This window comes from Aythya marila (genome assembly GCF_965140915.1).
Source record: "Aythya marila genome assembly, chromosome: 7".
Classification (NCBI taxonomy): Eukaryota; Metazoa; Chordata; class Aves; order Anseriformes; family Anatidae; genus Aythya; species Aythya marila.
Window position 1 is genome coordinate 21,090,086 of NC_139048.1, and position 262,382 is coordinate 21,352,467.

A 262,382-nucleotide genomic window follows, 5' to 3' on the forward strand; every position below is an offset into this window, starting at 1 on the left:
TTCAATTCATGTTCTTCCTGGTATTTATACATCTTGTGTTATAGATAGTCATCATGCAGCAGCCTTCCTTTTGCTACACTAAACATATTAAGCTGCATCTCCTCTCTTCTCCTGCCCTGTTTATGCTTTGTTCACTTAGCTGCCCATTTTAAACTTATTTTCAGTGTTTCTTGTTGGTACAGACCATACCTGTATCAGTGTATAGATCAATGGATATAAGAATATATTAATACTTCCCTGTTAGAAATTCCTTGTTTGCCTCTTGGTGTCTGTCATTTTCAATGGCTGAGCACCACCCTAATCCTTTCACTGCTGTCACTTGCAGTTGAACTCCAAATTACCATAGAAATTACTAATTTAAATGCATGACCTGGCATTACAGCACTTCTTAATTAGCAAATCTAGATGTTATAACGATCCCCATACTTATTCTGGTTTGAATTATTCTCAGTATTGGTGATACTTCAGTTTCATCCGTAGGTACCATTGGCTTGTTCCTAACTTTTAAGAACTTCATCAAGAGAAAACTTGGAATTGATCCCAGACCAACTTAGCAGAATTCAACAAATTCCTTTTTCAACATGGCCTTTGTGCTTACTTTCAAATTCTTCCTCCTTGGTCATGCTAATTTCCATCTTCTCTAGTTTAATTATGGGTTCTTCTTGTCAAGTCCAAGCGGCTTATACTGAGTTCCTCATTCAGAATAAACGTGTCAGCCTGATCCAGCATGTCCAGTGATTCATCTTTAACATGAACATCTTTGTGTTTGGTTGTAAGCCTTGGAAAGTGGAGATAAGAGTAAGTGTTCTACGTTGTTGAAAGTAACAAATAAAACTTGTAATCTGCAATTTGATGTTTAAAAAGTATCCTTGCTGCCAGAATCACAATTTCATTTGCTGATTATTTCAGTATACTGGGATGAAGGTCACTAACTTTGCCATGTCAGCTGAGTCATTTAAGTTTCTTGGCAAAATCCTGCAGTCTGCTGCAAAATGTTGCGAGCCTGTGGATGGATGCCATCTACTTATTAGTAACGAATCTGAAATATGTGGTTTTAATCATGAGGAGTAAAACATCAGTGGTGAAAATTGTTGGACACGCTATTTCAAGTAATCTAGCAGAACAACCTGCTGTTCTCCTTGCATGCTCTGAGTAAGGATGAAGTGTCTATTTTTACTGTGGTTCCACCCAGCAGAACTGCGGACCTTGACGGCAGTTGTAAGGTTTGCATGAAACCCTTATGTTTGGACTAAGTGGGTGGAGTCCTAACATGACTCATTGGGTAGTAACTCTCATTTCAGCAAACCAAACATTTTCTGGAGTGAACTGTACTTGCTCTGCTCCCTGTTCACACAGGAGGTTAACTCAACAGCTAACTTTGACTATCTGCATTTTAATTACTGCAGTCACAAGGTACTGTAAGAGGGAAAATACCTTTAGTACTTAACTTTGACTTGGATCACTGCAGTATCTTGTTGGTTTGTTATACTTTGACCCATGGTTCAAAGCTGACCAGATCTTGTTGCTTACTGTGAACTATAGGAAACTTTCCCCTTTAACTGTACTGACTAAAATATAAGATCAAAAGCAATGCTTTATCTTAAGCGTGAAGGACTCCAACCAGGATACACATCACTGAGAAGCAGCAATGCATTTAGTGTCCTATGTTACAGGCAATAAATTACTTGGAGGGGGGGAGCAGGGGGGAGTTTTGTTTTATATGTACTGATAGCATATGGTACAAGTATATAGTTGAGATAAGTTCCTCTGGGCCAGAATTCTGTCCAGTATCATGTCTTTGCAGAAGATGCAAGGATATTACAAAAGAAATGAGCAAGAGTTTGTCTCCCTATTTTACTGACCTTGATTTTTCTAGAACTGGGAGGTTGTATTGACTCTAGGGGGTTTAAGAAGCATTCCTAAATGTACAGCTCCAACTGTGGTAACAAGGCAATGGATTTCCTTGAATATAGAGTGAAGTTAGATGACCACAATGGTCCCATTCCAATGCTTTAAAAGTCATTCCAGATATTCCTGTTAACAAACACACATGCAACACATTGAACATAGATTGGGATTCTTTAGATGTATGCTACTTTTTCTCTCGCTCTTTTCCCACTTGTTTGTAAAAACAGATGGTTCCTTTCTTGAGTAGTTCAAATCCAAACAGTCCACTAAATACAAGAGATAAAGAATCATGTTTTATAAGTGTGTTTGGTTCCTATAGAAACAGGAATTTTAATATACACCTATTCTGAAAGAAATGAGCTTAACAGAGGTAAAGTATACTACACATCTGCTGGAAGCATAAATTGAAAAATGCGGTAAGGATTAAATTCTTAAAGCTGTTCATGATGTGTTCTGGACAAAGAAGATAAAAGCCCAATATTGCTGAAGATAGATCATTTATATTAGATTCTTTATATGTTTTTACGTGCTTTTCACTTGAAGTGGGCAGGCATGGTAAATTATTAGCCACCTATTTTCTGCTGCCTGCACCTAATGCTATTTTACAGACAAAGAGAACAGTGGCTTTACTTGGCATCTAGCATTCGAGTACCACACAAGGTTACAGGATAAGATTGCTTGCATTTTAATGGTCTCTAAACTGCTAACATATGCTAATCATAAAGAGTAGGAAGAAGTTATTTTGAATAATCACAAGTAACCACTGCATAACAGCATGGGTGGATCCTTCATAAACTGTACCTTGCTGCTCAGAATCTCTTACAATTAGCCACAGGGTAAAGACAGGAATATGTGTGTGTAGGGTTTGTGCTAAATATAATATGAATAAGCATTACAATAGACTCAAAAATAAACAGAAAACACTGACTGCACTTCCCACAGCAGTTAGTTGCATACAGGTGACAACAATAGAGATTTCGCCTAGGGAAAGGGGTGTATTAGTCAGGCCAGTCCTACCTTTATGCTTTCTTGGGACCTAGATCTTGAGTAACTCTAAGGAAAGGAGTAACTCCTGCAGGCCTGATGGAGTCCTTGCTGTGCTTTGCCACTGCGTTGTTCTGGGGGTCTAGGTGACTTGGCTGACTGACTGCCAGCTACCGGACGAGCGATTTGAGCTGCACCCTGACGTGTTGCTAGCAAACAGACCTGTTTCAAAGCCACACGCGCTAGGTAGGGTGCGATTTCACAGCACCGGTGCCAAGGGGAAGCCGCTCCGAGGCCGCCCCCCCGGCCTGCCGGGCGGCTGACCGAGGGCTCAGGTGTGGCGGCAGCGCCTCCCTCACGCAGCCCCCCCGCGGCACCGCCGCCCGCCGCTTACCTCCCCGCCGCTCCGAGGGAGGAGGGCGCATACCGCCGCCTCCGGGGACACGGGGCGAGCCTGTACGGACGGGAAAAGGGGTCCTGGGTTGGCAGGGGCGGCACCGCCGCGATCCGCTGGCCCGGGCCGGGGCGCGGCGGCCCTGCCCGCGGGCAGCGGGGCGGGCCCGGTGGCGGGGGCGGGGCGGGCCCCGCCTGGCCCCACAGCCTCCATTTTGCGGGGCGGCTGCGGGACAGAGGCCGGCGGCTCCGCGGCTTCCCTCAGGTGAGGCGGCGGGGGTGGGATGGGGGCTGCTGACGAGACTCGCGCGTCCCCCGCCTTCAGCAGCCCGGCCTGGCCCCGCCGCCTCCGGGCGGGCTCGGGATCAGCCCCATGGACCCTGGGGAGACCCCACAGGCTCGGGGGCTCGGCAGGGCGAGGAGCCGGCCCGCCCCGCAGCCCCGCTCTCCTCAGGAGGAGCAACCAGGGCGGTCGCTACCTGTGGCCGTGCCTCGCCTCACCGCACCCAGGGAGCTCCACGACCACCCCGCCCTGCCCCGGGTGGGCGGTGGCCCCATGGCCCCAAAAGGTGGGGCAGCCCCCAGGGGGTCCTTTAAAGACGCCGGGGGTGGGTTCGGGGCTGATTCGAGCCCCCTGCCCTGCCCTGCCCTGCCCTGCCCTGTCCCCACCCTGTCCCCACCCCTCCTGTCCCCACCCCGGGCCCTCCTCTGCCCGCCCGGTGTTGCGCAGCCAGCGCCCCCGCCCCGCCCAAACGACCAAAAAAAACACCAAAAATTGGGACGCCGGGGGTCGGCTGGGCCGGCAGCGTGCCGGGAGCCCCCACAGGCTGAGGCGGTGCGGCTGGGCGGGCGGTAACGGGCCCGGCCTCAGGTGCTGTGAGGGAGGCGGTGAGCCAGGGGAGCAGCTGCGGTTTGTTATCAAGCTCTTGGTGTTGTGTAAGGGAATTCGTGCCTCTCCTCGGGGATGTGTGTATGAAGGCTGTTCCAGTCAGTACTGCTGGCTGGGCACTGTAAGGTCTTCAGAGACTCGGGTACCTGAGGCGAGTCTCAAAGCCCCGCTTGGCACTGAAGGTACCGCCCGGAACGATCAAGGAAACTGACAAAAATTTTGTCGTCCTCCTGAGTTAAAAACACAAAATAAAAAGTATTGATGGGGTCTGGGTAGAGGGGGATGATTAAACAAAACGCTGCCATTCCCAAAAGAATTTGTGTCACAAATTATCCAAATCCTAGAAAAGGAACCGAAACAGTGACAGTAAGGAAGGTGTTAAGCAGTTTTAGCATGCTCTTTGTCATAGGTGTACACAGGTGGTTAATTTGGGTCCCATTTACATACAAATTAAACTTTTTACAGCTGTCAAAACAGCTGACCTGCAGTCACCAGCTGTTGATTTTGCACTATGAAAAGCAAAGAAAGTAATAACAGGGGAAATGATACTGTGCACACCTTCAAGTTTTACGTGTTATTGTCTTGCTAACAGTGTAACTTTAATTGAATTATATAAAGCTGAAAAACAGAAGTTTTGGGGTTTTATTTTTTAATATTCAGTTTTGCGGGCAGTATTTTCCTCTAAACAAGAGGAGTGGCACTGAAATCCAGAGGAAGTGTTGCTAATCGTCTTGTTCCTGAATAGAGTTACAGTTGGTGTTTAAGTAACAGAAATACCAGAAGAAATGTGTTGTTGAGGGCCAGAATTAAAAGTCAACTCAAATAGCTGTCAGCAGTAAATACTGTATGGGTATTGGTTTAAGGAGCTTCCTCTTAGGAAAACAAATAGCAATTAGTAGTGGTTATGATCAAAGCATAGATCCACAAGTACACCTCATACTGTTCTTCCCCCCCTTTATTTATTTTAAAAGACCCTCTAAGAGATGATCCTAGTTTATCAGTAGGAGACTGTATAGTTGTACTGTTCTACAAGTTTGTTTTGGCTCTTATTTGAACTAACTTGCTCTACGTTTTAATGTTTTCCACATTAAATCTGAGATATTTCAGGCAATAAGTTCTTCTGCAATTAATGGTACAATGCAGTAGGAATACTGCTTTCATAACCATTTGTTTTGGCCAACAAATAACTAGAAACATAAATAGTCATTAACTGTATTACATGTATAGTTATATATCCAATTTCCTTTGATTTATGCAGCTAAGATACTATCTTATAAACATGCAGGGAGTAACTCCCAGTCCATGATCAGGGAATCTGGCTTGTTAACATTAACAGGATTTTTTCCCCTGCCATTAGTAGTTTGTAGATGTTTAGTAGTGTGGCTAATGACGTCAAAACTCCCTGCCCAACTGGTTGGGGACGTGGTTGATGATCTCTGGCCTGTTCTGCTGCTACTCCACAGGTCCCTCTATTAAAAACGGGACTAAAACAAATAGCTACTACCAGGAAACAGAAATTTCCTACACAAATTAAATAATGCTGAGGGATTACAAATGATGTGTGGTGGAAATCGGGAAGCTGAACTCATACCTGGATGCTTCCTCATCTTGGTGTTTTGAGCACGAGTGCGATAGTATTAAAGTAAGAAACAAAAATAATTCCATCAGCATAAAGTATTTGTAGAGAGGCTAAATTCACTCTTTCTCTTCATAAATTCTAAAATAGCAGCTTAATTAATTTTTAAACAATTTAAAAACAAAACAGATTCCCCCCTTCCCAGCCCAAGCAGTTCTTACACACGTGACGATGTGCACAGGTTACTACGGAGCTGCTCTGAAGGTGGGTTTCATGCTGGGATCTCCCCCTCCAGCAGGTTCCCCGCCTCTTTCCCTCTTCAGCGACCTTTATGCAAGACAGGAATGTCTCACGGAGGCATTTCTTGGCAGAATAGTCAATGAAACACTAAAAGGCATGCATGCTCAAAACCAGGCACCTTTGCTACTTCTCTTGTCTGACCTTTTCCTCCCATTTTTTGGCATGGCTTATCTGTAAATTTGTATTATGCTAATAGCTTTTTTTTACATCTCTTTTCCAACCTTAATGATTCTAAAACATTTAGATTATAAACCTCCATTCGTAGAGTTTTCTTTCTTAAGTACTCATTTTAGCTTAAAATTTAGATCTTTGCAAGCCTTTTTCATGGTGCACTGACCAGCATCTGGTGCAGTTTAATTTTAAAGGATGTCCCATGTCATCAACACCAGAAAGTCTGAGTCACTGTGCTTTGCAGGAGTCAGACAAACGTGGAATTTTGAAAGAGACTTAAAGGTCAAAGTAACTGAGTTGTGATTGCTCAACCACCATGGTCCTCCCATGCTTCAGCTTGCCATTAACATGTGCATAGTGAACCTGTCCTGCTGTCATACCTGTAACAGCTAGCATAAATTTTGTGTGTGTTATTTTTAATCACTTTATTTGATCTTTTAAATCATTGGCCTGCATTTAGCAGTGCACACACATCAGAATAGCCAAAAGCAGGTAACAGTTGACCACAAATGATCGAATGATCCTTTTCTCTGGGATAGATAAGGAACTACTCTCCTCACAAGAACTATTCCTGTGAATGGAGGAGTGCAGGCTGACAGGAGAAATGCTTGATGCGTTACAGAATTGAGACCTACTTTAGCCTGACTCTTCTGTCTCTATTCTGGCAGAGGCTCAGCCCCCTTCTGCTGGCACTTAAAGGTCTGAAATCTCTATTTCAGAATTATTTGGGAGTCAGGTCTCTTACCATGTGTCAGTATCTCTCTGACACTAATTAAGGGCAGCAGTTAATTGCAAAGTTGATGATGGTTCTCTTCGAAATCCTGCTTGCTGCTGTCATGTGTATGGAAAAGGGAAAGGTTTTGTGGTTTAGTAGCTGACAAATACTCTTAGCAATACCGAATGCACTGAACACGTTGTTCAAGTGATGTCACGGGTAATTAGCCAGCAAATAGCTACTGCAAACTCATCTACAGTGCCTGACAATTTTTTTTTTTCTTTCCAGAATGTCATACCCAGGCTATCCCCCTTCTGGCTACCCTGGTTTCCCTGGCTATCCTGTAAGTATGGCTGTTAAATGTGCTGCACTCCTAACGCATTTACGTGCTGTCAGTAGCCCTTCTTACCGTGCTATATGTGTGTGTAAATAGCAGCTGTTAGTCCATATAAAGTATTTGCTATAGATGATGGTCTTTGTTGTCATCCACATATCCATCCCTAAGTGAGACTCTACAGTTGTCTCACATGAATTCCAAGAAGAAAGTTTATGACCTATTTTTTTTAATATTGCCTGTTGTTCCAGAAGGGTTTTTGGTCAGTTGGTTGGTTCTGCTTTGGTCTGATGCCCTGGTCTTGTGGGTTGTTTTTTCTCTCTCTCTATAGCTATCTCAGCAAATAATTTTTTGAAGTATCAGTAGTTCTTACATAAATGGAAGGGTCTTTAGGTAGAGGATCAGAGGTATTGTCTGAACCAGTCTCTACCAAATAACATGTGTACCCATATCCCAGTATTTACAGAGATGCTGAACAAACTTAAGTGACTATTACATTCAGGAAGAGTAAAGCTGCTGAGCAATCCAAGCTCAAGTATGCAGCTTTCATACAACACCAAGTAAGTATTTTTCTGAGGATACAGGACACCGTAGCTTGACTTTGACCCCCCAATCCTTCAGCCACAGTACTTTGTTCCACCTTCAGCTCATGACTGAACGGACTATATATTCCAACAAAACACAGGAGGCTGGAATGTATCAGGTGTGGCTGATACTGCAGTGTTTTTGATATGCCTGCATCATTTTTCAAAGCTAGATGCACCTCTATGCTTTTGTTAGTACAGTGCTGATAATGTGATTGTGGGAATTTTATATGGTTTTATGCTGTACTGAACTAGACTTAAGGATGGAACTCACTGTATCCTGCTAAAATACTGAAAAGCTCTAAAGCTGTAATTTATCCTGCTTGCCACTTTAACTATATTGTATGATTTATTTATTTTTTATTTTTTTTAAGCTAGCATCTAAAATGTAGCCAACTTTAGTGGATGAATTTAAAAAAAAAAAACTTTAAATGCTAGATGAATCATTCTAGGTTTTCTAGTCTTACTCATGATGCCCAAAGCAATAACCTGTGCAAATAAATCAATATGAAAGATTTCCATCTATAATGGCCATCCCAGCAGGGCTTTTGGGGATCCTTACTTTGGATTTGTGAATTTAAATTCCATTAAAATTTTTTTGTTGAGTCAGGCTGAGAAAGGTTAGACTACTGCTATGGAAGTGGATCTCACTGTACTATGGGCACAGTAATCTGGGGCTAAGAAATGTTGGAGCAACCAAACCTGAGGAAAACATCTGAGGTAGACTTTACTATTTTGCTTTTTATGTGTTTTCTGTATGCAAGAATGGGTGTGTACTGTACATAATGTGTGGCTCACCCTTCTATTGTTTGTGAGTAAGGATCGTTTCTATTAAGTCCATATGGTACGTTATAAAGCTGATTTTAAATACCTGTTTTTTAAGAGCAAGAGAACCCATCCAGAAGGCCCACACCCAGGCTTAGGGAATGCTGCTGCTCCTAAGAGCTAAATCTAATCACAGCATTATATACGTGGACACTTTGAGAGTTTTTACTCTAGCATCCTGATAACGGGCACACAGAGATCTTTGGGCTTTGTGTTTCAGCCAACAGGGCAGGAGTCTGTCTATCCGCCAGCTGGTCAGTACACCTACCCCGCAGGATACCCCCCCGCAGGAGGAGGGACCTACCCTGCGGCACCACCGAATGCTGGGTATCCAGGGGCAGCGGCAGCGGGGTATCCTGCCCCAGGGGGCTACCCTGGAGCTCCCCAGGCTGGAGGAATGCCATCTTACCCTGGAGGTAAGGTCCTTTGTCACAGCACCACTTGGGAGTTATTTCTGTTGTAACTGTTCTTTGTGCTTGGTAGATGTAGTAATGAAAAGCAGCTTTGTTCAGTGATCAATTTAGGCAGCAGCATTTAGACAGCTAGACAGATTGCTATCTAGCATAAATGCTTGCATGCTGATAGCAGGGCCTTGATACCTTTGGGTTTTAGGCCACTGCACACACACAGAAAAAGAAAATTAATCTCTTGCATAGCTCTGCTCAATAACCTGGCTCGTGTTGTGCCAGAAATCACTTATAAAATTTCTTTTGCTAAAATCTGTGATCTTCTCCCAGCCCCTGCAGGCCCTGGGTTTGGTGTGCCTCCCGCTGGCCCTGCCTTTGGGGGCTATCCCCAGCCTCCTGTCCAAAGCTATGGTGGAGGTGGACCAGCACAAATTCCAGGTACGTGGCTGTTTCCCTGCAATATGTTAAGATACTTCAGGCATCCAAAGTTAAACTAGGACAGTTAGCAACAAAACAGGCCCTTATCTTTGCTACTTTTAGCTACTGAGGTTTGTATGCTGTACGCATCCTACCACCTTTCTTGATGAGACCAGTAAAGAGCCGATGAGAACCATCTGTATACATTACATCCAAAAGGGACGTCTGTCACTGATTAATGATCATGATGTGGTCATTTAGGTGCTTGTTGTTCTTCAGACTGCAAGTATTTGACCAGAACTGTGAAATCCAGAGGCAACATTCACAAAGTACCTAGCTGCTCTGTTAACCTCAAAGAAAGGGATGTGTTTTTCAGAATCTGAGCAGTTCTGTGTTCATGGTGATCATGTGCATTGAGGGGCAAGTGGAAAGGAGAATACACACCATTGCTTAAAAACAGTGCAGTTTTTTTCATACTTTGAGTAGTCAGTTACTATTAAGAACATTTTTATCCTAGAACATGTCAGTTGTGGCTGCAAGAAATTCAGAGCAGCAAAACCTTTCTTTTAAACATTGTTTCACTGTGTCTAATAACTAAGTTGCTGTTAAAAAAAAAAAAATAACTGTACATACGTACTATGGATAAAAATAAACTTCTAGCATAACAAATGTAGTTGCAACATTGGTATTCACAGTGCTTTTGATCACGAAATGAGATTCCTTCAGTTCTTTTTGCACCAATGAATTCTCGGTATTTATTGTTAATATGTTAGACATTTTAACAGAGTAATACAACTTTGAAAGACAGCACAGGACATGCATTCTTCATTGGCATGGCCTACATTGGCTTTTGTCAAGAATAGCACTATTTAATAAGGAGAGATCCTTCCAGCTCCCACACCACCAGTAAATTTAGTATTTTTAGAATTCCCTTGCTAGTGTATATACCAGAATGCTTCTGTGATTACTTCTTCCCATTGTTCTCAAGGGCAAGAACTTCAGTTACTGATCATTAAAACTACTGTTCCTTAGCAAACAGGTTTTGTGCAGTGGTAGACCTGTAACTTACCAGGTCTGTAAATGGTTTTATTTTCAGATTAGATAGCATTTACATAATAAGAAATATAACTAATTTGTTTTATCTTGTTCTTTAATTCATTTTCAACAGACTATAGTGGTGGACAAGCACCGTCACCAATGCCTGGTCTGGTATGTGTTGTATCTTCTTCTATAATCAACCTTAAAGTGGCTTCTGTATTTTTTTTTCACCTCTCTCTTCCTGGGGTAGAGCAGTGTCTTTACAATTGGTTGTGTGGCAGGGGGTAGGGAGGAGGACTGAATATGAGCTGGGGATATGTCATAGAGGAAAGGACATGTGATGGCTGAAAATGTATTTTGATGTTAGCATTACACATTGTTCAGTAACAATTGTTCAATAATTGTCCTTGTCCATAATGCAAGGAAGAACTGCTATGAGAGGCAATTTTGAGCAAGGGGAAACTCAAGTAATTAAGTTCTGAAAGCACTGCGTCACTCACTGCAGCATTTGGGTCCTCCATGATGTTATTTTAGAGGGACACTGTGCTAAAGGCAAAAAATAATAATAAAAAAAAATACCAATCTTGGCCACACAGAAAAGTAATTTGTTGCCATTGCTTTCAATAGGATTCAGATTTACGCCTCTGTAATTTGAAAAAAAGAAATGTAAGCATATTTGCATGCAGGCATTTTAATACAGCTTTTCTTAATGAGTTTGATATGAAAGGGTATAAATTAGTTCTATATTCTCAAATGGTTTAAAAGCAGCAAACTGTCCTTTACTGTAAAAGATGTCTTTGCAGATGAAGTTAATGTACAGAGTATTCTGCATCAAGAGCTCCCAGCTACGCTCAGAATATAACCCAAACAAAACCATAACACTGTACCTGTGTATACTCATCAAGTCGATCCTCATCCATGCCACTGTGTAAAGGCATTGGTGGGCCCAAGCTGTTGAACACAATTAAATGCTATCCTGCTTCTGGGTTAGAAAAAATGGTGAACTCATGGAACGAACCATTCTGTGATTTCTCCTGAAGCGCTGACTCCAAAGTTGTGATTTTAACTTTAATGTATATTGTGCAAGACAGCTAGTTAAACACAGCTCTTATTTTCAGCCTGCAGCAACAGTTCAGTATACCCAGGGCACAATTCAAGCTGCTCCAAACTTTGATGCTAACAGGGATGCAGAAATCCTGCGCAAAGCTATGAAGGGGTTTGGTAAGTAAGCAACAGCTACTTAAATTTCTGTTTGGCTAACTTACTAAGACTATTTGGTCCTTTTCTTCAGTTTTTACTGTATTTTTTTTTCTATTTTATTTTCTCTTATTTATTTTCTATTTCATCTTCTCAAAAATCACTCTTCCAAAATGACTTGGTCAATTTAATAGACTAAGATAAATAGGAAATTTGGTAAATTGACCTAATTGATATTCATGCATGTATTAGGTAACTATGCCCAAACTGGCAATAATAAAATGCACAGTGTTGGAAGGATTACCACATGGATTCTATGATTAAGCTCTTACATTGCCTTTCTGTGTTCAAGGAACTGATGAGCAGGCTATCATTGATGTTGTAGCTAACCGCTCCAATGATCAAAGGCAAAGAATCAAGGCAGCCTTCAAGACTATGTATGGCAAGGTATGTTCGCTAGCTCTTTGAATCAGTAAACAAAAAAAAAACCACAAACTTTCAGCTGCTGCTATAACTGCCTGATTGCATTTTAGTCCTGGGAAGTGGTTTGGGGCACTTTTTAAATGCACCTCTTTCGGTTAACTTTTTGTTGCATACCAGGTGAACAGCTGCTATTTACCAGAGTGGTGTTCTGATATCTGGTAGAAGCGAGGGCACAGGGGAGTCTGGCTAGGACCCTGACTGAACAAGCAGATTCTCTGAGTTTGTTATGATTATTGGATAAGAAAATAATCAAGCATAAACTGTTTATGTATTAGTCTGAAAATAATGAGCTTTTTATGTGCACAAACAAGCTCAAAAATATTTTTTTTTCCACTCATAAGAACCAAACTGAGAAATTGGTTGAGAATTGGTGGTGATTCCACACCAAGGGCTTAGCTCGCTAGAGTAATTCAGTGCCATGCCATTATTACACTCATTGTGCTCATTTTAAAGGTGCAGGCCGGTACCTAACTCCTGTTTCCTTTTTTATGATCCATAGAGAAAGGAGTGATGTCTGTGCTTTATAGGGAATGGTAGGGATAACAATGTGCTGTAGCAAACAGGAGCACAAAAAGATCATCAGCTGCTCAAAGTGGATGGTTTGGGATAAGTTTGTGCCACTTGAACAGTGTCACAAAATATTTTCTAGCCCTCATACTATATAATTACTTAATTTTTATATTTATAATTGGACAGGATTTAATTAAAGATCTGAAGTCTGAGTTAAGTGGAAATGTGGAAGAATTGATTCTAGCACTCTTCATGCCTAGCACCTACTATGACGCCTGGAGTTTACGTCATGCGATGAAGGTACGGTTCTCATCTGAACAAATAGTTAAAACCATCTTAAAGCACTCATCTAAGAGAACAGAATACCTGATCCCTGCATTGTTGAAAAATGCTGTGGTGGAAAGTAAATGGAGGGACTGGGGATTAAAATTATTTTCTGCTTTATGCCCCAGTGCTGACCAATTTTTGCAGGATTGGCCAATTTGCAGCAGATGTACCACAGGGGATGAAGTGCTGCAGGATGGAATTTTGTTCTCTGACACTCTCTTAGTCATACTTTTTGCTAGAATCTAGTAAGAGCCATGGTGCTTTTAAGCTGTAACCACTGTTTAAATTGAAGTTTACATACCTCTCCTTGCTGGGAACAAGCCACTGGTACAGAAAGATATTTTTGGATTATCTCAGGTTTTTCTACAGGACAAAAATGAAAGAATATTTTCTTAAGGTCAGGTGATGAATGCATTTGTTCAGGTGTTAAGACTGCACTGGAATTTAGATCAGCTACTCGGATTAAACATTTCATTGAGGTAAACTGGTATGTCCAGCTTGCTTGCTTGAGTTACAGCGGCGAGCAAGTGCCTGATTACTGGAAACAAGTCACTTAACCCATGTATGAATGCGGAGCTCTAAAGAATATGGAGCACAAATGAAGATCTAGCTTTACTGGAGGCAAAAAACAATAAACCTTTTTTTTTTAATTTATATTACAATACTGCTTAGAAGTCTCACATAGATCTACTCCTTGCTTGAAGAGAAATGGGCCATGCCAGTAAGATCTGACTGTACACAGAACCCACAGTTAATTTCTATCCTGAGGAGAGGGAAGCATCTATGAAAAGTTCCTGATAACACTCCATGTTGAGGAAGCAGCCACATTTGGAATGGGGAACACACTTGTACACTGATCAAGATAGGATTTACATGCATACGATAGCCTTTAAAGCAAGAGATAAGGCTCTGCCTTCCTCCGATATGTTCCCACAATAAGGTTGCCAAATAATTTCTTCATTTTCTTCCTAAACCTTTTTCCTGTTATCATTGGCTGATGTCACCATTGTGGGTGTGCAGTTTTGGGGTATTTCTTAAGCTAGTGCAGAATTTAATGTTTTGGAAATTTTCATTCCTTTTTAAATAAGCATACAGTAAACTTGGTGCTTTCACACTACAAGAATACCACTCTTACAATGTAGATTGTATTGAGTTTTAAAGTAACAGGTGACTGCTTTTCTTCCTCCACAGTAGAACAAAAAGTAGGTGGCGTTTTGCAGTTACACCTTCTTTTCCTCTGCTTACAGGGAGTAGGCACCCAGGAGAGAGTGCTGATTGAGATCCTTTGCACAAGGACAAACCAGGAAATACGAGACATAGTGAACTGCTATAAGTCAGAATTTGGAAGGGATATCGAACAAGACATCAGAGCAGACACTTCTGGACACTTTGAACGATTACTTGTATCTATGTGCCAAGTAAGCTTGAATTTTTCTTGCTTATTTTGTTAAGATATGGGTATACACTCTTTGCGTATGTTTATAATTGCTCCATAAATGAATTGCCTATGCATGCTTACCTAGAGCTAGGTTTTGTTAGAATTTAGCCCTAGACTACTAATACATTCTCTAATGATAAGGCAAAGCACCTCAGCCCCTCCTCAAGGAAGAGTTGCTTCCTATCTATATGATGATCTGAGTGACTTAATTGAGAACCCTATTTACCTCAGAGAACTTGTGTGTGTTCGTTTTGTTTTTTTTTTTTGTATTTTGTTTACTGAGCAGATGCAATCAAACTGTAAATAGCACAAGCATTGTTCCACACTGCTGTTAAAGCCAGACACTATTCCTTTTTCTTTTTTTTTTTTTTTGCATAAACAAAATCATTTGGGTAATACTGATACGATAAACTTTATGGTAGGTAAAATATGTGAGAATCCCCCCAAACAAGCCTAGAGGCACTGTAAATCAAAACTTACCTCCCAAGTCACATTGCAGCCCTCCCTTCAGAAAACTAGAATTAGTTATGTGCTGCTGCTGAACTCAGTTGAACATTGAAGGCTGCTTATTTTGTATCATTAATAGGACTCTTTTTTGCGTTGAAGATTAGTAAGTTGCAGTTTAGGAAGAAATACATAGTAAGTGTAACTTCCCAAATTTTTGTGATAAATCTGCCTATTTGCTGTTAGAATTTCTATGACTATCTTGTTTACTTCTACCTTTATAAAAGTTCAGCTATTCACTAGGTATTAGGATTACAAAGTCAAAATCCACAAGAAAGCAAAGCTTGAGAAGCTCATGCTAATTTTTATTTCGATAAATCCAGTACTTTACAGTAACTGACAACCACATAATTTAAATATTAATAGCTACAGACACAACAGTATTTAAGAGCATGTATTTAGCCTACTCAGCCAGTATATTTAGCAGTATCCATCCATGCATTGTGCAGCAAAAAAACAAATCCCAAAGCACATAAAATGTCACGCAAGCCCTACTTGACATATAACAACTATACTAAGTGCTTTTTAGAGACATTCATACTTGAAATTAGCAAATTCTAAATATAATAGAAAGCCTGAGATATTTCAGGTGTGCATATTCAGAAAAATAATTCATTAGTTCATTTGGGAAGATTCTTTGCAACTTGAAGCCTAGAAACAAATCAAGAGAAAACTTACATTATTAAGTAAAACAGAGAATTAATTATAGCTCCTGAAAAAGACTAGACCTATGAGATGGTACATATAGGCAAAATTATGTGCCAGTACATATACAGTATATCTACAGCTTAAACCAAACACTACAGAGAAGAGTTTTGGGCCACTTTTCTATTTTCTGCTTACAAGAATTATTAAACCAAAAAAGTAACCTTAAAGCAATGTATTTCAAACTGGTATTACTCTCCCTACTTCTAGCTTTGGACATATGCGTGCGGGGTCTACACTTCAAGCAATTAAAACATAGCCTTGTCCATGTAACAATGTTCGATATCTGTTATCTTTGCTTTTAGGGGAATCGGGATGAGAATCAAAATGTGGATTATCAAAAAGCTCAAGAAGATGCTCAGCGTCTTTACCAAGCAGGAGAAGGAAGACTTGGGACTGATGAATCATGCTTTAATATGGTTCTGGCAAGCAGAAGTTTTCCCCAATTAAAAGCAACAGTTGAGGCATACTCGAGGGTAGGAGTTCTTCACTGATTTCAAATGAGATTGTACAGCATTTTTTGAATTAAGGTTCCACTTGTTGTTGCATTTCACTATCCACATGTTAATCTCATTTATTTGTAGATTGCTAATCGTGATTTGTTAAGCAGCATCGATCGAGAATTTTCTGGAAATGTGGAACGTGGCTTGAAGGCTATTTGTAAGTAATACGTTCTTCCCTATCCTTATCCCTTGGCAATAAAACCTTCTAAATGTAATTGAAGAAGAACCCAATTCAGCCCTGTCCATATGGCAAATGGATACACAGTCTGAGACTCCACTAATACAAAAGTAACTTCAGTTATTCAAATTACTCACTATGCACTTAGATTGAAGAAAGTAAGCAGCTAGCTTGAAAAAGTCTGTAATGAGGAAAGGTTACATAGAAACTACTTGTCACTTTTCTGGAAAGACATGTAACTACACAGAAATGGGCTTAGAGCTGGTGGTTCTGTGTGTCAGCACTCTGCAAAATTATATGAGTACCAATGTAACAGCAGTGGTGCTGGTTGTATGGCACCTCAGCGCAGACAGCTGAACCACCCCCACACAAGTGCAGAACCAACAAGAACCTCCTTTAGGCACAATTCCCTTTCTAGTTCTCTTCTCCACCATCACCTACTCCAAAAAGTTCAGCATTTTCTAAAGCAAATGTCACCAAAATAGAAGAGCTGTTTTGAATTCACTATTCCCTGCTGACTTCTTGTACTAAAGCGCTACAAATTTATCATGATTCGCTGTTAGTGAGAACCAGTATGATTTACTACTAATGAAACAAGTACTCCACACACAAGTCCCACCAATGCTTACCAAAGTGACTGCATTTCTGCAGCCATAACCATTAAAACCTACTGTATTAAACAAAATCTTCTCAGATAATATTCTACTAAAGAGTTCTACAGGAAAAATTAGCCTCTGAAATCATGTAAAATAAAGGCTTTGAGAAGGAACAAACTAATAAACAAAATCAATTCCACAGCTACTTGAGAATGAGAACTTTTTACCTTTGTACTTTTGTTAGTGAGACTCTAGCAATGGACCACAAGTTGAATACCTCATATCCTAGTACCAGCTATCCAAAGAAAAGATCTGTTCATACATGTAGATTTGGTAATTAAGGTTTCAGCCAGCTTTCAAAAGCACTTCTAGGCAAGTTAACTGGTAATAACCATAACTTTTCTTGTGAACGATTAACTGATTTGTTCAGATACAAGATAAACTCAGCTTTATAAAGCAGTTCCTGTAATCTACAGTATTGAATCTTTATTGATATCTACCTCTAGCTGTCTACAGCATAAATTTTGACTTCATCATGCTAGGTATCACCATACAGCATACTATACTAGAACTAATCCTAAAAATATACTTTATTGCAGTGCAATGTGCTTTGAATCGCCCAGCCTTTTTTGCAGAAAGACTTTATTATTCTATGAAAGGAGCTGGCACGGATGATTCCACTCTCATCAGGATTATAGTCACTCGCAGCGAGGTAAGAAACTTTCTCCTCTGTAGACCTCATATGTAGCCAGCCTTCTATGTAGCCCCTCATTCACAACTGTAAAAATCACGTACTGTAATGAAGCTTTTATCTGGTTCAGATGTGGATGAACAAAGCAATTGGTTTTGACGCCAGGTTTCATACAGTAGTTTAATTATCTCTAGCTAAATAGTGATACTACGTCTACCTTCCTAAACGTGGTTGCCCATCTCTGTAGCAGAAAAGCATCTCAACTCCAAAGGTTCAATTGCATGAACTAAGGATACTACAGTCCTAGCAAAGTTAGGTAAGGTTCTCAGGTTGCCCAGGGAGTTGCAGAAGTGTTCAAGGCCAGGCTGGATGGGCCTTTGAGCAACCTGGTCTAGGGGGAGGTGTCCCTGCCCATGGCAGCGGGGTTGGAACCAGATGGACTTTAAGGTCCCTTTCAACCCAAACCTTTCTGTGATTCTCTGAAAGCAAGGAGCAACTGGTAAGACTGCTTTGGGAGCTGCTTATCTGTCTGTAGAGGGAACTGAGGGCTTGTACAATGTGCACAGTTAATCAGTTGCACATTACACCCTTGGCTAGTATTCTATAGTCTGTGAGGGAGATGGGGGTAAGTGTCTAAGAGTTCAGATCATGCACTATATTTAAGCTTTGTGCTTTTTTTTTTTTTCTTTGCAGATTGATCTTGTGCAAATTAAACAGGTGTTCTCACAAATGTATCAGAAGACTTTGGCTTCAATGATATCAAGTGATACAAGTGGTGATTACAGGCGTTTGCTACTGGCAATTGTTGGTCAATAGAAGAGGATTATCTGTTCGTTGGTTTTCATTTTTAAAACAAACTGGAGGACATGTAACATGCTTTATGCAGACACTGACCCATTGTGCGTAAAAGAATAATTTTAAACATTATATAATCAAAGATGCCTTCTTGGTGATTTAATAAGCTTTTTGCACTTACCCTTGCCTTAAATTTACAGCACATAATATTCTTTATTGTATAATAAAAGATATATCTTGTCTATTAGCCTTAAGTCTTAGTTCTTTTGGCCCAGACAAAACCATCTCCCCTCTGCCAACCTCCTGCATAATTAGACTTCCTTGAAAAATCTAAATTTAACTGCTGAACTAACCATGGATTACAAAAAAGCCTGAGGCGATGACGTAAAACATTTTACAAAAACCCAGCCAGGTTCTCTAACAAAAGCCCTCTTTGAAGTCCTTCCATGCTAATACTAAAAAATGAGTGCTCAGTTTAAGTCACATTAGACTAACAGTTTAAGTACCTAAGAAGAATTTGACTGTACCCCCTTATTTAAGTTCTTAAGTTAATTATGTTTAGCAGTTAATTATGATTGTTATTAAGGCAGAAAAAAAAAAATAAAATTAATCTAATTTTGAAGAATCACCTTGTAAAGGAGTGGGTTATACTGTTTTTTCATTGTCCAGCAATTTGCTGTAAGTAGATGCTAACACTACAGAACATGTGTAAATTCAAACTGGAAGTGACAGCAACATAGATGATACAATTGACTATGTGGATGGTTTCATAGCATTAAAAAAACAAACAGCTTTGACAGTACATTTGTTTTTTTGAAAGCCACAGCATATCTGTCCCCAGGCAGCCGTGAAGTCCAACAGCTAGCACTGTATTTCCTAACATTTCTAAGCAATGCTTTATCAAGTAAAAATATACACACACACACACACACATATATATATATATATATAAACTTCACACAAACAGCAAAGCTCTATTTTTGTTGGTTCTCAAACAATTAGCTAGCACAAGTAGGGTTGATTCTAATAGGGGAAACCTTTCACTCATGTACACCAAGTACATAAAGGTTTTTGCAAAACAATGGCAGATACCAAGTCTACTATAAAAAAAAAATTCAAGTATTTCACTTATATAAAATACTCTACAGCTGTGTTCTCTGATATTATACTTAGAAACACAGTCCAATTTAAAATTTCTGAGTCAGATCAAAGCTAAATAATCCAAATGTGAACAACATAGAGAAGCTGATTTGGGAGACTAAAGGACATTTCACTGTGTATTACTTTTGTCATCACTGGTGCAAGTATCCACAGTGAGATACAAGTGTGTATATATATATATATACACACACAGACATGTTTTATATATATATATATAATTATATATATATATATAAAAATTATATATATATATAAAAATAATTTTATATATAAATAATTATATATATTAAAAATTATATATATAATTATATATATATTATATATATAATATATATATTATATATATATATCTGTTATTATATATATTGACATATATATAATTATATATATATATAAACATATATATGAATTATATATATGTCAATAGGCTTCCAAGCATAGCCAAAACTCTCATGAGCTTTGGTCCTTGTTTCTTTAATTATTAAATGCAAAGTTTCTTCACAAGTAAGGAAGTTTGCTCAAGATTAAAGCGTATTAATGCACCTGCATCTTTTCATGCAACTCAAATATCCCCACGCGTTTGTCATGCAAAGCAGAATGTTGATTCAATCTAGGTCATACATGCTGTTACTACAAGAAAATGAATAGATGAAGAGACTTTTATGTCCTAATGTCATTCACATGTTTTATGGCAAAAAGTTATTTTCCTTGCATGCTACTAATAAAGAATTATTAAATGGGTAATAAAAATTGAATGAAGCAATGCAAGAGAAGAATGAACAACACTACGAAGAATACTATCTATCCTGCCTCTGAAACAGCCTAATTTTTACATATAACTAACATAATGGTGTTTCAAGATTAAACATTAGAAAAAAAGAAAGCCATTTATGAGACTATGCCTCTTAAAAACTGTTCAGACTCAAACCAGGATTCTACCTCAAAGAAAAAAGCATCCCCAATCGCAAACACTTGTATTTTTGCTAAAAAGACCAATCTTCTTCACAATTAAGTTTTTCAATTTCACAATTTGGAATTTAATTAGCTTTGAAAGGAAAACTATTATTTAACACTAGGTAATTTCAGATGGTGAGGTTATGTTCACCCTTTAACTAAATGCAAGCAGAGCATGTAAATTAGGCTGATCTTCCCTGTTTGGCTCACCAGGTGGCAGCAAGCTTCTCGACCGTACCAAGTCCTGTTTTAGCATGACCCCAGAACACCACACTCGAACACATTCTGTACTTTCAGGCCTGCTTTTCAGTTTCACTAAAATGCATTCAGATTTCTCAGAGCAGCCGGAACACCTCCCCCAGTCCCCAGCCATCTGTGAATCCTCGTTGCAGGTCGCAGCACTACAGGTGCTGTTGAGATCCAGCAGCTCAGGGCAGGACGTGGCCAGGTCCCTCGGCCCTCCGGGGGTGCCCACTAAGCCCCATGCAGTGGAGCAGGAAAGCAGTGACTGCTCCAGCTCAAGCCAGGAACCAGCCATGCTTTGCTGCTTGCAATCTTCCGCTCACAAAGCTATCTTCCAAGCGTTCTGCTCTTCCTACCCAAGAACAGACTACTGACACAGCCTTCCCTCCACTTAAAACACTGAAAGCAGAAAACATACAAAGCAAAACTACTTACGGTTTTCTGGGAGGGAGGATACATTTTTTTTTTTCTCATCAACAATACAAGAATTAGAGACAGCTGCAGGCTCCACCTTTCAGAAACAGAGTAGCAAAAAATGAGTACTTGCTTCCTAAACAGAGGAAGTCCACAGACACAATCCTGTCACCTGAGGGCTTGCTTAAAGGGCAACATGAAAAGTACACAGCAGAAGAGGCTGAAAAAAATTGCCCAGAAATTTTCCTCTACTGCACCTCTGCCTTCATACCTGCCAACAACTACTCATACAACTGATTGTTGTTGGAGAATCAGAGCACTGACTGCTGGACAAGAAGCTGTTCTCTCCATCCACTGCGAGCTCCACACACAGACTGAATTTGTATTTTCTCTGAGTACACAATTCCAGCTAGTCAGAATAGTAACAGGAACTAAGATCTGAGTATCAGATCATGGATATACTGTCTTGTGAGGCTGAGACGTTCTCATTAGTGGAGGAAGGTACCATCATAATGTTTGCCATCAGTAGCTCGTGTTTGGTCTGCTCTATCACAACATCACACATAGACTGTACAGCTCAGTAGTATGGAGGTTGTTTCATAAAAAAAAAAAAAAAAAACTTACCATTTTTTGACTTGATCTTCTGCACGCAAACTTTGAGAATAGTTTCCAATCAGAACACATCTGCAATAAAGTAAAATCAGACATTAAAATCCCACTAGTGTCACATTTTTTTCACCTTCATTCTCATCCTGTTCAGCAGCTTGCCCTACATACTTCAAAGACAATATACCAAGAAGACTAGATCAGATAACTGTGCTGTCAAAACAAACAGCCCTCCCCAAAGCAGTCCCAACACACTTCACTAGTGTCTTGAACACTAGGTCAAAGCAACATACAAGATGTGGCTGTGCTTCACAGCCTCTCTATAAACAACTAACACTGTTCTTACATCTCTGTACAAACTAACAATGGATGTCTGATCTAGCACACAGAAAATGTTCAGGTGCTTAATATATAAGAAAGAACTCAAAAAGAAAAAAAAATCAGGAGTAACACTTTAATTAAATAGCATTTATGGTAAACTAGTTCTTTGCAAGCTAAATCTCACCTCCTAGGCTGTATTTTCAATAGCTTAAGTTTTGAACAGTATTTAATTTCAACACAATTTTCAGAGTCAGAGTCAGATTAGACCTAAGTATGCCAAATAAAACCAATACACAATGATAAGAGCCGCAGCCCATGCACAAAATTTATTGTGTGCTACTGTTTATAAAATACTTGAATAGTTCAGAACATGCATAAAATTTCCAACTTAGACAGGGGTATGTACAGATCGTACTTCATGGCAAACAAAAAAAAAAAAAGGGAGATGAACTCTAGTGACATAAGTTTCAAGTTGTGTTCCAGGGGATGAGAAGGACACGTAGCAAATGTCAAAATATGTAACAAAGTACAGTGGCAATCAGTACAGTCCATTATTTGTGAACAAATTAGCACAGGGCTTCAATTTTTATTTTAACCAAGCAGTCCTGTAGATATCAAAATACATGCAGTCTCAAGTTTACACTTTCACTAATGCCTTAGCAGTTGAACAGAGCAATTGCTTACGCGCTGCTTTGCCTAGAACAAAAAGTATGTCCAATACAGTTTCAGTTTCCTTTGCAGCTTAAAAAATAATAAAAAGCTTGCAGCTATTCAGCCCAGTGATTACTAGCTATTTATGCAACTGTAATACTCACAATAAAGTAAAAGTACCCATAACATCTACGTAACCTATAGATGTACATCATAGGTCTATATATTAAATATTTGCAAAATGAAAACATGCATACACAAAATACAATGCCAAGCTTTACAGACTTGATATGAATCAAAATTTACTTAAACAATGTACAAAGTTCAATTAAAAGTACCTTAAAATTAACACTTCCATATTTTTCTTACTTTTAAAATTAGTATATATAATATTTTTTTTAAAATTCAAGATGGGGAAGAGTCTTGAAAAAGCTGGGCAAAAATGTTTCTAAATTAAATATTTTTTAAAATCTGTGTTCAAGTAATAAACATTCCTACATAGAAATCTTCTGATAAGCTGTAACTAAAAAATACAGTGAATACAATATAGAATTAGCAACATCTAAGGAGTAAACCTGAGGTCAGCATTTTACAGAATGACCAACTGAGATTTTTTTGGCATTTTTTTTCTATTTAAAATACAGTTTTTGCAGCCTCAGATATTTTAAGACCTTTCTAATCTATTGTTTTAAAGACATTTCATGAAACCGATGTCCATTAATAAATAGTTAGCTCTTAGGGTTGTATTTGAAAGTCTGATTTAAAAAAACAAACAAACAAACGAGCTACCTCTACTGAAAGAAAATCCCATTTGTAAACTTAAAGTGTTGACAACAATAAGCGTAAGATGCTAGTCTAGATGTGCTTTAGTGATAACAGCCCGATTCTCTCCTCAGATCTCTTCTGAAGATGCAGCAGCCAGCGATGGACTGTGTGTAAATCCACGAAGCATGCTCCCAGGAGGTCGTGTCACCATGCAAAGAGAGGGGCTGTTGTCTCAAAAGCACGATGGTTTTTCTTCAGCGGGATCAAGTTAGATGGTTTTCCACCTCTTACTAAGTGGTCACTTCAGCTGATCCCCCTGGCTATTTCATCTGTTGTCACATCAAAAAGCAGTAATCTAGGAATTCTCAGGCAAGACATAAGTGAGTAAACCAGAAGTTGACGTGGTCACTGTGCATTGTTGTTGCCAGTTCCATTGTTTCCATTGGCATTTGTTGTGTTTATAGTATTAATACCATCTTGTTGAAGAGCATCTTTTCTTGGTGGCATTCTCTCATTGATCCTATCCAAACCTTTTGCTTCTTCAAAACTGCAGATTTTATGTTGCGGAGAGAATCCTCGTATTGCTTAACAAAATGCAAATTTGATATGTCAGTAATGGAAAAATAAGTTGAAAGCATATACTTTTTCTAATAAATGATGTTTAAAAACAGGTAAGAAATCAGCCAAAGAAATGTGTGGCTCTGTATCTGTACTAGGTAAAAGCTAATCTGCTCTCTTAATATGTTCAATGGCTATCATTAGGTTTATAACAAAAAGAACAAAGTATGGCAAATATTCTGCAAGTAGGAATCAAGGCGCTTAAGCCCACTTGATTGCTTCTGCATGTCCCTGGTGTGGCCAGCTCTAAGCACCAATTGCTTCTGCTGCCACGTTCATCAGGCTCATCTTTTAACATCCCCGTTGTCTTCAATGGAATGTCAGTAAGATCTAAGCAGCACAGCAAGTGCGGTGGAGGCAAAGCAGCAAAGGGTTACAAAAGTACCAGGAGATTTATGTCCTGCATACACGTTGATGGCCTGATCCTGCAGTTTTCATGCAGGCAAAACTGCGGGATATGGATCACATTCTGTACTAATCGTGTGGATGATGGAAATGGACACAACCACAGTCACTGGGTTAGCACTCCGTTCAAACAATGGAATCGTTTAAATACGTATTTAAAATACGTATAGAAAATAGGCATTATTTTTCTACTGATTATTTTAATGAATGAGGTCTGTAGTCGAATTTAGACCTGAAAATGGTTGACCACATAGTAAGACTGAAGCCTTTGGGATGAAATAATTCTTTGGAGATTTAAGTACAGCTTTCCACTCACAACAACGGAACCTCTTGCACGTGTGTGAGAGGACAGAATATGGCCCTTGTTTATATTTTTGGACATCTGACTTCCTTAATTAAAAAACAAACAATGCAGTTATTAAATGGTGCTTTGTGACCAAATCAAGAATACACACAAAGGTAGCTCTCCCAATTGCTATGCTGTTTGTCATTCACTTCATTGAATATAGAGCAAGAGGGAATGAAAGGGTCTATGAAGAATCTTCAACAATCTGAATTTGAGTACTTGAATACCAGATAATTTGATGGCATTTTACACAACACTGCTAAAAAAGGATGTATATACGACGGTTTATTTAGCACAGAAGCACTGATAATCCATGGAATTTAATATGCCTTATACTGGCAGGTTAGCCTATATACTGGAAATAAATTTGGTCATCAAATTATGTGCAAAACCCATAGGAAAAAATTTACAGTTGTATGTCTTGCACTACCAGAACAGTTAGAGGAAGTATTTAAAAATTACGTTCAAAGCCATTAAAAATAGATTTTATGAAAAAAAGCATGCATAAACAACCCTCCTTCCACAGGTAACCCACCCCTCCAACAAACCCTTGCAGTTGAATGCAGAAAAAAAAAACACACTAAACACTATCATTTTAACGATTTCAAGACAACACCACATATCACAACATGCTATTATACAAAAACCTACTGCATATTTCGTAAAAACAAACAAAAGACCCCAAACCCCAAGAATATCCCTAAAATATTAAAAGATAATCATTATCCTGAAGCCAGAAATGAATGTTACATGTCAAAGGGATGAATCAATACAGTTGATTCATCTCTGCTTGTGCAAGTTGAAAGTAAAACACACCCACACAGAGTACTTTTGAATTCCCTCCCAGACACCACAGATCTCTGCCAATGGCAAAGACTCTGATCATACCTTTTTCAGCCTCAATTGCCTCTACAGTGGCTGTACAGAAGTGAGCAGATGCATGCAAAATGAATGAGAAAGATGAAGAGTGTAATATCGCATAGCAGAAAAGGCAATGATCAATTTAATATAGTATGCTACGCCAGATTAGATTACAATTGTTTAAAATTATAATTAAAGTTTTGGGGGTTGTTTTTAAGCTTAAAGTGAAATTTCTCCTACATTTTAACTATTACAATTTATCAACTAAAAGTATATCAAGAGAAACACTAATTACTGGAACTTCATTTATGGTTTTAAATGCACATTTCTAAAATATATATATATATATTTTAAAGGCAGCAACATAAAATTTCAACTAATGTTAAAGTTGTGGTATGGTTAAAAAGAAAATCTATGAGATTACTCTTTCTGACGATTAAAATGTATTACTGAGCTTCAGTAAATTACAAGGAAATATGCAATAAATACAATACTGTCAGTGTTCTAATAACATGTTTTTCTTGTTATGGCTAGCTCCCTGAGGTTAAACTAGTCATTCAATTTCTCGCCGTATTTTATGCTTAAATGTGTGTCTCTGAGAACTGAACTGTGAAATTCAAACCATAAAAGACAAATTTAGCAAGTGATATTTACAAAGCCTCATAAATTGTTTAGTTGAATCCACAACAAAGTCTAGAGCAGGAAGAGCTCTGGATTTAACAGTCTTGGTGGATGACTTTATGTGGATAGGAATAAAAACCTAGTTTACTATGTTTTTTGAACTAAGTAACCACGACAAATGCTGTAATGTAGCAGGTGTAAGATTTTTCCATTGTTTATTGTTTTAGACCTAAAGTCAAAGCTATAACGTAAGGCTATTAGGATAGCAAAATCATCTTCTATTAGACCAGACAAATAAACCACTTATAACTAAGATCTAAATAGTAGCTAAATTTAAATAATGGTAACAACTTTTTACCTCCCCTACTATTTACCATGCCTCTTAATCTCATAAAGTAATATTCTTTAACAAAAAATTGTATACATAGTTGTAAACCTACTTGCGTGGTGCTTGATACAGATTAATAACAACGGATATCATTAAGGAGTATTCAAGCAAGTGTTAGGCAAACTATCTAAATTAAGAAAATTTTAATAAGAAGAAAATTTTAAATTTAGGTTTGTGCTTAGTATGTGCTGAAGAATAGAATTCTTTAAGGTGAATTAAAAGCTTAGTACTTCTCATTTCCTACTGAGCATAAACCAGACACAGCAGATGTATCATCAACTGCCTACACTCTGCCTTAACCTATTATATCAAATTATCATTTCCACTGAGATGCTCTAAAAAATAAAATAAAAAACTTGAATTCCTAATAAAATAATGTGGAATACGTTAAGGGTAATGCAGTGTTTTAATTTTTACATACTGCATATTCCCAGCTGCCAAAAAAAAATAAAAATAAAAAAATCTTGTGCAAATCTAAACAGGCAAGGGGAATCCCAGAATTATATCAAAAAGCCACTTGAACAGATCACTATTTATGTTTACATTAGTGAAAAAGCTTTCTCAATTTGTAAAAAATAAAGAACTATTTTAGAAAGTTACCAAATACATATTTTTATACTATAACCAATTTGCCATGTAAATATAAAACTACATCAGAAAAAACACCTCTTTCCACCATTTCCTGTTACCCGTGAAGTCTTTGTTTTCAATCTTTTCCTGAAAAGATCACGAATACTAATTTATCTCTGTAAATTATGTAGCTTCATAATACAGATTTTAAAATTTACTCCTAATTCATTCTACTTTTATCACTACCTTATCTCCAAAATATATCTTGGAATATACAATGCACTGAAGAAAAGATAACTTCCACCTTGACATAAAAGAACAAACTGACTGGAAAATACAATCACTTAAAAAACACACTGTAAAGACTCAATTTGGAATATAATTTTGTTGGATTCTCTTTTGCAGGTACCTCTAAATTAAAACGATATCCTTGATAGATCCTCATAAATCTAGAAAAAATACTGCATCATATTAATATATTTTATAAACCTGAACTCTTCATTCTGAAAATTCTCACTTTCCCAGCAAATTTTAAGCATTTCCATTCTCAACTCCAACTCTCGCCCTGTTTTACTTAGGAGACAGATCTGATACAAAAATCAAAAAAAAAAATTCTCATTGTCACTCTGACTAATAGTAACATTAGCAATGATTCTGATCAGAAGTATTTGTGTAATAAAACTGATTTCTGTGGAAGTATTAAAATTTTAAATTTAGGCTTGTGGCTTTTTACGTGCTGAATAAGGCTTTTTAGGGTGGTTTTGTTGTTTTAAACAGAGGTTGACTATTTCAGTTAATAGTTCACTAAGCACTGATACTTAAGTGTGGTCATTAACATTTGAGATTCTATAATGTAAGTAATGTAATTAATCAAAACCATAAATCCAGAGTTTATAGAGACATATCAAAGGCTATAATTTCTCAAAGTGTATTTTTATCCTAGTAAAATAAAGCTCTCTAGAAATAATTTTTGATTGTTTTTCAAAAAATATATCCATGTGTTTCTAAAAAAAAAAAACAGATATTGACTCCTTCTATAGGATGTAGTTTTACACTAATTTTCAAAATTGTCTTTGTTTAATGCTTTCACTGCAGCTAGAATTTCTATTTTACCCTCAAAATTCTCTCTTTTGCAGTAAGAATCTGTTCAACCATCTCCCATAAAGCAGTTGTATTAGATTGATTAACATTTTTGGTGCCCTTCTCTGCATCCCATCAATGCCAACAAGCTTCACTCCTTCTATGAGAATGGCCTCTATCTTACCAAAGACAGCAGGCATGGTTGAACAAATTCTTGAAACGGTATTGGCATATGCAAAGATTTAGCACAAAACGCGTTATTGACATTAAGAATTTATTGTGCTTACTGATGCTTCAAAATAAAATACTATTCCAATTCAGATTTTACTACCCCAATAGATGAAGCTGGATCTGAACATAATCCAATTCAGAGCAACTAAGACACCATTAATGCAATACATATGCAATGTTTGCATATATTTTGGCCTGATAAAAAAAAATTCCGCCCAGATCTCTAGAGGAATGTAGACATACACTCCAATTTCTTATGACTTTCTCAGCTTCTTAGAGATTTACTGGGAAACAGCCCACATAGATCTTCATGAATTTTTTCATGAATAAAACAGGATAAGCAAAAAGAGTACGACAATGAATATTATTTATTTTCCCAAATCTAGGGATTTGAGATAAGTTATTGATAGTATATTGATCAACACAGTACAATATACTTCAAGAAGTAATTAAAAATTTGTAATACAAAAATTCTACTATGCTATCAGTGACCATATTTCGCCAAGAATATGAATTCACTGGTATTGTGAAGGCTTACTAAAGTATCAATTAGTGAAGTTCTATTTTATTTTTGGTTTACTTTTAGTTTTGCAGTTGAGCATAGTAAATTTGAAAACTTCTTTTTGAAAAATGAGACAGTAAAATTCATATCGGTAAAAAGAAGTTACTGCAATTTAAGGAGAACTAACAGCATGAGTTATTTTGAACAATCAACATGATTAAACAAATGAGGTATATTAATGTAATGCTTCAAGGAATATTGCCATCAAAAATTCTAGTAAAAAATAAAAAATAATAAAAAAAAAAACACCCACAAAAATCCAAAATGCATTTTGCATACTTTCCAAATGACCCACATTTTCAATAATGGTACAAAGTTTTCTTTTAAAAAAATTTTCTAGTCAGTTTGATCCTCTCTAATATTTGCAATGCAACATGGTTTTAAATCTCTTAAATGAATGAGAGGAGTACAAACTCTTTTAAGCATATAAAGTAACTTATTAAACAATGAAAATTAAAACTAGGACATATGCTTTTGGAAAAGTTGGATGGATTAGGAAACATACATCACTTCTTGTTATAGACATTCACAAAACAATCACATACACACACTGGACATATAAACTTACTTGCAGACATTATATGTCCACTGAGAAATGACTTAAAATGTGACATTCATGTTTCAAAGCTATAAGAGAACAGCTTTGATAGTTTAATAGAAAATGTAGTGAAAGGGTTTAAAAAACAAAAAAATGCTACATAGAAAATTTAAAAGTCTACACGTAAATATCCTAAATCCCAAAATGAGAAAAGCAGCAACTCTTGGAAAAGAGATTGTATAAAAAATGGTATTCAGTTCATCAACATATCACAGTCTTTCAATTGCTATAAAATTAATTGGTCAAATATGACATTTTTATACATTCTATTAAAACCTAAGATTGGCAAATAAAAATATCTTTTGATATATCTTTTGTCATTGAATAATTTATGTTGAGTGCTGCTGATAGGAAGTCCAGTTTCAGATGGATATATTTTAGTTATCCACTGCTGTGAACAGAAACCTGGACTTCATTTTGTAATATATTTGGTACAATCTCACAGTGTTCTTCCTAAGCCTAGCTAATTGTTTATGGGCCTTGTGAAAAATATGATCCAATGATTCAACAAACTAAAAAAAAAGAAAAGCCTTTTACAAAATATTCAATGAGCCAGATTACAGATATATTTTGTATAGAGTTCTTTTTATTTTCATGCAAAAAATATATGCACACTTAATAACACCCTTTTATTTTGATTTATTTACAAGTTTTAAATTCAATCCCTTTATTCTCAACTGATTTTATAACAATTACTGAATACTTTTCAAGTACATTATTGTTCAAAATGCACAGACAATGTGCAGCAGCAAATGCAGCAAACCTCAAAAACAAGGTGCTACAACATTGCTTCTACATCAAGAGACAGACAAGTGTCTGGGATAGTGGTTTAATTTTAACACTTATACAGACATACATCTATACCTAGAGAGAGACAGACAGATCTAAGAAAGCAGCTACATCTGCAGAGGAAGGAAACAGCATGTTACAAGGACAATTCAGGGAGGTCAATTATACATAGAACATTTGACAAACAACATAGAGAACAAACTTTGGCATTAATTACCAGGGTACAAAACGTAGCACATTTCAATCTATCAATGGAGTGTAATATGGAACTCTGCAGCCTGTAGTTGTTTGTTAAGATTAGTATCAGTGAGAATTTGATATTGTCAATGAAAATACTAATACATAATAATAAAATCATTTTAATGGAAAGCAGACAAGTAAGGATGCAAAATTACATTGTAATTCTTGTATCTTTAACAACCAAATACCTTAATACCAGATTTATAAGGTCACTCCACCTGAGACATCTGCATCACCTGAAAAATTGTAAACTACGGAAGCTTGAAGTCTGAAAAATGTGGCCTGACACGGCTGAACTCAATTGCTTTTAGTTTTATACCCTGGTTAAGTATCCATTTCACATTGCCTGATTAACACATAACACTATGCTTATTTCAGCCGCTAAGACAAGAACTGAAAAGCATAAGAAACTCCCTGCATGCATTATGTGTAGTGTTAGCAAAAGAGTGAGATGTGCCCCAGTCCATCTGAGGCACAGCAAGTTGCATAACATCATTACCACTTTGCAGGGTCTGTCGTCCTCCGGCCAACACTCCACTAGGTAACATTCCAGTGGGAGTCAAACCCTTGAGTGTCAGCACACTTTCACTCTCCTCCCTGGTGTAAGAAAAAACAGTACAAAAAACTTAAGTATCTGCTCATGAAACCTGTATTAAAGCAAAATAAGGAACTGGGAAAGGGAGAACCTGTTTTTGCTGTCCTTTATCCATGCCAAGGTTTATGAGAATTCAAATTTAATCAACAACAAATTCAATTTAATCATCAAAAAATATTCCTATGCCATACTATTCTTTCCTGTCTAGGAGTTATAAACACTGATTACTTCTGAAATAACTTAGAAGCAATTATTCACATGCAGGTCCATTAATTTTGAATGCCTCATGAGGTACTGTGCATAACTCAGTGCCATTAAACAACCCACAATTTCACTGAACGGGTCTGTACTTCAGGAGATACCAACTTCAAAAAAAATAATCCCTATCTGAACAATTATAGTCTGTGGAAAGCTATACACACACACACACAATACACGTACTGTAACATACTACTACTATTTTGTGTAAACGTGATCATGAAATCTCTAAGTCTAGATCAGTAGGAGAAAACGGTACTTTTAAAAGCTGGAAACAAACAAACAAGAGAGCCCCAAACCAGCAACTAACCTCCTCCTTTCCCCACCCCAAACAACAACAACAAACAACACAAACAAACTAAGTCCTGAACTTTCAGTTATGACAGAAATTTTCCCAGCAAGCCCAGATTTTCTCCTTCACACCTTTGATTTCAGTATGTTGCCTTTCCAACACTTACAGTTAATGCCTGGGCATGTCTCAAAAATAACTTAAAAATATTTTTTTAAACCAAAAACACCAACATCAATGGGGTGCATCGATATGCAAAATAAGATTCTTATACACAGTGACCTCTTTGAAAAACATTTGGTATCTATTACCGTGGAACAGAGATATATTTTCCTAATATACAGATTAAGAGGGGTTTTAGGAAAGCAGAAACCACCCAAGTACCTGAGAACAGAGAAGACTCTTGCCATCTTGCCAATTGCACGAATTTTGTTTCTGATTATTTCTTTCCGTGCTGCAGCTGTACCTACTTTCAATGGAATAAGAGAGAGTCTCAAGCTCATCGATATTTACAAAGCCACCATTTTACAGCATATCAAATTCAATACAACTGTTTAAATTCAGTATTATTCACAGGAGGCCAGTACCCAAACACTTACAAAACACCACATTATAAAATTCTGGCTTCAGAATACCACCAAAACCATCATCACCCTCCGTGTCCACAAAACACACACAAAAAAAGTTTAGGATGTTCACAGTGATTTGCTAAAGCTAGCAAGCATCTAAATTACTGTCATTACAACAGAGTAACTATCATAATTCATCTGCCTAATTTTATGCATGAAATTATTCACTGACATCTGTGTTTATTAAGACGTAGCTATGTAGCTCAATACAGAAGCCAGATATTAAAGCCACAAAAAAAAAAAATAGTTGCTAATTCTTACACAGCTGTCCATGAGAAAACAGTTTTTGATTTGCTGGTTTCTAAGTCAACTTCCCAAAACATACACCTGCACGAACTAAAAATCAAAATAAAATGCCAAAGAATTGCAGTGTTACCTCCCTTACCAACTAATTCTATGTTCTATATATCATCTTAGGTTTGCATCACTTGCAGAAATTACAAATACCAAAGATATGGAGTAAATACTGCATATTCCACAGAGCAGAGAAATACCATTTGTGATAGATAAAAGTTAAGACAAAATTCTGAAAGGAGGCTTTGGGTTCGGAACGAAAGCTACCTTTGCCTGCACTGATATTATAAAAACAGAAGTGCCTTTCTTCAACACTGGTTTTTGTTTTGTTCAATGTATAATAGTCAAAGTCATCCTCCTTTCCTTTTGCGGACAGCCCAGGTCCCCTAAAAAAGTATAGGCAGATGAGGAGATATCAAAACAGCACAACAGTCAACCTTGTCAGACCACCACTTCAAGAACGCAAAAGGCCTTCTGTTGAAGAGTGAGTGGACTTCAAATCCTGAACACCAAACCAAATGAAATACAGAAGATTGGGGTAAGCACATTGGGGTAAACAACAACAGCTACAAAAACCCACACGAAAAGGAAAACTTGTAGTAGAGACAAAGAAAAAAAAGGCAGGAAGACAGGAAGAGACAACCTTTGTATGAACATGATGAAAGAATTCTGGGGTAGAACAAATCTCTTAATCCATTTAAATGAAATATAACCAGAAACTGCTGAGTTACATTTTTTTAGACAAAGAACAACTTTAATGAACTGCAGACATCAAACAAAAAAAAAAAAAAAAAAAAAAAAGAAAAAAAAGGAGGCCAATGAAAAAAATGAGGATAGACTGAATAAAAAAAAAAAAAAAGCAATGTTTACTAAAAAAAATAACTCAGCTTAAGAGTTACTTTTTAATATTCTATATGTTTTCACTTTCTCTCTCTGAACACTATTAAATAACAGCTTGATGATCTGGAATGAGAAAGCTTTTTCAGAGTTTTTGTCAAAGTTAGTGTCAGATAAGGGACCATACACCTTCCACACAAGTCACTCAGTTTTCTTCCCACCTACACCTACTTTTTGAAGGCTACACTGCTGCAGAGCCGTAACATCCAGGGTGAGAAGATTACAGGCACTGCTAGGGCCCGTATTTCTACTCTGGTAGGTCACTATGCCATAAAAAGAGAAATGCTGGTTTATGGTATTACAGAGAATGCAATTACTCCAGGAGGCAGCATTGCACAACATCTAGCCACTGAATCCTGGTTAGTTCAGAGAACAGTCAAGTAGCATCTGCCTGGAGAATAAAGTCTTGATCTCACCCTAAATTAGAGGGGATCTGACAAAGAACTCTCCCATTGCCCATTCCTAATGCCTGCACAAGAAACAAGTTCTGAAATGCTCATACTATTATGCTCCAAAGAATTAATATAAACTTTCCAAGTACCCCTATAACCAAATGTACTCCCAAATACTAGAAATACTCTCTTGAAGTGGCAAATATATGCAGAGAGCAAACTGACTATTAGGTAAGTAATGGTCTGAAGAATTTGCCTGCACAGAAATATCTACCCTGGGATTTCAGAAAAGCAGGTGATATGCTATGAATTTAAATTAGTAGACAACTTCTGAAATTTTGCATCAAATCATTTTCAAAATTGCACATACAAAGTATCTTTTCAACATCTCAGTTGAAGGAAACTAAAGTTCTAGACAAGCCAGGTTTTGGAACACTATAAACACATTCCATGCACAATCTTAAAAAATGCTTACAATTAAATTATTAAAAATCAAGACAGACAACTGAATGCTCCCTACACATGCAGGGCCAAAGATAAAGATTTAGAAATAGGTAAGAGAATGAAATTCTACAAAGAAAAAAAAAAAAAAAAAGGAAGGAATGGAAGAAAGGACGAAAAAATTCATGCACAGAAAGACAGATGTCTTGGAATATGACTTCTGATAACAAAATTCACAAACCTTTACAAACATCCCATTAAAACGGGTAATAAAATAAAGTGCTGTATGTCTTTCAACACAAAGATATTCTCTGCATTAATACTTGTACTAGCAGGTTCTATGAAGTCATATTTCAAAACATTCCTACTCTGTCTGGTCTGTACCTTTTTTATTGCCATATATGAGTCGCTCTTCAGATGGAGAGTCCAGAAAAAAAGGAAGTGAACGATGGAGAAAAAGGTGAGTGAGACAAATAAAATAAAGATATTTAACTTGGCAGTGGAAGGAATGGAGAAGAAATGTGAAAAAAAAAAAAAAAAGAAAATGGAAAATTGCAACACTTAAAAATGTTTTCTTTGAACAAGAAGTGGAATTGTAGAGTGAGTTTTAAAATTTGATGATAAACAAGTGAAAGCTTGAAAAGTCAACAGTTAAAAAAAAAAAATCATTCACATAAAAAGATAAAGCATAGACAGTACCTAGGTGGCATTAAGACATACGCACCAAGCAAAGAAATTGTTAGAGACAGAAAAATAAAATAATTCAAATTACTGAAAAAAATCATTCACATAAAAAGATAAAGCATAGACAGTACCTAGGTGGCATTAAGACATACGCACCAAGCAAAGAAATTGTTAGAGACAGAAAAATAAAATAATTCAAATTACTGCATCTACTGTACTGTATTGTACCGCATTGCCTGTAAGACAGGGCATATGCAATCAACTGATGAGCGTACTTATACTGGACAACCTAAATCCTAGCATCCCAGAACACCACCACACCCTATATACTGCAAATGTTTGGTATAATTGTTTTATGTTCAATTCAGTACGATTACTTGCATCAAAAACAAATTCACTGTTTGCAGGATCACATTTGAAACAATTTCTAATTTTTTATGTAAATGACAGCAAAGTTCAAGTGGCTCATAACCAATGCATTCCTACATAAAACACACAGCTACTTTAGAACACCACAATTCTGCTACTAGATTTTAACATAGTAACTGCTAAACATTAAGAATTGGACCACATCTCTAATATCTTTTACAAATGATCTTTAGTGGTTCTCATAGGCTGCTGAAACTTTCCTTCTTCCTACACTGTCATCAAACCATCCAACAAATTAATTCTCTTATTGGACAGAATGAAGCAAGTCTGAAAAACTTTCAGGTGTGATGTTAAGCACTACTGTAGGAAAAAAAAAGTATGATGCGCTGTCTCAATGCTACATGCCTCTTGATCACCATCTTAATCTCATTGCAAATATCTCCTTAACAATCCACTGTATCATAGTTTACAAGATGTTACCATTTATTACATGAATACTTGTTATACAATGCACACAAAGATCTAACTATCATGCTTGAAGCTCAAACACTAAGATTTAAATGCATTTCATACTTCAAGTCTATAGTCTATATATACTTTGCCACAAGAAACACTGTATCTGTTTTTTGCCTCTATCAACTCTTCACTGAAGAGCAATCATTAAGAAAATTAAGAGCTTATAATAAATTTATTCTAGATAATTAATGTCCAATTTAGATGTTTATTAATTGTATACATCAGACGATGTAGTTCTGCAAAGTAAGTTTAATATGTTTCAAATACTAATGTTTAGTTGTGTTTTCAAATAAAGTGCCAACAAATTCTGGGAATTCTTCACAAAGCTTCAGCTTTCAGTACAGAGTACGTATGATTTTTTGCAAAGGATACAATTACTGCTTCTTGATGACAAACATGAAAAAACAATTCCCTTCCCTTCCCTCCCCCAGAATTCTCATCACCTAAGGAAAAATTTGACAGCAATTTTCTTCAAATTTCAGGTAATCAATTGTACCACTATGCCAATCACTGTTTCACACATGATTTCCATTAAAAAAAAAAAAAAAAAAAAAAACACACTAAAGTTAATCCCTACCGTCAAATTGATCTTCTCCCTCTGTCATCAGTTCATCATCAGAACAAATGCTCAAAACATTCACCAACATTTCTGTAACTGTATATGAAAAAAAATAATTAACTGCTTGAAGAATTTTAAATATTTCCAAGCATGTAAGATGTAACTCGTCACCAGCAACTGTAGTGAATGAACTTCTCACCTCCTAAACTCTGCTCACTAATTTAGTCTCTAAAATATGTGGTTTTCTTGATGTGCGCTGTCACAGAATTTTAAAAATTCACAAAAAAAAAGCCAGAAATTACACCACCTACCAAAGAACACTGCACAGCCTTCTCTCCTATCTCACAAGGAGTTCACTTAGATAAGAATTCTCTTCTAGTGCATTAGTATTTTTACATCAGGGTAAGTCTTTATTTGAAGTAAATTTTATGCAAAAGTTACTTAAATAGGAAAATATTTGGACAGCTCAAAATTAGGTATAAAAGGTGAAAACTATTCAATTTCTGGCACCTGCAGGCATTTAGTAGAAGCAGTGAAGCAGAAAAATATTATGGCATAAATATGGTGCAAACTCCATGTCTTTTCAAACTCCCCTTAAACATTGACATAAAGGATACACAAACTTGTTTCAAAAATCTTACATTTTCTACCTCCAGGAATCTCCTTATTCTATCACTCAATCTTTCACACATGCATCAGCCTTTTCCTTAAAACAGTCAAGTTTCCCCTTCCTCCTAAAGGGCTTGGTAACTTACTCCAGAAGTTCAATCAGGTGTTTAAAAACCTTGTAATTTCTTGTCTGCATTTATTCGTGACTAATTCATACAGTCCAGGCATTATCTGCTATGCTATTCGTCACCATTCTTGTGAGCTACTCTCTACTTTACTGAAGAAGTACAACAAATAATTCTGATTTTGATCTGTTCAATGTAGACCAAACAATATTGGCACCATATCTTTCATTGAAAGTTGAAGTATGCACATGTCCAAAGGTCACGACAAATTACAAGATCTATTATTCCAGCAGTCTTAGCCATACAGTGGGGCAATGAGGAACTTACTTAATAGTTCTTGGTGTCTCATTACCAGTATTATACAAAAGTAAAATAAACAACATTAACACTTTCAATGGCAAAGGGTTATTTACTGCATCATCGGGTAAGAGAAACAATCTCCTTTCAAACATCAGATCCCTTAGTTTAAAAATCACCAAAAAAAATGTTGAAAGGACTAACCATTATAAAAAATGTCTAAGCTACTTACTTGTATCTGCTCACTAAAGACAACATGAAGACAACATGAACAAGTCTAGAATCCTGGGTCTGTATGACTCTTAAACAGATTATCTCTAGAGTATTTTGCAAAGAAATACAGAGAGCTTTCCAGATCTTTATGAAAAGAGCAGTTCCTGTCATGGAGACATTTTAAATAGAACCAAATAGCCTCTAACCTCATTGCTTTTTAACTGAGGACTACTTGGAACTCTAGTGTCCTAGATTTAGAGTTATTAACTCTAGAGGGGAAAAAAGTGGACCTGTGCTAAATTATCTTTTATAAGAAAAGATTATAACTGAAAAGAGTTATTTTAATGAAGGTCAATCTGTTATAGCTACCTAATAAAATTAAAATTTTACAGGAACATCTCAACATAGTTTACACCTATAACTATACAAGATTAATTATTATATATAACCTAGCCTTTTGTAGAATATGAACACCTTTCATATTGACTTCAAATGAAGTTCAAAGGTACTTCCTAACAATGCAGGTATATATACACTCAATGGAAATTATAATTTGTATTAACACTTTTCCTTTATTAGATCCAGGTTATCTTGACCGAAACAGCTGAAGAAAACAGCCAAAACTGAAGGACATGTTTTACTTCAGTCTACCTTTTCCCAGACATATTACCTTTATGTCCCAAAAAAACCCCTCATCAGGGTCAGCTTAACAACTTTACCAAATTTTCTTCCTAATCAAGCATCCAGGAAATCTACCTGATAAAGACAAATGCAGATAACCATCTTCACAAAAATAATGAAATTAATCTTTACTTGGTAAATATTAAAACAATCAAAAAACCCAAGCCAAACAAAAACAAAAGGAAACAAATAAACCCTTCACAACAACAAACTGGGAGATACAGAAAAGAAATTAATTTGGTGTGTAACTCTTGCATACCTTTTTCTCCAACAAATGGCAAGGACCATGTAAAAACATCCATAAAATTTGGTAGCCAGTAAGGATGAGGAGAACAATTGAACTGACGAATATTCATCACATTGTTTTCATATTTTAATACAGCAGCTAAAATAAAATTCAGACATTTTGGAAAGACTGTTTAAAACTTGCAAGTATCACAAATGTAAAAACACTTTTATACTACAGACAAAATAAAAGCAGAGATACTCCATTCTCTTTCTTTCACAGTATTTAAATGATAGGTTTCTAGTGGAGAATTTTGGATTTTATTTTACTGTGATTACTGCAGTTTAAAGTACTGTTACTTATCAGTTTAGTCCTGTACTATCCCATTAAAAGTCTACAATGAACAATGATTTCAAGAAGTCCTGAAAAGGATTTTAAATAAAATCCTAACTCAGAACAGCAGCATGTCCAGTTTCAGGTTTTACTCTTGGCATGTGTCTTCCCGCACTGGAACATGAAGTCTCAGAATGCAAGCTTACAGAGTGGAATAAAGCCAGGGAAATCTAAAAAAAAAATCAGGGAGAAAGTGCAGAGAAACAAAACAGAAAAAAAAAAAAAAAAAGCATTCCAAGGCTAAATAAGCCTTGATTGCACTTTTCCATACTTAAGCTTGCACTACACTGGGAATAGCTGAGGGGGAAAAGATTCTTAAAAAGTGATATCCACGAAGATGGCGGAAAAACATTAAAAAACAAAAAAACAAACAAACAAAAAAAAACAGTTGAAGCTCCTTTACTTCCAAGTGCAAGTAACAGCAGCTCATCTTTCCCTCTATGCAGTTAATCACCCTACATAAATGGTATGGGTTGGGTGAGTGAGGGTTCTTTGGAGGTGGGTGGGAAAAAATTCAATGTATTGTATAGTACATCATATTCAATAATATTCATTCACAGTTAAGCTCTCTGTAATTCTGACTTTTATGTCTTTCTCTTCACTATTAAGCATGTCTCCTGTGCAACTTTATACTGCATCTCTAACAGAGTATGGACAAAAATTGTTTGACACCTTCCTAATAACATTTCCAAAGGTGATCAGTATTTAGATCAATATTTGCTGTTCCCTGATCTCCCAAACACAGCCACTGTTGTCCTGTAAGATCACAGAACATGTATCTCCCATGTCTCATTTTCTTCCCTGTGACTACCTACTTATAAGCACAGGGGTTTTGTCCATTTCTGTCTCTTACCTCAACAAGGTACCTAGCACAATTGACTGTCCTGGATTTCATCCACATGTAATTTCTTCTGTCCATAATTAAAGACTCTCAGATGCCATGATACACAACATGAACTACCTCATGCACGTGCTACTTACCAATGCCTTCTCCCTTCCTTACTTTAGTTCACAAACTAAAGACAACCAGAGGAGTGAAAACTCACAGCACTGCAAAGCCTTGCCTGACTGGAAAACACCAGGTGATGCGTTTTTAAGTATTAAATAGCAACAATTTTTACAACAGAAACTTCTGCCCACATGTCAGCTCCAAGGTACTCTTACATGAGACTGTATTTTATGTCATGTGTGTTACTTCACAACACAATTTTAATTCAGGATTTTTTGGTCCTTTAATTTCTTAACTGGCAGAAAAATGTTGACATTAGATGACTTATGTAGTAAGACATTTATTTTAACAACACACTTTAATTTGAGCATTGCATACAGATATTAATTACAAGTTCTTACCTTTATTATTGTAGACATCAAGGTAATTAGGTGCTGAAAAAATTGTTATTAATGATGGGAACCCTGTAGTTTGACTTTTCCTGTACATTCTATAACTGTAAAACCAAACAGATTATTTTACACCTTACAGCAATAAGCAATTATTTTTATATTTTGCACTGTGAATAATTTCTTGAAGGAATGTACTTACCCTGCATCTTGTGCTTCGTGTGCTCTAATGATTGACAACAAATTATTATTTTGCAAAAATTCACAAACTGCTGGATAGCTGTGAAATGAAAACAATCGTGAGTAAAATAAACCCTCTATCAAATACGCAGGAAGACTTAGCATGAACATATTAAATAGATCCTTGCATACTCTCACCTATAAAAGTATGAGCATCCTCTTACTGTATTGTGACTGAAGTGCTCTGGTGAACTTTCATTTCCAAAATCTTCTGAAGGATCTGACCACAGTAAGTCACACATTGGTCCAAATGCTGGAGGCTCTTTGAATCTATCTAACTGTTTGAGAAAAAGCAAGAGCATAAAGATTCTTTAAATATTAAATCTGTAAGTTTTACACATTTGTTAGACTACATATCCATCAATACCAAGCATTTACAGAATAAAACCCAACCATATCAAAGAGAAATAGGTTCTGTATATTTTTTCCTCTCCTCGTCATGAAATAAGGCAGAGGCATGCCAAAAGAACCAAACCTGTTAAGAGCAATAGGATTTATTAGTTGTAAGGAGAAAAGAGAGAAATTCCAGACTGATGGATATGTGTAATATAAAGTCAAGTTACAGACAAGGAACTAGATGGTCCTTTTTCATGCACATGCCGTATCTACCAATCTGGAGACACTACCAGGAATTAGCAAAGAGAAACAGTACAGAAAACAAGAATGGCAAAAGAAAAGCATGAATAATTAGCACTGACTAGAATGAAGTAAATATATACAAAAAACTCAAACCCAAACCAAACCCCTGAAACAGCCATCTTCATAAGGGATTGTTCAACAATGTAATGAAGAGATGACTAACATAGCCATCTTAGACTTCTTTCATACAGGCTTTATTTCTCAAATATAGCCCTGCTATAATGGGCTATAAGCATTTTGGGAGAGACTTAGTTTGTTTGCTTTTCTTTCCTTTAGCTGCTTTTTTTTTTTTTTTTTTCTTAAAGATTTCCACTTGGAAATGCTTGCTCTAGCAGCCTGTAACATCACTAGTAACCACAGTGAAAAGAGCCAGAGGTAAGGAGGACAGCACATTTGTTAACATAAAAGGAAAATACCCTGTTTAAGTACCATTCAATCAATCTTTGACATCCGAGAAATGAGATTTCCCAGTTTCAATGTAAAGCTTATTTGATCTTTATGTAGCTGGAGTTTGTTCACAAGATGATTTTATCCAAGAAATGTAGGAACGGTTCTTTGATGGACAGTGCATTTATCTCACTTTACCTCCCATACCAAAGAAGATGACTTTGATGGTACTAGAGAACACTTAACTCTTCATGACAGGTTCGAAGGGAGGTTTGGTGAGCACCTGGTGAATTTGAGTCTAACGGTCCATAGGAATCCATTCAAATATGGAACCAGCAGTAGTGCCAAGCTCTCTCATGCCCTGGAAAATCAGAGCTCCCGAGGCTGCCACCTGTAACATAAGTGGAAAGGTCCAGATCTTTACAAATTCCTGCCAGATAATGGCAAGGCAGGTATTAACTGAAGTTGTTGTTGGAATTTATTCAATATTAAAAGTCCAGTGGTTTAACATTTCGCACACTGGATGATAAACCCGGCATGGAATACTCCTTCCAGATTGAAGAAATCAGTCCATCAACTTCTGCAAGTACCTGAATTTCTGTAGATTAAACCATCAAGTTTCTAAACCTCCAGCAATAAATTTGTGTCTAGAAGCTAACAGAAGCATTTAAATAAGGAAGATTCAATTCTGTGCTTAGTGATGTTTCCTGCAACGTAGAAGGCTGAAAGTCTAGAAAACATTTCTAACAAATTTCCTCGAGTTTTTCTTCAAGGATTTTCCTTACGACTTTGGCCAAATGGATAGAGGAAGACATTATAAATAAAAAGTTTTCACTGCTGCAAGCAACACACCTCTCCCAAGCTACTTTTTCTTAGCATTTGAAACAATAATGTAGACATTTCTTGAAGTAAGGAGGTCAGCTTGTAAAAAATAAATATACTTGCATACATATCAAATCAGCATCTCCTTCACTAGACCATCTAAAAACTGGCATATTTCCCAAGACATTTCAAAATTTAAGGAAATGTCACTTCTATTCAACCCAGATTGCATACATCAAATCAGAATAATCAGGTTAAGGTTTCTCTAAGTGTGGACAGCAGTAAAGTTAATGAAGAACAAGTCAATTCAAAACACTTGTTAATGATTACCTATTTCTGAGTATGTTGTGACTACAGCAAAGCAGAATCTCAATATAAATTAGCTTAACATATTTCTAAGCAAGATTAAGGTAACTGAGAATGACACAATTTTATTCAAGAATAACAATCGCTGTATCTGGTGTTAAAACAGAAATGGGTAGCATTTTTTAATGCACACTGTAAAATAATTAAGTCTAAATTAATTTACTAGGACTATGAAGTCAAGGCTACTATACTGAAGTGCACCATACCTCCACATGAATGCTCAAATTAAGGAATAGCAAAACCTTGGAGATATATTAAGGAATAGAAAATTAAAAATACTTTAATTTTGAAGCAGAAGACCTTCAGAGAAGTTTCATATACTTGAAGATACAGACAGGTTTTAATTAACCTAATTTTCCTGATAACTATCACATATTAAAAGCCCTAAAAATCATGTGAAGGCCAGTAAAGAGTGGCAGACAGACATTACTAAAGAAAAGAAAATTTCAGAATACCACAGAAAAGAAGTAAGGGATTATAAGGAGATTCCTAGGAGTGCACCCATAAATTTCAAGGCACTTTACTGATCAAGCCTTACTGCCACTACAAGAACTAAACAAAACAATTACCATCATCTTGTCATTCAAAGGGAAAAAATAAAATAAAATCTCTTTGCCTCTCTTCTTTAAGAGACCCGATAACCTTATCTAGACATTTTCGTATCAATCATTAGTCTTAGAGTCAAGATCCATGGAACTCTGTTTCAGCAGTAGTCTTGGCAGTGTAAATGAAATCAACTAAACAGAATCTCTACATTGACGGTCACGCATCTGAAAGAGACACTACCAACACAAACATAACATTTGTGTAAATGAACTTCAGAGGATAAAAATCAGATTACTTCACGTTTCACAAACCTGTACTTTCTTGGAAATAAGAAGCACTTGCAGCAATCTTGCTGGTTAGGCTTTACTGTCATATCTACTATGACAGCTGTCCTCTACTATAAATAAGAGTACGCCAGCAAAAACAATAATTTCATTCATGTAGTTTTATCACCTTGTTGAATGTCAATACTGACATAAGACTTCATTCAGAAAAAAAAAGCATCTATACAGATTTTTATTTTTTTTGAGTTGACTCCTATGCTGCTTAAAGCTGATTTCCATTCTTATGCCAGATGATGAAGTCTATATGTGTTTGCAGAGGAGATCTGTCCTTTTTAAGAACTTCTGCTAATAAACCAGAAGGCTTACAATAGTATACAATTGTCTTGGTTGTTTACAGAAGTCATTTCACACATCACACTTGTATCACAAGTGTATGGTATTTTCCTAGATATAAAACGAGCATTTCACATCACCTATTTAATTTAAATAAATTTACAATATCATTGTATGCCAAGTTCTAATGCAGCTCCTGAAACTGCTGCCAACCGATGACTACTGCTTTTTCCAAGAGTTACCAGATGATTCTTTAAAAAACAACAAAAAAAGGACCTAGGAACAGTTCTAATAACATTGTCTTACATTTATAAACGTGGTTTTCATCAGAAGCAATACACAACGCAGATTTTCATATATACGTATACACACACACACATAAACACACAAGCTTATAACTCATCCTAATGTAACCTAGAGCCTGTAAAAGTACAGGCCAATGCTACAGAATTGCCTTTTAAGTTTACCTGACACTTTGAAACTTGATTAGTTGCAAGACTTGAGACTAAAACAAAAATAAATCACAATCCTATTGGATGTGGCTCTATAAAGTGTTTTTCCAGACTTTGTTTCATTTGTGCTACTTTCCAGAAAGCTCTGACCATGTTTCTTTTCATCTGTAATGTGAGAAGAGCTAAGCCCTCCTCAGAATGGCGCAATGTACTCGCTTCGCCTTCTCACTTCTCTCTGCACAATGCATACAGATTTCTGTACATGTTAATATTGCCTCGAAAATGCAAATTGCTTCAGTACATCTTGCCGTTTACACCACTGAGCTTGTAAATATTCTTCCTCTCTTTTTCTACCATTTTCTTCTCACATCATTCTGCTTGGCTGTGTAAGATTTCTAAGTGAAATCCGTTGACATTCCAGCCTCTGAAATGGTCCAAGTCAGTACAAAAACCTGGTGAATTTAAAAATGAGATACAACCAGACAGCCTGTAATTCCAAGGAAAGGGAGAAGTAAAAAAAGAAAATGGAGCACAAGTAGTAGAGAAACTTCTAAGAAAACACAAAATACAGTAAATGAAGACAGAAAAAAATAAAAGGAGCCATCAGTATTTATATACTACAAAACTAAATTAGGTATGTACTTTTCCCTTTTCTTTGACATTTTGAAATAGGCCTCCACATACCTTGTTCCATATGCATATAAACTTTTTTCTTCCATCCTCACCTATAATTCCAAAATTTTCTTAGAACCAACTGTTCATATTTTAAACTGCTATCAACTACACTTTAGCTGTCACTAATCCTAACAGGAATGGTCTTGATCTGGATATGCATGGAGCAAAATACAAAGGATACATTCACACCTCTCACAAAAGGAACAAAAAATAGGAAAAACAGAAAAACGCTTATCCAAAATTACAAGTTTCTCTAACACTCAGACTCTGTTTTGTCTTTCAGCTTTTGAAAATTCTGACTTGGTAAGAAACCCCTCTACTGCTATAGCAGCATTGTTATTTGTACACTCTTAAGTAAAAGAGGAGTAACAGCAGGCAAGACTCCCAGCTACCTTGCCAAAACAATTAAGATCAGACACAGATAATTTATTTTCTTTGGAATTATTTAAGCATAAAGTTATGCTTGCTGTTTCAGTTTCAAAAATCGTATTTCATGTCCTATTCAAGTCTACAAAAAAAGTTTATCAGCTGCTGGACAGTTTGCTTGTTACACTCATTCAGCAAACTGAAACTTGATTCCAAACTTATGTAGTTCCCTTTAGAAGAACTCTGTAAATACTTCCCCCTGTTCTGAAAATAATGCAGCTATTTTAACTTCCACAACTCGCCAAAAGGAACTTTGTAACTCATTTTGTACGTAAAACCTTCTGTAAGTGGCGCATGAAAAGACTTATGATTATTTTTAATAGTAGTTTCATTTAAATTCATCATAAACATAAAACTAATAATCTTACGGAGGCCATAAAACTTAATCAGTTCTATGCCAAATGCAGCTATTAGATTTCCCATTATGGAATACTTTCAGAATTTCAACCCTTTATTTTATTTATAGCCTCCGTTTCTTGTACCAAAATTCACTTCATGAAGTAAAAGAACTGTGAATTCACATCTACAACAGAACAAACCACTGAAAGTGATAGAATGTCGTGTACTGTAGACTGGACACACACTTCAAAAGGTTCTGCTTTTGTATGCTGCTAAAACCAACTTCTGTGAACACAATGCAACACAATAGCCCCTTTTTTCTCTGTATTTTTCAGATATTGCATATATACTAAAACCATAATTTCCTTCATTAAATTATAGAAAATATTCCAATATGCAGGGAAAAAGTCATCTTATGGGAAAGCATTAGTTATACCAAGACTCCTTAACTAGAGGTCTTGCTCTATATATCTAAAACCAGAATACCCACAAATGTTCTAAAGCAATCTTTACTATTACACATAAAACAAACGATTGTCTTCTTCCTTTTGAATCTTTAATGAAGAAGGTATAATTTTCTTATTTCTCTTTGTTTAGTGAAGCAATACAGGAACGACTACAGAGCCATTTCAGATATTATCACATTTCCTGACCAAGTAGCAATGGCATATTTGGGGAAAGGTTCTCAGTACAACCGATAAAGATTTTAGAGCAGCTGGATCTTTACAGAAGAGGTGCACATCTTAAGTTTTTTAAGACCTGCCTGTCTGAAAAGCCTAACAAAAGAGTTTTGTTGTTGTTTTCTTGGTCTCTTCAAAAGTTCTGTTTTTCAGTAGAACCTATCCGGCATCCAACAATTCCTCCTACAATTTAGGGAACTAGAAAATATGTCATGACATATTTTCCCACCAGGAACTGTGGAAGAAAACAAAACTCACTCATGCACTCATCCAACATAAGATGAAGCACTCTTTTCTCCCATCCCTCATCTCTAGTATCTGACCTCCAAAGACATTAGCAGAAATAACTTAGGGAAGGTGGGGATTCTGCTTAAGCAGTTTTATTTCCAGCCCTCAAACAAACAGTTATCTTTTTTTATCCCCTGTTGAATAATCCAAATTTTGAAAGTAAGATCCAATATAATAAAACATCACTCCTGTCAGGCTGGATGCCAGCTTTCCAAAAATTTAAAAATATCTGTACTCTTTCCTGGAAGAAGATCTGTGTCCTTTATTCAAGATGCCAGCTGTGTTAACTAAAGTAAGTCGAAAAGGTGTATACAAAAAAGAAAGCAATTGAACTTGAAAATTCTCATCCAATACAATCTTCACTTGACTTTAGCACTCCATGCAAGCTGAAACCAATTTATTAGAAATGGGTACGTATATTAGATGATTTCATCACTAACTTTCTTCCCTTTAAATTACTATTAAACTATTCTGTGTTTCCATTGTTCATTTTTTAAAACTTGTTTTTATTCTTATTATTTGTGAAATATTACTATTTATGTGATATACTCAGCACATTTACTACAATGTAAAATATTCGACTTGTTAATTAATTGCCTGCCAAATTTACCATTTTAAATAGCAATTTGACTTTCTAGTAAATATTGCAATTTCATACACTTTCAAAAAAAGAGAAAAATCCTTTTGTTCAAAAGAGTAAAAGCAAAACAAAACTGTTTTCAAAGAAACATAAATGAAATATGATATTTGATATACCAAACAATTTCAGGACTACGACTTCTACGAGTTTAGTTCTAAAAGTCATCAGAACTCTAGTTTTCATCTAGAAAGAAATAAAAACACTATTTAGATTGAATATGAAGCTCTTTACATGCACTACAAATCTAAAGAGACTGTGGAGTTTTTAAGGGTTTTTGTGTGTGTTTTGTAACAGTTTAAGCTGCCCCAATTGAGATCAAGTAATGAAATATGTGCCAGATAGGCTTAGCAGGATCATAGTTAAAAACTTTTGGTCTCAATTTCAGATCCCGATTTACACTGTCAAAACAGACAAGAACAGAAAACAATACACTGACAACTTCACATACATGAATTGTATATCATGATAAATATCTGTATTTCCACTTATTTTCAAAATACTCACTCTCCTAATGTCATCTAGTGTATTAATTTCTGGTGAGAGTCCACCATGAACACAAAGAAACTGTTGATTTAGAAGAGCAGCAAGGGGAAGACAATCAAAAGCTTCCATACAAGCATCATAGACTCTTTCTGAGTACTTTATTTTACCTGCATGAAAGAAAATATAGAATGTTAAGAATTCCATGTTCATTTCTATGTTCCATGGAAAAAGTAATCTAGTAGATGATAAATAAAAGAGCCAACCTCACAAAATGAACACTTAAAACATATTAAAACAAACAAATATTTTAAAGTTGCATTTTAAGGTGCAACTTGCATCACCAGAAGAGTTATTTTAGAAGAACGGTTAAAATCAATTCCCAAATGGAAAAAATATTCAGCAGCAGGGTTATTTTTCTTGCTAGCTCCACAATACTGGACAGCAACTTACTTCGTGCTCCTGGTTATAGCCAAGATAAAAAAAATAACCTACTTCTCTCCAGGATTTTAAAAACAGGTTGCATCAAAATGTACTCCATAATGTATTTTTACAAATACAAGTCTTCTCATACTTGCACTCCAATACCTTACTTAACTGCAAGCAATTCTATATAAGTCAGTGGTTTGCAAAAATTCACGTAATTCCACTTGTTTGCAAAAATTTGATTAAACTAACAAACACCTCTCAAGCAAAATGAGAGACCAGAGATCAGTAGCTTTGAAGTAAGCTAAACTTACATTCTTAGACAGTACTTACATTCCTGTTTAAAGGTAAAATACTCCGTTAGGTGTCTGCATTCATGGTTGCCTCTCAAAAGAAATAATGTGCTTGGATAGAGAATTTTCAGGACCCATAAGTACAGCACACACTGTTGAAAAACAAAGATACACAGTAAATTACACTTTAAAAATTATTATTACTCAGAAACTTTGAGTAAGAATGTTAACAGCTTCAAACGCAAGTACAGCTTAATGTGCCATTCTGAAATACAACACTACATCCCTGAGTCAACACACCGGTTCTGGACCCAAGTTGCACAAATTATTACTTTTCCTAAGAACCGATGCACAGAATGCTGAATAAATATTTGTATTTACTGGACAATCAGTAATAAGTCAAATTCAACAGAATTATACTACCAAACACTCCTTCATCTAGATAATGTATGCATTTGTGCATAAAATCTGATTTCAAAATATGATTCTAAAGACTGGCGTAAGAAGGAATGCAAACATTTATTACTAAAGATAGAAAACAAACAAACAAACAACATTTCCGTTAAAGACAGCAATACATCATGCTAGGGTGTTTTTAACTAGGAATCTAGTTAACTAGGAAACTAGAGTTGATCTCCCCAACCTCCCAGAACTTGGAGAGCTGCTTGTTCATTCACTGATCAAGCAGCAAATTCAAAGGTGTATAGTAAGTTTCCATATATTGTTATCATTGCAACTTTAGTAGCAAACAGTGTTGTGAAACATGCACAATTTTTGAAGTTTAGAGTTTGTTTTCACTGTCATTCCTAAACACCCAAAATGTATTTCTTATCTTCAAATTTGATTCTTGTATTTTTAACTGAGCACAGAAAAATTAAAATCCCAGTAGTTCTGGATCACGATGAAGTCACCTACAAGTTATTGCTACCATATTGTTAACCAATACAAGAACCCTGAAGGTATCATTCTTCAAACTCTTTTTGCGTAGTACAATGAGTACATGAAGGAAGAAAGAAAACAAAGGAACACTTTAAAAACAATACATACATATAGAGAAATACACCAACAACTTCTATTGAGAAGTTTAGATTAACTATTACTGATTTTTCATCTTAGTAAAAATATACAAATTAATTATTTTGCTAATCATACCCATTTTTCCCCCAATGTGTTTGTAACTGCAAAATCCTGATGTCTTGTAAATTCCCAGACTCTTTAAAACCATTTCCCAGCAGCAAGCATAATCGGTTTGTGATAAAATGACTGCTTATCATCAGATGAATATGTGAACTGATTTGGCAAATTCCACAATTGTGAACTGTTTTGAGTCAGTTTGTATGAAAAAAATTATAAATATTGGCAATCTTAAAGACTTGTAATACGAGGGTGTACAAACAGTTCCTTCCACTCAATAAACAAATACTACATTTAATTAAATGGCTGAAATTTACCATATTCTCAAGCATGATACCTACTAAATAAACAAAGAACATTTTTGAACTGTTCCTGTACCAACATATTTATTTTTTATCATTACATAGACTAATGTCAGAGTTCTTTATCGTCCATTACTTTCTGTGCAGAAAAAAAAAAAAAGCTTGCATACACTTGTGAAGACCTTCATCTTGGTCCCAGCAATTCGTCTTATAGAACCATGGAAACATGAAGTGATCCTTCCCATTAGAAATTAAGGCATTTGTTTAACTGGGAATTATTTACTACTAAAATATCAATGCAATTAAAGTCGTTTCAGAACAGACTGATTTAAGAATTTATTAGTGAAAAAATGAAATTTCAGTTTTTGTACATTTTAAGATTTCACCCTCTCTGTTCTGTGAAAGGTAAAATATTTTACCAAAAGTATATTACATTTCCAAGGACTAAAAGAGAATCGGAAGTGACCATATGTGAACAGTCTCAGACTTAACCTGGAGGTTAAATCACATTTCATAAATGTTAAAGATGAACAAGCAAAAAGTTACTAGGATTTGTTTTTTCTTATTTTATTTAAGCAAAAAGTTGGAGGCAAAAGGCTGACCTTAAGATTTTAGCATACTATTTTTTAATTTCTCAACAGGTTCGCAAAGCACATGCCAACCTCCATGTACTTACAGCATTTCAACTTCATGCAGATAATCTGCCATGTACTTTACTGATGTTCCAATAGTCACTTTGGGAAAGAGACACAGATTATCCCAACGAAGAGAGACAAGCATTTTAAGAACCTTGGAGGGGTTCTTAAAATGCTTGTCTTTTATATCTTTCATATCTTGTCTTGTATTCTTAAAATACATCTTTATGTATTCCGTAACTGTATTTAGCATCCCAAATATTATATTAAAAATCAAATTATGAACATGTGAAGGAAAAAAAAAAGTGAGACTGTTCTTATTGAAATATTCAAACACGTCCATTGCTCAAAAGTTTTTCCTAACTATAATGACTGAAAAGTTGTTGCATTGTTGCTATAGTTCATTGCTGCTATGCAAATGTCTTTTCAAGGACAATTACATTATTTGTCATCATCAAGAACAAGCCATGAGGATCAAATGAATAAATAGGGAATGTCTGCTGTAATTTTTCCTTACAAATGACATTCTGAGGCTATCGTTCTTGTTCTATCTTCTGTCTACTATTCCTAAGAATCCCAAAACATACTGTGCATGTCCTTCATAGTATACACACACACACTCATTATTAGAACAGCACCATTTTAATATAAAGTCTCATACACCATGCTTTGCAAAATACTGTTTCAAATGCTAAGCCACTCTAATAGATCTGGTATCTTTGACAAGATCCCAAGCTGAGGAAATTTCCATGCTAGCTCCAGAAAAGTCTAAAAATCATAGCTATGAAACTAATTGGTATGAATACATGAATATCTCCATAACATAACATATTTAATAAACATGCTGAAGATTAAGAAATTATTTGAATTCAAAATACCTGAAAAATTAATGGCAGATACATGTCATCCTTAGGGAGTATCTGTAATGGCCCTCAGAATTTTAGTAAAGAAAAACATTAATAATTATTAAATAACATTGGATTATGTAAGTGAAAGCAGTCTTCGTTGTACAGGTAAACATTTTTAATAAAAGAGAAAGACCTCCCAGTCATAACTCACCTGTTCTCCAAACTTACAAACGTACCTTACTGCATATTACTAAAGAAACAAAATTATGTATAATAATGCTATAGAATTCAACTTAAAAAAAAAAAACAACACAACAGCAACAACAATAAAACACAAAACAAACAAAAAAAATAGCTAAAGAAATAGGACGAAAAATGAGTAAGTCTGATGACAGTCCAAACCGCTGGTCAATATCCTCCTGTAAGCAGGCCTTGGTATTAGGAGAAAGCACAGCAAAGAAGAATACATTCGCATGTTAAAGCAGACCTAAAATTTCATTTGAAAATCTCCATGAAGGTGTGCTTATAGAAAAATTTAGGACAAAACAGATTAATATATTCAGTTACCTCTATACTAAAATAACCTCTGTCTACATAGTCACCGAGGAAGAGGTATCTTGTGTTAGCAGGTGATCCTCCCACTTCAAACAGCTTCATTAGATCAAAGAACTGGCCATGAATATCACCACACACTGCAAGCAAAAATTTTGTTCAAATTAATTAAAAAAAAAAAATCTAACAGAAAAGCTACTAAGTTATAGTTAACAGCTACAAAGTACTTCTAATAAAGAGAAAAAAGATATATAAAGCAGGAATAACCAAAGATTTGAAGCTTCACCGTCTGCTTTTCATTCAGTTACTGTTCTCACTACCTGTGACCACATAGATAATAACCAGATTTGCATCTGGCTGACTGCGGAATATTCCTCAAAAGCAGTTAATGCACTGGGCATCAAAGTCTTGAAAGCTGTCAGTCAGCAGCTCTTTACTGTCCTCCCCAGCCCCTTATCTATCTTCATGAATTTGCCTTGGTATGAATTTGAAAAAGGTATTATGACTCTGCTTTGCAACAATTTGCTGTGTCCATGTGGGACTGAAAAAAGCAGGGAGAATATGCCTTTGTTTCTGAGTCAGACTAACATACCTTTTAATATCATCATATCTTCTCTTTGCTCAGTTACTTTTCTCCTTCAAATAACCATGTTCACTATTTCAACAGTGGATTTTTCTTGTGTTTTTAGAATATGAGACAGGACAAGATCAGTGGTCAGCAACCTAAGGCAGAAGTGCCAAAGATAGCAGATGGGAAGACTTTGAAGAGCATGCAGCAAAGCCAGGTCATCTCACAATCAGAAAAATAATCACATGGAAGAGAAGTGCTCCTAACTCCTCATTCCCACAGGAGTTTCCAGTGCAATGGAAGTCAGGAGCTGCTTTCTTGTTTCTGCATGAAGGTACTGCTGATAACAATTAACAGACATTCAAGTGCCTATGCCTTCTGTTGATGCAAAATGTCACTGATCAGCTTACCAACAGCCTCTTTTGACTTCTCAGTGTTTATTAGTAAATTTTTGGGGAAAAAAGTACTTCTAATTTTGAAAAGAAATATCAGATATGGCACACCTGAAAGGTTGTTATTCCCTTGGAGCAAACCAATTGTCACAGTGACCTATAAAACACTAGACCAAATACAATACATCCTCTTGTGTGTGACTTTTCTTAAGATTTCTACTCTAACACTGCAAGAACTTTCCCCCTTTTTCAGCTTCCAGTACATCAGTAACTCAGGATAACTACCTGAATGAACTGAAATATAAGAATTCTACACATACGGAAAATACTGTACTTTTGAGCATGATCTGGAGCATCAAGAGACTCAGTTCATTCATTTAGTTATTTCTACCATTTCAACAGTTTAATTTTCTTTAAGATGTCAATAACAATGACTTATTATTTAAACGTTTTCATTTACCTGATGCTAACAAATTAACACAAGCTGATACCCTAAAATAAGCTTTTGATACACTTATTTTACAAAGGTCCATTTCAGAGATATAACATTCAAACTAAAGACCGGCCAACTTGAACACAAAAATCAAATTACATGCATTATTTTAATTGACATTTATGTCATATAAAATATTTTATTTATAAATAATCCAGACTTGTAGAAAAGTAGTAATACCATCTTTCTGTGATTCTATAATTATCCAGGTCAAACAGAAACAGAACTAGTCCAACTAGGAAAATACCCCCTGGAAACCTCGAAAGACAGTTTTCTATCACAATGGGTCTAGTCCTGTTGTGTTAAAGAATGCCAAAACAATCTTACAACACTTTCCAGAACTACTACCCTCAGAAGAACTCTTTTACAGACAGTCGTCAGTCTCACCTAGAGAGGAACTACAAGGTGTGTTTTTTAGTCAGAAATCCAGGTCACAGTATTTGCTTCAAACAACAGCAATTAGCTTCTCTTCAAGTATTTAGATTTCATAATAATTCCGATCTCACTTTTCTATTCCAGAGAGATGTCCTTATTCCCATTTACACCATTACAGGAATTAGAAATCCATAATTTACCAGCATGTAACTACTTTCTCTTTTGTCATTATAATACTGATTACACTATTTTTTCCTAACAGGTTTAATGCCTTCATTTTGCACAATAATGTGCAGTATATTTTTTCAGACCATTTGAGTACTGCTAAGCAAATGCAATTGTGGAAGATTATTCAAAAAGATTATAGAGAAATCTTATTCTAACAATTTTTAAGAGAAGCTTTACTGGTGAAAAAATCTGACCATTTTTTGAATTTAATTATGAGTGAAATCGTCTAGAAATATTACCTGTGATTGGAGCTTCAACTTCTATCATAGTTTTTTCCCTCCGTAATATTGCAGCACCCTCATTGATGATTCTAAGTGCAATTTCTTCATCAACTCGACCTTCCTTTATCAAGTGGTTCTTCAAAATGTCAACCCTGGGTTTTCCATCTGTGTCAAAAACTTCTTCAGATGTCAGGCGATGCGTTGGTGGAAAAGGGACAGCTAAAATTTAAAAAGAAGAAACACTAGTCATATCAATGCAATTCTAAATATATACTCCAACTAGAGGGAACAGAACTGGATCTATCATGGAACAGCTGCTATGCAAAGTAGCAAATTTGTCTTTCAATCAATCAACTCAATGACATCATTAAAAGCTGGACGAATAGCATTATCTGTGTATGTATTAACAGAATTAACCTCTATAACACGCAAGTTCATAGAAGCTATAAAATATACTGTGCTGGAAGGCACAGCAGTATATACAACATTTGGAAGAGTCAAAACTGCCTTTCAAAGAGACATGATCTCTCCCAAATACACCGACATTCTCTGAAGGCCTCAGCAAGTATTGGGAATGCACGAGATCCATTCAATATCCACTCAGACTTAAAAAGTCATTTTAAAATACGTCCATCATCAAAGACTCTTCAATAATCAAATTAACAAACAAGAAAAACTGCAAAGCTAGCAACAAAAGGACACAATACTATTTAAAGGACTGTAATCAAAGGGAGGTAATAGCCAGCACATGGAAAGGAAGCTCACTACGTAGCCCACTAGGATTTGTGCTATTTAACATATTTGTAAATTACACTGAGGAAAAAAAAAAAAAAGACTGCAGGTTTCAGATGGCAACAAATAGTCTGGACAATGAAGCACAGGGCAGGTTAGGATGACCTACAGAAGAAATCATGCTACTGAATGGCTTGAAGAAAAAAAGACATTAAATATTAATGATTGAGAATTAATGAAGGAAGTCAAGTATACCCTTACACATAAAAATCACAGATTATAAGCTTACTATTCAGAAGCAAGGTCCTTCCTATTGTTCTATGAAAATACTCCATACTGACAAGTCAAAAAACAAACAAAAAAAAGAACAAACAGTTATTAGCAAAGGAATCAAAAACAAAAGATACAACTATGCCACTGATAAGACCAGTAGGTATTTCTGGCTCACCCGTCTTATAAAAGGGAAAGAATCATTTAAAAGGTATTCAAAGAACAAAGAAAAACAAGAAGTTAGAATGGTTTCTGCTATAGGAATAACTAAGGTAAGCTACAATTCTTCAGCCTAAAATCATGAAAACTAAGGGGGGGCTATAACAGAGGTCTATGACAGCATTAATGGAGAAGGTGAAGGCAAAACAACTCCCTCAGCCCCCAAATGGTAAAAAGGCTGCAGGATGGACTCTGACAGCTTGAAGGTCTGTCAAACCACTGAGTAAGCAGCAGAACAAGTTCATACTATCAGAAAAATCTGTAATTTGGGGCACCTACAGCATAACCATTATGGATAGAAAATCCTTCTTTGAGCTTGTTTTCTTTATTTTCCTGTTGCACTGTCTCTAAGAATTTAAACTGAGTTGAGGCTGTCCATATACTAGACACAATGTCGGAGACAACTGGGGGTAAAACTTTAGTAAAAGTTAAGTTTTTAAGTAAAACTTTACACCCCAGATTCAATTCTTAAATACTAAGGCATTCACTGACTTCATTTAAATTGACTTCTAGTTCACTAGCAACATATTGCTACCCTTCTGTTGTAATAAAAATCCTTCAATAAAACAACTGATGCATAAATCACATACATATACTCACTGAAACTAAATTATATTAGAAAATAAACTGCAGAATTGTCTATTTTTCCTCTTATAAAGAGGTTCATAAGCTGAAGAAGCTGAAAAACGTGCCTTGACATTACACAGTGTAGAACAAGTTTGGCACTTTGTTTTTGGACATAAAACATTTTACTAAGAAAAGTAAACGGCATGCCTTTCCTTCCAGCCTTCTCTAGTAATCAGTCAGGTTTCATTTGGAAGTGTTAAAATTCCATGTAGCCCAAATGCTAACAAGCTTAATGTATTTAAGAAATCAAAAGACAACCACTTCTGTTCCATGTACAACAAGTATTTACAAACAGAAATCCGTCTCTGAAAAGAGAAATCTCTCGTTCCAGCAGGACAGGAATGTAATTCACTTTTAGAAGCATCATTTAATTATGACCATACAACCTCTATGCTAGCAACCACTGTTTTGTGAGCTTGACTTTGCAATCTTTATATTCTCTTAATGTTATTTTTTACTGTTTAGAAATTTATATTAAACTGAACACAATTTATTTTTAGACACACCCCCCCCCCTTTTTCTAAACATGCTGTAACACACTATTTGTGCCACAATCATGTGCTATAACACACTATTTGTGCCACAAAATCTGCTCCACATAAACTGCGGATCAAGTATTATCTAATGAAGTGGGTCTGCTTCTTTTCTTGTTTTGCCAGATATGGTTTCCATGACTGGATTCCGGCACCAGTGCTGGGGTACTGGCACGAGCCCATTACTGTACAGCACTGTCCAGAACTAGGAAGTGATGCTTTCCGAAGTTCAGATGGAGAAAGGGAGGAGCAGAGCCTGGAGAGCTGAGCTTGACAAAGGTCACACGAGGCACCGGTGACCAGTCATGTAAGACTGACGGAGAACCTGTGCTTCTCAATCTAGGTCCATCCTGAACGTAGCTGGTGCGAGTACCCGACCGTACGCGCTGTGAACGTGTGCCAACGAGCACGCACAACACGAGCCGCTAGGTGAGAAAGCCAGTTACTAAAACAGGGCTGTGGCGTCTGTTGGCAGGTGTCAAGTTCATGGAAGCTTATAAAAGCAGGCGGGTCCTTTGAGGAGATGGGACCACAAGTGCCTTCAGCAATGCAAAGTTGAGCTGACCCTTTTATGAGATATCTGACAACTCACGAGGTAGGTTTCTCCTGCCCTAATTGTCACAAAAGCATTAGAGATTATATCTTCCCAGGACCAAAGCTGATCAACACAAAGACTAGGTTTTGCAGAAATTGTGCTTCATTAGTCCCAGCATCTCTCCTAGATAATGACCTACTTCAGTGAAAGGCAATCCTTTTTGCTTTTGGGTGACTTTTCTGATAGAAGCAGGGTGTGGTGGAGAACCACCTGTGGCCAGCTGATCTTCTCTGCCCCTGTGCAAAATGCTCGGATTTGTGGCCTACCAGTGGCCACAGCACTCAGGAAGATGGTGCTGAAATGTCATCCCTGTGACAGGTATGAAATACTTCAAGGGCTCTAAGCACAAGGCAGGAGAAATTTTCTTCTCTTAACAAAGTTCTACTGTCCACGTAATATTTTTCAGATCAGACCCTCACAAAAAATAATTCTGTTTTAACAACTACTGGTAGTTGAGTTCAACTAGCAAGCTGCATTTTCTGTGACACTGAAAGCAGAAGTTTCTGTCTAGCGTCTGGGAAGAACTGTATCAAATTATTTCAATTAATATATTTACAGAAATTATATTTCAAATGAAAACTGCATATATCCAAGGGTTATCCTTAATGCCCCCAAATCGTGTTACTGTCGGAAGTAGTTAGGCATCTATAAAGCTCTATTTGCCTCATGAAAAAAAAAGTCTTAAAATCAGTTCCTCAGAGTTTAACAGAATCATTTTCTGCAATATACATATATATAAATATATTTCCTATTGCTCAAGAAGGATATTTTTTAGAATAAAGATTTAATCTGCACCACCCAACTGGAATAAAACAGCAAGACTTACTATAAAAAACATTTCTTTCAGATCCATACTTAATTTTTGTCTCAATAATAGTTAACGCAGTTGATATATTAGAGCTCACACCTTTGAAAAAATATTACAAATAACATTTTAATAGGTTAAGTATGATAATTTTTGAAGCATTTAGACAATTTCTGCAAACTAATGGGTTTAATTAAACCTTTGATGAAGTAGTAATAGAATGTTATAGCCTAAGGTAAAAGAATTGCAGCATGATGTATTCCAAGACAGAAATATAATCCATATTACAAAATCTTTGTTCATAACCTGTGCTCTTGGGACTGTAACGGAATGGTAATTAAGAGGAATTACCCGAAGGAAATAACATGGTGCTGGTCATTAAAGGATTCCCTTCTACCACTCCCTGCAAAGCTAAGCAATAGATAACGCATTTTGAGATGAAACCCTAAAGCAGTACACACTGTGGTACAAAATAACAGACTATGTCCTATTAGTAAAAGTAGAGATCTTTGTCAAAACAGTCATGTCGTGGTTCACAACAACACTCTGGACTTTCTAAAACAAACTGTTGTTTACTAGCCAAAATTAGTCAATTTTGCTTTTAAAATATGTATTGATGATGTAATTTTAAGTATATTGATTCAAAATCTTAAACACTAAACCTGGAGAAAAAAAAGTGGGTAATTTTTCTATTTTTGTTCGCAAAAAGGTTGTGATTATTTTATTACTATTCACGTGTATTTGCAAAGAGGAAAACAACCGATCTTGCTTTATACTGCAGTTCTACTTAGAACAGAGATATCAAAAGCAAAAAACAATTCTCTAAACCTGTTTCTACAGGCAGACTTTCTACAAACATCTGGTACGTTTTTACCTTACAAAAAAGCATGCTACATTCAAGATTCAAGAGTTAGCATCAAGCTGAATGGATTTATTTGCAGTACTTTGTAAAGAGGTTCAAAAGCAGCAAAGCTGCATTAGCATAGTACTTCACCCAACATACTCCATCCCTGTGGAGAGGTGCAGTATGGCACCTAACACAAACACGCTACTTCGAGACCCAAAGCAGATCTCACATTGCCTAGTAACTGCTACAGTACAACAGTAGCTGCTAATAAAATCTAACGTGTAGATACTGTAAATTTAAACCACACTGATACATATGCCCATTTTAATAACGGTGGTTAAATCTGGCTTGTATCAGAGGCACTCTGTTGGAACAGGCTCATGAAACAAGATGAGATCAAAGCCACTAGACAAATGGTAGGAAAAAGCATCAGGGATCAACCGTACGAGGTATTCCACTTCCACAACCAAAGTATTTTCTGCTCCTTGGGCCTTAAAACTGAACTATTTTCTCTGTCATTGAAAGAAAAACAGCCATTTTTCCTCTATAATCAGGACCCCATGACATGTTCCATAAACCCAGCTTTGGCTGTAAAAGCAAGCCCAACATCCCAGTTTTCATTTTTCTAAGAGTGTTTTTAGTTTCACAGATCAAGCCGCAGTTCCCATTACCAGGGTTACTAACACAGACACGGTGTTTGTGTAAGCCTTTCCAACGTAATGCAAGGACACAACTCGATGCCTTGGTGGCAGGTATACGTGAAATATCAGATTGTGGAGAGGGACGCTATGCGTCATAGCGGCACAACTATGGTGTGCTGTAAAGATGGGCCAGGAACATTCACTTTGCCAACTGTTTTATTACCACCACAGCCTGTTTTTCCTTCTGTTGTTTGGTTGTGTTTTGTGGGCTTTTGTGAGGGGCTGGGAAGGGAAGGGTGGCAGAGGTGCGCGTGTTGGTTTTTATAAAGGCATGGCTATTTACATACTGACATTCAGAAGAAGCACAAAGCCTAATTCCCAGATGATCTTCCAGCCTGTCCCTGGAGCTTTCACCCCTCTATGCCAACATCTACAATGAACAAAGAAGTGCAGCACCCATGACTCCTATGAGGACAGAATAGATCCAATTGTCCTCTTGCACTTGGCAGGACAGATCTGAAAAGAAATAGCATGAAGACATCCCAGATGGTCTATGGACCTGCAACCTTGAAAACATTAGTTAAACACAAACACAGGGCAGCCATCTACTACTTGAATCAGAAAGCTCAAATCAATAGTCGTCAAAAGATACGTTTCCCTATTCAACCCAAACAACAAAGCACAGATTCAGGAACGTCAGTTCCTCACGGATTATGGTATTATTCCTAAATGCCACAAAAATTATCCCTTTACTCAGGTTTCTTTAAAGGCATGTCTCTTGCTACAATGTCAAGAATTCTTAAAGCAAAGAAAAATGACCCTGTAAACCTTGAAACCTTACAAAAGCACCGCAGGCACTATTTATTTTATTTCTACATAGCATGTACTTGCAGCCTTAGAAGTTCCATAAAATTTTAAGTCTCAGATGAAACAATTTATATGCCCTAATAATAATACCTTCTATGCTGTGTAATTTTCCTATTAATTTGGTTAATACTCTTGAAAATTTATCTCAGTAAAAATATTATTTGTCTGAGTATCATTAATGGGAGGAGCATCCATAAAAATGACCATAGTGTGCTATGCCTAAAGACTGTTTAGTGCTTAAATGTGATTCTGGCACTGATGGATTCATAGCGCTTTTCCTCACCATACTCCATTCTCCAAGCAGGGTGGTTTAAGGATTTCCTCTAGAGGTAAGCATCATCACATTTATGACCACTAAATAGGACTGTTTTTCAGTATTTCGCTCAGACCCTCAATAGATACTTTCATACTTTTCACATTCAATGAATATAATTGCTATGAATTCCAGAATTTTAGCTGTACATTTCATGAAAAAGTATTTCACCTTTCTTTTATACTCACTTCAGAAAAAAATGTACCACTTTTCTCCTTTTCACAGGGAGACAAAAATAGCAGTTGTTACCTATTAATCTTTTTCATTAAATACCACTCACAATGTAAGCAATATCCAACACCACCCCCTACTCATCTACCCCTTTTCCAAGTCACAGATTTGTAATTTTTAGTTCCACCCTGCATAAAAGACACTCTGTTCTGCTGAACATATCCTCTAGAAAAAGCAGAAAAGGGGGATCAAAAATTACACGCTACTGTTGAAGATGCACATATAATCCAAGATGTATATAATTGATGATGGTACTTTCCTCTAAACTGATCTAATTCCAACCCTCCTGCCATAGGCAGGGACACCAGCCTGGTCTGGAGGGAGGTGTCCCTGCCCATGGCAGGGTGTCGGAATTAGGTGGGCTCTCAGGCCCCTTCCAACCCAAACCATTCTGCGATTCTATGATCTTCCAGTAAACTCTGAATTCCCATCAGCCTGTTCAACTGCCACCAAGTTAGTATTTTCTGAATACTATCCATATGGACCCTACCATTTATTTCCTGAGTTCCCCACTCACCAAAACGAGGGCTGTTCTTTCCCTCGTAGTCTCTGCTCCTTGGCCTTTATCACAACAGTGCCTCTTACAACTTTGCTGCCTAGTCACTCGGTCTAACAAAAACCTTCTGAAACACCTCTGGAAGTTAACTAGCCCAAGTAAGTGTTATTTTGCTATTTGCTCTGTTTTCTGAAGACAAATGTTAATCTCCCTCAAGCGTGGAAGTTTATTACCTATTATCTTTCCCAATTATTCTGATCCAAAAGAGGACATTACCTCTTTTGCTTACTTTAAAGACTCTGATGAGGGAACCCAATGAACAGTGTTGCCTGGATCAATCAGACTACTGGCTACTGCAAAAAAAAAATCTAACAATTTCTCTTGATTTCCTTCTATGAAAACCATCCCTTCTCTTCTTTAATACTATATTCCGCCAGGGACTGAATTAGTCTACTCTTTCACAAGTGCTATGAGTCTGCTTAAATTAAACTTACTGATCTACAGCTCTTCAGCGCAATCTGGAGCTTTTTAAAAATGCTGCTGTGCTCCATTTCTCAGACTCGGAAGATGAGTTATGCCACAGGCTATGGAAAATAGATGAGCAATTTTGCACTCAAAAACCCCAAAGAACTCCATTAGTGCCACTAGAAAAATATCTTCTGGTCTTGGGCTTTTTTTTTTTTTTTTTTTAAACATTCATATTGTTGATATGTTCTGAAACCACTTACGTTTCAGTGAGAATTCTTCAGTCCCATTCAGCAAAAAAAAAGAATAAAAAATTGACTTGTCTGAAAGAGTTGTTAGGTCTTTACGTAACAAACACAGACAAAAGTAGCTGCCAGATTTCTGCTCCGGCCTTCCTGTCCCAAACCTCAAGCACCAGCTGGCCCTACTGACACTAAGGCATACATGTTGTTCTTGTTTGTTTGCTTGTTTGGGTTTGTTGCTGTTGTTTAAGATTCATTCACTCTAATTACCCTCTCAGGAAATGTAAAAGGAAGTATAAGGCCAATCAAACACTAACTTGCCAGAATTCAGTTCCATTCCCTCTCCCAAACCAAAAACTGTGATGGTTTTTCAAAGCATGACTTCTTAATGTTCTCTTTACTCTCCTGCTTTACCGGATTATTTCAGAATCACTGCTGACCAGCAGCATAAAGGCACTCTAAGTGCCTTTACTATATTTTTAAAACAGTCTTCATGTTGCCTGTAAACCTTTATCCTTTTACCGGTTCTTTTTGTTTAACTCAGACTCCATATTGTGAAGTTCAATACCACAGTGATTTATTTTAACAATGACATCCATGCAGCAGAAAAAAAAAGTAGCTACTGGTATCTTAATTTAGGATCCTGCTCAGGGCTAAATCATGGGTTACTTTTCTTAGGGGTTCATTGAATAGTCGCTTCAATAAGTTATCATTTTGTTACTACAACGACTGTTTGCCTACCACACTGCATCATGACTTTTATCCAAAACAAAGGAACCACTGAAGCCTCCCATCTCCAGAAGAACAGACACCATCTTCAAATTTAGCAAAAAGCCTCCACAAGCTCAGCAACAAGGCACTCCAGATTGTGTCCCAAATCCTGGTGAGACATTCCTAGCAGACAAAGAGCAGTGTTCCAAGCACCACGTTGCCGTGTAGCTACTCACAGGTGTGTCACACAAGCCCAGGTGCTTTTCATGCAAAGGAACCCTAGAGAAGGCTCTCCCCTGCCATTTCCAGGATCACCACAAAACATAAAAAAAGAAAAGAACCAGATACGGCAGTTAAATATCAGTGGCAGTTTAAAAAGGTGGTTTTTCTGTGATTTTGACAGAACATAATAGAGGAAAGTGCTAACTTCCACAAGGCAACGAAATGCTAAGCATCATTCTTCAAGGATGAAGAGGGCACGTTAGAAAACAGTGAATCAAGAAGACATGTACCTTTCCTCATCTCTGTTAAAGGCAGCAACAAAAGCCTTGTCACTAGACATTTTTTGGGAGCCAAATGCCACCAACTGACTTTACACATTTTAATTCTATAGCTACCCATCAGTTGGTAAGAAAAATTTCAAGTACGAATTACATTTTAACTGAGAAATGAACAGAGACAGCTTGAGCTTTTTATATACATTTAATAAAAGCAGCCAATGATCTGTGATGATAAAACTCGTATGTGGAAGGCATGCCAGCCCAACACAGCTAGACTGCATACACTGCATATTTAAAACCATTATTATATTTTTTATCATATAATTATTATGTTTATTATCATATTATTATCTATATGCCCAATGTTGAGCATTAGACCTGATAACATTTCAGGTGCTCTTCCAGACACACGCACCTCTGATGAATACCTAAATATACAGGTCAAAATATAATGGGGAAGGGCATATCCTAATTATTACCCTACCTTATTAGAAAAGATTAGTTACTGATGATACGGTAATTTAACCATTTTTTTTCTTGGATGAGCATCTCTAGCTCATTTCTGCCAACACGTATTATTAATGATTAAGGATTTAATTTCTCACAGCCTCTTGTCTTCGATGGTTTCTTACTTCTTCCCCTTTCCCAGTAATACAGAGGAAGAAAAATAAAGCTAAAATAAAAGCAAGAGATAAAACAATGCAAATACCAGTGAGCATTAAATCCTGAATTCATGTTTCCTCCCCAGAAGACCTAATGAAGACCCAGTGAAGACCCAGAAGACCTGGAGAGCATGAAAGTTGAAACATTGACCAATACTCTATGGCGCAGACACACCAGGTAACGTTACCGCATTTGTCTTCCAAGTTCTGCCTCTGTTCTCAAGGACCTAAGATATTATACATGAAAGGCCTCAGCAACTAGAGTCAGAAAACAGAACTGGCAGCATGAAAAAAAATCAGAACACCTCTATATATTTTTTGTCCTATAGTGATTTCTCTTTTCTTGATGAAAAATTATTCCCTTAAAAGAATCTCAAAAATTTATTCCAGTAAATAAATTCTTTGGTACCTATCAATAAATAGCTTGATACTTATGAAAAAAATCACCAATTTCAACAATGATTCATAAGCATTCAGGAAGTAAAACGGCATTATTTAACCATTTAAATTCATCTTTAACAGTTTCAGCAACCCACCCGGTCCACATGTTTCCATTAAAAGAAATTAATACTTTTAGGTCCCTGCTATAGAACGTTGTCTTGACAAAAGCAGAGGGCCCACCTGTTTTAAAAGCATACCAGCCCATCTGTGATCTGTTCACCATACCATAGGTAGGAGCATGGCGAACATATCTTGGTATGTGAGAGGTAACACATCTATTTGTGAACAGAGATGTCACATTTTAACATGCTTTCAACAAATGTATTTCTGTTGCATAGATACTCCCGCTTAGCGCTGACATAACCTGCAATCTTGCACCCCTGGGGTTGCTGTCTAAAAAAATATTTCAAACTGCATTGCATCTCATGGGGGGTGGTGGAAAAACCTGTCCTTCCTACAAAGAACACAGACAGCTTCACACAGCTGGCCAGGCTTTCTCCAGAAACCAGTGATTCAGCATGATAGCTATAGACAGGACAGGTCACCAGAAAGAACAGAAAAATGGTGCTATGTGAACATTTAACTGGCTGTAATTATGTCAGATGACGATATCGAGCCTGATTACAAGAGTTCTGTATCCCACACACCCAGGTCCAAAGAAATACTGTAACCCCAGGCTGTAATCCTGTCAGAATGAAGCAGGTCTTAACTACCATTTTTAACAACCAGATGCATAGGTAGCATTTAATAAGCTGAACTATTAAGGTTTGGGAAATCAGCAGGTATTCCAGTGCACTCTGAAGTAGCTAATCACTTACCAATAGTTCTCCTGTATTGTTTGAGGAACTTAGATTTGTTACAAGGGATTGCTGTAAAGGTACAAACATTCAGCAAGTCCAAACACCTGAAACTAACAGTCTCACACCAACAGCACAAATTAATACAAGCTCCTAGCAGGCTAGTTCTACCATTTTCTACTTTTACTCTCGCAATTTGTTCAAACAAATCAACAAGTTAAGCAATCCAAAATGAGTAACAACTTATTGCAAGTGAAGGTTTCCAGCCTACTGGAAAACACGCTGATTTCCAAAACATACTATGGGATTCCAAGGCCCTGATTAAGCCTTGCTGAAGACAAAAACATCCTCTTCGTTTCTCAAGAATCCCTATTAAGTTAAACGAACAGATCTCCTCTCCTGTGAAATCGGTTAGATCGTGTGTTCTTTGGAATTCTGATCTTAAAAACAGGCCGCTTTGTATACAGCCATGAATTTCTGATTGCCCAGGTCTGCTACCTCACGCCGATGCCCACACTGCCACGGGTAAATACAGGGTGACATCAGAGCTCTGGAAGCATATCTGCAATTTGAGTGAACAAAAACTAGGAATTCTTTAAAGTGCAACCAATGGTAGCCTCTTCGCTGGGGACATAGACCTAGCAAGAAATGCTCAAAGCACTTCAGTTGCAAAGGAATACTCCCCTCAAAACGCTACGATGACACATGTATGCTCTGAAGCACGGATCATGTTCTACGGCCCCACGACCATCTCGGTGTGACGGCTGTATCTGCTCTCAGACGTTTCACTTCTGCGAGGCACCACGTTCGGCTTTAACGCCTCCCCGTGAGACCCTGACACCGGGGAGGCCGGGAAGAAACAGACCACGGCGAGTTTCCTCCTCAGGACCGGCGGCGCCAGGCCGACACCCAGCAGCAGCAGCAGCAGCAGCGGAGGCAGCGGCTCCCCCCCGCGCTGTCACCGCCTGCGGGCACAACCGGGCCAGGCCCCGGGGCTGCGGGGGGACGGCTGCGGGCCCACGGAGCCCACGGAGCCCACCCGCGGCAGGCTGTGCGGCCCCCACAGGCCCCGGCGCGGCTCCGAGCCCCGCACAGCGGCCGCCTCCCCCGCCACCCCCGGCCGAGGCCCCGCACCGTGTCCCCCCCCCCCCCATCCCCCCGGTGCCGTGCCGGGAGTGCCTCACCCTTGACGGCTCGCTCGCTGGTGGCGTGCGGCGGCAGCAGCAGCACCTTGCTCCCCTCCTTGGCGGACATCGCTGGGCGCTGCCGGGCTCCGCTGGCGGCTGCTGCTGGGCGCGGCGGCGCCTTCGTCCGCCTCCTCCGCCCCCGGGCCGGCGGGGAGAGGGGCGCGGGGCGGCGCGGCGGGGCTGGGGGCGCCTACAGGCCCCGGCGGAACATGGCGGCAGGCGCGGCTCGCAGCTCCTCGCGCAGCCAGGGGACAGTCGGTCCGCCTCGGGCCCGGCATGCACCGCGCCGCCGCCCCGCCAGGGGACTACGGGAGCGTGGCGAAACTCCCCGCGCCGCCAGCGCGGCCGGCAGGGAGCGTGGCCAAAGTCCCCCGCGCCGCCGCACGATCCCCGCCGGGGCGGCGCCTCCGCCGCGGGGAGGGGCGGCGCGGCTGCGGCCCCGCCGGCACGGAGCGCCCCCGCCGCCGCCAGCGGGCCAGGCCGAGGCCGGGGGGCCGGGGAGGGGAGGGGAGGCGCGGCCCGGCCCCGCGGCCACCATGGAGAGCTCCGCGGGGCCGCCCCTCAGCGCCGGGCAGCGCGCGGGGAGCCATTTTGTGAGGCGGCCGCGGCCACGCTGGGCGCGGGGGGCAGCGGCGACGGGGAAGGGAGATTTAAACCATTCTCTACCTATGGAGTTGCTGCTTTCAGCTATTAATAAAGAAAATGTGTAAGATGTATTGAGTTGTGCGACCCACTTGACATAATAAATCAGTAACAGGCTCCTGGTTACTGGTTTCCACCTGAACACGGCAAGAGCAAGAATGGCAGGAGGTGTCTGTCATCTGCAGCATGGAAAGCTCATGGTTGACAACCAAAAATACCTCAAAATTGAGAGTTTATACAGGAAGATGGTTTGATTGTGCCCTCCCCCTTTTTAAATTACATGAGCCAACTTTTGATAAACATACCACTCTACAACACTCATGAGAAGCGGTTGATAAATTTAAGGGAATCAGAATTATAGTCCTTATTTATCTATTAATGGAACATGTAAGCCTTCAAAACACAGCTTTTGAAAACACAACTCTTAATTCCATGTCCATAAGTAAAATGTGTACATGCACACAGAGCTAGGACACAGTATCACAAAAAAAATCCTGGACCACTATTCTGCGTTTAACATTTACGTTTTGCAGTAGTAGGAATTACCACTTCATACCCCATGTTTGGCAAATGTCTGTCATTGTACAACCAATTTAAAGGGCATGGCTTTTAAATAGGAAAAAATTCAGCTTCAGCACCATCCATACCCATAAGATCAGAATATGCAGCAAGAGCATAGGATAGGAAGGGCAGTAAGTAAACACTGCTCCAATTGACTTAAAATTAGCTTAAAGTAGATCTGCTGGAAAAGGGAGAGGGGGGGAATTAATTCAGTGTTGTTCAGTGAATTTAGTAGCAAGAGAAGCTCAGTAATAAATGCAGTTTCAATGTTTGACAATGTGAAACAGAGACTGAAAGAAATTCAGTTGTCCATACAATGCTGAACACAGGGAACCTGAGACCTTGCTGGGTGTTGCCAGGAATTACCTCTGTAGCTGAAGTGCTGCTGCAAAGAGAGATGCCTCTCAGTTACTCTCTTCTCTCATGAGCCTACAGCCAACATGCTTCTTTATCCCTTGGGGTATGAAGTAAAAGGAGCTGATAGAATTCTGGTTGAGGAAAAAGCTTAGCACAGTTTTATTTTATTCTGATGGTGTGGCAGGAGGAGCTTCCAGAGTGCCTTGCAAACTGAAATGCTTCTAATGCTATTCTGGCATCTGAGGAAAAGGCTCATCCAGAGAAAGCTTGCTGTACCCCACTGCCCAAATACATCAGGTTGGCTTGATGAATGGCATTGTCTCCCTATAAACCATATATCTTTAAAACATTAAAAATAATAATTTGAATGACTATTTTTGAATAACAACAGATAGAGAAGTTAGCTAGCATGTTTACTTTGGGCTTTTATTGTTGTCCATTTTTTGGTTTTAATATATTCCATCTTGCCTTATTAAAATACAAAGGAAGTGCCTTTTTCATTAGGACAATGCCAAAACCTGTATTAGTGAGAAACACAGAAGTAAAGAATTATGCCCAAGCCCTTTAGCTTACCATTGAAGCTTTCATGTTGTGTCATCTCTAAATCTGCTAGAAATTCTCGAAGGGGCATCCATATTGCCCTAGCTCAACTAACATAACTTCATGGTGAAAGCAAAGCTGTTTGATTCTGTATGGCTTGTCTTCAATGAACTACAAATAGCATTATCGCTATAGGAAGTTAGCAACACAATTACAAATAGAAACACAGATTTGCAAGTAAAAGTCAACGTGCCTTTATAAACTCAACAGTTTACCACATATCTCTCATAAATGCCAGACAAAAGCATTTCTGAAAAAACAGAATTACATTTTATTTCCCATTCCACTTTGCCACCAAGTGGCCATTTCATTCCACACATTTTAATATCTTAAAAAAAAAAAAAAAAAAAAAAAAAAAAAAAAAAAAAAGGCCAATTGCTATTCTAACCGGTATACTAAATCTTCCTCTAGCCTGCACTGGACTACTACTTGAGCAACTGCTTTTGTTACAGAGAAAAAAAAAAATCAGCAAGAAGTACAGGGAAAGATCAAGCCAATCCATCTTGTTCTACACCATGGGAAAGAGTCATTTGTTAAACAAAAAGGTGTTATATTAAAACCTAGAATTTTCTGATACCTAAACAGTAAAAGATACAGTAAAAAATAAGTAAATAGTCACCTCAGACAACAAATGATGTTTAAGTTCAGACAGAAGCTAGGCATAAAAATGACTGTGAAATTCTGTATCCATCTCATGCAAGAGGTCAGATGATCAGAACAGTCCCCTCTGACTGTAACAGCCATATATCTTTAAAACTGGCACAATGCAATGTCCCAGAATCATCTAATTACCCAACGAGGACTTTTTGAAAACTCTAAGAAAGAAATTGAATCACAGGAGAGAGAGAGATATATTCCAGATCCCAGGAGAAAGATGCATAGAGCAAATCTTGCAGAGATAAACCAGGTCTGAGAAGGAAAGATGTGCTACAAGCAGGAGAATAGTATGAAGAGAAACTTCAAAACTTTTAAGAGGTTGTTCCATTTTGTTGACTCTCACTAGTGACTGTTAGAAACCGTCCTTTCTGAATTGCCAGAAATGGTATTGTGGTTCATATAAACTGTGAGACTGACTCAGAACAAGCCAAATTTTAAATACATTTTGACACATTGCTATACTGTAAAGTATTCAATGTGAAGTTTTCTCTGAAGACATCAGATTTCCCTGCTGTCCAAAGACAGTTTTTATGGCAAACCTTATTGCCCATAACACAACAGCATCATTCTAAAAGGCTGAAAGCACTGTCTTAGGCCATTTTCTCCAGCATCATAAAATCATTATCACTGCAATACACTAGTTGCCGATGTCAGACAAATTAATGACTTGGAATGGGAACTGAATTTTTTTTTTAGGCCTCTCCATGCTGCTATGGTATGTCATCATGGACAAGGAAAACTTTTTGGCCAGCAATGTAGCTGACCGGCACCCCCGCAAAAAAAATAAAAAAAAAAGCCACAAGGTTTTACAGTTCATCCAATACTGAGAAACTGCACTGACTTAAAAAGCAAAAAATGTCCTCAGATAGTTTATAGTATAAATTACAAGCAACTTTACTACCGTTCTGGCCTATTGCACTCCCTACACATTCCCTTCATTCTCTGGTTAGCTCTATGAACTGGCTGCAGAAATAGGCTACATTTTAAAAGCTAGTCAAGGCCCCTCTCATTTTTCACAGCATATCACAAATGCAAAATAAAAAAAAAAGCTGAGGCAATCCACCCTGCACCACCTACATAGCTCGACTCTAGAATTTTAGGTGATGTTTTTCTTGCCAAAATGTATCAGCCACAACTCTAAATCTCACACCTCTGGGGTGATGGTACCTCAAACTCTTCCTTCGATTTCCCAAAACATTGCTCAACTGCTCTGCTTAAAGCATTCCTTCCCCCTCCCTTATTATCTAGTTCAAACTTTTCCTTCCTTAGCCTTAAGCTATTGCTCTTTCTCCTACCACCTGAGACTAAGCAATTCCCTCTCTTCATTTATCTTACTACCTTGATGATATTAATAGACTATGAGCCAGTCACCTCTACTCACTCTGAAAATTGAGTTCACTCTGCTTTTTGCTGCCCTCCTTTGTGTTCTCTCTGGTGTTTTTTTTTTTTAAAGCCTCCACAAGCATGAGACTTAACTGGCAAAGTATTAAAAGGTAAGCAGGCCTACATATAGGAGAATATCATTAAAATCACTTTGCTTTACTATATGTAAGCTATAATGTAAAATATTTTACTATATGTAACTATTATATAAAAGTGAGAATTCCTACTTCGATGAGTCGTGTTGATCCATGTACAAGATATCCTATAGATAAGAGAAATCCCAAATCCCATGCAGCTATGCCTTCATCTTACCCCTCTGCAACTTTTTAAACAAGCTACTGAAACCAAATACCATTAAACATTAATATGCATTAATCAGAATTAATTGATCCATTGGGACTGGATAGCTTAAATAAAATTGTGCCTTAAATAAAATTGTGCAAAAAATAACCCTCACAAATGGGAAAACCTGAGGGTATGACTAATAGTTAAATGAATGAAGAAAAGGATATCCCAGAATAATACCACATGATGATTAAAGCTTTTCTACTATGTATTTTGTCCCAATAAGTTTATATACAAATAGAAATTTATAAAGCCACTAAAGAGATAGGGGCTTTTTTCCCTTCAAACTGTAGGAAGATTTTGTTTACATTTATTTTCTGATCTGTACTGTCTTGGCTTTTCACATCAATTATATCATTGTGTTCAAATCAGCAGTTTATTATGAAAAATCACTTGAGATGACCCTCCTCCATGTTCGGATGATTAAGGTATCATAAACACCTAACTGCTATATCAGCTACAGCATCGCTTCTTTCAAGCCTCTAATGGAAGTCCATCAAAACCAGCCTATAGAGCTGAAATGGTTCTTTAACATCAACAGAGCCTTTTTCATCTATCTGGAGAAACTGTGAACTACCAAAACAAATGGAAAATTTAGTTACAGATTGTTTCACCCAATTCAAAACTATTAATACATGGGGTCATGAACAATTGGTTATTTCTTCTTAAATATACTTAAGAATACATACCGGATTTCTAATACTTGTAACTTATTCAATGGTATAACACTAATTTGTATTTAACTAACATATACTGTATTAAAAAAAAATAAAAATCAGTTAACCTGTATAAGAAACTGAGAAGTTTAGTATGCTGTGTTGGTATTACTGCATTTTGAAAGCAAATTATTTTCAAGTAATAAAACAAGTAGCCTCACCGCAAGCAGAACCCAGAGATTTTTCAAATAACATATAAGCTATGCTCTACAAATATTTATCAACGTGTCAGACAAGAGAGGAAGAAACAAGCATTCATTAAACTAGCTTTATGTGCAGCATTTCAGCAAGTAATTCAAGGTTACTAAGTCAAGATTAATAAATCAAAGCAAGTTAATTGCATTCAGATACTGTTTACACTTCACACATATTGCACGTTAACATGCACATGCTCTAATGTGCTTTAATCTACTTAACGCAACCTTGTATAGTTAATCAGCAGTTGTTCTATGTTTGGAATTCCCACAAAAGACAATCACATAGCAATTAGTACAAATTCTGAGTAAAAAAATTGCATGATATGAAACTGTAGACCATCATCAAAATCACTTTGCCAGACTAGTAAAAAAAAAAAAAGTTAAACTAAAATTTAAAAGTATGAAATGATTCTCAGATTTGATTATTAAAATGCAGCTTAATTTATGCTCACTTTTCTCAGGTATGTTTAATTATTTTGATTAATAACATATACACCCATAAAGCCTATGATTCTGTATCTGGGACTAGGCCATCCTAAATTTAAGGTAAAAATCCTGCAATAAAGCTAGTTCAAGTTAATTTACAAATATACTTATGAGCAAGAAGATTAACAGTCTATTCAATGTTCACTCACCCAAGCGTGAATACTAAAAAAATTTGTTGATGTCATTAAGGAAGTTTAGATTTCTTCAGCTGAACTCATCCATTTGTATATGCTTCCACAAACATACTACAAAACATATTCTGCAGTGTTCTGAAGCAACTGTGTAACTGATCTTAGCTGATATTTTTCCATCATATATATTTATATATATACATATATATTTTTAAACTTTTAAAGGGGGCTTTATTTTAAAGTGTTAAAATTCCTTGATAGAAGAATGATGCAGGTAGAAAATTTCAGTGGTAGTGCAGTAGGATTTAATGAAAAAAAAATTTAAAAAAGCCAATCTAATGTGCTTCTAAAACATTTCCTAAGCTTTAAAAAGCTAATTCCATTGCTGAAAGTAATCGTAGAACTGGTATGGAAGGAGCATTGCAGACATGTCTGATTAGGCTTGAAAAGGTTCTGAACTATGCAGTGATAGAAATCTAACTTCTGCTTTTTGCCACCCATAGTGATAAGCAGCAAACAGCACAGTGCTAGGCAATTCCAAAACACATCTAGTGCAAGTGAGGGATCTCTAAAAACATAAGCACATTTTGTCTTTGCCTCAGCTGATATAAACACTAACCTGATTATTACACCGTTTGCCCAGTGACTATTTATACATATAGCAGAGGTATGTAATATGTTTCGCATAGTTTAACTTACAGCTGCATGAACATTATTAAAGTCCTATAAAGAACATTGCCTACTCTCTACAGTCTTCCTTTCTCAAAAGCTTCAGCAGCAGACCAGTGCTAAGGACCCACTCTGCCCAGGAATCCATCCCTTGAAAGAAAGTAATGGGTCTGTCTGAATTGCCCAAGTGTTCTCCAAAAAGATGGAGACTTCTGAGTGAAGAGATGTAACGCATAAATGTTCTTGTAACATTTTTTTTAACCTATCCGTCTATTTCTCCTCCATCTCCAATCCACCCAACCCCTGCTTTTTTCCTTCCTTCTCTTCTCCCCACACCTCCACCCTGATCCCCTCCGCCAAAAGATGCACAGATATTACCCTTTCATTCTTCACTTCAGTGCCTAGTTCAGGTCAGTCAATCATGAAAAAAGGTGGAGTTCATTCCCACTGCGAAAAATATGTAAATGCGTTAAGTGACATGAAATGTAGAATATGCATAGGAAACGCTCTCTACTGATCGTACTTCTTTCCCTAACCGTCACTGTCAGCAGTGTTAAGAAACAGAAAACAGAAAGTTAAACAGTTCCTTCCCTCTTCCCAAAGACCATGTGTTTTAACGTGGGTGCTGCAGCCTTTGTTTAGGAAGGCCCAGGCACATACCTCACGCTTCTGTAGCTCACTTCTCTAAAGCACGGTTCACTTGAATTGAATGACTGGTAAGTCCCTCCAGCACATGCTCCACTTGAGCAAATCAGATGTTCAGCAGATCCGAACATGATTTCAATAAACAGCGCGCACATACTCTGCTGCTTTGAAGAGAAAGAACTGTGCTAGGTAGCTCCTTCTGCACATACAGAAAAAACTGTATTTACACACATTTGCTACTGCTATAACACCAAATCACTGTTTATTTAGTTTTGCTCTTCCTCCCCACCCCACAATCCAGGTCTACATATGAATTACAACACACTGTGAAATCAAATACCAGGTGGTTTTTTTTTTTTTTGAGAATGGGAATTAACTTCAAAATAAATATTTAAGATTTTATTTTCATTTAACTTAAATTCTATCCACTAACCTACTCTGCAGCCAGTGACGGTTACTTTAGAAAGAAAACCACAGCTACGTTGCATCAAAGTTTATAAGCTTTAAGGGACTGTTCCAAAATAGCTGCTGAATTCCTAGTTGAAGCTTCCCCCTCACCCTTCTTATGGGCAACAGTGATTTTTAATGAGCTATTTAACTAATACATAATTGATTTCCTAGGGTTCAAATAGCCAATAAATATCACTGAAGAAAGTGAAAAGCTACCAGTTAGTCAAATTGCAATTAACTTACTAATGTCTCTAGGACTTGCAGGCATGAGCTACAAATGAAGTGATGTTATTTCTTCAGGTTCACGTTCTCTCCCAGGTTAAATGTATTGCTGAATCTACTTCAGTTTGTTTCTATTCTGATATATTACCATACTGCTCAATATGGAAATATTTCAGAGGTTAACGTTCCAGTTTGTCCATTTCAGGCCTCTAGTTCAGTTAATTTCATAGTAAGCAATTAATATACAAAGGTGATTTACAAATCAATTTTGAAACCTGGTAGCTAGAACTACGATGACAGAGTAAAGAAAATACACAATTCCCTTTTAAAGAAAAAAGGATAACACCAGTGGTAGTATGATTAAAATGAGTTGCCTCACCTCAGGATTATTCTGCACAGCTTTCTGGAAGTGTACTTCCTCCTTCACAGTAGCTAGGATTATAATATTTTAATAAAAATCCAAGCATATACATTTTCTTTACTTGCAAATGTTTCATTCTACATTTTGCTTCTTTAAGGTGTGATTTTGTGATTTGTTTCAGTGGACTTCTGTTTTAGGTAATTATTGAGTTCAAGGCTACTTAAGCCTCACTTTGTGACCTGATTTTTTTTTTTTTTTTTTAAAGGTATACCACACAAAGTGTCAAATACCTACCTATGTCCTCATTTGGATCCTGGGTCTACTATAAATTTGACTGCTAAAGGTTAATAAGTAAAGCTGAAAACAAACAGGGACTGCTGTCTAGAGTGATATGATTTGTGTAAAAGGAATGTAACAACAAGAAAGCTGCAGCTGCAACAGGAATGTTTCCATCAGTTGTGTGTGATGCAACCATCCACCTCTGCACTGCAGCTACTTCCTATAAGCAGAGTTGTACCTTCTACAGCTAGGAACTTCGCAGCTCATTATCATGTGTCCACGTCGAGCCAAGGAGACCAACAGTTCCATCTGCTTGGAAACAAACCTTAATCAAACAGCTGTTTCAGTAAAATAATGCTCCATTTCTTTAAATAATTAGTAAAAAGAACAGTAGAACTGTCAAAAGTTTCAAGATATTAAACTGGTTAAAATGTTCTGTGAAAGTCTTTTTTTTTTTTTTTTTTTTTTAGGAATAGTAGGGTGTAAGAAGTGTTTGTGTCCTTCCCCGAGCTAGTGAGGGGCAGTTATGTAAAGAGAAATGTACCACATAACCCCAACACACACTTGAAAACTATGTAATTACATCAAATTGTAACAATAACAGACATCACAGCTATTATTTAGAAAGGAGAAACTGAGAAATGACATTCAGTAAAGTGAATGAAACTCAATCTCAGCCTAAACAGCAAGAACAGATTAAATTTCATCAAGTATCAAGTGCAAATCATGAAATTAACTGGAAATGAAGATTAAAAGACTCAACCTGGAACACCATTGAAAACAGATGAGCAAAACCATGCACTAGAGGGCAGACTAGACCTTCCACTGGCTGGCTGGAATAGGACAGAGTCTGCAGTCCCAGTTTTTATATAAGTATTAAAACTTGCACTGTTACATCACTTGTAACCACTACATCTGAAAGCATTTGCAAGAGTACGACTTCAACTCTTATTACAATGAGATTTCTCATTACACCAATCATTTCTAATGACCCTTATGTACAAGATTAAGAATCCTACGTGCATTCATTTTGCACAGATTCTATACTGTCATCCCCCCACACCCCTCCCAAGACATCTCAAAACACCTTTCAAAGGACAGTTAATTACTGCCTGTTATGAGGGGAAAGTTAAGCACAGTAGTGTGAAACATCAAATTTAGAACAAAATTACATCTTCACGACGTCCTTCAATCTAGTTAAGCACTGATTACATACATTTTGTAAATGAAGTATACTAAGTAACTCAGTGTATAAGAAAATCAATCAGCAATTTCAGGCCAATTGATCAGTAAAGGCAAATAGCAAAGAAAGCTCATAAACAGGTGAATATAACTATTTTCATAGATTTATTTGAAAAATACTTACAAAAGCAAGTATGTTTGACACTAAAATAGTTAAAACTTATTCTGTGTTTACAATGGTGTAATTAAGCGTGCAGCATTAACAGTCTTTTGTTTGAAGCATTGTTAGTTTGCCTTAAGGAAGTGGGGAAAATTCTGTTTTACCAATGAACAATGTTTCCCTACCACTTCCTCAGCAGCAGCTATAGCCGTGATCTCTGCCTGAGATCTCAGCACACTGAAAATAGGGTTTGGTTTGCTAACTGCCAGCCTACCAAGTATAGATTTACTAGAACCTGGAAGGTTGGTTAGTTTTTGTCTGTTTTCCACTATGAAGGAACAAGGTGAGGAAGGAGAGGAAAACAAAAGGATTGGCTTTGTACACAAAGAATTTACCAAAGCTACATTTCATGAAAAAGTCCTTAAACTGTCTTCCCATTAATGGCCATCTTCCTTCAAAACATGCACATACTTCTGAACTTACCCGTAAACCAGTGCCCCTGACATTTACCATTCCTACAGCACTTCTTGCTAGGAGAGGCCAGGACTATAATAGCTAAGATTCCCCACCCAGACAGCAGTTCAGTAGTGTCAGAAAAGAAATACAGTGCAATTAGTTTCCACATGTCGTATAGCTACATTTTAAGACAAAACTGGCAGATACTGATTGAAAGAGTTTGCTGTCTCCACATAATCCACACTATAGCAACAGCTATAGACTGTTCAGAGTGACTTCTCAGGGTGCACAGAGTGGACAGGACCTCACCAGCCGTTATTGTGCATGGTGCCAGTAGCTGTTGCCGCTCGAGCCAGCATGTTTCTGTGCGTCTCCGAAGCAGAAGAAAAAGTCCCATCTTTCACATGCACTGGCAGCATTCGTCTTCTGCCCGGCTGAGGGGTGTAGCTGTTTTGTCGCCAGTCTTCATCTGGGGGCATATCAACTCTCCTCGGACCCGGGGCCTTAACACAGGAAGGGGGCACAGGACAGCCTTGAGGGGCACTGGGGTCCCATGAAGGCCCATGTGGCATTCTTAAAGTGCTGTAGTCTGTGCTGGCTGGCAGCCTGCAACCGATGGCGTAAGACTCATGCATTTGATGTTGCGAAGGCTGCTGGAAGAAGCCTTCCTGTAAACTCTTGCCTGTCTGGCCAGCGTGTTTCCCCCAGAGCGCCGTTCGTTTATCTGGTAAGGTGGCTGTTTGTCTGGCAGGGTAGCTCATGTTCAGCCAACGGCCAGAGACATTTGATGCTCCACCTCCTAAAGGCAGATTAACAAGAGGCTTTTGCCCCTGGGAGAGGGTGCCTCTGGGTGCACAAGGGAGACTCCCGTAGCTCAGTGCCACACCTGGGTAGTCGTCACCTTGGAAAGCTTCACCCCTGTCAGGCACAACCAAAAGTTTCTGGATGACGTTCTTCTGATCTCCTGGGGAAAGATAATAGACACAACACACAAAGGTTGCTCAGTTATGTTCTGTGTATTATTGCTTCCTCACAGAACTGCCAGCTGTGGCCAACATGCAGCAGCAGAAGATAAACTAAACCAATAGTACATCCAGTTAATGGTTGACATGGAATTCTGAATGAAAGCTAATTGCACCCTAAGTATTCGCTTTCCTTTCTGCATTTCCTCCTTATATTACTTCAGTTACCGTCAGACACTTCACAAGGCAAAAGATTTCTTTAATAGCCATCTCTCTTGCATCATCAAGGAGAAGCCCATCGAAGTATTTCAATGCTGGTAGATTAAATTGTTTCTGATGTCTTTCACAGGGAAATTAATTCATATAGAAAAAAACGCAGGAGTTAGTTATTTCTATTAACACAATTACATGTGTAATTTGCTGGAGCTAGCAGCTTGTGGAAGTAATCTAATACATGACAAAAAAAAAAAAGGTGGGGTTTACTGCTATTTTAGCACTAAAGAAAATTCCTCACATAAATGTGAATATGATTTCATATTAAAAGTAACTATAACGTATCCATGAAGATAATTCACTTTTGTTATGTTCAGTGATTCTGTGCTAAGTGGACAATGCACAAGGGCAGAGAAAGAGAAAAAGAATGTGTTTCATCCTTCCAAATTTCTGGAGGAAGTCAGGCTGATGGTGAAGTATCATTACAAAAGACAAGACCTGCATAGTCATATTTCAGCAACATTTCTCATCATGAAGGAGGTTGAAAAGTCCTGTGATTACCTGACGGTTTACGTGCCTTGCCCACCATGCTGGGCATCAGTACATCATGGGGTAGGTGCTGCACCTGGTTTGGGGTGTGCTGGGGATCAAAGGGAAACACAGGAGGATCGTGGGGGAAAGGAAGGGAAGTGGAGCTGGAAGAACGGTGGCTGGTTTCCATTGGCATTTTCCTCATATTTGGTGCTTCCTTTTATAAAATGAGAAAGGAGAAGAAAAAACAAAATGATGAGTAAACACAGAGTTGGGTTGAATCAAGCAACAATGGTGCTGATCCAAGGAAAGGGATGAATTACTGGGAAAAAAATGACATGCATTTGTATGTGAAAAAGGAATACAAATAAAATCTGCACCAATCCAGTAAGGCTTTTACTGCAGTGGCGAGCTATTTGACTTGAATATACCTAGAGAAATATGTTAAAGAAACTTGGTATATACCAAAATTGAAATATACCAAGGAGAAAAAGAACACACAAATTAATCATGAAGGTTTGGTTCACAAATCAAAACCACAGATCAACAGAAGGTCAGAGTTCAAATGCCATACTACACAAGCCATGAAATCAAATAAGGGTATTTCTGATCCTTCTTATTTTCTAGCAGGGTTTACTGAGAGCTCTGATTGAAGACTGAAAAAATTTACCTGGCGCAATTGAAGAATTTACCAGTACTGTACCAGTACACTCTGTTAGAAGCTACCCACCCCAAAGCAGTGCTGACTAAATAGGATGCATACCCTCTCCCCCATCATTGCGTAACTGAACACGATAACAAGCCACCACTGACTTAAGCCTAGTGATTAACTTCAACAGTGGTGACAGAAAGCCATCCTATTGGCTTCTTCTGCTGTGGGGACAAAAATCTTCAGCAGAGGGAGGGGTAGACAACTAGAGGTTTTTGACCATTTCTGCCAGCACCTCCAGGTATGCATTAAAGATCTCAGCAAAGTATGCTGAGGAGCAAACATTCATAATTTTACATACATATGCTTATCTTACTGTATGCAGCAGAAGTTACAATCACATCAGCCAGTCTACATGACTGATCTCGCAACTAAGACTCTTCTACATTTATTTTGCAGTTGGTTTCCAATAAAAATCTAAGTATATTTAACAAAAAACAGATCCAAGCTAAACCTTCACATTATAGCTGGTTATGCTACTTTATACTGGTTTATGCTACTTTAACAGAGATAAAGGAGAAAAAAAAATCAACCCTACCTATTCTTAGTTACTTCCTATATGTAATTGGCTGCATGTTATGTACCAATTCTAGAATCATCTCCCCTTTTTGCTTACCTTTGCTTGCTAAAAATTCCACTTGCTGTATATACACACAGGAGAGCAAAAACTTTCATATGGCTAGTGCAATTTTTATTATTATTATTATTATTATTATTTAAAGATCAAAGCTTTATTAGAAGTGTTATTGAAAAATAACTACGTCAACTGAAAAGATTATACTGGATGTCCTTTTATACCGGGCAAGGAATATTAGCTCACGTGCTTACCAGCCACAGCAAGTATTACTCTGCAATGACTCCTGAAGAAAATGCCTTTGTTATTTAAATAAAAGCTCATTCTTCTACCAGAAAGAGAACAAAATTCACAAAGACAAACTTTCACCTTGGCTTATTGTTCAAGTTGCCCGCCATCTTGTTCATTAACTACTAAATACGGACAGAAAACAGCAACTGTACGCGCAGATAATGCCTCTTTTTAAAGCTACACATCATTCTACTTACAAAACTGTGAGAAGAGACCAAGGTCTCTTCTCTGTTCGAGACAACTGTCCCACTGAGACTGCGAGCAATGCGACGGAAATTCTCTGCACTGTACATTTCCTCCTCTTCTGGTTCCCTGCTATGTTCTCTGGTATACGTGACCTGCAGACAATATCACACAGTTCAGAAAAGGCTTTCTGTAACATCAATTTTGTGTAATAATTATAGGGAATTGATCAATATACATCTAACAGACTGCTTATGAAATGAAATTCTTAATGAAATGCTTAATGAAATTCCATGACCTTTCCTCTTTTGAAATCCTTCATTGAAGTCTTGAGAACTTAAAGCAATTGGGTCTTTCTGGATCTGATTATCAAAAATATTATCCTTTATAGCCATTTCTTTCTATAGCAAAATACAATAAAGTACTACAGTCCTCTCATAACTAAAAAAAAACACCAGGATTATTTGATGAGTGCTGGAAGCTTACTGATCTTATGTTAGCAAGGAAAATGATTATTTTCTTTCTTTTTCTTTTCACTTGTTCTATATAAACAAAATCATTTAATGAGTATGGAATTGCTACAGAAAGTATGATTTCCCCCACAAAATACTTGTATGAATACATATTCATGTACAGACACTGATATGCAACTGCCAGTTATTGAAACAGGTTCTTCTCAGAAAAAAAAAAAAGAGAAAAAAGCATCTTCTTCCCCTCTGAGGTGATCATCTACCAACTGCAGCAAATATAGCATTAAACCCTTGTCTATCAAAACATGCAGTGACGCAGTCAAAAATGGGAAAAAACTGTGTCCCTGTAAGTGGTAATATCCAGAAGCAGTTACCCTAAGTTGGAACACAAAGCCAAAATGTTCAAATACTAGATCTTCAAGTTTTCAGGGGGTATGTGATCTTGGAGTCAGAATTTTGATAATGTGATTGCATGCAAGCTACGCATAGCATGAATTGCTCACGTTTCCACTAATTAATTCTGAACCAGACTGTACTTAAAATTCTCTCTAATATTAGTAGTGATGATCCCACTACTTTTATTTTTTAAAATATATTCCACTTCTCCCAACTGTAACTTTTTTTCACTCGCACAAAGCACTTCCTTCCCTTCCCTAAGCACATCTTAGTGAACATCATCACCTTGGAGACAGAAGAGACAGCGGATCCATACAGATTGCGCTCGATCTCTGCTGTTGGGGTTTTCGAGAGACCCATGCCAGCTGTAGTATGCAGCTTCCTCACATTCAGGTTTGCAGAGACTGGGAAAGAAAATGTTGTGGTTAATCTCGGGGCTTAGTTGTACATTACGTCACATTTCTGTCTATCTTGGCAGAAGACAGACAGGCTAAATACACAGAATGAGAAGTAATCATAAATTCCTGGAAGGTCAATACATAAGCTAACTCACAACATTGTCAAAGGGAGAGTCCAAGACACTCACTCCTGTTTCACTTGCCCCTTTTACAGGGTTTCTAGGGAACAGGGAATTGAACTATTTAACAGAGTTAAGACTTAATGATTTAGCTGCACACCAGTACTTGGTTGATACAAAGGTAAGATAGTTTATGGGGCTAAAGAAGTTCCAGCTACATATGAGAAAACACTTCTTTACTGTGAGGGTGACAGTAACAGAGCACTGGAACAGGTTGCCCAGAGAGGCTGGGGAGTCTCCTCTGGAGATATTCAAAACCCACCTGGATGCCATCCTGCGCAATGTGCTCTAGGTGACCCTGCTTGGCAGGAGGGTTGGACTAAATCTCCAGAGAGATCAATTCCCACCTCAACCTTGCTGTGGTTCTGTCAATGGACAGAAAATCAGCCACCAAGACGGTTACCTGAAGTTACTTGGGATAAACAAGACCCATCTTTTAAGATCCCCACATGTCCATCTGCTTGTGGCCACCCAACTCTACAGTTTGCCAGCCATTCATTCTTGTGGCTAAGCAGCTGAAAGTGCTATTTATAACAAAGATCACTACAGTTACTTTATTTTAGCGTGCCGCCAACCAGATATAATCCTAAGATTTCTCAAGAAATATACAGGTAGATCAATGGCCTAATAAAAATGGTCACAGGGAATCTATCTATGAAGGAAGGAAAGTGAGGTGGCTGGTAACAACACCCTTTCTGCATAGGGGAGGCATTTGGAGGATTGGGTCTTTGGGCTTTTACTCTCTATTATAAAGCTCCAGTAAAGCTTCAGCGGCATTTTCACTGTGAATTTGGATGTAGAAGTCTAATAAAAACAGTTGATAAGTTATAGAAAGCTTAAACTGTATTTCCAAATGAAGAAGTAATTCAAGTTAAGAGAGAGAGAGCGCTGTGCTAGATCTACTCAGGTGATTTTCACCTAGTTCGTTACATAGATATTTTGTTTTCAAACAGAATTTGCAGAGCTTAGGAAGAAGCATTTGAAAGTCACAGCAAATAAGAAGCAAAAATCTCAAACACAAACTTCAAAAAAATATCTGTATCTCATCCCTCATGATGTGGTGGGAAAACAGGCAAGAAAAGTGTTAGCATAAGAACTAAGGCATGACAGAATTCTGGGGCCCTGGTTAACATTAAAGCAAGCGGGCTCTATCCTGCTAGGTGTCTATAAAGAAGTTCCCAAATGAGTGTGCTAAAAGGGAACACATGAGACCTTCTGATCCAAGCCCATGCAAGAGAGTATCTGTGTGGGGAGATCTTGCCTAATTCTGAAACAAAATAAAAAAAAAAAAAAAAAAAAAAAAAAGAAGAAAATGGCTTACACTCTCCTGGCAGACCTGATCCTAAGTAAGATGAGAATTTCATGGAATATTTGAGCTGTTGTATAAAAGCCTGTTCAAGAGCTTACTAGGGTATTCACTCTGGTCACAGCCTGGCTTGATTTACAAGGAAAAACAGAGGTTCCTACCCCTCCCCACAGTTGCAGGGCATAGGGAAACCTGTCTTGTGTATATATTGCTATGTATTTTGTACATGCACATACTTTGGTATCCATCAAGTTTTAGGCTGCTTTGCATTTGATTAGAAAATTTGTAGCTCTGATACAAAGCCATGGATCAAAAAGAAGTTTGTTTCACTTGTGCTAGGCTGAGAATCAATGTTGTCCTATCCCAGAAGATAAGAACAGCTTAAGTGGAACTGGGCTGCTATCATCACACTCAGACAGGTATCTCCAGCAATGTCAGAGCTGTTCTCACCAAGAGCACCAGAATCTCTTAATTTACTTTTGGTACCAACTCATCTACAAGGTCTCAAGGATCTTAGCATAGACCACGTACCCTCAGTGCCACTTTCACTTTTCCAAAACTTAAAGCATATGTTCCTTAGCCAAAAAAAAAACAAAAGTTCAACTCTCATAGACCTAGTAACACTTCTAAAAAAGTTATTCCCCTCAACCACATACAGACTAAACTCTCAAATACAATACAATTACAGTTAAAATTCACAAGTTTGGAGAACATTCATTCCAGACATAGGAACAGTTTAATGAATTGCAGAGGTGATGCAGAATTTTCAAACAGCAAAAGTCAGTAGCCTGACCTAAACAGCTGGCTGACTTGAAAAAAGGAATCAATTATTTCCAGATAACAAGATACTAACAGATATTGCTGCTTGGCAAGATCAACAGCTACTGCAGCCTCCCCAGACAGTACGATCACAGTGCTTCTCTATCCCTATGGGTAGAATGGTTTCAGAATCCTCAACCTGAATCTTTCTGCATCTTTGCACAAATTTTTCTGCTTTTAATTAAACTGACTGAAAAATACACCTTCAACTATAATGAAATACATAGGCAGGTCAACCAAGAAAAACAACTGCAGCATTCTTACCTGATTGGTCAAATGGATACCTAGCACTGTCCTGTCTTCCCAAGAAAGGCCTAGTGGCCTGAGATGCCTGCAGACTAGTCTGATAGAGGGATTCCAGTTCTGAGAGCTCCTGTTCTGTGTCTTGATTCCACTGTGGATGCAGATGTACTGGGATCCTGCTCAAGTCATCTCCAACTGCTCTCTGCTCAGAAAGGGATGGACTTCTCCCAGGTACAGGAAGCCATTCAGTATTCTTATTATCCTTCTGAGAACTGTAATACCTAGTAACATTATCCACCCAACGGTCCACAGGCATAGAGGCAACCATGCTACTAGTAGCTCCATCATCCACCTGTTTCATTCCTCCATCATGACAGTGCCTTTCCAGGTAGGATGCAGGGTCTGCTATATTCTGTCCACCTCTTCTACACAGCTCTTCACTGTGAGCACAAACACTCTTAGAAGCAACATGCTGGGCACTAAAACCCTCCAAAGAAACTACCCCATCCCTAATATCCACAGTTGAATATAATTTTTCAGAAGACTGGTTTTTGTTCTCTTGGTTTTGATGGATTAGCTGTCTGTAACCAGAGGGTGAAGGGTTGATGAAAGATTTTTGCATTAACTTTGGAGACTTCTCATCCTGACATACTGCAGCAATCCAGCCTTTTTCATGAGTACCTTTTCTCTGGGAAACTGCATGCATTTTCTGAAACTGCTCTGCCAAGGAGCGAACATGTCCCTTTGTACTAACACCCTCAGATGTGCAACTTTCTGCTGTGCCATGTTCATCCTGTGAGGGTAATAAAATCTCATGGCTGTTTGCTCTGGAGTACTTATTTGTTTTCTGCAAAGGATCCAGGGAGCATTGCGGTGAAGGGGATGAAGTTGCAGGGGTCATTGCATGATAGCCCCCTAAATGATCAATGCTGGGTCGCACTGGAGAGCTTGCAAGTTTGGAACAAGGACTGCGCTGGTTGTCCTTTTCAGGAGATGCTGCTTGTGGTGGATGTGGACAGTGCAACAGTGTAGGCAAAGGTCCACAGTTTACTGTGTTAGCCTTGGATTTGTACTGAGGTGTGAGAATGGGTGTTATGCTATGAACCTCTTCTAACTTGCTGCTACTGCAGCATTCCCTATAGTCTTTTGGCCCTGTGGCTGTGGTGTCAATAAGTTCCACACTATAGTGGGCATCATTCTCAGTTCTTGCAGGCCTCTCTGCCAACCCTTGCCTATAGGGAAAAGAGGGAACTTGGTCATGAAAATCAGCAGAAGCAGACTGGAAGTTTGGAGATATCCTGTTGGATGGATTGCTTTCAGTAGGGGACAGGGAGGAAGACTCTGGATATAATGATGAGTGCAATTCATGGCAGGAAGCAGGTGGGTGGAAGAAAGAACTGGACCCAAATTCCACTTCTTTGTTGGGTTCCAGTGGTACCTCCTGGCTCAGCAGTACTTGGAGCGGGCCAGTCTGTTCACTAAAACACACAGAAGGGTAAATGATTAGCAGTAGTCATTGCTTACGTTTATCCCTAGGGTGCAGAACTTACCCTATGCTACATACTCCTCAAAACACACTTTTTTTTTTTTTTTGCTAACTGAATTCTGATGAAGACTTGGTATTAAAATTCTGTAGATACATACATGCTAGTCCTTTGCTTCTAAGTCTGATTTCCTACTATAATTGAACTGCTGAATCCATTTCATATTTTTAATATTACTTTACTACAGTTATGCTTTATAGAAACTTTCACAGTATTCTTGTACAGCACCCTAGGCACTTTAACCAGCAGACTGAGTGTGTGAGAAGGAATAATTTTAAGAATAGTAAAAATAGCATTTACATAAAATAAAATTGGTTTCCAACATTAACATCTTAGATTTTTTGGTAAATACTTTGGACAAGTTCATGATCTGAGTATGAACTGATATTTCCATAACGTCCTCTCTCTCTAGGTAGCTTCACATAAAATAACTTGACAAATGGAAGGAACAGGTTGAAATCTCACACATGTTATCGCTGTATTCTCAGCTTTGAGATATATATCCAACAGGTTAAATAAAGTTCATGTTAAATATATAACCACTATTTTGCAATAATTTGCATTCTATGTATACTTCTAAATAAGAATTTGTATTCTTATATACCAATGTAAGACAATTATGTCCTTAGGTCATACACGTCCTTGGCATTTTTTTGCATTTAGTTCAGCATTTAAATATGCAGACCTAAAAAGCAGTTCCAAGTTCACGTCCCTGTGAGGAGACAATAGGCTACAAACAGCTCCAACAGAGAACTTGAAGGAACTGTAACATCAATGCTTTGCTTCCTCCTTGAGACACATAAAATGGAAGTTAACATCATGAGGACCTAGTTGTGTATAGCAGAATGACCTTGTCTGTGACTAATTGCAAGGTTTGCACTGTCTATAACTTTTTTTTTCTTTAATCAAAGTAAGAGTTCAAAACTCTGGCTATGAGTAGATTTTTTTCACTGTCTGCAATATTAGTATTTTGTTCAATACAACTTTTGGAAATGTAACATTCTTTTCACAACGCAGCAGAGAGCAAGCACAACATGAACAAAATTAGTTTAGAAAGTTTTTCTTTTTCTTTTTTTTTTTTTTTTTTAGTTTTCTTAAAATCTGCCAAAATGCATAACTGGGGCTCTGCATTTTTCCTTTGAAGGAGAATACAAGGGACCCCTGATTGACAAAATGATCAGCCCTCATTATGTACAATCCAGGTACTGCAGGAAAAGAACATTATGATCTATAGCTTGTCTGTGTGTAAATTAATTGAGTTTTAGTATATAGGTGTATGTGGCATTTTAAAAACAGGAAAAGGAAAAGATTCTCATCTGAGATTTCATCTAAGTTTATGATAATACAGCATATAAGAAAGGAGAAAGGAAAGAAAAGTAACAGTTCAAGAAACATCCTAAGAATTAGACAGGGATGGTCTAGTGCTAGGAGGGAATGGCATGGGAAGAAAGAAGGGTTAAACTGCATGCTAAAGAGGGTAAGAAGGATCAGTTATAGCACAGAGTTAATTATGCTGGAGTTGAAGTTCATATGGAAGAAAAAAATCATGAAGAGATGTTGAAGAGCCTGCTAGGCCAGGCTACAGGAAGCTGGGAAGCACAGAAGGAAAATGAAGAATGACAGAGCATCAGGGAGAGTAAGTCAAGGTGACAGGAGCAGGATCTAGATCCAAGAGCTGTACCACAGCACCACTACAGAAATGAACTAGAAAGAAGAGACCAGTGTACCTGATGCTTTTCAGACTACAGTGCACTGAAACATGTTGGTTACTGTTCCCAATATAAAAGCAGCTATAGCAAGACTTCTATGATAGTCCAGTCTTTTACTGATTGAGCCCTCAAAGTGCTCCTGATAGTGAAGAGTTGCACGTTATATCCTAAGACCTCCCCCCTCTGGCCAGGTTATCATCTAACATTCTTTCTCTCTGTACACAAAAATCAATGCTGCAAGGCACTGACTCCTACAATTCTCTGTCAAAGCCCATATTTTGAACACGTGCACAGTGAACTATATTCTAAAAAGATTGGGGAGGGGGAGAAAAAAGGTAGCTGACCCTCTTAAAATATGATTTAACCGAAAGAAGAAAATAATGAGGAACAACGCTAGGATTTGGACTATCCAGGGGAATATATATAGTTGGCTACTGATTTTCAGACTGCACTGCTCAGGTGCAGCTCAGATCTGGGTCTAGGTGATATACTTGGACTACCTTGTAGACTGGGCCATGGTGCCGCCCTGTGGTGGGTGGCAGGTTGGCGACGGCAGCGGCTGCGATGGCTGTTGGTGCTGCATGCGATCCTGGAGGCTCCGGGCTTTTCGGATACTGATTTGCAGCTTCTTATCGACTAGGGCTCTGCTGTGAGTGCTAGAGCTGGCATCATGCATGGCAAGTCTTAGTTTAGCTAAAATGCAAAAGAAAACATAGCAGAAAAACAAACAGAAAAAAGGAATAAAATTGAAAAGAAAAAAAAAAGAAAAAAGATGCAGCAAGAACATAAAACATGGACCATGCAAATACTGCCACACAAGAGATCACAAGGATGCTACTGTTTCCATTAATGCACATTCAGCTTAGCCAGGTGTCCAAACAAGTTAATTGAAACTAAACCAAAATAAAGTTAAAAGAAAAAACTGATCAAGTTTTAGCCCAACTTCTCATCCCCTTGACACAGGCTCTTTCCAACCCTACCACATTGCTGCTTCATTCATCTTTCCTCCTTCTGTATGCTCCATACCTGGGACTCCCTTTATGTGCAGGAATACCAAGCTGGGATCTGAAATTCAGCACATACCTTGCTGGAATGAAAGCTAAGAGAGATTTCACAATAGCTGTATATTGCCCCTTATTCTGCAGCCCTTAAGAGGCAATTTCAATTTCAACAAATGCACAGAAACCGCCTACCCTGTCTGCAGCCATTCTATACAGACAGAGAGTAGCATGGGGTGAGACAGCCAGCCAGTCATAATGGAAAAAGACCAAAAAAAAAAAAAGGAAATCACATAGCACACATTCTCAAAGGTCACAATGCATTTAAGCACTTCTATGTCCTATTGCTTTTCTTCTTGAGCATTAGGTACAGCGTAGGCTCGTTTTTGTTTTTTTTTTTTATTAATCCAAAGGATGTAAAGAGTAGGCTACTGTTTTCTTCCCTATGCTACATCCTCCATGAGAAACAGGGGAGCTTAATGCCCTTTGTAATTTGGCCTGAGGATTGGGAAAATTGCTAAGTGAGGGCCAAGTGGCACAAAGAGTTACCTACGGGGTGCTTGCTGAAAGGCAGCATTTAGCACCAGAAAGGACACATCAACATCCCAGTGCTGTTATCGCCTTAGCGCTGGAGAGAACAACAAAAACAGATGCAAACATGAAAATACAGAGATGAAGAAGAATAGGACTACAACCCCAAAAACAAGATACTTGAAAAAAAAAAAAAAAAAAAAAGATTTTGTCACCCAGCACTTTCTAAAGACCATCTGGATTCCCGTATTACAACCTGACAATTTAACATGATTAAATATTTCACAGTTTTCTAAGATATTAGCACTGTCAAAAGCGCAATAGCTCAAGCGGTTAGAGTTACTTACATATAGCTTCGTTACAGAGAGCCAAAGCTGCAGCACAATCCCCCTTCTGCTCCTGATTCAGCGACTCTTCAAAGATTGAGTCTGCCTCCTGCATGGACTTCTCAAAGTCATCATTCCTCCCTGCAATGGGCAGCACCCTTCATTTTGGTTTCATTCTGTGCAGAACCCTCGTTTACCCTCATCCCATCTGTGATCGCCAAATTGTTCCACACATTGACTCATTAGCAGCAGACCTCTTGCAAGGGCTACACATATCCCAAACCATCTATGGTAACACCTAAACTTTCCTAAGCAGGAGTATAACTTAAGCACCCTGATATGCTTGACACACAGAGTAGAACTATATAAAACATTTTTTTCCCCTCTCAAACTTTGCGTACTTCAGAGACCTGTATTTGCATAATACACTGTTTTCAACAGTCTGAATTAGTATAAAAAAGGCAGCATGGACATGTTATAGAGCTAATTCTGATGACTTCTATCAATTAGAAGTAACTTAAATTTAGAATTGAATTCATCAAAAAATAAATCAGACATCCAATTACTTCCATACAAAATGTCTTCAAACTGAACCTACTGAGATATCCACAGAACAATACTTAGACTTGAATGCGTGTATGAATGCAAAAAATAGTTCCATGGATGTGTCGAGTGCATACACTCAACTGCTGAAAGAGACATACAGACTATGGAAACCTAATGGTCTTGTAGCTTTAGAAGAAAAACATGGGGAAGGAACTGAAAAGATATGGAAATCAGTCAGTAATTCTTTTTACGTCACTTTAGAAAATAGCACTGGAGAATAAGAATAAATCATCCTTAGACACAACAGGGAAAGATGAAACACTGTGTCCTGGCATCAGAACATTCAGTTCTGAGAGGAGAAAATGCCCAGACATGCTGGTGTCATCTATTAAACATTATGCAAGTTGTATCCTAAAATGTACACAAATGAGGCCAGAGAAAACAGAAAACAATAATAGACTGTTTCATTTGGGGGTGGGCTCCTTTTCTGGAAGGTCTCCGTTTTGACAGAGAACATCAATATCTTTTTGACCAACTTGTATAGCACACACCATGGCCTGACCTGCTCCCCAGCACCCTTGTGCAGAAATGCAAACACACAAATCCCAAAGAACTCATGAAAAGCGATTTCTGCTGAGAGAAGTGAGATCTGTTAGAGCAGTGAGTTAATCAAGCAGCACATTCAGTTTCAAAATCAAGGCTACTGAGGCTCATAAGCAAGGCCAGTATTCTAAAGTTAGCTTTCTTTGCATGAGTTTAGCATTTTACTTGAGGGGAAAATGAGTCACAAGTGTTCTGGAGCTCTGTGTACAAGCAAGCATTCCAGGCAATCAAGCAGTCTGTTAATGTTAAGCAATTACATCTCTGACTGGGGTGGGGAAAGGCTTAAAAGGAACAAATGAATACCTTCCCAGCTCTCAGGTCAATAACTAACTCAAATATTGCACTGAAGTCTTTTTGGATTAAGCATTATTCTAGTTCGCTTTCTTCCTAACACTGAAAACCCAAGCTATTTTTGCTTCTACCAATTAATGCAACAAGAGGTCAAAGAGGGGCCATTTCTTGGAAAACCGTGCTATTCCCTTTGGGCACGAAAAGCAAAGACGACATCCTCGTGCTCAAGAACAGAAGTTCCCATTTCAACTTTTACATCATTATCATTTATGCTACAAAAATAAACTACACTAATAAAAAGGTATCTGCTATGTTAGATCATAACTTGTCAACTGGCCACTTGCAGGTCACAGCAGAACCATAAAGGATAACCTAGTGGCTCACTGAAAGCACAAACCGTAACAACATTCACAGTGAGACATTCTCATAAAGATCCTATTTTTCAGCTGCCACTGATACAGTGACGTTCTGGCTCTGAGCAGCTGGCACAGCCATGGGCTGCAGAGTGATGGCTGCATTGTGCCCTCAGCTGGCACTGTTGTGGGTGCCCCTATCCATCCTTCACTTCTGTCCTGTACAACAACAGCACCTTAACTCTCTTCTCCTATACCAGGTAGGAGAGAGTAGCGTAGGGGTCTCAGGAAGCTTGTCAACACAGGAGACTACAGTGCCTTGGTGGGATTGCCCCAGTCATTTGGGAGGGCAGAGCCTAGGCATTTTACCAGACCCCTTGCCTTTGATGGCCACCAAGAACCCCATGCTTACATGCTACACTAGGTTTCATTCAATCCCTACTAGGTGGTTCACCCCACCTTCTCTGACTCCCCTTACTGGAGACTAGGAATAAAACAAAAGATGCTAATGTGAATCCTGTCACCAAGCTCCTTCTGTTGCAGTTCCATTCTTCCCATTAAATTCCAATTAAACCCTTTCTGCTGCCATCCCCAGCCAGAAACATAAGGAGTCTTGGAAAAGTCATAATAGAAAATAAAAAGCCAAATATTAACTCTTGTTTTTTCTCAATTCTTGTCCCTTCTGAAAGGCATCTATGCCAAACCCTGCTCAGATTTTCAACACTAGACCAGATAAGCTTGCCCCAGTACTTGTTCCCACCCCTGTGCTGCGGCTGCACAGCTGAGCAGGGAGGGAGAGTGGAAAGTAAAAGGGCAGAAACAGGCAGAATTGCTTAGGTCAGTGGCGCTACCAGACAGAAACTAAAACAAAACTGTGGTCTAAATGAACCAGTTATGCTGCAGGTGGATCTGAGGCATCTAAAAAGTGCTCATTCCAAGATGCTGGTTGAAACCTTATAGCTAAATCTAGGTATCACTAGTACACATAAAATGTAAAGGTGTAAATATATACAAACACTATACATTAGGAAATATCTTGTTGTTATTGTCACAATCAAGAAAGAATTCAGTTAAAATAACAAATTGCTTTCTGTGTTCAACAGGATTGAAATTGATGGTCTTTCACTAACTGAAGATACAAAATTCTAATACTGGGTGGGTGGGGAGAGGCATATAGTAGAAAATTAAGTTCAAAGGTTCAAAAAAAATTCAGCACCACAATCTTGCAAAATATACTGCATTCAAAAGGTTACCCTGATTCTGCAGTTCATCTAGATCCATGAACCTGCTGGGACGGGGATTAAAGCCCATTGCTGCCTCCATTTCCTTTTCTCTTTTCCTGCGCAGTTCTTGTTCATGTGCTCTCCTTGCCACCTCCTCTTGCAATTCATCCAGTTCACTCTTTAAAGGGCCAAAGATCTCCCCACCTTCCAAAAAAATATTTTTGATAGTAAAATCTCTCAAAGTATCCATTAACAGACAAGTAATGTTAATGAAAAATACAACTGCCATTAGCAAATAGCATACTGACCAAACAAAGGCTACAGAATTTCAGACGAATTCTGCTTTGTTAAATTTTAGTTTTAAAACCCTGCCCAAGCTATTTGGTTTCCAATTCCCCTCTCTGTGTCAGTGACTCTGGTAGAATCATTGCAGTGTTGCTTCATGATCCCCTGTAGCACAGTCCATCCTTTAATCCACTGACCCAAGAAACAGCAAATTTGAACAGAGCAAATCATCAGAAGAGAACCCTAAATGGCTGCTGAAATCTTGAGACTTTTTATTGTGCCTGTAATTTGCATCATTAGCTTTAGAAAGTAAAACAGATTCCAACTGAGATAGTTTTCATCCAGGTGCAGAAGCAGATAAAAATGGGAGGAAAAAAAAGCTTATCAATGTTCTACTCAGCACAGAAGAAATTAGTCTTCACTCTCATTTCAACTATGACCTGTGTTCAGAAAGCATCTCCCCTCCTCCCTTCCCCAGACATTCTCTGGAATAAAGTATTTGCTCAGTATAATCAGAATGTGTATCTGCAGAAAAGCTCAGCTTTAGCCCAAACATCCTGTAAATATCCACTCTCACTTGTGACAATTTTCAATGCTGTATACCATTACAAGCTTCTTTTCAGTAGTTATTACCAGTTATGCTCAAGACAACATTTTGCACTGACAGCAGAACACTGAATTATGGGAAAGAATAGGGAAAAAACTTTATCAGTTAAGTCAATCTTTGTTGAAAAAGATACCAGAACAACATGATCAAAGGAATATTCCAATAAAGTTTTTTACAATCCCCTTTGGAAAAGCAAAAGTTACATCTTGTAAAACTGTGCTATATTGCTCAGTGTTTCATTTCCCCTTCCTCGTAATTCCACTGTAAAGAAAAGCATCCAGAAAGTAAAGAACAACTCCAGTACAATTTATCTTGTGGAACCACGACTACTGAGAAGTACATCCTACCATTTCCAATGGTGCGTGCGCTGTTTGTCCAGCTCCCACTTGAAGAATTAGACTCCACTTCCAGGATGCTGCTACTATGAGACTTGGGAATACTGCGCCAAGCAGGAACCAATCCACCTGCCCGTTTCATGTGAACATCCCTCCAAAAAGAGAACAATTACAGTACACAATGTTACTACTATCTTCAGGAGAAATTGTGTGTGCATTTTCTATGATCACAAAAATATTTACTCACATTTTACTTTTACATCCTCATGGGGGAAAAAAAGGTCTACCACAGGAAAGTCTTTGGAAAAACAGAGTAAGAGAAAGCAAACAAGGGGAAGGGACCATAATTCTAATCTACTCCAAAGACTACCCAATGCATATTAAAACCATGGTCTAATAGCTGTTCTCAACTGATTTTAACAGCTGAAAATCTGTTCTGGCTATAAACATGCTTGGTTTGTGATTGAATCAGCTCTGCAAGCCAAGGAGAGAAACACATTATGATGCCTATTTATTTTTGCATATAAATATTGCAAAAATATCTTACAAGACTTCAGTGAATTTTTCAAACTGGCAGGGTCATATGACTGTTGATTTCTGATTTTCTAAACAGATTAAAAAAAAAATCAAACAATGGTTTATCAAAAGGTCAATCAGATGGTTCAAAGGACATGCAAAGTTTGATATTTGAGTTTTCAAATCAGAGACTAATCGTACAGCTATTTCAAATGCATCATTTTAACATTCTTCATTCAACTGAATGCCATTTATTTCCTCCTCACTTGCACTAAGCTATCAATATACCAACAAGAAAAGGAATCGGTCTCACTCAGATGCTTATTTCCCTTGCCTCAATAAATTTGCACTGTAAGCTCAGACCACTCTTTCTTGTTGCTTTTGTTTTGTTTTTAATGTCCTATGTCATTATGTAACAACAAAAAAGAAACAGATCTCACTCCAAAAATGAAGTTTGTTAAAATCTACCTGTGGTTGCTTGAGCTTTCAGACAAGGGCATATCCAGACTAACTGGACTGTTACTGTTGCGCTCACTGCTTTCATATCCAGACTCCATTCTCTGTATTAGATGAGGATGTTGATCCACCATATGCTGGGTGCCACGGCTTAGTACACCACGTTTGTATCTGACGTTTGACTGGCTTGATCTTGTTTCTTGAACAGCACGTTCCTTCACTTCATTCTCCATAAGCTCTTTACCTGTTGAGATAAAAGAATATAGCCTAGTAGAAGATCCAGGTTTCTTAACAGCAAATCATCTACACATTTTCGCTTCTCAATTATACTTAAACCAGAAGCACTTTAATATCACCTAATATCAGCAACAGGAATCAAAAAAATTTACTTTTCTGATAACATGAAGCAATAACCTCTTCAGCAAATTCATTTTCAAATCTCTCCCATTTAATGCTACCACATTCCCACCAAGCAACAATCAGTTGCAGAAAGAAAAATCCCTTTCTCCCTGTAACAACTTGTATTTGTCCAAAATCATTTTACAGTATACCCAACTGTGCCTTTAGTATTTCCACTTCATAGTTGTTACTGTACTGTCATATGTACTTCAGATACTGCACTTTTTACTTCATTTTGCCATTTACAATTTGATGAGGCTCATATATTGCGTCATTCATGTAGGACAGGAGAACTAGAAAACTTTTTAAATTCTTCCTTGCTGATCTTACTTCGTTCCCACTTGCCTCATGTTTACTCCCCTTGTTTTCTGTTCTTGAAGCTGTTCTCTTCTCCCTTCATCTTCCCTATAAATGGATGTTCCTTCACGCTGCCCCATTCTTTTCAATCTTTAGTTCCTTCTGGTTATCCCTGTCCCTCTCAAGACTCCAGAATTTCTGCAGGTGTCCTCATTAACCACAACCCTGCTGCCAGTCACACAAATCTCTCCCTTCTCATCCATACACTTTCCCCTTTAAGCACTTAAGAAAGGAGAGTAGCAGTTCCAGTAGCATGACAGTATAAAAGACAGGAATGGGTAAACACCTGCTCTCCACAACCTTTACAGTTTCAGGAGCATCCACTTCTTGATAGAGGAAAATAACTGTTACATTCATTTGCAGACCATGGAAAGGGAAGCAGGGGGAACAAAAGATGCCTGAAATTGTTTCACAAGAGATTCCATTACCTGCAAGAAAAACCTGCAAAGCCTAGGACAAAGTCTTTACACAATTTTACACGGAAAACAAACAAATATCACACATGCAACATAAATACACACAGAAATTAGCCTTCAAGGACATGAATCACCAACCTACATGCCATCTTCAAAATTTCACTTCTCAACTTAAAAAGGAAGAGTAGAAGACTGTACATTCCACATATCTGTAAGTAAATCTTTCTTTCCAACTGCTTACCTGCCTCTTCAGAGAAGGGACTAAGCTGCGTGTAGCCACAATGTTTCCTCTTGTCTTTACTGAAGATGCTGTCTATATTCAGAGATTCTCTTTTGGGTCTCCAGGTTGGCCGGTACCTGCTAGATGAACTGGATTTAGACTCACTACTGGTACTCTCCACTTCCCAGTCTCGAGAATGTGCAGATGATAGGCTTTTTGAAGGCCGTGTTTCAGCCTGATCCGTACTACTCCCTCCATGAGACGAATTTTGGTTGGTTTGAGAAATTTGCTGTGGTCTGCTGTGGATCATATTGCTCACTGTTTCTTTAAATTCCCTCAGTCGGCTTGTGCTGCTGGATGGTTTGGGGGCAGCTCTGGGGGCTTGTTTCTCTTTCAAGGTTTCTCCTGCATTTTATAAAAGACAGGGCAACAGCCACAAATATAACTCCAGATTAAGCCAGCAGCCCTACTCACAGCATCTTCATACAGTCTTTGAAAAGTAAAATAAAAACACAAACACAAAAGCAAAGACAATACAAAATGCTATGATGTACAAAACGAGAAAAGAAATGCACATACACTCTGAGGATCTTAAAAACATTTAGAAAGGTATTGATATTTCAAATAAAATAATGTTTCTTGCCTTCACTGTGGTATCCTGATGACTGAGCCTCATCTCCTTTTCGCCGAGACCGGCTAGAACTCCTTTTGCGGTCTGCCAGTGAGCCCTTTTTGGAAATATGCCTCTGATTACACTCACTGTCAGTCAGGTGCCCTGAAAGAACAGAAGAACACATCTGAGATGACAAGAGCCTTCGGACCAATTGCTCTCTGTGCTGAAACAGTAGGGCTCTCCTCCTTAGGAGCTGCAGACACTCCAATGCTAACTGGCAGGTTTGGATAACTTCGTATCCAGAAGTTATTCATTTTGTCCTGCGGGTGGGGTGTATTTTAAGGTCACAAACAATACAGCCCCTCCAAGGACCCTAGTTAGTGACAGATATCCCAAGGGAGCAGAAAAAGTTGAGCGTGCCTTGTCTTCTAATACTCTAAGGGTGTTACTTTCTTGCTGTCTGAATACTTGGTCAGTTTTAAGAGCCACCAACAAAAAGTTGAGGACAGCTTGCTTGACATTAGTCTGTTGAATGAAGGCTCAAACACATGAACAAGTCAGCATGTAGTAATAAGTTAATGCACACCATTTGCTTCTCCGTACTAACTGTGCTCTCTTTGCAGAAGTAATTTGAGTTAGCTTAGGCCACAACAAAGAAGCCTCAGTTGGCTCTCAAGGGCTACGCCAGCTAATTCACATCTGCCACAAACTAAGAGCATACACACAGATTATCAACACAAATCAGCTGACACACAACAATGTTCCCGTACTCATGTGTCCAAGTCCTAGCATTTTCTCTTGCACACAATTTGTTCTCCTTTTCCTCACATAAAAGGTGAGTTAAGCGTATATGACATTTAATTACAGGTTTTCTCTACTGCCATTTCTTTTAACATTACGGTTCTCACACACAGTCCTAAGCCTGCAAGCACAAACACACGCATGGCTTTACTCACGTGAGCAGTCCCAAGCAGAGATGCAGGGTAAGAAGGGAATTTATGAATAAGCTACAAAGACTTCTCTAGCCTTGACATCACCAAATTTCACCTTGTATAGGATGACAGCAGAGAAAAACCCCCTACTACCCAACAGTGGATTAACAGCTCCCACACTACACAGTTGGCATTTCTGAGCCTACCCCTTGTCTAGAAATTAACATAAAAATCAACAATATTCAAAGCAGATTTTGAAAGTAAAAATAATACTTTTAAACAGTTGAAGAAATAATTCACTTTGACTACAACTGAGATACTATAATATCAGTAGGAAGGAGTCCAGACTACAAAAACCAAGCTACGCAAGACTTGTGTTTCTATTAGTTTGCAAACTGGAGAGTAATTTTTGTAGCTAAATCTTTAGGGAAAAAAAAGAATACATAAAAGAACTAAGGGAATAGAAGAGAAACATTGGCAATGAAAACAAGATGTATGACTTTTAGGTGACTGAGCATGAGTCAGTCAGCACTTTGGGAGAAATCATTTCCCCCCCACAGCATGTACTGTCAAACCTCTTTTAGGGACTGAAAGAACAGTATCTTATCTTGACGGGAACCACTACAAGGTAAAAGAAGCTTACACTGCACTGGAGAAGTTGTGTACTCCAAAGCAAAACATTTTTCCCCGAAGTTTGCGACCTGATAGGAATGAATGGCTAATATCCAGTACTATGTTAGTGTATTCTTGTCCTGTAACAGAAACTATTTAAAGATATTCAGTGGTGCTGGAGTTAGCTTTGGGTCTGCACAGACAAACGCAAGAACACAACTTAGCCTTGCAGAACGAAGGCTGCTTGCTGTACATAAATATTTCTCCTTATTTAATGAATTGTAAATTTTGTCATATTCTCACTGAACATTTTATAGCCTTAGAGTAGAAACCAAGAACCACAAGTCTGCAGGACACTGACTGTGTTGTTTCTGCCTGGACCCTCTGGAACAAAGACTAAACCCAATGGAATGCATGAATAGAGGAATTGTAACACCAGATATATGAGCTGAAACTTCACACATTTTATTTCTTTTATTAAAATAAAAGGCCAGGATTTCTGAGTGCCCAATCACACACCTAAAAAGGTGTCCATTGCTGCACACATTCCTAAATGTCTCATCCTCCATGGGTGGGACAGTTTTATAAGCAAGCAGTAGTATTCAAAGGAACGTTCAAAGGAACATTTTCTGGTGGTAGTGGTCTCTGGTTTTTGGAGGGTGAGGAGGAAGATGGACAAAATATGCTAAGCCAAAAGAATGAAATCAATCAGGTTAAGACAGAATGTCCCCTACTCCATCCCAAGAAAAACTCAGTTGCAAAACTCAGTTGCATGAATAGGGCAGCCAGAATACGCACTTTTTCTCAGCAGCACAGGTTGGTAGGAGCAAGAGAGTGCTCATGCAGCCACTCTCCATGCCCTCATCCTGAAGAACCCAGGTGTCTGAGGTCATAAGACCCAATGGTGGTCCTTCCCAGGAGGGCGATGTGGAATAGGGTCCATAAAATTCTGGGCTGCAGTAGTGGGGTAAATGGCCATTACATGAAGAATCCTGCTCTTGCCCAGAATTACTCAATAGCAGCAACAGTTGACAGGTCAATGTGGATGGCTTCTTTATAGCCCCACAGATCAGCATTTGATGACTAAGCAGTTGTATGATTCAGCAGACTGGCTTTTTGGGAAGGTTTTAGGTAGGCAACAATAAGAGGGAAAAATGTCCAGACAGGTGACTAGCTAAGGGGAGACTGACTATAGCTAAGGCCAAATCAGGGAAGATGAGGATGACTGAAACTAGGTAGTGAGGTGGGCTAGAGCTGGAGGAATAACATAGGACAGAATCAGTAGGAGAAAAAAGAAAAAAGAGGAGAATATTACTACAAAATTATAGAAAACAAACGTATATGTTGAAATTCACCTGCTTACATGTTGGCAGCTATCCCACTACTGTCTTTTTTTTTTTTTTAAACAGATTTGTGACAAATTTTGTTGGGAGGAACCTAATTCAATCAACTGCCTGCCACTTTTATAGATTATATAAATAACACTCTGCTAGCATTTTCAGTTTGGGCTTCTCAGAACTCTTCAGTTCAACATAAATTGTGTTTCCTTACCACTCTCAAATTCTGCTTCAACTTTCCCTTCTTTCTCACACTCTGAGGACAAATACCAGAACCTACAGTGCTAAATATTTCATAACACATTGAAAGTGCCTTTAAATTACCTAAAACCATGAATTACAATCGCTTAGACTTTTGATGAAGAATGAAAAAGCACTGAAGAAAGCCTACCCAAACCATTTTCTTCTAGGTTCAGATGTGAAAAATACTTGCAACATAGATGGTTTCAAATGAACTAAAGATAAATATATTTATCACAAGACAGCAACTATTTTGCAACTAAAAGGACATAGTGGTGTGTTAGCTGTTGACACTGCTGCAACCAACAGTTGCTGATTCAACAGTTTTGTCATCTTAGAAAGTTTTTTAAGGCACAATAAAATAACTTCAAATGTATTTAGTAGGTCACATTTCTGACACTTGAGAAGCCTGCCCTTGACTCATGCACTGCTTTTTGAGAACTGAAGTTAGTACTGTATGCAGAAACAGATTGACTGGGGTCACTAGGCATGAGTAATACAGATTTAAGCCTTCAGACTTCCAGCTAACCTCTTTTCAACTAGTCTTTGGGCTGACTGTTCAGCTGCCTGAAGGAATATAAAGACAGACTCCCTTCCCATTGTGAATGCTTGGTCAACTTGTCTCCACAGCACAGGCAGGAGAACAGGAACATCTCATGCTCCTCCTTAGTGCAGTAAATACTAACAACATCCACTTACACAGGAAATCTTTAGTACCCACGTATGTTAGATTCTGGTGATGGAATTGCCTTTCCCAGACAGCTGCAACTCCTGAAATGAGCAAACTGCACACACAACACTTACCAGACTGTACAATGGTACTGCACAACAGACTCTAGATTCCAGGATTTTGTATGACACAAAGAGCAGGTGGATAGTGGATAACAGAAATAGCATCTGTAAATTTTTACCTGGCTAGATGCTAGTCTACAAAGGTCAATAGCAGTTAAAATTATGTAGATCTTTGTCAATACTATGGTTCATTGCAAACCAAAACCATGCTGGATACTAAGCACTGCTCATTATTCTGTTACGGGTTACATTAAAAGATTTTTCATGGGGCTCCACTGTATTCATCATACTTAATGACAATGACTACTCAGATATAATGGTATCTGCTACCTGTATCCCTGCTGCTTTGTGAAGCTGCATCATTCTCCACATTGTAGATGACGGTCCCCTGCGAGTCGGAAGAGAAGTGACTGACCACAGACTCATGGTGTGCCTGTTTATACGGATAGCTGTCAGTAGAGGAATCTGTCCTGGTATCACTTGAGATGGAAGGTTCTCTCCCTAGTAAATAAAGTAATGTCAAATTACAGAACAGAATAGAAGCAGCTACACATAAGTTAACTGGAAGAACAGAGTACTTAATATACAAGCTCAAATCCCAGAACACCCCCATCTTATGGGAAAAGGTGTCTCCTTTGGGAGGATAAAGGGGTGTCATACCTCTCAAAACCTTTATTTCTCTCTCTCTGGTAACTTGAAATTTATCAGATCTGTTTATTATGCAGAATTAAACTATGTCAATTAGCCTACCAAAGTATACACTACTACCACACTGAAATTAACAAAACTAGTCAAGAACAAAACATTATTAAAGATAACAATAACATCAAAAGTCATACTAACAACAACATTTTATCTATTATGAAGCAAAAGCCCATCTAGAACTTCATACTGTTTCTTCTATAGAAGCTGGTGCTGGTTCACTGGGATACTGAAATGGATGAACCACCATGATTCAATTTCAGTATAGTACTTAAATTTGTTAAAACAAAAGAAAAGGACAACCTCCTCCCAACACTTTCATTATACAAAAGTAAAAATCTGAACAGCAGGGAGACTGCTGGCCATTTTATGTTTTGTATACACTCCAGAATATACAGAATGTTTGTTTCATACTTGTTTGTCAGTGGAGAAACTAAAAAATGCGGAAAAAATAAAGAAGAAAATTATGGTTCATTTTGCACAAAGCCTGAGGCCGCTTCATAGTTTTGTTGAGACCAAGTCCTGTAAGATGATGTCCTACTTCATGCAATGTAAAAGCTTTTACACTCAAAATTCTCCCCACTTCCTGACTGGTTAAAAATCTTAAAGTCCAAGGAAATACAGAACAGAGCCTGTTTTAGGAAATGACAGTTTCAGAAAGAAAAACGAATATAGGAAAAAGGAATCAGTGCTGTGGAACTGAGTAGTAAAGAACAATTCATAAACTGAAGTCTCCATTCAGCAGAAAATCAAAAACATTAAGAGAAATTATTCGGACTTCGCTCCACATTTCATACCAGGATCTTCGACAATCTTTCCTCCACAATTTGTGGTATTACATTTTGATGTGAATAGATGTATTTACCTGAACCCATCAACAACAGTTCAGGTACGATATTGTGATTAACAGTTTAAGAATAAGCAATTTCAGTTCATTTCTCAATTATGGGCTGTGGATATTTGATAACACCGAGCAGTCCTCAAGTATTCACACTGAGTGTGAGACAAAAAGGCCATTCTAAAAAGCTAGATTAGGATAGAAAACTCTGGATATCAACAAGACTAAAAAACAATCCATTTATATTTGATTGGAGAATTATGTAGAGTATGATTTTTTCTGGCACATCAACCTACAGTATCTCACAAATTCTTTCAGAAGTTCTGTATCGATGTTGAGCACTGCAGACAACACAAGCAAGCCTGAGCAACTCAAGTGTTTTTGAAATGAGACAGCAGGTTACTCATTGTAACCTTCTGACTTTAATTTGAAAGAAAGCACTTTTTTTTTTTTTTTAAACTTTTTTTTATGTATACATATTTTTATGTTCAGCTTCCTGAGGTCATTTTAGAACACAATAATATTAGATACTGAGGAGACACTGAGAAGTAGTGTTAGCTAGGTATTTCCTGGAGAGAAAAAAAAAAAGCAGAACCACAAGGTCAGTTTATATATAGCGTATATTGACCTGATACTTGTAGAGATGCTCACAACTGATGGATAGCATCAAAGGCCCTCTCCCCACTTCCTGGTTTTCTTCAGAACAGGAAGATAGATTTATGAATTGTAAAGCACCTCGTCAAGTAAGAAGTGAAGGTTTTCTTCCTTCTGCTTTTATTTGCATTTATTTTAAGAAGAGTTGGAGATTTACTTCATTATGAGTAGATTGTCAACACATAACTAAGGGGATAACAGATGTTCTCTACGGATTAGCTAATTTTATGTTTCCTGGTCAACTATTGTCCGCAAAAAACATAAAATATTCCTGGAATTACACTGTATAAATAGGCTAGAATTCTGGAAAAATGCTGTATTTCTGGGTTTAGTCTTGCCTTGCTGTTCTTGGCAACCTATAAACCCATCTCTGATACAGGATATTTTCCACAAATATGCAAAAATAGAAACCATCTTCTTTTGCTAAGCAATTATAATAAGCCCACACCCAGTTTCTATTCTTCATCCTGTCTAGATTGCAATTGCATGTCTTTCTCAGAATGTCTCTAGAGGCCTCATTTAACATCCAAAATCATCCCAGAAATTCAGTAAACCAATAGCCCATCAGAACTTTGTTCAGCATGTTGGTAGTGGTCTAAGCTCTGAAGCACCTTAGTAGGACAGACGTTTCTGATTCAATGCAATACCTACAATACAAAGAATTCAGGAAGCAGAGAGACGTTGAAAGCCTCTTTGATAGAAAGTGCTATGCATCTGCAGCTGTAATCTTTTTTGATGCAAAACAGACCATGAAGAATTAAGAAGTAATCATCACCTACAGGCATATGCCTTCACCAATCCCTTCCCCTTTAGTCTCCCACAAACCAGTTCATATTTCACAGATTAAAATCAGGAGTGAAGTTAGGGATAAAGTAATTCTGCAGCTCCCTTTCATTTCTATGAGTTTATGCAACTCAGCTACTATTCCCTTCCTGTTAAAACTGATCATGAATTTGTGAACCCAGTCCTTGAAGTCATCATTTATTGTTCCTCTCTGCTTCCACTCCACAACACTTTCACTGCCTTTTTATTTATTTATTTAGTTTTTCTCCAATGTTTTTTGGAAACATTTACTACACAAACAATCAACAGAGTCTTGGACTGAAAGAGAAGTTCAAAGGTGAAATACTGGAAGTCCTCTAGATCAGCTTTGACAACCAAAGACCCCACTAACAAAAACACACACAGAACAACAAAAAAAATAAATCACACACAACACTACAGCATAAGGCATAAGCTTGCAGTCCAGACTGCTTACCTGAGTCTTCGCTATCATAGCAAGTCCTGCTATATTGCTGTAAATCCACTTGGGGGGGCAAGTCTTGTGTTGACACGGGAGTTCCTCTTGGATCTGCATACAGCAGCAGCAAAGGCTGATAATGACCCTTAATGCATTTTGTCACAACATCTTTCCATTTTGGACCAATCTGATTTGAAAACAACGACAAGATAACACAAGAAAGACTGTCAACGTTTTCTATAACAGTGTCTATTCCCCCCCTTCTTTCAGAGTTTGATTTTTTCTCCTCTGACATTCTTTAACTCCTTCCATATCCAGTATTGAACGGGAATCATTAAGAAAGCTCTGACCAGTGGTCACGTATTGGAAAACACTTCAAAACTGCCTTAAAATAGGCATTTCCATTCCTCTGAGACTCACCTTATCTAAGAAAAAAGGCACCACTTATGACACCAGCTAAGAACACGTTTGGAACACAGAGGAACCAACTCAACTAAAATCAAGATATTCCTTATGACTAAACAAATTATAATTTTTGCAAAAAACATGACCACAAAAATAATTTTTCCTTTCCAGAGGGTTGAATTTTTGTTTTTAATAAAAAGCTGTTCATCCTTTGAACTGTTGTGGTTTTGCATCAGTCAAAGCCAAAGATTTAACAAAATTTCTTAATCCATCCACCAGCATAAACAAAATGAAAATAAAAAAAAAATTGCATTTCCAACATGACAGCAAATTTAATTCAAAGCTAGCTACTTTGGCGTGTGAACCTGTTCTGCTATTAGAAGAATCTCCACAAGCATTCTGATAGCCAGGCAACAATTATTATAGCCATATTCATCTCAAAAATCTTCCCCATATACTAATATGGGTTTCACTTAATATGCTTAACATCTGCTCTAACAAATCTACTCCATACACAGTTACTCAACTGAAGCACTGCAGTACCCATCCTTGGCAGTTTTGCTGCAGATAAATGTGACTGAACTAATAGAAAGATTAGTTTTCCCTTCGAGATTCTGCTTGGCATAACTAGCAGACAGTTTTCCTCTCTCATGTTTGTACCTCCATGACTAGAAGGAATAAAAGGAAAGTGGTGTGAAATAAAGCAAAACAAACTAATGGGATGTAGTAACAGTGTGCCAGGATTCCAGCACTGGTATCTGTAATGTCAAGGACCTCATGCTTGGTGAGAATTAAAATAAAGGGACAAACAAGTAGAAAATTGGTTGTTGGCAGCAACCACCAGGGAAGTCTGGCATCTAGATACTTCAACAAGCAACTCCAAAAGCAGGCACTAAATAGCAACACCACTCATCAGTAAGGGAAAGCGAAGCATGTCAACTGTGTGCACAAATAAACAATGGGGGTTCAAACAACAACATGAAAGCAAGATTGGCAGCCAACAGAACAACTAAGAATAGGGCTTCTGAGATTTCTGGTATGCTTTCCTGTGAATGCTTTACTTTGCTCACAAAAAGGTACAGAGCTACAGAACTAGAGTAGCAAAACACACACGATTTCTCAAAGTCTTTGAAGAACAGTATGGATTTGTATACAATTAGTTAGAAAAATAATCTCTTAGGAATTTGTTGAGCATTACTTTCTTACCTCCTTGACATGAGCATCATCAAAGTACATCCATCTGCGGATTTTCGTTTGGAAGAAGAAGGTAGAATAATGCTTTCCATAGTAACAAATCATTCCCACCAAATACAGTTCGGAGTGTTTTGCTCTGTCATCAGTTACTCTGAAGAAGAGCTTCAAGAAGGGAAATAAGAAAAATTAAAGCAGAAATCAATAAAATACCCAGCATTTTATATACTGTTTTGCATCTGAAGGCCTCAAAGTACTACAAGAGAGGCATCGTTGTTTTTGCTTAGATTAAGAAAACAAGTCAAAGACTAAAGTAATTGACCAATGTTTAAACGAACCTAGAGACACAGACCAGGAACAGACTGCTATCAACTCACCAAATGCCCGAGAATTGAGTCAGTCTTGGAGACTGTGGCCATGCTTTAAAGATGTTTACAGTGATAGATAACTTCTCTGAATTTCTAGTGTGGTTCTACTCTAAAAATGAATACAAGCAAAACTACTTTGCACTGGAAGAAATTCTCCATATACTCTGTTACGCTTGCTGATTATATGAAATACCATTTAGGACCGTTACTCCTCATCACTTTGTAGAAATAAAGCAGTTCTGACAGTAAACAAGTGGCATTTATTTTAATTTAAGCAAAGAAGATGAAATGAAGACAACAGTAGGTCAGAAGAATTTGGCATATACAACGTTTTCTGAATTTAATTGACCATGTTTTATTTAAAAATGCACTGGACTCATTTTTTAGCAAGTTACTGCTTTACTATGCAAGTACCATGCATTCTTAACCACACTTCCATTAACTTGCTCTGATTTTAGTTCACTAAGCACTAGATGTTTTCTTCTTCTGTACATGTATTTTAATGTAATATCTCAGTGCTAGAATATGGCACAGCCAAGATTCAGTATATGAATTACTTAGCTTTAAAACAAACTGTCGTAGAATAAGTGCATCCTCTGATATATAAAGCTCCATATCCCATACACTAGAGTTAATTTAACCTATCAGTCAGTCACACAATGCCAGCCACCCACCATTTCTCAGAGACTGCTCGGTTATAAGTTATTTCTCCTTGTTACAACTACAGGTGTAAACAAAGAGGATTTAAACAACAAACAGAAACTGTATTTTATGTTCAAAAGTAATAAACTTCTGTTCTTTGTAGTGGAAAGTGTACAAATGTATTTTAATTGAAACCAGCACAAACCGCAATCAGAATTCTCTCACACTTCTATGTATTTAATTCAAACTGTTTTCTGAAGTAATTTTCTCTTATTTTCAAGCACCTTACACATTAATGTAATATAGCTGAAAACACATGATTATACTAGTACTTTCACAGTTTTTATGAAGCATTCAGAATCAGACCAGATCTTTGGGTCTGCCCTCTATTCAGAGGCTGAAAAGGTAGAGGTGGTGACTTATTTTTCTCAATCCAGCAACTACAGACTATCACGAGAAAGGTTGCATGCTTTTAGGTACTGTGAAATTACAAAAAAACTCACATCTCCCAGCTTAAGGCAAGTGCCCAGGCTGTGAATAACATCCTCAGCCAGATCAGAGTGGTCCGAGTCCCAAACCAAGCCAATGGTGATGATCTGTGGAGAGTTCATCAGCACACGACGAATACGTATCTTTTCCCCACAATTACTCTGAGGATTTAAAACAAAAACATTGAAAATAAATATTTTCCATTTATTATAACATTAGTTAAAATAATTCTTTATTATGAAGAATATATTTTTATATTCTCATTATTTATTATATTGTTAGTTTTAAAAGATCTTCAGAGAGAAACTTGCTTTTAAGGCTAACAAATTTGTTTTAAAACTATCAATTTTTTCAGTGTTCCTTCCTATCCATTATCTGTTGGAACTAACAGCATCTTTAAAGCATTATGAAAAAAAGTTCACCTACTGAATTAAAAAATTATCACAGTCGTTTTTAGCAAAGAGCATGCTGTCTTCTTATTTTTAAGGATAACTATGAAGAAGTCTCTTAGAACTCACTTTCCCCCCATGGCAGGTCATACAGGCACCTCTGGAAAAAGATTTCAGAAAAAACATCTTCCTACTGAGAATAGTTTCTCATGTCTGCAAGGAACAGTTTCACCGTTTAATATAGTCATGCCTGACACTACACCTTTGGAAGAGAACACAAAAGGCTTCCTCCCCACAACAACCTAGAATGTTAACCAGAATTTCAGTCCCAATTAACAAAAAAACAGGCAAAACCAAAAGAAAATAAAAAGGAAAAGCTCCAGTTTAGTGACAAGTCAATGATGAGAAAGTAGGCTTGAGGTATTTTGGTTTGTTTTGTGTGGTTGTTTTTTTTTGTTCATTTCTTTTATGGGTAGAAGACTGACGTTACAGGTATTTATCAGACTTTAATATTAAGATGACTGTATTCACACATGTTTTGTAAGGGATAAAGTACAAGCACTCCTGTGGATTACCTCACCAAAACCAACCAACCAAAAAAAAACAAACCAGCTCAAATTGACATCACCTGTGTTTCAACTAGTTAACAGAAGCAATTTTTGTAATGGAATCCTAATAAGTCATGCAAGTGAAGCTTTATTAGTCCAGCCTTAGCTAAGCCTCAATAAGATTTTGCGACTGAACAAAGAGGCAGAAAGGGCCGGCTGGCAAGCAATTTTACCCCACTGAGTATTTCAGACACAAAGCAGCTCACCTTAACAAGGAATGTCTTTCTAGCAGATTTCCCTTGTTTTAGTTATTAGCTAAGATTTGTGAATCTCTTAAGCAACAAAACAGTATCTATTTGTGTTTTTTTATTTATTTTTTTTTAAATCGTAAGTAAACCACTATTTGACAACAGCCAAAAAAGAATTTAACACCTATATAGAGGCTAAAAGTGAATGTTTCAAAGTTACAAGCTACAGAAGGCTAAGGGGGAGGCAGGCAGGCATAAAATGGAAATGCTTACACCACCCTCAGGGAATAGGCACACAAGCTATTCCTGTTAGAGCCTGGTATTGCTTCACTTCAGGCTCCTGAGATGTCAAACAGTAGCATTACACAAAGCAGCAATTATGCAGCTGTTTCCTGCCCTACCTATTAATCAATATGTAAAAAAAAGTTTGATGATCACTATTTTTGCATAACTACCTAAGGCCCTAGATCTGAATATACCTAAATTAGAAGGTAGAACAAAATATCAAACTCCTGTTTTAGAAACCAAGCCCTTATGATTTAAAAACAAAAATGTCTTCATGCTTACCCAAAACCATTTGTATTTTTTTCAACCCAACTGATATAAGGACTTAAGTCAGCTGAACTTTGTCAGACTTTTACTGCATAGCAGAATGGAACATTTTTAGGAACAGTCACCTATGGCTATCAGTTAGGCATATTCTTTTTAAGAATTTATGTCAGTTAAATTCCAATCATCACTCATGACAACTATAACCTACGCTTTCTGGTCAGTTTCTCCATACTCTGGAGTATGTCAGCCAGAAATCCAGAACAGTACTCCCTCAAATTTTCTGTGGTGGTTTTTGCCTTTCACATAGCTCTTGCAAATACACCGTGTAGCCTACAAGCCCTTGCTGTTGGAATATCCTCTGGCAGTGAGAAGTGGCTGTTCTTTTCTCTTCGCCTCTGACCAACATTTTGGCTATATGATGCAAGAACAACAGTGTTGTCAACAGTATAATTTATCCCAGCTGAACAGTAGTGATGAAGTTGAATGGAATCTCATCCAGGCAAAACAATCAATCTTGTACATGTAATTACAACAACTGGTACAGGAGTAGTTACATTTGTGTCATAGCATGGTGTTACTGAGATGATTCTACAAGAAGTACTTCCTTTCCCATGCTCTTATTACAGGTGGTACACCCTACTTTCACAGAAAAGAATAACACACCAGAATAACTGGACGGATTTTGGGAACACTACTAAAAAGCCAGATAATCTAAACTACTGTCAACATAGAGACATCTCCTATACAGAGATATAGTTTCCAAATTCTTTGTCATCTCTGTTTCTTAAGGTAAGATCCCAGAACTTTCTTCATACAATAAAAGCAGACAATTGCTGCTTCATGTTAGTGTTAGAGTCCTCACCAAGTTTCAGTGAGATTGAATGGAAACATATTATAGGTACTTCTAGCAGCCATACAGACTTGAACAGGAGTAGACTGCATGCACATTCCCTGTGGGCAATGTAAACATTTTCAAGTTTTTCTCACCACCTTTTTGCGTGGCTTCTAGCTCAATAAAAACATTTGTTTTTATTCCCCTTCCAAGAACTATATCGTTGCCTATTCTTAGAACTTACCTCTAGACAAGAAAGCACACAGCATCAGAAGTTTTTCATTTCCTTTGTTGAGTAACTGAGAGATACCAAAATCAAGCCCAATCACTACAACGAACTAAATCTTGAAAATGCTCATGAATTAAAAGGTATATGTCAGTGTAATCTATTAACTCTCTTCTGTCCCGTCTGTTGTCCTCATAAGAAAATTGAGCATACTAACCGGACAGTTTCTCAGGTCTCCCATAGTGCTGGCATTCTGCAGAAGCTCTCCGAACATATCTGGAGTGGGTTTCTCTCGTCTCTCCAGCATACAAATAGCTTGATTGCTTTAGTATAGAGAAAGGATGGGAAACAAAGGGTTAACAAAAATATAAAAATGAACAAAAAACACATTAAGCAAGAACGTTGCCCTTAAATTATGTAAGAAGTTAAGAACCTTAAAATACAAAACATTTTTTATATTTAATGTAGTACAAAGAACACCATTATTAACTGTGAATTATGTCACCTGTAATATGGAAGAAAAAAACTATTAAAAAACAGGAAAGGTTTCTGATTTGACTTAAAATTTACAACTTAAAAACAAGCTTTAGCATTTTGAGAAATACTTAATTTCAAAATGAAGCATTTGTTCAAAATGCTTCCCTTTGGCTACCACAACAGTGATGTTAGCACAGTAAAGCACATCCCTACAGAGAAAACTAGACAAAAAATAGCACAGTATTTAATTGATTTCACTGTCCAGTTTAAAAGAAAGATAAGTACATAAAAAGACTAACAAACATAGCATTTTTTCTTGGTATTTTTAAAATAATATCCAACTCAAGAGTTACTGAGATTTTTTATATACAATACTGAATACCATTTACATAATTATTTTCATGCAATTCTAATAAATAATATTCTAATACACTGTCTCTGCCTGTAACTTACAGAAGCACAGCACGGTGGAATGGCAGGTAGCAGCCACAAGGGAGAATGAAACCTAGCTTTACATTATGCCTTATATACTGCTAGTAGTAGCCTTTAACAGAGATCTGAATGAGAAGAGCAACCAGCAGCTTAAGACAACCTTTTCAGGCTTGCTCTCTCATGCTGGCCAACACACACAGTTTTTCATCCCAGTCAAAATTTAGAGATGGAAATGAACAACAGAATTCTACCTCTGTCAGGTTTAGGCAGACTATAACTGAAGAGCAGCTTACTAAAGGAAGAGAAAAATCAACTTATCTCTTCTAGAATTCATTCAACAGAATTCTAACAGAACTAGAGCAGCAAAAGCTCCTTTAATGAAAGGTTATGATGGCCAACAACTATTAAAAAGCAAGTGCTATATCTATCTTCAACATTAATAAGAAAGAGGAGTCAAGGAACTAAATACGGATGGTCAATCTTGCTCTACCATCTGGGGAAAAGGTAGACCAAATGCCCTTGGAAATCATCTCCAGGCATAAGATGGACAAGAAGGTAAGTCAAACCAGTCAGCATGGATTTACCAATGGCAAACCACGCATGACCAACTTGATTATCTCCTATCATAAGAAGACTGTCCCTGTTGATAAGGGGAAAATAGTGAAAAAGTTTCACAGAGTGGTTAAGCTCTGGAACAGATAACCTGGAGAGACCGTGGAATTTCTGTCCCTGAACATTTCCCAAATTCAACAAAACCCTGAACAGCCTGATTTGGCTTTGAGGTTATCCCTGTTTTGAATGGGAAGACAGACTAGGCATCTGAAGGTCCTTTCCAGCTTTTTTCCCCCCCACTTATCATAACTCACCTGTTCACATACTAAGGTCTTTTAAAAGATACATGAGTCCTTGGCACTAGAGTTGTCGGATTCAGAATCGTAAACAAGAATACACACTGATCCATGCCTAAGTTGATAACTTCTGCTCCACTAAGCCCTCATGCTCCTTATCATGGTTATAAAATATCCTCCAACTTCAAACAAACCACATTCCTGACATTCAGTGTTGAAGGTAAAGATCAAATCACAATACCAGTATAAATAAGCTCTTTTCCCTGTAAAAAAAAAAAAAAAAAAAAAAAAAAAAGTCTCAACTCACCAAAGTGAGGTTGTGGAGATATAATGTACCATCTGGATGAAAGGTAATGGGTCGGAGGTGGCACCACAGCTGGTACAAACACACTAAAGAGAATGAAAAAGTAGTATATTGACAAGATTAAAAACACAAGTGGGAGCATTGCTGTGAAAATGCATCTTTTTTTTTTTAATACCATGGCAATGCATGTCTTTGGATTGAAAAATGTGAAACTGAGAATTTGTGATTTGTATACAACATGCATCATCACCTCACCTGTTCAAACAAGGTCATCGCAAACTTCTGATGGGAAACACAATGTGGTGCAGTGCAAATATCTTCCTTTGTCTCATCCGCAATGTGGAAGTGAATTCGCATTAGCAGGTTTTCCTAGTCCAAGAGAGAAGTGAAAAAGCATTAAGTCATTTCAGACGTAGACATAAGTAGAATATAAATCACAAAAGCATGTCAGATGCAATGAATAGTGTTATAAGTACTATATAAAGAGACAGAAGACAGATTTTTGAAACCTGCTTAGAAAACAAGGGATTTGGTATTTCTTTGCTATAAGAGAAAATGGCTACCACATCTGAGTTTAAATGCTATATCAGTTAACCATTTATTTACAGGTACCCCTGAAGATTATCCTGTCCAATTCTCAAAATTAGTAGATTTGACCTAATGTAACAGGCACAGCAGCTCTGCAGTTTTAAAATCAGTTGGTTGCAACTAACTTCCCATCAACACCAAATAACTCTAGCCAATTTCTATATTCCACAAAGGGTTTGAAATATGGTTAATCTGCATTCTGTAAAAGTGGAGGACAACTAGTAAATGAAGAGGCAGACTAAGTCCTACATGAAACAAAAGCTCTAAACATTTTCTAGACAACTCCATCTGTTTTAAAGCTCCTAGGATTTCTTGTCCACTAAGACCTCCGCTCCTCCCGTTGTTACCAACATTATCTGTTGGTGACAGCAGGCTGCTGCCACCTTCTCCAGAAGCAGTTTCCACCACTAGCATAAGTTGCCTGGATAGTTGATAGGCCTTCAATAACCAGGTCAAAATTAATTGGTAGGCAAAATAACTCTGAACTACTACTGCTTCCTTTGAACTTTAATACCTAAGATCTTCCTCTGCCATTTAAATCTCTGCCCTTAGGGCTGAAAACGTTAACCAAGTGAAAAGCTATGGAATTATCTCTGCCTTAAAGTTTAACCTCAAAATAGAACTCTTACCACTCTTAAGTGTCTTTGTACCAGTATGGTTAACCTAACATGCTTGTGGGGACTCTTCCTGTAGAAATAGATGGGCTATTTAGATTTCTCAAGAAAGGAACAAAATCTGAAGTTCCCATGTTCTACTACGTACAGACCTCTGTTAATGTGCTGGGCTACACACAAAGATTTATCACCGCTGTGTTGACAGGGGCTCCTGTATAGGCTCACCTCCCTTATTTCACTTCAAGGCTTCATTGATATGATCCATTTCCATTTTAAATAGGCCTATTAAACTATACTGTTTTTCTAGACAATTATTCTCTGTCATGGTATTCTACAAAACGGGATAGTTTGGGTTATCATAAACTCATTTAGAGGGCTAGGAGAAGACCTACAACAGCTATATGAATTTAGCATTTCTATAATTTCCTCCAGTGCTACTGTCAAATTGGGTAGGTACAGGAAGTGAAAGATGTAATGTACAGAAAGGGCTCCACTCTGAATGGTGCTTTGCCTGAGAGGATTCAAATCCAGTAGCAAAGCTGGCATGCTTGTACTTGGATTAAGAATTGATTTGGTTAAGAATCAATTTGATTAAGAACCTATGCCTTCAGACCATCTTTCAACTGTACTCACAAAACATTCAGCAGCATCATCCATGATGCCCAGCTGGAACCGTTGCTCATCCTGAAACGTCTTTGCGAGAGCGGTGCGCAGGGCATCAGAAGGCAGTACCTTCTCACTGCTACATTGAAACTGGTTGAAGATACTCTAATAAGAAAAACAAAAAATAGTTCAGTCACTGTATTTTTCCAACACGTGCAACACGTGACTAATACATTGTTTGAAAAGAAACAAGAAACCTTTAACTCACTTTGATCAAGCAGCACATATTTGTATTGCACAGGGACTACAAGCGACAATCCTAGGAGTTTCTCCTTTGAAACCACATCTATCTCTGTGGTGTTTCCCTTCCTTTCATTTCAAAGAGCACATTTGCAAAGAACTAAGGGTTGGGAGCCTAGGGGCAAATTTTCCTCTATGTTAATCACCCGTGGACCTTCTCCCAGAGCAAATACAAGACATCAAAACATCCACACTTTTCATTCCTATTTCTCCCTCTTGATTCTTACATTCCACACCAATAGCTTTCTTATACATGACTTCTGTTTCCCTCTCACTCAACTTTTTCCAAACTTCTCAGCCCACAATGCATTGCTTGTAATCTTGCAGGAATTTACTTTCCAGTAAATTCTTACCCAAGTAAGAATCAGATAATGCCTGGGTCTGCACACAGGAGAAAAGGCACAACCTGAATAGCAGCTCCAGTACATGGCCAGCTGTTTTGCTGCCATACACCTGCATTTTCATACCCGCAACTCACAGCTCATCTGGGTAATCACTTGCAAGGACAAGTAGTTTAATAGAGATGCATTATCACCTTAAACACAGGTTATACACATGAAAGTCCAGCACATATTCCCAGCTGACTAAAACCCCACTTTTATTGTGTGCACGTGTAATCTCCAAGAGATCTTCTGAACAGTTATTTCATTTTCATTTCACCCTCCCAAAAAGCAAAGATTTGTATGCAAGATCCTCAGTCTAAGTCAAAAATTCTAGCACTTATTTCCAGACAATTCTTACTCTTACAACACTCTATTCCTTCTACCTCATTTCATATGGAAACCAAATATTTTCATCAGCGTCAGTACCAAAATTCTGCATCTATTTTCCTATAATATTTCCCTATAAAACTTCCCTAAAGATTGCAGAAGAAGACTACTCTTACTCTAGTAAAAAGAAAAAACATCTTCAATTATACACTACTTGGCTTCTCTACCTTCTAAACAAATCAAACAAAAATGAGAAAGCTAGTCTCAAACCAGTTTGAGGATTTATTTTTCTTTCAATGATCATGAGAATCTGTAATGATGTTCATTCCTGGGGGACTTCCCTTACTTACTGAAAGCTTCTCCCCAACATAGAGAATTAACGTTCATTGGAAATAAAAATCTTCAACCTTATTCTCCTTTAACTACCTTTATTTGTTTCTTATCAGAAAGTGAATAGTCAATTGCGAGAAGGTTTGCCAAGCTCTGCCACCTCATCTGCTTGGAAGAAGCTGAAAAAGTGCAGAACACATCAGTCATTGCACAGCCCAAACAAACCAACCTCGGTGTCTGCTCCATCTCTGGCTGTAGAAATCACACAATTTATAGCGCTGACACAATCTGACACACAGGTAAAACCCACATCTCTCTTTACTGCTTTTTATTTTAAATTTTATTTTGGTAGTGCTTATGGTGCTTATTCATAGGTGAGGGACCATTGTGCTGAAGACTGTCGCTCTTCTATTACTGCATTTATTAGTGGAAAATGAAATGGAAAATAACGAAGAGAAGGCTGTGAGGCAATGAAGTCTCACAGTTCATGAGTTACAGACAACACCTTTCCTCAGCTACCTTTCATATATACACACATATACAAAAATGACAAAGTCTCTGTCTGTAACAATCCTGACTCCGATTTCTGTCACACTGGTAACAGAGCCAAGTTTCACGTTTCCTTAATAAATTTCTTCATTTCAGTGAACCTCAAAAACCAAAAGCAGTGAAAAATAGTTCCATCCTACTGGAACACTTTTCATTAAACAATTTAGGAGCACTTGCAAATATTCATGACTGTGCTTTAGAAACATGTTCATTCTGGTTATCATCAGTCTCACTTCATAGAAGTGGAAACTGATGCACTTGTCTAGCGGCTGGCACGCAACCTAACTCAGGGAGCTGATGGACAAGACCTGTTCGCTCCAATGAGAGCTCTGAAATAACTCTGAATGCTTGGCAGGGGGAGGATCAGCCCAGGCTTCTAATGAGGGAAAAACAGAAGCCAACAAGCAAGCAGACTAAAACCATCTTTGAGAAAATAATGCATACTCTACTTTTACCTGCAACGTACCCTGTTAGTTAACACAGATTCGATACAGAAAAATGTGATCCTGATGCTTATAAGCAACTGTTTCAGAGTTAATTCCTTAAGATCCTGCAGTTTTGCTGCTTTGTGGTGTTTGGTTTTTTTTCATTACAAAATTGCGGCCTTCACAACTAAAAATAAAGATTATAAAAACAAACAGAACAACTTTCATTAAATACAATAGCAGAAAATTGTGAAATTTGTTACCACAACCACAGAACAGAAATAATTCAGTAACAAAGAATGCTGTAAAGAATTTTAATATGTAAAATCAAGCTGCAGAAGTTCCCAGTGCTATCTTCTAAAAGACTACATAGAAGAATGTCTTTCAAGGTTTGTAATGACATGGAACTCAGTGGTATAGTCTTCTTTAAATTTTGAGGACTAAAATGTTTTAAAAATAGTAATTGTGCATTTTAATCTAACAAAGATCAAATCTTACTTTATCTTTGCACAGCATAGTTTAAAACACTTTGAAACAACACAGCAGCTAGTAGGAAGCCCTAAATGCACCTGCAATGGAGTCAAACTCACTTTGAGCACAAGGTTTGGTGGTTTGTTTTTTTTTTTTTCTTGTTTGTTTTCTGCTTGGGGAGGTGCAGAGGGGGACAGGGGAGTTGTTTCCCCTTTTTTTCATTTTTCAAGATAGGCTCTTCGCTCCTCTTTTATTCAGGTCAGTCTTGTCTCTCAACCTTAGATGGACAGGTGTGACATTTCCTGATGTTTCATCATTTTAAGTTATCTAAGTTGGATCTCTCTCCTTAAGTTCAGATCTTGCCCTCGAGTTACACTGTTAACCACTTACATTTGCTCCATATGCAGTCTGAAAGCCAGCTGGGCGCAGACCAGGAAAGCGCTGCTGGTCCTGCTACAGGAGTTTTGATGACAAATTTCCTCCAAGTGCTTCTGGAACTTAATGACAGCTTCATATACAAAACATTCAAACTTAATTTTCTTTCAAACTTCCTGATAGCAAAAACCCCACTGGCATATTCACTGCACTGAAGTTCTCTTGCAGTGGCTACATTCCAATACAGTTGAGAGTATCCTTAACAGCCACAATATGAAGAGACACCACTAAAAGCCTTATGAATAAGCTAAGCTTTTCCTATTTTTACTAGTTTTCATTAAAACAAATCGAGGCATCAGAACTGAAAGAGAAAAATGTACTGGCTTAGCATAGAACATGAGCAATTCCTAATATTGAATTAACTGCAGTTCTTTGATTTTTATACTGATGATCTGTTCTTGGCATGTTGGGATGAGCCATTACAGAAGAGCATGAGAAAGGGATTTCAGCCAGGAAGTTTGCACTCTAGTAACACTGCGTTCCTGATGTCTCTAAAAAGAAAAAAAGAAAAAAGCCTGTCTCTCTCCATATTTCCTTCCCTACAGATCTGCAAGGGTCTGGAAAGGACAGCACAGACAGCAGAATTGGGAAGCACAACTGTTCCTTACAGAAATAAATTGCTGAAGCCCATCTAGTTGCATCTGGTCCATGCCCAAGTACTAAGTCAAGATCAACTATATTCTTCACATAGCTGATCTTAGGCCAGCTTGCTGTCAGATGCATCCAAATCTGGAAATTCCTTAACCACCCCAGGCAATCTATTCTAAGGCCTCACTTGGTTTATTGCCATTCAAAAGACTTCTTTTTTTTTTCCCCCCCTAGTTTTTAACTGGAAGCTTCTTGTCCTTTTTACTAGAGGTTTGGGCTTCTGCAACCTGTCAGAACAAGGGCTTGCAGAGTCAGTGATCTTCTGGAATCACCTCCTCCACTTTGGGAAGTCTGGGGATCAATACCAACTTTCTAAAGCTTCAAAGGAAGCTTTATGGCTTGAGATAAGGAATACAACTGATATTATGGAACTGCTGAAGTTAAAACTTGCCTTTGTTTCAGACTGCTGAAATTTGCATGCAAGATCATAAAATGAGTTGTGCTTCATTTGGTTAGAAAACAAGACAGTAGTTATTCTTCGAGATAATCCCTGGGATTGAAGTTTCAGACTTATTTTTAAAGTTGTGAAGCTGAAATATCTGTGAATCCTGCCCCCTCTTCCCAGTCTAAGAGATCATTGAAATCACCTAGGAACAAAGTATTCAGTTTGGGGGTACGCTGACATTTGCACTATGTATCTGACCAGACTGATGGAACAAACCCTCCACTTGATGCACGTTTACCAGTGACTTTTTAATCCAGCACGTAGAAGCAGCCTGGCGTAAAAATAAATTGATGACTGAATACAACAGGCAACAGCTAGTGAATCAGATCAGTGTCCATGCACTGTAAATTTGAGTCCTGTCCTTGGCAGCCTTCTGAGAATCAATTATTCTCTTCCAGCACTGAGCAGAAGTTACTTCTGCATGTGGACAGCACTGCAGCACGCATTTGTTTCAAAGAACAAAACACATTCTCTCCAAATGCTTTAGTATTGCCTATGTTAACAGTTTCTGCCTTTTAGTAAAAGCTACAAATATTAACATAGCCAATCCTTATCCCATTGCTCAACATATCAATACTATTCTTGCTCTAACTCAATTGAAAGCTCTTTGTTTTAAAGCTTTTTTTTGTCTACAATACTTAACCTCACATCTAGAGCATCACTCTCCTCCTGCTCAGTACAGCAACCTGGTTCAATAGAGATTCTGCCTACTAAACTCACTTTTCTCCCATCCAGCTACAAAAATCTCCACCTACCTTATTTCCACTAGCTCATTATTATTATTTCCTTATATTTGCCTTCAGGTGTGCAAATAATTCTGACCCTATTTGTCTCTGTATCACTTTCAAAAACCTGCAAGTCTGATAACAATCAACCTAGACCTCCCTCTATTCCTTTCTTTTATGGTCTATTCTACAATATATATTTTTGATACTGCTGTAGCCCAAGATATACCAAAAAAGCACAAAAGAAGAGAACAAGATTTTTGCAGCCAACCTATTGTCTCAGCCATGTCATGAACTTTTCATAACAAATCCTTCAAATAGGCGCCTAATCAGACCCATGAATTACTGCAATTCCAGTTCTTTAAGCATTCCAATATCCTATTGTTCTCAGTTTTCGCCTTAGAAAACAATCATTTCTAAGCAGAAAATTCACATTCTTCCTGTTTTTGTTGCATGACAGAATTACAAAGAAGAACAGCCCTGTTGGAATTTATCAATCAATAGAGCATTCTTTCTTGCAAACTACAAAAAACACTCTGTCCTATATCCTGGCACTATAGAGCTCCCAGCACAATCCCTGGAAGGAGAACAAACTCCGTAGCATGCTCAGCACAGTGGACGGATTTCCCCCTTCCTGCCCCCTTCCAGCTGTAATAAACAAACACCACAGCAAAGTCATGCTCTAGAAAAAGGAAAACAAAACAGAACACAGTAGATTTCAACATTAATAATAAATCAAAAAGCTGCTCCAGTGTTACAGCAGGCAAACGACACAGCGGTAAGGACAGCTAGTGTACTAAACAAACAAACAACCTTGAATAACGCCACAACATCTTAAGGAACAGTGTTTGGGATTCCAGTACAGTCTCTGCAGCTCTTCCTTGTATTTTACAGCCGTTGGTGCAATGTTCCTTCAAAATGGCCAACAAACAGATGCCTGGAAGGATTTCAAGGCTCACTTTGTAGCTAGGTAGATTAGCAAGTTTTTAAATTACTTCAAGAATTTATGCAGTAAATGTCTTCAATGTGGCACAAAACTAAAATGGGATTTGATATCTAGTAACAAACATCACTGTCCTGCGATCCCTCATTTTATAAAGTAAATTAAAATCAAATAATATTTATGGGGCTAGCTGAGCATTTACAGTAAATACTGAGCATGACATCAGAATCCCTAGAAATAGCTGCAGCAAGCCAAGCAAGCACGAAAAAAATAACTACTTTAGTGTTATTCAAAGGCTAAATTTAGCCTGGTGAAGACTGTCTTCCTCTGAAGTCAACGGGAAGTGTCTCCTTTGGCAACCATTCCAATCAGGGAAGGACCACGAACCCTCTCTGACCAACACAGAAGGTATCCTGCGAAGGCAAACGGAGAGCAGGGGTGGCAAATAGACTATTCCCCCAAGTCCTGCCCCCTTCACAAGCTAGGCTGGAATCAGAACATGCCAGCATGCTTTGGAGAAAAGCAAACGCGTCCTGCTCCATCCTCGCTCGCTCTGGCCAGCGTCTTGGGCAGTTCCACCTGATAGCATGCAAGGCTAGTTACCTCTCCCCAGACCCTAATGGGACATTTTCGCATGGTATAGAGATCCAAATTCTTGGCTTCCCACTGGATCCAGCCATATCTTCTCCCTCATCTTAGCAAAGCCTAAGGCAAGATTCAAGAGAAACAGGATGTCAAAGAGCTGGAGACTAGGCTGCCATTACCCTGGCAGGACAACAGTTAGAGGCTTCCAGAGCAGGCAAGAACAGCGGGGCAGGGGAGGAGATGAGCAAGGATGGTAAGGGCTGATCCTGCTGCAGCAGGACACAGAACGCTCCTGGTGATGCCTGCAGTAATAGGTACGTATTACACATATTATCCCATTTGTCATATACAAGTTTACACGTACTGTGTGTGCCAGGCAGCACTGACATTTTCAGGAGAGAAAGAAAAGACTTATCCAGAGGGCAGCAGAGGACAAGTAAATGCTTTTCAACAGCCTTTTGGGATTTTTTGTTTTTCATGTACTGCTTTGCTTAAGGAGTTTATGAAGATGAATGCTACCATCTCCATAGTCTGGGGCTATGCCTGGTGCATCCCTTTGTTATTTAGTATCCCCACATTTTCAGTTGCACACTTGTGAGACAAGCAACATCTCTGGTGTTAGTGGAGGTTTCATTGTTCTGTAGTTGTTCTTTTCTTTGCTTCTTGGGGGAGGGAGGGCTACATCCCCAATTTCAAATCAAGTGACACTCTTTATTGCACATCTTTATAATATTTGAATTGGTAACACTGATTATCAGGGAATTTTTCAAATACTTACATACAAATATCAACATTTTATACAATTTAATTACGGTGGAAACTTGTCATGACATTGCTCAGAGAAAAACAAAATTGTGAGATGCTTTAAAAATTAATAAACATACAGGAACCAGGAGTAAGACAGTTCTGTGACTTCTTACAAGCAGATTTCTGCACAATTTTTCTCTTGCATACTTTTACAATAAGTGTCTGTAAACACTCTAAGGGTTGTAGAATAGACTTGGGTAGAACACTGGTATTTCCCACAAAGAACAGACTGCAGGATGAAAATACATAATAATTTTGGTTTGGATTAAAGCCTGTTGAAATTCAATTTTTTTCTTTGTCAAGTACTCATTACTGCCCACATTCAGAAATACTTGCCCACATGATTGTTGATGCGTTTCTTCAGAATTTTTCATTGCGCACCAAGTTTTGTGAGCTATTACAATTCCACACGCAGCCAGATTTAAATTGTCTAAAATGTGCAAAACACCTTCGGGATTTAGCAAAAAGCAAGGACTGCTGAACACCTAAGTGTTGTAACACCTTACAGCTGAAGATGGCATTGGTAGGAACTTCAGATAGGAAACAAACCAAAGTCCTCAAAGATGCTTGTGAGGAAGAAGAGACAGCAGCATTTTTTTCCAAAGGCTGCATAATTTCAAAGTAGGCATATGGCTGCTGGCATGAGATTTGTGAATTCTACTGCTCTACCTGTCACTTAAGAAGTTTATAATGACACACTTTTGCTGTCTTGCTGAAATGTGCAGTAAGAATTTTATCAACAAAACTAAACACACTCTGACCCAATGTGTGCTTTTTAATACATATTGCAGAGATTCCGCCACCTTCCAGTCTTATAGAAGTGCTTTGCCCTTTTGTACCGGTACTGCTAATCCAGAAGCATCTTGTTTCACAGCTCACTTTTCCATACCAGTTAGATAAATGTTCATCTTCTCCTCTTTCACATGGCTTTTTTTTCCCCTCCTTTTTCAGTGCTCTCATGTCAAGTAAGGATTCAACTAATATCTCTATTAGCCCAAGCAACTCCACCTCAGAGTTCACTCGACTTTCAGTCAAATGGCAGAAGCCGTCAGACTTTTGGTATCTTCTTGCCATATCCTACTGTTAGGTTAAACACCAGAATAGTAAAAATTTACAGAGATCATCATTTCCCAAATCCTTTTCTCTCTGCCCTCAGCTACCAAAGAATGCCAGCAATCACCTGGCAATACTTGAGGGAATGATCCAAAAAACGAGCTTCAAATCACTTATCCCACTGAACTTCACAAACCCAAACCAGATCATGTCTGTCTCAGCCATTTCACTACAAGGAAGGGGATATACTCAGTATCTCTTATTTGTCTGCATAGCTGTATTTCTCACTTTGGATGTGCAATCCTGCTCCTTACTTACCACAACATCCTCTTCTGAAGATACCACTGTAAATACCATCCTGTCTCTTCATTTCAACAGATGTGTTGATATAGATTCCCCTCCAAAAGGAAATTACTTATCTCTTTCATGCCTTAAGAGTCTCCTCTTTGCTGTTCTTTTGCAATGGAAAATCCCTTCAGAACAATCAAAAACCTTCCTGGCTATCTCATTTCAAGTCTGTCTCTCACCTTCACAGTCACTTATCAGCAACAAGACAGCTGTTATAGTACATCACCTGTGAACTTCAAATGATCTTAATTTAAACCTTGCACTCTCTATTTTGCCATATGGTAAGACATGCTGTCTCTCCTTTTCATTTCTGAACACAGAATTTATATTACATTAAGTTCTCCCAAAATGAATTTAAATATTTACTTAAGTTTTACCATCCGTTTGTGATCAAAGAAAAATATCTCAGTACCAATTTCAGAGAGAGAAATAACTGCTCAGGAAAACTAAAGGTAGTTTTTTTCATCCTGTTTTGATTACGTCCATTTCTCTCACCAGATAAGAGGCAGCACTGGGTTTACAGAATTTAAGAAAGAGGACATAAACCAAAACAAAACAGCAGAAGCACTAAAAATTAATGGGTAGAAACAAAAGGAGATGTAGGAAGTACACAAGAGTACTTGGAATCAGAACTAGTATCTATATCTGACTGTCCAGGCAGCATCTATGACAGTTACTGTATCAGCATCTAAAACCAGAATTGATGTTTTCTAAAACTGAGACCACAAAGAGTTGCGCCTTTTGATACAAACATCAATATTTACAGTAGAAAATACCTTTTAGCCTTACATAATCAACAGCTTTGAACAGAAAAGCCTTCCATGCTGACATTTAAAGCAGCTCTGAAGGAAAGGTAAATTCTGAAGAACATATTAACCATAAGCAATAAAATATTTATAAACCAAATGACAAATTAGAAAAACACACAAAGAAAATAGACATTTTTCTGCATGAAGTGATCATTTCAAACACAGAGGTTCATGATGATCCACACTTCACTGATGAGAGTCCTATTATCTGTAACTTCACCTACAGTATTTTCACAATGTAGTGGAACATTTTAAGAACAGCACTATGAGTATCAGCACCCAGCCACTAATCAGATTCACCTTTGCTCTCACCAATTTCCAGATGCATGTTAATTAAATATTGGCGATATATTACGCCTTTTTTTTTTTTTTTAATAAATGAAATTTATTTCCAACCTTTACCTTGAGAGCACAGAAGATGCAAGAATCACCCATACACTTGTGCGTCGTGATTTGTCGGAAACTGCGACGAAAAATGTCCAGGTGCCAGAGAACCTGAAACACAAAGAGGAGCACAAATGATTTTATGAATATGCTGCATAAAGCTTTGATTAAAAATGCATGTGAAACAATTCCAGAAGCACATTAGTGTTAATGGATGTCACTTTTAACACAGTGTGCCTCTTAGCTATCAGCAAGCTGGTATTTTCACCTTACTTTCTCAAGAACTGTAGCACTTGGGATTTAATTTAGAGCAGGACATACCTCTCAATTTCTTTTCACGTGCTTTTAGACTAAAGACTTTAGACTTTGCCTGTGTGGCATTGCCAGCTCCAACTGCAGGTGCCCTGACTGCTCCCTGGTGCTTGGACCACAGTGAGCAGTCGCATGACCACACTGCAAACCTCAGCAGAGCTGTCAGAAGCCCCAACAGCCATGCAGGTAAGCTCCTGGCACTTCACTCCTCCTCCCCAGCAACCTCAATGTTCTGAGCAGAAAGGCCACGTGCCAGAAGGAGCAACACATGAACAAGATCTTCCACATCAAAACAATAAATGACTAAAATTCCCTGTGCCCACTGTTATCGTTACTAAGTGCATTTACATCTTGTGATGACCGGTGGATTTCTAACCCTACGCAGTGTGGGTAGTTATTGTGGTAATGATCACAGCACATAAAAACAAGCAGGCTTCGTACGCCCTTCTAGCAGCAGTGCAAGGCAGTTTGCTGCGATAGCACCAAGCTTTATTGCTGTTTTACCACCAAACCTGCGCAACCTTGGGCAACCATCTAAATTTCCACATGTACAGCAGCGACATTACTGCTTTGAGGTGCTTCACAGTCAGTTCTTCATGGTTGCTGCTATGTCTTTCAACCTCAGCTAACAGCAACTGGACTCTCCTGCAAGCCCTGCCCTCAGTCCCACCAGCCTGGCAGGGGGGCAGAGGCTTGTGTTGAAAGAAGCCCTGACCTAAATCGCCCCGTGCCAGGCTCCAGACGGAACGGGAAGGTTGAGGCTGGCATGTGACTGACTAAACACTTCATTAGCAGGAGCAGAGGGACCGAACAGCTAATTCTGATTAACTGGTCCAGTACAATGCACTAGAAAAATGTAGTATTCTGAAAAAAAAAATGTACTGCTTTCAAGAAGTGTTGCTAGCTTTCACAATTCGTTAGCTAAATTATAGCACCCAAATGTTACCTTAAATTGTATTACGAAATCAATGCATTTAGAGAATCTTTAATCTGTCAGGTTTCCAAACCTGCTGAATTGTGAGGGGTATGTTTATACTCAAACTCTCCCAATACTTAAGGGCCTGGGAGGCAATGTAAACCTTTGAAGCATCTGATTACATACAACATTCCTGAAGAGCTACTACAGACTTCACAAAAAGAAGAAATAATACATTTAGGAACGAGTCCAATTTTTCAATGTAATTGCCTCTGGAGTTTATCTTGAATGTTTATAGAAATACTTAATAGTAAGGAGCAACAACATTCAAGAGTCTCTCAGACTCGCACAATGTTAAAAATAAGATGAAAAAACAGAAGTATATATTATTGCAAAATGGTAATCATCTTGTTTTCTGTTTTATTTGTATTCAGCTTTAACTGTAAATATTTTTGGTATACTATCTCTCTTGAGCTTCAGAAGGAAATGGCTTATGCAGCACACTGCAGGCCAGGTCTCACACTTGGCTATTTCTTGTACGCTGTGCAGCTGCCATTAGGCTCCACTTAGTTCTGACCTCGGCTTAACTCAGCGTCAGGAGGCAGCCGGTGATTACACCTTACAGCTTCACAGAACAATACAGCACATCACTGGAAACTCCACTTTTCTTGTGAGCACTTTCCTTTGTACCCGGTCCTGTACTTCCTGGCATATTAAGCTGTTTGAGGGTCACAAGAGTTTCCATTTGTATTATTCGTACCACCAGGCTATCCTGAAGCTAGCTGAGCAGCTCATTTTTCTCATGGAAAAAGACACAGTGACCCAGTCTGTGCTACACAAACAAGTCATACGAAGGGAAGGAGCCTGAAGTGGAGAAAGGGTTTGAAACCCTTCAGCGAGAAGGGCCGAAACTCAAACAGCCATTCCAAATATGCAAACAGTGACAATGCAAGCAGAGCAGCCACTCCACCACATTTTGACAGAGGAAAATTATTTTCTCTAAATCAAAAGGTAAATACTCAAACATCTAAACTAAACTACAAATCAGCAATTAAAAAAAGAAACTGGACTGCGTAAAAATATTCTGCACAGATATCATTAACCCTTTGGGTCATCAAAAAATTACTTTTAGGAGTAGACATACTGAAACCTATTCAATATTCTCTTATTTTAAAATAAATTTTCTACACATGTTCACCTTTGGTTGATACATAACAAGTTTTCACAGAAATGAATCACTATGTGATTGTGCAAATGCTGTCAATTTCACCAAGAAAAACTGGAAATTCCCAAAGCTGTTCTGTAACACAGCTAACCTGCATTTCCTAACTTTGCTTTCTTCTACCTAGACTCACTAACAATTACACAGTCAAGCCTGGCTGTACACGTTGCACAGCACAGAAAATATTGCAATAGACAGAAGGAGATGACAAAAGCAGTTTGCATTCTGTGATCTTACCTGTAGTGCGCTGTTCAGGAAGCAACTGTTCTGTCCCGGTTCATTGCTCAGACCTTTACTGGGTGCTATTGAGGTTGTATTTCGTGGAGTAAACATCCCCTGGACATTCCCCCGACCCACAGAAAAGTAACTTCTTTTCCAAGACATCTTCCAGTTTTAGCTGTAGAACTTGTAAGCTTTGGCTGGTACAGTGTTTTACGTGATAAGATCTTCCCTTTCTTTCACCAAAATTCAGAACTGGAACAACGTCCAATATTCTGTAATTTATAGTTTAAATTGAATTTATCTTTTCTTGAGGACAGAAGCAGTTTCTTTTAAATCCAGCCCAGGATGCTAGTCTTCATTTGATGCTTACGTATGCAAAACCCTCTTTTACAAGCAGCCACGGACAAAGTTTGCAGAGGGAAGGAATCCATCGTCTTGCAAGTTCATCTGTTATGCTGTTTCTCCCTTTTCCAAGTGGGTAGTGACTTCAGGGAACAAATGGCAGATTAAGGAGGTCCCTGAATCAAGGAGAAAAACAACAGCTACCTCCCTCCCCCCTCCCACCCTCCCCCCAAAACAGTTTTTCTAATTCTTTTATAATCCTCCCACAGAAGACGGGAAAAATCCAATTAGTAGGAGAGCACTGAAACCAAAACCATAACAAAGTCTTTGCAGCTCCCTTTCAGTTCCTTCTGTCTTGGGTGATGAAAGAGACATTATCCTCACAGGAAAAAAGCAGCAACTCCAGAACTTGAGAGTGACGAGCTTTAGAGTAGCGAGGAGTCTGATACAGTCCCTCTAATTCTGAGTGCGATCTTTAGAAGTTCCTCCTCCTGATCCTCCTTTTGCAATCGGAATGCCCAGCCGTGCCAGAAAGCTTGAGAGAGAAAAATAATCAAAGGCTTGCGTCATTTAATTACTCTCTTGGTTTTGTGGTGTTCTGCCAAGACCAGTGTTGCCTCACCTCCCACAATACACTGAATCTTCTGAGACAAAGCAAAAAATATAAGCCCTCCTCCACCCAAAAAATAAAATAACACGGAAAAGAACGCAGAGTTATAAGAAAAGCATGGTAGAGCAGGAGGGCTGACCTATGTCAGTAGAGTTAAGAAGGAAGTTAGATTTAAGAAGAGAAAACACATTCACATAACTATCATGCCAGTGTTCATACATACCCTTTGCAATCCTTAAATATTGTATTTCTTTAAGATCTTAGTATTTCAGATAGTAGTGGGAGGGTTTTGTGAATAGATGTTAATACACTGGCCACGCTAGAATTGGGATTTTCCATTGATAGAACACTGAAATGAAGACAAGTCTCTGCACTGACTCAGAAGACCAGAGCTGTCTTCAGAACAAAATCCTCTCCATGATTTATTAACCACCGACAGTGATTTTATATATATATGTGTGTGTGTGTGTGTGTGTGTGTGCGTGTACACTGAATAATACAATGAGACACTGATGCTTATGAAGAAATCAGCATCATTCAATAAACACTGCTCTTCCTACCCTAAACTCACTTTTGCCATTGTCTTGAAGGGAATACAAAAAAAATCATTGTTTATAGAAATTTTTTAGAACAAAACTACAAGAATTTATGGTAATTAAAAAAATACTTCTTGTAAGAGTATCCCACCTCTTTCCCACCTCTATTTACTTTAGAGCCAATCATATAGCATTTTTGTGGGACACTGTTAATGAGGTTTAGGATTTCCCCATTATCAATAACAGAACAACTGAATATACCCAACATGAACAAGACAGCTCTATTCCATGTGTTCTGAAGAAGTAATTGCACCACAAAATAAGTGCATGCAAAATTTGTGCATCAGCAAAAATTAATTAAGAGTGTAACTCCTTACAGAGATACCCTGGGTGTCTGCAAAGGCTCATTTTTCACCTTCACCACGATAAGTCATTCATCTTCTGTCAAAACACAGAATTTCCTCAACATCCACGGATGTCTAATAGTAGCCTAACCCAGTCCCTGCTAGTAATATTTTGTTCGTACTTCTATTAATCCAGTTCTACAAATATTAACGAAGTGTTGCTGTAAGGCAGGCAAACATCTCTATACAGATGAATATTATTCCCGGTTGCCAATATGCCATGCAAAATTTTCAGATGTGCTTGCAAGCCTGCAGACACAGTTCATTATCATGCCAGTCGTGCAACATTCCTGAGCACTGAACATATACAGGTTTCATTTCAAAGCAATTTCAGCCTCAACCCCCCTTTTCTTTGCTCAATCCCTTAATGAATCACGAGCCAAACACACTGTGTGAGGTAATTGACTTTCAAGCAACAATTTAAGATCCTCTGTAAACCAACGCTACTTGCAATAGGTGCAGCGCTAAGCCTGAGCTGCAAGAGCCAGGAGCGCGATGCTCTGGGAATGGGCTGAGGTAGGCAGACTCGGTGCTAACTCACAGAAAGTCCCTGAGCCAAGCACTCTGCCATCCCCTTTCCACAGCACCTATGGGAAGATGGAAAACACAATCCACAAGACATCCCAGAAGCACAGGCGTGAATAAATACTCATGAATTTGAATTCAAGATTCTGCTCTCAAACTGAGCTATAAGTCTTCAAACCAAAATGTCCGGTTATTACAAAGTGCATACATTTTTCTACTGGTTTTTATTGTTGTGGGACCAGAATCAAATTAGCAGCTTTGTATTCTGCCTGTCATCACAAGAGGAGTATTGCAAGCTGGCAGGACTCTTGCAGTAATCACACAAGCTTCTTACATTTATACAAGGCTTAGCAGAACTGACTTCTTAGACTACCTTCCCTGTGGTCTTTCACAGGGAGAAGTTCAGCCTGCTCATTTAGCTAGATGGCTGTTGCAGAGCTAAGCGAATAAGCAGGAAGCCTGTAATCAGGTAACCACCCAGTTAGGACAGAACCACATCTCTGGAGATTAATGGCAGTGTCACACTTGACCAAACACTATAAACTTACCAACGCTACAGAAGAGCTACAAAATGGAAGCCTAATTAGTCCGAAATATATGTATGACAATATTCATAAGGATCCTCTGTTCTACCATGAAAATCACAAAAAGGATAGCAAAAAGCAGGAAAAAAAAAGAACTTAAGGAAAAGAGCAATCATCGCTATTAAAATATTCTGCTTTGCTTTCACCACCGACACAGCCACCACCAGAAAAAAAGCTAAGCCTCTTGTATTTTCAACTCACAATAGATAATTAAAAAAAAAAAAAACACAAAAAAAAACACACTAACAAACCACCAGTGGTTTGTAAGGGAACGGAAGGGCACTGCCACACAAGCTTGTCCGCAGGCGGAGGTGTTCTCCAAACACGCTACTTCTCCCTGATATTGTGTGAGCTTGAAAACGATCCCAACCACAAAACTAAAGAAAAACAAATTTACTCTCTGAAATGAAATCACAAGAACACAATGATACACACAACGTGCTTCAGAGAACTGAATAGTTAAGCGAGAAGAAAATACTTTCATGTATTATTTCTGATTAAAGAAGTTTTTGAGCAAAACTGTTCTCCTACGAAAGACAAAAGAAAAGCTTTTTAATAGGACAAGGAAAACCCCTGTAATTCAACTGCTAATGAGGTTTCCCAGCTTTCTCCAGCATTTTAATAATAGGTCACAACAAGTGCAGCTCCATATAGCTCTTACATTATAAATGAAAGTTCCTCAAAACCTGTAGCTCCGTGTGGCATACTGGCATGACCCCAAGCAAGTGAGTTTGAAGTAAAGAAGAACGGCATTATCAGATCTGAGGAAACTGTTCCTACACAAAACAGATGATTCTCATTGCTGGAAACTTTACTAGTCCAGAAATATGACCAAAACAAGAGTGCCAAATGCAAAAACATAAACGATGCTCTTGGTTCATTACTCAAAATGTTATCTTAGAGACACAGTGAATGGACGCAGACAGCCTAAAAGCTTCTAATGCACTTGAGTTGTGTTTATCATATGAAGAACACTATTCACTGGAATAAAGCACAAAAGTAATCCAGCCAGCATGATTAAGTAAAGCTAACTAGATCCCTGAAAAGTTGCACAGACATAATAGAATTGTTATAATAAAGCGTAAATCATTTATAAAGATTATATAGCTAGAAAACAGAAGCTTATCATTCTAGATTCTCCCTCAAATTCATCTAGCTTCCATGCTGTTGGGAAGACCTTCCTTGGGGAGGGAGGGAGGGCTCCCAGACAGCAGCAGGCTCACAGAGAAGAGCAGCACATGGGAGCAGCACTCATGTCACCTCTCCAGCAGTCCACCCCCGGAGCAGTGCTGGCCACAGCTCAGCATGTACCTATGGCCTGAAGAAACCTGATGGTCTGTCCTTGGGACAGCAGGGCACAGAGCTCTCACATATGTGAGAACGAAGAGTTCAGGTCCCAATTCGTTCTTATATTTATTTGCACATCACACAAACGTAGCATCTCAAGTTGTATCCTTCCTTCTCTGGTGTGGTCCCACTATTCTACTTCGCTTTAAGGCAAAAAAATAAAAAATAAAAAAAAATGCCGCATTCCTCTTACTTCAGCTTCATCTCTCCATACGTTTTAGGCTCCTGCTCGATGAATCATTCCAGGCACAAGGCTGAATTCAAACAGCCAAATTAGGAAAGGAGACGCTTCCATTTAGTTCTAGGTACAGCTGAAGCCACCAATTAAGTATTTATCACACTTAGATAAGAGCAGAGGTCCAGAACTTATTTTTAGTGACTTGTGTTTCTACATTGGTGTTTTCAGAAAAGAATGTGTTCCCCACCCCTGTGATCCTACCACCTTTTCAGGCAGTAGAGACCACATAACTCATGTTGAGAATAAATTGTCCTTTCACATACTGAAAACAACTATGAAAGCATAAACAGATGAGAAATGGCTTGGAAATCCCCTATTTTAATAGTTTTCATAACACAGAAGAGAATTGTCCAAGATTATGCATTTCAGTGGGAGCTCTCACGCAGCTGGCTCCCAGCAGGTCCCCTTTCAGCGCAGACGCAGAGGAACAGCCCCCTGTCCCCTGCCCCATCCCAAGGCTCGAGGGGGAGCGCCCTCACAACCAGAGGCTCAGCAACTTTCTCTGTGTGACTGAAACAATGCAAGTAATGGCTAATTTCTACATGAATTATATTATATTTAATCGCAGAGCTCAACAACATGAAGACCTTCATTGACAGTTCAGACCTCCCTAAATACCCAGCTTGGTATCTCAGTCTATGCTCAATCTTGAAGGTGATGAGATAAAAGAGGGATAGAATGAGTACTCACTACATAATAGCCATAAGACTAGATGAAGTAAAGAGTGAGCAGTGCAGAGATCTTAATATCCCTGAGAAGAGCCAGCTGCCTCAGTACCAGAGGAGATCACATCCTCTGGAGAGCCTCTTCTCTTTCTGAGAACTATAGCTAGCTGGAAATACTGGGCAGATCTCTCTGTGCACCTAGAAGATATACTGTAGCTACTGAAAAGTACAATCATTTCCATTCATCTCCATCCCCAAGAAGTTTCTGATAGCACAAATGGGACAACAAAGAAAAATCTTTCTGCTTTATGCATGCTTTTTCCTCAGTCTTGATTGCTGTGCTGGGAGAAAGAGGAAAAATGCCTGCAATGCTTTTGCTGTCAAGCTTACACCCATTTTTTAGTCTTCCGCTTAAACGGGTAACTTAATTACAAGGCTTTACCTTACTTCTGCCTACAGGGTGGAACTGGGAGCTGACAGCACAGCTGATGCCCACGACATACTCACACGGGTCTTTCTTATCTTTCATTCTGCTGTTGCACAATTCCTCGTCTGCAAAGCATTGTGAAGGTATGACAAAGCTCTGAGTATCAGCTGGCTCCCAGGAACCACATCAGAAAACACATCGGGAGTTTCTGTGAAGTTCAGATGAGTGTTCCTTTAGACACCAGGGAAGTGGTTCACTTACCAGATACACAGCAATTACCCAGATGCTAGGCTACAATTTGCTAGTAAATGCCATCAACGTGATCTCCAAGTAAAGATAAAAAACGAAATTCCCCCAGACTCAAAGCTGGGCTCTGTTACAGCGTGAGGGCATGACGAGCCACGACAAACACGGCAGGTTTCTCAGCAGACACAGGGAAAGCCGTTTCTCCAAGAGCCTGCCTCAAGATAATGGAAGCCAACGGGGAAGGGTCTCAACAGAACAGCGAGCAAACCAGGCTGCCCTATGGTCTTGACAAAGACTGCAGTGATTTCAAGCACTACCACTTGTATTCATACAGCCTACGAACCACTAGAAGAAACTGCAGGCAGGACACTGAAAGGGCCCAAGCTTCTTGGGATTACCACTCCCTGAAGCAGAAGCGTTGGCATTTCTGCACTGCAATACAGCTTAATATTTCTACAGAGAGAGAAAACTGAGTGCTCTTTTTAAACGAGGAAATATATTCTTGTACTGACTTTCCAAACCAGCAGATAACAGGAAAAAACAAACCCACTCCATGTTCCTGTTAACAACTGAGACCAACAAGGGGTGTGGAGAGACCAAGTGCTGCAGAAACACCCAAAAGTGAGACTCTGCAAGCTGCTGAGGTCAAGCACAGCTTTACATTGCATAAAGGTGGTTTAATCTTTGCAGCAAGCGTAAGTGCTTGCCAGCATTTTATAAAATTATAGTGGACTGTGTCTTAATACAGTCTAATGAAACACTGTGAACACTCATCTAATCCGAACCATTTGATTTTAAGCCCAACAGTCAGCCAAACCTCTTTGAAGAGCATCTCTCTCTGTTAAAAAAAAAAAAAAAAGTGGCAGAAAGCCATGGGCTTTGAACTGCAGACAGCTCAGTGATGGTGGAGGGCTGGAAATCTCCCCCTGCTGTAGCTCAAAGGGAGCTATCCTCTGCTCATCCCCAGCTGCCTGGGGATGCTTCTGCAGGGTTACAGAGGCTCAGTGGTCATTTCTGCAGCCCTTCCTGGAATTAGTACATCAGCTGAGAAACATCTATCTTCTGTTCAAACCTGGGAACATGCAGACTTCTGTTCAAAACAGGGAAAAAGTATGTATCTATCCCATATAGCTACAGAGAGAAAAGTAGGGTAGCCAGGTCCAGACTTCCATAAAGTAGTTAACTGGACGCAAAGTATCAGCTGGCTCTCAAACAATTGGAAAAGCCATTAAAAACCTTCCAGTAAAGACCTGGCAACCATTAAAAGGCATACTGCAATAAAAAAGGTATTCAGAGCTGTGGGTTTATTTATAAAAACCAGTATCACAGCCTTTTCTGATCACACACAACTTCACCTGCAAGATGATCTAGAAGTTTCAGGACCACCTCTCTTGTTAGAGACTGCAGTTTTTAGGAACACAATGTGGGATAATTGAACAATAAAGGGCTTCTGTTGGAAGACAAACAACAAGAGATGTGAGGTCATAACCAGAGACGCAAAGGCCACGTTATTTACTTTGTGTGGGCTTATTGCCAAAACACACTTCACTCCCCAGATAAAACCTTTACTCATATCAAAAACACTATATTAATAACCAGTGATCTCATGCATCACAGGACTTCCAGCACATGCGTTTGCTGCAGAGCCGATGGGAATGGAGGCAGGCGGATCCCAGCTTGGTGTCCTCCCCCCCCAGCCCCTTGGGAAGCATCTTGCCCCCCCCTTTCTCTTATGCAACCCAAAGGAGCTGTTATCTCAACAGCTTTTCTCTGACACTTGAAGTGGGAAGGAACAGACATAGGTAGGAAAGTCATCTAGCCAGAAGTAAACCCAAAGAATTTCAAAATAAGACTCCAGAATAATTTGCATTCCCTTCAGATCCTCACTCCACAGTTGCCCAGCTCTTTAAGACTGCTGCACAGGGTAAGAAAAGGAGGCATCTGAATACAACTGCGTGGAAGAGGATTTCTGAAGTACTTTCCCTAAGTTTCATATCACCTAAATAAATACTCCCCAAAGATTATATTTTTTTAAAAAAGCCCTATATTATCCATGTTAGACTTGGTGCTGGACGTTTCATAACGGGAAGGGGAGAGTGAAACCAGCTTCTCATCCCACTCCATATGGAATCTGGGGAGTTAGGATAAGCAGGGAAAATGCAGCAGCTTCAAATGTTATGCAAGTGCTCAAAAATCAGTAAAACATCACCGTTCAATCCTGTCTAACATAGAAAATGATGACAAATAGGAACAGGACAGCTGTCAACCATATGGTGAAATGGAAAGTTCGGGTTTTATTCTAGCGGATGCCCAGACGGCCTCCTGCTCCCAGTTATTTCCCTCCTAAAACTTTACCTAGGCTTTCCAAGGGGGAGCTCCAAGACTAATTCAGTATTTAATTCAAACTCCAGGTACAGTAATTTTCTTTGCAAAATTCTGCGTTTTACAGCCATATGCCTGAGCAACAAGATTTCAAAGCTTTGTCTTTTGGCACCTTTATTCACAAGTAAATAATCTCATCCTTCTTCCAATAATACTACTGACCCAGGAAAACAATTGTTTTCTACTTTGACCTGCAAATTCTAGCTTGAGAATGACCAAAGTGTGCCTACAATAGCATTCAGTAACACAAGGCTTCATGACTGAGAACTTAAAATCTTAAAGCCCTGCTGCCACTCTTTTCCTGACCTTGCAGACTTTTCCTGTTAAGCAGCACCACAAAAATTTGCAGAAAAAAAAAAAACACCTCAGCCTCTTCTAGAGCAGCCACCATGCTATAACTATGAGTTCTCCTGTCAATCTTCATACCCCTTTCCTTCCTTAAAGGAAAAGTCAGTAGCTATCAATCCTAAATCGTGTGCTGTTCACATTACAGCACCACAAATCCCTCTATTTCACTAACCTGTTTCATTATACCTCTATTCCAGTAATGTTTGAAAGAGCTGAATGCCTTAATACATATACATCCACACAGAATAACCAACACAGGTAAGCAAGGTACGTACTTCCCAGGGAAAGAGGCAAACAGAAAAACTCCAGCACCACCAGCAGCTGAATTTCAAAGGAAAGAGAGCACAAAATAAGCAAATGCATGAACATGCAGAGAGCAGCAACAGACTTTGACCAGGCAGATGGACAGCCTTTGGGTGGAAATTAGTCTTTGCAGTGATGTATTAAGAACCTCAAAGTTAAACACTGCAAGGCACTGACTTCCCCAGGTAGTATTCAAGGGCAAAAAGACCCCCAGGGAAGAAAACAGCTTGCTCTGTACAGAGGCACAATGGACTTTTTGACACCACTGCCTACTGAGGACATCTCCAGAGGGCAGGCAGACACGATGCCCACCTCTGTCACGATTAACAGCTGGGGGCCAGACAGCACACTTTACAGTAAATGCATTTAGGAAATTACTCCCTATTTTTTCTTAAGCTCAGGATAGTTTGGGATATTAAAGTAATACTTATTCTCAACCTATTAGATAAAACACAAAATGCAGTGAATCATCCCACCATCAGCACTTATCAGGATGGCTTCTAACACTCACTTTCTTGCTGGACTGGTAACATACTAAGGTGCCAAACTGAAGCAGTTCAGAGGAATTCATGAAGACAAAGCATAAGCAGAGCAAAGAAAAAGAACAGCAGTTTAAGGTGTTTATGCCTTGTTCCAGTATTAAACATTTAAATCTTTTTCCCTGCCTTGCTAAAACTGACAAGCAGAAGCGCTCCCGCACTGCGGAGCATTGCATGGATTAGTAGTTCTACATAGCTACAAAACAATGCACCCAGCATCCACAATATGCTGCTTTTTCCTCTTTTTTAAGCAGTCATCTGTGCTGTAGAACTATAAATAACACTTGAGCAGAATCACGAGTGTGCATGCACATGCATAAGCACTTAATCTTAACTTGGTTTTAAGATCATTATTTGTTAGTTTAGAGAAATAAGCATAACTAACAATAGAGAAATTCAATTTTGCTTGATTTCGCTTTATAAATGGAAGCATTTTTCTGCAAAAAAATCACCAAAACCTTCAGAACCTGGATAGGAAGAACACCTGAATGGATCACAAGAAAAAACTTTTAATGAATCAGAACATCCCATCTCCTGGTGGCAATTAACATATGGGAAAAGTACAGCAAACAAACAGGTTGGGGGGAAACATACTCCTGTACCTTACCAGCAGTCTGGAACAGGCAAAGAGAGGGAGTAATCAAAGACTGATTCACTGTTTTGTATCAAAGTAGGAGACCTGATTCACTGTTTTCTGTAAACTAGCAAAATAACACATCTGATTGATGGATTTACAGAGGAAAAGACACTTTTTGCAAGCTAGTGACTTTTTCCTTTTGTAAATAGGAAGCAAATAGACATAACCAGCCTCCAAACTTCACATTCAGAACTCCCACACAGGGCTCTGGTCTCCCCCTAGCAAACAGAGCATTTGCAATACATTGCCACAGCCTGTCTCCAAGGCCTTTGCACCCCAGGATTAGGCCTAACTGCCCGGCTCTCTGCCCCCTGAGCAGACAGTCATGGACATGTGGTGCCTCTCTTCAGCTGCAGCCCTGCCTGTTACTGTCTCAAAGCAAGCGCCCACTTTGCACAGATCTGTTTTAAAGCAGAGGATAAGTGACAAATGAATGCACAACAGCCCTGAACTCACAGCTAAATGCAGACAAAGTCATGCAATTATACCCACAAACTCGGAAAAGGAGCCCCGATGCACAACTATGTCCAATACCAGGAATTTTTCTCTCATTAAGAAGCCCTACAAATAAGCAATTTATTTTGCCTAAATTCTGATATTCTATTAATTTAAATAATAGATTGCTAATAAACTGGTCAATAGAAACAGACCTAAGCATTCTTAGTATAAATCTTCTCATCTATAAACATAATCATAACACATTTAAAATATGACCATTCTGCTAATGAAAGACAATTTGGCCGATAATACCTACAGCAGTTTCCTCTTGTAAAAAAACATTTTTATGCTGGTATAAGACATTCTGACAGATATAGTAAAATAAATATTTGGAAGACAAAACGCACCAGCATCTATTTCTCAAGCAGTTGTAAAAAAAATAGAAAAAAACAACGCAAAATAAAACGAACCACACAAAGCTTCAAATCCAGTTTAACGTACTTCATTGTGTGAAATTCGCAGTAGATGACTAAAACACAGGCAAATTATGTTCTTTGACTTTCATATATAGCATATTAGTCAGAAATACATTCCACAAACTAAAATATTGCATAATATGAATAGCACACATTGATGGAGGTTTTATGAGTGCAAAGCAGATTATATCTTATAAACAAGATTTCTGACACACAACTCCTTTATTTTATGTTAGAACTGGAAGCAAGGTAACGCTGTAAGATTTCCAAACAAACTTTTACACAACTCCAACCTCCTTCAATGGAAAATCTGAATTCAGGTTTCTAGTATATTTATTTTTAAGATCATCTGTACTATCCTTACCAGATGCTACTACTACGCAACTACTTCCATGCAGATTTTAAAAACTTATACAACTCTTCCCTTGTAGATTCTAACATCTTTAAATCTTGTGATCTGCTGGGGGGGGGGGGGGGGGGGGGGAAGAAAAAAAAGCATCTGTTCATTCTCTAAAACACAAAAACCATGAGAAAATTACCTTGCATCAAATACAGACTCATGAAGATGTTATTTTTTTCATTTTGAAAGATTATTTCATCTTTACCAGAGAAATACTGTGACACTACCAAATGCAAAAGGGATTATTCTGTGTCCTGCTGTGGCCTGGAGAGATCCACAAAGCATGAAAGAGACTCTTGTAAAATACAAGCAGGCTCTGTCCTAATGGATCACAGAAGCAGAAGCTGTGCAAATGCACTATAACACAAGCTGAACAGACTAGTTGGGTGTTGGGGTAAGGAAAAGAAGAATGATGTCAACAGCTTTGATTTATTTTTGCTCTGCCTGGCAACGAAATGACACTGCTGAGTGGCACCAGAAGCTCTCTACAAAAAACCAGAAAGGGCTCAAGAGGAGGTAGATACCACAAAAGGAATCTCTGCACATTATTTGTGGATTGCACACTGGTAGAAGAAAATGAGGAGGCAATTTAAAAAGTTCCTGCATTTGCAATTAAAAGACAACCGGTAAATATAAAATTAAAACAATTCTCTGAGTGCCCTTAGAAGTTATACTTTTAGCCAACCAATAGGTGTGGAAAGATACCCTTAAATAACTTTGTTATTGTTATTTTAAAACACAATGAGAAAGAACAAGCTTGAGGATACATTACGTGCCCCCATACAAAAAAGTGAGGCCTGGCCCTACAGGCCTGAAAAGTACTCAGGAAACAAGTTTTTAAGCCACTGAATTCAACGCTGAAAGAGGAGCTAGAGGAAACTGCAGCCTTGCTGAACTTCAGGCAAGATTTCAACCTGGACTACAAACAAAAGGATGCTAACCTTAAGAGTTACAGTTTAACTTCTTTCAGCAGAGGTTAGACCATTTCAGTGCTGCTACAGTGTGTTTTCGTTTCTTTGTTTTTTGGTGAAAGCAGTTACTTCTGTTACATCCTCAGACTGATCCCACACTAACCCATGAAATCACTTTGAAAATAAAACACCCCTGGCTGAAACCCCCTAACTTTCCAGCAACCACTCTCCTCACTGCAAAGTTAAGCAGAGAGGATTACACAGTTTCTTAGTGCACCCCCGAATGGGTGAAATGCAGGAAGCACAGAGCTTTAAACTGTGTTACTCCATGTGCTGGGTTCATCTTTTATTTCCCCTGTAGAGTGATGTACCCAGCCTAAACTGGCATCTCATTCCTTCAGAGTACCCCAGGGAACGAGATGCTTTGGGGAAAGGGCTCAGGCAAGACACGACAGCAGCTCCAAGGGCTCTTCCGCTCCACCACACACAGCAAGGGATGGGGACGTGTCTGGTCTCGGGATGACACAGTTTTATGTAAGTGTTCACTTTCTTGCTTCTAACTGTGCCTGTGATCCTTTAAGATATGGCTGTGCCATGCAGCTCCCTTAGGGGCAGGGACAGAGCCCCGTCCTGCCTTGTCCCCCTGGGAGAGGTACCAAGGATGCTCAGAGGAGAGGGGCTTCCAGAGGCTGCAGGTACCACAGGGCAGAGAGATGCCTGGGCTGGCCTCCGACATAGCACAGCATTTCTTAGACATATGGGGCTATTCAGGGACTGACAGACCGGGATATAGAGCCAGTGGGCAACAAGAAAGTTATATACAACAAGCACAGCTCTGTTTTACTCCCCGTAGTTCCCTAGAATTTTCTCTTTTAAAAAAGCTAAATTTCTATTTCTTACTTACATAAAACTTGGCTTGGTCAATCTTAAAATACTTCTGGGGATTCCCCACAGAAGGCTTGGGCCCGTCAAACCTGTGGAGGGCTCCACGTGCTGCTACAGCTGCCCATGGTGGTCCCTGGGGCTCGCTGCGGCCCACAGCAGCCCCACGGCCTGCAGCTGGCACGGGGCGCAGCCTTCTCCTTCCAGTCACAACTGTACCAACAGCTCAGCCTCACGTTGCCCACACCTACTCTTGCCAAATCCTGTTAAGACAAGACCCGTCAATACGCTCCAGGACCAGGTCTCCAAGCATTGTAACCCGCACAATGCAACTCGGTTTCCCCACAGGTCCCCAGACAATACGCTGGCAAGAGGAAAAGCTGCTGAGGGGACGAGGCTCTTGCACTTGCCAGAACAGGGTGTGAGGAAGATTAGCAACTTGATACAAAAACAAATGCAGATCCAGAACACCAGCAAGACAGCGAAAAGGCAAAAACAAATACTGCTCTGTTACAAGCCCTCTCCCTCAGAATAACCAGCCTTCACAGAACAATCACCTGACATCTGGAAAAGCAACATCACTAAAAGCTACCCTTATCACAGAGTTAGCACACCATGATGGTATTTTCAGTCACCACATCACACCACAATAAGTGCTGTGTTGAGAAATCGCAACTGCTAAATTCTCCTTCAATACTAGAAGAAAGCATTCACACGCACTGTTACTTAACATTATTCTTGCTGTGCATTGCTTCACCAGCATTACAACATATCCCGCTTCCTTATGCACACCTGTAAGGGAGACAGGAAAAAACACAAATATTCTATCCAGATTAAGAGCCTGTGCATCCTTCCTCTGTGATTAATAAGTCATACACACATATGCATGCACACGCAGAGCCAAGTGGCTGACCTGGAAAACTCTTACACTTCTGGCCAAGCAAGCCTAAAGTCAATCCATTTGAAGTTAAACTACTCTGAGCTTGATCCAAAATGTGCGATGTCGGGTACATTCTGTCTGCTAGCCTAGAAAGAAATCCTTCTGTCTTTTTAGCACTCATTTCTTCCCAGTCCCCTCAAGTTCCCCAGTTCCAATATACTGTGGTGACCCAGGCACTCACCGACAGGAATTGAAATATACGCCCTCTTCTGCAACCAAGTACATTATAAACTTGAAGAAAACTTGTGGAAGTATACATGTATTAATTCATCAATTAGAAGATTGTTATTGTGATTCAAAACATCAGAACATGAAAAGATGCAACTGGAAAATGGGTGAAATGCCATGGCTGTGACACATTGTTCCTTGGGAGAAGTAATCTCTTCCCAGAGCTCACATCTGTGACAACTCCCAGGAGTTAACAGCAACTGATTAACATCACTTGGCTCTTGGTAGAGCTGAGAACTGTGCCATACTGAAAAATTTTCCCACATATGCATTTGTTCCAGCTCTCTTCATTTTGCTTCCTGATTACTGAAGAAACCTACTCTTTTTTTCTTGCATAAAAGTAGTTTCCTTCTGTTTATATCTGTTCAGATGTGCAGTAAGAGTACAGTTTTCTCCATCGCACTGCTCTGACTATATTGCAGTATTCCCCCTTCCTACAGTACGCCACTCCCTGCATTCACTTCTAAGGGCCTTTGCATCTAACATAATCTTGACTTCTCAATTTTTAAGAGCATGATTAAATCCTGCCCCCATATTTGATGATGCCAGCCTTCACTAGCCATTTGTTAGACATTAAAAGCAAGTGCTTCTGTTTTCCCTCCCCCGGAGAAGATGGAAACATACCAAAAACATCTACAAAGCTATTCTGTTATCCTCCAAATCATTCCTTTCCTGCCAAGCATAGAAAAGCTCAGCAGTTAGGCAGCAGGTGTGCCAAAGCCATTGTTCATCCTGACAGCCACCACAGTCTGTTTCCTTTACTTCTCTAGCTGTTTATCATGTTTCTCTGGCCTTGCAGTGGGAACTCTCTAAGCTGGAATCAGCCTGTTCTGTTAGGCACCTAAATCAGAGACTTGAGCCTGTAGGTGTAACTACACTACAAATGAAGACAAAAAACATAAGACACTATGTCCAGAATGCTTTTCCATTAAAGCAAGAGATTCTTGAACTGAAAATGTGTTGGGTTTTGGTGTTTTCTTTCAAGGAAAAGGCATAATTAGCAATGACAATGTTCCTAAGGCTTCTGTAACTCCCATGAAGTCCAACTTGCTAGGAAGAAATACCCACTGAACTTTCTAATAATGCAGATGAATGCAAGCAGCTCCCTGATGTGCTTCAGTCTGCAAACCGTCAGATGGGCTGGCCTCTGTCCTTTCAGGCTAATTCCACATTCAGCAGCTCATCACACAAGGGAAATCTGATCTTGTATCAAACGCAAGTTCATGCTTGTCTTCCTGTACAATTAGCCAGAGGTGGTGATACAGCGTTCTTGCTATCTGTGGGAGGACAGACGATTTCTGGGGGTAACATTTTCTATGGACAAATGAACCAGAAATCTCACTGCCACTAAAGCAGGGAGGACACTTCCCTCTCCACCACAGAGCTCATGGGCAGGCAGGCCACATCCCTGCCCTCTAGATCACAAGAGCAAATTCAGCTCAGAAAATTAGCACTTTGAGGGGGATGGGAAAAGAGAAGGGCTTGCTTTATTTCCTGCAAGTTTAATGAGCTGAATTAACTTGCCAAGAAGTTGGAGCTGGGGACAAGGGAAGCGGGCAGTGTACAGGAGCGCGGGCTTCCACGCTCAGCTCCACATCAGCTCAGCCCACCCAACAGGGACCCACCTCGGCAGCTACAACCCATGTCAGGCATCCTAAAACATGTGGGGATTATAAAAAAAAAAAGTATTCCTTCAAAAAAAAGACTGGAATTTGTTTATTATAAAGAATGATGAGCAGTAGAAGTGATATATAGCTTTTTTTTCCTGTTCACCCCACCTCCAGTGACGGATTTTAGAACTGGATTTATCATTTGGTGGAATTAAAGCCTGTTTACTCTCACCAAATGTATGAAAATGGTTTGTGTATTCTCCAAATCTACAAATTTAAACAAAGATATATTTCATGCTGAAAGCTGCAGCAATGAGAAGTATGGAACAGTCATGGTAGAGCTCCAGAATTCACATAATAATTAGTATTTATTTTGGAAACGAGACACTTCCACAAAAGGCAGGGAATCAGGAAAGCTGCCAAAGCAAGTCCTTACTTTCACAAATCAACACATTAAAAATAATTTTAAAAGTCCTACCTACATTTAATACCTTATTTTATTACCAATTTTCTTTCAAACAGAATTCAAGCTAACAAGTAGTGGGAAACAAAACTGCATCCATATTATGAAAAAAGCAGGCTTAAGAGCTCCTGATTAGGCATAGTTATACTATAAAATAACAACCATAGGAAACAAATTGCCAATATCCCTTCCAGTTGTCACAAACGTTAAGGTGCAAAGAGATTTTGACTGGTTTCATCTTTGCATTTATTACGGATAGTACTAGTCAGCAGAAGCTCTGGTATAACCCAAGGCAGCTTACAGCTTCGGGAGTGCGTTTCAGACAAGCAATCTTGAGAACATACATAAAATGTACACATACGAAACAGCATTTAGGAAGTATGGCCTGAACGTTCAAAAGCAAATTAATGGCAAACTGAAGCAACGCTACTTCTTTGCATCTCAGAAATAAGACAGTCCACGCTGAAAAGCAGCATTTTCTACTTCTCAGTAGCATATATGGATGAGCATTCCTGTGAAACTCAGATGTAATCAGAAAAAGTAGTCACAACAGTGGCAACACTGAATTTAAACAACAGATTTCAAAATTAGGAAGACCTACCTTTAGAAGCCAGTTTCTATTGTGTAAACTCCACATCGGTATTGCAACAAAAGCTGGAGATCAGAGCAGGCTGAAAAAACTCTCAGAGGACATTCTACTGGAGTAACTGCTCTGAGTAATACTTACATGGAAAAATTATTTAAGGGAGGAGGAAAGAGCTAGAAGAGTGTGGGAGGGGACAACCTGCAGATTCAAACAATAGGAAGCTGTTAAAACATAAAAACCCAAGGGCCTCCGTCAACACAGGAAAGTCCCATTTGAAAAGCATTGCCCCCCCACTGCCACCTACCAGGCAGGCAGCTCTGCCAACAGAGATAAGACCAGAGCCTGCTTACTAACAATTCACTTTGGAAACAGGGCCATGAAAGAGGGAGGAAAGTTTTACAGCCCCCTTCATGAAAGAGATGTGGCTGGGAGGAGGCAGAAGAGACTGGGCTGTAATGGATTACTTCTACTTACAGCACCCTCTGCAAAGCAGGGCTCACCTCAACCGAGTGTGACAAGCAAACTGGCAAAGTTCCTGCAAATTGTTTAGTTAAACACGAAGGATGTTTTCTCATAGGAGGGGTTGATAACCAGGAGTGACATGAAGCCATTGAACAGAACAAACAAGAGGACTCAAAGATTGCATCAGCTTTGTTCCCTCAGTTTAGAGCACCGTGGTTCCAATGCAAACGTAAAATCAGTCTTTTAAAGAACAATTCTTGCAGGACAATTCCTGGAACCATCTCGTGTGTTTTAGAACTAATGATGTTAATCAAGAGAAAAAAAAAAAAAAAGGAAGCTTGTTCAGAAAATCAGCTTTCTATCCCAGAAACCTACCACAGGCTCAGTTACTTAAGCTCTGAATCAGCATTACATGATGATTCTCAAACTCTTACAGTGCAGCTCCTGGGACACTGATGCCATCCACATTCAGCATCCATTTTTACTTCTTACATGGTCACATGCACAGCGCAGATAAGAGGAGTTACAGTGCATATCCAAGAACAAAACAACTTAAAAGAAAACTTCGGTTATGTTACAAAAAAACAATGTACCCCATTGTCTTTCTGTCCTAGCACAATATAATGCTAACAAGCAGAATCAGATTGAAATACAGTAATGCCTTGGACCATAAGAGGTACTGAAGATACTATCCCCACCGGGACCATTTACCTAACAGAAACAAACAATGTAAAAAGGAAGCAGTTGGAATCCAATTCAGTCATTTCGCCTCAAAAACAATCCAGTCTTGCAGGATAGAATAGGCTGAGCCAAGTTTTAACTATGTCATTCCATAACGATGCAGGTTTGGTCAGATAAAAACAGGATTAAGAGCAAGAAAGGAAAAGTATGTGGCAAAGCACAATACTCTGAGCAGTGTTTTATCTTATGATACTTCTGTATACTCTTCTTACCCCCGGGTTTTAGATTTGCCCACACAAATCCCAAATCATTTTTGAAGCATCCTAATAGTGGCACAACTGTGAACAAAACCTAGTACAATATTCAATAATCACGCTGGGCTCAAAATATGTTCTACAGTTGCGTACGTCATGTTAACTCAATAGCACTTGTTCCTCAAACAGCTTGTTTCAAAGACGCCAAAACACTTAAAAGTACAGTTTACAATATCAACACAGACCTCTTCCAGCCAGAAATCCTCGTTTTCATCACGCAGGAAGAACAACTGACCCTCCCTGGTGTCTTGCACCATTACGTGGACCTGCAGGTTTCCTTACCAAGAGTCAGCTAGTCCATCTGCTTAAGCTGCATCGTGTCCAGGGCTCAGTGACCTTAAGTTGGCAAGCACCCTTGCAGAGAACACACTGGTCTCTATGTTCCCTTCTTCCTCCTTATCCTACAGGAGGAAGCATTTGCTTATGGCTACTCAGGCACACAGGGACCAGAGAGCCTCACATGGCTCCACTGATTTCCTCGCTGAGGCGATGTGGGCCAAAAAGCATGGCAGGAGCACCTAAATCTGTAATACCAAAGGATTTGCAGAACCAATCCATACAAATTTGTTTCAGCTTCAGTCTCCATCATTCCAGAACTCCATTCTCTGCTCCTCCTAAAATGTTTCAGGCGACCAGACATACTTGAGTAACAACTAGAAGTACGGATCAAACTGAGGACCTTTTCAAACACCCACTTTTACGCCATTTTAGACAGAAACTTGCAGTTACCCGTCTAAACAATATCTGGTTCTTCAATGTTTCAGTAACTAAAGAAAGCATGAGAAGTATTTCTAGAACCGGCCCCGCTTTCTGCTTCCGTCACACCTGAAACTCAAGCTTGACAAATCACGCAGCAGCAAGGAACAGGTAAGGCTTTTCCTGCTAAAACAAATCCCTCTGCATCAGGCAGAAAGCAGGACCTCACTCCCTACCGCCAGAGGCCAAAGAGTTGAGGCAGCAAGCAGGGTTCCACGCCCCACCAGAAGCCAAGGGACACTTCCCTCTCTGGAGTGCAAGAGCTCTGCCAAACACACCATCTAAGCATCTGACTCACTGCCACCAAACGAAGAAGGAATTCATAGCAATTACCGTATTTCTGCACAGAATAGGGGGAAAAAAAAAAAGTGTTCCCACTCTTCCAATGTCATTTCACTTAAATTAGGACAGTACAGCAACCCTCAAACAGCTCTAGTCAAGTATAGCAGACCCTAGGGCTATTAAGACCTGATAGCAATGCTGGCAATTATGCAGTCAACCACACAGTTGCCTCAGACTGAAATAAGGCAGGAAAACGAGCGAAGATAAAGCAACAGAAACAAGCACAGAGTCTCTCTCCCCATTCCCTGCTTTTCTGTTTGTTTTAAAGATCAATAAGCTGAGAAGCAAACATATTTGCAGACAACCCCATCTATTAAATGTGTGTGCCTGCAGCATCCATTCACAGTTGGCAAGATAAACAGATATTGTCTAAGAAAACGACAAAAGCGTATGTTAAAAAGAATATCTTTAGAAACAAGGTATAGATGACAGAGCTGCATGTGCTTTCATTTTGAATACTGAGAACAGTCCTCCTCCCAGCGTCTGCAAACTCACTGGATTTCAGCTCCCTTCTGCCACCACAGATCACATTGCTTCCTACCAAGCAAAGACGACGCTAGCCATTCCCTTCACCCCTGAAAAATTTTCCACCACAGCACTCCCACTCGTAGAGCTTTAAATGTCAGCACATTTAGTATAGTTTAAGTAACATAAGTTTGTCTACATGGAGACATTTGTCAGGAGCGAAGGATAAGGAGTGAACTCCACACCACGCTGCAGATGCAGTTTCTGACTGGCTTCCATGAGCTGGTTCCAGAAGTTCCTGAGCACCTCTCACAGCTCTCATTCCTGGTCTCATGCCTTGCTGCTCTGCAGATGGCAGCCTGTGTAGGACCACATTACCAACTGCTTCATGAGAACATCCTGGGTTAAAAATAACTAGAAAATAAAGCTTCGAAGGGGACTACTTTTATGATTTCTGTTGTTCAGAACACAGAGCAGCCCTACAGTAAGCAGCCTTCACTGACCCAACAGAGACTAGCAAACCACCAGGGACGGAGACAGAGAAAGACGACTTTATGGCAACTTCTCATATCATCTTTGCTACCAGTCAAGATACTGTGGAGACGTGCTAATTTCTTGCATAGGTAGTTCACAGCATGTTTTCGTGATACAGCTATGCCAACCTGACAGCTGCTACCAGGGTGGATCCATTCCCATCACATGCCCCTTCTGATCCCCTTATGCTCAGGCTAAGCAGTCTACAGAAAAAGCTAGTATAGAAAAAATTGGAAAAAAAAAAAAAACACTAAAGGAATGATAGATTTTTTTTTTCCCCTCCATCAGCTAGTTCACTCAGAATTCAGAAAGCAGACATGGAAAGCACCGGCCCGCAGTCAGACCCCCTTACCCAGATAACGAAGCTGCTCCTCAATCTGCGTTCGGATGCCTGCACAGCAGTCAGCGACAGACTAAGGTGTGGTGGTTTCATGCAGTGTGGGAAACACCAGGTGGTGTCAGGCTGTTTACCTTCCCGGCCTCACGCTCCCACTGCTTCCAGGCAGTGCACCAGCAGGGAGCCTGCTGCCAGCCACCTGCAGGGCGAGCAGCCTGGCACCAGCTGAGCAGGGAGGGGAGCACCCAGCACAGCCCAGCCCAGCCCCTTCCCGAAGCAGCCACAGCAAAGCTGCATCACGTTAGCATCAAGCTGCTCTCCAGGAAAGATGAGTTCAGAACAACTGCTGCAAATGAGCCCCCTGGTTAATCTTTTCCAGCCTCCTTGTTATAAGCAAGCCAACGTTTTGTTGACTTCCAGGACGCATCCCCTGGAATTTTAGGAAGTCTGATTGCCCCCTTCATTGAAAAATGCTGAGGTCAAAAAGGTTAATTCAGTGAAGTGGACACAAAGCAGCGACCACCAAGAATTCTTTATTTATTTATTTGGGGTGGGAGGAGGGCTGGTTGAGGCAGGGGAGCTGGTGGTGCCGTATCAGTGGTGCATTTCTCAAGACGAGGGAAAAAAGCCATTGCAAAATCTAACAACAGTTGAACGAACTTCAGGGCAATGTGTTCAAAAATATTAGGCAAACACATATGCTGTACTCAGCTGACCTTCTCCACATGGCAGGACAACTGTTTCAATACTGTCTGAGGGGGGAAAAAAAAAAAAAAAAAAAAAAAAAGCATGGTTTACTCTCTCAGATAGCCTTAAAGCCAAACGGAGCCACTGATAAAAACCCATACAGCTTTCTCCCTTGCCTTTTGAGCAATTCTTTTATTAAAACCAGGTTACCTAGAGCTATTAAAGTCACTTGTAAATTGCAAGATGAGCAAAAAGCTTTTCTGCTGTTCCTCAGTTTTTCTGAAGAACAATCAAGCATACTATTGCTTTGGTAGTTCTCAACAAACGATCAGAAAGTCTTCAAGACTACCGTGTTATACAGAGAGCGGCTAAGGTGTGGCCGTATTTGTTATGCCCTCCGCTTTCCTTCAGCCTCCCAAGCACTCATTCTGATCCTTGCACAAGCCGTTCCCATCTGGCAACACAAGCGTACAAGTGGCTGGAGACAACCAGGTCAGGGAAAGCACTGAGTGGGTGGAAATACAGGCCCCGGCCTGTGTACAGTCACATCTGTTCCTCGGTGCTCCCTACGTCACCTCACAGTATCTGTGCAGGATGCCTCAGAGAGGTAGTACCAGCTAAGTTGTTTGAGAAACCGTCGTCTGTAGTCTCAGCCAAAACCTAAACTAGCTTTAAAAATCTACTTGGGAGCACTGAAGCGGGAAGGATTCCTTGATATGTCAAGTCCAATCCTTGGCTACCAAGAGCACTATCACTGCAACTCCTTGTCAGATGCTTACCGTTTGATTAATGAAGCTGGCCCATTTACAACTTTAAACCTAAGAACAGTCTGCGTATACTTCATATTTTCCTCTTGTCTTCTTTCTCATATATACGTTGAAGGCAGAGATCTCCTCATTGAGACCAGTCGTCCTTTTGACAGATGACTCAAAAGAAAAAAAGAAATACCAGGAGAAAGCCTGAGCACCTCATTCTGAGCCAACAGACCCTGTTGGCAGATCCTTCAAATCCTTAGGTCTAGGAACTCCTACCCAGTGCTCCACAGTAACTCAAACTGCAGCACGGGGAGGTATGGGAGGCCACAAAACAGCCACAGTTCAAAGGTTAAAGAAACACATGCAGGAACCAAAGTACCACTCCTTTTGATACCAAGGAACCCCCACAAATACTACAAATAACTACATTCTTCTTGCTACTACACTCAAAACCAAATAAAAAACTCAACTGCATTACACACTTAATCCAAGTGACTGCAAAATGCAGCGTGCTACATTTAATCCACCCTGGGTTTTGCGACTTCCACTTCAGTACGTGGACCAGAGCCAAAAGAGTATTTTATAAATATCCTATCAAAAAGAGATGGTAAAAGGTCTTTTCGACAAGAAGCAACACACTAGCTCACAGATGCCTGTTAACCAAACAAACCATTAATTTTATTTTATTTTTTTTTTAAACAACACACAAGCAAATCCTTTCAGTGAGCGTGAGTCTATGCCACACCAAAGCTGCAGACAAGCCTCCTGTCACTTGCACAGGTGGAGCAGACAAGAATCACTGTTTTACAACCTAAAAGACATGGCACAAAATTTGTTATCTCATAGGAAAAGGAATTTCCCGTGGTTTAGATAAGACCCTGAGACACAAAAGAATTAATATACAGTTTAACTAGGTCTGGAATTGGAAAATACCTTTCCTCACATAAAACACGCACATGGCATTGGTTCAGAGTAAATGGAGCAATAAAGCCATATCTGCTTTTCCCAGCATCAAGTTCTTAGATAAGTTTGTGACCCGAAACTGAGGCACCCAACTTTGATACACCAGGATCTTTGCAACGGTGTGGTCCTTGACTGAGGCTTGCAAAAATGTCTTATGAAAGAAGACTCTGCAAGATTGTTTCAGCACTTCCATCAACTCAAACTGATGCTTTTCAGGCTCTTATTTGACACAAAAAAGGAGATGACAGATTGGAGGTGGAAGATTCACTTTGGGAACTTACATCCGTATGACACCAAAAAAGAAAGTAAGCTTTCCAGCAAACCCTCCATGTTTGTTCCCTTTGATATTTTAGTTCCTCGGCTTTATTAGTTTAATTTTGTATCACTTATTTTAACAACAGAAAAAGAGAAGATCACAAAGACGTGGCTGCAAAGAAGGCAATCAGACTCATAAAATTTTATCTTAGATCGTTTTACATTTCCTGCCCTAATTATTTTCCTCTGTGTCTTATTTTTAGTGTCTGTCCTATAATTGAACCTTGGCAGACTGACACGCAGTCAGGATGTATGGCACAGAACTCCCCAAAGCATTCAAATCCATAACGCAATATTTGAAGGGCTGAAAATAAGTCAACGACACATACAACTCCAGGAATCACTCCAATCACTGAATAAATATTTTAAAACAAACTGTAATTTGCAACTCGTAAAACTGATTCGTCTATAAAAAAAAAAAAGAAGAGCTATTATAAAGAGGGGGAGTAACAGCATTTACATTATCTTTCTTTCCATCTTGAAATGTTTTCTATGTGTTTCATTAGAACAGCCACTATCTCTTCAATTTGTATGCACCTACAAAAGCTTCTGCAGATGCTTAAAATCCAGTGATTTTTCCAACTGCATATACAACCACACATGAGTTTTACTGTTTGTTTCACAGCTAGTGAAATGAAATTGGCTTGAGATGCTGAAATATCAACAAGCTTTAAAGTAACATTTTCAAGGAGGGTGGGAAATGGCTAAGGGCTTCCAGAAAAAACAATGAGCCACTTGCCAAATTTCTATGGAAAGTCACATCCATCACACTAATAGGTGCTGTAGTGAAAAAAAATACACTTAGCAGTTAAGGAGATTTTCAGGTTGAAAAGTAATTGACCAGATTTCACTCTGTAGGCTAATCCTCTCATATGTCCTGCATGACTTACTTGTTCACCTTTGCCTGGCAACCTAAATTGCATCACCTCTTCAGACTGCAAATCTGCTTCTGACAGAACACAGGTATTCTCTACATAGGTAGCATAAAAAAAAATAGTATTAAACACTAAAGCAACGTGACACTCAGAGGTTCCTCTTCCCCAGATGTGAGGAGCACACAAATCACAAGTATGCATTAATATATCTAAATAAAAAGACTCCATTGGCCTTAAACCATGACAAATTAACATGCTTAGCCCCTTAGAAAGCCCACTGTTGATACAAGTCAACTGGGACAATGTAGATCTCAGGATGAGGCCAATCTATCCATGCAGGATGCCCACTGCAAAGAGCAATACAGAATACCAAGCAGAGTACGAACATCAGCAGCTAAATATAGACACTAAAAACATCTTCTGTTGCATACTGATTAGATTGAAACACTGTCAAGGCAGCTGCTGAAAGAAACCTGCAGGAAAGATGAATTCCTAGGTATACGTCCAAAGCTAAAAATAGCAGGTATTGCAACAATTACATATGGCCATACATTAAAGTATTTTTATTTTAATAAGGACTTGCTCCAGAATCCTGCTCTGCATATTTATGAACTAAGTCTGCTTTGGAATAAATTAGATGTGGTAAGAGATTGGGACCTGACCTGTGCCTTTTCAATTTAAGGCTTAAAGAGAAGTCAGACTACATTTTTAGCATAAGAATACCAGAGATACCTTCAGCTAGTCAAGAGAAAAACCTGTGAAAGCCTTGCTTCACTTTGTCACATCCTTCTGCTACATAAGACAATGAGAGGTCCTTCTGCCAGACTTATCTTCATCCAATATTTCCCCTGAGCAGATTTTTTTCTAGTATTCATTTCCAGCAATTTAAACATATCTAGTGAAAAGTGAACACGTGAGGTCAGAAATGAAAGACGTAAGTATGAGTCTGATTAGCATGGAGACTAAATGAACCTTTAAAAAAGAGATTTCGATGTTCATGCTACCCTTATTGAAAAAGCAAACGCCACAACAAAGGCCATTGTCAATTCTTTGCCTTTAACTAGCAAATGCAGTTCCTGGGCACGGGAAGATTCCCTTGGTGGGAGTTCTGCGTGAGCTTGTGCATTCCCACCTAGCTGGTGGAGGGCACAGACATCACCTCCTCCAGCAACAGCCTACCAGCTTCCCATCGGCAACGGGGGGGAGGCAGCTGTAAAACACCTCACAGCCCTCCTCGTACTCCAAACTCCTGCATCTTGGACCGCCTCCATTCGGCGAAGTACCGTGAGCTGTATTTCAAACAGCAGCTCCACCAAGGGCAGCAGCTACACCGCACGATTTACCACCCCGAGCAGCAGCAGCAGCGAAGGCAGTGCCTGGCGCACACCTGCTAACTCAGCAACAGCTCCAACAAACAAACGCAACCGACGCGGTACGGAGGAACAGGTAGAGATGTGGATAAAAGGAAAAACGCCCAAATAATAAACGTTAGCAAATAATAAAGCGCGGTTGTAAGGAAAGTGGCGATACGGCAGCGAGCACAGCCGCAGAGGAAACCCACCCAGGCTGCAGCGGACCCGCAGCCACACGGGGACCTCCCGCGCCCCGCCGCCGGCAGCCCCCGGCCGTGCCCCCGTCCCGGTGCCGGTCCCGTTCCCGCACTCACCGCGGCCGCCCCGGGCCGTGCCGCCCCGCACCCACGTGCGCAGCCGCCGCCGTTTCCCGCGGCGCGCTGAGCGCGGGAGCGGCAGCCCAAGCCCCGCCTCCTGCTGCATGACGTCACCGGCGCGCACCTGACCGGCGCGGGAAGGTCGCGCCTTAAAGGGGCCGCGGGGCGGGGGGCAGGTACAGGCTCTGCGGGGTCACGCCTCGGGACTCTGCACCACAGCCCCGCATCGAAACCTGGCTCCTTGCCTTGGGAACAGGGAAGGTGCAGCGAAGAGATACACCTAGTAAAGTACCCCCGTGGCATTCAACTCTTTTTCCCCTTACAGCTATTATTCATTTTTTTTTCCCCTGACATTTGTAGGCACTTAGAGGTCTAAACATTTTTTCATGCTCAGATTTTTCTAAAAAATATGGGAATATTGGTACGTGTGGGAAATTCTAAAGTAGAATTTACAGAACAGGTCATCCCTGTCTGCTAATAATAGAATTGCCCAGACTTACTGATTTCAGACTGTACATGGACAGAAGTCATATGATAATGCTCTAATTATTTTTTTAAGTAGTTAAAGCATCTGAGTTAACTAGATATTGTTTGTAAACACTAAATGTTAAACGCTTTTACAACTAGGAGGTATCATCCTCAGCTCTCCAAGCTATTACTCAAACAGTCAAGAAAGTTTCCTTAGTTGCTTTTCCATCTTTCATTCTAAGCTGAGAAACAGCACGGCACAATCAAACTGTTACATCTACACTGTAATTACAAGAAACAACGCTTGTCAAAAGCTGGGCTGGTAATTTGGTAGTACTGGTTTCAATTCAGCATCTCACTGTCTAAAACACTAGTGGCAAACAAGCAGCGAGGTTTTATTTTAAAGTATGTTTAGAATAAGTTACCTTAATTATCGACAGCATTCAATGTGGAACTTACACAGAACGGCCAAGGTTGGAAGGGGCCTCTGCAGATAATGTAGTCCAAAATGTATTTAAATACATTAACGTATTTTTCAGCCTCAATGAAAATACATTTTTAAATACATTTTAATCACTTTTAAATGTCAAAAAAACAAAAACACCACCAGCACCTCAGTTGATTGTTACCCATCCTGTCTGGTGTCCTTTTGATCACCGAGCTCCCACCCTCCCAGTCGGCTGCGCCGCTCGGGTTGGAGCCTGGAAGTCGGCTCCTCACCGCTGACAGCTCAGCTATTGTCTGCAGCGTGTTTGCAGTGCTCCTGCTTACCCAGACCATTGTGTTGCCTTCCTGTTGCTTTCCCCTAGAACCAGCTATTAAATAAAACCAACATTACACGTATTCTAATCCAACACAGCTTTCCACTGGCAATCTTAGTATTAAAATCTTAATAATTAAAATTGCAGTTCAGCTCTGTTTTGCACAGCGAGATCACGACCAAATCAGTTCTAGATACACCTTAGTCTAATTTTATGTAAAGAACATTGATTTATTTTTTCCCCAACTGTCATCAGCCTAAATAAATTAGATGCCATTTCAGAGTGCCAGCTACCAGGTTTCTAACATAAGACGTTACATTTACTTTTATTGCAAGGAGAGAGTTCAAACTCCACTTTACACCGAAAATGGGTGTATCTGTCTCATAGTCCATGCTTATGCACATCAAAATCCTTGCACGGAAATACTGCTGAGGGGTAACAGAACTGTAGAGGTTAGCACTGTGGTCTGTACTGCAGAAAGCAGGCAGCACTAGAAAACTCCAAGTATTTAAACAATTTGCACAGGGCTTACTCATTAGCCTCCATTTTTTACATCAATCACCTACAGTGTTTTCAAACAATGAACTTACAACAAAGATAAGCCCCAACTCATTTTGGAAGTGTATCAGCACCCACTGCTCTGCTAAGCATTGGCCCTCCTCTATTTTATTCAGAAGTCCATTGCTTAAACAAGAGTTTTTTGTGCCATCACTAAATTGTGTTTTTGGATTGTAATTGTACTAACAGAGACTTCATAACACCATACTTTAACTTATGCTTACAAACAAAGCTTCTATCATGTATCTTAATGCTGTAACTCTAGAAAGAGAAAGAAAAATTGAAAATTTGAAAAGAACCTCCAACAACCCAGCCCAGCATCCCAACGTGGGCAGCAGCCTGCCTGTACCAAACAAAGAGATGTGAGGAACTTTAGTTGGTCAGTTGTAAGTCAATAATTACCTTCTTCTCCTCAAGTTAAGCACAGAAAGTGCAACATGCTGCACCACAAACAATAAGGCAGATGGTCTGCGCTCACTCGGGAGATTTTCTAAAGCAGCAAAGTGAGGTAGAAGTCCAACTCCATGAAAAACTAAATGATTTAAGGCACCCGCATTCCAGCTCTTGAAAAGAAAGCCCTGAGTTTTCTGACCTACCTATTGCTAAAACAAACATTTCTTCCTGCTTTCAAAAGCAATAGGTGAGATGCAACATGCAATTATGCTTCTCATTTAGGTCTTCATGGTAATGTGAAAGCATGGGGTTTCCCATGTGTGTGTCCCACACTACTCAAACGCTTAAATTATTTCTTGTTCTATCTCCAAAATACAGCTTAATGAACTAGAGGCTGGGATCCAATTAATACTGTATTTGTTCTTTCACACTGGCAAGGATTCTGAGTTCTGGAGAAGAATTTGCTCATTAAGTCTTTTTTTTTTTTTTTTCCTTTAATAAGTGCTACATTTTTTCTGACCAACTAGCCTTTCTGTCCATCTCATATCCTCACTGATCCACCAAAATGCACATTAAGCATGGAAACCTACCCTTAGGTTAGGTGCTTGGGAGGCAGAAACACAGGGAACAACTTCACCACAGCACCAACCCTTCGCTGCCGTTGCGAGCCCCTCCATTAGCCCTGTTTTTCCACCACACACCCAGAAGCATCGGTGCTGCTTAGAGCTGCTTAATGAGGTTGCAACATCTTGCATTTTCTGTAGTATGGTATATCCTTATTATACATTCCTCCTACATAGTTGTCTCATCCTTCCAATACCAGCGGCACACACTATTGGCATTCTCAGAGACTTAAGCATTTTTTGGCTTACTTTTCAAAGATAATTTTTATCACCGAGTGTTCATCAGCAATAAACGGTGTTACCTTGCATTCCACCACAGTAATGATCACACACACACCAGGTATCTACATCACTTGCTAGATTCATACAAGCAGCTCTAAATTTTTAATTTAAAGTAAGACTTTTAAAGTAAGACTTAAAAGTAAGCTGGTTTTCATGGTTCAAAAGCATACCATTTAAATATGACCAGAGCTTGGACAAGCACAAGCTTGTGAGTTTTTCCCCACATATTTGTCTGGAAATTTGAAAGCCACTGATGAACATATTTAAATAATCAATACTAGTTATAACTTCCTTTGCAGATAACATGAACACAAACATCCAGCTTGAAAAGCGAGATATGGGAAGAAGGAAAAACATTATAGGATGTTGCAAGATGCTGGGCCCCTAAAGCTTCCCTGTCAGACACCTCCCTTGTTGTTAGGCATTAGAATGGGCTGCCCAGGGAAGTGGTGGAGTCACCATCCCTGGAGGTCTTTAAAAGACATTTAGATGTAGAGCTTAGTGATACGGTTTAGTGGAGGATTGGTTAGTGTTATGTCAGAGGTTGGACTTGGTGATCTTGGAGGTCTCTTCCAACCTAGAAATTCTGTGATTTAAAGGCTGCTCATCACCTCTTGTCCAGCTGTCTGAACTTCCACATTCCCACACAGAAACATCTCAAAATGGCAACGTAGTAATAATAGCATAAATGAAAATGGCAAAAATGTAAACTGAAAGCAGTACATAGTAAGTTATTAGAGAGAAGAAACACTGAAATGATGGAATTTCCTTCATATTTACTTAAACAAAAACCTCCATTAAAGATTGCTTGAAGCTGACACAAATTCCACTCTTAGGCACAGAATTCAGGTTTGGCTTGCTATGCTGCACACAGGCTGTTGGCTTTGACTCATGCAATCGCTTATTCCTCTTTGAGGAAATAGGAACTAAAATTGCAAAGCAAGGTAATTTCCAACCGTGATGATTAAAGAAGTGTGTTCTAGGGTATAATAATGCAAATACAGACTTGAAGGATGCTAACAACACATGTTACAGCCTCAGGTAACTGAGGCTGCGCTCATTTCTCAGTGGAGAAATATACAATGGATATTGGGAAAGTTGTCATAAACAAAACAATTACCTACAGTACACTCCTCGTTTTCTTATGATAATAACACGTTGAGTCCCCAAAGTGCTGGACTGACAACTGAAGTCATTATGAAAATGAGGAAGAAACAAAAACAAAAAACTATTAACTATGCCTGTCAAGGGCATAATGTAGGAATAGTGAGCTGAAAATCTTGTATGGCATACCTTGTATTTACAGAATGAGGTACCAACACAAACAAGATGAAGGCTACTGACTTGGGAGACTTTCAAAGCGTTAGACCGGCAGCAGGCAGGCTGGCTGCACTACAGCCTTCTTAGGTGGATACTGACTCAGGGTACGTCATCTCCATTTACAAAATATTTTTTTAAATCACTAATATGAAAAAATAATCAAGAAACATCCATATCTAGGGTGCATGTTATACACACACACAGTATATATATACACACCAACACTCTGCAGTTCTCTTCCTGGGGCTTGCATACTTCTCTCTTCCCCACTCTCATTATTTCTGTCTTTCCTTTCTGGCCCCATTTTCCAGACCTCAAGTCATTTGACTACTCAGCTTCTTTTTAGCTGAAATGAATTTTCTCAAAGGGTTTGCCCAAACTAGATGCAATACTTCAACTGAGGTCTTCTCTGAGATAAAAAGCTTATTTCCTATGTTTTACAGGCTGTTCTTATTTTTAGCCCTCCTCATGTGACATTTGTCCTCTTATAATAGTAGGAATCGTGGAGAGTTGTCTTCTATTTAATTATTCCTTGCTCTATTTTTGCATATTTCATGATTTCCATAGAATTTCAAATTGCCTCTATTTATTTCCTAAGATTTTCTCAATTTCCTCCAAACAGGTTTTGACTCGGAAACTTGTATTCTATACATCTGTACCCCCTTCAAGTTCAGGGGCATTTTTAGTGAAAGAATTTTGCAAACACAATCGCTTTCTATCCTATCACCAAGGTCATTAACAAAAACACTGAAGTGAACCAGAACGAGAACAGACCCAGCAGACCGTGCTGGATCTGCATTCAATACAGCCATTTCATTCTGGCAGACGATCATTAATAACCACCCACCGGGCACAGTCACCCACATCTCGCACCTACCCTACCATACTTCCTTTCAGGACGTGTTTCTTCACTTCTTTATAAGATTATTGCATGAAACAGTGTCAGAGACCTCACAAACATTAAAATACTAATGTTTGCTCTTTTCTCGTCAATTCACGGATCTTATCATGTTACAGAAGAAAATTAAACTGGCACAACTATCTGCTCCTCCTATATTTGTGGTGGTTGTGACTCATGTTCTTGCTGTCTCTCAAAGCCTGATAATGCGTGCAAGAATTCTGCACAAGGATTTGTTCAAAACACCGAAGACAGAATAATCTGTGATCTCCTGTCTCCTCCTTCCCTGCCTGCCCTGTTCATTTTCAAATCTTCCAGCATCTCAGATAACAGCTAGTGGTACTAGGAGCTCTGGGCACTGAGGGGGGGAAGAGGGTTGGGATTTTTGGATGTTTTTGGTGGTGGGTGGTGTGTTTTGTTTGTTTGTTTTTTTAATACGTCAAAGGATAAATTTCATCAGGTACAACCTAGCAACCTACCCAAATACTAAGAAGTATGCAGAAGGCTAGCTTCAGACTTGCCATCCATCTTAAACATCCTCTGTGCTTTTTATTTTCTCCGTGTGCTAACTGCTGTTCACTTCTGTTCCTCTTCTGCTAATGTTTTGAGAACACGTTCATGGTACATGCCTCACATTCATCTTACATGACTATGCTGCCTATCAAAAAAAATAATAATAAAAGTCACATTGGAGGCATGCATATTTAGGCAGCTAGGAACACCGAGTGGCAAGGATTGCTCACGAAGCACCAGTGCTGCAGAGCTGTCTGCAGGCAGCACAGGCCCCACACAAAGGTTTAGCAAGCAGCAGGTACTTCCAGCCCAGGTGGCAATTGTTAGTTCAAAGGCCATCCAGAGAAAGTCTGCATTAAGGCAGTGAAACTAACAGAACCAGAGCTCTGCAATCCAGAGCTGCAGCCACACCAGCCCAATTACAGGGCAGCCCAATTAGCAGACCATTTGCAGCATAGCTTGTGTGCATAGAACATCCCTGTACACCTAACTAGGCACCCACAGCCAGGCTTTATTCACATACACACATACTAAAGAAAGGATTGCAAATACAAACCAGATTACAACCCGACACTGATGATACTTCAGATACTCTGGCTGTAGCAATGTATTTATTCTGACAGCCCAGTGCACAAAACCAGAGCGCCTTCAGTACATTCCTACGTTGTTACACCACTGCATTTAGAAATGTAACTTGCTGTCATTGCCCAAAATCTAACTACATAATAATAGAGTCTTATTATAGAACATGGGTATGTGGCAACTTAAGATTTAAATGTTTGATTTCATTATTTTAAAAAAGCAACAAAGAGCAAGAAGAAGAAAAAGTTTAAAGACAGCAGCAGCTCTGGTGCAGCTCTGCTGATTTTTGCCAGATGACTAATACCTACGTTCTCCTAAGCGTACTGTAGGGTATTTATCATGCACCCAAATTGTTTATTTCCTTTTCACAAGAGTTATACAATGATTACACAAAACAGAAAACTGTTTGTTATCTTCTGTGTACACTAAGCACACTCATAACCTTCTAGTTGTTCCCCTCACTGAAAAAAAATCTCCTATCTAGCCATACATAACAAAATAAGTATGATAGCTTTATACAGTTGTAAATTAATAAAAATGGTTAGGATAACAAAAGCATCTCAACATTAAGTAAATCCCCTAACGGGTGTCCAAAGTTCATCTGGCACACTGTATAATTTTATGATAATAATTCATAAAAAGCAGAGAATCTAACAAGTTTAACATTAAAAGAAAAAGACTGAAAAAAACTACCTGTGTAGGTTAAGATGGTAATTTAGTATTTAACTTTTGAGAATTATCTCATTTAATCTAGATAATAGTACAAATACTGATGCTTTTAAAGAGGGAAAAAGCCATTCCAGACGTACTGTTTTGCCCACCACATAAGAATGATGCTAAAACAGTGATTTATCATGACTTAACATGACACTGACCATCAGCTCAAGTGTGTGAACTGACTAATGCACTTCTAGTCCAATTATGCTGAGAAGCAAAATGTGTTAGTATAAACTACTAGTGAACTGAGCATAGATGCTCAAGGGAAGTTTTGGATAATATGCTAACCAAAAACGATTTACATTGCAACTGTTCACTGATTTACAGCTAACCACATTTTGACAGATGAAGCAATGTTATAAGGACAAGTATTCAGGCTTTCACTGATAGGATTTTAGAGGTATTTGGTGTGTTGTTTTTTTCTTTTGCGCTAGAGGCACACTAGAAAAAAAAAAATGAATGTATTGGAAACCAGTAGGAATGTTACAAATGAAACTGTTCTTTTTATGGATCCTGCTAGCAACATCGAACACTAATCACTGTTAGATAGCACTGTACTGGCCAATTTGCACTAGGCTGGCATTCAGTACATTTTGAAAGTGACACTAAATAACAACCAGTTTAGATTTTCTTCTAAATGAAATAGATGAATTTCTATTACTTCCATAACATAATAATTTCAACCGGGAACTCAAGAACATAATGTGTTGAGGAAAATTAACGTGGTAAGAGGCATATCTGCAGATCTGAGTTCCACTGCTGCTTCATGTCACAGCTATTTCCATCCATTAAAAATAACAATAACAAAAAAGACACCGATGCAGGCTCCTAACATTATCTTTTAACTTGGAAAAACATAAGAGCTCTTTCCTATCTCGTTCACTATCTACTTCACAATTAGCTTCTCTGCTGTATTCATAACAGCACTGTAATTCAGTCCAAATACACATTTAGTTTAACAACTCTCTAACAGGAATGGAATGGGTACTACTATCTGTATTCAGCTGTATTCACAATGCTTGATTACACTTGGTTGTAGCTTAGTTTCATCCTGTCTATGCAGTCACAACCCATAACAAGAAGTAGTCACTGCTAATTAATCTATACCTTGAAAAGACTGAAATATGCAGGTCAGCTTCTGAATTAAATCTAATCTTGTCTTGTGTATAGATATGCTCTTAAGAGACGTTAGCAGAATTATCTGCTAACTCATAAGAACTCATTGTAATGCAGTTTCATTATGTTACTTCGCACATCCTCCAAGAACTTCATTCTTCCCCACAAGAAGAAATTAACAGATTTTAGAACTATTTCTGTAAGAAGGCAGACAGCGCAAGATCTGGATGCTGTTCTCACTGAACCGGGGATGTAACAGCACTGGAACAGCCAGAACGCCTGAAATCTATTCCTGGTTCAGCACTAACATCCTCTGACAAGCCAAGCCTCTGTGTTCATCCGTTCTGCCTACCTGTAGCACCTTACCAAAGGAAAATTTGTTGTAATCACTGGACTGAAAGACTCAAAACAGAATTACGGTACAAAACCAAAAGGTGAAAAATATGCCGAGAAATGAGCTCATCTCAATTACTTTGAAATTTCAAACAGTAAAAGGAACACTGCCTACTTACATAGCAAAGATGACAAGTAAATCCTCAGACACCAGCTCGCCGGGGAAAGCCTTGTTTCTGAACGTCCATCCCAACAAACAATGTAGCAGTGCCATAGAAAGCAGCCGATTCTCATTCCATCGGATTTCAGCCTGCATAACAGCAGGGCACAATTTTACAGTGAAAGCTGGAATGGAAGCTGAGGTAATAAAGACACAGTGGAAACTAACGCTGTATTGGCCCAGTTCTCATTCCTCTAAAATTTTAAGTGCTGTCATCTTTTCCATAATATCAACCCACCCATACTTGTTCTTTGAACAGATAAGCTGAACCTAAAGGCATTACGAAGCAAAATGACAAAGTGCATACTCCTGTCTTATGCAAGAGCCTGCGCTTAGCAAGGAACCGAAGGTGCCAACCTGCTCTCATTTGTATTTACTTCCCCTTAGATGAGTCAACAGTTTGGCAACTTAAAAGCTGGATACTTTGAAACTGCAAAGTTTAAACTGATTGCATTTATGAAAATTAGATCGTGTCCATAGCTCTATTGAAAAATGTGCTTATATTTTACTGAGTAAACAACTTTTGCCAGTGTTATTACTTCTGCAGACACAGATGTTTGTTATCCCTGCTTAATTGGGCACAGCAAGAATTAATCTGGAGCCAGGGCAAAGACAGAAGAACTTAGACAACATACTGTCTCGCTAAAACCACCTTCCACCAGCAACCTAAAAAGCTGCGCCACCCCACAGAGCGCTGCGGGATCATTAGGCACAAATTTACTCCCAGTAAGGGCTGGCCTCCCCCACAGAGAACAAGGCTGCAGTCGAACACTTTTGATAAACATGCGAAAACGTGTCTGCATCAAAGACCATAGATCACACAGTCCTGTATACAGACCTTATGGAGACCTTCCTGGAGCACAGAAAATTAACAAGTATTTTGTGCATAAAGCCACTACACTTCTAAAGGTTGGCTCTCTCATAATTCTTGCCACCGCAACCCAGAAATATTCAAACAGAGACAAAAAATATATAGCAAAATAAATGAAAAGAATTAGATCTGTTTTCCTGATTCCCGTCCTATAAAATTACAAGTGGTTCTGCATTATTTCACAATAATCTGCGAAGTAAAGAAGTCATGAGGTAACAGGCTTAAAAACAAGTATAAAGAAACAACTTGACGATACATCACAAATTGTGGAATTCCCTACCACAGAAAGGTGATTAGGGAAAAACACCATTTGCATCAAAAAGATTAGGCTTGTTAATGGAGCACATGCCCATCAGAAACAACTGCAAGTTACTGTCTAGATGCAGGTTTCAGTTCAGGATATCCCTAAACTACTGCCCATTGGAAAGATTAAAAATCAAACAACAAGAAGACACAATGGAAGAAACATTCCAGACTTGCCTTGGTTTTTATAATCTTTCTCTAGGTACTTCTTTAGGTCACAATTGATACAGCTTGGCCAGTAGGAATGAGGCATCCCTAGCCAAAAGCCCTTCTTGGAGAAGAAAAAAAGCTAACTAGCAAACAAAAAGGTATAAAAGCTAAGACAAGGAATTAATTGTCAATTGATTTCTAGGGACGAAGAATAACAAGGAGTTGACTCAGGCAAAGAACGAATTTTTCAATGAGGTAACCAGACAGGGACCCCAAGCAAAGTTTCTGCCTTTATTAACCATTCTCCCTGTTGCCAACTAGCAGCTCACCAATGCAGAAAGACAATAAAGGAAGGATGAAATGAAGTTCAAGTATATGGACCCTGGTAGCAACAAGCATAAACCTAAACTAACAGAATGATCAGCTACAACTCTGTCATAAAACTAAGGGCAAGGAGGAGGACAGAACCCCATAAAAGCAGAAAATGAAGTGATACTGGAAGGCAGCCAGTGGAAAAAAAATGGGGTGGTACAAGTTCAAAGCTTCAGAAATGTAAAATAAGTGAGCTGAAAGAGAATCCCAAGCCCCCTTATCGACTACTACCAGAATAAGAATACCACACAAGTTGTTCTGTGTTTTTCCCTGCATTTTTCTTCACCTCACTTCAAAGAGTCTGGAGGAGCTGAGTAAGCAAGCTATGTCATCGTGCTTCCTAAAAGAGGCAGACCCTGTATAAAGTGCAAACACACAAGGTGCGGAAATTTATCTCCCAGTTACTTAAGTAACAGGCATTGTTGCTTTTTATTAGTACATCTTGCAATTTTATGCCATTTCAAAGATGCATGCTGATATTTTGCCCAGCAATTCTACCTGATTTGGTCTGCTACTAGGCAGAGTTGTATTTCTGACCAAAACATAACAGCTATATATGCAGCTGAGTGACACAAAACCCACATCACTCTGAACACAAATCTTTCAATGCTGGCATCCTGGCTGCATCCAGAAGCCAGACAGTACCAGCAAACACATTTTCCTGTTACTTCATTCCGTGGGCAATTCCCAAATAAGAAGCTTACACAGCACAAGAAAACAGGACTGACTGTGGCCATTAAAATACCCTTTTCTCCAGTCTCGTGTTGTAGTCTGAGGCTGCAACAGCCGCTCATGTCACAGGAATTCTCTCCAGAGAAACTTCTGGCTGTACCAGAGACTACTCCAGCTGTGCAAGCAGAAGAACACATACCATGAAGACAAGTGCTGTTCTACATCATCCTACTTGAAAATCCAAACAATTTCTCCAGTACCAGTATACATGTATACTGATGAAATCCTAGAGAAACAGAGGAAAAATTTCCCTGATGACAAAAGAATTTCCAAAACTGTTTTGCCTTGAAACTACACAAAGATGCTGGTATTTCCTTCAGGAAGACATGTTTCTTTACTAAAATGTCACATCGGTTTTTGGCACTGGTATAGTTTTCTTATTCCAATTTCCAAAACCGTGACTTCAAAGAGTCTGCCAACAGGGCAAGGAGGTAAACAAGTTGTGACATTAAGTCCAAGTAAGCTTGGAGAAAGGCACTGCATTTAACTTTGATTTTTCCAAGAAAAATGCAGATAACAGGCAAACAGACACAAATGCTCAAATTCCCCCTCTCCCTTCAAATTCAGAAATCAACACATAAGTAAACGCTGTTGAGACAGAAGAATATTGTTTTCCCTCTCTAAAGTGATTTGGATAATTATAGCATGCAAATAGTGCTGAGCACTTCAAGAACTACTAAGTAATTAGATTTTGCAGGTATAATTTATTCTGAAAAGCAAAGACAAGAGAAAAAAAATTGATGCATGCACCTATTTCACCATTAGCTTCTTCAGGAAAATCCTATTATTATAGAAATGTACAACTGCCCATGTTTCAAAAGCCAGAATTCAAGTGATGAAGCATTAGTTCTGTCTAGGCTTACATGCACAGTGCTCCATTAATATTATTATCTTTTTACTAGATCAATAATAAAATCATCTCTGAAAGCTGATTGGAAAAAACAACGAACAGTTTTCAGGAAGCATAAGGACAGAAAATCTTTCTGTAGGGCAGCTACTGCTGCAAACAGGCTCCTTGTTCAAGAAGGACCTCGTGGCACACGGCGCTCCTTCCGAGAAAGTACAACTGCTTGTCAGCTGAATGGTTACGGACAGATCTGCTCAGCATAACAGCCTTCAAGTCCTGAGCTAGGGAACCTATGACAAAGTAAAATCCTCTCTCTCATTAAATGGACTGAGGGTTTATCATCCTCCTGAAGAAGACCAGGAATTTTTCCAAATTCTCTTTACAGGTTGTTGTCACTTAGTTTGATGATACTCTCCTCTACATTCATTAGGTTGTTGGATTTTTATTTTTTTTTTTTAACTTTAAGAACAAAGGAAATATCCTTTGCATTTGGCAGAAATATTAAAACCACATGACTACACACCTAAGTAATAGGAAAAGGCAGAGTCAGGAAGTTTTAAACAATAATTTCTACACTAAAAGTCTATTTATTGCCTACCTGACCACAGTCGGCGTTCCCAGCAGGAAGCCTTGCCAGCACCCACCGCAGAGCAATGCGTGTAGGCAGTGCCCATGCAGAACAGAGCCACACAGCACCAAAAGCTCTGCAAAGACAGGCCCCAAACCTGGAGCTGCCCTTAAAAATGCCCAACTGAAAACCAACTACCTGATCTGCCTCCAGCACCAAAGGCTAACACTGAAATGTAAAATGGGTCCTTAAAACAGAACTGACCTCAGGTGAATCTAGGACAAGTTTCATTAAGAAAAACATCACTACTGGAGAAGTAAGGTTTCTTCCTTCCCAACCCCTTCTGTAACTTCCAGCTGGAATTAACCTATTCATAAAGCTATAATAATTTATGTCTTCATAGTGTAATTATATTAGTTTCTAAATACAAATCTAAATTCCTTTATCTGAAAAGGAGTGCAAAGGAACTGCTAGCACTATGCTTTCAGAACATTTCTGCAGTTAAGTCTCCGCACAAACTGGTTGCAATTAAACAAAAATTATCTTTAGCCTCTTTTTGCCTTTGTTTACAACATTAACACCAAAAAAACAGCCAGTGGAAGGAACAAGCTCAGCAACAGGCACATATTTATAGTACTTTGGTGACTCCCTGCTTAAAAGCTGTGCTAAACTCCTAAGATAGGTCTGAAGTTGTGTCTCAGTTTTATTAGGAGAAGCATTGTGCTGAGTCTCTTGCTCTAATTTTTGTGTGCACTGTATCAGTGTTGTGGTATATCCTACCAACAGATGGAATTTATCCTGAATAGTATTTTGTTCCAAGTGTCAGAAACCTCCAGTTCTTGTACAGAAATGGTTTGCTCACTCAGGTTCCTCTGTAATTTATTAAGAACTAGAACATGAAACTTCATAGTTTGGTTAAATCCTGTGTGCAAGACAGCTTAATCTACATTAAATCCTCACAGAAATATTCTTCAAGGCAGGAGTTAATCTGTCCATGGCCTCAGCCACCACTCAGGACAGTTGGACAACACTTTCTCAGCACTTCTGTTCTTCCAGTGCCTCTAATTTTCCAGTCTCACATGATTCTGTTCTTCAGGAAAGAATTTAACAAGCACTCAAAATGACCAGCTCATGCTGTTCGGTAATAAGAAAGCCAAAGAAGAATGTGATGAACAAGTAAATCACAATCAAAGAATAATTAAGGCTACAAAGGACCTCAGAGGAAGTGTCTACTGTAAACTCATGCTCAGAGCATGAGATCAGATCAAGCTACCCAGTTGGTTCCTGAAATCCGCTAAGGATGGAGACTGTATCACCTCTCAGTAAAATGCAAGATTGTCTTAAAAGAGGGAAAAAAAAAAAAAAAAAAGTTTCTTACAACCAGTTGGAACATATCATGCTCTAGTTTATGCTCATAAATTTGTAAAATATTTCACATGCTTCCTGATCTAAGTTCCTACTGCCTAATTAGGAGTGGTTTTCTCAAACCAAATGAGGTTATCTCTGTGACTGGACAAATGAAGATGCTGCTATGTCCTAGTTCAGATAAAGACCTACTGGCACTCCCATATCAGCTCTAGGGGCAGGGATCACACAGTAGTGACAATCCGATATGCAGAAGACCAGGAATTGCCTTTGAAAACTCTGAGCTCAGCAAGAACTGCGTTGCCATTGTTATACTGAGGTAAGCGTTGGAATTTGAGTGGATTAAATATTTAAGGCCATTCACAGCCATTAGCAATTCCACACAACATGTATATAGTAATTAATTCACCTCTTAGCATGACAATATGGGCCCCAGCATTTAGCATTCATGTCATTATTCAAATTAATTCCAGACAAGCAGGAATAAGAAGAGGAAGGGAAGCCCACAAACAACCTACAGTATTGTTGTACTTCTGTAGTGATACCATCAAAATAAACCAGAAGGGTAGAGACATGAGGAAAAAGCACCACAACTAGCATACCATTTTCAAACCAGCCAGACACAGCTAAGTCTGAGGTACAACAACGTAGACTGATATCTCATGTTTACTGCTGTGAAAATCCAAATTACAAAAGCATGCACGGCTGTTTAAAGATTTTATGTTTAACTAGAAATCTTATTTTAAGCTTTGGATTCCTGTTCAAACAATCTTACATACTTTTTGATTTACTGTGCATACATGAGATACAGTATCTCAAAGGTTAAAGGATTGATATGTCATTATCAATGGATTAACTCCTGCACAAACATTACACAAACTCCTTTATCAGAGGAAAAAGGTGATATCAGTGTGTAACTGATGCTTGAAATTACCTGATGCTGAAAATTCTGCTGTATCTTTTATAGCAGAATAAAGCAATTCAGCTGGGAATGAAACTGCAGGAGTCATATTTTCCACCTTTTCTCCCCAGAAACCTCACATATACCTTTCCTGAAAAAGATCTTGCCAGTACTGCTGCTTCTACCTAGAAGCATTCCCAGTGCTACACAGTCAGACAACGCAACTTCAACTTGAAAATGTCACTCTGTACCCTTAGCACAGAAAAGCTCTCTGTTCTGGTGGAGCTGACAGGACTCCACCATCTTTTGTCTCTGAACATCATCAGTTCCTACCAGCAAGAGGAATGCATACAGTGAAATTGCCCAGGCATCTTTTCAGCCTGCTGCTGTGACAGCTGACAGACAGGCAGAGGAGAACTGACTACAAGCAAAAAGCAAGCCAAGAAAGGCAATGGAGAAGTAGCACAGCTTGATTTATGTGATAATGATATTGCCGAATACAACTGAAAATTAATACCAGTAAATGGACTGACTGCAGAACTAAATTACCAAGTTTAACTACCTTTCTATGTCTCCCAGAAAGGAAGTCCTTTTCTTTAAGAAAAGGCACTTAGACACCAAAATGTATTTCTTCTCAAAAGATGACTAGTTCCAGACCAAACCCACAGTCTGAAACCTACCAATCTGAAAGGAGTAGATGATATAAAAACCCTTCTGCTAACAGGAAGGTCACATTCTCTACCTGCCCATTCTTTCCTAAACCAATGCATTTTTAAGAGCAGCATTTCAAACAATGCTTTAAAAAGCCTTTCCAGAAAAATTAGTGTCTAGTCTAGAGAATTTAAACAAATTAGGAGGACCTTAAAAACGGCAATTTAGTGAAAACTGTTGTTCATTCTGCAGCACTGTCAGGCTCACACTGCATCCTTCACTGTTTCCCTTTTTAAAAGGGTAATGAAATCTATATTTCAAATCTACATAGTATCCGGAATCAAAAGGAACTAAGTTCTTTATTGGCATCTCCTTCTTTTTTTTAAAAAAAAAAAAAAGATCATTTTTTATTAAAAAAAATTTCAAAAATATTGACATGAATTCTCCAAATATCATCTATTACGCTATAAGGACTGCATAGATTTGCTACTAACAATAATAATATTCATAATAGAGAACACAGAGTACAGAGAGCATTATACTTTATTAATCGCAAGTTTTATGAAACTTTGCAGTGTTTATTTGCACATCTCAGGTAGAATATAATGAAAAAAACTTTAGAGAACAGGCAACATATACAATTAACATTTTTTATTCCTATTTTCTTTCCCTTCCATGACCTATTTTCTTGAATAACATGCAGATCTAGTGAGGACATTAACCTGTTTCCATGTCATAGCAAAGCTCGTGTACCAATGTGCATTAGCTGTTGTTTATTGATCCATTTATAAATTCATTCCACTAGGAACACCAGCAGGAGGATTAGAAAGTGTTTTGCTATGCTATGCGACACTTCATTGGTTAACTATTTCCCAGAATATATTTATTTTAACATTTTGTGGAAATACTTACAGGAGAATCCTCCTCTTCAAACAGTCTCCCACATCTGAATCACTCGTATATTTTTAGCCCATTCATTACTTTCAAAAGTCAAAATGTAATAAATCACATAGAAGTGTAACATACAAGAATTACATTGTCTGCTACAAATACTAGTTTACATGTTACCAACTGTTAGAATTAACAAGCTAGCTGGTCTCTGCTCAAGAGTGTGAAATGCCAAATCAAGTTTCATGCGCACAGGAAAAAAAAAAGAAATAAAAGGCAGTTTCCTCTTCCCCAAAGACATCTCATCTGCAAATTGTTCCCCCCACACAGTATGCAACGCGTGCTTCTGTATAAATGTGAATGAGCCAAACTGTACCATAAAAGAGAATTCTAGACAAGACACTAATCCATGATCATTTTTTATTTATTACAGATCATCCTACCTGCTTCTGCCGTTAGTATAATTAACCTTTGGAACAGCAATTACATACTGCTTATTTGCAATGTACATACTCATAAAAAAAAAAAAAAAAAAAAAAAAAAAAGAAAAGTCTTTGTGCTAAGAGGTGTTTATACCATTTTGTGAGCTTAACTACTTTTTAAAAATAGATGCCTACAATAAACCCACATTCACTGTCCCGATTTAAGGAGGCGGAGAAAGCAGCTGAGCTTCATAGCTCCAAAAATTCAAACTGCTACAGATGACAGGGGAAAGTAATTCCAAAAGCAGGAAAGTAATTCCAGCCTTCAAATCTGAGGACTGCAAGCTTGACCAAATCCACACATCAAATGAATTCTGGCAGAACATAACAAGCCAGGACATACTGCAAAATAATTAAGGAAAAGATCACTGTGGTTCATGGCCTGGCACACTTTTACAGCCAACTACAATTCAGTGAAGTTTTATCCACAACATAAAATGGTATCATTTCAGGCTTGGAGAGACATTCAGAAGAAGGAACCATTCATAGTTTTAAGTCTGAAGTTTAAAAACCGTATTCCTCTGACTGAAAAAAATAAAAGCAAAATGTCAAATGTCCTCTTAATGACAGAAGCCTTGAAAAATGAGTGAAATGCAAAGGAGTGGCAAAAAGTGACAGAACAGATACTAATCACAGCCTGTGGACCAGAAATGCTGTGCAAGAGAGGAAGATGTTGCTCTAAATGGGGTGCTCTGACCAAAAAAGAGGGAGAAAACAAATGGGACAAAGGAAATGTTAGACAGCATGATCATATAAGCCTCATTTCAGTAATAAATGAGGCAGCAAATTACATTTTTCTCGCCTGCAGAAACATCTGACCGGTATCAGTTTTCTTCCAACACCTCTTTAATCCATTATCCAATTTCCAACATTTTGAAATAAGAAACAAGAAATCACAGAAGTAATTACATTCCTACAGACTACATGAAAATTGGTGGTCAGGTAAAGGAAAAACAACCAATTTGCAATTTTGGTGAGGGGGAAGTAGAAAAATTCACCCCTTACACATTTGATTTGTCAGCAGTTCAATCAGTACAGGATGTCCACAACACTGTTTCTTGTTATGGAAGACAGTGGGGTTAAAGACTGGAGGAAAAGAGATAAGGAGATAAAGAGACACAAATGAAATACAGAGGAATGTAAATTTCATTCTTTCTGCAGTTCACTGAAACTGACCCACAAACAGTAACTTGTTTTAATAGCCTTAAAAATGAGAATAACATGGGCAAGTATTAAATTTATTGACCTCCTCCCATTAAGTGGGTTGCCTAGAAACACCTTACTTAAGAATGAATGGGGAAATGGATAACGTTCTCCTATCCGCATATTTCAAACATTTTGTAGAATTTATTTAATGAGATCTATGGAATAGAAGTCATTTCCCCATTCTGCTTTTACAGCATTGAGCACACTGTAGATACTCAATGAAGAGTATAAAAAAGCTGATATGCAACAATAACAATAATACGCTCTGAAAAAAGCCTCCATAGATAAATACAAACCTGTATAGAGCATGCAGAAGTGCTGGTGTGATGACTCAGCTGCTAATGTATTTCATTTACGTTCATTTTCTTAGCAGCAGCCTGAGGTCATTAATAACTCCTAGGATGCCACTTAGCACTGAGGATTCATTTTCCTGTTAATGGTAGCAATGGGTTCCTTGTTAATGGTTTTAAGATAATGCTGGATTTTACCATATGGTTGGGTTTGTACGAGGGTTTCTCATGAAAAGCCAGAGAGTGTAAGAAATTGTTGCTATATTTAACTTCAGTGTCCTCACATGCACAGCAGGCAATTGGAATGGACAGTGTTCCAGCATTCACAAGTGCAAAGGATGCTCGATATTTACTGCACGTTGTGTTTAAGAGGACTACAGGGACTTTAAACAAGAGAACATATGGATAGATCAGAGGGCGGGTAATGGAATGATGAGCTTTTCACCTCTGGGTCACTGGTTCAAAACTAAACTGGTTGGTAATGAAGGAAGCTATTACTATCCGACAGCTCTGGCTTTTACAAATTGATTTGTCAGGCTTAGTGCAGCTCTCATCAAACTCAAAACTCACCATTATAATTTGCACTTTTGCAGTTTCACCCCGGCAAAGTAACTGAAACTTGAACAGAGAGAGAAGTAACCTTTTTTCCTCTGGCCCCATCTCCAGAGCAGGGAGTGCCAGAGGAATGGTGAAAATTATACCGTAGCACATCATTCTATGGATAAAGACAACCTCTGCCTCTCAGACACCCAAATATAACTGCCTCTTTATGACAGTGTTAAGGGCTTTTAATACTGAAGAAGGCAAGGAAGAAGACATACCAACATGGATGCTTTGAAACTAAAATTTCAGTGTTGCATAAAGATTTCTTTGGATATCTCACTCAAAGATGTATTTCCTACGTCTAAAGATTACGAAGAAATTGGTCAGTGCTCTCTGAAAGGAACATCCCAACTTTAACATCCACTTTGTTATAATGCATTTGTAGCCAAAACATATAAACAACATTTGTAGGAACAACATGGACTTCACTTTTTAAAGTATTTCTTCACAGCTTTGTTAGTAAATTTGCAGATTAGTCCAGAACAGTGCATAACTTTCCACATGCTTTCATAATTTGAAAAAAAAAAAAAAAAAAAAAAGCTTTCAGCCTCAAAACCCTTCTTCCTTTGCATCTTAGTAGTTTGACAACAGTCGCAGAAAGTGCTCTGCAGGTTTACTGGATGGTAACTGCTACAGAAGTGAATAGACACAAAGTTTTAATGTAGCACCTTCACAATCGCCTTTACTTCAAATATTTAGGGTATCACACAACAAAGTCTACTGGAATTTTTACATTCTGTGAACACAAAACATTACCTGTACATTAAAGACCATAACAAAATACACACAGCTCACAAATCTTGTAAAGTGCTGAAAAATCAACATATGAAATAGCCTCCTCTCTTCCTGGCAGCCTTCTTGTTTTCTACTAAGTTGTTTCTAACATACTGAAGTTTTTCCTTCCTTTTTCCAACAACTCCAGAAACAAAACGTTTCCACTAACTTTAAGAAAGCCATGAGAAGTTTACTTCCCAGCTGAGTGACTGCACCTAAATTCAGCAAGTTGAATATCCCGAGGTGGAAGGGACCCACAGGGGTCATGAAGATGGCACGTGGTCCACTGCTACAAAATTAAAGTCACGTAACTAAGCGAGACCCTATTTCAGCTAAACACTTCTCCCGTGTCCCACAGACAAGGCCTGGTGAGATCCCCCTAAGAATTTAACTTCACCAGGACACAGCACAAGAAATCCCATGCATCAAGTGATATAACACAGAAGAGATGGAAATGGAATAAACTGCTTGCTCAACTTGCTTGTCAAGAGACCTACATGTTGTGTAATATCATTTAAAAACTGTCCAGGCTGCAGCCAAGAGATGTTGTTTCTCATAGAAGTCTCACGCACAGGGTACAAGCCTTGGAAAGGAGGCTCCCTACAGATAAAGACCAGATTTTAAAGACTAAGCCTATTATTTCACTTGCAGTTAAAAGGAACAATGGAGAGATTTTTGTACAAAACAAATCAAAATTCCTTGACAGTCAGTAGCAAGATTCTTGCTGCTCCTCTCTGCCATGAAGTACCGCGTATCTGTGCCAAGAAACGAACTTGAGTGATGAAAACACACAATAATGTTGGAAGGGTGACTGCAGCTGTTACTGATAAAAAGAAAAGTTAAAATGCCAAGTTTAGACAAAGGCAAGAAGTGGAATATCAGTGAACAAAAAAAAATGTTTGAATAAATGTGAGGGGAATATATGTTAGGAAACCGAAGAACGTTTAAGTAATTTACATTTCAGAATGTTACATGAAAAACTGAAACTACTAATAACTTCTGCAAGTGTTAATAAGCACGTCCATTACAGGACACACTTTTATTCTTTATGAACAGTAAGTCATGCACACAAAAAAAGAATAGCTGTGGCTTTTTATTACTCTTTCATCCTCCTGCCTCAGTTTGCATTTGTATCACCTGCTGCACTTTGCATAGTTGCACTGCACATTATTTGGGACAGCAGTTCTTCCTATCGATGCTTATCCAGCTCTCAGATACAATGGAACCTAAATTCTGATCGGTGTGCATACAACCTATCTTTAAGTAATACCTGTTTATGAAGCGCCAAAAACTGAAAAATAAGAATACTTTCTCTTTTATGTACTCTTCATGAAAATTCGCGTAAGAAGGCTTAATGCCTAATAACAACATCAGGACTGGATAAAGAAGGATTTAAATTCCCGTTACCCTTGTTTAATGAACTAGTGAGTACAGTACCAAAATAGATTATTAACCCAGAACAGAGAGAAGAACCAATATAATTTTACCTTCACTGACTGAAAGAGATGAACTGAAATGCTTTCACAGTCATCAGCAGTAAAATTTCTAAATTCTCTAAGATACCTGTACTGGACAAATGAAGCACACTCTTCTCCCATACCCCACCCCAAGAACCCCGTGGCTTCCTGACTGGCACCACAGAGCAGAGGCAGAAAACCCTCCTGTTTAATCCTGCATGAACGACACGCAGCGTGCTTGATTAGACATACTCTCGATTAAGTGATGGAACAGAATTTAAGGAGTAGCCTGTCTACTACAAGTATTAGTATTTCTACCACTTTCTAAATAAGAATAGATTTTAAAGACTCATTCATTTTATTTTATTTTTTAAGTCCATAATACCTTTTTGGTCATTATTTTTAAGAGCTGTCACATTCCAGTTAAATATTAACTCAAGAGACTTGTTCTCTGCACAGCAACGTTTTCCTTCCCAGAAATAAGCACGCTGCTCTACCTTGCTGTTGTTTCCCGAAACTGCTGTTGAACTTCAGGTAAATTGCAGCACAAACCCTCTCAGCCTGGGATTTACGCCCCAAAGCCTGAAGAGCAGCGCGAACCCAGAGGGGTTTGCTTTCCTTACAAACTTCATTATTTCAAACTGCATGGTTATTTTGCCCCGAATTTGGCACGCATGCTGTCTCCACGGACCGTAACAGGGAGAATTTGTTCCAAACCCCCCAAATCTCCCCGGGCCCCTGTCCCATGTGGCAGCAGCCCCGGTGCCCAACAGGAGGTGTGTGCGCACCGGCAGGGCGGTAATCCCCGCTAATCCCCACCGATCCCCACCCGTAATCCTCCCGCCGAACCGAGGCTTTCAAACGAAATGAGATGCTGGAAAAGCGAAAAACTGCTGGTTTTAAAGGAAAAAATATCATACATACTTCGCCTTCCTCGGGCTGCGCTGCAGCGAGCAGGGCAGCGGAGCTGAGCGGCGCCTTCCAGCCGAGAGCCTCCCGATCTCCCCGGGAGCCGCCACCCCCGGGGCTCCGCGGTACCCCCGAGGGGACGGGACAGGGGGAGGAGGAAGAGGCGGCGGCGAACTCCGCGTGTCTCCGAGCAGGGAACTCCTCGGGGAGCCGCTCAGGGGCGGCGAGCGGGACCCGGCGGCGGTCGGTCCCCACCTGGCGGCGGCCGCTCCCTACCTGGCGGCGCCGCGTCCCCGCCGCCGGCCGCCCTCCTCCCGCTGCTATAGCTACGGGCAGCCGCCGCGCCCGCGCTCTCGCGAGAGCCGCCATTTGCCTGCCACAGCCCCGGGCCGCGCCGCCGGCGGCCGCCTGCTCTCGCGAGAGCGCCGCGGGGCGGCGGGCGGCGGGCGCCTGCCCTCAGGACGGGTCGGCGGCCGCGGGTCCCCTCAGCGGGTGCCCTCCTGTCACGTCCCCTCCTGTCACGGCCAGGGCAGCCTGACCCTCACAGCTGGGCCTTCAGCAGAGCTCGCTGCATAGAGCTGCCCGGGCACAAACAGCTTTTTCTTGCCGGGGGGAAAATAAGCGTGCTCGCAGAGCGTGTGTAATCCCCAAGGGCTGCGGAGCGCCGTGTGTGAGCGCTGTGGGACGCGGCTCTGGCCGAAGGGAGCAGGCCGCAACGTTCAGTTACACCAAAAGTTTGGGTGTAGTCAGCACTAGAGCTGGATTTATTCACAGCTTAGAGCCCTAGCAGCAGCAGCATCCGTTCAAGTGATGCAGGCATAAATTAGACTTTCACAAGGTCCGGGAGAATTTAAATAAGTTCTTGTGTACGTTTGTGGTTTGATTTTCTAAGTACTAGACAATGTGTAAGATTAATATTAAGCTCACATTCCCCAAATTGCATTGGCTGTGGTATGTGATATACCTGTTACCGCCACAGCGTACCAGTAAAACGCTACCTCAGGCAGCAGTAGTTCTGGGGATACCCAAAAATACATTTCAAGCCCACTGGAGGAAGTTCATTTCCTATCAATTCAGGATTGTGTGAAGAGAGACTGAAAATGAGTGGACTGTTCCTGAACAGTCCATGTTTCCACAAATAGTTGTATCTCCATGCTAGTATTACACCCACCTGGATAAACTGTAATTAATTACTCAAAAAGAAGCATAAAGACATGAGGGCTAATGCACTTTCGTTTGTGCTCTTGTATTTTAGTGCTCCCAAGGTCTCAGAGATGCTCTAACAGTCCTCAGAGCCATGCCACCAATTCTGTAAGTTCTAGAAGTTCTTTATAATGAGTTGCTGAGCCCCACTTTACGTATAAGAAATGAGTTAATGCATAATGGTATATATTTAAAAGATGTGTTTCTGTATGCCAGAATTTCCCACTTCAGGTAATTCATATATACCTTCAATAGTGTACCAGGTGCATAAGGTATGCCTGGAGGACTGGAACTACTTTTTGTTCTGCACTTAGAGTGTACTAGAACGGTACGCATGGGTGTCTGGTATTGGTAACATGACATCTCTAGCACTACTGAAATAATACAAAAAAATATTTATGCATTTGGAAAGATACTTGTTTATTTGTTGTGACTTTATACCCCATTTCAGTCTTTTGCTTTGGGAATCAAGCCAAGCATATTGGTAGAGAGAGCAACTAAGGAAGGCCCCAACCCTCTCTTGGGGACCAAAGATAATTAAGAGAAACATTTAGAGAGAGCAGATATAATGAAGCCCTGAATCCATGCTAGCTTCCAGCCCATTAAAATATGGCTGTTTTTATAATAGAATATGGAAGTAATTATTCATCTGAGCCAGGCACCGTGGAGTTAGACTAAAGCGCTCTTCAGTGTAATTGAATTTGTACAGCATCTATGAGCAGGGGAGGTCCTGTGCAATATGGCCCACAGATTGTCCTTAGGCTGGCCAACAGGCAGTTTCTCATTTTTCTGTTCATTCTCCTTCCAGGGGCCACTTTGTTTTCCCTGTGGTGAGTGATGTATAATGAGATTGCTGCTCAAGGCAGGAACTTTCCCCAGTGAGAAGGGAAAGTCTGGAGAGTCCTTATTTACCCTTTTGTGTAGAGGGATGTTATGCAAAAAATGCTTTGCGGTACAAACAAAGCATTGCTTAGTGGGTAGCCTTTTTCATTCCTCAGTGCCTTCCATGTATTGTTTCTTCTCCCCAGCTCCAAATGTAGGGACCTGGAGTGAAACAGCAGTGCTGCCCTTGGCTCATGTCTGCACCAGGGAAGGGTTTAGACATTTATCAGCCTTTCATAATGTCATGCCTTCCCTGTTCAGATTTCCAAAAAATAAGCATTCCCAGTAAGTCCTGTTAGAAAAGCAAAGAAGAAAAACTCTTTTGGCTTGATGCTAAAATAATAACTTATAACCATAAATTAATCTCTCCTTATTTTACACATTTATTTGTTCACTGTGGACTTTTGAAAATGTTCATTATAACTTTGGCTGGAGCTATACCTCTAACCTTTTCTTGTTTTTAGAGGAGAGTGGTCATTGTCTGCAAATTTATCTGTGCCAATTCTCTCTGAAATTAGACCAGATGGAATTTGCTTTAAATTAAGAACAGATTTTTAAAACTAAAACTTTGCACATTTTTTTATAGTTAATCAGAACAAAAAAGAAAAACAGCCTGCATGTTTTCTTAAAAAAATAGAAAATACACATTTTAAGGTTTGATATGTAACAAGTAATGTTTCTAAAACATTTAATTGAAAATTAAAGGGAGAGTTTACATCTGAGATTTTTTTAAATCTGACTGGAGTTTAGGTTGCCCTCAGAAGCATTCCTTCTGGAGATTTATGTGGTTCTCTCCCCTTTGCTGCATACGTTAATTAGCACAATATATATCTGAGCAAGTACTTGGACTCATTAGAGCATCATTTATGGTCTACTGTAACCAGGAGATGATCATCAGAGAGAAGATGACAATCCCTCTGTTAAATACATAGAGAATAAGAGCTGCAGCGCAAAGGCGCTATTAATTTATTATGCTAGCTTAAGATACTTCTACTAGTGGATATATGATGCCATGAATATAATTAAGTGTCTTGAATCCCATATACTCAGCAGTTCAAAAAAGTTGTAAGGTTCCACAAAATGTGTGCAATCTTGCTTCTGCATGTGTCTGCAAATTCTGCTTATCTGTGGTCCTAGTCAGGCACACCTCCAAGACAGACCGCACAACTTGTCTAAGCTAGTTTGTAAGTTGCAATTTGAGGACTTTGGCATGGAGGAGATTGCATATAAATGTATTAATGTGCTCTGAGCCAGCAGTTTGGCTTGCAAACTTTTCTAATACGCATCCAAGAGGAGTTAGCGTACAAGCTGCTGATGGGCAGCTGTGGACCCCGTAAGTTGCCAGAGAAGTGCTCACAGCAGCTTGCTGTGCCAAGGGACAGTCCTTTGGAAGTGGGATGTTTGCCAGATGATCACACCTGTGGCAGTCAGTCTTGTGTGGAAGAGAGCATATACTTCTGGCAGGACAAGCTATGTAGGAGGAAAAAAGCCTTAGTGCAATGAATGTGCAAGCCTTGCACCACAAATCAGTGCTCCCTGTGCAGGGACAGCCACGTGTAAACCTCTTTGCTCCATAGCAGAACAATTGTTTTCAGGCTCGCTGTTTGATGCCCACACAGTGTAGAAGAGGTGTGAATGTGTAAAATGTATACATACATTTTGTATGTGTGTAAAATGAATATGTACCATTTTGTATGCACATAAATGCAAAATGAATGCATGCTATGTATTCACAGGATGATTTTAAAAAGCCAAACAAGACAAAGCCATGTTCTACTAACAGCCTGAAACTGTTTGAGATTTTATCTGAGAGTCCCTAAGCCTAATGACAAAGCCATCTCCTCTAAATGCTCTGTCAATAACAGCATCAAATGTAATTCCCAGATGTTAGTTGTATAAATTATTTCATCATCACCACTAATGGCAAGCAGCTCACATGCGGCAGTCTATTATGAGATGCAAAACCTTTGATTAGGGAATACATTGCAGTCAAATGGAAGATCTGCTCAACACAGAAAAGCTGTGCCACTACCTGCCTTACAATTTATGCCATCAGATATAACTTCAGATAGATTTTAAAACACATCAGTGCATATTTGTGGATAGTAACGTTGAAATCCGTTGAGCACCTTTCTTCTACATTAAAGGTATGCACTACTTTTTTTATGTGTTTTCAGTATGACTTGAGTTCTTCATCATACAAGTTGTGTTACATGAGAGACACATTTCAGAGTCTGGAAACTGCAAGATAGTATTCCTAAAAATGACACTGTAAATAACTACAAATGTAAGAACTTTTTGTTCTAAATGGAAGAATGTCACAAAATTCTATCCAATCTTTTTTTCATGGGTCAGCCCCTTTCTATTAAACACATTCTTGGCTGCCGTTCCATGGAATATGAGGTTAAGATAAAATCAGTTCAGTACATAGTCTAAGAGGGGACCGTATCCTGCCCGTACAAGAGGATGGGCTCAATAATTTGTTAGGTCTTTTTTGTCTGTGACTACTATGATCCTGCTTAAAATCAGGTGACTGAGTTTCCATTCTGCAGCTTCCAGTATGTTGCGGAAATCCACTGTAATTAAATCTTATAAAATCCTCTTATTCCCCATATAAATAATTCTCTGACATAGGAGATTCCCCTGAGTCTACATCATAGCCCAAGGAAAACAAAGAGCAGAAGCAGTTACTTACATTCTCTTAAATATTTGATCATTTTGGACAAATTTCGGCACTGATTACATTAGCTGCAAGCCTCACTGAAATTAACAGAGATGTACCAATGATTTTTGTGACAGAATTTGGATTATCGATTTTTGTCACTTTTAGCATTAGTTTGAACAATGACTAAACTTGCGAATATTTTGAACTGTATAAACAGCAAGACGGTAGTTGTCTGAATTGTTCTATGAAGTGAAGTGTAAGATTTCCCATTTTGTACTAGAAGCAAAAGCACATAAATCCTGCTTGACAGGATTTAAGATTGAAAGTGTGCTGGCAAAGAAGAGCTATATGCCTCATTAAGCTGATTTACCAAAACTGAAGGATCCTCTTAGCTTACAAGTAGGAACTACAGCAATATTAGTAATAATTTGTAATCATAAATACTTATTCCGAGCACATTGCCACTTCCAGTCCCCATTTAGGGTTTGAGATAAAGAGACACACAGACAAAAATTCTTGTCCAACAGTATCTTATGAACCAGAGAGTGCTTTGGGAATACACCCAGTCCTTTGACCTACTTGCTGAATGATGCCGTCTCCCTTGTATGCAAAAACTTTGAAACTACACCACCAGAGAGCACTGTCCTATTTCTGCATTCACCTTTTCCTGCATGTTTGAGGATCTATTTTATTTAGTCTTTCTTATTTATTTACTTATTTTTAATTTAGTCTTTTATTTTCAGTCTTTTTTTTGGGAACTTAAACACTTTTTAAATTTAATCACAAAACTGAGTTATGGATACATCTTAATCATTAAATAGGGCATATAATAAATGTTCTCTAACCATTTCAGCAGAATGGTTGGGGAAGTACTCAATCATGACTTCTGCAGCTCAATGCCATTAGCATGATTTTTAAAAAATCTCAGGGTAGCCCTGGCAGACTGGCCCTTTTAGAGGGGTGTAAGAAACCCAATCTCATACCTATACAAACAATAAATATCAAATATCCAGTTGTAGGGATTTCTAAGCAAGGGGGTAAAACTCCTAAATTAAAAGTGCTTCAATGGAAACTGTCCCCGCAAATAAGCTGTTTAGTCCTGTTCAGCTGTTTAGTCAAAGAAGACATCCAGAGAGGAAATTCCAACCAGTCTCTGTGCAGGTTGAGCCAGGGTACAGTGGTAAAATGGTGGTCTGTATGTTATGTGTCACCATGCAAGAATCCATGAAACAAAGCATTTTTTGAAGAAAAACAATGTTCTTCACTTGTTTTCCACAGTGCCTGGCTTTCTGCCCGTATGTGTGGCATCGATACAACTGTTACAAGAAATGGAATAGATTTTGAAGCTGCATATTTGAGTAAGTATTGGTTGTAGTGGGTGTCAAAGTATTTCTGTTGTAGTTAAGACTTCTTACTGCTTGCTCTGGAACTTTAGGCATCTCACTTGGGTGTGCCTCTGTTTCCTCCCAGCCCATTGCCTTCTTGTTCTGTCTATATGAAAAACAACTGCTTGAGCTATCACCTGAGTTATACTCTGGAGAACTGGGAAATTTCAGGTGACACTGAAATACTTTAATCTGTCTGTTACATTTACAGACCAACTTGCTACTTTATCTCTGATGATATTATGATTACCTGTATCATTTCCTTACAAAGTAATCATTTTTCATCAGTTTTAAGGTTTTTATCCAAGCCACCTTGATATATACCTGCCTATCTTATGACCGTTAGTCCCATATCTTTCTTCCCATGACAGCAGACTTATGAGACTGAATCTTTTATTATTGCTAATCCCCAAATAGATTCAGCAGTATTTTCAAGAGAATTTTTTTTTCATCTTCATGTTTTATTACTTGTTAATATATGACAAAACAAATTTATTATGAAGCAGACAGGCAGCATTTAGCATTGCTAAACAGAAAAAACTGTTCTAATTTTGCCCTTTTATGCCCTGGTGAATAAAAAGCTCCTTTCCCTCAAACTGTTTCTGATACAGATTAACATCACAGCAAAGATTAAGTTTAGAAGCTACCAGGAGCTTGTCAGGGTTAAGGGCAAAAGAAACGAAGGACTCACAGGACTAGAATTGCACTTTTCACCTCCTTACTATCAACTTGCAAATAGAAAGGGTTGAAAAGAAGAAAAAAAAAATAAACAGAAAGACTTTGAGGGCAGGGATTTACAGCTCTTCTGTTTCACCACTTCTTGGCACATTGACCTCAGTATGATACTCAGAGGACTCTCCTGAAGGCATCCAAGGTATTGGGGTTCTGTTGAAGGAGGGTCTGTTCCTGAAATTTTGATTATATAACATGATAGATTCTGGAAGCAAAGGGCAAATATCAAACTGAGGCACCTTGAAAGTCATCCGTTTGGCTGCTTTCTCATAACCCCCATAAGGCATGGCAGTCCTGGCATAGGAGAACAAATGGAGTTAGCGCACAGAACATAGGTAAACAATGGGACTTAGAAAATAAATTTATTGAGAATGTAAATTTTACAACTGTTGCAGTTAACTGGCCAACAAATCCTACCCAAATACATACATAACCATTGCCTATGTGCTAAAAAAAATGATTTAAAAAACAAAACAAAACAAAAAAACACAACCACAAACAAATCCCCTCTGCTCCTGTGTACTTCTTTAATCCCTGCTGCATCAACCTCTGTAAAACCATACACCTTTCACACCTGTTGGTATCCCATACATGTTGGAGGCAAAGGCTGTGTTATTGCACTCGAGTGGGATTTGGTTTGTCCTGGGTAATGATGTCCTGAGGCTATGTAAGTAGGTGGCAAAATAGAGAGGCTAACAGAAAGTTGATGCTGCACTAGAAAATCTGTCAAACTTTTCATTCTTATCAGAAGCAGCAGGAAGATCCTAATTCTTATCTCAAGTACTGGAGGCACTGATGGCTTCTGATGTTAAGTATTTTTCCTGAACTCTTGAAATTTAAATGGCTGCAGTAATAAGTATTGGCATGCCGAATTTCCCTGGTCAAATGTGGGGAGAAAGAAAGGGAAATAGGATTAAAGTTGTGTTATCCTGCTACATAGGTTTCCTATCCATAAGCTGAATTCAAATCTGTAGCTCTTAACATGTCTTCTCTTTGTAGACCTCCAAGCTTTTCATCCACGGGAGATTGCAGTAAGCAAAATGACATGAGACTAATAATTATTTACATTGCACAAGACAGGAGAGCTATGTCCAGGGCTACTGTAGTTTTTCTTCATGCAAAGTAAATGGAATTCAATATCCCTGAACACTTACCTGTTAAAAGATTTGTAATGGGGGAAATCAGCTTTGGGACTGTAGGACAGTAAGTCAATGGTCAACTGACTTTTATCCTCAGGGCTAATACCCATCGCTCGTTCCCAGGGGGAGATGTAAGTTTTAAATATAGTGACTTTTTTGCCTCCTGACTTTCCATCTGTAAACAGAGGAAAGTAAAACACTCAAGTTAGATGACAGGTACTCCACATACAACACCTTTCTATACTCTACTATTGAAACTGTGACACCAGCTTTGTCTTTTTAGATCCTTTGTAACTCTTAGATCAAGTCACAGAATGTATGGTTAGATTTCTCTTAAAAGAGACTGTTGTGGGCCACTTATCCACAAAAGTAGAAGTACCACAATCTAAGAGCCACTCATCCAGGAACTTGCATTAAAGCATATACTTGAAAGCTAGTTTTTCATTGTTCCCTCTGGTTGCTCAGGTAGAAACCTCTTCCCCTAAGAACAAATGTCTTAGGTATATCATCTCTTCCGCTACCTTAGGGGAAATTTTTACGCAAGGCAAAATGCTAACCTCATTTCACAGATTTATATTTCATGGGGATATCCAGAAATATCAAAGCATATTTTGATATAAAATGCACACTCTTCCAGAATGTAAATGAAAACCTTGGATTTTACGAGTCACTCAAAGTCATTTACAGAAGCTGTTCGCAGTTCCCAAGCAAATTTGCTTTTTGTTGTTAAAATGCCACAGGAACTGTTAAAATAACAATTTCACCAGCTGATTTTCATACAAGAGATTTGATTCTAGAGGCTTCTGGCCAAACTAAATGGAAGGTAAAATTATGCAAGGACTAAAATCAGTGAAAGATACCCTGCCTCGTAGAGATATTGCTTCAGTTCACTAGTGCTGATTAGCAGATAACATTTAGAAATATTGCTGCTTCTTTCTTACTATTATCCATAAAGTGCTGTTCATTCAAATGAAAACTTTGATTTGAAATTAGAGTTGATATATGCACGACTGATGTGTCAGGTCAGACTGCTGAGCTAAAGAGCTACTGCTACTGTCTCCAGTACTGGTCAGTATGAAACCCTTCAAAGGGAAGGTAGAGCTCCCTACTGGTGTACTGCTGTCTCAACCTCAAATCAGGAGTTTTCCATCATTTCTTTTGTTTAGCCAAGGCGGTATTTCTGCTTCTTGCTTATGAATGAGCAACACAGAAACATGCAATCAAAATTGTCAAGCTAAAGGCAATTCAACTTTTTAGACTTTGCAATGCAATTTTATTCGGAAGAATTGAGGTGTTACTCAAATTCATTCACTGGTCCCTAAAATTAACGCTGCCACAAGCCCTGATAGCTTTATCTATTTCTTGATCTTTCAGAGAGATACTTGCCTTTCTCAGTACCATCACCTCCTTCTCCACCACTTCCAGCTGATTCTCCTGCATGCTCCCCTTCGCCGTCCCCAGGACCTCCTTTGCTTCCAGGCCTTCCAGGAACGGCGGAATACTGCTGCTTACCAGAGCCGTGCTGCCCTGCCGTCACTCCTCCTACCATCCGCCCGTGGGCATAGCCATCAGCATCTTCCCCGTAATGCCCGCCCGGTGGGATAAACTTCTGAAAGTGATCCTAGGGCAGGAAGAAAGAGAGTAGAGGTCCCTGTTATGGGGCACAGTCTGTTCACACTTACAGGCTTGGTACTCCTGAGTCCCTGCGGTCTGACCAGCCTTGTCCTGATTACAAAACCCGTGGCAGAACTTTGTGTCAGTTATTCTCTTTATTCAATATAGGAGCACTTTCACAACATCAGCAAGGGCAACTGAAGGACATTTTTTCATGGGAGCCTCATAGCCATTTTATATGAACAGAGTGAGAAGAGGGGGTTCTGTGTACTGTCCCCAGTGGTGATCAGTATGAAATACAAGAGAAGGAAATGAAGCTTTTGCTAGATCAGCTGAAAGTCTAAGCAGAGATATATTGGTCAAGCTCTGAGAAAGCAAGCTGAACAAGAAATAGAAAATGTTTCATGTGGGAGCTAAGTGTTAGAGGGCACCAGAACAACGGGATACCGGTGAAAACATAAAGCCTGCCAGGTAACTGCCAATATGTCTGCCTTCCATACATATGAAGGTCTGCATAGAGAGAGGTATTTACACACTGAGATTTACACTAAAGAGATAGCAGCCTAGTTTATGTCTTTTCTGTGGGACTAGGGCATTGGCTATAGGTACACAAATGTAACAGAAATAAAGCCGAAACTGACTGAATCTGTCTTTCCTCATGCAGCAATTCTGCTTCTCTAAATTCCTCTCAGGCAGTCTATGGGAGGTGCCAATCTCAGGGCTCCCAAAGGGTTAAGGCTTTCTCCAGGCTCTTACACCTAGTACAGTTTAGCAAAAAGAAGCTTTCCAGGCTGTAAACAGGCTTCCAAGGCCAGCTGTTCAGTCAGCTAAAAATAGATGAGAAGTGAAAACCCCACAAGGCTCTAGGCAGAATTATCTAACCCTCTGCTCCCTGTGTCTCCAGCAACAGTGTCCAGGGTTTCACAGCAGGTCACCAGGCTGCAACCCAGGCAGAGAGCCAGCTGCAGGCTGAAGTGGCAGAGCTGGTGCCTCCAGGGCCTTTAGGGACTGTCTGTCCTTCTCCTAGCTGCAGGGAATTCCCTTTTTAGGAACAGTGGAGATAATGTTCCCCTGAATGTCAGGAAGCACTGAGAAGGGAGAGGATTGTGAGCATGAAGCTTAAGCTATACACAGGATCTAGCAGGGCAATCTGTTCAATTATGTGTGGGAGCCATGTAACTGTAAAAAGGCAACCTGAAACAAGGATTTTGTTGTTGGTGGTGTGTAGGGGTCAGAATGAGGTTATTCTCAAAGCTTAATATATGTGGAAGATTAATGCTTCTACTGATTTGCTCAGTAATTTAAAAGCAGCGTTTGCATCTATTTTCCTTTCACCCATGCTATGTGCCATTCCTCAGAATTAAATACTTATTTCTTTTTTGTTCTGCTAACTTACATTCAATTTCACAAAATAAATAAATAAATAAATCACAAAGCATAAGCGTAACATGAGCTACAGTAAAATGGGCTGCTTTGATCTTGTGTGCAACGGCAGTATTTGATGTGGCCAGGAAGGGGCATCATTGTCATCTTGTGTTATTTTAAATTGCAATATTATCACTAAGCAGGAGTGAAGTTTTTCTGAAACACAAAGCGTGCCTCAGGAAAGCCACACTTAAATACTATTTAGCTGCAAATGAAATTAGTTGCTGGGTCTTCAACCTAGTTCATGATTCTTCATGGACCCACTTGGTCTATGTTCAGGAGACGTCTCCATTCAGATAGGAAAGACCCATGGAACATGGGTTTTCCATGCAACACCCCAAGTCTACTCACCTGCTAGAATAAAAGTCTCGCTTTCTTTACTTTTGGCTATCACAGTGGATTTTCTTAACTCAAACTTACATAGAGATCCTCTTTTTATATAACAGGAGGCAACAACAAATTCATCTTTTTGAAATCTTGAACCTTGCTGGCTTCAGACAAGCTCACTCCAAGACAGTGTTGCTCAGGAACGTCGCCTCAAACAGGAGTCTTAACTCAGCCAAAGCTGGGTAAGTGCAGCTTTGTCTTTGGTATTTGCAGCATGCCTCTCGGCAGGGTGTTTGGAGTGAAGAGAGATTTTACTTGGGTGGAACACGTGGCTCATGCCATTGGTAACAAGTTGTGGAGGTTTACATATATGCATATTCACATCACAAAAGCCACTTCTCAGTTGGGGTTGACTGAGCCTGTTGGTGGAAGTCCCAGAAGAAAAGCCCAGGAGTGTCAACTGAGAAGGCTGATAACCCTCTCCACTTGGCCCAGGGGACAGATCGCTGTCCCTCTGTGGTAAGGTCTGCCTTGTCTCCGTGTTTCTGGAGGAAGTGGACCGTATCAGTCCCTGGACATCTCTAAATCCACTCAAAGAGAAGAACAGTTGTGGCAAGTTCATATAATGCATAGTCCCCTGGCTTGCCTAAAAATTTTGGGCTCTTGTCTTTTAAGTTGGTATCACTAGCAAGAGCCTGATCCTGCAGGCTGAGTGCCTGGATCAGATGAATTCTGAATTCTCAAGGGCTGCTCCATGTGTCTCATGAAAAATAGATAATGAAAGATGATCCAGCTAATAGAGCTGAGATCTCTAAGTATCTCAACGCCCTGACGTCACTGCAGGCAGTCCCCAGGAGGAGACACCGTGTGCTCCCCGTCAGCTCCTCACTGTGCCCTAAAGAAAATGATTGAGGCCAGCAAATGTGTTTCTATTTCCGCCTCACCGATAAAGAGCTTCCCAAAGGCTTGATGCCTATGTGGTTACTAACACTTCTGAAGTTACCATGACCGCGTCCTCTCAGTAGCAGCCACTCAGATGTTCCTTAGTGGTGGGATGGGTGGTTTAAAATTCAGACACTTGAATATGAGAGTAGGGTTGACTGCATAAGAGTGCCTGCTGTTTTTTTCAAAAATAAGGTAATGAAGTGCCCATTGGTCCTTAATTTGGCATTGCACAACCTTAAACCTGTGATTCACTTTTTAAAAAAGGGTGAACATAAAAAGTAATCTCAGCTGTTAAAGTATCTTAAGCTATTTTTTAATCACGTTCCCCCAAGAGGCATAGTTTAGTTGGTTGAGCTCCTGCTTTCTATTTCCAGCTCTACTTCTGACTCGCTGTTTAATCTTAGAGAAAGAATTTTTCACCTCTATGCCTGAATTCACCGGTCTAAATAATGATAATTTTTACCTAATGCTACAGAAAAAATTATTTATATATTTTGTATCATCCTTGTCACATTTTCTTTGTTGACTAAAGTAATTGTGTTTCTAAATTTCTGCATTTCACTCCGAAGTTCTCTCACAGTGCTCCAACAAATGGGTGGAGAAACAATGGCTCCTCCTCTCTGTCATTCTGCTTTTTCCACACCAGTCACTTCTTGAGCAAGAAGCCATCAGACTTATGATCATTCTTACATAGTTTGGGGTGTAGTTGGGACCTCTAGGTCTTCTGCATCAATTCAACTCCAGCACAGCAAGGCTCATTTTATTAGATAGAAAAGTTACACCTCGACTGGCTCACTCCACTTAAGTCACAACCTGGGAGGTTTCTTGTATCTCAGCTTGTACTTATCCCATAAGGTTTGTTCAAGAGATTTAATATTCCCTGCAGAACAGACTTCTAGAAACAGTGCTTTTTCAAATATTTTCCCTTTAAGCCTACCTCCAGTGATTTTGTTTGTCTTTCTGCTAAGTACATTAAGCAGCAAACTGTCATTGGTTCATGCTTGTGCCTTAAACTGAGTACAATAACTGCACAATAACTTTTCTGTTCCTTCATCTAAGGATGGAGGATGCTTTCATTCACATACTGTATCATGTCTGGCTATTTAACATGTAAGATCTGTGATGCAGGTTGTTTGTGTACTTTTGTCTGTTGTGATGCACCACTTCTGGCATTGTAACCTCAGCACTTCCATTTTCTACCTGCCACTTCTGCTTACTCCTCTGGGTTCTTGTTCAGCAGCAAAAAAAATAAAATAAAATAAAATAAAATAAAATAAAATAAAATAAAATAAAATAAAATAAAATAAAATAAAATAAAATAAAATAAAATAAAATAATAAAATAAAATAAATAAAATGCAGAGTAACTCCCGCCATTATCCAGAAGAACAGGAATCCAATTCGTTAACTGTTTTTTACTTCCTATGTTTTGTGTCACATTTGGAATCTTAACTGATCTGAAGAGACCTCCTGACCTGAAGACCAACAGAAATTACCTACCAACGTATTGCTCAGCTTGTTTTCCTACGAGCATTGCCAAGATATGGCAACTGCCTCTGTTTAACTGGTGGGCTACTCTGAGAATGTATCAAGGTGGGTTTTTTGTTTGTGGTTGCTGATTTTTTTTTGATGTACTACTGCTGATAATTGCCTCCTCACATATGATGCTACCTTCCTAGTGCTTTAAATTTAAGATATGGTAGGTAAAGCAGAAAGAAAAAAAAATACAGACAAATCAAGTCTTTCTGTAAGATGTTTGCTGCATGTAGCCCAAATCAGGCCACAGATTTTGACTATTAGAAAGACTATTTTTAAGGATCCTCGCTAGAAGATAACCATCATACCAGCAACATCCAAAAAGAATAACTATGGTTTTGTTCTCAGTTTCTACCAACTGATAGCAGGAAGGTCTTAGACAGAGTTCCCAAAGCACAAGTGGGATCTTGAGATGAATTACAGCAATAACAAGTGGAGCTACACGGCTAAGAAATGCAGTTTCACACAATGTTGATGTATTTGACATCAAATAACTTAGTGTTATGAAGTGAAATAAAGGCCTGTGAACTACCGATCTAATTTCTGAACAGTAAAATGGGATTTAAGAGACCCAGAGGTAAGATGAGCCCCTCTCTGTGATACTGGGTGATTCATTAATATACCCCATGTCTCAGTTTGATGTTTAAAAATGGATGTAGTGATTTTCTTCCTGCTGTGGTCAGTCAGATGCTACAGTAATAGAGCCACAGCTAGCTAGGATTTTGTAATGGTCTTTAGTCAGTAAGAAATTGCATCTTGCAACTCCACTATGCGGTTGATAATGTCCTCAGAGGCATGGATTGAATCACAGTTTCTTTGACATGAATGGCACAACATGGGGTAGGGAGAAGAAGTCCTTCTTTTAATTATTAGCCAGGGCCAGGCAGAGCCCAGCTCATCCAGCATGGTACCAAAGGAGAACTTCACAGGAACTCTCCCAGTTCGACAAGATACCACTGTGTTGTAAGTGTCAGACTCAGTCCTTCCTAAAAACATCCCCTTGTACTGTATTCTTGCAAGAGAAGAGGGACAATATCAAAATTGCTGCACAGCAATTCATTGTATGCATTTCATTGTGCTCACATTGGTAACATTCAATTGTTTTGACTGGGATTTAGCTACAGTTTGCCTTTAACTGGATGCCCACAGCAGTGATAAGAGAGGGAGTGGCAGGTTCTCACTTCTGTGTGGGTCTGTCTGGCATTTATGCACATGCAATGCATACGTTTTCTCTGCTAGAAGTAAGGAGAGTGACCTCGTTGCCCAGTGTGGTTGTTTGGGTGGAGGAGGAGAAGGAGGTGGAGGAGGGAAGCAGGAGGGTGGATCAATGACACATGACTGCTGAGATCTTTTCCCATGTGTGGAAGGTTTATGGCTTTAGCACAGGCTATTCTGGGACCCCTTATATGGTTTGGATTTATTTTTAATAACCTTTCTCTTTGTCCTGTTTTTATATTACATTACCTTGCTGTTAAACTTTTTCTGGGGGGAAGAAACAACCTGTACTCCATCCCAGCCCTTTCTTGCTCTGCTTTATCCTTAGAACTTTTTCAGACAGTTAACAAATCCATGATATAAAAACAAAAAACAAACCACCAGCTTTAAATCCCTTCACTGTCCCACAGCCTTGAAGGCACAGGGACTTCTTTGGGACAAGTAGCAAAGGACATGAAAACTAACTGAGAGGAGGAAGTGACTGGAAGAAGCAGTAGGAATTCTCTGCTCTGCCATTAGCTTCCTCTCACAGTTCCTTTTTGTTTAAGCCTTCTTTTCTGTATCCTCCTTTGAGCAGAGCCAGGAGCAAGGAAGGAAAGGAGTAGAGAACTAATCAAAAATTGCAATCAAAAAGGTTTTTTGATAAAGTGATTTGATGCTAAGGTCAGGCATTGTCCTGATGGTTTGGAAGACAACAGTGAGGCCACAGATCTGCTGCCTTTAGCTGCCTGATAGCAACCAGTCTTCTGAGGGGATTGCTTCGTTGCTGAGATCTCTCAGCTTTTATTCTTGCTGCTCTGGCTGCCAGCAAAGGTGCTAATTCATGCTGGCTGTGATGATGAGAACAGTTATCCACAGAAACAGTGGATGCAGCCTGGCAGAGCCCTCGCACAGAGCGCACAGAGCAGCCAGCAAATGGTAACAATCATGTTTGTAATCGTGCTGAAATGGCCCTGTGCAAGGGCAGTATGGCAGACTGAAGTCTTCCTGCACCAACTGATTCATTACCTGTACCATGAGTGTGGAGAAAAGAGAGCCCTGAAAGTGAGTCATGGAGGATTCTAAAGCAGAGCGCCAGCTCCTCTTTGGAGCCTCTGCCATTGTTGTCATTTAGCAAAGCCCTGAAAAAAATCCTAGGCTTGCTAGGGTCTTGTCTAACCCCCAAATACATGTCTCCACAGCAAAATGTCTTAACAGTCTTGCTCAAAAAGCAGGGGAGCAGGGGAGCAGAAAAAATGTAGAGGTTCACTACAGAAAGGGTATGGAGTCAATGTCAGGTGTGGATGAATAAACAGAACAAAACAGGAAAAACAGTGAACAGAGAGTAAGTGGTTGTCTTCAGCCTTTGTAATCTAAGTCTTGGAGGGACCCACTGTCTCTATTAATACTTCAGGGCCTCTTTGTTTTTGCATATCCAGTTATTCATACTCAGTTTTGCATATCCAGTGAGCTCGTTTGTCACAACTCATTGACTGTATTTCTCTGACTGGACTCTCAATTTTTTGGAAGTTTGGACTTCAGCCTTTTTATTCCCATACATCATTATTTTCTCACTCCTCCTGTTATCCTCACTGCAGTCTTCAGATTCTGACACATGAAGTTGGCCCTCATACATTTTAGGAGCTCTGAGATTGCTGAGTATTTATAAAAACAGCTTGCATTTCTCTAAGGTTTTCATTCAGAGAGTTCAAAGTTCAACACACCAGTCATTCTGACATCCCTTCTAGGAGGGAGCCGATTGAAGAGAGGAACTGCCTAAGGCACAAAGAGATGAAGAAACTGCACGAAGTCCAACAACACCAGATATACTTGCTGTATCTCTGGTGTGTCATCCCTGATCTGCAGCCTGACCTACTGTGACAATTTTAATGATTTCTTTTATTTCAGGCATCTTTCCACATCCTGCTTCCCAAATTGTCATTTTTAGAAGTCAACTACAAAGGTCTACTTGCTGCTTTTTAAAACATCAGAGAGCTAAAAAATAGTGTGTTTTCATTTGACAGAACATTAACTTCAGCTTGACTTTTATTATTTTGCTTGAGTTTCCCTGGACTGGAAAACAGATGCCATAAAGGGATAAAACGACACCAAATAAAGTTTAAAGAGCATCAGAAGATGAGATGCTGCATCACAATGTGCGTGAACCTGAAACATTTTGTATTTGTTTTACTGAATTCCTGACAATCACATGAAAGGGAAGTTTCCATTTGTAAACGTTTACGTATCTTCAGAAGGCCTTACTGAAGAAAGAAGTTCAAAGGTTAGCTAACAGAACTATCTCATGGGAAAGGGGAAAACAAGATACCATGTCTTATAGGGAAATACTCCAGAAAAACAAAACAAAACAAAAAAACAACCATAGATTCTAGCAAGTAAACTGAAGACACTGCAGTATCATCTTAGAGCTTTCTGTCTGAATTTTCATTTACAGAGCTTCCTGCAAAAATGAGCAGAGGACTCTGCACAGTAGGAAGAATAAAAGTGTATCCTAGGCTAAAAATAAAACTGCACCCACTGGTGCTGAAGCAGACCTGACTGGATCATTTCCATCTTGCAAAGAAAAATAAGGGAATGGGTACAACAACAATTAGTCCTGCCCTGTGCAGCTATGAACACCTGCTGTACACACAGTTCTCCCTCTTCACTCAGTACTGGCTTTTCTCATGCTTCTGCATGATACCAAAGTATTTGCCAAAGGAAAATAATGCTGCTGCCAAAAGGAAATAAAACTTGTGTGTCCCTATATATATATTTCTTTTTCTGCACTCCTTTGCCAGTGGATCCCCCCCTCGCCCATGCACATACATTCAGAGAAGAGCTCAGGCACTTTCTATTCCTATTTCCCCTGGGGGTATGGAGTGGTTTGAATTTCCAACCTACCACAGAATTGTCGGTGAAGGCATCAGGGTTATTCTCATAAATGAACTTCTCCACCCTCAGCTGTCGTAATTTGAACATCTTGGATCCTTTGTTCGTGAGGAGAGAAAGCTCTTCGAGCATCACATCTCTGGGGATGCTGATCTTCTTCCCCAGGTTCAGCTTGGATACCTCTTGTGGCATGTCTACAAAACATATGAAACAGGACACTTTAGGAAGTGCTCTGGTCCAGCTCTCTTGTCCATTGCTTCCCAGCATCAGGGATTTCAAAGCAGCCAAATTCTCTTCTAAATTAAGTTTTTAGGAAATAACCTATGTACTTTTTTTTCTTTTTTTTTTTTTTTTTTTTTTGTGCATTGATGAAATTTTATATATAGGTGGGTGAAATTTACTGTGGATTGCAATCAGGATGTAAGGGTGCATGTATTCTACATGTAGCCACATCTGAAGCACCTCAGTGCAGCAGAAGTTATTGGTATTGCCTCAAAATGTGCCCCTGGCTTGTCCAGTTACTGCCTGATATTCCCCTCCTCTGGACTGAAATGAGTGGCAGTCAGCTCTTCAGATCGTGCTGTCACACAGTGAACAAAGACAATTCTGGCATGCTTTGGTTTAAACATTATCCTGTAACCATGGCAAGATTTAATGAAGTTATATCATGTTTGTTTGTTTTAAAGGGAACTTTTGGAAGGAAAAGTGGTTGACCTTCTCTTCAAGACAATAGGCTGCTTACTGGATAAGTCCCTTTCCATATAATTTGGTACCACCAATTCTCTGTCAGAGCAATGGATTCAAACATTTTCAGTGTAAAAATCTTGCAGAAATGTGGTTAAAGCTTTTCGTCCTGAAACAAGCAACTTTTCTACTTTTCTTTTTTTTTTATTGTGTATGTGTCTGTATTAAGTAAGGTTAAGACCACTTATCTGCCTCTACTTATAATTTACAACAGAGAATAAATCTCCCTCCTTAAACTGGTATAAGATTAGTATAAGCCCATTAATTTTAATAGACGTTCTTTGAAGAAATTCTCTCTCTTTTTTTTTTTTTTTTTTTTTTAGCAAGCCAATCACATCTGACACTGTTTCCTAGGGCAAGAGGAAATGCCCTTTAATGGAAAATTGGATTTTTACTTGCTCATTTACATGAATGCAGGATTAGGGATGAATAGAAAAATAAATACTAGTACCCTAATAAAGAAGTTTCAATGGTCCTTTTCGGGAGCTGAAGAAAGGGCCAGCACTGAATTACTGCTTTACAAAACCTCTGAAAACCTTTCCCATGTTGTTAAAAGTAAATTGGAAAATATCACATTTAATTAAAAGTCACCCTACCCAATACACATATATTCTGTAGAAAGAGAAGTGTCCCAAGTCATATTCTTCCTGCTGTGTTAACCCCACTGAGAGATTTTGCCTTTTTCCACTAATGAGTGCTGGAATCAAAGGAATTTCTCACAAAGAGGAAAAAGAAATTAGAGGCAAAGATTGCAAGAGAGAGATTAACGTAGAATATAACCAGGCACTGCAATATTGATGCCCAGAAGTGATCATATTCTCTTTCCATTCACACTGACATGGTGTATACAACACATTTAACAGAACATTACAGAATGTGATGTGGTTGAAGGCTGCGCTTTAGTAATAGTTGTGACCTCCTGGTATGTTCAATGCATATCTTGCTGTAGGAGTTCAGTCAGATGTGGTGTGAAATTTTGAAAGCTAAAATTTAAGTTGGAATCCAAACAGTTCTCATGTGTGCAGTTTTGCATATCTTACCTTCGTGTGTCAGCTTCCCAATGAGTTTAGTGGACTTTTTCCTTTTAACAGGAGCAGGAGTCCCTGCAAGGGGCATTCCCACAAAGAGTTCTCTGCTTTGCTCTAAACACACAAGGAAATGGAGAATGAAACACTGGAAGTTATCTCTTGCCTCTCTTTTAGTTGCCATCTACAGTTAAGAGACACATGGTCTTCATTTCACACACAGGCTCTTTTCCATCCCTTCCACATGGAAGAGGTAGCAAATGGTATCATCCTATGCAGAATATCCTGCTGTTCTTTGGAGACACAGTATTACGACACAAAATATGGCAACTGGTCACAGCAGAGGCATTGCCATCCAAACTACACGTTATAATCACAACATAGCAGTCTCCCAGCGCCTGTGTGTGCCACAGTGCTGCTCTGTTACATTTTTGTGCTGGAGTAACAAAACGTCTGTTTGAAAATTCGCTACCATAACATACTCTAATAGCGGGCAGTTATCATTCAGTGGTGATGTATGCTTTGGTATTAAGATGTTGAGTCTGCCCATGAGTTATCTGGGAGCATTTTGAATAATGTGTTAGTTTGGTTTAGATGTTTAGATAGTTCTATTGAAATTGGAATAAAAAAAAAAAAGGAAGAAAAAAAAAGAAAAGAAACCCTATGTAATTATAACTTGTTACAGAAGGGCTGGAGAAAGAAGGCACAGGCAAGCTTGTTGAAGGAAAAGTTGTTCACCCAAGTTGTTTGAAGTCACTTGCACCAGTATTTTATGTATTGATCTTATCACGTTTCATTTTGGAGAGTGAGGGAGAGGAAGAGGGAGATTTCTTCTGGTACACTGTTTTCCATCTTTGTCCCCAAAAGGATAAAAGATGTGTGCTTCAAAATCGGGGAAAGTTAGGAGAAATCTCAGCAATTTCACTTCGGACAGCTTTTCACAGTCCCTCTGGGGGTTATCACACATAAGATGAGTAGGGCCAAACTCTTGCCTTTGCTTTAGCAATGTCAGTGCCCGAATAGCAGCATACAGGGGGACAGACCCTCACCTAATACAGTGCAGTGCAAATGAAAAAGAGCAAAGGTCCACTGGCTTCCTCAGTGTAATACGGTAACTGATCATCTCCATCCTTGTGCCTCTTTGCACCTTTAATTGCTTAACACTTCAGAACTGAATAGACTGAACTAGGAGTTATATTTATGTAACCATGAGCACATATATATATATAAACTAGCAAGCAAACAACTAGCTCTGGGAGCTTGTGCGCTGCCCTTGATGTGATCAAGACATTTTTATCTTCTGTGTATTTTGCAGTTTTATTCCACTGTTGCTCCTTTTGCAACGTGATTTTCATGTGATGAGGTGATGATAACTGCTAAAGCAGCCCAGCCCCACCGAACCAGCTCCAATCACACTGGCAGATATTCTCATGGATTATTTTTACTTTCTGATTTCCAAGCTTTTCTTTTCCCTGAGATGCTGCCTATGTAGTTCACATGGCAGAAGAGCCCATCCTGGTGTATTCCCAAAGCAAGCGTAAGCAGGTGCAGCCATAAAGCATGTGCTGCACATTCTCCTCGAGCAGACGGACATCTGCTTGGCTATTTAAAAGAAGCGGGCCCTGCTTGACAGGAAAGGGGCAATGCTGCCAGGAGGCAGGGGGGTTGGAAGGTTATGGCCCATCTGATGGGTCACAAGACTGGCAAAACAGAGGGAAAATCATCTGCGTGCCCCAAATGTGGTCTCCTTGGGGCAAGAGAGGAAGGGCTGGCACTGTTAGGGAGCCGTGCCCTTCCAGCACACCCATTACGGAGGAGCACTGACGGCAAGGCTGTCCCATTCTGCTGTCCTTCAATAGTCTATCAGGACTGGGGAGTGGAAAACCTGCTCCGTGGAACTGGTTTAACATAAGGAAAAGGGCAATGGTCTTCAGTATGGACAGGGCTGAGAGCCACACCATGACTCTTCCTGCTACGCCACCACGGGGGAGGCTGCTGGAGCCTCAGTCCCCAGCCTCCCCACTGTGCCATGCATAAAGCCAGGGCCACAATTATCCTTTACTCCCCTCAGCCTTATCCCTCAGTGCAACTCCTCTGTCTTTTCCTGCATGAGTCTTTGCAGCAGTCATTTTCATGGTTTTGCTTCAAAGCAACCTAGTTTTCACCCTCTCCAGCCCCTGCCCTAAACTATTTTGCTTCGAGGTCAACTCACCTCAGGCTTGCAGTGCCCCGCTCAGCTCGGCTCATGCGCCTGCCCCACAGCTCGGCAGGGGGCTGCTTCCTCCCAGCCCGTCCTTGGGTGCTGCTGGGGAGGCTGGTCCGGCAGCCCCGCTCGCCCAGGGGGCCTGGGTGCAGGCAAGCTCTGCCCAGCACAAAGTGCTGATGCAGAGTGCTGTGAATTTGACTCTTGAAGTCTGCTTGCACAGGCATCCTGCGGTTATTAATAGCTGACAGCCTGGAGCATAGGGTCTCAGATAGCACTGCCACCGGCCCCGAGGAGAGGGGAAAGGAAAAGGTTGCTCCTTGGGCCTCCTGCAGTCGCTGTCTCAGTGCCCAGGAAGAGCAGGCACCCCGTAGGTGCCTCACTCAAATCAATATTGCATTCCTCTTCCTCCTCCTGTTGCATTTTAGTAATCCTTTCTCAATATCGTGTTTCTCAGCAATGTTTCAAAAACTCTCTGGGGTTTTGCTCTTATTTACATGTTTCTTCTGCCCCCTCCTCACTCCATCATTCAGCTTGTCCTCCTCAAGGCTCTCATACACAATTCCTAAAATGCCAGGCATTCAAGTGATGCATCAGAAGGCACAGAAGTAAAGTGATCGTATGCATGAACCAAGAAGTAGTGAGAAAACCACAAAGTCTGGAAAGCTATTTAGAGAGTCTTAGGAAGTAGCTGTGCAATGTGTATGGGAGACCCAGAAGGATCAGACAGCAAGGAAACTCATTTCCTGATTCATGGCAGAAATGGGGTTGATTGCCTGCATTTTGTGTAGCTCTGTGCATGCCAACGACGCCCCTACCGTAGCTCCTTTGTCTGTGAATAGGAAGTAGGGACCTACGGGCAATAAACTGCCTTTATGCCCTGCTTGGAATCAGGGCACGTATGGCCATCTCCTAGCCTAGAATTTGATGTGCTGATAATTGCTCAAAATCAGCAGCCCTTTGCCTCTCCTTTCTCAAAGGCATGAGATACAGTTGCCTCAGATTTAAGAAGTTTCTGCCTCCATTTTGGTAATCAACTAAGAATTAATGTGATTTATATTATGAGGTAGGAAGCTGAGAAGTGCAGCTACCATTATACAGCACCTTCCTGCAGTCACTGGAATGATGCTAAACTCTGCCTCCTCTCTACTTACTTCCAGCAGCTGTTTTCAGACCATTTTATAGCTGCAATATTATTTCTCCAGTCACCTCCAGCACCTTCATGAGCACAAATTACACCTTAGGTGAATAATCTGTGCTAGATGGATATCATAGGGAAACCTGTTGGGTTTTGAGGCGTGGTGTAGCTCTAGAAGATATTGTAGCAGGGAAATATGTGTTTATTCTTCCCTACCACACAGCACGACCTGCTGCTCCTCTGCTTCCTCCCATCCCAGTGGAGGGATGGTCCAGATGCACGCAGAAGAGCTGTGCAGGATGGAAGGAGAGGGCCTCAAGACTAGTGGGAGATCGATGGAAATGCTCTTACAAAACTCTAGAGAGAGTAGGGAAAAGTAATAGGAAGGAGATGAAGGGAAGGTGTGCAGTGTCTGTGGATCTCAGACAGGATACAGGCAGGCATGCCCGGCAGAAAGGACTGGGCACTGATGGCAATTCAGGGTGAGATGCCTCCAGGAGACCAGATTCCTCTGAGGATCCCCATCCCAAAGAGTAAGAAACAAGTGGGGTTAAGGGAAGGCATGTATCCATACACAGGGTGTGGTGTGGGACCTAACGGTGCTGTTGGTGTGTACTGCACGGAGCTGGAGCCTTGATCCCAGAGGGAATGTAAGAGAGGGTTTATTCTGTTAGTATGGCACCAGGATTTACAGGGTGATTTGGATAAAGCAGTCTTGTGTCTGACACTTAAGCACCAAGGCACATCTTTAACTGAGATTCCCACCTCCTACTCTAGCTTCAAATAAAATCGTATGGCTCCATTTTCAGTTGCCAGGCTGAGAACTAAATGCTGCTCATTCTCCTCTCTCTGCACAGTTTCCCTGAGAGATAGAAATACGTAGTTCACTAGTCTAGAAATGTCTTGGGCGGGCGTAGCAGAGATGGCACTTGTGCCCTGCCATGATGCCAGGTTCAGCAGCTCAGTGGCTTTTTGCATGGGTAGCGTTGTCCCAATCTGACAGCCCTGCCTTTGGTAATAGGATGAAAACAGCAGAGCTAAGAAGTAATGTAGGGCTCTTACTCTTATCTTGTAACCCACTCATGCTCAAGGCTCAGACTTGTAAATCATTACAAGACTTGGTTGATGAGTTACTTTTTTTTTTTTCTTTTTTTCCCCTGGATTGTGGTGAGATATGGGGGCTAAATTCAGTCCTTGCTTGAGAGTGGAGCTTCCGATTAGGTCAGTGGTAATAGTACCTGTCCTGCCTTCAGGACATTTCAGCACTTCAGAGAGGAGTTTTTAATCACACAAGGGACTGTCTGTATTTCACTGTGACTACCTCCCTCTTTCCAAATATATGCTTTGCTTAAGTGGCTTTAGGAGCAGCTTGCACAAAGCTTTGCTTTGTCTGACCTGTATCTTCAACAGTTGTTTATTTTTCTGCTGAATTCCCATGCACCTAATTTCGAACAGGCAACTTCTGGATGTTGATGTCTGTAAAATCATTCCAAGCGCAGCAGATGAGACCTGTCTTGTTCCATAGTGCTAGATGGCCATAAGTAGCAGCCAAGACAAAAGTCATCGGCAGGGCTGTCTCCTGAGCACATTTTGATCATGTGAAAAGCTGGCAAGCAGAGTCAGTCTGGCAAAGAGTCTTCACCATTTTAGTTTTCCAAAGATATGGAGTTAAATATTGACCTTGCTCCCCTTTCTCCCTGGAGCCCAGGACTGTTATGTGCTGAAAAGATTCGTAAGCAGCGGATTTCAACACAATTTGATCTGTCCTGAAAAGAACATGCAAAGCTCTCGGGTTGGCTTTTGTGGGGGAGGTTGCTTTTCGTTTTGAAATACATATATATATATATATATATTGATCTTTTAAAATATTTCGTATATGCCTAATCTTTTCCACTTCCACACAGACAGCAGGAAGAGTTGTCAGTAGCTTGTAGCAAAACAATAGGAGAAATAGTTAACTCCTGGCTCTCTCCTGCCATTAAATGGGCTTAGGTGATGATGATGCATTGGTCTGGGACAGAAAGATGTAGGATTTGATCACAGAGCTGTGTGTTGGAATAGCTGGGTACCCATGGTGTGTTACTTGCCGGCAGCCTGTTTGCCTGCATGCCCCACATGCTGCCACCCAGGAATCCCCTCCAAGCTGCAGCAAGCCTCCCACTGCCAAAACTGCCCGGCATGAGGCTGGTCTTCTCCTCTGGTATGTGGCATTAAGAAACACCATATGTGAATGCCAAAAGAGGTTGATTAGGAGAGAAGGATTCCCTAAGCTTTTAAACCCTCCAGGTTTAACACCACATCAGGTGAATGCCAAAACTCCGGATAATTTAGAGAACAGTGGCAACATCTAGTGGCCATTGCAGCTATAGGTATGTAGTGCCTGGGAATATCCTTATTCTTCACACATGCCACATACCTGCCTGGCTTTGCACTTTGCTGGACACTTCTCCTTCCATCCAACAGAAGTCTTTGGGGGTAGGTACCCCCCCTAGGCACCTTACTATTTTATATTTTTAAAATTCTCTCTGAGGAGCACACTGGAGTCCATGTTCATCCCTAGCCTGCCACATAACTGTTCAGTAATCCTTTGGCTTTGCTTTGGGCCAGTAGTCTCGGGGCTGGCTCCCCCTCCACATTTGAAAGTCTGATTGTCTGATCCTTCTGACATGGTCTGTTGTGAAAAGAAATGACTCTCACTTGAGAAGGTTGTAGAGGTTAACACGGAATTTAATCAGAGCCCTGGACACAACAACTGTCCTGCAATGTGTCAAACCATCTGGAGTAGCTCATAATCCTACTATGTCAGCTTTATTAAGCAAAACAAGATGCAGCCCTAATCTGCAGCTTGTGCATCTGTAGTTTTATCTCTTTGGGAACTGCACTTCTGGTTGGACTTGAAGCTCAGGTTTGGCATCAGCAGACATTGCTACCCCTCTGCATTTTTTACTTTCCACAAATCAATCAGAAATAGGCTGGATAGTCCCAAAACCCACCTCCAGACACTGTGTAAGGGACGCCTCCTAGCAGTTAATCTGAGAAACATCCCCAAAACGGTGCCTGGGCAAGTGTCCAGACTGCATTCTATTCCTACAGCTGACCCCAGCAGCTCCTGCAATGCTCAGGAATTGCTATCCGTGAGTGACATACATCTGGAAAAGTAACGCCTGCCAACACTCATCTGAAACTGAGCACAATGAACCTCTCAGGACCCAGGGCTAGAGCCTGAGGATGTAGTGGGATATATTTGTTTTTCTGATGGATTGGGTTTCCTGATTTCTCAGTACGTAAAGAATACAGTGAGTAGTAGTACGATGTGGGTTTGTATGTGGACTTAGTGGAGCAGACAACCTGTTGTTAATTCCAGATTTATAAGCAGGGGATGGCAGAGGAATCTCTTAACAGGGATTCAGGAGCTAACAAATGAGGATTTAGGCTAAGTCTGGAAAAGGTGACTAAATCAATTTTAGGTTGTGCTAGGTGTTTTGTCCCATCCCTTCACTGTTAAAATTTGGACCCATCTTTTGCTAGGACAGGGACTGTTATGACAGGGACAGCCTAGGACAAGAGCAGGTTGCTGGGCCAGATTTCACACTGACACGTCCTATCTGCACGATAACTGGGACAAGAAGAGGTGGTTGGGATAGATTTATAGCTGGCACCTCTGTAAATTCCTGTCTGGATTTTGTTCTGTTTTGGCCATAGCCACTGGGCTGGAGCAGAGCAGGGCTATGAATGGTTATGCTGAGGGTGAACAGGTACGGGCAGAGCTGATTGTAGCACCAGGCTGTGACACCACCCCTAATGGAATTTCTTCTTTGCCCTATCAGTAAGTGAGTGGTTTATAACCCTTTACACCAAAATTTACATCTCACTTAATTTTTGATTGTTTTGCTTAGTTGTTTTTATTACCAGGACATCCCATCTTGGACTTTTGGACTCCTTATATTGCCTTGGCTTTAGCAGTAGTAATAGATTGTGGTGGTGGTGAACTGCATGTGATGTACACAGCAGTCCTTTCTTGGTGCTAAGCAAAGAAGGTGACAAAATGCCACGTGTAAAGTGCATATCACAAGTTTATTCTTCTGCACAAACAAATAGAAAGTGACTGTAAATTGCAAAAACGACAAAACAGAAAAGGAAAAAAGTATTTCCATAAACAGAGACGCCACCTCTGTTCTCCTTCTGGGGTCACATCTTCCACCAGAGCACTGCTGTGAGGCTCCCATCTTCAGAGCACCGACAAGTCTCCTCTAAGAAGAGGGTCTGGTAGAGTGTGCTGGATGGTAGCAGAAAGGGAGTGAATTCTGTCAGAGGAACAATTTTGGGTTATTCTGTGCTGCATCTGGTGAACAGTGACTCCTCGTCACACCAGTCTCTTCCAAGATTCTTCCTCTCAGCTGCTGCAGGAACTTGAGGTTATCTCTGGCAAGTGTTGCCATACATTCAGAGGGAAGGGAAGCCAAGATAACCCCCCAGGATTGCCATAGCTGCAATGTAGAACCAGCAGCATGCTAGAGAGGAGGCCGTATTAAATCAGAGCCCATGTAGACGTCTTCAAATGCTTACCTAAGGGATACTGGGGGTTGGCCTACCACTGCAGCTCATAACTTAGCAGGTGGGAGCTAAAACTTGTCCACCAACTGTTTACATGTGTGCTTGTTCAACAGCTGAGGAATTGGGAATTTGGAGAGGCTCAAGACAATCTTAGATGGTTCAACAGTATTCCTTGTAACCTCAACCGTGACCTTTCTAACAGGCAGCCACATTATTTTCATGAGCAGACACTAGCAGAGCTGCACAAAGCCAGCAGTTGTGCAAGTTTCTTCCCTATAGCTTAGCAGATGCATCTCAGTATTAGTTCTCATCTCATGCTACTTGCAGCCACAGGCCTTATTTGGGATACTCCACAAGCACTGTAGGCCTCATCTGCAGCACCCTCTGCTTCTGCAGAGCCCATTCTGTCCTCAGCACAGGACCCAGAAAAGACTGGGAGAGGCCGATGCCATCAAACTAGCGTTCCTTCCAAACCTAGCTTTGAACCAAGGATGGTAGAGGTGAAATGCAGGAACCCCCACCTCCCGATTCTTTTCCTTGCTCTGATGTTTAGCATTAATTCTCCTATCAGACCTAACATTTTTTCATCTCCTGCCCACTACATTATCAGAAATTATGGGCCAAATCCAGTTATTGCACTCAGGTCCTGCCATGTAACATTCCACAGTGTTTGGCCGTCATTGTTTGACTTGCATCAGTGTCTCCTAGAGATCTGGAGCAGCACCACCCAAATACAGGCTAGATGCAACCTCCTGAACGTACTAAAAACAGACTTCTCTCTCTTTTGTTTTATTTTTTATTTATTTATTTTTTAATTCCCAGTGGCAGAATAAATTCCTGAGACACTCAGGTCCTGAATGCACTTGATTTTTAGGTCCATGAGGGACAGGAACACTGGAGTAAGATTCAGACTTTCTGAGGTTATTTCTTCACTGCAGAATTATCCTGAACACCCTTTCTCTGGTCCACGTAACCCCTCTCTACACCTGAGTTCAGTGATGCTTTCAGCCTGGGCAAACTGGTCTGTCAGTGCCAGCCAGCCAGCACTCCACAAGCACTCCACAGACAAAACTTTTGCAGCACTACCAGTCCTTCAGTTCCTCCCCACAGGTTAATTAGAAAAATGGAAGACTCCTTCTTCTTTCTGTGGGAAGAATTACAGACATTTATCTTGCTAGAGCACATGGCAATATGTGCAGCAACAATGGCAATACAGTGCAGCACAGGATGAGTGAGAAAGCAATCATCCAAGTCAGGTTTTGTAGCGTGGCTGCTCCCCCTCACAGTGAAGTGGATTCTGGTGATCTGAGTTAACTCTGCAGTGATGACGTCTCCTAAGACCTCCCCTCTAGGGCTTTCCAGGAACATGGACCGTCACCTCATCATTTGAGGTTGACTGCTCCTCTGTCATACAACCAGGTGCAGCACCTCCCCTTTTCTTATTAACTCAGGGCATGCCCTAAGTTTTTTTCTCCAGCCTCTCCCATGGCTGATAGCCTTCCGAGAGAGGTGTCACTGCTGTCCTCCTCCCTGCCCAGCACGCTCATCCTACATTCCAGGGCTCCCAGCAATGTGCACTGCAAACACAGGCCTGCAGAGCGAGGCCAGCCAGACACAGAGGATTCAAAGGGACCTGGCAGGATTGTGTATCACTTTTCCTTTTCTCTCATTCCCTCCCTCTCAGGCTTGTCCAGGACTAGAGTTGCTAGCCGGGTTCTCCAGCCCACTTTGTGAGGCTGCCACAGAAGGGGGAGCAAGGGCAGAAAAACAAATGTCAGGGGGTTGTGCAGACTGGAGTGTAGGTGATGGGCACACACACATGCACAGGCCCTACTGATATCCTGAATTCTTTCCTGGGAGAGGGAATGCTTTCTTCTTGTATACTTTTGGTGTAGGGATTAGGTCTGAGGCTAGCCTGGGGCAATCAAAGAATAACCAGTCCTACTTCCCCCACACTGCCAGCAAACTGAGCTCTGTATGTGTGTGTCAGAGAATGCTGATCCTCTGGGACTCTCAGAGCACTTCAGTTTTTATCAATCAGTCTTGTGGATACTTAAATCATTTAGCACGCAATTCCATTTGTAATTCTGTTCCCCTGTACTCCACTCTCCTGCTGAGACTCTCTGTAACAGGGGCTCCATTTTCCAGCTCAACAGAGAATTTTCAGGAAGTTTTATGTCAAGACCCATTTCCAATCTCACCACTCTTCTGTCCACTAAAGAAAAAGCTGAAATGCAAACGCTTATTCAATCCTGCCTCCTTTTAAAGCCAACTTTACCTTCTCCCACGCAATCCTTCTTTATACTTACAGCATCTGTATCCTGTTCCAGTGAGACTAATGCTGCAGGGACTGCTTGGAGCTAACCAGCCACTGCCTGAGCTTAGCTTTGCCCTTTGTGTATCTCCAAAAATTGATAGCTCCTGCTGTGGGGAACTTGTGGTAGCCCCACCAAGTCCATTCAACACCTCTCTGGCAACCTGCTCCCAGACCTGATGGCTGAGTTTCGTACCAGCTGGGATGACTGCTTCGTTCAGTCCCTGCCTGGCGACCAGAGGAACAGGCACACATCGCCATCCTCCTGTGCAGGACACACTGCCTACCTGTGCACGTGCAAACCTCCCCACTCTGCTCTCTTGCCTCCTTTCCCATGGAGGGAAATCTGGCAGAAGTGTCCATGGCAGAGCCCTACTTCTCCTTCCTCTCCCTGCTAACTGCTGCTGTGTGTGTAGGGGTGTTCCTATGTATGGCCTCACAGGCTCTCAAAAAAGCAGTCTGGTGGGGAAGGTAGGACTTCTGTTTTGTAATCCTGTCTCCAACCCGTCCTTCCTGGAAGGCTCTTGTCCGCCAAGGCCCCTCCATTCAGGGTTGGCTCCAAAGACCTTGGGAGGAAACCACTGCATGTCCTCGTTGAGACCACACCTGCCATTCACCCTCTCCAGACACGGGTTTTGCTGGTGCAGTTGAGTTCCCAGTCCCTGTGTACCACACGTGCCCTCTCTCCACATTCTTCCTCCATCTGTAGCCACAGCCGTAAGCCTTGCCATGAAGCTGCCCATCTGAGACCAAGGGGAGGTTGGGGGAGAGGGTGGTGCAAGAGGGGAGCAATTTTTTTTTTCTCTTTTCTTCATTTTACATCACTCACCCCAATGTACTGAGCTGACATGAAAGACAAAACGAGCACTATCTCTGCGGGGCCGTGGATGGGATGGTAGCGGCACCTGCCTCAGTGGTGGCCAAAGCTCGGCCGCCACACGTTGGCCTGCATCCCCGTTCTGGCTGCTGAGAATTTGGGCCTGGCCACCTGAAACCGAGAGGCTGAGGCAGGGTTTGGGGAAGGCCCCAGGCTCGCCTGAACAAGCTCAGGGGAACTCTGGTATGGCTTAGGGGACTGGCTGAGCTCCACCTGGAAGGGCGCTGGGGTAGCGGGGGCAGAGGAGGCCATTTCTGTTCTCCACACGGGCTCATCCAGCGTGGTGGCCGAGCGGGGCACGAGCACGGTGGGTGCCATGCTGCCTGAGGCCGGCGCGGGAGCCGGGGTGGAGAAGCGACGAATCTCCTGGGCCTTGGCTGTTTTCACCGGGACCTGCTTGGCCGCGGGGAAGGACGAGCCGGGCTGCGGGGCTGCCTGAGCAGGAGGCTCCTGCGTGCTGGGGCTTGGGGGATCTCCAAAACAGAACATGGCTGACTTGAGTTGGTAGGGCTGATGGCGCATGAAATCGATGACCTTGAGCCCTGATTTCTGGCCAGGTGCCTTTTTCACTTTGCTCTCTGCTTTGCTAGCCTGAGACTTGCTGGCAGCCAGAGGATAGAAAGGGGAATGCATCGGGTTGTAAGCTATCGGAGGGGGGGCCCGGATGTTGGGTGAATATTTCCAGGACGAAGGTAGAGAAGGGGAAGGAGAAGGGGTCCTGGGCTTGGACTCCGGCTTTGGCGTTGTCTCCACCACAAATTTGTCCATGCGGCTCTGGCGTTTGGCAAAGAGCTCTGCCCCCTTGCCCTTAAGCTGAGGCATGTCATGGGCCCCATTTACCAGTCCAGCATCTTGCTGCTGAGGCTTTGGAGCCACTGGAGGTGGGGTTTTGAACTTGCGGCCAGAGGACTGCATGAAGTTGCAGGCCTCGGCACCCAGGCTGAGGAAGTCCTCTTCGGGCCCAGACTCAAAGCCTGCTCCGGGCTGGTCACCTTTCGGCTTCTCATCCAGGTTCTGCACCAGAGACAGGAGCTCGGGGTTGGGTGAGTTCTTCTTCTTCTCCTCAATCTTACTGAACATGGGTTTCTTGTTGCCCCGCCGGCGGGCCTCCTGCAGGATGCCTGTGCGGGGAGCCGGCACGGCGATCCTCTGCTCCCTGGAGGTGAGGGGCTCGGAAGGAGGCCGTGGCGTCGCCGGTGAGGTGGCAGGAGAAGGCTGCGCTGGCAGCGGGGAGCTGCTCACCACGTGCTGCGGTGGCGCTGGGCTGATATACAAAGACGAGGAGGCTGTTCCAGGGGCTCGTGGCTGGGCCGCTGCAGAGGCCACCTCCCCTCCTGGCTTTGAGGGAGTTGACAGAAATATGGAGGCAGTGGATGTCCGGGCAGTGTTGGTGGAAGGCTTAGCCTCTGGAGCGCTTCCTCCTGCTCTAGGCTGTGATTCTACTGGTGGCATTGGCCTTCCTGGTGCGGGAATATACAGAGATGTGGAGGAGCTCACTGCACCGCGGTGTGCCGGCACTGCAGCACTGGCAGGTGATCCTGGAGCCTGAGGCGAGAAAGGGGGAACCGCCGTGCTTTGCCCACCCAGGCTTTCAGCGGGCTTTTTGGGTGCAGATGGCCTGAAGATGACAGAGGATGTCGCTGGGCGTTGGCCAGAAAAGCCAGGGGTGAAGGGCCGTGCAGATCTGTTGAACATACTGGCCGTGCTTGCAGAGAAGGGGTCGGGGGTGCCGGGGGCCGGCTGGAAGACAGTGGGGCTGGAGGGAGCCAGGAGCGGAGCGGGCAGGGTGGCTGGCTGCTTGCTGGGCACTGGCACACCTTCCAGGTGGATGCTGAGGGGCACGCTGCTTGTCTTCTGGGGCACAGGCATCTCTCCATTCAGCATGCCCGGCTGCGGCTGCACAGCTGGGGTGAGCTGGGGGCTCTTCTCTGCAGGGACTTTCTCTACTGTGTACTTCCCAGCACGTTCCCTCTGCTGCTCAAATAAGCGGGCTCCTTTACCCGAGGCCTCACTCAAACCTTTTTGCTTCTCGTCTTTCTGCTCAGAGTCTGACTTGGACTTTTCAATGTCCAGGTAAGTGTTGTCCCAGTCTGAGTTATTCGTTAAGCTTCGGGCATCAGAGAAACCTTCCTCGTCAAATTCAGACTCACTGGTTGGAAAAACTCCGTCTTCCTCCTCGTAGGAGCGGTCTTCGTCGACACTGCCAAAGCTTACCAGTGTGTACTTCTTGGCCCTCTGCCTGCGCTTCTTGAACATCAACACCCCCTTGGAGTGGGGGTTTGGTGCATCTGTCAGCAGGGAGGCAATGGTTCTGCACTTGGTTTTGGCTTCTTTCACGTTCTTCTCTTGGATGCTCTCGTGGCGGTGGAGCTCTGCAAGAGACAAAGAGAGGCAAGCTCAGAGCTCAGCAAAAGGCTGGACGGACAGAGATGGAGAGCGATACGGCTGTAGGTATTCGAGTGCTCATACAATAAGGCACACTGTCACCCCCCTGCCCTTCCTTTTCTTTCCAACCTTTGCTGATAGTATCTTTAAGACCTACTGATACAAACCCATGTTCAGTTTTCTCTTTCCCTGCAAACACAGTCAAAAACGTTCATACAGGTGAACTCTCCTTACTCCAAAGATTCTGGAGTCACAAAGAGCTCAAGAGGGACAATCAGGGCCTGAGCCCTGCAGTGACTATCTTGCAGCAACACTGTGTGTAGGGCTGTTTGCTGCTCCCTGCAGCGGCCTCACAGCAGCAGGAGGCAGGTTTTCACCCTTGCTGTAGTCCCTTGCCTGTGCCCCATGCCCAGCAAGGAAACAGAGCATTTGCTCCCAAGCAAGAATCCCAGACCTCCATGACCGATCAGCCAGGCCAAAAGGAATCCACTTACACAGGCTTGCCTGGAAAAGCCAACACCTGTTGGGACACTGGCATGAAAGGGCGGGATAATCATTTTCCACCTGCTCTGCCAGTCCAATGGACACTAAAGCCCCAGGGAGGAACGCTGAGTTCTCTGCCCGGCATGCAGGGAAGTTGGGGTGAGCAAGATTCAACAGAAAACCAAACTCAGCTGCCCTACGGAAAGCAGGGACTTGCCTAGAATTGGTGTTCAAGTGAAAGAAATTTGCACTACACTTGCCCTGAAAAAAATTATGCCCTGTTGAAGGTGGGGGGAAGAGAGGACAGGACAGGATAGGACAGGACAGGAGAGCTGCAGGCAGTGCTAGTGGATGGTGTTAGGTCAAGAAAGGATGGAAGCTGCTCAGTCCTCTTTGAATCTCATTTCGTTTCATCACAAAGCATCCATTCAATGGGGACCAGCTAATGTGGCAGTTATTTGCACTGGGGACAGCAGGGGAGAGGGAGCTAGGAAGGACACCAGCTTTCCTGGGGGCTGCAGATGTCCCCTAAAACCCGGCTAGGCTGCACAGTTGTGGCAGATGTCATTGTTCCGTACTGCACCAGTTTAACCACAGCAGAAATAGCCTCCCTCTCTTACCCCATGCTAAAAATAAGGAGTTGGTCTGCAGAGCAGTCATTCTTCCACAAAGCTTAAGATAAAGACAAAGAAAGACTCGTCTCAAGGTCTGCAGCAATTCCAGAGCACATGCTGCTGCCTTATGATGTCAGCAAGGGGACTTCTCTGGTTTGAAATCACCTTACTTGGGTGCTCAGTCTGTCTGCTCTTCCCCTTTGCACCCAGAAAACAAGAAAAAGCAAAATCAGTGCTGACCTGAAAAAATGGCCCACCATTTGTATTTACACTTGGAGAGTGAAAGCTGTCTTCAAAAGTTTCCTTACATCCCAAATTTAAGCTGAACCAAGACGAATTTAGCGTTCAGGATTTTGTGGAGATGCAGTGCTCTTCAGCACAGTTGAGAACTTGCTCTCAAAGATCTGCTGCCCATGATGGAAACGAGTTCCAGTCCCTGAAGGTCTGTCCACTCCACCTAGAAGTCTGCATGCCTGTGTCTGGGGGTTTTCACAGTGGAGGAAGTAAGAGAGATTTCTTTCTTTCTACGAGGATGCAGTAACTACACCTCACCAGGCTCCTATTTTGCTTCTAAATTTACAAGGAGGAAGAGCATCACTACAGAATCTACATCAAGTCCAGACTATGTCAACTCTGCGTGAGTGACTCAGAGGAGGATTTCTGGCATCAGGAGCTAACATTCAGGGAGCTACACCATCCAAAGGGAGCGTCTGGGCAGCCCTTCTGGCAGCAGAGCACCATGAAAGGGCCCAGCTCTAGCAAATGTAGTTAGAGAAAATAGAACAGTAGACGGTCTTGGTTATGCCTCAACCAATTCTTGGGCCAGGCCCAGCACTAATGTCCACGTGCAGCTTCCTTAGCAAGTTGTTCTGAACTACTCTGTGCTCTGAAGCAGCTGGAAACTGAGGCCCTCTGGGACCTGCAGCTTGCCTCTCTGTTCTGTTCTTCCTACATCCTTTCTTATAAAGGCTAAAGCACATAACAAATTACACCCATTCTCCCAACAGAAAAAATGATCATGGTATTCAATGTACAATCTCCCACAATGGTTTAAGAAAAACAGGAAAAGAGAAATTGTCCCAAAATGACTTGCTGAAGAAAAAGGATGAGAGTGAAAGCAGAATAGGGAAATGAACTGGGAAAAGGGAGGAGTGGAAACAGAAAAGGGGAAGAGAGGAGAAGAAAGTGAGAAGAGAAGAGAAGAGAAGAGAAGAGAAGAGAAGAGAAGAGAAGAGAAGAGAAGAGAAGAGAAGAGAAGAGAAGAGAAGAGAAGAGAAGAGAAGAGAAGAGAAGAGAAGAGAAGAGAAGAGAAGAGAAGAGAAGAGAAGAGAAGAGAAAGGAAAAGAGAAAGGAAAAGAGAAAGGAAAAGAGAAAGGAAAAGGAAAAGGAAAAGGAAAAGGAAAAGGAAAAGGAAAAGGAAAAGGAAAAGGAAAAGAAAAAGAGAAAAAGAAAAAGAAAAAGAAAAAGAAAAAGAAAAAGAAAAAGAAAAAGAAAAAGAAAAAGAAAAAGAAAAAGAAAAAGAAAAAGAAAAAGAAAAAGAAAAAGAAAGGAAAGAGGAGACATCTGTACCTGCATAAGGCTGATCCAAGCTTGAGAAGGCAGAGTCCAGACCTGGAGAGCTGGGCATGTCACAAAGCCCGTTTAATTCACAACTCCCCATAAACAGAGAGAGGCAATGAGAGAGAAGCAAAGCAGTTCCCTGCTGGAGCAGAACCAAAACTCTGAGGTGTCCAAGCCCTTTGCTATCAGCTTCACAAGCCTTTTAAAGCCTCTCTTTTGTCTCATAGGCATTGCTGCCTAAAGCCATGAGGTCACTTGGTCTATTTTTGCCTTCTTAGCTTCATCACTGAGCAGTGTGATGGACATTGTCACCTGGCACTTAAACAGCCTCCTTCTTTCCCCCACTCCCTGGGAGGAGAAACTCTTCTCTTTTTTTTCTTAAAATAAATTAAAATAAATCTCTACTCTTACTGCTTCAGTGGTGCAAGCTTCAGGTTAGCAGCTGTGTTTCTAAGCAGCGCCTCAATGTCCTGCAAGCAGACAAGGCTAACACTGTGCTCATGTCCAGCGTGGCAAGGCAGGGAAACCCAGCCAAGTGGAAAGCAGCTTTCCTTCTCTGAAACCCTCAGAGAGCACCCAGCTCCAGGCAAACACAAAGAACAAAAGAGGTTGGAGGAGAGGTTTTCTTTTCCTATGTATATCAATTGTGTTTCATGTCTGAGGAGTACCCGTCCATGGCACTGATTCCTGTTGTGTGGCAGGACTGAGGAATATTTAACGGAGGAGCATTAGGATCCTCAGTGCCTGTAGTGAAGTGGTTTAGTTGAATAAAAGTGGCAAAGGCTGTTGCCTACAATAATGAAGAGCGTGGCTGTGCCCAGGGAGGGCGACAGAGGGTTTGGAGGCCAAGGAGTGCTTTTTGGCAGCACCACGCAGCACTCCAGCACTGGAGACTGAGCGGTGATGAGAGATGAGTTGATGACAATAAGGACTGGGGTGGACAAAGAGGAAGGGAACAAAGGGTGCTGGGAGCCTACACATCTCCACAGCTGTGGCCCTGTGAGCTGCTCAGCATCTCCCGTGCTTTGGCTAGGCCTTGTCCTACTGCCTCTTCCTGTACACGAGCAGTAGGGCCTGGGAGCGAATCCCAGAGCTGCAGCTGTGGGACACTGCCCTGTGATCCTCCCATACAGCGGGCATACAGCCCTAGCAGTACCTTAGCCCAGGACTTGAGCACACCATCTCAGGTGTTAGTGAGTCTACAAAAAGGAAGGTCTGACCATGCCTCCTAAAATCCATTGACCATTGCTGAATGCCAAGAAAGCCAATTTCCGCAAGCAGTGTTGCTGTAGGAGAGGCCTGACAGGCCTCGTACAGAGGTTTTTACAGCAAGAGCAATGAAAGCAGCTCAGTCACTTCTTCCCTGATTAATACTTACACATACAGGGATACAGGCTCTTTGAAAAAGCCTTGTCAGATCTGATACATGCAGTATGCAATTGGAAATGAAAATATAGCTCTGCGGTGCTGAAAAAATCTCTAATAAGAACATTCAAATGGAATGGATAAGAGAGTAAAGAGAAGGGTTATAAAACTCTTACATTCTGCTGGTATGGTGGACAATTTCTATAGAAAAATTTTTGCTAATTTGTAGAGCACTCAAATTTTGTTCCTATTAAATTCTGCTGGAGTAATACACACACACACACACAAATCATCAGGCAAAGCCTTCAAAGACTTTTCTATGTACTGATTTAACTAAATTTACTTGGAGTTGAATAAATTAAGCTACTAATTACAGTAAAGAGAAGTGCAAAAACTTTTGAAGATTAGGACTCACTACAAGAAAGCATTGTAATGTATACTCAATGTAATGTATACTCATTGTAATACTCATTGTAATGTATACTCAAGAAAACTACTGAACAAGCAGGCTTACACAATGTCAGATACTGTTCATGTTCACTGAATGAAGGAAATAAAGCTGGTAAATTTTATTACTAAAGACCAAATTCTAGAAAAGCCAATACCACAGAAAATAAGCATGTTGCTAATTTCAGATATAAAAAACCTATTCCTGTGTGATGAAATACTATTTTGTCTACTATTTTTTCATATGGGATCAACTTCAATTTTGTTTTTCCAGCTATTTATGTTGGGCAAGGTCATTTTTCCATGGCTAATGTTGCAAATATCTCAGTAAGTCATTAGAGGATATAGACATCTCATGCTCTTCATATCTGGAGTCCTTTCAAAATAAGATTTGAATAGGTTATATTGGCCTTCCAAGTATTTCCCTGTCGAAAGCCAGCCTTTCAAGCTACAACTAATGTTTGAATTGCAGAATATGGCAGAGGACTATATATTCATTTACTCAAAAGAAGCGTTGTAACTCTTGGGACAGAAAACTTATTTCTCACTCTTGGATGTTTGCACACTTCCGTCACACAAGCTGTGCATGATATACATGTAAAAGATGAATACTGGCTTTGCCTCCAGTTTAGCATGGTACAGACAAATGCTGTGGTCATACTGAAGTCTGCAATGCTTAAGCATGTAGCTAGAGTTAAAAGTACAGGTAAGTACTTGTGAAACCAGTGCAGTTTCTTAAATGGCTACTGATTTTAAGAGTTACTAGTGAGACACTGCCCCACTACAATCTGCTGGTGCTAGAAAGACAGAAATCAAGCTTCGTAACAGAGGAATCAATAGCCGTGAGAAAAAATGCGCTCAGTCCCTTAGTAGATTTTTGACCATTCTTTGCCATTCCTTCACTCCCACACTGCTACTGAAGAACCCTGCTAGGCTAAGAAGATTCAGAGACACTGCTATGCATGGCAGCGATTCGTCTCTGTGTTAGTCTCATGGTATCCTGCTTGTTCACTCAAAAAAATCTCCTTCAGTTGATTGAGTTTGACTTTTTTTCCTGAGCTGGAGGGAAATGAGTCTTCAGAGCAAAAGGCAGCACACATGGCTGGCTTCCCTCTCACACCTGGGCCCTGGATATTCCCTACACAGCCTTCTACAACAAAACTGCCAAAGGAGAGCTTTCTTTTTGCCAGGACAGCAAGTTGAAAGTAGTAGTGAATCTGTCCTTTGCATTTTTAGCCTGATCTCCTAAGAAGGGTTTATGTGGTCACACTGCAGGTTTTGTGTTGTTGTTTTCATCTCTGTTTTTTGATTTATGTGATTCACCCTAGACGCTTATGAGCTCATTTGTTAATTTCAGTCTGAAGTCACAAAGATACGAAGCCTCCTATGAGTTACATGAAAATAGGTGACTAGGCAGAGGAGATAGACCCCACCATAGGAAGCAGAAAGCCGGAGTGTGGTCTTCATTAGGCACCAAAAACTGAAGATCACACAGAAAAGATTGCAAGTTCCCATTTTGAATATGAGAAGCATCAGGCAGGTTTGCATTTAGTAGACATGAGAGAATGAGATATCAAATATGAGACATAAATTAAAAGGACACCAGGATCTGTTCATTCTGCTGCTCACAGGTTTGCCTGCTGTCTGACAGCAGGCTAGTACTGATTCATCTTCCCTTTGTCCTTCAGTGTTTCCAGCATCCACTCTCTGATAATACAGGCAAGCATATGTTCACCATCTGGGTCTGCGCACTTGATTAGTCCTGTAGCACTTGTCATATATTTTGTTATCTAATTGATTTTAGTCCCTTTCTGTGCCCTGTCAAGCTCCCACCTCATTCTAAAATCCAGCCTTCCACAAGACAACTGTACGTACTTGCCATGCTTTATGTCATCTGCTGATTAACACGCTGCAATCTCACTGAATCCTCAGGCCATCCATTAAAAATGGTATTACTGCCATTTGCTGTTACTGCTTGCTAGGTACAACACACTCAAGAGAAGCAACGATATTTAAAAAGATTCACTAGGAAGAATTTGCAGTTGAAAAAGCAGATATGAAGACAAAGGTGGTGGACCTGGGAACACTTCTGAGCTTCTCAGTCCAGATAACCCACCTCCCTCCCCCTGTTCCCCACACACCTGGGTTTCTGTGGGAAGAAAGACCAGAGAAAAGCTGCAAGGTGTCCAAGCCAGGTCCCAGTTCTGAGTAACAGCAGTTTAGGGGCTCTGGGGTGCCCCTCAGCACACGCTGCCTGGTCTGTCTGGGTGCAGCCAGAGGACAAGATCCACTGGCAGAAGAGAGGAGGGTTGGGATTTTTAATCATCTGTCTTTTTGCCAGTCATATAACATTGAGGTGGAGAGGACATTTGATTGACATACGTTAGTGTTTAAAGCTCCATGGATGAAAATATAGAGGTAGTCCCACTGGATTCAGAAGCCTAGTGAAACACCACTACCAACGTAGCCAGTTAGCTACCCTGACATCATGAGCCATTAATAGGTACGTTTTCTGCTCTATACTTAGCCAATTGTGTAGTCACCTTACAGTAGTCCCTTCTCTCCCATATTTCTCTAGTTGGAAAAGTCATGTAGAACCATATCAGGTATCTTGCAGAAGTCAACATACACTGTGTCCACCTTCGTTTTTCAGCCACAAAGTATGTTGCCTTACTGAGCAGGTCACTGATTGGGGTTTTTGTTGGTTTTAATCCATGTTTTTTTTTACTGATCATTTTGTTTCTCACAAAGTGTGCTCAACAGAACTGCTTCATTCACCTCACTGAAGCTAAATTTTTTTTACTTTTTTATTTTTTGGTCATCTCCAGAGCCCATGCCTGTAAGAAGGGTGCTATTCTTGGTCTCCTTTTCCGAGTCCCTTCCCCTTCTCCCAGGGTATTAACAAAGACCTGGGGGTTGTTCTAATACAATTTTCACTAAGTCCTTACATTTCACCTGTACAGAGGATGTGATTCAGCCTTGTCCTTTTCAGTATACTCAGTGTGTCAAGATATGCCAAATCTTCTCCCCCTCATTCCTGCTCCTCTTTCTTGTATACTGAGAGCCAGATCCTTGGTTAACATGAGCAGTAGATACGCTGATGACAGCTTTACAGATTTCGCAACAAACAGATCTCCCTTCCTGCAATGGATTTAAGGGAAGCTGCCGAATTATATTTGTCAGGTTCACAGCTTTCTCCTTCCTACTATAATTTTCTCTCACTCTTGTTGAGCAATGACCTATTGCTTAATTACCCCTTGTCAAAGTCCTTTTATGCCTCACCCTTTAATGCTTCTCCCTCCCCCATCACTATCATTTTTTCTCATTTCAGTGTTGTCTCTGAGTGTCTTTGCCTACTTGTCCCAACCTTTTCAGCAAGTCCCATATCACTTTCAGACCTGATGGAAACAAAATTAGATGGGGAGAGGAATTCTTGTTGCCTGTTTACATTACAATTTCTTTCAACTCAGCTCTGAAAATCCCAGAACCCAGAAATTTTCAGGCAATCTCTGCTCAAGCAACTAATACATCAGTCTGAAAATATCACCTCTGTGCTTTTGGTAGAAAATGTAACATGCTCAAGCCTAAAACTATATGGAGAGGGCTCCAGATGCACACTTAATGTCACTGCTGTCTTCTTTAATACAAGCATTCCAAGCTGCAGAGAATTCAAAACCGACTGTTAATACTAAGTGGTAGATTCATAAGCAAAGGCAGAAAGGCATGCAGCTAGATTGCATACACCAGCGTATGTGAACTGATTTCCCAAGTGTAGGCAATTTCTAGTTCAATGCATGCTGAAGTGAGGTCAGACTCTCCATCCGTGATTCAACCACAGAGGCTGTTCTTGTTTTCCTAGGGGCTGGCTGCTTACTGAGTAGCAAGGACCAAGGGTTATTCAGCACTGAATACTGCATACTGCAAGCAACAGGCTTCCAGCCAGATCAATAGTTCAATTTTAATCTCCTGATCTGAGCAGAATGTTTTTCTGTTCTACTTTTATGCAGGTAGAATGGGGATCTTTTTGGTCTTCTAGATTGCAGTGAATTGCAAAACCATGAAGCTAGCCTACCAACGATGCAGTTATTAGTCACAGTTGTCAAAGGTGAAAGGCAAGTAGAAAACGTGGTGCAGTAAGTTCAAACTGCCATTCAGATACTTTATCTTCTTCGCAGCTCCTGTGGCCTGTGTGCATTGTAATCGGCTGGTAGTTGGCTTGTTACTCACACACTCTGCAGAGAAATGTGTCTGTGCTGTTAGAAGAGGTAATCTGTGTGACCCTCCAATGAATAGCTCACTTATTTATAAGCATCCTATCTCTGCAAGTGATGCTGCCATACATCCGATTTGAACAAGAAGGATTTCCTTTTCTGATATGGAATGTAGTAACTTTGATGAATGTGTACCCACAGCCAGGCCCTTATAAAGCAGAAGAGGAAATTTCCCCACCCATTTTTCCCTCCCTTTCCTTGCCGTACATGGCAAGACTCTTGAGTCCTAGGAACTAAAAATAGTCCAGTGGATAAGTTTAAATTGAGATATTTTGAAGCACTTCTTGCACTGACACAAATTCCTACAGTGTGATAGCAAGTTAGGACTAGACCACTGTCCTGGTATGCCTGTCTTCTGCCAGCAATAGGTATTGCCAGGTGGGAGAAAACCTGAGCCCATTGCAGACGACTGCAGATGATTGGGGATGGGGGTGAAAATACAGTGCACCTCGAGGAGCACAGGTGGATAAGGAGAGGAGGTCCTGCCTACAGAAGGATCCCAAGCCTCTGAGTGGGGGGTGAGCATTTGTGCAGAGGGGGACACTGCAGGAGCTGTTGGGAACCAAGGGCCTTCACTAGCAATTGCTTGTAATGTCTGTAGTGTGAATCTCCATGCCACAACTCACTGCTTTTTGCTGACCTTCATGAGCTCAATCAGATTCCCACCACTTAGGTGTGCAGCTCCCCACACTGCCCCACTAGTCAGCATCAGCAATGCTCCGAGTGGGTTTGAGCAGGCACATTAGAAACGTGCATCCTGTGGGAAGCTGGGATGATGCAGGTGCTTATCGCACACAATGGAAAAAAATGAGTCAACAAAAATGTGCCAATTGTGAGAGGGCAGGAATGTTGGAGAGAGGCAGGCCTGCACCTCACTGCACAGGCTGTTGCCTGAAAGAGCTCTGAGCCCTTGCACCCTTTCCAGGGTAGGAGAGCCCCAGCACAGCAGCTGCCTACACACAAGGCATCCTAAGGTGGCACCATCAGCTGCTGTCCCCTCCTCTCTGAGCTTCTTTTGTTCCATCCCATCCACTGCCAAATCCTCTTTCGCTGTCTGTTCTCACCACCACACCGTGTTCTGCTCCCAGGGTCAAACCCTGGGCTCGTGTGAGTGAGCGAGCTCCGTGTGCTCCTGTGGCACTGCGGCCAGAGCAGGTGTCAGACAGCAGTGTCACCTCCGGCAATGGCCACATGATTTATATCCTCTTAGCAAAAGCAGGGAAAGCAACTGGAGTTGTCAAAAGTTGGTGGATTTGATGAAAAAGATGTGTACTGGAGAACTGTCAGTCAGACACAAATTAACAGAAAAGGAATCAGTAAGAATCAGGCCGTAAAAGACTGATCGTCCTTTATAGTGAAGGCAGGAAAAAGAATGAGAGGAACATGGGGGGCATTTTGTAGTTTGACTAATGTTCTTAAGGATGGTAGGCAATCAGCCCAGATCAGAAATTTACCTCTAATTCTGTTTGCCTGAGGTGCAGGGACAGGTAGGAATGGGAGAATGTAGCTTAGGAATGACAATGAGAGGTTAAAAAGAGTGAATACAAAGGACAAGAGAAATACCCCCAGCATTGGAGAGAACATCCCAGCAGGCAGAGAAAGCTGCAGGAGTACATCATAGAAAGAAAAGGGTGAGGAACCAGTTAACACTCCCAACAAACAAACAAACAAGAGGAGTTACTCATAGTGTGGTGCAGTGGTGGGAGCCATGACAAAGAGGAGGTCAGGGCAAGGCAAGGAGGGTGTGCTGCGCACGAGCACTGGGATATTTAGAGAGGTGGTGCTCCAAAAGGCAGATATCTGATTTGGTGCCAGAATGGTTCTCACCTGTCTACTGCGTCTACATCAGGTCCTAGGCTCCTATGACCAATTGTCCAAGTCAACTACCTTACTTGACTCAGTTTTTAAAAACTTATTTAGCTTCTGAACCATGAGCTTGGCTTTGCATTCCTGCTTAGCAAAACCCAGGAGCCCTCCAATCCCAAGCACGCTGTTGTGCTTTGGGTACTGCTAAGGAGGGGCAGAGAAACAGAGCTTTAAACTCCTCTGGCTCCGCGTGAGCCTGGCACAACCATAGGAGCTGAACCATTGCGTGTCCCAGCACCCTTGCAAGGCCAATTTCTGGCACCACGTGCAGTGCTGGGAACCTCTGGTACCAGGCAGCCTCCCCCCAGGAGCCAGCGCAGCTCCACGGTCCTGCACCCTCCTGGGTTCATTGCAGGTGTAGGTGCTCCTCAGCTCTGCTCCCCACATAACGAACACCTCCCATCCTCCTTCCCTCCTTGCTTCCATCCTTCCTAGAGTTACTGGCTGCTGATCATTTTTGTTTTTTTATTGGGTACCGTGCCCCAGCACAATCAGGACATCGAGTTTTGCCTTCATCATTCCTGCCAAGATTCCTAACCCAAGAAAAGGCCAAGCTGGCCATGTGAACTGCCATCCACGGCAGAGCAGCTCTTACATAAGGACACCCATGGCCAAACCTAATCCAGAAGGGGGGGGTGAGGGGTGGAGGGGTAATAGGAGAATAAAATATTAGCGTGGTGTGTAATGCTTCTAGGAACCCTACCTCTAGCTGGCAATAGAGTTGCATCACCTTCTGCCATGGGGTATTATTTTGCCATCAGAAATGCTCTGCATTAAATACGTGGCTTTCCTGGGAGCCTTCTGCGCTGACGCTATCCATGGAAATAGGCCTTGATGTAAAGCAATTGCTTATCCACTGCTGGGACTATCAGGTGGCAGGGAGCAGCTGAACATGCCTTTCTCACCATTCACCTCATGCTTGTACATTATTCAAAGGGGGAAAAAATAGCTTCATCCTCACAGAGGCTGAAATCACTGCTTTCTTTGCTCTCCCAAGGAAAGGGACTGCTAAAGACTAGAAAGAAATCCCGCAAGGCACCAAGTTGGTTGCAGTGCCTAGCAGGGCCTGATGCAAGGCACCCAGCTGAGTCCGTGCCCTCAGTACAGGGCAGAGCAGGAGGCCAGCACCCTGCCTGAAGGATGCAGCCTGGGTATGAAAGTTACCTCTAAAGGACCAAGAAAAAGAGCAGGGAGTGGCTTACCAACTGCCTTACAATATTAGCTGGTCTGGGGAAAAGATGCCTTGCACTTGGAGCAGAGAACAAGAAGTGAGAAGCTGGGTGGTTTATCTGAATCAGCCTGATAACTTTCATAAGCTTCCCAATCTGTCCCTCAGTTAAGTCAGATGTTTGAAAGCTGCTTTATTTCTAGGCTCAGAGAAGTCCATTAGCCACTCATACTGGGCACTGAGATACTCCTATGAAAAAAGCTATTGAGTACTTTTTATCTAATATTATTGGGTAATCATAATCAAAAGCAATAATATTCGACTTCACAACTGTGAAGTCAAATAACATCTTACCTTGCCTTCGTGTTTAGGTTTAAAATACAACGTGTAGCAGAAACCAGGAAAGATATCCACAGTTAAGGTCACTTCAGGCCTATCACCCAAGTACTACATGACATTCTTCAGTGCTTTATCCCACCTGGAAAGGTCTCGACTTCCTACAAGGACCCATTGGAATTAACTGACTGACCAGCTCCCCCCTGCCCTTGTGGGTACCCCTCTAGAAAGGCATCAGCTCTACCAGGGCTCACTGCACAGTTGTGTGGCTGCAGCTCCTACAGGTGACTCCTGCACCCCTGGCCCTTTCTCTTATCTGTTGCTTGGGACACCTTGGGTGATCTAGACCCCGGTGCCAAAGCTGCAACAGGAGGCCCGTCTGCACAGGGCTGACTCGACTCTTGCTTCTTCCCAAGCTGAGGAGCTAACCCACTTGCCATTTGCAGGCGTGAGGCTTTGGAAAGGAGTTCAAGCACGAGAAGAGGACGTGGGGCAGTGGCAGGGCGCAGAGGACTTACTGGCCTGCTTGGCTTTCTCCGCGTACGTGGTGGTCAGGTCTTCATCGACTGGGTGCTCCACAGGCCCCACCATGGGGATGAGGTGGCGCTCCGCTCGGATGGCCTTGGTGGCGTGGGGCAGGAGCATCGCCTCCGGGGAAGGCTCGCGGCCCTCGGCTGAGGGCGGCCGCAGCGCTCCATCGCTCTCCGAGAACGGCGTGTCCATGCGGCTGCCGGGCGGGCAGGCGATCTCCCTCTTGGCCACCCCGCCGGAGCTGGCCACCTCGGCTTCCCCCTGCGCGGCGGCCTCCGGCGTGCTCTCGTAGCCACTCTGCTCAGACAGGGACACCTCGTCCTGGGGCACGTCTGCCTTGCTGTTGGTGCTGCCAGGCGGGGAGCGCGGGCTCTTCTTGCGGGCCCGGCGGTGCTTCTCCTGGGCTACGTTGTCGGCATCGCTGTCGGTCTCACCGTAGTAGGCCTCGCTGTCGGGCGGGGAGGTGAGGCTGTCCAGGTGCCGCGGTGCCCTCCGGGGCTGCGAGGGCTGCGTGGTGGCCGGGGCTCCTGCTGGCCCGGAGCTCAGCAGCTGCGCTGGGGGGCTGAGCGGGGACGGCGGGGAGAGCACTCGCTGCCCTGGGGAAGGGGAGCGCTGCAGCCGCGGGCCTGTCTGGTCCCCACCAACTATCCTGCAGGAGAAGGAAAAGCAGTGAGCGAGGTGGGGGGAGCTGGAAGAAAACCCTGCCATGAGGAGAGAGCACATTGGAAAGGGAGGGCTAAGGGCTGAGCTGGTGTTTCAGGTGTCTTCCACATGGTACAGATTGATACCTGCAGGGCAGGCACATGTCTGACATCAGCTACTTGCTCTCATCCTGATTTTCTGCTTCATGACCTCTTTGAAAACCAGGTGTTAAACACTCGGAAATCAGAACGTCCTGAAAGCATAAAAATCTACCCAGCTTGCTTAATCAGCTCCCAAGCATTTCTCCATGGGAGGTAGGTTCCTGCCCAGCACACAGTCCTCAGCACAGCTGGCCGTGCCCACTCAGCCTGCCGGGCAGGGCTGCGAGGTGGTGCCCTGGCCATAATGCAGCTCCCCAGCTGCTCCTGCAGCTGGAACTTCATCTTAGAGCTGTGCCAGCTCTGCACACCAGGGCATCCTCCAAAACACTCCAGCAGTTTAGTTATCTGAAGGAAGAAGGTGCTGTTTGCTTGCCCAGCCTTCTAGATGGGAGCAAATAACAAATACCTCTATGAAAAGGAGCCAAGCACCCTGCGGAGGCAGGACCATGCTGGTGAGAAAGGTCAGATGTGTGGCCAGTTCGCTGCGGGGCTGCTTCACAAGCTAGCTGCCAGTGTCTGGTTTTGACGCCTGCGTTGCAGACATGCCAGCCCAGTCCGTGCTGGCATTTGCCTTTGGCTTAGACATAGCAAGCTCCAAGCTGTGAGTCAGCTGGGAGGATGGCTGGGGCAGGACAGACTGGGGTAGTCAGTCCAACTGCTGACTGCCAGAGGGAGAACTGGCTCTGCTGGTGGGAAACCAGTCAGCTCTGTCCTCCCTCTCCTCAGGAGCAAGCCCAGAGTTCAAAGGCAGTTTGATTCTGGACCCCAGAGATGGGGCGGAGAAAATCTTCCTGCCCTTGCCAGAGTCACCAGGGCTTGTTGGATTTATAAGGGAGCCTCACACATTTGCCTTTTGAGCATGCATACATGGAAGCCAGGTAGAGTATTGCCTCTGTAAAGCTGTGGAGTTCATGACTTGAATCCCAGTTGTTTTTTATCTAGCCTCTGAACTGTGAAAAATTTGTATCAAGTATAGGCCTTGTTGGAAGTGAAGGGTGGGACAATTTCTCTGTTTATTTTTTTTTAATAATATTTGTATTATGAACTCTTACTGGGGAGCAAACACAAACCTCCCTAAGCAATACGAATAAGTCCTTCCTCTTCTTTAAACACTTGATCAAATAGCTGAAAATCATTGCTGCTTCTAAGCCAATTTCTGTGGTTCTGCACTGTCCGTTCAGGTCACAATCTTTCTGTTTCTCTCTTCACACACATCCCACACCAACAGCCCTGCATACTGCAGCCACCTCTCCTCTCTGAAAATAACTAATTGGTGTTTTCCTTGGGAATGTAGATGTAGAGTGAGAATAGCGCTGTGATGAGGAAGCACTATTTGATGATTCTCCAGTACCCCAGAAGGAAGCCAGCTTCATTGACTAACTATGTTATCCCCAAGCCATCTGGTGTTGGCTCCCTGAGAGCTGACCCGTGCACCCCACGAGAAGCCTGCCTTTGTCACTTGGCTAATTCAAAGAGGGCTGATTTTGGCCCAGAGGAATTTGCCGGGGCACCTGTGGCTGCAGATGGACCCCAGTGGGGTGAGATAAGGCCTCGGCAAGGAGCCAGGCGCTATTCCAGCCACCTTGCTCAGGGCTCACTCATCCCACTTAATCACAGCAGCACAGGGAGAGCGCATCAGAAGGCACCGTTGCCTTCCCAGAAGCCAAGGGAAGGAGCCTACATGTTCTAGTTTTCCTTCCTTCCCTGAGCACTGCCCACCTTCGCCCCCAGTTTACAGATGCCAGCACGCAGGGTGGCTGTCCCTCCCCTCTGCCTTCTCAGGGCTGCGGAAAATCCCATTTCTCAAACGCCTTCAACAGGGCCTTATTTCCTGAGGGCAGCTTCTGACTGGGCAGTGGTGTGCACTAGCTGGGACCTCACACAGCTTTGCTCCCTTCATCTTTATCTGATTTATTTAAATCTTGTGCCTCATCCAACATACACTGAGGCACTGGGCTGGCTTTAGTGCAGGTAGAAACAGTGAAGTTCCTGGGACCATTTGTGTGCTTAAATTTGGGACTGATTTCTAGTATTCTGGAGACTGGAGCTCTCACCAGAGGTAGTTCTTCCTGGAGAAGGGGATTCAGCTACCCACCTCTGAGCTCTGTAGAAGTCCCTGTTGGACTATAGTGGCCTGCTGTAGCAAATAATGAGGTAATTTTTGGTCACTTTTGGTCTTGGCTCAGTTATCCAATGCATCATCAAATTCATTTCTACAGAATGAACTGGGTCTCTGTTAATTCCTGAGCGGAATTGCCCTGCATCAACTGTTTGGTTGTAGCCTAAATTGCTCATTCTTAGCAGCACAGTCCTCACACTGCAAGCGTTTCCCTCCAGCCTAAGGGGCTGGGAGATGGAAATCTGGAGTGCGTTCAACCCTACTGCCAGGCACTCTGGAGAGCAGCACGGAGAACTTTTGGTTGGCCACATGTTAGCCATGGGGAACTCCCAGGATGGCTCACAGGATGGAGAAACCAAAGGCTCCCTGCCTGCCTCCTTCCTGCCAGCTGTGGATAGCTGCTATGCTAGGCGAAGCTGCTGTGCTGCCTGCACCATCTCAGCATGGTGCTGGGGAAGCAGTTACCTTTTCACCCGGATGTTGAGCGTGCCGTTGGAGGAGTCGATGATCTGCATGGCAGTAGCATGGGAGAGGCCGGCACACGACTTGCCATTGATAGATACTAGCACATCATTTTCCCACAGGCCTCCACGGCATGCTTTGCTTCTCTTTCGGATCTGGAAAAACAGAACAGAGAGGATAGGGATGACAGTAAGAGCGGCAGCTCTCCAGTGCAGGTGCTTGTCTCCTGCTGACCCTTTTATCACTCTATCCCTGAAAGAATAAAATAAGGCCTAAGACTACTGTGCTGCCACAGTGATGGACCAGGCCCTGTGCCTTTCAGTATCTGCACTTGTGGCAATTCCTTATTCCAGACTTTCCCTGTATGGGGCTGCATGTCAGCACTTCCAGCTGTACCCCCTCCTATGAATCTGTGGTGTGATCCCTGACACACACACAGCCCCTGTAGATGCCGTCCTCAGGGAATCTGACATCGGGAAGAGTAGGGGGCTCTCTGGCACTTCCTGCTGTCAGGTATTCCTGCTCAAACGGCTTTGGCCAATACATTTCTGGACATCTGCATCATGCTGTTGGTGTCCTGTTACACAAGCGTAAATGTGGACTAAATCTTTAGCCTTAACAGGAGCTGTGCGAGATACGCGTTGCTTTGTCTGAGAAGGGAGTCTGGGGCTCTAGGTCCAGACTAGTCCCTAACCTGGCCTCTTGTGGCCATCTTACACCAAGTGTTTCCTCTTCCTTCTGTTCTCAGTTATCTTCTGTATCTTAGTTAAACTTCCCACTGAAACCCACAACACAGTCTAGCGTTTCTGTTTGGGCAAGCAAGCAAACCAAGTGCCCACTCAGCCCAAAAACACAGAGCTCACCCATGTAGGTAAGCAATGGGACAGTTTTCTTGTAGCACCCGTAATGCACTCATTTTGCATAGAGGAATTTCCAGAGAAAAACACTGCACGAGAGCGAATCAGGCCTAAATGCACTAACTTTGTAAATACTTCTAGAAATTTTATTCAGATCTTGCAGTTAAGTGAGAGACTTAAACAGTGCAGAGCTGTTTAATGGGGTGCAGTGAACAAACTGTGGCAGATCCCTGAAGAGAGGTAATGCACAGCAGGGCACCTTCTCCCATATCTTAGAGTTTGCTGCTTGAGCAGCCAGACTCGGCCCTAATCCTCCGAGGGGCAAGAGCAGCACTTCTTGCAGGTCAGCCTATCAGTGGAACTGGGAGGTACTGGGGTAGAAGATGGAAAGAGGGGGGATATGCTATGAGCTGTCTGTGTGTTCACTGGCACTTTATCACCCTGTAGCCTCTCCAGCTTGACCCCAAATTTTGCCTCTGTGCTTAAAATAGGGACTCTCTCATCCCAGCTGCCATATCCATCAGCCGCTGTCATTTTAGGCCTTTATCTCCCTCCTTGTTAATAAAAGCCAGGAATGAGAACATGTGGGTCTGTAATGAACCCCTGCTGAAGAGCCACTTTGCTGTTACAGTACAAATACTGCTTCCTGACACTCCCTCAAGGTGCAGCTGCTAACTGAGAGGGGACAGCAGGCTCATTTTCCAGTGCTGCCTACTGAGACCGCAGCTAATGCAGAGGGTTAGGGGGCTACAGGGAGGGCAGAAGGAAGACGTCCCCCTGGTATTCCTCTGAAGGCCAACTGCTGCCCCACGCCAAGTGCTTTGCGCTCAGCCCCGGATAGGAACACACTTGCTGAGCACCTCTCCCAGTTTTGGAGCGAGGGAAGCGGGGGTTAAAGACTGTCAGCAGGTGCTGAGAGCATTCTTCACATCCCATCATACTCCTCCATGCTCACTGAAACCAGCTGGCCGTGGGCTGTGACCACCCAGCCCAGAGCTACTCGGCCTCACCAGCATCCCGCCAGCCCCTGGTCCCTCGGCACTGCAGGAACCTGCTGGAGAGCACTCAGCACTGCCAGGCCAGTGCCTGCTGCTGCCTCAGCACCCCTAGATCGGAGCAGGCTGCTGGGACATCAGCTGCCCCGTGTGGGCAGAGCAAGGTGGGCAGGCAGTGCACGTATTTTATGGTTAGCACACGTGCCGGCCCAGCGGCTCTGGCTTGGTCTGTGCTCAGCCTTTCCCAGGGTGGCAGGAGGTCCGCATGCAAAAGCAGCTCCAGTTACTGCAGTGCTGCTGCGGGAGCTGCGAGCTAGCTCTGTAATCCAGGAGGAGAGGTCTCCCTGTCTCCCTGTCCCCATTCCTCCTTGGGAAAACAAGCCCAGTGTCCAGCCCAGGAAGAGACCTTCAGAGTCTGGAAATAGCGCGTCAGTGTTCCTGGCTGTCAGTCCCCACAGGTTTATAAACCCTTCCCCAGAACTTTGTGAATCTGCTTCCCTGGGACAGAAGGAAACCTGCTCACAGCTCCATTTTAATGACAACTCCCACCCCGCTGTGTTTGCCAGAGAGGAGAGCAAAGGGGTTAAAGGCAGAAGGGGAATGAATCTGCAGCGAGACAGCACACCCTACAGAAAGGACAGGACCTAACGCACAACCACGTCAGCAGGCTGCAGGCCTGCTTCATTACTTCACAGGAGCGCCAGCACAGTGCTGCGGAGCCCTTCAATGACAGCCCGGAGCCTGCACGGCTCACGGCTCACTCGCAGGGAGGGCAGCAGCGAGCCCTCGGGGCACCAGGCCAGGCCAGCTGCCCACCCTGAAGGTCAGGCTGCCCTCCCGGCCACTCGCTGCCCATGTCGGAAAGATGCCCTCTCCTGGGCGCCCGGCAGCCTCAGAGCCCTGCACAGGCTGCGGACAGGGAGGACGGTGTCACCCAGCAGCTCTGTGGAAGAGGATGGGGAAAGGATGGGAAAGGAATCCTTCTGTAGGGATGGGACAAGTGGGATTTCAAAGAGAAATCCTCTCTGCTTTCTGAAGCAGATCCCTTGAGCGCTTTCTTGTGCAAGGGAGAGGCAGCAGTGAGGGACTCTGAGAAAGCAAGGGGTAGCTCCGGGGGATTACACTACCCGATCTGCAAGGACTGGCCTCTCCCTTTGGAGGGGAAAACCGCACAAATTCTCTTCTACCTACCTATCTGGTATACTTTCCACTCCTTGCCTCAGTAGACAGCACCCCCTCCCCATTGCACACTTTGGCTCACTTGGGAGAAATGTCCTGCTTTTTTTCATCTGGATTTCAGGAATCCCAGTGTCAGGGCCTTACTGATCCATGCTCCTCAAAATACAAAGCAGTGCGGAATACCTGCACGACAAAGTAATGAAATAAACTGACACAGGAGATCGTCCCGCTCCCTGCACTCACACCAAGACTTCTGTTGTGACAGAAGAGCTCTTGTCAGAGAGGTTTGGTTGTCCACAGCACCTATGTATGTGCACATATATATGCCTGTTTTCCTTTATGACATTGCCCTGTTCCTCTAATTGACCACATTGAATGAGACAGGAGGGAAGGGACAGAAGCAGCTGAGGTCAAAAAAGGAAGAGCGAAAGCAACAAATGACAAAGCAAGTAAGAAGAAAAGGTGTTGAAGGGAAGGCCAGTGCTGGGAGAGGCTGGGAAGGCCAGGACTGGGGTGAGATTCTAGCAGAATTTTCTCAGCACAGCCCTGAGGAGACAAAAGGACACGCTGCTCACTGGACGTGTTTTGGGCGAATTCAGCCTAGCTTTCGGGAATGCAAGGGAGGAGGGGGTCAGATGCAACTCGGCAGCATCTGTCCTTCAGTATGGACTATATTTAGGTAGTGGTATGTGGGGGGTGAACACACGCTGGGATGCTAAGAATAGAGTAGTCCTGATAGTAACTCAGTGGCTTCCCATCTTGCCTGAGTACAGCCCAGAGAACCTGTCCTGAAACTCTGCAACCACCGTCCCTGCTGGCCACAACCCCTTCCTCATAAAAAAAGGAAAGATGCTGTGGGTAATCAGAAGTGGTTCACAGTGCCTTTCAGGAATCAGCTCTAACAGGTACGTGCCATCTTTGCCCTTGCCTCCCCAAGGCACTCAACACCTCCCTCATCAGCAGAGCTCAATCTGTACAGCAGGAAGACAAATTACATTGTCCTAAAATCTGCCCAGCAGCAACTGAGCAAGCTCAGGCCAATTAAGAGTTGGATGTTGACTACAAGTGGTCTTTTTCCTTCCCCTCTCTGATTGCATCTCAAGTTGTATAGCTGCCCCCTTTCCCTCAGCAGCTACAGTGGAGTAGTTGCACCCCATGGCAATTCAGCAGCATTTACATTTTATTTCCAGTCTGAAGTGAAATGTAGTCGTGTCACAGGGCCCCCAATGAGGGGTAAGAGCTGCCTTGTTGTAGTATGAAGCAATACAGAGCATTACCAAGGGGCAATGAACTCAGGCAAGATCTGAAGAGCCAAGCAACATCAGGGGCTGCTCCTCCCAGCACTTCCTGCTCAGCTGAACCACAACCCCAGCAACTTATAGCTGCAAGAGAAGAAGCAAAAACCCTCCATCTCTTCTCTCAGCACATCTGTCTTGACATCATTTTGGTTACTGGAACAGTTTGGTTTTCCTACAGGGCCAGGGCCGAATCTTTATTTGTGCAAGGAAAAAACACCCTTGTGGTTAAAGCACTAGACTGGCATCCAGGAGGCCTGGAGGAGTTTTTGTGTGACCTCGGAGAAAACACTCGCACTGTGAACTGTAAATGACAGGTGCCTGGATATCAGAAAGGTTTTCAACAGTCACTTGCTCTGACTCTTAAATTTGTTTCTCTCAGCTGCCCATCTGAACATAAAGATCCAGTAAGATGCTATTTCTATGCCTTGCCTGTTAGGGATGCAAGTAGCATCACATCTTTGTGTTACTGCTGTATTTTTATTCGAGGAGAATATTTACTCTAACCTATTATAATTACACTAACCGTTACAATTACACATCTTCATTTTGTTCCAATAACTTCTGCCCTAACACCTTGTTCCAGTTTAAGAGGTGCCACTGCATTGCGTCTTGGTAAAGCAGGTCCAGTGTCCCTGCAGACCTACTTCAAAGGTCATCCACAGTGAAGCTTAAGCAGAAGGTGTTTAACTAGAGAAAGAAGGGAGAGAACAGACGTTTTCTGGAATAATAAACAAATACCTTTCTTTTACCACCCTGTTTTGCTGTATCTTGAGCACAAGGACAGATTGGATGGTTTCTGGGCAAGGGGTTTGGAGATGAAACCTGGTGGTGGCAGAGGATGCTGGTGCTAGACAATCCACTGAGTGTGTACAAGACTCCTCTACTCTGTTACCACCCAGAGTGAGTGCACTGGTGAGAGGGATATAGCTATCCCAGTGCTGGGCGGAGAAGACATCTTCAGTGCACCAGGCCTAATTCTGATTTGTACCGGTGGGTACAACTGATGCAAAACAAACACAGGCAAGCAGGTGCTGTTGGTTTTGCCTGTCTGTTGAAACCAAGCACCTTAAAAATATATTTTGTGCTGCTATTACCAGGGAGAAAACCAGAAAACAACCCCAATCTACCTTCTTTTTCTAAGCAAAGTTTAGCATGGAGCTTGCTGTTGGGAACAAATGCCTCGCCAGAGTTGACTGCAGGTAGACAAAAAGAGGCTTTATCTCCATGGCCTTTTGCTACTTGATAGAAGAGTAGCTGAGAAGTGAGTAAAGTGTTATACCACTGACAAAGAATAATGCCACATGTACTACAAGAGATACTAAAAGTATTTGGTAAGCATTTTGCTTTCAACAGACTGAACCAGCAGGATATCAAGTTTTTTTTTTTTGTATGAAGCAAGGATTCAGAAGGAACAGATAGGTATGCCAGAAAGCAAGAGTCCTGGTGCCCATGTCTAGCTGCTGGGACAAGAGATGGGAGTGTTCAGAAGAAACATGCTCACCTATTTCATGTAGATCTCTTTCTAGATGTTCAATCTTCCTCTTCATGACGTAAAAGATATTAGGATTGAAACATAAGGGAATTAAGTGTTCACAAGCAAATCCAGCTACCAACATTTTACAGTGTCAGGCACTGAGCTGGGACAGGAGTGAGAGGGCCTTGAACACAGGGCAGAGTCATCCAGAGAGATGGCTCCAGTCCTCCAGAACAAGATGCTCTCAACCTTAGTGCTGTGCGCTGGTGCTGTGCAGTGAGGATTAACAAACTTCGAATAAAACCCTTACTCAGAACAGAGGACTTTTAGTTACAATCTATTGTTGAACAGCTGCAGTCTCAAGTATAATACGTGTATGCCTCCAAAGCATTACACTTAGGTAGGAGCAACTTGATGACATACCTGCTATTACTTTGATAGAATTCAGATACAATCCTGGTCAAAACTCATGTCTGTAAGAAGTTATTGTACACAACATTCATCGTATTTTCAAGTGTGGGCTACCACACCAAATGACAGCACTCATTAACCTTAATAGAGCCTCTCTGAAATTGTCTGAGACGGATGAGCACCATGCTTCTGCAGCTCTGTGGCCAGGACAGGACCAGCCAGGACAGGAAGGGATTAGACAAGCAGCCCTTTCACCTGACAGATTCAGAGAGACTTTGGCACAGCAACATACCAGTAGCAGGCTGAATAATGCCAGCAAAGCATCTGTTAGTGTCAAACCATTGAAATGGTCCTGGTCCTACCTTATGCTCTGGCCAGATAGTGCTCTCCTGAACAATTCCCAGGCACAGCCTGGGAGCTAGAACAGGGCATTGCCCACAGGTAACTTGCATGTAGCCACCCCATTCAGCTGAGAAGAAGAGTTTTTAACTGCTGAGCATTGCCCCATGCTGTACCAGCCAGCCTCTGTGCCAGTGGCGTCCCAGGCACATTTAATGCACCACATACAGGTGTAGCTCGTGTGGTTTCCCCACAGCTGCTGACAGTCATCTGACAGACATTGTTCCTGCCTGCTACAGCATAAATAGGATGCAAGGACAGAACTGCCCAGCCTCTTCATCTCTGCAAGGAGGACAGTGGAAGCTTTTGTCACAGTGTCCTTCAAGCAGAAGTCTTAGATGAGCTGTGAAAGCAAAAGGCATGAGGCAGCACAGCTGTGGTCACATGGCAGAGGAGAAATTATTCAGGACAGTAATGTGTGGAGGGCCAGAAGATAACATCCCATTTTTTCATAGGCGTGACTTCATCATGCCTTTTGGAACATGAAGGTAGGCAGAGAAAAGAAAAGATTTAACAGAGTGAAATGGCTTGAGGAGTGAGAGAGGAGTACTAAACCAAGGGTTAAAGATTAGCTGAGAGCAAGCGTAGACTAAAATTCAGTTCCTAATTGTTTTCTAACTATCACAGGCTTCCCAGTCAGACTGGAAAGCAATCTTTCAGTTAGTGTTCTGGAGGGAAAAAGATACATCTAGTACCCTACATTAGGGTGAAGTTAATGAATTTATGAAGTCCTTCTAGTCTTGTTTTAAAATAAGTAGATACTGCCACTTAGCATTCCCTGTGTCATTTCACTGAATAAAAGCTCTTTTTGGTCTAAACCACAATCCTGTACTCCACAGTAAAGACAGTTTGTAGGGAATGGCATAACCAGTGATCCCTGCCATCCACACAGCCTGCTCTCCGTGCTTGTTTGAAAGGGAGTGCTTGTGTAATGCTACTTCTTTGCAGGTAGCTCCAAGCCCCTGGTGATACAGAGGTAGTTGTGAATCAGATCCTTGGATGATACATGTACAAATCAGTGATGGTGATTTGCAGCTGCAATAACATGGTTTTCTCTTCAGGCCATCTTCCTATTCTGTTCTAACTGAAACCAGGACACTATCTTGGAGGTCCTATCCCCTCATCCCTGCTGGGAAGGGCAGAGCTCTCCTTCCAAGCTCTGCACCTCGCTCACTGCTGTCCCAGCGCTGCACTGAGCTTGCAGCTCCTCAGCGGCAGAGCAGCCCTGGAGCCCTGTGTCCTTCGGGCACACGGTGACTGCCAGGCTCCTCTGAAAGTCCCACCAGCACTGCAGCCAGCTCTCCTTCACTGGCAGCCAGTGGTGGCACCTGTCTAGGCACTGACAGGCCATAAAACATGTCCAGGAGCACTCCCAAAACTGCCTGAGTAACTCCTTCCACAGCACTGCCAGCCGTACGCAGCCCTCCAAAGCCAGCATTAGTGACTGCTATAGGCAAGGCTGCCAGGCACACCTTCCACACCTTCCTGGATGTGACGTTCAGTGACTGAGGGATCAGGTACAGACCTGCCTGTCCACCTTTCACTGTACGGAGGAGAGGCAGAGAGAGTGCTTGTGGGTCTGCAAGCTGTCAGCCCTATTTGGGATGGAGCTGGCAGCCTTCAGCAGGAATAATGTCACACGAGCAAAGGCGAACAGGACACAGCAGCCAGGCCGTGCGTCACAGGGAGCAGTGGCACAGCATATGGCAGCAGGGCTCTCTGTGTCTGGCAGAGGAGACAGTAGAGACAGAGGATTTGCAGCAGAGAAACACACAGGAAAGTAGAGATAGGTAAGAAAGACGTCAAAAGGAGGTTGTGATGAACTGCTCTTAAACAAGAAAACAGTTGTTGCTTTTAACAGCTATCCAGTCCTGTGGCCACTGCTTCCCCTAACGATTCACTCCACTGCTGCAGAGTTTTTTGTGCAGAAGTGGGAACTGAAAGGAGCCTCCTGAGTTAAAAGGGCCAATCCTCTGTTGTTTCACATGCCAGGCTGTTTGCTCCAGCTCATAACCTGATTTTAAGAGGTTTTTAGTTGTTTGCCTGGATTGGAAAGTTGTTGCTGAGCCTCCCTGGTTAGTTACCGCTGGTCTCTCTGTGCACGCTTGATCGTTGACAATGCTGTCCTATATTTGAACAGTGCTGCTGGTGTTTGCCCAACATCTATTTGTAGACAGCAATCATATCTCTCAACCTTTGTGCTAGATGAAAGAAGCCTTCTCTCCTGTCCTTTTCTATAGCTGCTCTACCTGAAATTAATTTTTTTCAAAGTGGCCGGCTCCACAGGTGTGGTAATTCCAGTGAATTCTCACTTGTACATCAGACAGCAACATCAATGCCTTCCTGTTTTGGTTACATGTAGCTCAGCTGAGGCTCACTCGTTTGCCTTTTTTTCAGAAAAGCATCATTTTGCTGGCTCGTTATCCTCTTGTGATGCACTAACATGCCCAGATCTCTCTCCTCTACCATCAGTACCTCTTGGAAAGCTTCCGGTTTCCACTAATTTCTTCAGTAGTACTTGTGGACCAGACTAAGCTGGAGGTACAAGTGTCTTCCGTGCTGCTTTTTATAGTAATTAACTGGGTTTCCCTCTAATGGAATAAATCTTGTTCTGTAGAAAACTCCCTAAAGGCAGTACATGTACTTGTACCATCTTAAAGCTACCCCTGTTGATCCTAAAACTGATTTCCCTAATACAGCTCCATGTTATGTTTCTGCTTTGGCTGATGATGGATTTAATGCTTATGTCCTATCTTATGACTTTTCTCAGACTAGCTATTTCACATTTTATTTAGTTTCAAGTGCATTTGATGCACATACCGTTAGTGCAAAGAAATCCTCCAGGACCTGGTGGCATTATTCTCCATTACTGTACGCCCTTTTCAGAGTGGGTGAACCTTCTCATCATGAAAGCTTCCCCTTGCAAGGTGTGCTGTGCATTTCAGGAAAATGTGCTTTTTCCTCAGCCTTTCTAAAATAAAAATCTTACCATCTACGGACACTTTTTGTTTCTTACTTCTGAGCTTATTTTCTCTTCCCTGCTGACTGTTTCTGGCCAAAGATCTGTTGTGTCGTGTTGCTGTGTTGTTGTGTTGCTACCACACAGCCGCTGAGCTACACAAAGTCACCTTTGGTTTGGTAAGGGGTAGCGTGAATTCTCATTATCCTTTATCTGCTTCACTGGGTAAGAGTTAAAAGATTTGTTACAAATAAGCTAAATGTGAAAGCACAGTAGTTCAACTGATTTCAGTTATAAGGACAATGCTGTAAGTAAGAACAGAACAGAGGTTTTGTTTTCCTTTTTGGGTTCTTTAATCTTATATTTTCCCTTCATTTGTTTCTCTAGTTCCCCGTATTTCAACCCTTCCTAATTTCTGCAGAATTATTCATGTCCTCTGTTGATCTTTTATCCTGCTGTGTATCTGCCTGCTGAGCATATCAATGTCTGTTGTTTTTTCAGCTTACTCATTACCAAGTTGATATTTTAATATAACTCTAATTTAAAAATCATCTACTCTTTTCCATGGAGGGTTCCCCAGCACTAATAAATTCTCTTTTGCTTCTTCTTTTGCCTCACCCTCTACTCCTACCACATCTGTTTTTACGAGACTGAACTGTTATGGTACCACCAATCCTTCATATACACATCAGACATTTTTTAGCACACAGACACTGCAAATGATTGTTAGGGTGGAACAAAACATTCAGCGTGTGCTTTTGTAGGAGAGTTTAACACAAAAGGAAAGACATACGCAGTTACAGATCTGGAACCATGTAATCAGTAGAAAATAATATTAGCATTTCAATCTTGCTTATGTTATTTAAATTTGAGCTTTTTTGTCAATACCCGCTGGGAGGGAGGAGGGAAGGGAAGGGAAGGGAAGAGAAGGGAAAGAACAGGCTTAAAGAGTTTTCAGAAATAACAGATATCAAGAACAGGAATTAAAGTGATTGATCATTTGATTGCTATCAATCAGATTGATAATAATCTTCCACATGGAAAAACAATAACAAGATGATGATATAAACATTAGAAAGAAGAAAGGCAAGAGGAACTGTGACTGTGTAAAATGATCATTTAAGGTAATGAGTTCTCCATGGATTTGTAATACAACAAAGAGTGACTCAAAACGGGAAATCCTACTTTGTGCAACATTTAGTCTTCGGAATGTCTGACTGCATGATGTTATTGAATCTTCATTGGGAAACAGTTGAGATTTAATCAGACAGGTAACACTAGCTGTTCACAAAGAATTATCTGTTTATGTATAGGCTCAAATACCAGGACTGGCAATTCTCATGTACTTCATAGAGCATGCTGATAATCAGCTGGGGGGTGAAAGAATTTTCCTCCGCATTGCGTTACTAGAAAATGAGGTGCATTGCTGAAGGTTAGAGTTTCCTCTGACACACCTGTGTTGCAAGAAACACAAAGGAGACAGGAAGCAGGAGGTGGACTGCCCATTAACCTCATCTGGTATAGCAATTCCAGCATTTCTACATAACTACAGTGCAAACCGTTTCTATATAACTTGTTATACCTGATTCATTTCCACTCATTGGGCTCAAATAAGTTTTTTTATCTGCTTAGCTCTTCTTCAGCCAGAATGGTATAGGGAAACAATTTGATTCAACATCCAAGGGTAAGCATTTTTCCTTTGTGCTACTCCTATGACTTTTCTAGTCTAGAAGTTGAAATTGCCTAAAATGACAGCACTGGAATCCCCAGAGACACCCAACTGTATTCACTCAAGTGTTTCCTGATACCTCCAGGATATTTGTGTCTGTATCTTCTTTCGTATTTTCTACAGTTTTATCCAAGTTCCTGTTCTGTTCTTCCCCATCCTGTCCAAATAGATTTTGCTCTAAGAACCAAAGCACTAGTAACAATTTCTGTTCTGCTAAGACAAAGTTTTCCTGGCTTAGAACTTCTCTTTCTCCCCAAGAGTCCTTTCTTTGACAGCAACTAGCTTACTAATCGACCCTTCTCATTTATCTAATCTGTCTTTCCATGCACGCACAACATGTTCTTCACCATGCTAACAAACACTCTGTTATTTGACCTTACCTCTGCGAGGCAGGCTCAGTCTCAGTGACACCTCCCTCTGACCATGTCCCAGTGCTGTGCAGTGGCTCTGATACCATGGAATGGAGGCTGAGCAAAGCAAACTGCACATCCACAACTCAAGGGTCCCAGCTCTAACAAACACAACACCGCCCTCTTTCTCTGTGTGGTACCATACGGCCACAGTCCCTGGTCAGGATTCCTTAGTGCTGGGACCATTCCCATCTTTGGCTCCCAGAAGATCCAGACGCTGCTAATGATGTTAGAGGTTTGGGGGATGCTTTGCAGTCAACATTTTGGCCCAGGCTTCATCCTACAGGTGTCAATAGCAGAATCCTAACTGCAGCAGAATAAGGAGTTGATCTTTCAACTCAAAGAGCCAAAACCTGAGATTCAAACTTCTGCTCTCTGCCTGGTAACAGAGGAGTCAGGCTACTCCCTGAATTCTGGGGGTTTATTCTCTTCTAAGCATTCTAAATTCAGATAGGACCTTACTAGGTTCCCAGTAAGGATCCATAAAGCCTTTCTTTGGAGACTGACTAAACAGTGTTGTCTCTACAACAGCGAGTGTTTATGGTCACTGGGATGCCAGTAAATTCAGGTTAATTATAGCCCCAAACAATAATCGTAAAAGCAGTCCTACATGAAGAATGATTTATGCTCAAATGGATTTATATCAATTATATTTCCCTTTTTTTTTTCCTCAGATTGAAAATACATTTATATATTTGCATTGTTAGACTTAAGGTACAAGACCAAGTTTGGGATGAAAGCTAGTTTTAGTTAATATCTTTCTGGAAGTGCCACTAATCCTGGAGCAATATTCCAGGCACCTTAAGGTGCAACTTGGTCTGAGCACTGGCTAGTTCTTGCTGCTGTTCTTCCCCAAGTAATCTTTACAAGATACTCAGTACCTCCTTCCTCTTCCAATTCCAGTTGCTTGACTATTGAAGGAAAACAATGAGTCAAAACCATTCTGCAAAATTTATGTGGCCAATGAAAAGCCCATTTTGCTAATAACCACCGATTCCAGATACCTGTTTCAAGGGTATTCCTTCTCTTCAGCACCTGAAGCTTTCTGAATATGTTAGTTTTCCTACAGATAATCTTTATTTATGTAAGAAATGCCTATTTCAGGGCCAAGCTGTGGGGTTTCAAACAATTTGTTAGAAGTTACAGTTACACTCCTTGACCTGGGGGCACAGAACACTTCATTTTAAAATTCTCTGTCAGACCCACAATCTACTTAAGGAAACAGAAAGGGTTGGGCAAAGCATTTTTTCATGCCTTCTGCTGGGTGCCTTCCAGCGAGACATCCCAAGATATCATTGTGTCAAAGCTAATGCAGCTGTTAGGAGCTTAATAAACAGAGGACCTTTTTTTTTCTTAATTTTTTACCTACTCAGTCATCTTTATGTAAAGAAAACAGGGACAGCTGTTAATCAAAATTAGTGCAACGCAAAGTTTGTATTTGTTCCTTTTTATTATTTCAACTCTTCCAAAGAACCGTTTTCCTTCCGTCCTTGACTGTGAACCCATATTTGCTGCTTAGAGCATCAAAAATACTTCAGACCGTATTGAGAAAGCTCCGGCAATGTACGAGCCCCTAAGAAAAGCACAGCTATTTTGAAAGCTGGAAAATAATGAAGTGTTAGAGACAGTGTCATTGAAATACAGCTTCTGTTGCGTTCACTTCAGTTGGTTTTGACTTTGTTGGATGCCTTACCCAAACACCGAAGCCTCCGTATGTGAACGCGAGCCCTTTCCCGGGGTTGTGGCTGCTGTTCTGTCTCTGCAGACAACTGGGGGCATTGCACAGGCTGTGTGCAAACTGTGTGCGCTATCCCACCTGCCCTGCGAAAGCAGGCAGATCTTCCCCTGGCGCTTCTCTATTTCTGCCTCGGTAGCACCGTTTCTGGACCCGCATCCCACCCCACTCCCTGCCTGCCCACTGCCCCTTTTTCCCCTTTCAGAGCTCTGGCACAGCAAGGAGCTGCCCGGCTGGGCACAGCCACCTGCCCTGAGCACACCCTGCCCTGAGCACACCCTGCGGTCCTACCTTGGACACCTGGAGGGGCTTTCTCTGCTCAGAGCCCCCTTGCAGGCGGAAGCCCCAGGGGGCGCCTCCAGACAGCGTGATCACCATTTCTTCCTCGGCTCCCATGGCTCCTGTGCCGCGGGTCCTTCACCTCCCCAGCGCCGGCAGAGCGCGGCTCTCAGCGGGCAGCATCGCCCCGTCCCATCCTCCCCACGGTGCCCCCGAGCCCCTCTCCTCGCTGCTTCCTTCAGCTCCGCACCCCGCAGGGTCCCGCCCCGCCCCGCCGGGACACCCGATGCTGCTGCTGGGCCGCGGCCAGCGCCGTCCCGCACACGTGTGCCGTCAATCTCAGCCCGAGCCCGCGGCCCCAGCGCGGCAGCGGGGCTCAAAATAGCTCGGCCCTGACCTGCGGGGCGGGACGGGGCCGCTCGGCGACCGCTTCGTGTCCCCGTCCCCCGGCACAGCCCCGCGGGGACACCTCTCCGCGGCTCCAGGCGCCAGCACCCGCCCCGAGGCCGGACGGGGGCAGGCGGCCGGGGGCTCGCCGCCCGCTGGGGGCTTCTCCGCGGCTCCGCGGCCCCGCGGCCCGGGGAGCGGCTCCGGGCCCGGCTCCATCCCCGCCCCCCGCTGCCCCCCGCCCGCCGCCATCGCGGGGCGCTCCCCGGGCCCCGGCGTCCGCCGTGACGTCAGCGCCGTGCCCGCGGGCGGGGCGCGCGCCTGCGCGCCGCCGGCGCCGGCGCGCGTGCGCGGCATCCGGGCCCTGGCGGGCGGGGCGCGGCGGCGGCCGGGGGTTGGCGGGGAGTGCGGACGTGGCAGGCGGCGGGCGGCGGGGCCGGCGGCCGGAAGCGGGCCCAGCACCGGCAGCGGCCCCGGTACCGGCAGCGGCGGTGAGCGGGGGGCTGGCGGGCGGGGGGGGGCCGCGGGGGCGCCCTGAGGCGCGGCCGCAGCTCCCCGCTGCGGGGCCGGGGCCTGCGGGGCGCTGCGTGGGGCCCGCTCTGTCCCCGCGCTGCCTCCGCGCACGGCCCCGCCCGGCCCCGCCGCGCTCCCGCGGGGGCCCCGCGCTCCCTCACGGCGCTGAGGGGCCCCTGCGGCGCGGGGACGGAGCTCGGCGGCCTGCGGGAGGCGAAGGGAAGGGAAGGGAGAGGGAGGCGGCCCGGCGGGGCCTCGGGCCGGGGCGGGCTGCTGCGGGCCGCCGCCGTGCGGCTGCGGCTTGGCCCGGGCTGGGGGTGCGGGGAGGGCTCGGCTCCCCCGGTCCCGGGCCGCAGCTCCGCATCCGCCGTGTGCGTGCGGCGGGCCCGCTCCGCACCCGCAGGGCTCCGCTGGCAGCTCCGCGCCGTGCCCAGAGCCCTGCCTGAGCTGCCCCGCGCTGCGGCAGGGGCACGGGCGGGCTGCTTGCACCCACATCGCGGGCACCCGCCAGGGTTGGTAACGTTTTTTATGTGATAACGTGAAGAACAGAGATTTTCAGTTTGGTGCACAGCATTGATTTTCAGCTGTCAACGTGGTAGCTTCATAGCAAACAGTTCTAGTTTCTTTCTGTCACAGGGTTCCGTAGTAAACTGCACTAAAAGTTTAGGGGAAACATTAAAGGGGAGAAGCAGCCATCTGACATACAACGCACAAGGCCAGGCTTCGTTTACGTGCCGTGTCAAGTCCCATCCCTAGAGCGAGGTGGCTTGTTGCAGGTGCTGTCTTAGGCCTTAGCCTTCAGTAATGTGGAGTTGTTCAGAGTGGATCTGCAGATCTTTGGGGTTGACGTATTTTGTTTTTTTCTTTTCCCTTGTCACAGAATAGGTGTTCTGGCTATGGGATTGTTAGAAATACATTTGGCCTAAAACTCGCCCTTAGAGGAGACTTGCTGTACACTGTCAGCAGAAGTACAAGCATCTCTCTCCATTTTTGTGTGGGAGAGGTTCCCACTCCTGGAACTGCCCCTTTCTGCTTAAAGCTGCACCACACAGAAGAATCCTCTCTTGCTATAGACAGTGGGAAGTGGAAGGTGATGAAGGCAATACTGCTTTTTAATTTGCTGGGACAGACACTACAGGTTCTAATGTCGTGGCTAAAAGCTGAATACTGGCAGAGAGCAGATGTCTAGAGGATTATTTCTTTAATGAGTTGTTCAATGCTTGTGCCTTTTTGAGTGTTTACTTCTGCTACTTACTGTAGGACTAAATTTTCTTCCTGTAACATTTATTATCAGAAGGGTCAAAAATCCAAGAAAGAATTGATAGTTGGCTGAGGAAGGGCAAAGTACAAAGAACGACTGAAAATAATCACCAACAAAGTCTCACAGAACAGACAAGGTGGATGTTTCTTGTTATTTAGGTTTGATCTTCATCAGCAATGAGTTACGAAGAGAAAGCTTGTTTTGTGTTCAGTGAGGTTCATTGTTAGCACAGAAATCATTAAACTATGAGCCGGGCAGTCATGCACCGGGAAAGGCTAATTGTGAGACTTTCTGGTTTCCTGCGAGTGATGGGAATTGCGTAATGCATGTTTGCATAGAGGAAGTCAGAGTATAGATGCTTTAGGTGAAAAATGGGCAGTGTTACAATGTATGTGCAGAAAGATTGTGCACCATTATAAGCCTTCGGCCTTACTAGTTATTTACCTGTTTGTTCTTCCTTCTGGCCTCTTCTATACACTTTAAATAACTTTCAGCTTTTCCTAATCAATTATACTTGTGCAGAGTTCACCAAAGTGAGTCAGATGACTTCACACATCGTAATGTGTACATGGAGTTAAAGCTAAGGAAGGAGATAAATCTTTCACCGTCTTTTTTTTGAGGTGTTATTTCCAATGACTTTTGCCCCTACAGGACTGCTTTTCAGGAGCAATGCCAGTGACTGATTGTGATTTTTTTTTTTTTTTAAGGCTTTATTCCAGAGGTAGAGGTGTAAATCAGTCCTACCATTCAACTTCAATAAGTTTTATCTTTTTTTTTTTTTTTTTTTGACTTGATGATGATAGGGATTGGAAATAGTGGTAGGCTTAAAGTCGGGTAAAGACTAAGACTTTTAAATTCCATATTTAGCTACTTCTGCACTCTTGTAACTTAAATGTTGTCTTGGACCTTGCCCAAGATGATGAAACAATCTAACAAAATAGGGTTTAAGGTGGCTCTTACTTAGAAGAACATGGAATGATCATACCTCAGAAGTGAATGGTAGTTTGAAAGACCTTTTCAAAACAGTCCACGAAGGACTGGCCTCCAAAATTCTGTACCAGAACTTGTTGAATCAGTGAGGTTCTAGCAGCTACTCTCTTTAGTTTTCCTGAAAGTCTTTGGTGAAAATACTGAGGCTTCTGGACTTTCACTGGTGACATTAAATTGTAAAGTCTTATTTTTAAAACTAGATGTCTTACACCTCTTCTGAGCTGTCAAAACACATGTAGTTGGCTCAGAGAGTCAATTCCAGTAGTGTCACTTGGGTTGTTTTGGACAAACGTATGGAGTGCATGCTGCTGTAACGGCCTGGGTACTTCCAGATCAATTGCCAGTCTTTGGTTTCCAGGATATGAACTTTTTTTTCCAGGTTTTTCTGTAGAAAAACAAGACAGGAGCTTCTTGAAGTTGAGGAGAAGTCGAGTGTTCTGTGAGTGCTTATAGAGGACATCATAAAGTCGTATCTGATGAACAAAATCAAGGATGTCTGTCTTTCAGGAGAGTGATCTGAGAATGGTGCAACTTTGCTTTGTCTCCGAGAAAGTTAGAGCCTAGATGCTTTAGAAGCCCTGTAGGTAATACTCTGAATTGATCTGTGGAGATGCCAACTGTGCCCTTCTGTCCCATCTTCTGGAAGGGGTTTTAGTATCTGTGGTCAGAAATCAAGTTGGCATATTTCCTTCAGGTCCAGCAAAATATAGCAGGCCGTGCTATCCTCTTTTTTTTATTATTATTATTATTATTTTATTATTTTTTTTTTAAACAAGGATCAAGTCTGTCTAGAAGTTGAAACTAACAAGGCTTTTATTTCTCTGGGACCAGTGAAAAAGGGACTAACATCTTTCTGGAGGAAAAGAATTTCACTGTACGCACTTGGTTTAGAAAGCAGTCAAGAACCGATGAGATTAAGCATCTCAGTTTCAAAAGGGAATTAAGTGAATGCAAACCAAAAAAAAAAAAAAAAAAAAGATGAGCTTGCAGTTTGCAAAGACTGGGGAGACTTGCTGATTGAAACGCTCATGTGAATCACTTGTTGTTTTTTTCTTAAATAGGCCATAAAACTGAACTGTAGCCTTTGTTTGGAAACTAAGGAATCCAGAAACCATTACAAAAGTGTAAGATCTATTCCCAGTATTACTGCATATTTTTCTCCCATCAGTTTGCTGCTTACCGGTTTTGGTTGTCAGTCTTATTTAACGGTATCCCAGTATAAATTTTGGCTGTGTGCACTGACACTATTTTGACCAAAATGTGCATGGTCAACTGCCTTTGTACAGAGGAATAAAAGAAAATGGCAGAGTGAGGGCTGTATATTCTGCAAGAGAATTATTTGAGTTATTTGTAGTAACATCCACTTCTTGTCATAGTATTTACCACTAGTATCAGTCCTGGTTATTGGAGCTTTGTGTATGGTACCTTGTGAGCAGTAATAGGATGTTCGATAGCATCTTAAAATATTACGTTTGGCTTAGCTCCGGTAATGTGTTACCATGTACAAGTGAACGTCCTCAGTACTTCTGTCAGGTGGGACAGCTTTCTTTCTCCATTTCTCACGGTATGGTGTATGTATTTTATTCTTTCTGTCACCTTTCTTCAAGTCATAAGAAATAGAGCATAAAATCCTCCCTTTTCCCATATCTCCTTGAGTGACCAGCTTCTAATTTATGTACACAGTTTTGGATGCAGGCAAAATGAAAGCTGTTTGATAAAAATGACTGGTGCTGGGGGAGAGGGCAAATGGATTCATTCAGTGACAACTCTTTTCCGCCTTCTCAGAGGTGGATACTCCTGGCCCTGCCCTTCATGATACTCCACATCGGTTATGAGCAAGCATGCCACAAGCCTTACATTTAGAGCAGGTTGAGCAGCCAAGATAAATGAAGCAGCCTTGTCCGCAGTTTCAACACCAAGCTAATTCGCGAGTCTTCCTCTTCCTTTCAGCTCCCTCTTTGACCCTCTGCTGCTACAGAGCAAGCGTCAGCTTGTGTTGTGGTGGAGGTTGGCCTGTGCTTGCTGTCACGTGGCCAGCTAAAGGTTTGAGGTGTATCTTGCCTTCCTCTCATTTGGGGCACTTTGTAACCCCACAAAGGAGATAATTGCCTAGTACTAATTTACATAGAGTCTATCTCAAAACGTTTTTCTCTGGAAGGTTTGTATTAAATGAGCTTGCCTCTTGGTTTCAGTAATACTGAGGAGAGAGCAAGAAGCAGACAATACAATAAAAAAGTCAGAAGTTGTTTGCTAGAATAGAAATAGAATGAAATATTGAGCTGTTCTAGCCCTGTTGCAATTGCTTGGGCAAACCTGAGATATGTTCAGGAATATCCACACTGAGTCCTGCAGAGTTTTGTAAGTGTGATGTGTAGAGTGTCTTAATGATTGGAGCTCAGGAGGTGTCCTGCAGGATGCTGCTGCTTAGCCTGCAGCTTTTCCTGGAAGAAGGACCTGTTTGTAGGAACAGTGACTGGAAGCCAAATTCCTCATAGACAATCCAAAAAGAAATAGTGAGGGGCAGGAAGAAGAGAAAGCATCCCTCCTTCCTCAACATGCCCATCTCTTCTGAGCTGCTTAGGTGGAGCAATCTTCTGCCGTGTTCTCCCTTTCTTTAACCCCCAGCTTTGCAGGAGGAGCTGTCCTGCTTGTCTGGTTGCAGTGGGCAGAAGAAGGATGTGGGTAGGTGTGTGAGTGCAATCTGGCCCTAGTTGCCTGCCCAGGGAGGAAGAGGTTAACCTTCAGGGGAGCTGGGGAAGGGTGCTGGTCCCAAAGTCCAGATTTCCTGGCCCCGTGGCTGCTCAGGTTAGACTGTTCTGCAGAACTAAGTCAAAGGTGGAGTGGGAAACCTGAATTTTTAGCAGTGACCCTCTTGCTTGCTGTAATCGTGTTTAGAAACTTGGTAGGCTGATAAAAAATTTGTAATAAGCTGTTGTAAATGGCATTATATGTTACTCTGAGCAGTAAATTACCTTTAAATATTAAAGAGAAGTTTTTCTAGACAAAAGCCTTCTCACTGCCTCTGTGCAGCTTGAAAAACAGATCTGAAACTTCATTTCCTTTCATGTAAAGTTAAATACCTCATTTTCAGAGTAAGCATTGGCATGCTTAGCATTAAGACTTACTGTATTTACTAGCTCTAGGAGGTTAAATATCGAATGCATGGTATTACGCTAGCTGTTTTCTGTAAAGAAATAGATGATTTTGATGTAAATGTTTTCTCTTCATATAATGTATGTGGACCTGAAAGAATTCATTTGTACATGGATGGTTCTTACAGGTCTGTAGTTACTTTAGTACCCTATGTGTACAATTGTTGTGCCAGTTGTTGAAATAATACTTAAGCATCGTATTTTTGATAATGTAAAAAGTCAACCTTAGCATTAGTTGGCATCCTGTAATCAATGAATAGGCAAAACAGCTCGGCTGTCTGTTATCCGCTTGTGTTAAGCTGCAGATTCCTCACTGGGATTTACCTCAATTGCCTGATGGCTGTTGCAGATGTATTTGTCTCCTCTGTGTTAAGATTTAGTATTTATCTTTAATGTGCAAGTTCATCGTGGGGTTGGGGACAAATACAGTTATTCACTTAAGCTTGTGTTTTTATATAAACTGAAGTCTTTTTTGATAAATCAAATTGCTCTCCAAACACAGGTATGTTTATGCTGTTACTGCAGAGACAGCATTAGCTGAAGGGTAACAGCAACACATGGAGCATCCAAAGGAGAGCAGGGGATGCAAAAATGTCCTTGAGACTGCAAGGCAATCTCCTGCCAGCGGAGGGCCTCATTTGTGTGGCCCTTTCCAACTGAAGGGCCCTGTGGCTTATCTGTCTGCTTGGTACCATGGCTGTACGAACTGCCTGCTTGGTTTGGGGTCTCCCAATGTCCTTTCTATTTTTCTCTTTATAAAGGTAGATGGCTTGGGAATGCATTTATTAAGATCTCTTGCATAGCTTTGCTAAGAAACTTATCTTCTGTCTCTGATGTTTTGTTCCCAGTCTTACACTTTCATATAATTCCTTTAATGACATCTTAGCCTGTGCTGCTTTTCTATTTCAAAGATCTTTCTTAGATGAGCATGCTGCTTGTGGAATATTCTAGGTTTCTGAAAATTATGTATGTAAGGACTTTAAATGATTTACTGTTTGAACAATCTCAAAATTCTACATTGTCCCTGTTCAAGATGCTTGCAAACACTTCAAGAAGCAGCCTGTGTGGATACTGTCTTATAGCAAGGAAGCAGGGTAGCATAGAGCTAAAGGGTGAACTCATGGAGTGTTATGTTAAGGAATCTTTCATCTAAGTAATGTGTTTTTCGTTGGTCTGATGGTTTTAGAGGCAGAAGTAATTTGTAAAGGTGTCTGAGGGAGCTTGATAATATCTGATATGGAGTGACAAAATGTTTTTTTCTAAGAAGTTGATCAGAAGTCTAACCAGTATAGAACAGTGAGTAAGCTGGTTGGTAAATCTCTGAGAATATTGTTCTCTAGCTCTTATAAAGCATTTATCTTACTTGAAAAACTGCCGTGCAAGAGTAAATTACTGTTAACATTTTAACATCACTAGTGTCTCAGGATCTCTCATTTATGTGAAAACAGTAGAGAAGTTGGCAGGTTTGGTTTTATGTCTGCTAAAAGCCATTTTTCGCCCCTTTTTGCAGGTGAGATTAGTTTGGGGATGTGAATACAATGAGTGTAAACCAGCAGACTCACACAGGGCCTCCTTATGGGCAACCTCAGCCTGGATATCAGGGATACCAGCAGCCTGCCTACGGAGGACAGCCATTGCCAGGGGTTCCTCACGCGCAATATGGAGCTTATAATGGGCCGGTGCCAGGATACCAACAGCCAGTCCCTCCACAAGGTACTTCTCAGTCAAAACTTAATGATTGATAACCTGTGAATTGTTACGCGTGGATTTTTTTCTTTATAATTCCTATTGTTAGCTTTTATGGTAGCAATTATCTTCTGTATGTAGCTTGCGTGATGTTAAAAATCGTGTTCTTTCTGTATATGCTCAGGGTATTGATCTGTCACTTGTCTGTTTCAGTGGGGTTTACTCTTTTCCTAATAACTCATAAAATTAACGTGTTGAGGAACGTGGCCTTGCTTTGTTCTGCATGTCCTTGCCCCATGGTACTGAAGCTCTTGAGTAGAACAGTATTCCTGAAGAGGTCATGTTGAGGGGCAGTGGTTGATGACTTAGAGATTTATAATAGAGTCCCCATTACATTACCATGTAGAAGGATTAGTGCTCTGTCTTGAAGGATTAAGATGTACAGCTCTGGATAGAAAGCATGTTCGGAGCTAGTTTCTCCAGTATCTTTAAAACCAATAGAAAGCTTTTAGACGTGGGCATGCTAATGTGTTCCAGAACTTCCTTGGTGTTGCAGGATCGTGTCACTTATTCAGATTTTTTGGGTTTGAGTACCTAAATTGTACTGAGAGATGAACAGTGACTTTAACATCAGAAATGTAGAGGAGAAAATACTCCGTTTTTGCATTGATTTTATGAGGAAAGGAGGAGTGTGCTAATGGTCTCTGCGTCAATGAGAAGGACAGAACAACCGAAGTGCCTACTGCTGAAGTGAAACTAACTCAAGTGGGAGACTAAAATTCATGTACTGAGGAAGAGACTTCAAGGGGAGCTAAGTGGCTACCCTGGATTTTATTTTATTTTGGTTGGAGCTAAAAATGTGGTATGCATAAGAACTGGTGTTACTCAGTTTTGCTCCATCTTACTCTTCTTTCTTTAATTCCGTTTCTCCCCTTCTCCCAGTGAATCTCTTCCAACAGTGCTCTCAATCCATGAGTTTTGAACTAGTTTCAAAGAGGGTTTAAATTCCTATAAAAGTGATGAAAATCAGAGCTGGGCAGAGGAAAGAAATCCTGCTTCCTGGAAAGATGCAGGCAGAGCTTTGAGCGCTCTGTTTGGCCACTCAGCGTAGATAATGACCAAGTAGTGTTTCCTGCCCCATGGAAGGAATGGGGAGAAGTTGGACTCAAATCTCAATTGTCAGGTTGCACATTTCGTACCTGCTCTTGTAAATTCAGGATTCCTGTCTTTATGAAGGAATGCAAAATTCAGAGCACTAACACAATAACCAGAAGTTGACCTTTTTGTTAGCTGCTGAATACAGGATCCAGCTAGAAACGAGAGGCAAACAGTGCATTAACAAACAAAAAGAGCGGCTAGGTGATAGTGCCAGTTTCTACTCCCATCTTTATCATGTTACATTCATTGTAGGTCTTTGCAGCAAAATGGGTTATAACTACGTAATGTAGAGGGGAGAGAATTCATTTCAGAAGCGCTAGTGTGACAGGAGTTTAAAGAACACCGAGGGGTAGAAGGAGAATTGCTGATGCTACTTTGTGATCTCAAAGTATTTGTCTTAAGGGGGTATTTGAGGGGAAAAAAACACAGTGAAAAGTGCGTGGAGGAACTGAATGGAGAAGTGTTGGCAGCAAGTGCTATCCTCAGTCAGGGAGTGTCTGAGTTACACGACAAACCCTAGCTCTAACTGATGGAAACATGGAAGTGTTGTGCCAGTGGTGCTAGCGTTGCTCAGGAACAGAAGAGGAGCACTGTGCTGCTAGCTGAGAACAGCAGCTTCCTGCTATGGGAAGAACCAGGACAACTTCGCACAAATTTTTCATTCAATCTCTCAGTTTTGCTTTTGATGAGACTGTACAGTTGAAAGTGCAAATACAGTTATCTGAATACCAGTGACAGGTTGCTGCTGGATTATCATACATAGACTCAGTTTATGATCCTTTTTACACTTGTGTTCATGTTAATATATTAACTGTTGGTAGAGTATGTGGTAGAACAGTGAGGAGTATATAGTAAGGAATAAATAGTAAATGTGATGTGGATTTTATGTACCCAATGCTTTCCGTACAACAGACTGTCCTCAGCATTGGAAACACTGTCTCTCGGTGCTTTCTCTCTGGCTTGATTTACTGGTGTATTCTGTCTTTCCAGGTTATTTTCCTTCCTTGGGGTTCCCTTCGAAGGGCTCTCCTGTTTCTCTCAACTCTGACACTTCTCTTGCACCTAATTTCATAGGTAAATTGTGTCCTTTCTGTGGGAGTGTTTGTGGCGTGCCACTCCTACTGTGGGGAAGGGGTGGTTCTGGTTCTCTTAACCATCTTCTGTGCCAAGTTTCCTTTCAACATGGATGTTTATCTCAAAGGTGTGGGTACCTGATTATTCAAGCAGAGGTGGATGGGACTCTTCCAACTCTATTTGTAGGCAGCACTCCAGAAACATGAATAGGATATGAAGAAATAATTCTAGTAGAAATCCCTTATGCCTGCAGATTTATAGATTAAAAACTGACTTGTGACTGTCTTCTAAAGGTTGATTTCAAAACCTGAATTGGTCCTTGCGGGTTTTGTCAAGAAGCCTTAGTTTAAAAGAATGTCGTGTCCTGCTTGGGAAAGAAGTAAAATGTGAGGTCTGAAATAAAAGCATTGTAATACAGAAATGAAGAATCTCCCCAGCTATGGGGAATTTGGTCTTAAAAGTCATGGGATCTCTATAGCTTGGGTTCAAACTTAAGGGGAAGACAAGTTTTTACTTTTTTAGATACAGCATAGAAGCTAGGAATAATTATGATTCAAAAGCTGTGGGTGAAGAAGGTAATGTTTTTGCAGAGGTAGCAATGAAGATACAAGAACTAGAAACATTTCAAGAAATCATATTATTTGTCCTTCTTTCTAACTAGTGGTATTTTGGAAGAGCTATTTCCAGCAGCGTCTATTTGTTTAGAAAAATAGGGAGGCAGAACTGGGCCAAGTTCTTATAGTCTCAGGGCTTTGAGTAAAATCACAGGCATTTCCCGTTATGCTGTCATCTGTCTCTGTTTTGAGGTCTGTGATGAGTAAGGACAGTATCTCAAAGGTATTGAAGAGGAACCTCAAGATTCCTCAAGAGCAGTGAACCTTAAGATGATAAACCACTAGATATTCATACCCCTTTAAGTGATTTTTTTTCCAGTGGTTATTTGAGCAGTCTGTGCTAATGGTTAGAGGAGTATGTTTGCGACAAGGACTAGAAAAAGAAGACTTTTGAAGCTTTCTCTGAATTAAACATGCATTTGTCAAATTGTTTGCATGTTAAAGCTGAAAAAGTATGTAAACTTAATGTAAAAAAAAAAAAAAAAAGGAAAAAAGTGTATGCTTTTGAAGACAAAAGATGACAATGCCAAACAGTTCAGATGTACTGTGAAATGAAATGTTTTGAAACAAATGAAAGTATATTATATTAACATGAAAAATGTCACAAAAGACATTCAGAAACAGAAATACCACAGAAAGTGACAACATAAAAATGGTTAGGGATCAGGAGATGCTTGGCCAGAGGAACAATAAGACAGAGGTGTGCTGTAACAGGTGATATAAAGAAAATGTTTAATGAGATAAAGGTATATAAAAATAATACATTTATCTGTAAATTGAGTTATGAATCTCAAAATGAAGACCAGGAGGAGGTTTAGTAAAACTTAAAACCAAAAGGGGAAAAAAATCAAAAGCCACTGGTCGTTCATAAAAAGTCTAGTTAACTCCTTGAATTTACTCCCACAAGCTTCCTAAAATGTACATGTAACAGATAAGATAAAAATGTGAGTTGAAACCTCATGCTTTGGTGAGTAACTTATGCTATAGAATTGAGAACTGGCTTCTCTTACATGTTTTCTATTTCGTAATGGTTCCTCACACGAAGGCTTCGGAGTCCCTTCTGAACTTGTCACGCTGTCGGAAGACACAGCAGTGTCTATGGGCTGCTCTGGTCTTCTCACAGTTTAAGGTGTTTGAGTCACCTGTGTTGAACTGTACCCCGTATATGAAATAAGTTCCATTGTGGTTAGCAGGCGTGGTCACATGGCTGTTCTATTTAACAGCATTTTTTAAATATAATATTATTAAAACAAAAGTTTTTATATATTATATATATATGTTTTTTTTTTTTGGAAGTAAATGCTGCTGTTGATCTCTTGGCATTGTATCCAGCATTGTGTGGTCTTGAAAGTGACGAAACTTAATTCTGAAGCAAATCGGTTTGGTCTGTGACTGAACCAGTTGACTTTGAAAAATGAGGAAGTATTCCTGTTACCCTCCAACCTTAAGAGGCTGGGATTGGCCCCCTGTGGTGGCCCCCACAATGCTCTGTATAAAAGCAGCTGGTAGAATTCAGTTTTTCAAAACTGAATCTATTTGCGTAACATGCTTACCCCTCAAGTAGAGAAAATTGACCTGTAATGAACATTAGGTACCACTACAGTACTCTTCATACTCTGGATAAAAAGTAACTGGACTTGGAGGGGGAAGAACCTAATGCCTTTCCGACAAGAACACGGTTGGTTCTTTGTCAGAAGATGAAGTTCTTTTTTGAAGAACTCTCCATGGTGCATACTTTGTATTTGATCTGTGTGGGGGTGTGATTGGTGACAATGGCTAAAAATACTTGTTTTCAGTTTTGCTTCTACTAATATGGTTGTATAAATGAGTTGTTGCTGGAGGAGTATTGATGCATCAATTTGGCCATCACTAAACTCCTTGTGCACTTTTTTCCTCCTTTGATTTTTCATGGTATCTGTTTGAAACCCTTGTTTCTGTGAATAATTTGCGACTTTTTTTAATGTCTGCAGGTTCGGTAAGAGCCCCTTCAACCTCTGGAACATCTCTTTCTTCTGGCCACCTGGGGTACAGTCCGTTTGGACAAGGAGATGTGCAGAATGGGATTCCAGCTTCAACAGCACCAATGCAGAGGTATACACAAGAAAAGAAAGTTGTAACAAAGGCCTACCTTGGTAGACCTAGGCTATGTCTAGACCTTTTAGGTTATAAAACAAACTAAATGCATTGGTTTTGCTGTGGTGGGCATTGACTTTTTTTTTTTCTTATTGTTTTGAATCAACATTTTACTGTAAGGAAGGGTATTTGTTAGAAAATGGGAATCTCTTTAGATAAAAAGCTTATGGAAGGATATGGGCCAGTGACTGGTTGATCAAAACCACTTTTTCTCCAAAGACTTTTTTTTTGTGGTAGTCATTTTCCCATAAGGAATTTCCTGATTTCCATGATCTGTCTTGTTTGGGAACAATTGTATCCACGCAGTAGATGTATTTGGTTCCTTGGCAGTATGAACCTGTCTTTCTGGAGCATGTTGCTACCTGTTACTGCTGAGTAATTCCTTAGTATTGGTTCCATTTGTACTTTTTTTCCAGTTGTGGATCCCTGAGTTGTCTCTATCTTAAGTTCTTGGCATCTTCTCCAGAAAGATGTTGCCATTATTCGTGGGGTGAAAGGGGCAGCAGTCCTACCTACTGCTTTATACTGATTATTAGTTGGGGGGAAGGTGGTTGGTTTTTGTTGCTTTCTGGTTAAGCTCAGCACTGTCAGCTGGAGAGTCCAAATCCTTTGAACAATGGAGCCTTCTTAGATATCTGTGCTGGCACTATTGCTTCTTACCCTGTAGACTCCCTTGCAGTATTTCTGATTTGTAATGATAACTAAAATGGAATTAACAAAAAATATTTTAAACATAAAATTTGTGTTTTTAAGAAGCAACAGATTTTTATGATGAAAGGGGTTTGGACCTGTGCAGGATATGTAATTGCTTTTCAGAAACATAGCTAAAGTGCTCAGTTTTTAGTTTATGTATATTATTGACACCTAGCTGGTGCTGATATGGTAGAACAACTTCTAAGGCATGGGGAATTGTAACTGCTTGCATAATGGAGGACCCAGTGAAGATTCTCTTCTCCCCTCTCAGGCCGCCTACTTCTCAGCCGTTTCTGCCAGGCTCAGCACCCGTGCCTGTCAGCCAGACATCCACGTTCCAGCAATATGGTCCCCCTCCAGCCAGTGTACAGCAGCTCAGCAATCACATGGCCGGGATGACAATTGGCAGTACTTCAACCTCTGCTCCTCCCCCAGCTGGACTGGGCTATGGTAAGGTTTCCTGTCCCTGAATCCCGAAATGCATTCAGGTTATAGAAAATGTGCAGCTTAGACTCTGAGGTGGGGGACAGGGCAGGGGGGAGAAAGAAGGCATGGAAGGAACTGTCAAGTTTTGAATCCCTTAGATGTTTGAATTTTAAGAGTACTTAAGGTTTATCTCTGTTAGTACTGGAACATCCATCTGAAGATAAGAAAATGATATATATGCACCAGCAGAAATGCTCTAGAGTGAAGGGGTTTTGAGTCTTCTGTGATCTATTTGGAATTAAATGTTTTGAGGATCGAAAAAATGATGGTAACGTCCTCTTTTCTTCTTAAAAGGTCCCCCAACATCGGTTCCCCCAGTCTCAGGGAGCTTTAGTGCAACAGGATCTGGTCTCTACACACCTTACACTGCGAGCCAAGGACCCCCTCCTCCCAGTGTGTCTCAGGGTCTTCCTTTGGCACAGCCTCCCTTTTCTGGTCAACCAGTATCAACTCAGCGCCTGCCTACTCAAGTCCCTGGTTTTGCTCCACCTCCATCTTCTACAGGGATTGGACCTTCCTCTTATCCTCCTACCACAGGTGCCCCAAGGCCACCTGCCATGCCAGGCCCACCGCTGCCTGGGCAGACAGCTGCTGGACCACCAACATCACAGCCTAATCATGTATCCTCACCACCACCACCTCCATCAACTCTGTCAGGGCCTCACCCGGGGCCTCCCATGAGTGGCCTCCATGGACCACCTCCTCCCACTCATCCTCCTCAGCCAGGTTACCAAATGCAGCAGAACGGTGAGTATTCCTAGGGTAGGAACTGTATGTTAGGCGTGTTCTCCGTGTGCTGCAAACTGAGAAACAGCTTTCAGGTTTGTAACTTGCAGGCTTCTGGCTACACTTCAGGCTTCCCTCGTTTCCTTGGTGTGAAGGACAAATCTAAGACAAAGAGTAGGATTTATCATTCTAAGCTATTTGTCATGCAGGTTTTAATCAGGTTAATGAAATTAAAAGAACACTAGCTTACTTGGCTAAAAAATTGTTCAATGCTTAGTGCCATAATAATACAAAAAATTGTGGTCAAATTGTAGTACAAACTTAAATATGATGTCTGCAACCTTGTCCTTTCAAAAGTAGAGATCTGAAATCTTGAAAATCATTATTATAGTTTTTAACAATATACACACTGGGTGTGCATATACACTGTATATGAGAGGAGTGTTATACATTGAAAAGGAGTTGCAACTTTTTCTTCTTTAATTCACAAAGTTGTATTTTTCTCCTTGTAAAACCCTTCACATTTCCTGTGTGCTTAGAAGTAATATCATTTGAACTTTCTGGATTAGAAAACAGTTTTGGCTGATTTTTAATCAATAACGTTTGCAGATAGCTAGGATAAAGTAATCATGTGCAACTGTCAGGATTGAGAATCCTGCCCCCCATGTGCAGCCTTGCACAAGTGGCCAGGTAAATTACTTGTTTAAACATTTGTCCAAATTGCTATGAACTGTAAAAACACTCGTGGGGTGAATCACGACGTTATTCCGTAATTGACTGGAATTGTGTAAAGTGGTGTGAAATTACTTCCATGAGTTACAAAACAAAAGAAGTTGTCATGTGCTACCTTATTACTGTGCTTTTAGGCAGTACAAAACTGCCTGAGAGAAATCCTTGCATAACTTGAGTTTGAGGCATTATGGGTCATCTGCTGGCTCTTTGGCTGTTCTGGGTGCACTTTCTATTAGGTAGTTCTGCAGCTCAACCTGAATATTCATAGTACATGATCTTAATGCATGTTTTAATAATATATTCTAAAACTAGTTATGTTAGTCTTAAAACACAGGTTTCTTTAAGTCTGGTTTTAAGAAAGACTGTGTCAGACTGAGCTGAAACATTGACAAATGTGTTTAATCCTAATTGACTGAAAAGCATGTAGTTTCCTGTTGTAGCTTCTTGTTTGTTTGTTTGTTTTTTGACGACAGGAAAAATGGGAGATATTTGATAAGGAATTGCCTAATGTTAGCTAATGTTTGATTCCATTGTCTCGTTCTTGTAAGGTTCCTTTGGACAGGTGAGGGGCCCCCAACCAAACTATGGAGGAGCTTATCCAGGAACACCAAATTATGGAAGTCAGCCTGGACCACCACCTCCACCAAAACGCTTGGATCCAGATTCCATTCCTAGCCCTGTAAGCCTACTTTGTTCTTAAGTGTGAACTCTCCCATAGTGTCTTTATGTTAAACGGAACTGACCGAGTCCAGAGCTGAAAGCAGGTTTCTTCTTCCAAAGAACAGCAGCATATTTTCCTGTTTGCTTTTCTCCAGTATATCCAAGCTTCAGTCATTTGTTATGAGTAAGCCCAGAAGACTAAAGAAAGGCATTGCATATGCAAGTCACTGCTCTAATTTCTCGGGTGGTCTTCTGTACCATGTTATGGTTTACATTTTAGAAATCCTGCAGGGCTTTGATTATACTTGCTTGACCATTTCTGAATTCCTGCTTAACTACTTCCCAAGGTGAACTAATTGCTGGTTTTGAGGTGGCAAGCTATGAACTGCATATTCCAGGTTTAAAGTATGGTTCATAGGAGATGGTTGTAGTACTTCTCCTTTCCTTTTTCTGTAAAGAGCTGGTTAGCTTTCTTTGGGTCATGAAGTCAGGACACTGCTTCAGTCAAATATGGGCAACTTCTCAAATTAGAACTATCTTTTGGAATGGAGTCTCTGCGAAAAGAGGAGCAATGATGTGTGATGGCTGACAATGATGAGTAATACTAAGCCTGGGAGCATTGTTGCCCCTAGTCTGCTGTTCTCTTCCTTCCACTGCTCCTGATGCTGTTCTGTTGTCTCAGAAGGCTACAATCATTTGATAACAGGAAGCATTTCCAGGACAGTGCTTACAATCAGTTTACTTAAAAACTATAAAAAAAATAATGTAGTTGTGAGTTACAGCTGAGATCTTGACTGTTGCTGTTCAAAAATTGTTGCTATTCAGAAATGGTGAGCTGTTTAGACTTGAGATTTATGCAAGGCTTGGGGCTGCAAATTTTTTTATGTGGAATATATGAACTTGTAATTGCTTGTCTGCTTCTCTTCTCTCCCACTAAATGAAATCTCAAATGGCTTGTATCAGTTACCTTCATTTCAGCATGTTCTTAAAACATAAATCCCCAATTTCTAACCGAAGTGAGCACGTGACCCACTACGTCTGTTAGCAATGTGTTCGGTGCCCAGGCCCGATACAACCTGAAGACTGATTTTTAGGTTCAGTGAATGCTGCAGAAGCTGGTGTTTCTTGTTGCATGAACAAATGTCCAAATACCTAATTCCAGTGCTACAAGTTTGGGTAGAGAGAAGTAACGCTGTTACTCTTTGTTTTATTATTCTCTTCTCTTTTCTTTCTTTTCTTTTTTTTTTGTGGCACTCTTTATTTTAAAAAAATAATTAAATAAATAAAGCAACTTAATGAGCTGCCACCCCAGCAGAAACCCAGGCACAGAATAGACCCTGATGCAATTCCTAGTCCAGTAAGTGCTGTATCTATGTCAATTGTAGTCTGTGTGTTGGTGACCATCTGTGCATGCCTGATACCTGACTTTCACCTTACTAACCCTCCATCATTAATCCTTTATCCTTTCCTTGCTGTCTTCTGTTTGCCTTACCAAAATGAGTAGCATAACACCACAAGAGGTTGTTTAAAATCTTCTCTTCTGCAATGACTGGTGAGGCAATAGAAAGCAGACCATTGCAGAAACAGATCATGAAGAATGTCTCCCCTTTACTTTTCTGATCCTTAAAATACCTCCGTCAGATTCCAACTGGCATTTTCAGTGTAAGCCATCAGTATAATTGTCCATATAGCACATGCCATGTTAACATACACACAGCATGAGCCTTTGTAGTCGTGTCTTCTACCAGTTCTAAGCAGAATTTGATTACAGTTCGTGTTCATACCGGTACTGGGCTAGTGCTTTGAAACTCTAAAACTGAGGAGAAACTATTTTTGTTTGGATTTTAACTCCTGTAAATGTCTTAGTTGACTAATATGAGGTCTGGGGAGCCGTAAACATTCTTTCATTATCTGTGCTCATAAATAACCATTACATTTTGATTTTGAAAATAGAATGGTTATGTCTAGAGAACTCGACCTAAAGAAAAAGCAGCTACCTTTTGCATTGGAAGAAAAAAAAAAAAAGCAATGACCCTTGCATCAGTTCTTCCTTGTTTAACCAAATTTGGTCATACAACAGCTACAGGCAGTGAAGTCACAAATGTCAGTCAGTCTGTAGGCTTTTGAGATAGAACTAGATTTATCCTAGAAGTCACTGTCTGATGCTATGGGGGTGGTGTTTTTGCTGGCTCCTTGGAAGCCATAGTGAGAGGGTAGAAGTTTTGCTGTGCAAAATTCCGCATTTTGCAATTTGACTCTAAGCAAAGGTATGTGTGTTTGGTGGCAAAACAGCTGCTGGATTTAATGCTTAGATTCAAGCACTGGAATGGTAAAGGTAGTTAAAAACGTGTAAGAATAATCTTCTGTTCTTATGGATATTTTAGTCAAGTAAAACTGATGTGTTTCTGTTTTCTTAAGTACATTTGCATTAATGAAGAAATTGAAATTGTAAGAAATTTACAATTTTTTGGCTGTTTTCTGCTTTTGTGAAGTTTAAGCTTGAATAATTTTCAGCTCTAGTGAAACTTCACTTTCCGCATCCCCAGAATTCAAATCATAAATTCTTGAGCACTACAGTGCAATAAAGATTTACAGTTGAGCTGGCAAGCGTGTCCTTAGGTGAGAGCTGCAGTGGATGAAAATAAACGCATGCTATGAAAAAGCACTGGGAGCACAACAGAAAGGAAAAGCCAGGTCATGTATAGAACTTCACCCTGAGGCTTAAAGAAGCTTCTGATTTTAATTTGGCTAGGACTAGTAAACAGAAACACTAGCAAAAAAATCCTTTCTTGACTTAAGTTTGCTTTTTATGAGTTCAGATTAGTCCCTAAAACACAAAGTATGCTACTACTCAATACTTGGGGAAAATACCATTTGTATTTTATTGTTAGTCATTCAGTAATAATTGAAATCCAACTGAGAGGTGACTGCTTGACAAAACCTGCTTGCCTTAGACCTCTTATTTTTAGAGCTAGTGATGTTTGCCTCAGGTTCCCTTTTCACTGTCTTACAGATGCAAGTGTGGCATTTTATGGTACTTTAATCTTTGGAGGTTTGGTTTCAATGTGATGTTTTCTTCGATCATAGATTCAAGTGATTGAAGATGACAGAAGTAACCGTGGATCAGAACCATTTGTCACTGGAGTAAGAGGACAGGTCCCACCGCTCGTTACTACCAATTTCTTGGTCAAGGATCAAGGTAAAATATTTTTAACAATGAATTCAAACAATGAACACAAGCCTAAAGAAGTGGTGGAATTGTCTTTAATCATTCAGGTCAGAACTGAAATTTACTAGTAGTATTGTTTGAGTTGGACTGGAAACAGTGTATTTTTTTTTTTTTAAGTATGGGATGCTATTTGGTTCATGGATTTTAGAGAAAGAATTTAATCTTTTTATTTCCCATGACTTTATTTGGAGATTTTAAGCTCCCTTAAAACTTAAGAATCCAATTCTGTAATCAAGTGCTTCGCTCTTCAGCCAGACTTACAAAATCAGACATTAGAAATGTCTGAGTTGAGATCTTTGCCCGTAGTATGATTTAGTCTGCAAAAAGAGTGGAATGGGAATACTTTAGATGTTAAGTTGATATGGAGTCAAATTCACTTGTTTTGAGTTAAAGGCTTTTATTATGCATAGTTACTTGTAAAGAGGCTTTTGGTTGGGAATTAAGTTTTATGTCTCTGTTTGTTTATTTGTTTTTAATACATTCTTATTCTGTGACTCAGCAGCAAAACTGAAGCTATCTTGATTTCTGTTCTTAATATAAACTTTACTGAAATTTGTCGGCATTTTTTCCTTTGTTCTCTAGGGAACGCAAGCCCCCGCTATATAAGATGTACATCGTACAATATTCCCTGCACATCAGATATGGCCAAACAGTCCCAAGTTCCTCTAGCTGCTGTCATAAAACCGCTGGCTACCCTACCCCCAGATGAGGTGAGAACTGTATGTGAAGTCACACTCGCACTGTATGCAATCTGAACTCATCAGGAGAATGCTATTAGAAGTTCATATTTTGCAGATAACCTTGTTTAACTTTCAACAGTAGGCATGTTTAAGTAACAAAGCCTAGGTAAATGTTGGTTCTTTCACAAGTGTGCAGTAGAGATCTGTAAGGCAGAAGAATGCTGTGTTCAAAACATTTAATATTTTGATTGCTATGAGAATCTCAGCTTTCTTTTTTGCAGTAACTGTCAAGCATCATTCTGACTAAATGACCAAAATACTAGGATGCTAATAAACATGTGCACTTTGAGTTGATCTCAATTTCTTTCTTAGTCTGCAGTATTGAAATGGTAACAAATCACTGATATTAGGTGTTTTCTGGGATATCAAGTTGTGGAGTTGGATGAGAATATATCAAGCAGTGCTGGTTAAGCTGCCTAATGTTGTGTCCATGCACAGCACTGTGTGGGATAGCAGACAGCGTGAGACTGAGTTCCAGGCTCTGCTGAACTGCACTTGAATTTCTGTGCTTTCTCTGTGCACCGCCTGTTTCCTTCTAGGTGTTGTATGTGGCTAGCTAGCCAGCCTTTTACCTGCTGTATCTGGTTGCTGAAAAGATAAAAGCTTTGAGAATGAGAGCTGGAAACTGTATTAAAAGTATGGCAAATACTCTGGGTGTTGTGTAGCATTAGTTCACTTAGAGCAGTGACATAAAGACAAATATGCTTGTGAAATTTTAATATGTTTGCAGTGTTCTCTGCCTTGTAAAACTTTAACATCTCATGAAAGAAGGAACATTCTCTGGTGTTTAAGGGTGATTTTTGTTTCATTTGGCTAATGTTCCTAAACTACATTTTGGATTCTGAAAATTAGTTTATGATAAAACTGAGTTGTGAAATTAATTTCTGTATTTGGCTGGAGTTTAAAAGGAGAGCAATAGGCAAATGTTATCTTACTTGAGAAATCTGGGGGCACATTTTCAGACAAATTTCACAAACTAGCTATTAGCGCTCATGGTGTGTTTATGCTTTGAACAAACACTTGTGTTATCCAGAAAAAACATTTCTAGGATTGGAAAATTGTCCTGGAGATTGCAGAAAGTTTTTTATGGCAAGGGCAAACTCCCTGTGGAGGAGCCCTTCTGATAGATGTAGGCTCAGCTGCTGAGAGCAATAGGACTGTAAGTAGAGCTAATGTTTAACATATCAGAGGTAAGAGGAAAAATAAAATATGACTGCTGAAAATGCGACATCTGGATAAATCTAGAACCTACGAAAATTCAGCATCTGGTTGCAAGATACAGGGCTTTTGCCCTGTGTTAATGCACAGTTCAGAAAGCAAAACTTGGGAGTACTAGTAAGAAGTATCTGTGTGCCTTCTGGTAGTAAGTGGTAAGTAGCAAATTATGTATAGTACTGCTTATTTTAGCAGGGGGGTAAGGGGGGGAGAGGCTTATTCTGTGGAAACTTAATACTAATATTGCCTAGCAGTCAGAAAACTTGAAATTTTGTTTCCTCGGAGGAGGTCAGCCTAGTGGGTAGGAACGGAGACACACTGGCAGCAAAGCCATTGTATTGTCAACAAATGAGTAGTGGGGGTGAATGAGAAATTTGATACGTCTGCAGCATGAAGAAGAATGAAGTGTCAAGGGCATTTGTTCAACTTAAGCTCAAGGAATACATTCTTTCTTGAAAATGACCAGAGGTTTAGGGTGCCTGGAAGAATTAAGATTGGACACCTTAAATGTCATAGTTTAAAAGTAATTAAACATCTTGAGCTAGATTCTTAGGTACCAAAAGGTGCCTTGAACTATGAACGTAGCTTGCAGCTTGCAAAAGCTCTGTCTTAATCATTTTTAAGTGCTTTTGCTCATTCTGAGGTTGAAAAGCTGAAGAAGTTGCCAAGCATCTTCCTCTGGTTTGGCTGCAAAAAGACTGTCTTGGCAGTAATAGTTGAGAAATGGTATCACTACATGATAGCAAGTCCTTTAAAATTACACTGTGGTGTCAAGCAGAACATGCAGATATGTTGTATTTCATGGAGGACTTCAAAAATAAGTTTTAACCATTTAAAATTTTTAAGATAATCTGGATGCTTTAAATTCTTGAATTTGTGGAATGCAATGACCGGCTTCTATTTTGTCAAGAAAAAAAAAATATGTTCTTTTACAACGGAAAAACATAGGAGGTAAAGAATTGCTTCTAAAAAAAATCAACCTGGGGTGAGGTGGAAATTGTGTTTGCTCCCATGATGTTATCACAGCCACTGTTTGCGTGGCTTCAGTCTTCAGTGTTCACTTGGGAACACTGAAGTTCATCTGTGCTGTGCAGCATGGCTTTTCTTCTAGAGCTCATGCTCCTTAAGCAGGCTACTGTGTAAGGTGGTGCAGCACCATGCCCGAGTACTTGTTTGTGTCTAAGTGAGATAGCCCAGTAATGACTGCAGCCCACAAAGGAACTGCTGTGTTAACAGCTTGAGCTGAAAAATATTTGTAAAATATTTGTTCAGGCTTCCTCTGCATTCTCTCCCACAGCTGCCAAAAATGCTAAATTCTATACAATTTGCAAGGAAATAGTTTTAAGCTTTGCAGTATATGCGGTCGCTTTTTTCTCATCATCACATGAACTTTTTCTTTGTTTTTTTTTTTTTTTTTTTTGCTGTTTCCACAGACCCTTCCTTATTTAGTAGATCACGGAGAATCTGGTCCTGTCCGGTGTAATAGGTGCAAGGCCTACATGTGCCCTTTTATGCAGTTTATTGAGGGTGGAAGGAGGTTCCAGTGCTGTTTCTGCAGCTGTGTCACTGAGGGTAAGGCTGCTTCTGAAAACCAGCCTATAGGCACTACTGTAGTGATCTTCAAAAAAAGATGTGAAGAAATGAATCTTAATGATGTTACGGTCATATCTAATGTATGCTATGCTGTAATGTGTTTAATGTTGGGAAAAAAAATGATTAAAACATGTTCACTGCTCAGTTATTAAATGATGTTCAAATTAAGCAGGTGCTTATGTTTTTGTACTCATCTAAAGGAGGGGGAGTGAGAGAGCGGTTGTGGGGTTTAGCTGCCCAGCACGGTAAAACCACCACAGTTTTGTAGTTTCATCATACCAAATCTTTTAATGTGAGGTACTTGTTGCATGATGTATAGGGTTCTGAGAAATTATTTGTGTTATTGAGATGAATATCTAGTTAGTAGCATGAGTTAGGAATTTTTTTTTCTTGCTCACAAAGCCTATTTGGACACTGTTTAAAGATGAGATTGCAGGTAAATCTGCTACAGTTGAATAGGAGTATTCAACATATGCCAGTTTATCTTCACTGCTCTTCTAAATCAATACAAAACATGCTCCCTCTTAAGAGATGTGAAAATCTAATGTAGTTATACCTAATGCTTCAGAGCAATTCCTGTTTTCTGTGAAAAAGAAATCAAGTAATTAGCTTGTACTGGATGTGTACTTAGAGAGTAGAGAGCAGTATCTGCTTGCTTTTACAGTGTTAATAGTACCACGGTGTTCTTCCGAATTGTTGTCACTTTGATTGTTTTGAATAACTCATAATAAAAAGAGGGGCTTAGTTTTTTGATATGTCTGAACTGTCTCAGTAATAGTGAAGCTTATAGCTTGTTGCAAATGCTATTGCAAGTCATTTTTTATTACTTGTACAAGACTTACATTTCTTCTTGGGACTAAATCACTCAAAACTCCAAGTGCATGTTGCAGTGACCTTTCTGATATGAAATACAAGATAAGAATGTAAAAGATTCAAGAAAAATACAATAGTGACTGTAATGTGCCACCTGGTGCGTAAGACCAAATGAACTGCTTCTATTTTTATTTCTTGGATGTAATGATTCTCTTAATTGCATCAATATTTCTTGTAATACTTGCATGGTAGCACAGAGGTTTAGCCAGCTGTTTTTCCAGGCGTTTTATTTGAACAATCTGTGACAGTGTTTATCATAGTTTGTCACTGAACTTCATGTTTTTTCCTTCCCCAGTTCCACCTCACTACTTCCAGCATTTGGATCACACTGGAAAGCGAGTGGACTTCTATGATCGACCTGAGTTATCACTGGGGTCCTATG

At 40.7% G+C, this 262,382-nt stretch overlaps 6 protein-coding genes across 16 annotated transcripts in view; 2 read left to right on the forward strand and 4 right to left on the reverse strand.

Annotated features, from left to right (window-relative positions):
- The first annotated feature begins 3,445 nt into the window (after positions 1-3,445).
- On the forward strand, positions 3,446-18,710 carry ANXA7 (annexin A7). Its single transcript, XM_082764929.1, has 13 exons — positions 3,446-3,550; positions 7,225-7,279; positions 8,900-9,095; positions 9,417-9,524; positions 10,672-10,712; positions 11,660-11,762; positions 12,091-12,185; positions 12,918-13,031; positions 14,306-14,476; positions 16,011-16,181; positions 16,290-16,365; positions 17,582-17,694; positions 18,367-18,710. The coding sequence occupies exons 2-13, from the start codon at positions 7,226-7,228 to the stop codon at positions 18,487-18,489; spliced, it is 1,365 nt and encodes a 454-aa protein (XP_082621055.1). The 5' UTR covers positions 3,446-3,550; position 7,225; the 3' UTR covers positions 18,490-18,710.
- Positions 15,032-67,308, reverse strand: PPP3CB (protein phosphatase 3 catalytic subunit beta). 5 transcript variants are annotated; one of them, XR_014317926.1, is made up of 15 exons: positions 66,940-67,308; positions 54,780-54,980; positions 52,500-52,624; positions 49,054-49,165; positions 48,319-48,464; positions 41,076-41,215; positions 40,900-40,977; positions 40,710-40,804; positions 39,000-39,125; positions 36,834-36,911; positions 32,419-32,503; positions 31,392-31,489; positions 21,865-21,924; positions 21,262-21,337; positions 15,032-15,651 (listed from the first exon to the last, which is right to left on the reverse strand). XR_014317926.1 is itself a non-coding variant. In XM_082764926.1 (14 exons), the coding sequence occupies exons 1-14, from the start codon at positions 67,007-67,009 to the stop codon at positions 23,989-23,991; spliced, it is 1,560 nt and encodes a 519-aa protein (XP_082621052.1). In that variant the 5' UTR covers positions 67,010-67,308; the 3' UTR covers positions 22,103-23,988. The 5 variants fall into 5 exon arrangements, 4 of the variants coding, with proteins under 4 accessions (XP_082621054.1, XP_082621052.1, XP_082621051.1 ...); XM_082764926.1 differs by lacking the exons at positions 15,032-15,651; positions 21,262-21,337; positions 21,865-21,924 and adding exons at positions 22,103-24,167; positions 25,841-25,870 and having other exon boundaries at positions 32,419-32,500; XM_082764925.1 differs by lacking the exons at positions 15,032-15,651; positions 21,262-21,337; positions 21,865-21,924 and adding exons at positions 22,104-24,167; positions 25,841-25,870.
- A 9,439-nt stretch (positions 67,309-76,747) lies between these two features.
- On the reverse strand, positions 76,748-144,014 carry USP54 (ubiquitin specific peptidase 54). Of its 6 annotated transcripts, XM_082765012.1 has the most exons (22): positions 126,801-127,347; positions 124,132-124,224; positions 114,177-114,311; positions 112,597-112,710; positions 112,345-112,427; positions 110,498-110,603; positions 107,500-107,646; positions 106,002-106,151; positions 104,409-104,577; positions 101,287-101,457; positions 97,074-97,205; positions 96,452-96,835; positions 95,051-95,282; positions 94,079-94,218; positions 92,870-93,043; positions 89,845-89,964; positions 88,469-88,661; positions 84,737-86,193; positions 82,056-82,174; positions 80,919-81,059; positions 79,178-79,364; positions 76,748-78,405 (listed from the first exon to the last, which is right to left on the reverse strand). In XM_082765012.1, exons 1-22 carry the CDS (start codon positions 126,945-126,947, stop codon positions 77,747-77,749), a joined length of 5,253 nt encoding a protein of 1,750 aa, XP_082621138.1. In that variant the 5' UTR covers positions 126,948-127,347; the 3' UTR covers positions 76,748-77,746. The 6 variants fall into 6 exon arrangements, with proteins under 6 accessions (XP_082621138.1, XP_082621140.1, XP_082621141.1 ...); XM_082765014.1 differs by lacking the exon at positions 92,870-93,043 and having other exon boundaries at positions 126,801-127,348; XM_082765013.1 differs by lacking the exon at positions 89,845-89,964 and having other exon boundaries at positions 76,749-78,405; positions 126,801-127,345.
- Positions 144,015-181,741: 37,727 nt separating this feature from the next.
- Positions 181,742-197,251, reverse strand: MYOZ1 (myozenin 1). Of its 2 annotated transcripts, XM_082764392.1 has the most exons (6): positions 197,077-197,251; positions 194,880-194,981; positions 193,108-193,289; positions 184,553-184,787; positions 183,182-183,341; positions 181,742-182,321 (listed from the first exon to the last, which is right to left on the reverse strand). In XM_082764392.1, the coding sequence occupies exons 2-6, from the start codon at positions 194,953-194,955 to the stop codon at positions 182,090-182,092; spliced, it is 885 nt and encodes a 294-aa protein (XP_082620518.1). In that variant the 5' UTR covers positions 194,956-194,981; positions 197,077-197,251; the 3' UTR covers positions 181,742-182,089. The 2 variants fall into 2 exon arrangements, with proteins under 2 accessions (XP_082620518.1, XP_082620519.1); XM_082764393.1 differs by lacking the exon at positions 194,880-194,981.
- Positions 197,252-202,260: 5,009 nt separating this feature from the next.
- On the reverse strand, positions 202,261-238,324 carry SYNPO2L (synaptopodin 2 like). Its single transcript, XM_082764931.1, has 4 exons — positions 238,098-238,324; positions 224,364-224,515; positions 220,964-221,625; positions 202,261-208,322 (listed from the first exon to the last, which is right to left on the reverse strand). Exons 1-4 carry the CDS (start codon positions 238,200-238,202, stop codon positions 205,984-205,986), a joined length of 3,258 nt encoding a protein of 1,085 aa, XP_082621057.1. The 5' UTR covers positions 238,203-238,324; the 3' UTR covers positions 202,261-205,983.
- A 411-nt stretch (positions 238,325-238,735) lies between these two features.
- SEC24C (SEC24 homolog C, COPII coat complex component) overlaps positions 238,736-262,382 on the forward strand; it is a 34,808-nt gene continuing 11,161 nt past the window's right edge. The window contains exons 1-12 of the mRNA XM_082764932.1: positions 238,736-238,963; positions 245,899-246,101; positions 248,223-248,306; positions 250,891-251,011; positions 252,018-252,196; positions 252,527-252,979; positions 254,239-254,369; positions 255,639-255,707; positions 257,438-257,549; positions 258,162-258,289; positions 260,968-261,106; positions 262,296-262,382. The exon at positions 262,296-262,382 is cut by the window's right edge and continues 29 nt beyond it. Of these exons, the coding sequence (XP_082621058.1) occupies positions 245,927-246,101; positions 248,223-248,306; positions 250,891-251,011; positions 252,018-252,196; positions 252,527-252,979; positions 254,239-254,369; positions 255,639-255,707; positions 257,438-257,549; positions 258,162-258,289; positions 260,968-261,106; positions 262,296-262,382 (1,678 nt within the window). The 5' untranslated portion in view covers positions 238,736-238,963; positions 245,899-245,926. The remainder of the gene's footprint in view (positions 238,964-245,898; positions 246,102-248,222; positions 248,307-250,890; positions 251,012-252,017; positions 252,197-252,526; positions 252,980-254,238; positions 254,370-255,638; positions 255,708-257,437; positions 257,550-258,161; positions 258,290-260,967; positions 261,107-262,295) is intronic.

Excerpts from the sequence above, each read along its gene's own strand:
- ANXA7 (XM_082764929.1), top strand. The coding sequence starts at position 7,226 with ATGTCATACCCAGGCTATCCCCCTTCTGGCTACCCTGGTTTCCCTGGC. Across the intron at positions 9,096-9,416 it reads AATGCCATCTTACCCTGGAG|CCCCTGCAGGCCCTGGGTTT; the intron begins GTAAGGTCCTTT and ends ATCTTCTCCCAG. Across the intron at positions 13,032-14,305 it reads GTTTACGTCATGCGATGAAG|GGAGTAGGCACCCAGGAGAG; the intron begins GTACGGTTCTCA and ends CTCTGCTTACAG.
- SYNPO2L (XM_082764931.1), bottom strand. The coding sequence starts at position 238,202 with ATGGGAGCCGAGGAAGAAATGGTGATCACGCTGTCTGGAGGCGCCCCC. Across the intron at positions 224,516-238,097 it reads AGCCCCTCCAGGTGTCCAAG|ATCCGAAAGAGAAGCAAAGC; the intron begins GTAGGACCGCAG and ends CTGTTTTTCCAG. Across the intron at positions 208,323-220,963 it reads GGAGAAAGCCAAGCAGGCCA|AGCTCCACCGCCACGAGAGC; the intron begins GTAAGTCCTCTG and ends TGTCTCTTGCAG.
- PPP3CB (XM_082764925.1), bottom strand. The coding sequence starts at position 67,009 with ATGTCCGCCAAGGAGGGGAGCAAGGTGCTGCTGCTGCCGCCGCACGCC. Across the intron at positions 49,166-52,499 it reads GAGGTTATTTTAGTATAGAG|TGTGTGCTGTACTTATGGGT; the intron begins GTAACTGAATAT and ends GTTTTTCAACAG. Across the intron at positions 40,978-41,075 it reads GGATGCTCATACTTTTATAG|CTATCCAGCAGTTTGTGAAT; the intron begins GTGAGAGTATGC and ends TTCATTTCACAG.
- USP54 (XM_082765012.1), bottom strand. The coding sequence starts at position 126,947 with ATGTCTTGGAAAAGAAGTTACTTTTCTGTGGGTCGGGGGAATGTCCAG. Across the intron at positions 86,194-88,468 it reads ACCATGGCCCAGTCTACAAG|TGAACAGACTGGCCCGCTCC; the intron begins GTAGTCCAAGTA and ends TGTGTGTTTTAG. Across the intron at positions 82,175-84,736 it reads GTATCCATTTGACCAATCAG|TCTCTGCAAACCTGAATGTG; the intron begins GTAAGAATGCTG and ends TTTCTTTCCCAG.
- MYOZ1 (XM_082764392.1), bottom strand. The coding sequence starts at position 194,955 with ATGCCCCTTGCAGGGACTCCTGCTCCTGTTAAAAGGAAAAAGTCCACT. Across the intron at positions 184,788-193,107 it reads CCTTCACCGACAATTCTGTG|GATCACTTTCAGAAGTTTAT; the intron begins GTAGGTTGGAAA and ends TTCCTGCCCTAG. Across the intron at positions 183,342-184,552 it reads AGGTGATGGTACTGAGAAAG|ATGGAAAGTCAGGAGGCAAA; the intron begins GCAAGTATCTCT and ends CTCTGTTTACAG.